This window comes from Salvelinus fontinalis, chromosome 38, assembly GCF_029448725.1.
Source record: "Salvelinus fontinalis isolate EN_2023a chromosome 38, ASM2944872v1, whole genome shotgun sequence".
Classification (NCBI taxonomy): domain Eukaryota; kingdom Metazoa; phylum Chordata; class Actinopteri; order Salmoniformes; family Salmonidae; genus Salvelinus; species Salvelinus fontinalis.
Window position 1 is genome coordinate 25,989,282 of NC_074702.1, and position 283,492 is coordinate 26,272,773.

General features: G+C 44.0%; 6 protein-coding genes and 2 long non-coding RNA genes across 8 annotated transcripts; 3 read left to right on the top strand and 5 right to left on the bottom strand.

The window, feature by feature from the left end:
• Window positions 1–5,964: 5,964 nt before the first annotated feature.
• Window positions 5,965–6,602, top strand: LOC129838004 (hepcidin-like). The gene is made up of 3 exons (XM_055904624.1): window positions 5,965–6,083; window positions 6,178–6,258; window positions 6,504–6,602. The coding sequence occupies exons 1-3, from the start codon at window positions 5,997–5,999 to the stop codon at window positions 6,600–6,602; spliced, it is 267 nt and encodes an 88-aa protein (XP_055760599.1). The 5' UTR covers window positions 5,965–5,996.
• Window positions 6,603–23,168: 16,566 nt separating this feature from the next.
• LOC129837545 (uncharacterized) lies at window positions 23,169–29,004 on the bottom strand. The gene is made up of 2 exons (XR_008756726.1): window positions 23,443–29,004; window positions 23,169–23,337 (listed from the first exon to the last, which is right to left on the bottom strand). It is a non-coding gene; the product is annotated as an uncharacterized LOC129837545 (long non-coding RNA).
• An 11,770-nt stretch (window positions 29,005–40,774) lies between these two features.
• Window positions 40,775–56,777, bottom strand: LOC129837397 (uncharacterized). The gene is made up of 3 exons (XR_008756708.1): window positions 56,424–56,777; window positions 52,193–52,234; window positions 40,775–46,710 (listed from the first exon to the last, which is right to left on the bottom strand). It is a non-coding gene; the product is annotated as an uncharacterized LOC129837397 (long non-coding RNA).
• Window positions 56,778–56,780: 3 nt separating this feature from the next.
• On the top strand, window positions 56,781–209,878 carry LOC129837396 (igLON family member 5-like). The gene is made up of 8 exons (XM_055903531.1): window positions 56,781–57,380; window positions 179,708–179,786; window positions 187,810–188,042; window positions 190,022–190,141; window positions 198,738–198,869; window positions 199,678–199,798; window positions 202,052–202,203; window positions 203,437–209,878. The coding sequence occupies exons 1-8, from the start codon at window positions 57,320–57,322 to the stop codon at window positions 203,538–203,540; spliced, it is 1,002 nt and encodes a 333-aa protein (XP_055759506.1). The 5' UTR covers window positions 56,781–57,319; the 3' UTR covers window positions 203,541–209,878.
• A 5,079-nt stretch (window positions 209,879–214,957) lies between these two features.
• On the bottom strand, window positions 214,958–217,166 carry LOC129837395 (free fatty acid receptor 2-like). Its single transcript, XM_055903530.1, has one exon. It carries the CDS (start codon window positions 216,918–216,920, stop codon window positions 215,871–215,873), a length of 1,050 nt encoding a protein of 349 aa, XP_055759505.1. The 5' UTR covers window positions 216,921–217,166; the 3' UTR covers window positions 214,958–215,870.
• Window positions 217,167–239,978: 22,812 nt separating this feature from the next.
• On the bottom strand, window positions 239,979–241,026 carry LOC129837567 (free fatty acid receptor 2-like). Its single transcript, XM_055903849.1, has one exon. The coding sequence runs from the start codon at window positions 241,024–241,026 to the stop codon at window positions 239,980–239,982; it is 1,047 nt and encodes a 348-aa protein (XP_055759824.1). The 3' UTR covers window position 239,979.
• A 9,222-nt stretch (window positions 241,027–250,248) lies between these two features.
• LOC129837568 (mucin-5AC-like) lies at window positions 250,249–258,069 on the bottom strand. Its single transcript, XM_055903850.1, has 6 exons — window positions 257,681–258,069; window positions 255,489–255,776; window positions 254,952–255,056; window positions 254,721–254,776; window positions 252,702–254,627; window positions 250,249–251,390 (listed from the first exon to the last, which is right to left on the bottom strand). The coding sequence occupies exons 1-6, from the start codon at window positions 258,030–258,032 to the stop codon at window positions 251,361–251,363; spliced, it is 2,757 nt and encodes a 918-aa protein (XP_055759825.1). The 5' UTR covers window positions 258,033–258,069; the 3' UTR covers window positions 250,249–251,360.
• Window positions 258,070–271,519: 13,450 nt separating this feature from the next.
• Window positions 271,520–278,396, top strand: LOC129837898 (uncharacterized). The gene is made up of 6 exons (XM_055904403.1): window positions 271,520–272,015; window positions 275,889–275,972; window positions 276,078–276,407; window positions 276,666–276,893; window positions 276,971–277,091; window positions 277,198–278,396. Exons 2-6 carry the CDS (start codon window positions 275,921–275,923, stop codon window positions 277,232–277,234), a joined length of 768 nt encoding a protein of 255 aa, XP_055760378.1. The 5' UTR covers window positions 271,520–272,015; window positions 275,889–275,920; the 3' UTR covers window positions 277,235–278,396.
• Window positions 278,397–283,492: the final 5,096 nt, after the last annotated feature.

Genomic DNA, 283,492 nt, shown 5'->3' on the forward strand with positions numbered 1-283,492 from the left:
CTACTCAACAAATTGGATGCAGTCTATCACAGTGTCACCCGTTTTGTCACCAAAGCCCCATATGCTACCCACCACTGCGACCTGTATGCTCTCGTTGGCTGGCCCTCGCTTCATACTTGTCGCCAAAACCACTGGCTCCAGGTCATCTACAAGTCTCTGCTAGGTAAAGCCCCGCTTTATCTCAGCTCACTGGTCAACATAGCAGCACCCACCCGTAGCACGCGCTCCAGCAGGTATATCTCACTGGTCACCCCCAAAGCCAATTCCTCCTTTGGTCGTCTTTCCTTCCAGTTCTCTGCTGCCAATGACTGGAACGAACTGCAAAAATCACTGAAGCTGGAGACTCATGTCTGCCTCACTAGCTTTAAGCACCAGCTGTCAGAGCATCTCACAGATCACTACACCTGTATAGCCCATCTGTAAACAGCCCATCTGTCACGACTCCTACCGAAGGTGGCTCCCTTTCCTATCCGGAGCTGCCAGAGTCTCCCTCCTGTCCGGAGCTGCCAGAGTCTCCCTCCTGTCCGGAGCTGCCAGAGTCTCCCTCCTGTCCGGAGCTGCCAGAGTCCCCCTCCTGTACGGAGCTGCCAGAGTCGCCCTCCTGTCCGGAGCTGCCTGAGTTGCCCTCCTGTCCGGAGCTCCCTGAGTCGCCCTCCTATTCGGGGTCCGCTGAAAGGGTCCCCAGTCCGGGGTCGGCGGCGAGGGTCGCCGCTCCAGAGGCGCCACCTACGTGGGTACAAAATTATCTATATCCAGAGTAAAACGATTCCTATACTGACATAACCTGAAAGGCCGCTCAGCAAGGAAGAAGCCACTGCTCCAAAACCGCCATAAAAAAGCCAGACTACGGTTTGCAACTGCACATGGGGACAAAGATCGTACTTTTTGTAGAAATGTCCTCTGGTCTGATGAAACAAAAATATAACTCTTTGGCCATAATGACCATCGTTATGTTTGGAGGAAAAAGGGGGACGCTTGCAAGCCGAAGAACACCAGCCCAACCGTGAAGCACGGGGGTGGCAGCATCATGCTGTGGGGGTGCTTTGCTGCAGGAGGGACTGGTGGACTTCACAAAATGGATGGCATCATGAGGTAGGAATATTATGTGGATATATTGAAGGAACATCTCAAGACATCAGTCAGGAAGTTAAAGCTTGGTCGCAAATGTCTTCCAAATGGACAATGGCCCCAAGCATACTTCCAAAATTTGGCAAAATGGCTTAAGGACAACAAAGTCAAAGTATTGGAGTGGCCATCACAAAGCCCTGACCTCAATCCATGTCACCCCCTGACCATAGAGAGCTATTTATTCTTTATGTTGGTTGGGGCGTGATAGTGACTAGGGTGGGTCGTAAAGGTGATTAATGATTTATGTTGGCCTGTTATGGTTACCAATCAGAGGCAGCTATTTATCGATGTCTCTGATTGGGGATCATTTTTAGGCAGTCGTTTCCCCTATGTGTTTCGTGGGATCTTGTCTACAGATAGTTGCCTGTGTGCACACCAGTAGCATCACGTTTCGTTTGTGCTTGTTTGTTTTGTTTGGTGAGTTTCTATTAACTGAAAGATGTTGAACTCTATGCACGCTGCGCCTTGGTCCAATCCTTATGACGAAAGTGACAGAAGACGACGACCACCAACAACGGATCAAGCAGCGTGCCCGGGAGATAATGGCATCCTGGTCTATAGAGGAGATTAGGGAGAGAACATCTTGGACTTGGGACGACATAATAGCAGGAGAGAGGAGCATGCCATGGAGGCAGGCGGAAACAGCGAAGGAGGGACAGCGACAAAGTCGGGGAGAAAGGCCACAGAAACACAATTCTTTTTTTTGGGGGGGGGGGAGTAGTCGAGTAGTCGGCGGAGCCGAAGAGTGAACCAGAGCCAGTCTGGGAGAAGAAGGAGAATGTGGAGGAGGATTATTCTGGCATTTCACATTTATTTATTTATCTCTACTATTATTCTGACATTTCACATTCTTACAATAAAGTGGTGATCCTTACTGACCGAAGACAGGGAATATTTCAAGAATTAAATGTCAGGAATTGTGAATAACTGAGTTTAAATGTATTTGGCTAAGGTGTATGTAAACTTCCGACTTCAACTGTATATATATGTTTCCTGATATTTCTTATATCTCTCTGATATAGGACAGACACTTCAGAACCAACTTCCTTCATATTTATTTTGGGGACTATCTGTTGTTCCCTGTAGTGAATCTGTTATTCATTGTGTTTGTATGGGCTAATAACAATAAGGCACAACACTTTCTTCCATAAAATTGTTTTTTATATATTTTTGGAATACTTCAAGGGGTCTTAAAATAAAATAGCCAAATGATCCTTGTCATGCATGACCTTCTTAAAACTATTCCATATAGTTTAGAAAGGGCTTAGACGGTTATGGGTTAATAAACATGGTTTTTGAATGACTACCTAATTTCAGTACCCCACAGATACAGTTAGCTGTAAGGTCTCTCAGTCGAGCATTGAATTTCAAGCACAGATTCAACCATAAAAACCAAGGAGGTTTTCCAGTGCCTAGCAAAGAAGGGCACCTATTGTTTGATGGGTAAAAAAAGCACACATTGAATATCCCTTTGAGCATGTTGAAGTTATTAATTAGACTTTGGGTGGTGTTTCAAAACACTCAGTCACTACAAAGATAGGACGGAAACCGCTCAGCGATTTCACCATGAGGCCAATGGTGACTTTAAAACAGTTATATAGTTTAATGGCTGTGATAGTAGAAAACTGAGGATGGTCAACAACATTGTAGTTGTTCCACAATACTAACTTAATTGACAGAGTGAAAAGTAGGAAGCTTGTACAGAATAAAAATATTCCAAAACATGCATCCTGTTTGCAACAAGGCACAAAAGTAATACTGCAAAAAATGTGTCAAAGCAATTCACTTTTTGTTCTGAATAGAAAGTGTTATGTTTGGGGCAAATCCAATACAACACATTACTCAGTACCACACGTCATATTTTCAAACATAGTGGTGGCTGCATCATGTTATGGGTATGCTTGTAATCATTAAGGACTGGGGAGTTTTTCAGGATAAAGAATAAACGGAATGGAGCTAAGCAGAGGTAAAATCCTAGAGGAAAACCTGGTTCAGTCTGCTTTCCACCAGACACTGGGAAATTAATTAACATTCCATCAGGACAATAACCTAAAACATGAGGACAAATCTACACAGGAGTTGCTTACCAAGAAGACAGTGAATGTTCCTGGGTGGCCGAGTTACAGTTTGACTTAAATCTACTTGAAAATCTATGGCAAAACCTGGAAATGGTTGTCTAGCAATGATCAACAAACAATTTGACAGAGCTTGAAGAATTTAGAAAATTATAATGGGTAAATGTTGCACAATCCAGGTGTGGAAAGCTCTTAGGGACTTACCCAGAAAGACTGCAATCGCTGCCAAATGTGCTTCTACAAACTATACTGACTCAGGGGTGTGAATACTTATGCAAATTAGATATTTCTGTATTTAATTTTCAATAAATTTGCTAATATTTCTAAAACATGTTTTAACTTTGTCATTATGGGGTATTGAAGTTATGTGTAAAAAATATTTTAAATCTATTTTGAATTCAGGCAGTAACACAACACAACTTGGAACAAGTAGGGACTGTATGTCAAAATAGGGATATTTAATTACTCTGAATGGCACATATTCCATGACATAGACTGACCAGGTGAGTCCAGGTGAAAGCTATGATCCCTTATTGATTTCACTTGCTAAACCCCTTTCAATCAGTGTAGATGATGTGGAGGACACAGGTAAAAAAGAAAATTTAAGCCTTGAGACAATTGAGACATGGATTGTGAATGTCTGCCATTCAGAGGGTGAATGGGAAAGATAAAAGATTTAAATGCCTTTGAATGAGGTATGGTAATAGGTGCCAGGCACACCGGTTTGTGTCAAGAACTGCACCGCTGCTGGGTTTTTCAAGCTCAACAGTTTCACGTGTGCATCAAGAATGGTCCACCACCCAAAGGTCATCCAGCCAACTTGACACAACGGTGGGAAGCATTAGAGTCAACATGGGCCAACATTCCTGTGAAACGCTTTCGACACCTTGTAGAGTTCATGCCCAGACAATTAGCAACTCAATATTAGGAAGGTGTTCTTAATTGTTTTGTACACTCAGTGTAGTCCATATTACTTTTCTAAAAGGAGACTGGAATTGGCATTAGTATATGCACTTTGAAAATCCTATCTACTGTATGAACTAGGTCTGACTTGTTAGTACAGCCTACTAAAACAGTCAGTGCTCCACACTGCCCCATGAGGCAGAGAATGTCACAGCAAATAGGGGACTAGTTGGACAGAGCTGTTCTCAATAAAAAGGCTTTCTGGCTGGTCTGGAGAAGGTGGGGGTCGGAAGAAAACTGACAATAGTTTTTTTGGGGTGGTTGGCTATTTCATTGGTAAATATGTTTCTTAAATACATTTTTGGGACATTTTGTGTCAAGTGCCCAGACAAATAAAGTGCATATGAGGTGGTGAGACGGGGGAGGGGGAGACAGAGGTAGTTAGGATGACAGAGGAGGGAAACATGGGGCCAATGCCCCGGCCCAGGAGGAGCGAGTGGTGGACTGGCGCCTGTCTAGCTGACTGTGTCTCTGTGTCCACCCCACTGGAGCTGAGTTCTGTTTGACCAGAAGATTCACAAAGATAGTGCTGGCGACTGGTGACACTGGCAAAAACCTCCTACCTTTCCACCGCTTTCACTACTACTCAACAAATTAAGCTAGCTGGGTGGATTCCAATGAGGAGTCATTCGTGGTTATATTTGTTGACACTGATGTTCCGGTCACCCAGTCAACAAGCGATGGCAAAAGGTTCTCTATATACGAGACAGATGGGCTCAGGGTCCCCACAACATGTTGTTTTGCTTACAGGGACAAGTTGGGCACAGCCAGTTAAATAATTATTGAATGGATTCAAATGTAATAGTATAGTGTCAACCAAGTTGAGCCCTTGAGAGCACATACAATTCATTGTTATTAGGCTATTAACCACTTATCACAGACTCTTTTGAGGATGCAAATTATGCATTCAGAGGCTTACAATTTTCACAGTATAATTTTGTGTTTCTGAAATGTGATATAGCAACATGTCATTAAATGTGTCATTGTACATTTTTTCTAAAGATACACTCTTATCCAGAATAACTTACAGTAAGTGTATTAACCTCATACTTGTTGTTCCTGTACTGGTCCCCCTTGGGAATCAAACCCACAACTCTGGCATTGCAAGCAACATGCTTTACCAACTGAGCTACACATTCAAATTAGTCTAGTTCTTCTTCTCTACTTCAAAAATACATTTGGCTAACAATTAATGCGTGAATCACTAATATATAGCCTATCTAGAACTTTTACAATATTTCCTCTTTCATTAGGTCTGATGAACACTACATAATAGTTGCCACATAATACTATCATATTCTTGTATTATTAATAACACTTGAAAAAACTGAATGAAAGGTGCCACACATAAGATTTATTTTCTTAAATTTTTGCATTGTACTATAATGAAAATGTCAATAATATATCTGCAGTAATAGTGGAATGATAGTGTTTCAAAGTATTACTTACAGTGTTGTGATTGGCTGTGATATTTGACAATATCCGGTGTGGAATCCATTGTCAAAATGGGTAAGCTGTTTTGAATTTGTGGCTGTGTTATCCAGAGGAAATTGGGTCAAGTGGCAGGTTTGAAAAACAGTGGCCAAAGTGTGTATGAATACCGGTGTACAGCAGTCCCAACACAAGACAGAGAAGTCCCTCAACCACAGACACCAAAAGGACAATCAACTAAATTGAGGCTCATCTATTGCATTTATAATTGTGCGTTGGAGAGAATCTCTTTATGGGAAAATTGAAGAGTTCTGATCTTCTTCATAGGCTGTCACTACAATTTCAACTGATTTCAACAGGACTTTTAAATAGGCTATAATCTTCCTAACAAAACCGAGAATGAAGGCCTGTAGTGTTGCAGTTGCAGTGGTACTCGTCCTCACATGTATGTTCATCCTTGAAAGCACCGCTGTTCCTTTCTCCGAGGTATGTCTAATTCTCCAATACCAACCCACTACAAACATGTGTGCATCGATTTTAGAGGTTGGTCATGACTCATTTGTGCCTAATGTCTTTGCAGGTGCTAACGGAGGAGGTTGGAATCATTGACAGTCCAGTTTGGGAACATCAACAGCCTGGCGGCGAGTCCATGCGTCTGCCGGTACGTTCAATTGAATAAATGAATTAAGCTAATTACCTTTAGCAAATTAAAATCGAAGTGGTTGCGTTTGCCCCACAGAATTGAATTAACCTACTTGTGCTACCTGTTATCATTTGATTGTGAGCCGTTAGAGAGGGCTTCAGGGCGAGCAGTGTGCAACGTGGTTGTAAAGTGGAGACTTGGACAATAATATTTACTTGCTTGTTCCCTCCTTTTTTCATTTTCTTTTCTTGGAGGGGATACAGGAGCATTTCAGGTTCAAGCATCAGAGCCACCTCTCCCTGTGTTGTTGGTGCTGCAACTGCTGTCACAACAAGGGCTGTGGCTTCTGCTGCAAATTCTGAGGGCCTGCCTGCAATAAAACCATCTTATTAACTTATTGCCTTTAATTGCCCCCCTCTTCTTCTACATTTCCTTTGGACTCTGTGGAGAAGATGTAATCTCATTGATGTCTTTCTCACTGCAACCTCAGTCTTGTACATAAATGTTTTGTATCATGTTGTATAACATGTTGTATAGCCTAGTGACACAGGAAAAAGACATCGCTAAGTGAAATAAGTGAGGATTTTTATTTTCTATTTTGTACATTTTATTTAAAAAAATAAATAATAATGTAATAATAATGTTTGCGATGTTTTCATTCTAAGATGTTGTTATTGTAACTATGATAATGATTTGTTAAATCTTTAAAAAAAAAATATAAACAAACACATTCTTTGATGAGGTATTCAACCCCTTTTTTTATGGCAAGCCTAAATAAGTTCAACAGTAAAAATGTACAACCTGTTGGGGATGGGGGCGCTGTTTAGACTATTTATGCTAATGTGGCTAATTTTTTAAACGGCTTCCCACAAAATCCTTGATCGTACAATATGCATATTATTATTATTATTGGATAGAAAACAGTCTATAGTTTCTATAGGAGTTGAAATTTTGTCTCTAAGTGGAACAGAGCCCATTCTACAGCAATTTCCCTGACATGGAGTCAGATTTGAGAAATGTTGGCCACTCTTCTGAAGTCATTTAAAAGGGCACTGTCGTTGCTATGACTATACGGACACTTCTTACGTCTTCCCCTGGATGCCTTTACGTGATGACGATTCCAACGGGGTCGATTGCGCGTTCACAGGCCCTACAAATCAAAAAACCCTGAAGCTAGTCATTCTTTGGGAGCTGCGTCATGAGCCTAGAGGACCCCGGCGCGCACCTGTTCCAAGCGTTAGTTTAGCCTGTTATATTTCTCCGGTCATCTTTTCACTCGTTATAGGAGTTAAAAACATCATAAGGTAGTTAATTTAAAGCGTTTTATAGCAATTTATATCCGTTTAGTGCGATTTTGGGACATTTATTTTTGCAACGATGTGAAAAGTTGGGCACGCTTTTCAGTTCATCCCGAACGCAGTTGACATTTCCACATGGCAAGAGGACAGCTTTCCACCAAAAGACGATTTCTCCCAAGAAAGGATCCTTTGCCCAAGATACTGATGGAAGAACAGCTCAAGGTAGGACATTTTTATTATGATAAATCGTGTTTCTGTCGAAACATTTTAGTGGCTTAGGACGCCATGTTTTTTGACGTAGCTTCGCTTGGCGCAAACTGTATTGAAAAGTAAGGATAAATTAAAAAATGTAATAACGCAATTGTATTAAGAATTAAATTGTCTATCAATCCCTGTCCACCCTATATTTTTTAGTCACGTTTATGAGTATTTATGTATAAGAGTAGATCACTGTCTAAGTGGCGCAAGGACATTTTCTGACCAGCCTGTCTACATTTCACATTGTCTAACCATGATTTTGGTGGCTAAATATAAACATTTTCGATCAAACTGTATATGCATGTTGTAATGTGATGTTACAGGAGTGTCATCGGAAGAATTCTGAGAAGGTTAGTGAAAAAATTAATATCTTTTGGCGATGTTGACTTTTATCGCTCACTTTGGCTAGAATCAATGCTGGGCTGCTAATTGCTATGTGCTAAGCTAATATAACGATTTATTGTGTTTTCGCTGTAAGACACTTAGAAAATCTGAAATATTGTCTGTATTCACAGGATCTGTGTCTTTCGATTCGTGTATGCTGTGTATTTTTACGAAATGTTTGATGATTAGTAGTTAGGTAAACACGTTGCTCATTGTAATTATTCTAGTCCATTTGTGATGGTGGGTGCAATTGTAAACTATGCCATCTACCTGAAATATGCACTTTTTTCTAACAAAACCTATCCCATACCATAAATATGTTATCAGACTGTCATCTAATGAGTTTTTTTGTTGGTTAGGGGCTATAAATATCTTAGTTTAGCCGAATTGGTGATGGCTACTGGTGTTGGTGGACAAATAAAAGATGGTGGATTATGCTAATGTGTTTTTAGGTAATAGATGTACATCTTTACATATTGTGTCTTCCCTGTAAAACATTTTAAAAATCGGAAATGTTGACTGGATTCACAAGATCTGTGTCTTTCATTAGCTGTATTGGACTTTAATGTGTGAAAGTTAAATATTTAAAAAAAATATTTTTTTTGAATTTCGCGGCACTGGTTTTTCAGTGGGGGGGGGGGGGGGTGCCGCTAGCGCCACGCTGATCCTAGACAGGTTAAGTCACATGCATGGACTCACTCTGAGTGCAATAATAGTGTTTAACATGACTTTTGAATGACTAACTCATCTCTGTACCCCACATATACAATTATCTTTAAAAACTTATTGTCAATAGGGGGGCGCTGTTTTCACTTTGGAAAAAATCATGCCCAAATGAAACGGCCTCGTACTCTTTTCTAGATCATACAATATGCATATTATTATTACTATTGGATAGAAAACACTCAGAAGTTTCTAAAACTGTTTGAATTTTATCTGTGAGTAAAACAGAACTCATTTGGCAGCAAATGAGCACTTCCATACAGGAAGTGAAAAATCTGAAAACGAGTTACTGTTTCAGGGCCTGCCTATTCAACTGGCTTTTATTTATCGATATGCATGCCCTTCATACGCCTTCCACTAGATGTCAACAGGCAGTGGAAGGTGGAATGGGGTGTCTAGCTTGATCTGAGGTCGAATGAGAGCTTTTGGAGTGACAGGTCCGGAATTTTCTTTGTCTTCTAAGGCGCGCGGCGGAGCTCGACATTGTCTTGTGAAAAGCGTTACGTATACACGGCGAATATCTCCGGCTTTGATTTTATTTGATACATGTGATAATAATATCATAAAGTAGGTTTTTTCAACCGAGTTTTATCAGTTTATTCAACGTTTATTGGGACTTTTGGAGTTTTCTGTTCTTTGCGTCAAGAGAGGATGGGAATGTTAGCAACCTTGGCTAGTATTGTGGCGCAAATTCGACAGAAGAAATGGACATTCTAAAACCAAACAACGATTTATTTTGGACCGAGGACTCCTTGTACAACATTCTGATGGAAGCTCAGCAAAAGTAAGAAAATATTTATGATGTTATTTCGTTTTTCTGTGTAAAATGTTGAGTCTTATTCTCCGCCGTTTTGGTGAGCGCTGTCTCGCAATAACGCAAGCTGTATGTTATGGTAAAGTTATTTTTAAAAATCTAACACAGCGGTTGCATTAAGAACCAGTGTAACAGCAGCCTTCCCCCTCTTCACTAGAAGAGAGAGTGTAGCAGGGATTGGACCAACACGCAGCGTAGCCAGTGCTCAACATGTTTAATTAAACGAAACAGTGAACACTTACAATGATACAAAATAACAAAAAGTGGCAAACCGATACAGTCCTAGCTGGTGCAGACAAAACACAAAGACAGGAAACAACCACCCACAATCCCCAACACAAAACAAGCCACCTATATATGATTCTCAATCAGGGACAACGATTGACAGCTGCCTCTGATTGAGAACCATATTAGGCTGGACACAGAAACAGACGAACTAGATACACAACATAGAATTCCCACCCAGCTCACGTCCTGACCAACACTAAACAAGCAAAACACATAAGAACTCTGGTCAGGATGTTACAACCAGTGTACCTTTCATTTGCCATACAACAAGTATTTTTATGTAAAGTTTTTGATGAGTTCTTTGGTCAGATTAGGTGAGTGTCCAAAACATCTCCGGAGATTCTGGTGAATCAATGCTACGTATTCACAATGTATAACCAGGATTTGTAGCTATAAATATGCACATTTTCGAACAAAACATAATTGTATTGTATAACATGATGTTATAAGACAGTCATCTGATGAAGTTGTCCAAAGGTTAGTGATTAATTTTAGATCTTTTGCTGGTTTTTGCGAAAGCTACCTTTGCGGTGAATAAATGCATTTGTGTGTTTGGCTATTGTGGTAAGCTAATATAATTCTATATTGTGTTTTTGCTGTAAAACACTTAAAAAATCGGAAATATTGGCTGGATTCACAAGATGTTTATCTTTCATTTGCTGTACACCATGTATTTTTCATAAATGTTTTATGATGAGTATTTATGTATTTCACGTTGCTCTCTGTAATTATTCTGGCTGCTTTGGTACTATTTTTGATGGTAGCTACAATGTAAAACTATGATTTATACCTCAAATATGCACATTTTCAAACAAAACATAAATGTATTGTATAACATGTTATGAGACTGTCATCTGATGAAGTTGTTTCTTGGTTAGTGACTAATTTTATCTCGATTTTGTCGGTTTTGTGAAAGCTACCTATGCGGTGGAAACATGGTGAAAATGTGCGGTTGTGTGTTTGGCTATTGTGGTTAGCTAATAGAAATACATATTGTGTTTTCGCTGTAAAACATTTTAAAAATCGGAAACGATGGCTGGATTCACAAGATGTTTATCTTTCATTTGCTGTATTGGACTTGTGATTTCATGAAAATTATATTATATGATATTCCTGTCCCGTTAGGCTAGGCTATGCTGGTCAGCTTTTTTGATGAGGAGGATCCCGGATCCGGGAGAGAGAAGCGGTAGAGGTTTTAAGGTCCCACAGTTGAGCAGTGAATTTCAAGCCCAGACTCAACCAAAAGGACCCCGGAGCTATTCCAATGCTTTGCAAAGAAGGGTAATTATTCTTAGACGGGTAAAAAAAGGATAGATTGAATATCCCTTTGACCATGGTGAAGTTATTAATTAGACTTTGGATGGTGCATCAATACACCCAGTCACTGCAAATATTCAGGCGTCCTTCCTAACTCAGTTGCCGGAGAGGAAGAAAATCGCTCAGGGATTTCACCATGAGGCCGATGGTGACTTTAAAACAGTTACAGAGTTTAATGGTTGTGATAGGAGAAAACTGAGGATGGATCAACAACATTGGAGTTACTCCACAACACTAATCTAATTGATAGAGAAAAATATTCTAAAACATGCATCCTGTTTGCAACAAGGCACTAAAGTAATATTGCAAAAAATGTGGCAACGCAATTCACTTTTTGTCCTGAATACAAAGTGTTATGTTTGGGACAAATCCAATACAACACATTACTGAGTACCACTCTCCATATTTTCAAGCATTTTGGTGACTGCATCATGTTATGGGTATGCTTGCAATCGTTTACATTTTCACAAGTGAGTTCCAAATATCTCTAACAGTCGCCCCAGTGTGAGTTTTTTATGGGCGTCATGTCATTATGCACTCACTGTTCCAAAATGTGGCTGCTACGCAGCAGGACAGTTATCCCGCTCTGTCCTCAAACCAAGGCACGCTGCATGTTAATTATCTATAGGCTATGTTTCAACTTGGCAATTTCAAATTATTTTCAAACACGTTTGAATTTCTAACAACAGTTTGAATTGAGGTGTGTTCCCCCTCCTCATTAATTCACATAACAAGTAGCCCATTTCACTGTTGCGGACAATTTACATTTGAGGCTTTACTGAGGCGGACAAACTTCCCTCTTCAACGAGAATAAGTGCCTTATTTTCTGTATATCGTGTTGCCGTTTCTACTGTGGCATACAGTGTATGTATGTATGTGTGTATGTATGTATGTATGCATGTATGTATGCATGTGTGTATGTATGGAGCATCATGTATTTACAGTTTTATTCACATGTTCAGGTACTGGTGACAAATCATGCATTCCGATTCTTGTATAGATTGTAATCGACACATATGAGGTGTGTAAAATATTTTTTGAGAGTTAATGAGCTAATGCTAAGCTATTTGCCAGCTATGTGTTGTGCCATGTTTGTTGACAATCTGGTTGTCATGTTACCGTCTGCCAGACCAAAGCTGTTATAAAAAATGAGGGGAAGGAATAGTTCACTCGACTGACATATGGTGCTTTCAAAACAGCTGGGAACTAAAAAATACGAGGTCAACTCATGACATCAGTGATCTTCAGGTATTTTGGGATTTGGTATTTCATTAGGATCTCCATTAGCGGTTGCAAAAGCAGACGCTACTCTTCCTGGGGTCCACACAAAACATGAAACTTAATACAGAATGACATAATACAGAACATCAATAGACAAGAACAGCTCAAGGACAGAACTACATACATTTAAAAAAGGCACACGTAGCCTACATATCAATGCATACACAAACTATCTAGGTCCAATAGGGGAGAGACATGGTGCCGCGAGGTGTTGCTTGATCTGTTTTTTGAAACCAGGTTTGCTGTTTATTTGAGCAATATGAGATGGAAGGAAGTTCCATGCAGTAAGGGCTCTATATAATACTGTACGCTTTCTTGAATTTGTTCTGGATTTGGGGACTGTGAAAAGACCCCTGGTGGCATGTCTGTATGTTTATGCAAACAATATGAGATTTTCAACACATTAATGTTTCTTATAAAAAGAAGAAGTGATGCAGTCAGTCTCTCCTCAACTCTTAGCCAAGAGAGACTGGCATGCATAGTATTTATATCAGCCCTGTGATTACAATTAAGAGCAAAACGTGCAGCTCTGTTCTGGGCCAGCTGCAGCTTAACTAGGTCTTTCCTTGCAGCACTGGACCACACGACTGGACAATACTCAAGATAAGACAAAACTAGAGCCTGCAGAACTTGCTTTTTGGAGTGTGGTGTCAAAAAAGCATCTCTTTATTAGGGCCAGACCTCTCCCAATCTTTACAACCATTGAATCTATATGTTTTGACCATGACAGTTTACAATCTAAAGTAACGTCAAGTAATTTAGTCTCCTCAAATTGTTCAACAGCCACACCATTCATTACCAGATTTAGCTGTTCTAGAACTTAAATGATTTCCAAAGCTTTTTACGGTCATTTTTGTTCACAATGATTTTCTCATCAAAGTAGATAGATTCTAGAATCTCATGATTAAACCACGGGCTAGATCTCTGCTTTACCCTGACCCATTTAATGGGAGCCATCACATTCACCACACCAAGGAATCTACATTTAAAGGCTTCCCAGGCACTGTCTACCCTTACACTATCCAACACAGGTGACCAGTCAATTTTATACACTTGCTCCCTAAACATTTCAACACAGTATTTTTGGAGTCCTCTGACAGTTTTGGATACACTTAAATGTATCTTTAAAAATCCCTACTTGTGCAAAATGTAATAAAATGATAACTGATTCTATATACTATTACTCCACTCTGCGGTATTTTGGATTGATCAGACACCAATATTAAGTCAATCGTACTTTGCACTGTTTTACATATCCTGGTGGGATGTTTTATCATTTAGGTCAGAGCAAGTGATCTACAGAAGTGCATAAATACATTGTGGGTTGGGCTATTCTTTTTGCAGACATCAGTATTGAAATCCCCTAACAAAATGACTTCCTTCACCAGGAAATCATTACAGTTTGACAACACAATTTCGAGACCTTCATAGAATGCATTCTGACACACCCCCAACAAAATCGGCTTGGTTTTGGGAAGGCTGATATCCAGCCAGACAATGTCCCGATCAACGCTTAAATCCGATCTGATGTTAAAAGCAGTGTCCGATCTCACAAACGCACATATTCCCCCACCATTCCGATTACGATCCTTCCTGACAACAGAGTATCTCTTGCCTATCTCAATCACAAACAGATGAATCCAATCATGTCTCAGTAAAACACAAGACACGTATCTCATCAATCTTCGGTAGTAGGCTTCGAACGTTTAAGTGCACAAAATGTAAAACCCTTCTTCCCAAAGGCCTCACTGAATTCCCGATCCACTTGTAACTCGCCTTACACTGCACGACCATCTTCCTGCTGCACTGCCTCCAGTGGCCTCTCTGCCTCCACGGAGCACCCCTCCTCAGGTGTGGAGTAAGTCAAGGGGTATGAATACACTCACACACACACACACACACACACACACACACACACACACACACACACACACACACACACACACACACACACACACACACACACACACACACACACACACACACACACACACACACACACACACACACGCACAATTAATTCCTGGGCTGTTCTGAGAGTCTAAGTTGTCAATATTGTCAATGTTTTATGATCAGTCCATTGCACCTGGTAACCCTTTGAGGTGGGAGGGTGGTTGACATTGTTGCTCAGTATTCTGTGTAATACAGCTGTCAGCATATAGGGAGTGCTAGTCAACAGGGATTGTTAAGTTTAAGGGCCCCCATTTGAGCAATCGTCATAGTGACTGCTCATTCAAGTTCAACACATCACATATTCAAATAAACTTGGGCACACTCAGCTTTTTCTCTCTCTCTCGCTCCATCCATATGTAAAATGCCACAGAATACATTCATTCAGAGCTAGGCGATTGAAGAAACAGAGTAGGTCTAAGATAAACATATTCTCACCATCTCTCTCTCTCTGCCTCTCCCTTTCCCTTTCCCTCTGCCTCTCCCCCCCTCGCCCCCCTCTCTCTCTGCCTCTCACTCTCCCTCTCTCTCCCCCCCTCTCTCTCTCAGCCTCTCCCTCTCAATCTCAATATATTATGTGCTCTAAGGCCACTGAATGGGTTAATATTGACAGAGAGAGAGAGAGAGAGAGAGAGAGAGAGAGAGAGAGAGAGAGAGAGAGAGAGAGAGAGAGAGTTGAAATACTCTCCAACAGTAGGCCCTACAGCTAGAGGGTAATAACCGAGAACTATTGACCGTCAGCTAATATTGAGATTCTGTCATTAAAAAATGTCTTCCGGCCGCCTATCTATATTATAGTTCCATCACACCAGTATAATACATCATGTCATTTGCATTTAGATCTCCTCTTTTCTTGGATTGCATACTGGATTGCATACTGGATTGCATACTGGATTGCATACCGGATTGCATCCTGGACATCGGGCGCGATGGAGTCGATAGTGAGGAGATTCCTAAAGAGAATGGATGATTCCTAAAGAGAATGGATGGAGATCATAATGAAGGCAAACCACCAACACAAACACAGCCGCCAGGCCCCTCTTCTGTCCGAATCCTTGCAGCACCTGGAGTCGTTAGTTTTAATTAGCAGAGAGGAATGATAGGGGCTTCTCTCCCCTCCCTCCTCTCTTCTCTGACTGTATGCTCAGAAATACTGATTGCTCCAGAATACTGAATACTATACTGGTGGCCAGCCTACACTCAGGCTTCCAAAGACGCGTTTTATACCAACGACTACATAATCTTACCCGGGCTCAGCAGGCCTGCATGCATGAAGTGAATAAATCAGTGAATATATTCACAAGTTCATTTGAATAGATTAATTAATATGTTGTTAACTTTATGCATGATTATACACTCTTAGGCTGTCCCTATAGGAGAACCCTTTTTGGTTCCAGATAGAACCCTTTTTGGTTCCATGTAGAACCCTCTGTGTAAAGGGTTCTACATGGAACTCATAAGGGTTCCACCTGGAACCAAAAGGTTTCTACCTGGAACCAAAAATAGTTCTTCAAAGGGTTCTCCTATGGGGACAGCCAAAGAACCCTTTTAGGTTCTAGAGGGCACCTTTCTTTCTAAGAGTGTATATGCTAGCTACCTGACTGGAAACAGATTGGAAATATTTGAATAGTATTAATTACTGTTAGTTTTAACTAATAATATGCCGGGGTACAGTGGAAGCCAAATCATGCTGGTCTAATTTCATTGAGGTCAGAACTGAAATCAATGCTGTTTGTCAGATATTGAAGTACTCATAGCCAACTCTTCTCTCCTCTATCCTCTTCCTTTTTATTCAAAGCTTTTGAAGTGTTCTGTCTGATAGGATGTCGCTCTGCTTCAGATGCGTGCACGCACACACACACACGCACGCACGCACGCACGCACGCACGCACACACACACACACACACACACACACACACACACACACACACACACACACACACACACAATATCGAACAATACACAATACTGAAGCACAGGCGATGATTTACGTTGCCTATCACCTCCTCCATCTGTCCCTCTACAACAAACACTCAAAACACAGCTCAACACACTAGAATGGGTTAGTGGGCCCCAACAGTCAACATTATTAAAAACTTAAGCCCACATTCAAAACCAAACTGATTATTGTCTGAAGAGGGATCTGGTGCCACCGAGGAATAAGTCCATTGTTTTTTTAAACTTGAGACACCCGACTTGTTTCATTCATATGTAAAATCTTATCTAGACCCAGGCAAGTGGAACCTTTACTTCTCCAAGGCTACTTGAATTCTAAGCAAACTGTGGAAATGAATAGAGCGTGTGTGCTTAGCTGTTGCACTGTATACTCCCAGTGTCTGTCCACATTGTGATAGCAGGGCCACAGTGGGAAGAAAAATGCATTTCAGGTGAAGCACAGCAAGGTGGACCAGCTTTGTGATTCTCATCCATGCACATCAAATACACACACACACACACACACACACACACACACACACACACACACACACACACACACACACACACACACACACACACACACACACACACACACACACACACACACACACACACACACACACACACACACACACACACACACACACACACACACACACACACACACACTATTTCACACTTTCCACAGCCCAAAAACACATACTGTAACATCTTCAACCAAGAGCTGAGGGAAATATGCCATGTTCTCTCACATATAATATCTCCCACAGCATGTGTTGGATCCACATAAATCATGTCGGTGTTATTTAGATGTATATTACCCTTGGGAGAGCTGTGTATTTGAGTGCAGCGCTGGCTAGCGTTACCCTCGGGCCCACACTGATTATATCAAACAATATGCAGCATGGCCTGAATGCTTAAAGAGGGGGCATCTCCATGTCTCCTCGCTCTCCTTGCTCTCCCTCCGGTTGAACTGTGAATGAAGGTATAATAAGGTTAATACTGCTGATTTACCCAGAGCTACCCTGGGGTGGATAGATAGGCCTTGACATTGCTTCATTGGTTCATGCTTAAGCATGCAGCCTGGATAGAATCCCCAGTGAGCCAGTGGTACAGTCTGTTGTCCTAATGGCACTACAAAGTCGCAAACCGTTGATTTGTCATTCACCCACACGCATTCTTCAGTTACGCAGGGTATCCATTCAAAAAACACAGAATTAGGGTGACTAAATCAATGGAGGCCAGAGAAAAAAAGTGGTCCAAAATCAGGAAAAGTGAGCTAGGCTGTTTTTTGTGCAAGAATTAAGGCAACTGGCTACCTGCCAGGCTCACTTTCCCGTTGAACTCGTCTATTTTCTTCTTGAATACACAGGACATGAACCAATACAGGGGTAAGATGTATATTGAGTTTGAGACGTGACATGTAGTATTTTCATATTGTGATATACGCTTTTCATATTAACTGCAGTGGGCTACATTTTTATTTATTACATTTTTTATTTCACCTTTATTTAACCAGGCAAGCTAAACTGCGACCTGGCCAAGATAGAGCAAAGCAGTGCGACACATACAAAAACACAGAGTTACACATGGAATAAACAAGCGTACAGTCAATAACACAATAGAAAAAAAGAGAGTCTATATACAGTGTGTGAAAATGGCGTGAGGAGGTAAGGCAATAAATAGGCCACGGTAGCGAAGTAATTACAGAAAATTAACACTAGAGTGATAGATGAGCAGATGATGATGTGCAAGTAGAAATACTGGTCTGCAAAAAAGCAGAAAAGTAAATAAAAACAATATGGGGAGGAGATAGGTAGATTGGGTGGGCTATTTACAGATGGGCTATGTACAGCTGCAGGAATCGGTTAGCTGCTCAGATAGCTGATGTTTAAAGTTAGTGAGGGAAATATAAGTCTCCAGCTTCAGCGATTTTTGCAATTCCTTCAAGTCATTGGCACGATGAAGGTCGTGATTGGAACAGTAGCAACAGAACGTATGACGCAACAAACGTGTCTAAACACCATTGTTGTCTGAACAGCATCTAAATATATATTTTTTGTACTTATGAAAAACAAAAGTCTTAAACTTTATTCCTCAATTTGACCTTCATCATCCAAGCATCACACGGAACACATCCACAGTCAAACTCATTCCATAAACCAGTCTAAATAACAGGTTGCGTTGACAAAAAACAAAACATAAGTTAGCGACCTAACAGCTAATCTACTTTACAATGTACCACATCTCTGGTGAGCACAAGAAACTAATGTAATGCTGTTTAGAAAAGAAATGCGTGTCACCTAAGCTAACAGCAGCTAAACTCTTTATGATGGCAGCCATGTTTGTTTACCTTTGACAAGCAAAAACTCCCCAATCCCAGAATGCAATTCACTACAAAACGCAAATAAACAAAGTCAAAGATGTCTGCGCTCATTGCCTGAAAAATATTAACTTAGTTTAGCCACTTTCAACATATTACAAATCGTTGATATACTTGTTACAATGTATACAAGAACCGGAGCACATGACCGAAAGCATTTACCATTTTTGACAAATCACTAAGCAAACAAAATGTTTTCACCTCACAGATCATCACATCAAATACTGCCTAGCCTAACTTAGACCAAAAGGTAAACAGGGATAAAACCATTTTAGGGGGGTTTGTGGGGGGGTTAATTACATTTGTGGGGGAGTTTCAAGTCCATGGGGGGTAGAAATAGGGGAAGGTATCGTGGGGAGATATGATGCAGGAAATACTACTATGATGGGGATTTATAAATAAATGGGGAGCAAGAGAAGGTTATACGCTAAGTGAAAATAAACCCCCTAGAAAGGGGGGTCTGTCCATCAAGAGCTATGATGAAACTGGCTCTCATGAGGACCGCCACAGGAAAGGAAGACCCATAGTTACCTCTGCTGCAGAAGATAAGTTCATTCGAGTTACCAGCCTCAGGAATTGCAGCCCAAATAAATGCTTCACAGAGTTGAAGTAACAGACACGTCTCAACATCAACTGGTCAGAGGAGACTGCGTGAATCCGGCCTTCATGGTCGAATTGCTGCAAAGAAACCACTACTAAAGGACATCAATAAGGAGAAGAGACTTGCTTGGGCCAAGAAACATGAGCAATGGACATTAGACCGTTGGAAATCTGTCCTTTTGATCTGATTTATTTTTGGTTCCGACCGCCGTGTCTATGAGACACAGAGTAGGTGAACGGATGATCTCCGCATGTGTGGTTCCTACCGTGAAGCATGGACGAAGATATGTAATGGTGTGGGGGTGCTTTGCTGGTGACACTGTATGTGATTTATTTAGAATTCAAGAAACCCTTCACCAGCATGCCTATCACAGCATTCTGCAGCGATACGCCATACCATCTGGTTTGCGCATACTGGGACTATCAATTGTTTTTCAACAGGACAATGACCCAACACACCTCCAGGCTGTGTAAGGGCTATTTTACCCAGAAGGAGAATGTTGGAGTGTTGCATCAGATGACCTGGCCTCCACAATCACCCGACCTCAACCCAATTGAGATGGTTTGGGATGAGTTGGACCGCAGAGTGAAGGAAAAGCAGCCAAAATGTACTCAGCATATGTGGGAACTCTTTTGAATATTGAAAGCAACCGCAAATATACCATTGAATTAGATAGAAAAACCATTGAAAATTGTATTTTATTCTGAGAATCACAAAGAGGTGTAGCGTAGCAGCGTCGTGAGGTGCATTTTAATAGTCAGGCTTAAAGCCTTTGAACTTAATGAGATCACTACCATAGATTTGTATTGAAACCTGTGTAATATGAAATGTGACAGTGTTCAGTGTTCAGTGTTGACAAATTAGTCTAGGATTTATATAACGAATAGTAATACACTGGATATGACATATTACATATTCATGCACAATTGAGTGAGTATTACATGGTCATGTAATAATATAATGTTATTGATGACTTCATTTGCTCTCTCTCTCTCTCTCTCTCTCTCTCTCTCTCTCTCTCTCTCTCTCGCTCTCTCCCAACTCTCTCTCTCTCTTTCACCTCTCTCTCTCTCCCTCTCTCACACATATACTCTCTATCACCCCCTCTCTCTCTATCTCTCTTCATACCCCCTCTCTCTCCATCCCCCGCTTCCATTCATTTCTTGTCTGAAACATCCATCACAGGGTAAGGCGAGTGGCTTGAATCAACGTCTACAGTCCTGTAATAGATGGGTCCGATTAGCAGCATGTGTGTATATTACACCCAGACCCATGGTTGAGTGGTGTAACGATGTGATTTGGAAGGTCACATGTGGGTAGAAGGTAAAGGCAACTGATATTAGCTTGCCTTTGTGGTTCCCAGGGGACCGTATAGTTCCTGCTGACATCATCTCTTTTGTAGGCAAATGTGTTCACCGATCCACCGGTGCCACGGCTTCTGCACAAATAGCTTCCACGGGATTTAAAGAAATGTGTCGCTAGTATAGCCTGGCTGCGCCATTCATCCCATCCAATCCTATTTTCTTCCCTCCATCTCCCTCTCCCATTGGACCTATTCCAATTCCCTGGGACTCAATAGGATTGGTTAGACTTTACAGTCACACACACTGCCTTGTTTGTCATCTTCTCATGGCAAATACAAAGCTGAACACTTCTTGCTTTGGGGAATAAACTACGAAAGTTTCCACAGAAATTAGACAGATTAAACAAAAGACGATCACCCTCTTTCTTAAACTAATACTCTTTTCTCCAAGTAGGTCAGTAAACAAAAATGATATGCATAAAAATGTTATGCATGGTGACTATACTCAAGTAAACAACACCAGCAATGAGTGGCGGCTAATGGATGCTAGCTCGACACACGAGGGTGTGTGAAGTCTTTCAAAGAATCCTACTATACTAAACCACGGCTGGTGCTGCAGACTCACACACACACACACACACACACACACACACACACACACACACACACACACACACACACACACACACACACACACACACACACACACACACACACACACACACACACACACACATTCTAATTAGCAGGCTTCTCCATTTCCTGCTTTACTGTGTAGTTCTCTATACGCTCTCTACACGGCTTCCCCATATCCTCTTATGTAATACTCTGCTGATGCCTGAAAGGCCTGGGAGGATTTTGTCTGAGCTTGTCTTCAAAGCAACAGTAATGACAACAGCACACAGCACATTGAACAATCATCATTATTTGCTTTACCGCAGTAGCACAGCCCTCTGAGGCATCAGCGGCAAGGTGATCCATGCCTTTCCCTTATCAACCCATTCGGCTTAATCTTAAATGTGTGTGTGTGTGTGTGTGTGTGTGTGTGTGTGTGTGTGTGTGTGTGTGTGTGTGTGTGTGTGTGTGTGTGTGAGAGACGATGACTCAGCATTACAATGACAATCTGACTTGATCAATGAAGATTTTTGTATTGTGTTGTCTCCGCTTGTCCCCTAGGGCTCCGGATTCAGCGAAGATGCGCTCCTCAAAAACCCATTACACATAGATCTGGACAGGGGGCAAGTGGTTAAGGACCCCCAAAAGGTTTCCCCCATGCCTCTCTCTAAAGGGGATTAAAGACAGTTAAGACACTGATAAGGATGAAGGTTCTGGAATGAAGCAACTCAACGCCTTGGTTGACTCAGCGTTCTGGCTACACCCAGAAGCATAAATCAGCGCTCTTGAACCCAGCCCCCTTCTCTAAACGTCTCTCTCTCTCTTTCTCTTCAACAACCACCTTTCACAAACCATGATCGCTTTCCACTCTTCCCCCTCTGAGCCTCAGTGCATTGTGGGCCTAGCTGTCAGACCCATCTGTCACCACCTCCTTCCACCCTCTCCACGGCACACGTACTCCACAGCCTGGCCAGGGACAGCCATGCACATTCCACACGGGTGGTGCAGCTGTGGGGTCCCCTCGGTCCTCTCCAGAGTGACTTTCCCCTCCAAAGCTCCAGAGTGCTCTCCGTCTGTGCTCACCACTGCATGACACGCCAAATGGAGAGGAACAGAATTTGGGGAGTGTGTTTGTGTTTGTGTGTGTGTGTGTGTGTGTGAGGGAGGGGGGGGGGGGTGTGTGTGTGCGTTCATGCATTAGTGCGTGCGTGCGTGCATGTGTATGTGTGTGTGACGGCCCCAGCTGTTCCCATTATCCAATATGCTGTACTGTATCCCTGGCCAGAGGAAAGTTGCCAGCCCGGCCTCTACTTAGTGTAAACTGTCAAACCTCTATGGGATCGGTGCCCCCTCCACGGGATGGTTGAGCTAACGTAGGCTAATGTGATTAGCATGAGGTTGTAAGTAACAAGAACATTTCCCAGAACATAGACATATCTGATATGGGCAGAAAGCTTACATTCTTGTTAATCTAACTGCACTGTCCAATTTACAGTGAAATAATTCCATGCTATTGTTTGAGGAGAGTGCACAGTTATGAACTTGAAAATGTATTAATAAACCAATTAGGCACATTTGGGCAGTCTTGATAAAACATAAATGCAGAATTTTGAACAGAAATGCAATGGTTCATTGGATCTGTCTAAAATTTTGTACATACACTACTGCCATCTAGTGCCAAAATCTAAATTGCACCTAGATTCCTAAGTCATATATTGGCCTTTTGTCACGATCTTTCAAGATCGAACCCAGAAGCAGACCAGGACAAGGAGCGTAGGAAGAAGGTGAGTATTTATTTACAGTGAAATGTGAAAAGGTAGATATATCCAGATGGCGTAGCGGGCAGCGGTGGTGAGTAGATGAGAGGAAATAGGTGAATCCAATGTAGTAGCAGAATCCTCTGTCAACCAGGCGGGAATGGAGTGAATGATCCAGGTGAGTAACTGAAGACAAAACAAACGGAGGTAAGTTCAAGGCAAGCAATACGTAAATGAAAACAACAAAACAAATTCTATCCAACTGGAGTCTGGTACTCAGGCACAACATACTGTTCATGGCTAACGATCCGGCAGGGAATGGAAGTCAGGTCAGAGCTTTTGAAGGGTAGAGATGATGATCAGGACAGGTGTGCAGATTACTGACGGGAAACAGGTGCGGGTGAAATCAATCTCCCAATGAGCTAATTCGCCCGGCAACCAGACAGGGTGCGTTCCAGGACACCTGAAACACACTCCAGGACAGACACACAGGCAAACCCAGACTCAGGAAGCGGGATTCGTGACACCTTTCTCTTGCATTTCAAAGAGGATGGGAAAAAAACATATATATATATATCAAAATATACATATGCATGTTTTTGTCTTTGTTTTTATCTTTTACCAGATCTAATGTGTTAATGTCTCCGACATTAATTTCACATTTCCACAAACTTCAAAGTGTTTCCTTTCAAATGGTATCAAGAATATGCATATCCTTGCTTCAGGTCCTGAGCTACAGGCAGTTAGATTTGGGTAAGTCATTTTTAGGCAAAAATGTTAACACACATATCTTCCAATGCAGTGGTTCAGTAGCCTGGTCTCAGACCTGGTTGTGCTGCCCTGGTCACAGATGTGTTTGTGCTGTCTTGTAGCCTGGTCCCAGACCTGTTTATGCTGTCTTGTTGCCTGGTCCCAGGCCTGTTTGTGCTGTATTGTCCTCTAGTCCCAGATGTGTTTGTGCTGTCTTGTAGCCTGGTTCCAGACCTGTTTATGCTGTCTTGTTGCCTGGTCCCAGGCCTGTTTGTGCTGTATTGTCCTCTAGTCCCAGATCTGTTTGTGCTGTCTTGTAGCCAGGTCCCAGACCTGTTTCTACTGTCTTGTAGCCTGGTCCCAGACCTGTTTGTGCTGTATTGCTCTCTGGTCCCAGGCCTGTTTGTTCTGTATTCTCCTCTGGTCCCAGATCTGTTTGTTCTATCTTGCCAACTCCTATGGTCATTATTATTCCAGACAGCACAAACAGATTTAGGACCAGGCTATTCACTCCTGGATAACCAGTCTTCCAGACAATCACTGGGCTTTATTGAAAGCTATCCAAGCAAGAGCCTTGGCTGGGAGATGAACCTAACTCCACAAGGAATACTCTTAAACACCTGGGAGGAAAATCAGAAAAGATATGGTGGGGCTAGAATTCCACGATCCCACAGGGTATTCTCTCCCTGTTTTATGCACTCCGAAAGACACGGCAGCACTACAGGGACAGATAAAGTATTGACTGCTCCACTTGTAAACCATCATGACCTTAAGCTGTCTTTTAATAAGGCTCGTAGAATATCATTACCACACTAACAAAGTCGTAGGCGATTTACCGACGGCTGTTCTGACTGCAGTACATATTCTATGACACAATGTAAACACAGCGTAACATCAAGCTTGAAATGTACAAAACATTAAGAACGTCTGCTCCTTCCATGACATAGATTGACCAGGTGAATCCAGGTGAAAGCTATGATCCCATTTTAATATTTTTAAATGTATTGAATATTTAAAACATACAATATACTTGCAGTGAAGCCACTCAACAGCTACATCACATTAGTCATTTAACAGCCTCTCATCGAGAGCGACACACTAGGGTCAACGCCCTGCTCAAGGGCATGTCGACAGATCTCCCACCAGCCCCCCTAAACCTCCAACCTCCAGTCTCCAAATATCCACTATTTCTAATGTGTCCATAATATTTGTGATTTCCTTATGGGCACTGTGATGATAGTTTGTAGAGTGAATTCCTTTACGGTCCATTGAGGTACTCAACACTGTGTTATAGTCTCCTACCATAATGATTAGATCATTTGTTGCCTGTAAGTTCAATAAATTTGAATAAATATTTTCAAAGAAGTATGGATCATCCTGATTTGGACTATACAGGTTAATGAGCCAAATCTGTTTTTCATCCACTTTCATATTAAAAAAGATCCATCTTCCTTGCGAATCATTCCTGACTATTTGCACATTCAGATCAACATAATATCATCACACCTTTTGAGTTCCTTTGTCCATGGCAGAAAATTATTTCACCACCCCATTCCTTTTTCCACACAATTTCATCTAAGCATGTAGAGTTAGTTTCCTGTAATCAGTATATGTTATATTTCTTTTCTTTTAGCCACGTAAAGACAGATCTTCTTTTTTATAATCTGCTAAACTGTTACAATTATATCTGGCTATACTTATTTCACCCCTTACCATAACTAGACACTATTCTCAGTCTAAATTTACCATAATTACTTCTTGTAAAGTTACTGCCATAAGAGGTATTATCACGGTCTAAATGAGAGATTTCAAATGTCTGATATTTAGAACAGGTTCTAGCAATATTTGTTTTATTCCCTTGCCTGTGTGCCCGTGAGCCAATGCCACAGATGTTAGAAAATTCAAGATATTATGTGTGTAGTAAATCTAAGTAGGTTGATTTGTATGATATTGGATGTGTTTTAGTCAGAGTGTGTATGATGTCTGGATAAGAGTAAGACTATAATGTGTGATGTCCAAATAAATAATAACCCAGCCAATTTGCATGGTTGGGTGTCTGTGTGTAACATGAAGTGAGAATAGCCTTAATATTCAAGATGATAATTGTAATCCATATCGCATCACCACCATAGTTGCATCATAATTACCTTTAACATAACTTTCATAGAAAAACACACACATCCCAACATTTCCATAGCAATTGACGTTTCACATGATCTTGAAAGAGACCTTGCATTAGTATAGAGATGGCTTCACTACAGTACAAATGTATCCCATACAATATGTTATTCTTCCCCAATGTCCCTGTTCTTCCCCTTGCTTGTTGTAAACATAGGTAAACATGTAGACGAAGACATAGAAAAGATAGATAAACAAAAAACATATTCAATTATAGAAAAGTTCTCGACAATAGAGAGAGAGGGGAGAGAGGGAGAGAAGAGAGAAAGAGAGAGCGAGAGTAGAGAGAGAAGAGAGAGAGATCAAGTTCGTGTGTGTATGTAGAAGTCTGTATGTGTAAGTGAGCATGTAATTGAGTGTGTGTGTGTTCATATCAACTTCATGTTCAGATATTTTTACATACTTTTTTTTTTGGAACCTGACGTCCCCGTAGAATTTAGTACAGCCATGGTTTATGGAGCTGTCCATCTATAAAAAGTTTGTCCACAATGAGAAAGGCACGCTTATTCCGCTCCCCCTGTTGCCTCTGTACAGGGTACAGCATCTTGCGACGTTCGTTTATCTCCTGGGGAAATTGGTCATTGAGACCGAATTTGGTCCCTTTAAGCTCCCTTCCCGTGCTTTTGATCAGCTCCTTTTGTTGGTTGTGTTCAAATTTTGCGATTATAGGTTGGGGATTCTTGGAAGTTTTAAGGCGGATCGCATGAACTCTCTGATCGCCCCCTCTGGATTATTGGAATCGTCCTCAGGAATCCCCAGAAAATATTACATTTTCATGCATGCTACGGCTTTGTATGTCTAGTAGCAACTCCCTCATCACCCTGTTTTCCCTGAGTAGACCATCCATGTTGGATTCAAGGGTTTTTACTTTAGCTGTGATTGCCTTGTTCTCTCCTTGGAGCGGGAGAATTCACTCTGGCTAAACTCCAAACTCCCCCTCAGCCCTGCTACCTCCTCACACAACTTTTTAAAGCTATGTCTTTCCCACGACGACCGAAGATGTAATCATGAGTTGGAAAATGCGCAATCCCACTTCAATACAAAGTTGCTTTTGCTGTTTTGTTTGTAATTAACAGGCTGCTCGCGTTTCAATGTTCATTGCCTTTACTTGCCGACTATAAAATAAAAGTGTGCAAACGGTAGAAAACAGGAGCGATATACCCAACTCAACGTGAGGATGATCTACGGTCGAGACTATCCTACCAACGGGACATTAATAACTGTAATATCTTCTGTTTCACCGAGTCGTAGCTGAACGACGACACGGATAATACATGGATAATATAGAGCTGGCTGGGTTTTCTGTGTACATGAAGGGGAGGAGACAGGTTAACGAAGGATTTTTAAGCCTTGAGACAATTGAGACATGGATTGTGAATGTGTGGCCCAACTGTGGGAAGCATTGGAGTCAACATGGGCCAGCCTCCCTGTGGAATGCTTTCGACACCTTGTAGAGTCCATGCCCTGAAAAATTTAGGCTGTTCTGAGGGCAAAAGGGGGAGTCCAACTCAATATTAGGAAGGTGTTCCTAATGTTTGGTGTACTCAGTGAGAAGAGAAACAGTAAATAAACAAAACTATTTATTTAAACATTGAACAAATATCTCTTAAGTTGGGCCAGTCTCCAGTTTGAACTGGGCCAGTTTCCCAGACACATATTAAGCCTGATTCTAGAGTAAAAATCATGTTGAATTCTCCATTAAAAGTGCTTCTCAGTCCAGGACTAGGCTGAACATGTGTCTGGGAAACTGGCCCTAAAGACTTAATTTAATTTTGAGTTAAAAACCCAGTCTGCAGGGACAGTTTTGGGATGTTGTCCATATTAAAAGCACATGGAACCACATGAATGCTTTTCCAGCCCTGCGGCCGACTCCTTTAATAACATAATAATTAATCAATGAACCGTGAATCATAAAGTATGGAACATTGTGATGCAGAGCTTTTTTATTCTGTTACATCCTCAGCCGCATCCCAAATGGCACCCTATTCCCTATGTACTGCACTACTGTTGACCAGGGTCCATAGGCCTGGGGCGGCAGGTAGCCTAGTGGTTAGAGCGTTGGGTCAGTAACCGAAAGGTTGCTATACTGAATCCCCGAGCTGACAAGGTAAAAATCTGTCGTTCTGCCCCTGAACAAGGCAGTTAACCCACTGTTCCTAGGCCGTCATTGAAAATAAGAATTTGTTCTTAACTGACTTGCCTAGTTAAATAAAAAAATAAAAAATACAAATATAGGGAATATGGTGCCGTTTGGGACACAGCCCTCGTCTTCAACACTTGAGGGTTATATAGAATGCTTCACTTTCAAAAAGTAATATCTCTCTCTTCTCCGCCTTGTGAGCCTCTCTTAGAACACAAATCCACTCCAAACGGTGTGTTCGGCAGTCCGCAACGCTTCCACTGTCTCTCAGATTAAGGCGGAGTGATACAAACAACTTGGCAACACTCTTATTGACACTGCACTGATTTGCAAACTGATTACCATCAAGAAAAAAAAGAACCCGCACCCAGGTCGGATCCGATGACGTGTCACTTTTTCGCTGAAAGGGATGTATAACATAAAGCGGGGGAGAGAGGGAGGGAACGAGGGAGGCGGAGGTATAAGACAGGGACAGGGAAGAGGGGGAGGATGAAACGGAAAAGAAAGAGATATACAATAATACTGATTGGGACAGCATGAGCTGACAGGAGAAAATAATTGACAGGGTGATGTAGAAAGATCCAATCAAATAAAATGTTATTTGTCACATGCGCCGAATACAAGAGGTTTAGACCATACAGTGAAATGCTTAGTTACAAGCCCTTAACCAACAATGCAGTTTTAAGAAAAAGAAGTGTTAAGTAAAAAAAAAATAGAGAAGTAAAAAAAATGAAATAAAAGTAACAAATAATTAAAGAGCAGCAACACGCACGCACGCACGCACGCACGCACGCACGCACGCACGCACGCACACACACACACACACACACACACACACACACACACACACACACACACACACACACACACACACAGGCTGACATGAAGACAACAACACTCCAGTCTCTCTGTCCCTGATCCGCCTCTCAGACCCCAAGGTCAGCCAGGAGAGAGGCCTGGATAAGTGTGTGTGGAGGGGTGGGGGTGGCTGAATGGAGAGGGGGATGGAGGCAGAGATGGATGGGGTCAGGAGGTGTGTGTGGCAGGGAGGCAAGACAGTCCGAAGGAGGATTATGTGCAAGGTGCTTGGTTCTGTCTGACTCAGGTCTGGTCAGATCTAGGTGACCTTTGTGTGTGTGTATGTGTGTAAATGTGTGTGCATGTGTGTGTGTGTATGTGTGTGTATGTGTATGTATAAGTGTGTGTGTGTGTGCGTATGTAAAAGACTGTGTTTGCATGTACTTTTACCTAACATAAAACTGCAACAACCTATTCTCCATTTTGATGTTTTCTCAATTATCATGTTGGCTTCCTCTTGCACTGCATTATTACAGTACCTCCCTGAACTCTCTCTCTCTTTTCTAACCCTCACTCATTCCCACTGCCTCCCCTCCCTCCCCCTTCCTCTCCCCCTCCTTCCTCCCCTTGTTCAATCTCTGCACTGTCAGTTTGTGGCTAGCGCCTCTTGCTCAGTCATTGATCACAGTGGCAACAGCGTTGTGCGTGTGCTGGTCTAGAAAGCAGTGCAGTGGTGGCGTCTCCACAGGGAGGGAGGGAGATCAAATACTTTAATTACACCAGACTTGTAGGTGGTGCCAGCTACAGGCACCAGTCATGTAACAAGGACAGGTGGGGAGAGAAGACACTGAGGCACACACACACTCTTACACACTCTTACACACTCTTACACACTCTTACACACACACACACACACACACACACACACACACACACACACACACACACACACACACACACACACACACACACACACACACACACACACACACACACACACACACACACACACACACACACACACACACACACACAGAGACAGTCAGACAGACAGACAGACAGACAGACAGACACACAGAGGCATCAGAGGGAAAAACATTTCACACAGCAGACACTCTCTTACATGTGCACTGAGGTATAGAAGTAGGAAAATAAATAATTGACATACTGAATGGAAGATATTGATTACGCATGATTCTTCTATTGAATTAAATGGGGGGAAACACATTTAGAACATTTCTCAGAGTCATTGATATGCACACGAAAATACACACAGACACATGAACGCACATGTGCATACAAAAACAGGATTTACAAAACACAACCCAAGCATCACTGATTGCATACAGAAACCCTCTGATCCCCGAAGGCGTACATTGATCGTCAGAACAGAACCAACTTCTATTGCTATAATGCTCTCTATTCGTTCATTTGTTTGATCTCCATTGCGTGGATCCTGCAGAAAGCACCATCGAGCGTGGTGGGGGAAAAAGCTGACACAAGCGGTGTCGTGTTGTGATTGATGCCCCGTCTCAACCGGAGCCCAGTGCTGATTCAGAGCTCCTAGGCATCGTGGGAAGGGAATCTGTTCTTCACTCGACTGGGCCCAGTCACACCAGGGATCTCCTCCCTGTCACTCACCGCCCAATCGTGACCCAGGACAGTCCCACAGCAGCCAATCATCTGGATTCCCATGCTAAAGCCTGTCAATTTGGCAACCCGAACGCAGCATAGCACGCAATAGGTCAAAGTGCGTCTGGAGATCAACAAAGGAGAACAGGTAGGATTGGCCCCAATTGAATCCATTCTTCCTTCCTCCCTTCTGTGAAGTAAAGTGATTAGACATGATTTTACAGGTGAACATCAGGGCTCCAACACATAGCTTTTACCTGGCCACTTATTTCTAATCAGTAATTTCTTCATGAAAGAGAGGAAGGAAGGATGCCCCTTTAAAGAATTTGATCAAGGCACAACAAAGATGGATAGGTAACAGCATTGTGAGATCAACAAAGAAGGATAGACTCGGGTAAGGAAGAAAATAAATAACATAGGAATTCTCTTGAGACCCTATGCTTGGAATGAATCTGCTGTAATTGTGCCAATCGCTTTGTTTCTTGGTTTCAGGCTTAATGAGAACAAATGAACTCCTTATTGAATTTCAGTGTATTATGAGAGATTGAATGCTTTTCTTCCTGGGAGAAAATGAATCTAAAGAGGTAAAATGTAAGGAAGGGCATTGTGGTTTATTTTGTTTTATGAGCTCAATTAGTTTGACACTGTTTATACTGTACACTCTGTGGACTGATAAGTGAAATAAGAAGTGTAAAGAAATGACTTGATTCTGCCGGTCTTTCATCATGTCTCCTTTTGCTTTGTATCTCTCCTTTATCTGCCTCAATGTCCTGTTACTCGTCGTCTCAGTGATGTGGCCAAAAACACATCAGCCTTTCTGCACTTTTCCTCCGGCTCCCCCTGTAAATGGATTCCTTTTTTATTTTCTTTAAAAGGTCTTTGATATTGCGGATCAATTTTTCAGAAGTGTTTTTCTTTCATATGAAGACTTTTTTCTCTCTCTCTCTCCTCTCTCGCCGCCAGTGTGGTTGGACCGAGCCCAAAGCAGGTTGGAAGGAGAGCAGTCAAAGGAATAATGGAGGAAATTAAGGGCGGGAAAAGAAGAGAGAGGGGGTCTTGGTGAGGAGGAACAGATGGAGATGGAGGCAGAGAAGAGAAAAAATAATAATAAATATTTATGTCCTGTATTGTTTCTGCATGGCAGAGTCTATATCATATTTGGATGCTGTACGAGCCACATCTCAACCATGAGAAATGTGTTGGCAAGGCGTTGTTACACTGCACCAATAAAGCACATTTGGGATTTGGAATGTGTGAGAGAAGGAGAGCTGGAGCCGCATTAGGGAGGAGAAAATGAAAATGAGGGAAAGGGAGAGAGAGAGAGAGAGAGAAAATGAAAATGAGGGGGAGAGAGAGAGAGAGAGAGAGAGAGAGAGAGAGAGAGAGAGAGAGAGAGAGAGAGAGAGAGATGAAGGGGTATGAGAAAACCAACATGGAGACAGCCTGGTAGGAGAAGCAAAGAAGAAAGAAAGCATAGAAGCCTACCAGAAATAGATACACACAGGTACTGCATAATGGGAACGTGTGTGCGAGGTAGCATGAGAGCAAAACAGAGAGTGAGAGAGAGAATGAGAAAGACAGACAGAGAGAGAGATAGACAGAATGAGACGGCGAGAGGCAGAATAAGAGAGAGAGAGAATGAGAGAAAAAAAAGAGAGGCAGAGAGAGATATGTGTGTCCAGCGGATTGAAGGGCATGAAATAGAGAGGGAGTGTATTGGGGGGTGGGGGGTGGCGGGGTGGGCCAGACAGGGTCCACAGAGCCGGAGAGAGGAGAGTGACAAGGCCCATTAACCCGGGAATAGTACACCTGACCAGGGGGCCCAGAGGAGGGTTCGGATCCCCAGCTTGAGGTGGTGTGAGAGGATATGAGGATGGAGTCAGGAGTGTCTGGACGACACGAAATGACAAAGGATATGTGTGTCTGTGTTAAAGTTGTGTGCAGTACAAGCACAGGTTAACCAGCACTGCAAACCAAAATCTGATGATAATCTATGACGCAATACCAAACAGTAAATGGCATATGATATGACATACAGTATGTCAAACAGCATATCTCCAGGGTGCAACAGCACAGTATGTCAATTTGTTGTGTGCCTGCGTGCATGCAGGTCCATGTCATAATATGCTGTATTGTTTCAGCCAAACCGGCTCCACTCCCCAGCAGCCCACTATGATCTGGCATGGTGGTGCACTGGGCCGTATGCATGTCACTGCCTTAGTGCTACACTACAGCATTGATCAGTGGTGCATAACAGACAGACAGACAGACAGGCCTTGCTACTACTGCTGAGACGTAGCAGCCGCAGCAGCATCAGTGGAAGTGACTGCTGTGCTCCTCCTAAATAGGGCCCATCGGAGACCAAGACACCGGCTGCAGATTGAATCCCGCAGACGGACAGGGACGGAGAGGGAAAGTCAAAGAGGTTGGGCCAAAGTAGTTAGTGCTCTGACTGAGTGTGTTGAAAGGAGAGGAGGAGGAAGGCACAGAAGTGGTGCAATGGCGAGGAGGCTGGCGAGGCTGGCATGTGCCAAGCCAGGGGGAGAACAGAGGCAGACCCCCTGCCTTCAGTGTCATCTGTCGCCATAGGGAGGAGGAGAAAATAAGGAGGGAAAGAAAGACGGAGGGGGTAAAAGAGAGGAGAGGGAGGAGATAATTGAAGATGGGAAGAAAAGGCTGGATTGGGGAATGGAAGAGAGTGAGGCAGCAATCTCAGGTTCAACACAAAGCGTCAGTACTTACTGTCAACTGGCACTATGATTTGACACTTCTGTGTTGAAGGAGAACTCAACTCAGAAGATGCTCTCTCTGTCTCTCTGTCTCTCTCTCTGGCAGCTATTGTAAAGCATATTGTGGTCTCACTCAACCAGCATCTTGTTTTTTTTCCCGTTTTTTTTTACCATGAACACCACATGAACACCATAACTTATCTACAGATACAATCCTGCAGCAACAGGAAATGTGAATTATTATAATGAATTGCCGTGCAGGAAAATTCTTAGCAAACAAAAGAATGATCAAATGAAGATCCTACATCTTTAGGCGTATGGCGCATGACCATCAATGCAGTGTTCTCAGATTAGTTGTAACAATTATGTGCATTCCTACAGGTCCCCAGAACCAGAATAGAAAAATACAGTTCTATTGAATATGGAGATAAAGTGAATTAATACAATTGATATGCATAATAATATAGTGTAGACATTTTATAGTGTAGATATATTTTATTTTGTATTACTTCACTGAGGTTATCATCCTACATTTTTTGGGACTATTTCCCATGGCAGCCAAATCTTAAACACCAAAGGACATTCAATAGTCAATAGTCTCCCAATCTGTAAAACAAAATACATTGTCTCACTTTCCCACTGACTCCGCCGCCACAAGTGCCTCCTTTCAGACAGGGAAATAAATATTTCATTACCCCAGATAAAAGAAAAGTGGCCCAACCGGAGCAGAACATCACAAGATCACATGTACTAGCAGAGTAGCATGTCCTCACCATTCACAACCATTCACAACCATTCACAACCATTGTCCTTCAAATGGCTTCCCAACTCAAGCGTTCTTCACCCTGCTCTTCCCATTTTGTTTGAGCACAACCAATAGAGACCAGTGTTCATACTGTTTACATAAGACAGACGTTTATTCAGCTCATCATATTATTGTATTGCACATCGGCGGAGATGAATGGGGTGGCAGACTTATAACCCGAGGGTCGTATATTTGATTGGATTCTGTTCCAAGGTAAGGAGACTGATGTTTAGTCATAAGCTTGGTACTTAACCTCACGCTACCTCCGTATGTATAAACACATGAAGAGGATGACGAGAGAGAAAATCAATCGCTCTATATGCTTGGGGCCAAGGGTAGATGCATCAGCTTAACAAGTGAAAACCAATCTTGACATGTGAAGGTTATAACGGTGGGTAAACACTAAACCCAACACTGCTAATAGAAGAATAAACGAGGGCACGTGTGTCATGAAAGGAATGTGTATTTTACTAATAAAACAGATGGCATACAAAAACAAGGCTCTGAAGCACAAATGGAAAACTCACCTTTGGACGCTGTAGCCAGTTCAGTTCCTAATCCAGGTAAGAGGTCCAATAAATCCAAAAGGGCAAACATTTTAATAAGGAAAGATCTGACCAGTTGATTGGTTCAGAAACATTACCCAAAGGAAATCCACAAAAGCCCAAAAGGTACAGATAACTATCAAAAGCATTGTCCTAAAAACAGAGTGGGATAATCCACCAAAAGGAAAACCCTTCTAAATACTTCAATACACGACTATGAGGCAATTCTCACCAGTATATCATGATAGACACTAGGCACAAACCCAACATTTTCCCCCCATTGATCTGGCCCAATGGTCCCATCTTCATGATGTTCTGCAACTGCTCGTACATGTCTAGGGAGTGACCAGGGTGAAGCCTACAGCCTAAACACATCAAGCGACCATGGAACTTTGGGTTACAAGGTCTTGTTGATTGATGCATGTTCTCTCTATCTCTCTCTCTTTCTCTCTCTCTCTCTCTCTCTCTCTCTCTCTCTCTCTCTCTCTCTTTCTTTCTCTATCTCTCTCTCTCTTCTCTATCTCTCTCTCTCTTTCTCTCTCTCTCTCTCTCTCTCTCTCTCTCTCTTTCTCTCTTTCTTTCTCTATCTCTCTCTCTCTTCTCTATCTCTCTCTCTCTCTTCTCTCTCTCTCTCTCTCTCTCTCTCTCTCTCTCTCTCTCTTTCTCTCTCTCTCTCTCTCTCTCTCCTCACTGTTCTTTAGCTGTCTGAGAACTCCCTTTATCCAACGTAGCTCGTGAGACGTTATGTTCCATCCCTGGATGCTTCTCTCTGTCTGTCATACGTCTGTCTCCTAGCAAGGTTTTTATTTCTGCCATGGGGCAGAATGTGTTGTGGCGTAGAACGAGGGAGGGCAGCGGGAGCGACGTATCTGGCGTATCTGCGAGAACACAGAACGGCCCACCATTTCACTCGCGCTTCATTATTAAGCCGATCGCACAGCAAGATATTCCATGCGGGTGTCAAGGTATGTCGCTTCACCTGAACTCTTGCTGTCACCGCCGAACGTCAAAACACGAGGGACGTTTCAGTCTAGTTTCAAGGTGGAGACGAGGCAATCGGATATTCTGCAATTATTCACGCCGTTTTTACCATAAACTCCCCTGGACTTTTCTGTCTTTGCAGATAATGAATAAATCAAGGTTTTTTAATAGATTAATGATAGATTAAGGTTTTTCTGTCATTTAATCAATTAGAGCAATGAATTTAACACATAAACCCTTTCTGTGAACTACTTGCAAACAAACATACATCTCTGTGCTTCTATAGCAGCCTTCATGAATACATGAATACCTTAAAAACCTATTGGATTTCACGTAACAATACTCATGTCTTATACCAGAGTAATTACAGGGTAATAACCTATGCAATTACTCTTTAATAAGCTAGTAGCCTAAGTACATGCGGTTATAGAGTCACTCCCCACATTTGTCTATAAAGTGATGCCCATGTAAACTAAAGAGTTACCAAAAACACTCTTTGGTCTTAGAAAGAGCCAGTGGATCAGTTCTTCAGTCAGGTTGTGAGAAACCCCTATAAGCCTACAAAGCTGCTGACCGCATCAAGAGCTAAATCCCTAAGCATGCCGAGTGGAATAAACCATCCTCTAGCTAGCCTGGCAGACAGGCCCAGTGTAGTTGGTAGTGGAGCCATGGAGCCAGCCAGTCTGCAGCAGGGGAGCCTTGGGAGAGAATGTCACAATGCTCCCTTCACTGTACGGCTCCTAACTGGGTGTGAATGAGCAAACCTGGCTTCCTTTTAAAGGTGCCTACCCAGCATCCGACACCACCTGTTGTCTCCAGCCACAGGTGCATGTTGGGATTTGAAGTCAACGGGCCAACGGTTCAGGGTCGTATTCATTAAGGCACACTGCTGTGGCAGAAGGTTTCAAAATGGTCTGTTTACCACCGCTTCATGCCTAGTGAATAAGACCTTGGCGATCATCCAGAGGCAGGAATGAAATATGAGAGGAAATAGGTCTCCAAGATGGCCGATCAAGAGTAGTGTCCAGGGCCTTGACTTCATGAGTGTCTGGAGGCACCTACGGGAATGCTGTAATCCTTCTCAGAGGCAACGAAACGTGTCGATTAAAGAAAATAGTTGCATTAATAAACTACCATCTTATAGGCATTCAGCGAGATATTCAATGCCGTGTGCATACAATTTCTCATTCAAAATGTCTTCAATGGGGAAGGAAATATCAGCATCTCAATCACTGAGGGTGTTGTCATGGGGAATCAGCCTGGCCCTGTCACAAGCCACCAAAATATCTTGACTACAACAACCTTGAGAGTGCTTTTCTCAAGACAAGCCCGTTTTATAGCCTCTTTTCACAGGGAGAAAGCAGAGACAAGGCGTTCACAGCTACCTAGCGCTAAGTGCCCAAGTCTAAACACAGAGGGCAAGCCCCAGTCATTCACCCACACACATGCACATACAGTACACGCACACACACTCACACAAACACAGCCATGTTGCTTGCCTCCGTGCCTTCATGGTTGGATAGCGCAGAGAATCAAAATGCTTACTCGGTTTTGTTTCAGTCAAGACACAGGGTCATTCAACTTGCATGGCACTGTCTTGGAGAGGTCACATCCATCGTCTGTGATGGAAGAGTTCTTTCTCTTTTTCCTGCAAGGACTTTTAAAGGTCAGGGTAGCCATTCACACACCAATTTACATTGATAAGCTCTGCCTCTCTCTCCAAAGTTGTTTATCCACTGAGTGTGTGTTCCAAATGGCACCCTACTTATGGCAGGAGCCTCATTGGCCCTTTGTTTTTTACATTTGTTCATTAACCTTTTTTTTTTTTAAATAAATGACTATCGCCCCGTAGCACTCACTTCCGTCATCATGAAGTGCTTTGAGAGACTAGTCAAGGATCCTATCACCTCCACCCTACCTGACACCCTAGACCCACTCCAATTTGCTTACCGCCCCGATAAGTCCACAGACGACGCAATCGCAATCACACTGCACACTGCACACTGCCCTAACCCATCTGGACAAGAGGAATACCTATGTAAGGATTCTGTTCATCGACTACAGCTCAGCATTTAACACCATAGTACCCTGGGTCTCGAGACCCTGGGTCTCGACCCCGCCCTGTGCAACTGGGTCCTGGACTTTCTGACGGGACACCCCCAGGTGGTGAGGGTAGGAAACAACATCTCCACCCCGCTGATCCTCAACACTGGGTCCCCACAAGGGTGCGTTCTCAGCCCTCTCCTGTACTCCCTGTTCACCCATGACTGCGTGGCCATGCACGCCTCCAACTCAATCATCAAGTTTACAGACGACACTACAGTGGTAAGCTTGACGAGACGGCCTACAGGGAGGAGGTGAGGGCCCTCGGAGTGTGGTGTCAGGAAAATAACCTCACACTCAACGTCAACAAAACAATGGAGATGATTGTGGACTTCAAGAAACAGCAGAGGGAGCACCCCCCTATCCACATCGGCGGGACAGTAGTGGAGAAGGTGGAAAGTTTTAAGTTCCTTGGCGTACACATCACAGACAAACTGAAATGGTCCACCCACACAGACAGCGTGGTGAAGAAGGCGCAGCAGCGCCTCTTCAACCTCAGGAGGCTGAAGAAATTTGGCTTGTCACCAAAAACACTTTTGCAGGTGCACAATCGAGAGCATCCTGTCGGGCTGTATCACCGCCTGGTACAGCAACTGCTCCGCCCACAACAGTAAGGCTCTCCAGAGGGTAGTGAGGTCTGCACGCATCACAGGGGGTAAACTACCTGCCCTCCACGACACCTACACCACCCGATGTCACAGGAAGGCCAAAAAGATCATCAGGGACAACAACCACCCGAGCCACTGCCTGTTCACCCCGCTATCATCCAGAAGGCGAGGTCAGTACAGGTGCATCAAAGCAGGGACCGAGACTGAAAAACAGCTTCTATCTCAAGGCCATCAGACTGTTAAACAGCCATCACTAACATTGAGTGACTGCTGCCAACATACTGACTCAAATCTCTAGCCACTTTAATAATAAAAAATTGGATGTAATAAATGTATCACGAGTCACTTTAAACAATGCCACTGTATATAGCGTTTACATACCCTACATTATTCATCTCATATGTATATACTGTACTGTATACCATCTTCTGCATCTTGCCTATGTCGTTCGGCCATCGCTCATCCATGTGTATGTGACCAATTACATTTGATTTGAAGTCAGTTAAGAACAAATTCTTATTTATATTGACAGCCTAAGAACAGTGAGTTAACTGCCTAGTTCAGGGGCAGAACACTCTAACCACTAGGCTACCTGCCGCCCCTTTAAAGGGAATAGGGTGCCATTTGGGACACAAGCAACGTTTCCCACAGAACCTGACTATAAATCACCTGGAGGTCGAATCAGGAGGCAAAGAAAAACCTGAATGTGCTTCGCCTTGAGAAAAAAAAAAGACACAGCAGTCTCACGCATAGTTATTTCTCTCTCTCTCTCTCTCTCTCTCGCGCTCTCTCTCTCTCTCGCGCTTTCTCTCTCTCTCTCTCTCTCTCTCTCGCGCGCTTTCTTTCTCTCTCTCTCTCTCTCTCGCGCTCTCTCTCTCTCTCTCTCTCTCACTCTCTCTCTCTCTCTCTCGCACTCTCTCTCTCTCTCTCGCACTCTCTCTCTCTCTCTCTCTCTCTCTAGTTCTCCATATACTTGATATACACGTTTGTTTTTTCTTCTCCAAAATCCATGTGCATTTGAAGTAGATCAATCTACATTTCAGAAACAATCAACCAGTGAATCCCAGTGGTCATTTGACAATGCCGGAGTAATGAATACATTAAAAAAGAAGACAGGAATTAATATTCTCTCTGACACGTATTTCAGATGTTCTCCGTATTCAAGCTGTGTTGCTTTTTGTTAAATGAATAGACCAACGTTCCATGGTTTAATGGAGAAAATGTTTATAATTAATGCCTTAATCAGGTCTCAACCGCCGATCTGCCAGTGATGATGTTTTACACACACGGCTGAGCAGCTCTGAGCTACACCTGGTGTGTGTTAGTGTGTTAGTGTCAGAGAGAGAGAGAGAGAGAGAGAGAGAGAGAGAGAGAGAGAGAGAGAGAGAGAGAGAGAGAGAGAGAGAGAGAGAGAGAGAGAGAGAGAGAGAGAGAGAGAGAGAGAGAGAGAGAGAGAGAGAGAGAGAGAGAGAGAGAGAGAGAGAGAGAGAGAGAGAGAGAGAGAGAGAAATATCAATTTCTTGAATATTGGATTTCATTTTTAAGGGAGAGAGAAAAGCAAGCCTTGCTCAAGCTCATTCTTTAAAGACCTAAAATCCACACGCATGAATCTTTTAGCAGTGGCTGTCTGTGTGATATGGGCTAAGGCGTAGGGGGGAGAGTGGACGGTAGGAGGGGGAGAGAGGAGAGGATGGCTCATGTGAGAGTGAGAGAGAGTCATTTCCCCAAATTTGAAAGCCTTATTCAAGGGACTTTGTCCCCCCATGTATCATGCACAGGAATGTGACATGTTATTTATATGTTTGAATATTTTATTTACACACACACACACCCAACACATACACACATGTGGTGTGTGTGCGTGCATACCTGCATACATGCTTGCGTGTGCGTGCGACCGTGCGTGCACGTCTATTTCCAGTATATTTATGTATATCCACTGTATGTGTGTCTTATTACATTGTTTAATTGAGATTGAGATGCAAATTGTGAGCTGTAATGTTCAAGCTGCGTCAACATGACACACACATACATGACACTAATGAACACTGCAGTGGTTGACTGACAACCCTGTACTTACCTTCAATACATTCAATTCCTCATATGTAATGAAAAAAGATGAAACATCATGATTCTATTAACCATTCAGCTTACTAAGTCAGGAGAGAAGTGTATGTTCAGAAGGTGGCTACTTCCTATGGCTGCGTCCTAAATGGCCCCCTATTCCCTATACAGTACATTCGGAAAGTATCCAGACCCCTTGACTTTTCACACATTTTGTTACGTTACAGCCTTATTCTAAAATGGATTACATTGTCCCCCCCCCCCCATCAATCTAAACACAGTACCTCATAATGACAAAGCAAAAACAAGTTTCTAGACATTTTTGCAAATTTATTACAAATGAAAAACTGAAACATCACATTTACATAAGTATTCAGACCCTTTACTCAGTACTTTGTTGAAGCATCTTTGGCAGCGATTACAGCCTCGAGTCTTCTTGGGTATGACGCCACAAGCTTGGCGAGGAGTGGCTTCTGTCTGGCCACTCTAAAATAAAGGCCTGATTGGTGGAGTGCTGCAGAGATGGTTGTCTTTCTGGAAGGTTCTCCCATCTACACAAAGGAACTCTGGAGTTCTGTCAGAGTGACCATCGGGTTCTTGGTCACCTCCCTGACCAAGGCCTTTCTCCCCCGATTTCTCAGTTTGGCCGGGCAGCCAGCTCTAGGAAGACTTGACGGTTCCAATCTTCTTCCATTTAAGAATGACAGAGACCACTGTGTTCTTGGGAACCTTCAATGCTGCATAAATGTTCCCCAGATTTTTGCCTCGACACAATTCTGTCTCGGAGCTCTACGGACAATTCCTTCGACCTCATGGCTTGAGGTCGAACTGAGAGACCCTATATAGACAGGTGTGTGCCTTTCAAAATCATGTCCAATCAATTGAATTTACCACAAGTGGACTCCAATCAAGTTGTAGAAACCTTTTTTAATTTTATAAACTATATACTTTAAACTTTATTTAACTAGGCAGGTCAGTTAAGAACAAATTTTTATTTACAATCACGGCCTACCCCGGCCAAACCCTAACGACGCTGGGCCAATTGTGCGCCACCCTATGGGACTCCCAATTACGGCCAGATGTGATACAGGATGGATTCGAACCAGGGACTGTAGTGATGCCTCTTGCACTGAGATGCAGCACCTTAGACATGTCAAGGAAGATCAATGGAAACACGATAAACCTGAGCTCAATTTCGAGTCTCACAGCAAAGGGTCTGAATGCTTATGTCAATAACGTATTTCTGTTTTTAATTTGTAATATATTTGCAAAAATGTCTAAAAATCTGTTTTCACTTTGTCTTTATGGGGTATTGTGTGTAGATTGATTAATTGAAACATTTATTTTCTTCATTTTAGAATAAGGCTGTAACGTAAACAAAATGTGAAAAAAGTCAGGGGGGTCAGAATACTTTCCGAGAGCCCTGGTCAAAAGTAGTGCACTATAAAGGGAATGGGGTGCCATTTGGGACGAACCCTATAACTACGTGTCATACTTCTTACTTATGTGCTGTATAAGGATGCATAATACATTATTCCAAAATGGACAATAACATGGTAATGAGTGTCACGCTGGTTTGCAAATCTGTTCACTTCAGAATGAAATGCTGGAAGACTTTATAACAGGAACTCCTGGGCACCTTGTCTCATGACAACTCAACTGATGAGGACTGTCCTTTCTCAAAACAATGGGCTATCAGACCTGGGTTTAAATACGATTTGCTTTAGCCTGTCTGCAGTGCCAGGTCAGAATCTGAATCTGGGTGGGGTTTGCACTTAAGAGACTTTTCTAGTTGTTCTATTGTGCTAGGCAAGCTCAATCAAGCCCAGATAAAGTATTTAAGAGTATTATTATTTATTCTCCCCAATTTTGATCTTGTCTCATTGCTGAAACTCCCCAACGGGCTTGGGAGAGGCGAAGGTGGAGTCATGTGTCCTCCGAAACATGACCCGTCTAACCGCGCTGCTTAACACCCGCCAGGTTAACCCGGAAGCCAGCTGCACCAATGTGTCAGAGGAAACACCGTTCAACTAGCGACTGGGTCAGCCTGCAGGCACCCGGCCCACCACAAGGAGTCGCTAGAGCGCGATGAGCCAGGTAAAGCATCCCTGGCCAAACCCTCCCCTGACCCGGACTATGCTGGGCCAATTGTACACCGTCCTATGTCCTATGCCACGGCCTTTAAAATTATATTAAATAGTGTTTGAACCTAGGTCTGTTCTCACAGCAATGATCTATATGGGTATGCATACCCAGGTACACAGACTAAACAGAGACTTTACTAAGAACATGGAAAACAGGGACTAAAGGACAGTGGTGCTTTATGTCAGACACAGAGAGCTATGAAAGAGAAGTCAAAGGAGAGGGAGAGAAAAGTCAAGAGAGCCATGGATAGATGAGAGGGGGAGGGAGAGGGAGAGGGAGAGGGGGGAAGAGAGAGAGGGAGAGGGAGGGGGGAAGAGAGAGAGAGAGGGGAGAGAGGGAGAGGGAGAGAGAGGGGGGGTAGAGAGAGAGGGAGAGGGAGAGAGAGAGGGGAAGAGAGGGAGAGGGAGAGGGTGTATGGAAACTGCTCGGCATCCGACCGTAAGGTGCAACAGAGGGTAGTGTGAACAGCCCAGTACATCACTGGGGCTGAGCTCCCTGCCATCCAGAACCTATATACTAGGCGGTGTCAGAGGAAGGCCCAAAAAATGGACAAAGACTCCAGTCACATAGACGGTTCTGTCTGCTACTGCACGGCAAGCGGTACCAGAGCGCCAAGTCTAGGTCCAAAAACCATAAGACCGCTGAACAATAAATCAAATGGCCACCCAGACTATTTACATTGACATCCCCCTCCCCTGCTGCTACTCGCTGTTTATTATCTATGCATAGTCACTTTACCCCTACCTACATCTACAGATTACCTCGACTAACCTGTACCCCCTGTATATGGACTGTATACTGTATATCCTTGTTATTGTTATTCTATTGTGTTACTTTTATTTATTTATTTTACTTTTGTTTATTTAGTAAATATTTTCTTAACTATTTCTTGGCCTGCATGGTTGGTTAAGGGCTTGCAAGTAAGCATTTCACAGTAAGATATACGCCTGTTGTATTCGGCGCACTTGACAAATACAATTTGATTTGATTTGAGTGAGAGGGAGAGGGAGTGAGTGAGAAAGAGAGCGATAGAGAGAGAGAAAGGGAGGGAGAGTGTGAGAGAGAGAGAGGTTGGGTGGGTGGGAGGGTGGGTGGGGGAGTGTTTGGGAGAGAGAGAGAGAGAGAGAGGGGGGGAGCGAGGGAGAGAGGGAGAGATAGTGTAAGGTATCGAGAACGAGAGAACGAGAGAGCTATGGAGAGAGGGCTAGAGGTAGAAAGTAAGAGAAAGAAGTAGAGAAAAGAGGGAGATGCATGCAGAGTGACACTTCATTGATTGGCACTCTGGCAGAGCTGGGATGGTGGCCCACGTCAGCACTGAAGCGTTCGATTCAGAGTGCATCGACAAATGGGTCCGGGGCGCTCTGGGGAGGGGAGGTGTTTAATTAATGGCCAACTACTTCTCTGTTAGGAGATTAACCAAGAGCAGGGCCCAGGGGCGGGGTCACAGGGGCCCAGAATAAAACTCTGCTCTATCCATCCATCCGGTTGGGAAAAAGAGAGGGATGGGGGAGGTCGCCGATCAATACATAAATTGAACTGGCGTGATAATGGCGATGATCGCACAGCAATGCTAATGACAAAACCGAGTCGCTTAATGATTTCCCTGAGCGGCCAATCGGAGTGTGAAGGCGGAACGCGGTGAGCAACGCGCTCGTGTCATGCTATTAAGTGGAACTTATCCGCACTACGACTCTCTAAAATGTATTGATGACCCATGCTAAATGGGGTAAGAGACAGGGCAGGAAATGAATGTCAGCATGAGGGCCTAAACAATCTGCTCCCGAGTGGCGTAGCGGTCTAAGGCACTGCATCTCAGTGCAAGAGGTGTCACTACAGTCCCTGGTTTGAATCCAGGCTGTATCACATCCGGCTGTGATTGGGAGTCCCATAGGGCGGTGCACAATTGGTCCGGGTTTGGCCGGGCTAGGCCGTCATTGTAAATAAGAATTTGTTCTTAACTGACTTGCCTAGTTACAAAAAGGTCATATTTTACATAATATATGTTTTTATGAATCATACATTTCATTAGTCCATTATTGACATACTCCCAAAATGTTTTGCTTGTCAGCAATCATGTTTTCAAGATGTGTAACTTTCAAAATACAGAAATCATCCCCGTATGCTGCATTATGCAGCATGAAACGCAGCATCAAACTTGATTGCTGGCAACAAAACCTTTTGGGACAACAAAGGACTAGTAAAACAAATACCAAAATATCGAGAAAGAACACTTAAGAGTTTTGGATGGGAAAAAAAAGACCATTTTGGATGGAGTTTTCCTTTAACAGTGCAGATGCCGCAGAAAAAGATATTTTAAAAGCCATCCAGTCAACTCTCTAGTGGTCCTGAATCGGCTCACAGATAAATGTAATGTGCAAGCATTCATTTTAGAGTTGTCTCAACAATTTCGAACCCTGAATGCCTCAACTGTGTACAGAATGATTACGTTTCCACGACTCACACTCTCTCTCTCTCTCTTTCTCTTTTTACTTCTCAATCCCCCCTCCCTCCCTCCTTCTCTTAATACCAACCAAGCACAGCCGACGCTTTGAGAAAATACGTATCAACCAAGATTGATGATACCGCGGCGCTCGTACACTGGAGAGGGTCACATTCTCGCGCTGTGTTGTGGCTTCGTCAAAGATGGATACCTCTGCACTGTCTACACCCCGTCTGATTATGCAGTACAAATAGCTGACTAATGTTACTCGGCATGGCATTTTTGTAATGATTTGCATATTAACACCTCCAACTTCACAGAAAACCTCAGCCAAACTCTGATGATTTCAATTTTTCTTTGCATTTGATGATTTCCTTCCATACCTGGGATCAAATGCTCTTTGAAATCTTTGAAAAACGTTGAGTGTTTTCTCTCGTCTGTCTGGATTGCCAGATAGACAGGGTTAGTAGTTTTAGGACTATCTTACTGGTCCATTAAGCCAGGCAAGTTCAATCGAGTACTAACCTAACGTAGCAGGCATAAGAAAAACTCTTAAGTGTTCTTTCTTTCTGGCCCTTTCGGGAGGTTCTCTTCTACACTGTCGAACCAATTCAGTAAGTGTGGAGGAGGAGTTAACATGGAGAGTCGCCTTGTTAACATCCAAAAGCGGAAGTCGCATCACAGGCTCTTTTCTAGTTCCCCAGACAACCAGATGCATCCGGTTGTCATCGACACCGCAGTGTGGTTGAGTATAGATAGAGTATTGTAAATGATTTAAAATAGTATTTGAATAGTATTCGAACCTTCTCCTTCAGTCTCTGAGTATACAAAGTCCTCGGCCGTTTCTCCGTCTAGCTGGCCCCTTCTCCCTCGACACCAACAACTATTTAGCAATTCTCTTTCATTTCTCCATCAATCAGAAGACTAACACTTCAAAACGTCTTCTTCGGGGGAAAGATGTTTCCGTGCAGCTGTTGCTAAGCCTCACAAAGGGAGGTCCATCAAAGAGTGAACCAGAGAAACAAAGAAACAATTGGGTTTGATGGTCTTTCACTAGAAAATAAATTGAATTGATACTCGCATTTTTCTTACAACAATGTTTGTTTATTTCACAAGAAGCTGTTCTGAGGTTCATGATGAAGCATCTAAAGGCATTTGAAGTTAGACATCATGGTTCCAGGAGGAAGGTAGCCAGTCTATGTAAACATTCTCACTGTAATCACTCTCTTCTGCAGTGAAAGCCGATAAATATCCTAGCTAGCTATTCTAAGTCAAAATATAAATAATGTGCCATTCAAACCCATTTGTTATTGCACTGTGAATGTCAAAGAATAGCATAGTCTCTACTTGGGATAGGAGTGACTTATGAATCGTTTGGAGATAACAAACTGCCATACGTTTGTAGTGTAGAGACCGAGCCGGGGTAGATAGCGATTCATCTCGACCCCACAATAGCATATCATCTCACAATACGTAGCAGTATAGCAGTGTAGCATATTTCAGAGTGTCAGACTGGTAACACTATATCTTATGCATGACGCCACCTTGCGCGATGCAATTCTCCGGGATGGAATAGTCTGTGCCCTGGTATGCCATGCACATCTCATCAACTCATTGTTCCCCAACTCTGGGGAGTGAACCCTGGAAGAGAAGAGAGCAAAAGAAGACCATTCTAAATGAGTTGCTGTGGAACAGAAAGAGGGAGCACGGGAGTGAATGAGAGAGAGAGAGAGAGAGAGAGAGAGAGAGATGGAGAGAGAGAGAGAGAGATGGAGAGAAATAGAGAGAGAGAGAGAGAGAGATGGAGAGAGAGAGAGAGAGAGATGGAGAGATGGAGAGAGAGAGAGAGAGAGAGAGAGAGAGAGAGAGAGAGAGATCGGGAGAGAGAGAGAGATGGAGAGAAAAAGAGAGAGAGAGAGAGAGAGAGAGAGAGAGAGAGAGAGAGAGAGAGAGAGAGAGAGAGAGAGAGAGAGATGGAGTGAAGATAGCGTTGACGTGGAGAGAGATGGGAGGGACGGTGGGATCAACGATAAGAGATGGCGGAATTAATTCCCGGACGAAATGAGAACGATTGATTTGGGAACGCAACAAAGGAAACAGGGATCAAATGAGGGAGAGAGGGAGGGAGAGAGAGACAGAAAGAGAGAGGAAAATAGTGTGAACAAGAACAACAGGGTGTCTGCATTAGAGGGAGTAATTGGCAGACTGAGTAGGGAAAAAGGAGAGAGAGAGAGAGAGGATTAGAGAGAGAGAAAGACCTGCTAAAATGAGGACGACAACTCCCATACATTCTATGCAGTGCATCAAAGGCACCATCAGGCTAAGTTTAAATGAGGACATCTCTTCTGCATGAAGGACATCTTTCCCCTAGACACCCACCCAGACTTCCGCTCAGTCTTCCTTCCTCATTCACTCTAAGATTATCCCTTTGATTATGCACACGACCCACATAACCTCCGTGGCATTTACAAGCGTCGCAATTAGAAACAAATGCATTTGTGAATAGACAGAAATAGGAATTACAGCAACAAATGGGAACATCCGTCTCTCTGTATGTTTCTCTCTGCGTCTCTCTTCCTCCCACGTTTTCTCTCGCTTTCTACCCCAGGCACAAACCAAGGTCGCTATCCTCATTAACTTGCTGGCTTACTCCAGCTCACCTACAACAATCCCCACCTTCAGCTGCTGTACTCATTACAGCCGAATCATCGGAGAGAGAGAGAGAGAGAGAGAGCGAGAGAGCGCGAGAGAGAGCAAGCGAGAGAGAGAGAGAGAGAGAGAGAGAGAGAGAGAGAGAGAGAGAGAGAGAGAGAGAGAGAGAGAAAGAGAGACATAGACAAACCTTGTATAAAATATGTTGATTTTGTACCAACAACATACGATTTTCAATGTTTTATCAATGTTTTATCCACTGTCAGAAAAAAATCAATAGGCTGGGCAGCACTTCCTAACTGATGTATCTACTGCTACCCTTTGGTCTCCATACTAAGGTTTTAACCAAGCCCTACCCTGCTTAGCTATTACATTTGTCTCTGACTATTGCCAATGTGCTATTGTGAGAATGCTTGTTGAGAGATCTCCACTTAAAAACGAAATAGATTCACTGTTGCTATCGAAGTCATTCCAAATGGTAGGTTTAACAGAGCAAATGAAACGTGACCATACTTTATCACTCATTTTTCATCAATGATGGTATTTGGCCTATGTAGCATTTGCAAAGTCATCAATAGTGATTGTTTCAATTTAATCCAGAATGAAACAACACATTGACAATACAATAGGCCTATTCAAGCTCCAGTTGATATAAAAAAATGGTGATGTTGAATTGTGTTTGGTTGTCAATACAAACAAATAGCAACATTCGAGGGAGAAAGTATCTCCAAAAAATCAAAGTTCAAGAATAGCACTAAATCAAACTTTCTATACACTTGAAATAAAGTTTGATTTGATTTAGTCCTATTCTTTAACTTAGATTTTTGGTTAAGATGGAGACGTGAATCCAACATGTAATTCAATAATCTGTAGAAAAACTGAAAGCCAAAATAAGTCAGCGCTACAGATGGAACTGTCCAATCAGAAGATACATCTCCTTCAAGTGTTGATATCTGGTTGCGTTGACAACCAAACACATTTCAATGTCATATTTGAAATACAATAAATAACCTATTAACTTGTCGACAAGTTAACAAATAATGTGTTGAATTCATGTCTCCAACTCAACCAAAAATAACAGCTAATGAATGGGATTAAACCAGTGGCTGAGATGGAACTATCCAAGCAGTAGATACATTTATTTTAAATGTTGATATCTGGTTGCGTTGTCAACCAAACACCATTCAATATTGCTTTTGTAATACAGTAAATAGCCTAAGGTTAAGGCTATCTTACCAACTAATGTAACATTCAACCTTAAAATGAGTAACATCCATGGCCACAGTGAGGATACTGTAACTATACATGTCTTCTTCTGTCATCATATAAAGCGTGCATGTTCAAGATAGCACGCATAGGTCAGCACAGGTCTATGGAGATCTCCACAATAGCTGTAATAATCTGGGAAGAATCTTGATGCACCATGTGCTTTACTGTAATCTCAACTGCAATCTAGGTCAATTTGGTTGTGCTATTAGATGAAGCACAGTGAGAACACATTCAGTTGTTGTATAAATACACATAATGTCTGACGTTGTATTCCCAGTTGAACTTTACTGTGCTTTTAAATGGTTGGGTGACAACTTAACAAAACATCTTTTGTTGGAAAAAATGGAGGTTTTTTTCCATTTGGAATTTTCTGGTGCTTTTAGATGACTGAAAGCGCAGTGATTTGTTTGGACATTCGACTTAACTTTTGGCTGTCTTTTTGCGTGGGTGAATATAGGTCGTTATCTCATTGATCAATGTCTCAACCAAATATTACCCAATTATCCACGTCGAAATGACGTAGTGTGCCCAAGTGGGAAGTAGAGGAAAGCGAGCATGAAAGAAGAGGAAAGAGATGGAAGCAGAGGAGATATTAAGGAAAGAGAGGCCGGGAAAGAAGAGGAATGAGAGAGAGAGTAGGCAGACAGAAGGAAGGAGAAAGAGAGGACAGAGTCAGAAAATCCATTAGGGAACAAGGGAGGAGCTGAGAGAGATGAGAGATGTGTGAGCAAGTTATACGCCCGGGTGCTCAGTCCTTATAACTATAGCACTTGGCATGGTGTGATTTGATAGATATCTACTGCCCAACTCGTGTTATTCATCACTGCCATATTTCCACAGGCCTGGGGAGTGGCAATTCAGTGCAGAGGAGAAGTGTAAAGATTCCACTTTCAAGAACATTGACTAAATCCTAGCCTTAACTGATTTAACAGAGCTCTCGCTCTACAGCTTTCTGATGGCTGAGTCAGAGTTCAATAAGCTCTACAAGCACACCATTGATTAATGAGCGAGCTCGGTTTAAAGTGCAATGTCTATGGAAACCAAATAGTGGATCCTACTTTAGGAGAAAGTTATTTTATTTGAAATGAGCATATAGAGCTATGAATTTTTCCACAGGCAATGTCATTATCCGTATGCTTTCCGGCCATTTATTCCTTTGGGAAGTTTTTCCGATTCCTACAATTGCAGCGTTTGGTTTGGAGAATAGAAAATTAAACATGGCTGAAACAAGCGAGTAAACAAAGTTAATAGGGAACTTCCTCTTCCTGGTTAGACCTAGTCATGTAACATGGGATTCACCCGTCAGTGTGCTTGACAGGCTGCTGTCCACTGTCATGTGGGGCTGAACTTCTGAATTCTGACTGTCGCTGCACAATTCAAGGCTGCTGAATCTCTGCTTGCAATGTTAGTGTAACCATAGTATCACAGGTAGGGTTTACTAAAGGGCAAGATAGCGAGAAAGACAGACAGAGAGAGCGACACAGAGAGAGAGAGAGAGACTGATATGGCTCACAAGAGAGCGAGAGAGAGAAAGAGAGAGAGAGAGAGACAGAGCGAGAGAGAGAGAGAGAGAGAGAGAGAGAGAGAGAGAGAGAGAGAGAGAGAGAGAGAGAGAGAGAGAGAGCGAGAGACTGATATGGCTCACGAAACAGAGAGAGAGAGAGTTGGCACACGAGAGAGAGAGAGAGAGAGAGAGCGAGAGAGAGAGAGAGAGAGAGAGAGAGAGAGATAGAGAGAGAGAGGGGCGGTAACTAGACATGATTAAACCCTATCATCTATTGCAGCTTGGTGCTTTGATCCGTTTTCAAGGCCGCACACTCCGGCTCTGCTCCACTCGCATTAAAAGGTGACTAGTCTCTCCCCACCATGTTTCATCATAGATTTACCATACATAATTTACAGTAGCCCAGGGGAATCATGGGATTAAACACACACACATTTCTGGGTAAAAATAATCAGACAGGAGTCTTCAGACATATCACGAAATGAAGTACAAATGGGTATTAGGGTGGCCATTTTGGACACAAAAGGGAAAGACAACTCCTAAGACTCCTCCTTTTCGTTTTCTTTGACTTCCCATTTTCTTTCCTGATCTCCTCCTTCCTTATACCCTCTCTTTCTATTTCCTTTAGTTCCTCCTTCCCTCCCTCCTCTACGCCTCCTTCAGTGGAACCTTTTTTCTCTGATTCGGATTCAGATTTTCAATTTCAAGGTGCTTTACAGGCATAACATGTTGCCGGGGCAATCAGCAGAGAAACAATTGAACGCTTAAAGTGGTTGTAACGACATCAAATTGGGCCGATGTAACAGCAGGCGTGGTATCAAGGGTGAAAATGAACAAGATTAATACGGCGAATAAATGTTTCCTCTACATGTTGAGTAGGCCTTTCCTCTGGCTGCGGGATGTATGGGGAACCTCGGTGACACACAACCCTATTAAGGCCACAACAGGTGGGAATCTGTGGAAGATTTCTAAAAGGTCAAAGTCCTTTCACTTTCAACCACATCTCTCTCAATCTCAATCTCTCTCTCAATCTCAATCTCTCTCTCAATCTCAATCTCTCTCTCAATCTCAATCTCAATCTCTCTCTCAATCTCAATCTCAATCTCTCTCTCAATCTCTCTCTCAATCTCAATCTCAATCTCAATCTCTCTCTCAATCTCTCTCTTTCCCAGTTTTTCATTCCCCCTCATCTTCACACTCAACAAGTGAGATAATCTCTTACATGATTACCCCCCTCTCTTTCTATACTCTTTTTCCTCTCTGGCCCTCCTTTTTTGTTCACAGAGCAATGACAATGATCTCTCTCTCTCTTTCTTCCCCCCTTCCTCCTCTCTCTTTTCTTCCATCCCACTCTCTGTGTCTGTCTCATCCATCCTCTCTTTCTCCCTATCTGTCTCTCTGTTCCTCCCTCTCTATTCTCTGTCTCACTCTAGCCCTCTAGGGACATCTGGTTTCAGAGGGCAATCTCAATGGGACCCAAGGATTTTTCTCACTCTCTCCCTACCTCTTTCTATCCCTCGCTCCCTCCCTCTCACCGTAGGGCACTGAGGGACTGTGCATTACAAGCATGTGTTGGTCCCCTATGCCATGACAATTAATGCGGGGGGGGGTTAAGGGGAGAGAGAGAGAGAGAGAGAGAGAGAGAGAGAGAGAGAGAGAGAGAGAGAGAGAGAGAGAGACCGCATTTCAATACATTACCATACTAAACAGGCTGATGGTGGGGCGTCTTATACCCAGGCCCTGGCATAGACACACACACAAAGAGAGAGCGAGAGAGCGAGAGAGAGAGAGAGAGAGAGAGAGAGAGAGAGAGAGAGAGAGAGAGAGAGAGAGAGAGAGAGAGAGAGAGAGAGAGAGTTAGCGCCATGCACAGCAGACACTTGAAGGAAAACTTCCCTGGTGAGTCTCATTCTAACCTCATCAGATGGGGTGTTTGGATAAGGGGCTGAGTCCAAAATGGCATCCTATTGCCTATATAGTGCACTATAGTTAACTACTTTTGACCAGGGCCCATAGGGCTCTCTATATGCAATAGGGTGCCATTTGGGACTCAGATAAGCTGCAGCACTGAATTCTGATCAACCTGGGTTTGACTCAACGTGCCAAAATGTGTGGATAAATTACATTACTGCATATGCCTTTATAATCGGTTAATTGGCAGTGAAATTATCGTCACTTAGGCTTTCAATTGTTCAATGTTATTAACTTTTGCTCACACACGCATACACAAACACACACACACACACACACACACACACACACACACACACACACACACACACACACACACACACACACACACACACACACACACTACACATTTCTGGCAAAATGCAGATTGCAGAAGCCAAAAGCTAACTGGGGAGTGGGATTCCCAACGTATAACAAACTTTTGGTGATATATAATTAAACATTCTTCAGCTCCATTGCCATCCCAAAAAAACAGATTGACAACTCCAGGGAGCTTTGGAAGAATTAGGGTAATAGGCTTTGTCAAATTGAGTCAAAATGCAATTTTTTTTGTCAACATCTTCTCAGGTGTGTCTTTTATAAAAACTAAAACAATGGAATACAAACAAACAGCAACTTTTGACAGGTTTATAAATAAATGCAGAGCCTGAGTACAGCAGCCTGGTTGAATTACTGATTACTATCATGAATCCCATTAACGGGGTAGTGACACTGCATATCTCTCTATCAAATCTGTTCCATATAAAGTCAATGTCTTTCTATGCTAATGAAGAACCAGCTTTGTGTCCTGCGACATTTCAATGCAAATGTCTAGAAGTGTAGCTATGTGGGCAAACTTTTGAGAAAATACCATATTGTCAGTCTACATTGCGTTACATAAACAGATGAATATAGAATGTGAATGTAAGCCTACTGTGTGTTATATTCAAATGCTGGAAAATATGAATATGGTAATAACACCATGCAAAAGCGAGAACAAGTTGTGTACTAATGTATAGCCTAACTCCCTTAAAAGTATTGTGTAAGGTGTTTTGGAGCAGGCTATGGACTCATGGGTCATTATTGGAGTAGGTAACAGAGTTCCAGGGTAGGGTAGGTACATTTCTAAATGTAATCCATTACAGTTACTAGATAGATACCTGTCCAAAATTGTAATCAGTAACATAACTTTTGCGTTAACCAAAATCAGTAACGTAAATCAGTTACTTTTACTTTCGCCTTAAGAGGCATTCGAAGACAAAAATGAATATTATCAATTGAATGACATCTAATGCAGGATAAATGGCTTTAAATGGATTTTGCATTTTATATGGCTTTCTACTTCAATACAGATTGTCACGTTCCTGACCTGTTTTCTCTTGTTTTGTATGTGTTTATTGGTCAGGGCGTGAGCTGGGTGGGCATTTCTATGTGTTGTGTTTCTATGTTGGGTTAAAGGGTTAATTGACCTTGTATGGCTCTCAATCAGAGACAGGGGTTTTCGTTTTCCTCTGATTGAGAAACATACATAGGGAGGTTGTTTCTCACTGTTTGTTTGTGGGTGATTGTCGCTGTGTCTAGGTCGATGTTCTATGTTGCATGTATGCACTAGTTCATTCTTAGCTTCACGTTCGTCAGTTTTGTTTTTGTTAGTTTGTTAAAGTGGTTTCGTTTTGTGTTGGTTCTCTTCTAAATAAAAGAAGATGGCTTATTTTCCACATGCTGCGCCTTGGTCCTCACTCTCTACTTTTGACGATCGTGACACAGATGGTAATACGATTAGGATATATCTTTACATTAAAAACCCTAAATCTGTCACATTTCCAGTCATTCCAAATGATTTAATACCCCTTAATCTTCAAGAATAGGACTTGGAATTATGGAAATATAGATTAGCCAAATTGTTTTACCTGAGTATAACTCAGAAACTTAGGACTTATTAGCCTACTCTGTTGTTTATGATTGTGTTGTCATGGAGGACTGATTGGGCTCATTGCTTCGAGTTGAAAAATAAATGCTGCTCTTATGGAATGGCATGCTTTGAGCACTACCGAAAAGTGCTATTTGCATTTGAAAAAGTAATGCCATATGATGCATTTGCTATAGCCCTATTGTTTACGTGTTTTTATCAGCACAAATTAGATTGAGCAATGAAAGCCCCACTTGTGTTCTTCTTAAATTAAACTCGTTTTTGACTGTATTTTTAGCACAATACCAAGGAGGAGGAGTTCAGAATGGAGGAACTCTCGCAAACTTTTTTTCCAACCCACAGGCCTGTTCAAAGTCTAGTTTTCATTTACATTTAGTTGAGTTATCAACTCTAACGCGATTTCAACGTTAAATCAACAGAACATGTCACCCTGTCACTGGATTCAGGTGAAAAGTTGGGTGAAAGAAATATTGAATTCCCTTACGTTGATGACTTTTTGTAAATCCAATCAGTTTCCCACGTTGTTTCAACGTCCTCATATTGATTTCTGTTGCTGAAATTACGTAGAAACGACTTTGATTCAACCCGTTATTGCCCAGTGGGATAGGCTCAGTGGGATAGGCTCAGTGGGATAGGCTCAGTGGGATAGGCTCAGTGGGATAGGCTCAGTGGGATCCGCACTACGCAGCTGTTGCAAGATCACATTTTCACTGTCTGTCCAATGGTCGCAAAAAAAAAGACTGATGGGCAGCTTAAACTTATCCAAAACAATCAATTTTGGGTTAAAATACACATATTGGCTAAATCTGTGAACAGCCATCCACAATAACCACAATCCGTAAGTCGAAAACAGCTAAATGAGAAAGCAGCAGTGTGATTCACATAATTGCGCTAAGTAGATTTTAATAAAACGTTATATCCGTATCGCCCGTAGACTATACACCACTGCTGTCGTCCTTACCTCCAAGCGTTTATACAAGTTGTAAGTATAATCTTTGAAGACAGACAACAGTCGCACCATTGGAAGACAAACACATTTGCTGTGTCATCATAGTGGTCTCTGACTTGTGGTCAGACTCCCTCAGGCGGAACAAACTTAAACTTGTGCCTTTTTTCAATGCTGATTTGAATGTAATTGAGAAAACAGTAAAGTGTCATACATTTTTTTTTCTCCCGCAGACATATTTTCTGAATTTAAAAGTAATCATCTAGTTTTTCAAATGTATCTGTAATCTGATGACAATATGTTTGCTGGTAACATAATGGCTTACAGTTAAAATGTTTTGTAATCAGTTACATGTAACCGATTACACTCCCCAAGGCTGCAGAGTTCCTAGGGGAGCCTCCCCCTTCCTGGTTAATCTTACTCTCATTGTAAGAGATTCCCCAGTAGGGAAACGCCGCTGTTCACTGCCCAGGTGCTTAACTTTCGAAATCCGATTCCGTCGCTGTCCACTTCAATGGTGCTGAATTTCCATATTCCATTTATGTCGCTGTCCACTTCAATGGTGCTGAATCTGAATCTCCGTTATTACATCTTGTTGGGTGACTCTGACTCATTTCATTTGACTTTCAATGGGATATATGATGTGTATGGAATATCAGTCGTTGCATGCTTCAACACTGCAGAGCAGGTAGTCTATCATCACGTTGCTGTACTCATATGCTACTATCGTGTTAATCCCAGTCATCTCACACACATATGGTGTGTAGCCATGTCCATAAACCCTACTTAATGCAGTTTTTTTTTTTCTAGACGAGTAGGCCTAGTGATATTCCAAAACGCTCATGTGGACTCAATTGCATGGTCTTCCAAAAAGTGCAGTTACAGTGATCAAAATGGTTTGCTTTTCCATAATACGAGTTCACTGGTCTATTCAGTTTTCACTGTAGGATGTCTCCTATTTTAAGGTAATATTAAGGTATTGGAACTCCATCCAATCTCTGGTCATGTGGGCAACCCCTGGGCACAAGCCCAACAAAACAACCCGAATAGAACATTCCCCCTTATTCACCCTTTATCCAATAGCCTATAATTCAGATACTCACCACGCACGTATTCCTCGTAGCTCCACCTATCGCTCTCTCACTCTACCTCGGTCCCTGTACTACGGTTATTATGTCTGTCCCCCTGTGGACCACTGTTTCTCCGAGTACTGCAGCAACACTAGGCTTGCTATAAATCACATTGCATTATCACCGCGCCGTTTTCGCCTCGCGCGTTTACCCGCCTACCATGCACCTCGGATTGGCCAGCCCGCCTCCTTTCCCACCCTCTCCGAAAGTGGCTGCAGTGCAATTGTAGCTCCCGCCCCTTCCTTGGTGGCGATGATTGGAAGAAAGGAGTTCTCCTTGAACTGTCAATCATGCCTTTTCTTGTGCGCTTCGCATTTGTTGTTTCTCGGAGCGATGCATTGAGTGCGGGGCGACAAGACGCGTTGCATACCGACAGAGATCGAGGAGAGTAAGCTAATTACGGGACGAATTGTCTACTACAGAACGCACATATTGTATCCATTAGTTTGCAATGTTCTGTCGAATATTTGGCAGAAAACAGTTGAGTATTTACCTTCGTGTTCAGGTGCGCATTTGAGCACATCTTCTCTCCAAACCATTGAAAACAACATTAATTCAGTGTCTGGAATATTTGCGATTATTTTGCACCAAGATTTTGTGTCATTTGGTATTCCCTCTACGTCTACGAAAACATCAACAACCTCTTCTTTGGTTAAGGGGTGGGGGGGTTATCAACGAGAAAAGTCAAGGGAATAGACTCATGTTTTTGTTCAGTCACATGTAAAAGCAGTCGGTTATTGCTGTTGGACATAAATAAAACACACCAGGTAGATCTTTTCACATTTTTCCTGCAAAGGCTCCATAGAAGGGGACTACAACGGTATTCTACTACGAAAACAACATCGAAAAATCTATCGAAACATCAAAACATGAGCTGCCCAGTCTTACGAAACGTGTTCGCTGGTTTGCTCCTTGCACTGCTGTCGAGTGGTAAGTTCTAGTAGGCTACTTTGATTTGATGTTGCCGCTGGATTGGATCCATACATACATCTTCCCCTTCATTCCCACTGGTACGGTGCTGTAGGTGAATACTAATTCCGAGGCTTCGTGATGGGGGTCTACCTGCTTATGAATCATGCGTGTGTGTGTGCTACAATGCACACTCGGTTTTCATTTGCTCACAGTTTGGAGAGAGAGAGAGAGATAGGGAGCGCGCGCGAGGGAGACAGAGGTGTGAGTGGATGAAACAGTGAGTATGAGTTAGCATGTGCTAGGTATAGGCTACAGCCTTTGCGCAGCGCACGGCTCAATCTTCAGCTTGCTTGTAGCCTACGAGTGGTGCATGTTAACACATTTCACTTCAGAATTCGAGACACCCCATTCCCATGCGCGGGCGCGTTCCAATACGTGACATGATTGATATGGTGGTAACCCGTGCACATGACGTTCGTACTATGGCGCTAAACTGCTACATAATTTCCGATGCAGTACAAGCAGTTGAGAAGAGTGTAGCAAAAAAAAAAAAAAAAAAATTCTGCAAGGTTGAGAGATAATAATAGACAGCGAGATAGATCTTGGGGCATTCCAACACGCACAGGGCACTCTGTACAGTGTAGCCTAGGAACCTTCACTACTTTCCCCCCGCCGTGGCTAGTTATTTATCCACCACATTGTCTGTTGCTTTTAACGTTTTCTCACCGGGCAAAGATAATTGCAAGATAATTGCGGTGATCGCATGTACATCCGGAGGATTCATAGGGATTTAAGTATGCTCCATTATTAATTCCACAAAGGATGTAGGCGCGTCAGAAATTGGACAATGGTTTATTCTGTATGTTGTGCAATGTGCACCGCAGAGGAAGGGAAACTTGGGCATCACAAAAGTGCCAAGTCACATGGAGCGCCGGAAGATAAATAGCATTGCAATATAAGTTATTGCCCTAATGCTTTTTCATTTCCTACCGTGACTGATATTATAACCATCTTGCAGATTTGTTTTATCTCAATCCACGCACTGTTGATGATGTTGTAGATTCTCTTATGCCTCCCCCCGCGCTCCTTCCAACATCTGGTGCGCCCCTTGCGCACGTGCATGACGCAAACCACATATTAAATCACACTTTAAACCACACATCACACATGCGTGCCTCGATAACTCTCCCTCATTACCTTTGGGAAATCATGAATGAAATAAATAACCTGGCCTTAATAACAATAATTGATGTGTCAGTGTAATAAGATGCTATAATTGCTCACAGATGCAGGCCGGGCCAGGTAGATTCCTACTCCCATGTTCCTTCCGGTCAGGAGTTGTGGAGTACACAGCTGGTTATGGTGGGATTCGAGTAGGGCCTAGGCTACACCAGGACACAAACACCAAACAGAACAGCATGAAACCATCTGATTATAGCGCCTTATTGGGTTCACAGTACCAATTCACAGCCTGCTAAGGACAGATTACCTTTTTTGAATGGATTGAACTAAAATTGCATTTTACAAACCTACCATATCCACATGTTCGAGCACTAAACTGTAGAGTTGATGAATGAAGCCTAGAGAGGCCATATTCTTGTTTTAAGTGTGTAGCACATTAAAAGCTATAGTTTGCAGTTGACTGAAAATACTGTATATCAGCGTCATCTTTGTTCTGTGTATTACATTGACACTATAGTATGAAGTTGACTGAGAGTATATCATTGCCATCTTTAGAAAACGATGTAGCCAGTTTCCCGGCTGCTGCTACCGCCACACACCCACTCATGTGGAGGCATGCATGAATGATGAGGGAGGAAGGATGGAACACAGCCATTAAAAGCCTGGTCAGCTCCCTGTTAAATCATGCAAGGTGCCTCGAAGATGTGAGCGTGTGTAGCGCTCATTGGAGTGTGTCAGATGGAGTTCCCACTCCCAAATGGACCCTTAGTCCTTATAGTGGTTACATCCCTATGCACTTGTGTAGATCTGCAAGGATTGAATGGGTATAAGCAAAGTATGGAAATGTACTCCTATTGTCACGCCCTGGCCTTAGTATTCTTTACTAAGGTTGTGTTGAGTGTATGTGTCTAGCTGTGTCTATGTTGGTGTAGTTGTCTAGGAGAGTCTATGGTTGCCTGAATGGGTTCCCAATTAGAGACAGCTGATTTCTGTTGTCTCTGATTGGGAGCCATATTTAGGGTAGCCATAGGCTTTCGTTTGATGTGGGTAATTGTCTATGTTATACGTTTGTAGCCTGTATGTGCACTACGTTCATAGCTTCACGGTCGTTTGTTAGTTTTGTATAGTGTTTTGTTTTCGGTTCTCCTTCTTCATAATAAAGAGGAAGATGGCTTATTTTCCTAATGCTGCGTTTTGGTCCGTCAATCCACCACACGATCGTGAAACTACACCAACATAGACACAGCTAGACACATACACTCAACACAAACCCATACACTACACCCAACACCCCCTTTACCATATAACCACCCAAAACCGATAAAACACAAACATCCCCATGTCACACCCTGACCTAACTAAAATAATAAAGAAAACAAAGAATACTAAGGCCAGGGCGTGACACCTATAGCTTGTCAGGGAGCTAGGAAGGGTCAATATTGCTTAGACCTATTACAGTCCTCTCGGATCTACACAAATGCACAGGGTATAAGGGATAGGGGGCGATTTTGGATTGGGCAGATCATTCTCATCTCCGTTGCTATTCGAGTCATTTATAAATCAAGTTTGCACTGCTTGATTGAATCTACATCCATTTAGTCATTGATCAGCACTCCTGTTAGGCTGCTATAATCGTTGGCTACTATGAAGTGTCAATCATCAAGTTGGTTTCTGCTGAGCTGTGCAGTGACGTTCAAAGTTGCAGCTGTTGCATCTCTAAGCACAATGCCTAGTGAGCATTCTGAGGAGCACCAATGTGCTATGGACCTTTCGGCATAATGGCTTTGGCTGTATTGGACTGAGAGATGCTAAGTCATTAGTTTCCATCCTGAGACAGAGTGATAACCAAGGTCGTATTCATTATGGCACACGGTAGCAAAACGTTATGCAGTGGAACATGAAAACAAATGCTTCTTATTGGACAAGTCCAGGTAGTTCCTCTCTGTTTCAGTCTGTTTTCTATCCATTTGGTGCCTAGTGAATTCTATGCGGTCATTGCCCCCATAGCAAAACGTTTTACAATGGAACACAAAAAAATATATATATATGATCTCATTGGACAAGTTCAAGTCGTCGATCCCTTGTTTCAGTCAATTTTCTAATGTTTGGTGCCTAATTAATAGGACCCGGTTCTCCTAAACCTTTCTCGTCTACGTCAGAGATGGCACGCTGGGAGACTTTGCTTCCCACTTATTTTCTCAATGAAAGCTAACTAAGCCTGAGAAAAGAAACTACACGCCCCCACACCAAATGAAACCATTTAGACTCCACAAAGAGGATCGCTGTTGTGACAGACACCTGCAGTAAGTACCTTACTATGAGGTTCATGTTAGCATGTACTTTACTGGTAACGATAAATATGCTGCGGTGCTGCTCAAGATGATATTTCATGGTCTAGGAATAGGAGATGCTAATTTACGACCTCGTGATGTAAGCACGCCAGTAACACAATCTAGCATCTGCACAAAGACATAGCACCTGCTTCTATACAGATTCACATTCTAACACATGCTCTTACACAGTAACACATTCTCTCCAATGACATATCTGTATGCTGAGAGAAATTACCTTAAGTCAAGGTCACATATCAGCATAACCTGACATTTGACCTTTGGTCTTTACCTTGGTAGCAGACCAAGCGCAATCAAAAGTTCTCTAATCCATTTGATGCACTACATAAACCTCTCTCTACTTTTCCACACTACAGTTTTGGATCCCTCTCAGACACGTCATCCTTAACCTTTGAAAATACTCTCCTGTACATCACTGAAGCCATTTTCAAACAACCCAACAGATGCTTCTAGCTACAAACTAATCCAAACTAGCATCCAGAGGACTTAAGGTGGCCATAATGAATCAAAGGGTACAGGTGTGGGAAGTGTTACGGGGCGTATCGGGCGCAGGTAAAACGGGCGGGTCGCTGCGCCGCCCGCGATCCCTCTCGTTACAGCGACATATGTGGGGGGGGGGGGGCAAGTGGGGTCAAGGCGCGTGGCACATCGTGGCACATGTTGATGGCATGGCCCCCCTGTTTGTGTTCGGTCAAATCACCGGCTTTGGCTGGGAGATGAAGAGCTGCAGACGCGTCTGTGTGCCAGCACCAACAGATGCCTCGAGCTCCTAATCTGGAGGGGCCTCTCTTCCCCTCTTTCCTGCCTCCCTCCTCCCTCCTCCTCCCCCGCCTCCCCCACGTTTGAAAGCCACCATTTCTGTGCCGCCGTTGTTCTCCAAGCCTGGCTTGCATATGCTCCTCTTTTTTGGAGCCTGTATTTTTTTTGCCTTTTTCTCAGTTCTTCTTCATCTGTTGCCAGACACCATTGGATGTGAAACTGAGAAGCCCGGGGTTTGAGTCTCACGGAGTTGCTCTTTTGGAGAGAAAAATAGAGACGCTGGATGCTGTGGGAAGTATATATAGCAGTGACCTGACAGAAAACAAGTGGGCTGTGTGATATTTCACATTTTCAATTCGATTTTTATAAGGCCCTTTTTACAGTTGTATCGGGGGTATGTGAGACTGTATACTGGGGTTTGTGCTATGGATGATGTGCACCCACCGTATCACTCATGCTGGATGGAGAATTGATAGATAGCCTTGTGTGGTTTGAACTAAATCAGTAAGTGTTGCTATGGAGAGAGGCACCATGGAGAGAATGGCCCCAAGCGTTTCTGTGGAATCTTCCACTATTCCACCCCTGCCTATTACTGACCTTATCTTGGCTTAAACAGGACTGGCCTTAGAGGCTATTCCATCCAAATCTACGTCCAAATATGTTTCTGTGGGTTTCTTGGATTGTTTTCAACAGGGTGAGGGTGGTGAGATGTGCTGGCCTCTGGAATGGTGCTGTAATGTTAGTGGCTTTCAAGCTGGAACAGTGACATGGGGTCATGGGGTCAAACTCTAGATGGGCACTCTGAGTGTGGAGAGGAGCGAGAGGGGGGAGAGGGGCGATGGTTGATGGCCAGTGCTCTGTCACCTCAATGCCCTTGAGATTTCCTGCGGTGAGTTTTGATAAACACTTCACTGGCCTCCCATATTGGTTCTAGCGAAGCAATTATACATAAGTGTCAGTCCCATAAATAATGATTACAGCCAGGCTTGTTTGTAATTATAATCACAGTTATTATATATGGAGTTCAATGTAATGGACATGAACCAGGATCACTTTCAATGTGGGACAGGTTCTTTTACTGTGTTAAATTACAGTAATACACTGTAATACTTCTCTTCTCTCTCACCCCGCCTCCTTGTCCTATTCCCAGCTCAACCCCGACGGCCAGCGCTGCCCTGTGCATGAATATGTGCATGAGCAATGGGCCCTCAACCTAATAGTAATGAAAAAAAGCCTATGTTTTATTTAATGCAGGAAGAGAAACATAATTCAAGTGGCAGCAGAATGTATGTAGAGGTAGAGAGAAGTGGGAGGCCCATATACTGTACACCCCCCCCCACACACACACACTGAATTATATACACACACACTCAGACACAGCCTTTATAGGGCCACCCACAAGATGAATTTAAACAATTCCCCCAGTGAAGGTGCGAACAGTAAATCAATGAAGCCCATCGGAGCCAGGAGCACCCAGCCTTGAGGGGTAGAGAGGAATATCTATATATTCATACATCTTTGTGCACATGAATAACTTTCATTGATCTCTTATCAATACAGGCATATAGGGAAAATCGAATATGTCTCTGGCACAGGCTAAATCCTCATTCCTCTCTTTCTGGCTCTGAGGCTTTAGCCGGGGCATGTAGATTGAGCTATCTGGAGAGAGAGAGAGACAGAGAGACAGAGAGACAGAGAGACAGAGAGAGGGAGAGATTTTACCCCCCTCTGTCTCTTGTATTTTTGTGTGAGGGCGTTAGCATCGTTGGAAACACAATTCAGATTAGAGCAGCCGCTGCTTCTTTCTCCTGTGGGAGCTGTGAGGGACCCGGGTCCTGCTTCTCTCCCTGTCCTCATTACCAGAGACAAGAAGCTTCGCTGGCAAATCAATGGAAGAGGCTTAGGAAACTAATGCAGCCTGGTCCATGCCTGATGGGACTGTGGGTGTGTGTGTGTGTGTTTGTGGGGGGGGGGGGGGGGGGGGTTGTCTGTGTATATGTGCGTGCATGCAAGCGTGGGTGCATCTTTTTGTCTGTGTGTGTGTGTGTGTGTGTTTGCAAACGTGTGATTGTCTTGTGTTTGGCTGTGTGGAGGAGTGTGTTAATTTGTACAACAACACAGGGGAGACAAACATTAGTTTCCACCCTGCTGCTCTATTGTGGTCTGTTAGAGTACTCTCCATGCACCCGGTTAACCACGGTAATATTTACCACTGGGATATGATACTGCAGAAGCCCTAGAATTACTTTGAGATAACATTGGATTTATCATCTGAATCCATTTTAGTGCAATACTAATAGGGTAACATGGGGTACGATGCTCTCCCCCTTGCAGATTTTTTTGTTATTTAATAAAAAATATATTTTTAAGAAAGGATTATTTGACCAGCTACTGGGTTAAGATGCCCCCATGGGGTCTCACAGAAGTGTCCCTATTTTGCACGTACAGTAAATTCTCTTTCTTCTTTTTTACCTTCTCCTGACACTCCATTATGTACAGTTAAACTAAACTCATTTGAATAAGGCAAGATTGTAAATCCCAGCAGTCTCTAAAATGAAATTCAAGAGCAAATGGTTTTCAATAGTTTGTAATATCTATACATTTTTGGGAATATAAAAGATGAAATATTGATTAAACACACACACACACACACACACACACACACACACACACACACACACACACACACACACACACACACACACACACACACACACACACACACACACACACACACACACACACACAGCTCGAACCAGACTGGTTGCTTGTGGATGGATATGGATGGATAATTCTGGGTGCCTCTTCATAAAACCGTAAAACCAGTCTATGCCTGCCAACCGCCTTTCTTTATTGAATGTGTTTTGGATTCCCATCCTCTCTGGTCAACGGCAAGTTTTTGGACATCCCATGATGTAAGTCCGAAAAGGGCTCAGTGAAGACTGGTAACCCACTCAAAAGGCTGTGGCCTGGGGTTTTGACTTGCTTGTCTCAGTGGCACTTCAGGGTTTTGGGTGGCATAATAAAAGCACAGGACTCTGCCCTGCCCATTGTCAATAGAATTCAGGGCACAATGAAGCACCTCTTTGTCAGATAAATTCTTGTAAACGCTCATCTGAAAAGAAAAAAATTAAAAGGAACAGAAGATGGGCATGTGGGGGGTCCTCCCCCAGATATTTTTTTACATTTTAAAAACATATTTCCTGCAATTCTACACAGTTTCACATTACTTATCATGCCTCTCTTGCAGAGTATTTTGAGGGCTATTTTGAAAAAGAAAAATTAGCTGTTTAATAGCTCATCTCATGTTATTCTTTACATTTTGCCATGAGGATGAGAGAAAATTTGGCCGTTTTAGAGCTAATTTCCTGCTACTCTACATGTTCCCATGAGGCTGAGAGAGAACGTTGCACTTTTAAACTGTTCAGTGAAAATCTCACTTTTAAAAGTTCATATTATGTTAACTCATACTCAAATAATGTTGTTGACTCGTCTACTTGTATTTTGTGGCCAAAGCATACATTGGAGAGAAAAAAACACTTCAAAAAGCCAACCTCTAACTTGTATCTCAAACAGACTTAATATTAATATTAATATTTCCTCATAGAGGATGAGCTGGCCAATCAGCGGTGTACTCGCGTTAATATTTTCAATGACTGGTATAAGCCCAGACCATTCTGTTGTTGGGGTATGCCCACACCATTCCAACACAGAAAATATGCTTTTTAACATACTTAATTACTATGTTTTGGGATGGAAACTATTTTACTCATATTGTAATTAATTATAGGTCAGATTTAATAGAAATCTGGTAACACTGGACAGTTACTTTAAAGGTAGACTTTGGGCAAAATGCAAAAATAACATCTTTAAACTGTATAAATGACCAATGCACCATTATACCTGGTAATGTAATGCTTAAAAAATGGATGAATGAGATATTTGGCTACAGCAATGCAATTTCTTTCTGCTCTCTACAGCTTCCGTCCAAAAACAAATCTTGTGAAATTACATACACACATATTGGAGGAGTTACTGGTTAGCAACAAGTGGCTAGCTTAGCTAATGAAGTAGCTACGTCAGTCACGACATGCATGACAAGAATGACACATCGATGAATCACCAAAGGCTCACCATTGCTGTTTGAAAATTGAGAAAGAGGAGGAGTTGGACCGTTTTCGTACCCAAAGTCAACCGTAATTACCTGCAATTCTACACATGTTGCCATTGCTTATGACATCTTCATATTGTATCTGGGGGGCCCCTGAACTCGACCCCCCCCCCCCCCAAAAAAAAGACAAATATTAGTATTTTTTTTATTTTAAAGACATTTTGGAGGGTGACGAATCTACCTGTTCTGAATTTTGGGGGGACACATGTCCTTATATCCCCTGTGGCAATTTTGTCTATGCAATGTATCCGGAGGTGGGAAACTACTGTAGCTGTCCTCCGGCTACACCATAGTGCTACCCTAGAGGGTGTTGTTGAGGCTACTGTAGACTTTCATTGCACACCAGTGTGTCTTAATCAGTTCTTTGGTGAGATGTGAATATATTTAGTACAGTTTTACAAAAAAATATAACTTTTTAATGTTTCACCATTTTTATTTTTATGAAATTAACTTAGTAGGATGGTCCTCCCCTTTCCTCCTCTGAGGAGCCTCCACTGTTCCACTTTAACAACATCTTATCCTGCTTTCAGAAATACTATCTGTTAAGCACTCAGCTTGTCAGAAGCTGTTTTCATGCTACAGCATAGTCTTATCCCTCGCACATCCTTACACCTCCTGTGTTGTTTGACAGTGCAACTACAGGCTGCAACTAATGCTAAAACATCCTGCTGTAACAAATACTGTCTGTCAAGTGCTCAACTTGTCAGAAGTTGTTTTTAGCCCACACACATCACCGGCAACTCTAGTGTTGTTTACAACTATGGGCCGGGATGCAATGAATGCTAAATCACGGTGTCATGTTGTGGTTTTAGTCCCTCCACTGCCTCTCCTGGTCTATCAGGGCTGGAGGTTTTTGGGTCGGAGGAGGGAAGGTAGGTGGGAGAGAGGAATGGATGGAGAAAGGGAGGGAGGGAAATAAATAAAGCAGAGAAAAACAGATCAATAAAAATTTCAGCAGCTGGCTCGTACACTCCTCCTCTAGCCAAAAGATGGAGAATGAGATTGAGGGAGAGAGAGAGAAAGACAGAGGGATTGAGGGAATGGGAAAACTGTGTGGGAGAGAGGGAACCAGATAGAGGGAGTGGGAGAGAGAGTGCCAGACGTACATAGACAGTGAGAGAGAAGGGTGAATAGCGACACGGGGAGTCAGCCGTTGAGACTGAGAGAAACATGTTGCTGAGATATCATCAACTGATATGTTCCATTCATTGCCCTCCTGCCGCTCATTTCATAGTGATTAAAGACACAGGCCGAGGTATTATACACTATATATACAAAAGTATGTGGACACGCTTTCAAATGATTGGATTCGGCTATTTGAGCCACACCGATTGCTGATGCGTGTAAAATCGAGCACACAGCCATATAATCTCCATAGACTAACATTGGCAGTAGAATGGCCTTACTGAAGAGCTCAGGGACTTTCAACGTGGCACCGTCATAGGGTTAGGGTTTCCAACAAGTCAGTTCGTCAAATGTCTCGGCTGCTAGAGCTGACCTGGTCAACTGTAAGTGCTGTTATTGTGAAGTGGAACTGTCTAGGAGCAACAATGGCTCAGCCCCGAAGTGGTAGGGCACACAAACACAGAGAATGGGACCTCCGAGTGATGAAGCGTGTAGGGTGTAAAAATCGTCTGTCCTCGGTTGCAACACCCACTACTGAGATCCAAACTGTTTCTGGAAGCAATGTCAGCACAAGAACGGATCGTCAGGAGCTTCATGAAGTGGGTTTCCATGGCCGAGCAGCCACACACGAGTCTAAGATTGCCATGTGAAATGCCAAGTGTCGGCTGGAGTGGTGTAAAGCTTGCCGCCATTGGACTCTGGAGCAGTGAAAATGCGTTCTCTGGAGTGATGAATCACGCTTCACCATCTGGCAGTCCGACGGACGAATCTGGGTATGGCGGATACCAGGAGAACACTACCTGCCCCAATACATAGTGCCAACTGTCAAGTTTGGTGAAGGAGGAATAATTGTCTGAGGCTGTTTTTCACGGTTTGGGCTCGGCCCCTTCTTTCCAGTTAAGGGAAATCTGAACGCTACAGCATATAATGACATTCTAGACGATTCTGTGCTTCCAACATTGTGGCAACATTTTGGGGAAGGCCCTTTCCTGTTTCAGCATGACAATGGCCACGTGCACAAAGCAAGGTCCATACAGAAATGGTTTGTCGAGATCGGTGTGGAAGAACTTGACTGGCCTGCACAGAGCCCTGACCTCAACCCCATCGCACACCTTTGGGATGAATTGAAACGCCAACTGCAAGCCAGGCCTAATTGCCCAACATCAGTGCCCAACTTCACTAATGCTCTTGTGGCTGAATGGAAGCAAGTCCCCGCAGCAATGTTCCAACATCTAGTAGAAAGCCTTCCCAGAAGAGTGTAGGCTGTTATAGCACCAAACGGTTGACCAAATCCATGTTAATGCCCATGCTTTTGGAATGAGATGTTCTACTATGTACTGTTTAATTCAAAGGGAGTGAGTGGGAGGTAGGGGGAAGGAGCGAGAGAGATAGAGGGTATATGAAAGTGGACAGGCCGGAGAGAATAAGAGTTATGAAAATATGATTGAAGAAGGGTGCATAGAGAGAGGGAGCGGGAGAAAGAGAGACAGATGGCAAGAGGGAGGAAAGAGGGAGGAGGAGAAGGCTGGACGCAAAAAGCCGCAACAGGCAGTGATCGAGATGGATTGATTTGCGGGACAGACGATTAGATTAAATAGTAAATGGAAGTTTTAATCCCTGCCAATAAAAAAAGATTTTCGGCGAGTGGGCGTTGTGAAACTGTTTCAGGGTCAGTTGCTGTGTGATATTGCAGTGGCAAGGATTTGGCGCTAATGTGATATTCTACTCATTAGGGATTCGTTCCAGGGAGGCACATACCTCAAATAATTCTAATAAGATGCTCTTACAGTCCGGGTGCCACTGCACACTGCATAACAATAAGTGGTTAGGAGCTTGGTGAGACGCCAATGGCCAAATAAGGCCACCACATACCCTGTGAAATATCCCTTTTTAAATTACCTGTGTATAGGAAATAGTGTGTTGTGTCAGTGTGTTAGCAGTGTGGCTGTGGGACTCGTACCATTTCGGGAAACAATAGAATTGGTAAGGCAATTCCGCCTGATGCCCAGTGGTAGGCGGTGGTGGCACAGTGCAATCCCCCCTACTTACCATCGCTGTCCCACTTCTCTGCCATCATGAAGAGAATCACAGCAATTTTGTTGTCATTTAGGGCTGGCACGTGGTCGGCTGTTCCAGCTGTGAAGGTGGCAGTGGGATTTTCTGCTAATAAAGAGTCCATGTTAGCAGCACGCATCTGACAGTAAAGACTCAGTTAGGCAGGATTTTCACCGCAAATTTCACTGTGACAGCTCCCTAATGACACTTACAGGAGCTGTTTTACACCGGTATGAAACGATTCCTCTCCCTCTATTACCAGTGGGTATTTCATTAATAGGTATGAAAAAATCTCGGCATGTGTCTGATCTGATATTCCCATATCCCGACACTAATTCATTTGGAATGAGATGATGGGGAGAAATAAATTATTTATTGTTTTGTGATATTTCCCATAATTTGGTTTAAAGTGAGATTGCACTGAGTGATATTTCCCATAATTTGGTTTAAAGTAAGATTGCACTGAGTGATTTGTGTGGCAATAGTCCTGTAATTGGGTTAAAATGGAGATTGGGCCAGGTTATTGTGTGGTGATATTTCTAACTAATTGGATGTGGTGTTAGATACCACAGTAGCTAAACGTCTGTGTTGTCTTGCCAGTTCAGTAATGCACGTTAGAGTGAGATTCCATTAGTGTATTGTGTGGTGGGGAGGACAGAGGAGGGGTATTCTACCAGGATGTTGTGAATTGCCGCATGCAGAGAATTCCAATCACACATTCTAGTCTTTTGACAGTATTGCCTTGTAGGGTCCTGGTTGTTTTGAAAATGTCAGCCTCGATCCAAAGAAGATGCCTTAGTCTGTGTGTGAGGAAAATCCCCTAATTATAGAATAAGCCATAGCTAGCCTATATAGCACATATAGCTTCTGATTGCTCTTCATTAGTTAAACTGTGTATATGCATAATTGATAAATGAGGCTTACAATTCCTAAGATTTACAGTACATTCCAGAAATAAAGGAATTCATAAGTAATGCAGTTATTTCAACATGCAAATTATAACTTCATTCGGAGCGTAACACGTTCTCCCCGAGCTTATTTGACATCCATGAATTATAGATGCAGTATAGATTGAGGCATATTCTAATACCCTAACACAATAAAGAACGTTTATTTTCCCTGAAGTCTGATGATCTGCTTCTCAGCAAACCTGGGTTAAATGATCTATTTTTTTAATAATCTGTTTGATATCTGTGTTTGATTGACCTTGCCTTTTTCAATAGAACCAATAAAACTGTCCCAAAACTTCAAACCCGCCCATTTAACACTCCGGGCTGGCTAAAACAAACGGAAAAAACAATAATTATGAACATTTCAAATAGTATTCCAATCCAAGTCTGCTTCGCTGTGAAATCACAGTGTCAGAGCGACATGACATCACACTATTTCACAGAGCACTGGCTGTATCGACGCAACCTTTGTATGGTCAGCAGACCCCCGATTCCCATTAAAAATAATGAAGGTGTCGGAAAAGGGCAATTAGCTGCCTAATGTCAGGCAACAGTACTCTAATACGAGATAGTTTTGCTGACAAGTCAATATCTGCTCCAAAAAAACATTATCCACGGTAAGAGACTGATTCGTTGGGGAAAGTTTTTCTTTACTGTTGAGAACCTCACATTAGGCCCAGCCTAGAGGGAACTAGGTGAAATGAATGCAGAACTTACAGCTAAATATGATACAGTGCTTTAATAAAGACAAATTCAAGACTTCTGAAGACCCAGACTAGTGAAGATGCAAAGAGATCTGTATCTATAGAATATGCAAGATGAACAGTACTGTTAACCAGCAGTGTAAAAAAAAAAAAAACACTGTGTGTATTACTTATGATGTTCATATACACCCACAGGTGTAACATGATGCATCTGTGAATGTTCTTTTCACTTTGACAGCTGAGATCAAAATTGATCTGTATACCAGACAGAGCCTCTTAAACCAGACAAGACAAATGTGACTACAGTTCAGGTGTTTCCTCAATCAGCCAGACTGGATTGATCTTCTCTGGAATCAGTCATGATCTAGTCGCATCGACAGAAAGATGCCCTTAAGATTTCTGTAAAGAAAGAAAAAACAAGATGGTGGTTCACTGATTTGGGAGGGAAAAGGTTTCAGCCTAGTATTGTTGTTTCAGTAATGTTTCAGCTCACCAAGCGTTTATGGGGTAAAACTTGGAAGGGATTCAGTTAGTGCCATTGATTTTGTCATAATTACATTTTTACAAGTCCTGGTTGGTGTGGTGGGATTAGTTTGAGGGTTTATCATGGTGTGTGAGTACACTTGCCTGTGGGTTCAATTAATACAGACGGTTATTTCAGTCGGACTTTATCGATAATACGTTATTAAACGCTGTAAGACGTTTCAGATTAGATGTAAAGGATTTAATATAGTTTCCACTACCTTCCATTAATTCCTTCTTCATACTGTTATCACTCTCCACTAATATGTTTCTCATTTGCATCCATGCCAATGTCAGTGTTATATTATCTCAGTTTTTGCACAATATAACACTTGAGTGAATTCCATGTTCCATGTGTAGGCTGCTTGGTAAGTAAGTAGCATTGCGTTGGTGTAGAACACTGTTTTGCTATTCCTGTGGTGTTCTGCGTCATTGTGTGGAGAACCTTCAGCCTCTGTGAGAGCCCAGTCACTGAACCTACCACCTCTTGCAGTAGCATTCTACCATCTGTTTGCCTTTTTCCTGGGCAGACCTGGGTCCATTGGGACATACTGTGCCTTGCAAAAGTATTCTCCCCCTTGGCGTTTTTCCTATTTTGTTGAATTACAACCTGTAATTTAAATGGTTTTTTATTTGGATTTCATGTAATGGACATACACAAAATAGTCCAAATTGGTGAAGTGAAATCGAAAAAACTACTTGTTTAAAAAAATATATCTATTTTTTTTAAGCGTAAAAGTGGTGCATGCATATGTATTCACCCCCTTTGCTATGAAGCCCTTAAATAAGATCTGGTGCAACCAATTACCTTCAGAAGTCACATAACTGGGTAAATAAAGTCTACTAGTGTGCAATCTAAGTGTCACATGATCTGTCACACGATCTCAGTATATGTACACCTGTTCTGAAAGCCCCCAGAGTCTGCAAAAGCACTACTAGCAAGTGGCACTATGAAGACCAAGGAGCTCTCCAAACAGGTCAGGGACAAAGTTGTGGAGAAGTACAGATCAGGGTTGGGTTATAAAAAAATCTGAAACTTTGAAAATCCCACAGAGCACCATTAAATCCATTATTAAAAAATGAAAAGAATATGGCAACACAACAAACCTGCCAAGAGAGGGCCGCGCACCAAAACTCACAGACCAGGAAAGGAGGGCATTAATCAGAGAGGCAACAAAGAGACTAAAGATAACCCTGAAGGAGCTGCAAAGCTCCACAGCGGAGATTGGAGTATCTGTCCATAAGACCACTTTAATCCGTACACTCTACAGAGCTGGGCTTTACAGAAAGAGTGGCCAGAAAAAATAAGCAAACATGTTTGGTGTTCGCCAAAAGGCATGTGGGAGACTCCCCAAACATATGGAGAAGGTACTCTGGTCAGATGAACCAAAAATTGAGATTTTTGGCCATCAAGGAAAACACATGTCTGGTGCAAACCCAACACCTCTCATCACTCCGAGAACACCATCCCCACAGTGAAGCATGGTAATGGCAGCATCATGCTGTGGGGATGTTTTTCATCGGCATGGACCAGGAATCTGATCAGACTTAAAGGAATGATGGATGGCACTAAATACAGGGAAATTCTTGAGGGAAACCTGTTTCAGTGTTCCAGAGATGTGAGACTGGGATGGAGGTTCACTTTCCAGCCGGACAACGACCCAAAGCATACTGCTAAAGCAACACTCGACTGGTTTAAGAGGAAACATTTAAATGTCTTGAAATGGCCTAGTCAAAGCCCAGACCTCAATCCAATTGGGAATCTGTGGAATGACTTAAAGATTGCTGTACACCAGCGGAACCCATCCAACTTGAAGGAGCTGGAGCAGTTTTGCCTTGAAGAATGGGCAAAAATCCCAGTGGCTAGATGTGCAAAGCTTATAGAGACATATCCCAAGAGACTTGCAGCTGTAATTGTTGCAAAAGGTGGCTCTACAAAGTATTGACTTTGGGGGGGTGAAAAGTTCTGCATGCTCAAGTTTTCTGTTTTTTTTAATCATATTTGTTTCACAATAAAAAATATTTTGTATCTTCAAAGTGGTAGGTATGTTATGTAAATCAAATGATACAAACCCCCCCCCAATATCCATTTCAATTCCAGGTTGTAAGGCAACAAATTAGGGAAAATGCCAAAGGGGGGGGGGGGGGGGTGAATATTTTCACAAGCCACTGTACGCTAGTGCTGGGCTACGGTCCTATGCGCGTGATCCCGCACCTCTAGCCCAGTCGCCCACCCCACCCTCCCCTCACCGCTAGACCCTCACACACCATAATAAGAGCCCTCTACCACCTTTGCGGTGCCGCTTCACAGCAAGGTTAATGGGAATGCCACAAATATTAATAGCACCATTATTACCCCACCAGTCCACCCCTGTTTGAATATGATAGTTTGTAAGAGAGCTTCTTAAAGGGCTGTGACTACAGTAGCAGTTTGTGCTCACTAATGGTCTTCAGGATGGCACTGGCCCTTTGCCCTTCACATACCCACCAGCCAGCCAGCCAGCCAGCCACACACACACACACACACACACACACACACACACACACACACACACACACACACACACACACACACACACACACACACACACACACACACACACACACACACACACACACACACACACACACACAAAAAAGCCGGGTGTCAAACACACCTGTCAAGGTCAAGCAAGGGCTGTCTGTAGCTAACAGCAGATTGCTAACGATAAAGCATCAGCCCCTGAAGGCCAGCCGGCGGCACTACAGCTCAGAGAATGAAGTAAAGTCTCTGACCTCCTGGCTAATTAGTGACGATACATCTGGATGTGAGAGAGAGTGGGAGCTAGGCTCTTATTGGCTCTGATTGCTGGCCCTCCTCAAATTCCAAACAAATCCAACTGGAGAAACGGGTGTTATGCCAGCATCTGAGTCATCACCGGGTCAAATTAAAACTTCCATTTGATCTGTTTCTAGGTTTTTTCAGCGTGTTATTTGTTACTGAATAAGAAACCACATCAACTGGATTTGAATAATCCAAGCCTGTCTTAGTCAACTGTGGCTGTGTTCATCAAGCGTCTCAGAGTCGGAGTGCTGATCTAGAACCAGGTCCCCCTTGTCCATACAGTGTAATGTTATTCATTTTGATCAAAAAGACAACTAATCCTAGATCAGTACCCCCACTCTGAGATGCTTTATGAATACAGGCCCTGCTGTATAAAACTAGGGACCTGAGTTGGCCTCTGTGTTGGCTGAAACCGGACTATCTATCTGTCCAACAGATGCACTAACCACGAAATGGACCCTCCTTCCTCTCCTCTCTCCTCTCTCCACCTCCTACCGTCCTCTCTCCCCCCTACGCCTTAGCCCATATCACACAGACAGCCACTGCTAAAAGATTCATGCATGTGGATTTTAGGTCTTTAAAGAATGAGCTTGAGCAAGGCTTGCTTTTCTCTCTCCCTCAAAATGAAATCCAATATTCAAGAAATTGATATTTCTCTCTCTCTCTCCCTCTCTCTCTCCCTCTCTCTCTCTCTCTCTCTCTCTCTCTCTCTCTCTCTCTCTCTCTCTCTCTCTCTCTCTCTCTCTCTCTCTCTCTCTCATTCTCATTCTCATTCTCATTTGCCTATGTGTTTAGTCTCTGTTTGCCTCGCCTTGTTAGGCCAGCGAGGGTTAATGGTCTCCTAAAGGCATGTTCCATGCCAGGACAGTTAATTAGGAGGAGGTGATTGACGCCTGCCTGTGTAAAGTAAAGCATGGGGAGTAAAGGGTGGGGGTATCTGCACTCCTGAGGCTTATGTATAGAGGTCACACTAATCAAAGCTTTGTTTAAACAACTGCCCACGATGTAGAGTAGTGGTTGGAGCCGCTGTATTACCGCATAATCAAGTTAAGAATAACAATCTTATCCGTGTATACCCTCCAGACATACTTGTGATGCACAAAGACTGTGCACGCTAGATCGTGAAAATGTTTTGTAGGACCTACTACTGATAGTTCTAGTAAGCTAACAATACAACCTGTGTTATCATCACCCTCATCATCTTTCTCAAACTGTTATTACCGGTGCTAATTCCTGGTAACACATTCAGCTCTGTTCTGCGGTGTTGTGCTGGGGTACGGCTTGAGTCGTGGTGTTCTTTGCCACAATTACATACTCCAGTGAAGCAGACGAGGTAATCCCCTTCCCCACTGTCTCTGATTGTGTTTTATTGCACTCGTTTTTCATTTGGCCCCATCCCCCTCTCTGCTATCTGTTCAGTCATCTCAACGCTTGGGAGAGAGATCCTCAAGTTCTCTCTCTCTTTCTCTTTCTCTATCTCTATCTCTATCTCTATCTCTATCTCTATCTCTATCTCTCTCTCTCTCTCTCTCTCTCTCTCTCTCTCTCTCTCTCTCTCTCTCTCTCTCTCTCTCTCTCTCTCTCTCTCTCTCTCTCTCTCTCTCTCTCTCTCTCTCTCTCTCTCTCTCTCTCTCTCTGGGTGAACGCTGATTGCGGAGTGGACTGCACCACATGGACTCCATATCAAGCTAGTATATCAAAATACAGCAAATGACTTCTTGTTTGCTATATGTGGCTACAGTGTCCATTTGTGTGTATGTGTTTATGTTGGCTCGTGATCGTAGGTGCATGTGTGTGGCATGTGTGTGTGTATGACAGGACAGGATTGATTGCCTGTGTGAGGCGTGTGTGTACCCTTAGGTAGCAGGGGGAGGTGGGGTGAAAATGTCAACGCAGGAGCAGGAGAACCTTTATGACAGGACAATGCAGTTTCTCCTAGGTTCAGATCTAGGATCAGCTTCCCCATTGTCTAATCCTAACCTTAACCACAGTGGGGAATATGCAAAACTGACTCAAGATCAGCGTCACACCGAGTCACAGCAGGGAACAGCCAATGAGCAGTCCCGGGGGGCTTCATTAGAGAGACACACACACACACACACACAACCCCACACCACAATCTCTCTCAATGTCATCTGCACCTCGGAGCCGGCTGCCAGTACGAGTCTGGAGGAATAAAATCATCACGCCCACACAGCCAAAGGAAGAAGAACAACAAAGTTAGCGCTATTAACAAGTGTTTTCTAATTGGCTGTGAGTGCTGACAGACAGCCAAGGAGCGGCGTGCAAGACGAGGAGCTTTTCTATAAATAAAATCCAACAGACTGGCTATGCCCCACAGTGCAGTGAGAGAAAGAGAGAGAGAGCGAGTGATGAACATACACACACACCCATGCATGCACACACGCACACACACATACACGCATATACGCACACATGATAGACAGATACAAACAAGTTCATAAATCAGAAGCTGAATAAATCGCAAGATCTTGGGGAGAGAGGATTATTATTTGTTTTGCCTCATTCTTTCCTTCCTTTTGCTTGATCTTTCCCCAGCCTAAATGGGAAAAGAGAAACTGAATAAAAAAATGCTTTTGATATCTCTTCCTCGCCGCACAATAAATACAATTGTCACAATCTGTCAACTGGCTGACTCCCTCCCTCCCTCCCGTCATCCCCCCACTCTCCAGATTGGAATCTGGAAACCCATTTTCTTTGTTCCTCTGCTCACCAAGCCCAGGCCATGTCAGGTAGTCTTTACACGTCCCCCACTAACTTCTTCCCTCTTTCCCATCCCTTTCCCATCTCTCTCTCTCTCTCTCCCTCTCTCCCTCTCTCCCTCTCTCCCTCTCTCCCTCTCTCCCTCTCTCCCTCTCTCCCTCTCTCCCTCTCTCCCTCTCTCCCTCTCTCCCTCTCTCCCTCTCTCCCTCTCTCCCTCTCTCCCTCTCTCCCTCTCTCCCTCTCTCTCTCTCTCTCTCTCTCTCTCTCTCTCTCTCTCTCTCTCTCTCTCTCTCTCTCTCTCTCTCTCTCTCTCTCTCTCTCTCTCTCTCTCTCTCTCTCTCTCTCTCCATCTTTATCCCCTTGCCGTCTGCTGCGGACTCTGTGGAGAATTTGCCCAAATTACCTGTCATACTGGCAGCTACTTGTAAATAAGCCCGGAAAGTGTCTCGATCTCCTCCTTCCTTCCCTCCCTCACTCTCCCTTCTCTCTCTCCACCTTCTTCTTTTCAATCCCTCATGTCTCCCCCTCTCTCCCTCCTCTCCCTCTGCTGCTTGTTTCTATCCCTCCCTCCATCCCTCTCTTCTTTTCTCCCCTAACAGCACGACTAACTGGGACGCCCAGGAAGTCTTTGCATTTTTTTCTTTGGGAGAAAATGAGTTTGTGCTGGCTCCACGGGAGATGTTTCAGGCAGGGAAACAGACCATTGACTACCTGTCATTTAGCCCTGCGGCATTAGAGAATTAGAAATGTATTTGGTCTGGTGCTCTGCAGCTCCTAACAGCTGGGGGAGGATGAATACAATGGAAGTAGTATGGGTGTATGAACCAGGATTTATTTATACACTAGCTAAGTATGTCTGTGGATGACATGAGTAGGCGAGTAGCTATTTGTACTGGGATCTAGACATGTGTGTACTGTAGCAGTGTGTGTGTGTGTGTGTGTGTGTGTGTGTGTGTGTGTGTGTGTGTGTGTGTGTGTGTGTGTGTGTGTGTGTGTGTGTGTGTGTGTGTGTGTGTGTGTGTGTGTGTGTGTGTGTGTGTGTGTGTGTGTGTGTGTCTGCGTGTCTGCGTGTGTCTGTGTGTGTGTGTGTGTGTGTGTGTGTGTGTGTGTCTGTGTATTCTGCCAGGTTTCTCATTGTGGGCGGGAGGTGTCTGTGGCAGGTCAGGGCCACACTCTTAGTTCAATTTCTAGTTTGGAAGGTGTAATCATTTCTTTCCCGGGGGTTACAGCTACAAGGGCTGTGATTTGGAGTGAGGGAGGCAAGTGGATGAGAAACCTTAAGAAAGAGAGAGAGAGAGAGAGAGAAGACTCTTAGCTAAACCCTGTCCTGTTAACACTGTAAGCGTCCAGAGTCCGCCCAGCGACGACCCAGCCATCCTGTAAGATTTAACAAGTCTCCCCTTCCACCGCCCCCCTCCCCGTCCAAATCATAAGGCAGTAGAGATGTGTCATCTTGATAAATGAGGAAGAGGTCTAGGTTATTTCTGGCCTTTTTAAGGAGCCTTTGGGGAACAAACACTTCCTAATTCAAGGACGCCACATTTAAAATGTGACCCACTTCATTCTTCAAAGGCCCTCTCTCTCCGTCCATCGCCTTCCTCGTCAGACTGATTTTAGGAGGACCGTCTGGGCTGAGCTGAAGCTGAAAACAACTGCCTTCGGCCAACAAACACCAGGCCTCATGGGTTCAAATACTATTTGTAATCTCTCAAATACTTGGAGTGCTAGGTGGGCGGAGTTTGCAGCAATTGGAACTTATCTATTTGTCAAATCCGAACAGACAAGTTTAATCAAGCACAGCCAAAATATTTGAAATTATTTCAAATAATATTGAAACCCAGGTTTGGCAGACAAACTTCTGTGAATCCTCCACCTTTCCACAATTGGAAACTCTGGACAATTTTTAACTCTAAATGTTCAAGTTCAATTATCCTATCACTTAGATTTCACACTGTGCCAAGTCTTTGTGGTCAGAGTACCTACATTTCTTCATCTTTACACTCTGCCTGATGGGCTAAGTGTGGGTACTGCGAGGGGGAGAAGTGCTGAAGGTTTGCGGAGATGATAGCACCTGTTAGCCAAAGCGAGCTCAATCATGGCAAGTCACGGATCAGCTCCCTGCATGATAGCCGTCGGCGGAGTGCAGAAAGGAAGGTATAAGGTAAGGTATGCACAGATGAGCTAGCTAACGCTAGGAGAGGTGGCACTACAGTAGGAAATGGCACGGTGTGTTGCTTCCTAATTGAAGTTAGCGCTAGCCTGCGGCGTCGGTAGCATGTGGCGAGAGAGGAGGAAAAAGAGAGGGAGCAAGAAAAAAACAGGTGGAAGCAAGGGAAAAGAATAGTAACCTGGGGCATTTTATGTGGGTGCGTGTCCTTGTGGGTGTGATGTATAAGCTTTCACAAATTCACACTCCCTCACCTCCACACTCGCATGTAATGTAGAGTCAAATTGAGGCAGTTTGTGTGTGTGTGGGTGGGTGATGTGTGAAATTTCACACACACGTACACACTCTCCCTCACCTACACACCGTCTCTCACATATGTATAGTAGTCGGGATAGCATTGCTCTATAAGAAGACAAACAGTCTAAATATTCTAGCCCTTAGCAGCTGCATTAGCATACCTGTTGGTGGCAGCTAGGTACCTCGGGGCCTTTACCATGTGTGTACTGCAGCTCCTTTTATCCTCTCACTTTGCCCCCGAACACACATATAAACACACAGAGACAGACATGCACACAGTTTGCCCACTGGACCGTTTCTTACATGTGCAGCTTTGCTTAGGATTTAAAAGTCAAGGCAGCACTGGATTTAAAAGGCAACATGGGGTTGGAGGGATGCTGTCCATCCTTCAAAACACACACACACACACACACACACACACACACACACACACACACACACACACACACACACACACACACACACACACACACACACACACACACACACACACACACACACACACACACACACACACACACACACACACACACACACACAGAGATATTCACACCTGTGCAATGAGGTCAGCCGACCAGCCGGTCCTATCTGATGTTGTCTTGCCTGGGCCGGTCTCAGATCTCTTTTTGGGGGCATGTGATATCTGCCTGTGCCCAGCTACCATGGGCATTAGTGCTGCTGTCCTTGTGGCTGCAGGCCACTGAGTAGAGGAACCTTTGATCAGGGCCCGGCTCTGACTCCATCCACACAGCCTCACATTTACTCTGCTCCGGTCTGGCCACAGCACAGCCGGCTCTTTGTCATGGTGGGGGGGGGGGGCTTCAGGAAGATTTTCTTTAGTCTTCCCCTCGCTAGCTTTTATGACCCAGACCCAGTGTCAGTCACAACCCGCCAAAGCCTCTTTCAACCCTTGATCCTCACGCCGCTGGTTTTCGCCACAGAAAATAAACTTAAATATCCCCCAAATGCTTCCGATTAAATGTCATCCATGAAAATGGCATAAGGGCAAGAACAGGAGGGAGGAGAAAAACACTTAATCAGCGTGGCCTTGCCATTTCAGCGGAGGAATGAGGAACATGCTTTTGCTAATGAGGTCCCGTTGAAATTCCCTGCCATGCGATGTTGGCTTTTCATGGCTTGATTTCACATCCATTTATCCGCCACCCCGAGCCGCAAATGGGCCCAGGAATGTATGCGTCATATAACGGCGACAGCTGCACTATCAAAACAGGGAAGTGGGGGGTAGCAGACATTGGATGGGAAAATAGATGATAAAGGAAGTGTATGGATTGGATCAATGTCAAGGCACTCTCCTCCCTGTGTGGAGTCAGGAGACTAGAGGTGTAACGGCCTCCTGGTTTCAGAGCATTTTGTTTTATTCTGTATGTAAATCCGAGACACTACTTTTAGGATAATACTGTATGTCACGTTTCGTCCATCATCCATTTCTTATGATATATTACGAATTACAATTTGCATGATATGTTAAGATTTGCTAAACGTACAATATGTTACGTATTTGCTTAACATAAGATATGTTGCAAATTCCAATTTGTGGATAACATTAGCTAGGTGGCAAATGCTAATGTTAGCTAGCTGGCTAACATTAGCTAGCCTAGGGGTTAGGGTTAAGGTTAGAAGTTATGGTAGGTTAAAGGGTTAAGGTTTAGGATTAGGGGAAGGGTTAGCTAAAGTGGTTCATTTTACAGTTAAGGGAAGGGCCAGCTAACATGCTAAGTAGTTGCAAAGGAGAAAAAAATGTAGTAAGTATTTGAAAAGTTGCTAATTAGCAAAATTGTTAAAATTGTCCTTGTAGAGATTCGAACACGAAACCTTCGGGTTGCTAGACATTTGCATTATACATAAATAAATAAAGATAAAATAAATATATAAATACGTCCACCCACCCCGACCAACCGCCTTCCTTTCGTTTTTTACCTTATTAAGTAATCTTCTGTCTTATGTAACCTATACCAAACGTATTGTATCATACTAATTTGAGTGTCTTGGATTTACATTTACTATTTTATGTCTAGTCTATGAGACCAGGTTGGTAACAGAGATGGTGTAGTGATGCTTGCTCTTCAAAAAGTTTTGCTTGTGTAATTTATTTTCCACTTTTTGGAAGACTAGAAGTGTAATTGTTAGGGTGGATGTGATCAGCCTTGGCATCCTTTTTATGTTCACGCTCTGTTTCTTGGTGAATGCTTCTCCACTTTTTCCCTCTGTTCTTCAATGTACACAAGACACCGACACTAAGATGGATACAGGGAATGTATGCAGCTTTTCATGGAGGTTGCATTGCGAAAGCTGATTGAAATCCTAAACCCATTTCCACTCTGAGAGAGAGAGAAAATGAAATTATCCATCTCCCCGATACTCCAAGACTATCTCGCCATTTCTTCATTCTCTTGCCAATTTAACTGTGTAACAAATCCAAATTAAAAGATTGGAAGATTTGACCTTTTTTTTTACTCAGTTATGGTAAAGATAAGCTTGTCGTTGTTTCTGCTGCAGGAGGAGAAACAAAAGTATGATTTGATTTGTTTTGCAAACTTCATTTGAAGTTTTTAAAAGTGGACACGGACTGATATTGACTTCTGTAACGGTTTGTGGCCTTCCAAATGAGTGCATAATGCTATATCCCCATGCTGCATTTACATTGGATTATTTGTGAATCCAGGAAGAGGGATATTCATGTTGGCAGTGCAGTAAGACATAGAGTATATGGACATGCTCGCATTGGGACTGATTTAAAGGCTGAGTCTCAAGAGGAACGTTAGCCTTTGGTTGAGTTGTCAACTAACGTGAATTCAGTGTGAAATCAACAACATTATTCACCATGCCATTGGATATAGGTTCAAATTTGGGTGAAAAAGAGATGAAATGCCCTATGTTGATGACTTTTTGTAAATCCAATCAGTTTTCAATGTTGATTCAACATCATCACGTTGATCTATTATGGTTGAAATGATGTGGAAACAACATTGGCTCAATCAGTTCTGGCCCAGTGGGAAACTTTGTTAAGGGTATAACTGGTTGCGACAGCACTTTTAGTTAGCTAGACTACAGTGGCGGTCGGTGCCGTTTAAGATGTGTGAGGACGATTATTATTTTTATGAGCGTGGCCTTACTTATATTACAGCATATTGGATGACTGTCATTCAAATTCCATTCACCCAGGTCAACGTAACGTCGATAGATTTAGGCTACTACATGATACATGATACTAGAATATTCCCCATACCCATCATAAGATTGCTACAACCTAGCCTATGAATGAACACTTACAACGTAGGTGCACAGGTCGAGAAAAATGTGAGAAATCAAGGTGACAGACATCGATACATTCAATACCGCCTTGCACACTCTTGCCTGAATCTAGCTGTTCTGGGGTGTAATCATTAGTCCAAACAGAATGAGTGTTTCTATTGGAAAATTCAGGTATGTCCATCCCGTTTAGTTTGCTTCCGTTTAAGAAACGTTTTGCAACGGAATCAGCGGAATGAATACATCCCTGATCTCCCGCACACACAGTTCACTTTCATAGCAGCCCCATACAGCATCATTACTTTGTTCGTTGTATAATTATTTCTCGGATCTACGCACTCTCCTCCACTAACCTTTTCTCTTTGATTGTGGAATTCAGTGCACAACACAACAGCTATCTGTGACCATGTGAAAAAACCTCTTCAAGCCAAACCTTCATACCACAACCGATAACCGCTAAACAGGCTATATCATTGTCACTATATTAGCTAACGTCAAAGTCAACATAGCTACTAGACCTAACACGTTAGTAAACCCACAATTCCTCTATTTTATTTCTCTCGGCATTGTTTGGAAGGGCCTGACAATAAGGATTTCACTGTTCGTCCAAACATGTTGTTTACAAAGCATGTGACAAATAAAATTTGATTTGACTTCAATCCAATCCATGTGTACAATCATGCAGTACATGTATAGCAAGCAATTTAGCAGTTACACCGGCGGGCCCCAGTGGGAATAAATTCGTAAAAACTAAAGCTTACCTTGACTTGGAAGAGTTGCAGTGTTGGCTAGCCTTAGCCAGTTAGCTAACATAAATAGCATTCTTCTCTGTTTGTCAGGTTGTTGAGTAGGCTAAATTAGCTGCAGCCATTAGCTAGCTAAGTAAATGAAAGGTAAACTAAGAACAGGAAAAAAATACAGCTTAATATAGCTCTCTCTCTCTCTCTATCTGCTGCTCCTCCTTAATTTGTTAAGAAATTAATTTGTTCAAAACTGTTCAACGATAGTCTTTCTCTCTCTTTGAGTCAACATCTCACCACACTTTATGCACTGCAGTGCTACAGTAGCTAGCTAGCTTATGCTTTCAGTACTAGATTCATTCTCTGATCCTTTGGATAGACAATATGTCAGTTCATGCCGCAAAAGCTCTGATAGGTTGGAGGACGTCTTCTGGAAGTTGTCATAATTACTGTGTAAGTCTATAGGTTAGGCCGGAAAATAGGTGTCCTCCGGCTATACCATTGTGCTAGCCTAAAGGGTGATGTTGTCATTGCAAAACAGTGGGTTTTAATCAGTTATTTGGTGACGTTGATATATTTAGTATAATTGTATGTAAATATGTATGTTTCACAATTAAAAATGTTATGAAATTCACTGAGTAGGATGGTCCTCCCCTTCATCCTCTGAGGAGCCTCCACTGCTTGACATGAAGGATCACATATTTTAGTCTGTCTGTTTTGGTCTCTCATATTTGTTTATGGGGCACCATATCTTGGGTGACATGTTACTTGAAAATAATGTCCTACCTAGAACCGTAAAGAGTTATTTGGCTGGCCCTGTAGGAGAACCCTATTTGGTTACGTCCATGTAGAACCCGTTTTGGTTCCAGATAGAGGGCTCTACAGAGACAGCCAAACAACTCTTTACAAACCATTTCTTCTACGAGTGTTCAGCTGCCAGGATTAAGTGCAATGATCAGCCCTGCTTCTATTTTTTCCATTAGCTTAAATGATTAAATGACACACAAAAGCTGTTCCATACAGTGTGATCTGATCCCTTTAGGATTAGCAATACGTTCTGTGGGAGACTGATGTGTGTCCACCTTACCCTGCCTGCCTGCCTGCAGTGCTGAGGGGGCTGTCGATGTTCCGAGGAGAATGGCTCCTGTCCCGATGACTAGTCTCCAGTTTATTATTAGTAAGAAGTGAGTGGGTGGGAGAGTGAGATAAAGAGAGGGGAAGAGAGGAGATAGACAGAGTGGGGATAATAGGAGTGTTTGCCGGAGGGAGGGAGGGAGGGACTAAAGTCATAGGGAAGGGAGGTGGAGAGGGAGACATGTAAATACAAGAAGTGTGAGAGGAACCACAAAATGGAAAAACGAGGGGAAAGTAAAAAATGTTTAGGAGGGACAGGAAATAACATAGAAACTGAGAATGTAGAATCTGAAATGGAAGTAGGGAGGTATAATGATGAGAAGGTAGGAATGGTGGAGACGGAGACGTGTTCTGCATTGAGAGGATAGAGAGAGGGAGGGAGTGATAGGGAGCCTTGCTGGACTGATACATTATTGCTGGACTATTGATTTAGCGGGGAGGGAGAAAGAGGAGGGCGTCTGCGAATGAGAGAGAGAGATGGTGAGAAAAAATGGATGATGAGAGCATGTTGACAGTAATGTTAGATATCTGAGTCATTGGTATTACCCCATTCACAGCGGTAAACAAAGTTTAAGGACCCAATGCATCGCCCGGTCGTCGTAAACGGTTCATCTTGACAATGTAAACATCATCCATTTATATGTGTGACCTTAAAAGACTTGTGGAAGGCCTCCCGAGTAGCACAGCTTCACTACAGCCTGTGTCACAACCAGCCGTGACCGGGAGTCCCATAGGGTGGCGCAAAATTGGCCCAGCATTGTCCGGGGTAGGGGAGGGTTTGGCCGGGGGGACTTTACTTGTGGCGGCCCAGGCGCCTGCAGGCTGACTTCGGATGTCAGTTGAACGGTGTTTCCTCCGACACATTGGTGCAGCTGGCTTCCATGTAAAGCGAGCGGGTGTTAATGAGGACAGAGGGCACTGTTTTCACTTTGGGGGAAAATCGTGCCCAATTTAAACGGCCTCGTACTCAATTCTTGCTCGTACAATATGCATATTATTATTACTATTGGATAGAAAACACTCTCTAGTTTCTAAAACCGTTTGAATTATATCTGTGAGTAAAACAGAACTCCTTTTGCAGCAAACTTCCTGACAGGAAGTGGAAAATCTGAAATCGATGCACTAGGGACCGCCTATTAATGTCCTTGATATTATTAGTATAGATGCACTTCATACTTCTTCCACTAGATGTCGACAGGCAGTGAGAGAAGAAATGGAGTGTGTAACTTGATCTGGGGTCGAATAATAGCTCTCGGCATGACGTGTCACCAGTTTCCTGTTTTCTGGAGAGCGCGTGAAGGGACCTGGATTTGCCTTCTGATAAGCTGTCGTTATGGACGACTAATATCTCCGGCTTTGATTTTATTTGATACATGTGACAATATCATCGTAAAGTATGTTTTTTCAATATAGTTTAATTCGATTATCGAAATTTATTCGGGACGTTAGGCGTGTTGCGTTGTGTGCCTTTGTTCAGGAAGGAGAGCTTAGCGCCACTTTGCTAGCTTTCCGTGCTAAGTGACTGGAGAAGAGGACATTCTAAATCCAAACAACGATTGTTCCCGACAAAGGACCCCTTGTACAACATGCTGATGAAAGATCATCAAAAGTAGGACCCATTTTATGATGCTATTTCATATATCTGTCGAACATGTTGTACTAGTCGTTTGCGCCCAGATTTTGGGTACTCTCTCGCTATACCTAAGCTGGATGTCGTAATGAAGTTATTTTTTGAATTCTAACACGGCGATTGCATTAAGAACTAGTGTATCTGTCATTTCCTATACAACATGTATTTTCTAGTAACGTTTATGAATAGTTATTTGGTCAGAATAGTTGGAGTGTCATAAAAATATCCGCACATTCTGGGAAAAAGAGGCTACGTTAGCACAATGTATAACCACTGATTTCAGCTCGAAATATGCACATTTTCGAACAAAACATAATTGTATGTATAACCTGATGTTATAGGACTGTCATCTGATGAAGGTTTATGAAGGTTAGTGAAAATTAATATCTTTTGCTGGTTTATTCCCTATCACTAACGTGCCTATTGCTATCGCTAACGCGCCTTGATGAATGAATGTGGTAGTGTGGTAGGCTATTGTAGTAAGCTAATATAATGCTATATTGTGTTTTCGCTGTAAAACACTTAAAAAATCGGAAATATTGGCTGGATTCACAAGATGTTCGTCTTTAATTTGCTGTACACCATCGATTTTTCAGAAATGTTTTATGATGAGTATTTAGGTATTTGACGTTGGTGTCTATAATTACTCTGGCTGCTTCGGTTCTATTTCTGACGGTAGCTGTGATGGTAGCTGCAATGTAAAACTGATTTATACCTCAAATATGCAAATTTTTGTAACAAAACATAGATTTATTGAATAACATGTTATAAGACTGTCATCTGATGAAGTTGTTTCTTGGTTAGTTTGGTTGGTTCTTGGTTAGTTAGGTTGGCTTTGTGCATGCTACCTGTGCTGTGAAAAATGTCTGTCCTTTTTTGTATTTGGTGGTGAGCTAACATAAATATATGTGGTGTTTTCGCTGTAAAACATTTAAAAAATCGGACATGTTGACTGGATTCACAAGATGTGTATCTTTCATTTGCTGTATTGGACTTGTTAATGTGTGAAAGTTAAATATTTCTAAAAAATATCTTTTGAATTTCGCGCTCTGCCTTTTCAGTGGAATGTGGGAGGAGTTCCGCTAGTGGAACGCCGGAGCCAGACAGGTTAAGCGTGGCTTCCCGAGCATGTTGGGGAGTTGCAGCGATGAGACAAAATCGTAATCATGAAATTTGGGAGACAAAGGGGGTAAAAATTGCTAAAAATTATAAAGCACTTGTGGTAATCCCTCAAGGGTCGGAGAAACTGATCTATTAGTTAAGTAATTGTTGGCCACAAATAATACCCATAGGAGAGGGAGAGAGAGAAATATATATATATTTTTACTGGAGGTTTTTGAGTGACGAATACTCACCATTACAAATGACTGCCTGATGTGTTTCCCCCTCAAGTCACAAGGCTCTAGCAGAGGCAGACAGTTAGATACTGTGCTAAGAGGCAGACAGTTAGATACTGTGCTAAGAGGCAGACAGTTAGATACTGTGCTAAGAGGCAGACAGTTAGATACTGTGCTAAGAGGCAGACAGTTAGATACTGTGCTAAGAGGCAGACAGTTAGATACTGTGCTAAGAGGCAGACAGTTAGATACTGTGCTAAGAGGCAGACAGTTAGATACTGTGCTAAGAGGCAGACAGTTAGATACTGTGCTAAGAGGCAGACAGTTAGATACTGTGCTAAGAGGCAGACAGTTAGATACTGTGCTAAGAGGCAGACATGTTACCACAGGGGTTACAAGTCTGCTTCATTCCCCCAGGGAGGACTTCGGTGTAACCTTGAACAAGGTACACAGACTTCAGGCAGTCAGTAAACAACGACACGAGGCAGACATTTTGTGGAACAGAGGTCCCTCTCAATGAGGAAGTCAGCTAATCAACCTGACACATCATTATTACACAGATGGTAATCATGAGCATAAAGGAAATAGAAGAAGACAAAGCGTTCCTAACTGAAAAGAGAAGTTTTTTCTTTTTCCACTCAGACTGCCAGTCTGCCAGTATCAGTCCTTGGCCTTTAGCTGTGTGTGTGTACGCGTACATGAATGTGTGCATGCGTGTGTGCTCTCTTTCAAACACACACACACACACACTCTGAGGCCTGCAGCCATCCTTCAGGAGTCTGATATCTGATCGCCTGGATTGATCTGCCCAAGGAGAGCGTGACATTCAACTCACATTCAGCTCGCCCAATGAGGCCACAGAGCAGAGAGGAGGGAGCTCTGATACAGGAAGTTAATTAAAGCCAGAATAATAACACAAACAAAACAAAACAGAATTTAATCCAGCTGCTAGGTATCACATCGATTCCCAGCCCAGGACGCTCCTGCAGCGGAGCTCCCAAACTTCAGACTCGGAGGGGTTTCCCATTCAGTGCTCCACATTGTGTCCTTCGGGAAATCTGTTCCGTCTCAAGACGAGACTGGGAGGCTTTTAGTAGGGCTCCAGGCAGCTCAGGTAGTGCCCTTGAATCCATTGATCTCTGAAGTATTTTTACTGTAAAGAGTACAGTATGTCTGCATTGACAAAACACTACAAGTACAGTACATCTGTACTTCATGAACTTAAAGCACATTATGAAATGCACGCCTTTCCTACACACGCCTATACTACGCACTTCTCAGTAGTTGGTATTCAGGCTTACCTTATGCAGGTGCATAATGAGCTTTGCAGGCGTGGTTCTCTTGTGAGTGCTGAATACATTTAATTCAACCCCTGAAAAGCCGCCCACTTGCTGGCCAACATATTTTCTTGTGGAGTTTTCATTCAATAGGGTTTTCAGTACGTTTATCTGTTTAAATACAGTGTACCTTTAATTAAAATGTTGTCTAATGACTCATTATAATACATTGAGAAAACAGGTTCTGAATATAGGGATCAATGAAAAAAAGCCATATAAATATATGCATATTTGTCTCCATTTCAGCACCAACTGGTAGATGAAAAAAATACTGTGATCCTGTATATATTATTTAGGCAATTTTTAGGGTTAGGAAAGTACAGTTGAAGTCAGAAGTTTACATACACTTATGTTTACATACACTTACACTTATGTCCTTTTTCAACCACTCCACAAATTTCTTGCTAACAAACTATAGTTTTGGCAAGTAGGTTAGGACATCAACTTTATGCATGACACAAGTCATTGTTACAACGATTATCACGATTATCATGGCTTTAGAAGCTTCTGATAGGCTAATTGAGATCATTCGAGTCAATTGGAGGTGTACCTGTGGATGTATTTCAAGGCCTACCTTCAAACTCAGTGCATCTTTGCTTGACATCATGGGAAAATCAAAAGATATCAGCCAAGACCTCAGAAAAAAATGGTAGACCTCCACAAGTGTGGTTCATCATTGGGAGCAATTTCCACAGGCCTGAAGGTACCCGTTCACCTGTACAAACAATAGTACGCAAGTATAAACACCATGGGACCACGCAGCCGTCATACCGCTCAGGAAGGAGATGTCTCCTAGAGATGAACGTACTTTGGTGTGAAAAGTGAAAATCAATCAAAGAACAACAGCAAAGGACCTTGTGAAGATGCTGGAGGAAACAGGTACAAAAGTATCTATATCCACAGTAAAACAAGTCCTATATCGACATAACCTGAAAGGCCGCTCAGGAAGGAAGAAGCCACTGCTCCAAAACCTCCATAAAAATCCAGACTACGGTTTGCAACAGCACATGGGGACAAATATCATACTTTTTGGAGAAATGTCCTCTCGTCAAATGAAACAAAAATATAACTGTTTGCCCATAATGACCATCGTTAGTTTGGAGGAAAAAGGGGGACGCTTGCAAGCCGAAGAACACCATCCCAACCGTGAAGCACGGGGGTGGCCGCATCATGTTGTGGGGGTGCTTTGCTGCAGGAGGGACTGGTGCACTTCACAAAAATAAATGGCATCATAGGAAGGAAAATTACATGTATATATTGAAGCAACATCTCAAGACATCAGTCAGGAAGTTAAAGCTTGGTCACGTTCTGACCCTAGTTCTTGTGTTATTTCTTTGTTTTAGTTGGTCAGGACGTGAGTTGGGTGGGTATTCTATGTTTTGGGTTTCTATGTTGGGTTTCTCGTTTGGCCTGATATGGTTCTCAATCAGAGGCAGGTGTTAGTCATTGTCTCTGATTGGGAACCATATTTAGGTAGCCTGTTTTCTGTTGTGTTTTGTGGGTGGTTGTCTTCCGTGTCTGTATGTTCCACACAGAACTGTTTCAGTTTTCGTTCGTTACTTTATTGTTTTGTATTTCAGTGTTCAGTTTTTGTCTATTAAAACTCATCATGAACACTTACCACGCTGCGCATTGGTTCTCCGATCCTTGTTACTCTTCATCCTCAGAGGAGGAAGAGGAAAGCCGTTACACTTGGTCGCAAATGGGTCTTCCAAATGGACAATGACCCCAGCATACTTCCAAAGTTGTGGCAAAATGGCCTCAGGACAACAAAGTCAAGGTATTGGAGTGGCCATCACAAAACCCTGACCTCAATCCCATAGCAAATTTGTGGGCAGAACTGAAAAAGCGTGTGCGAGCAAGGAGGCCAACAAACCTGACTCTGTCAGGAGGAATGGTCCAAAATTCACCCAACTTATTGTGGGAAGCTTGTGGAAGGCTACCCGAAATGTTTGACCCAAGTAAAACAATTTGAAGGCTGTCACGCCCTGGCCTTAGTATTCTTTGTTTTCTTTATTATTTTAGTTAGGTCAGGGTGTGACATGGGTATTTATGTGGGTTTTGTAGTGTCCAGGGTGATTGTAAGGTTTAGGGGGTTTATTTAGAGTAGTTGGGTTTATGTTTAGTATAGTTGTCTAGCAGTGTCTATGTTGTGTGTAGTTGTCTAGGAAAGTCTATGGTTGCCTGAATGGGTTCCCAATTAGAGACAGCTGGTTTCTGTTGTCTCTGATTGGGAGCCATATTTAAGGTAGCCATAGGCTTTAGTTTGTTGTGGGGAATTGTCTATGTTGAACGTTTGTAGCCTGTGTGTGTGCACTACGTTTATAGCTTCACGGTCGTTTGTTGTTTTATTAGTTTGTAAGTGTTTTTGTTTCGTTTTGCCTTCTTCATAAATAAAAGAAGATGGCTTATTTTCCACATGCTGCGTTTTGGTCCGTCACTCCTCCACACGATCGTGACAAAGGCAATGCTACCAAATACTAATTGAGTGTATGTAAACTTCTGACCCACTGGGAATGTGATGAAAGAAATAAAAGCTGAAATAAATAATTCTTTCTGCTATTTTTCTGACATTTCACATTCTTAAAATAAAGTGGTGATCCTAACTGATCTAAGACAGGGAATTTCTACTAGGATAAAAAGTCAGGAACTGTGAAAAACACAGTTTGAATGTATTTGGCTAAGGTGTATGTAAACTTCCGACTTCAACTGTATGTATGAATCCTTAAAAAACAGGTTTGGAGAGCTCTTACGCACAAAGTATATTGATGAATCAAAAACAGTGGTTTGATTCATCCTGAAAGTTGTCATTTTCAAGTTCAATCCATGAAATATTGTGTACAGTAGGCGTTGAGCAATAGTCCTATGAATCTACTCTAATCCTCACTAATCATGGAGCCATGATGACAACGGTCCAGCCGTGCGCCAGGCCTCAAGTTTAACCTGCTACAGTACATGTGATCTGAGTTCCATAATGATTCACGTAGGTTACATGTCCCAAATTATTACACAATGTTAGCCTAATATGATCCACTAATGCTAGCGACCCTCAGGAACAACTACACAGACACAATAGAGGATAGAAAGGTAAAGGGAATAGAATGGAGGGATTCAAAAGGTAGGCTACAAAAGTGACAGTTCTAAAAGTATGTGGGTATTACTGACGGTGGCTCCCGATAGTGGCTAATATTTAACATGATACAAATTGTTAAATAAAACGGAGAAAAGCATGGGGGCATACAACTCGGCTGGTTCGGCCCTACAGAAGCCTATGCCTTGGTCTCTACATTTCGTCCACACAAATTATGAGGGCATACAACAACAATTCGGAATAACGGCACAGCTATTTATAGCCTACTTCACTGTGGAAAACGGGCCGCCACACATGACCAGTTTCACATTAGTCTCCAGGGATCATAAGGATTCGAGCTCCACCCCGAATGAATAGCGGGTGAATAGCACGTTTTCTTATGCTTAAGTTCAAGGTCAGAATAGAGAGAAAAGTGCATAAAAAGGGAATTTGGGTCAGAACCCCCCCCCCCCCAGGTATATAGCCGATGTGGAATCGCTAGCTAGTTAGTAGTGCGTTAGTATCATCCATCGTGCAATGCCTTTTGTGGAGCGATAAGAAATGCTTTGTGAGTGTTGGTTTGCAAAAGGTCCCTGGTTCGCACCCAGTGAGGGACGTAGACAGGACATATATCTGTTCAATATATGTTTTTCATTACAAAGGGAAGGTGCAATAGGAAGCTATTTGCACTCTCAATTTATGTCCATTCCTACCACTTGATGCATAAATAGTTCCCACTTTAGAGTATCCATAACTGCCATTTGGGGGGAATGTTATTTCTATTCAACCCACAAGGACTCGTGTTCAGATATCTACCTTTGATAGGTAATTGTCTTTTGGCAAGGTCTTATCGACATTAATTCCATTAACCAAAGAATTGCTGGCACGAGTTATCGTAAGCTTCAGTGTTCGCAGAGTACTGGCAGAAGTCACACTGGGGCTTCCCATGGATCAAGATCAGGAACCATGGCAGTGCAGGATCCCAAAAGACATCATTAGCATTATCTCAACCCCAGTCTACTGCAGGGAAAACCACCCACTGTCCCCGGAACATCTTCAATAATTCCCACTCAAGAAGAATCAGAGAATCAGAGAATGAGCGCTGATCTAAGATCAGCACCAACCACCCCCCCCGTCTTATTTATTGTGATCTGAAAGGAAAAACTGATCCGAGATCAGCACCCATACACTAAGACTTGTTGTCAACCTGGGTCCAAAAACATAGAAATGTAGAGATAAGTGATCTAAGAGGTAGTTTGTTTTGGAGACCCACCGGTACTTATATATGCAGCAGAATTTTTTAGCGTTCGGTTTCCTTTATCTGGCTCGTCTCCACCGACAGGGCCTGTCGTGGTCCCCCGCTGTGGATTTGGCTGGTCTGGCCGGCAGCCATGAGCGTACGTGGCCGTTACGGCTGTCTTTGATCATCAACTGGCAGTGGAGAGTCTCACACTTAACAGCACCTGGTTGCCTCACGCCCCCACACACACCTACAGTTTAGCGCTCTGCAGTGACTCATCCTTCCAAACTCCTCTAGCGATGCCTCCACACCAAATGTTCACTCAGCAAACAAGGGAGCCATCTTTTTGTAGTAGTTCCAGTGGGAAAGTCGTTTCCGTGCATTTGATTATCATAGTAGTAATGCAGTAGATATATAAAGGTGGAGCTATAGCAGGAATCTCCAGTGTAAGATATACCTAGTTAGAAATGTAATGACCTAGGTTACTTGTCCCCACCAATGCCCCAGTCCAAAATACTGCATAACACACTCATCTCATTTCCATAAAGCAGAGTGAAATAAATTGTCTATCTGGAATGATAATATGTGTAATCTATTTAGTTTGCTGCTTTGAGAGAGAACAAATAATAGGATGTAGTATATGAGATCATGAAAGTTGCAGTGAGGCTGACTGGGCACAATAACATACAGTATGAGAGTGCAGGAGCGGGTTCTGCTTTGCCCAGTCAGTGTGATTTCTATACTGTTTTGTTCACCACTCAGCGATTATTTCCAACACATCAAGGGCCCAGACCAACCGCCCGGTTTTCTTTCTTAATGAATGGATTCATTTTGTTAGGTCACACTCCATTCCCAGGCAACCATTTTATAGGCCACACACCAATGCAGCCATAATACTTTATATGCTCATTAAACACGTCGTCTATACATTGGCGTTGGTGTTGGTTGTAAACACATGCAGTGGTTATACTGTATCCAGGTTTTCTGCATCAAAAGCACTTCTATTACTTTCCCTTTCCAATTTGTTATTGGTAAACACAGCAAAATTGCATGAGTCAACAGCTTTCATTGTAAGGTAATTTGCATGAATTGCTTTTTGAACCGATATCCTCCCTCTTACAGCATGTTTAAGTCTGCACCATCTGGCCCTTGGTTCATGCTGTATCAAACTGTATATCAAGCTCTATCAAACTCCTCGTCTTCATCCTCCCACCGAGAACTGATGAATGTATCAATTTCCATCTCAATGCCGCGGCTGCAGTATTGCTATAGAGCAGGCGCCTGAAATTTACAACAAATTACATGATATACCACGGCACATTCCAGCTGCCGCGCTCCGAGTGAATCTCCAGAACAGTTTGGTGGATGGACCGGCATCTGTTTTCATCGCACTTCTCTGGCACTTGTCTTTTCGGGGGTAAAACGTTACGAGTGTTTGTTTTCCTTATGCGAGCGCAGAACTTCACAGGCCGTAAAATAGGCCTACAATGCAACGCTAGCTAACAAAACATAGCTAACATAGCTGATTTTCATCACGTCCTCGAAATGGGCATCTGCCAACCCCGAGAGCGATAATAAGATGTAGAACGTGCCGGTGAATTGTTTCTCTCCCCTTGTTTCCATTATCATAATCTTCAAAGCTGCTTGTCTTGTTCATTTTGCTCATGACCCTGGCAAGTAGGTCATTGAGGTCCCTGAAATAACTGCAAATAAGAGTGTCATCATTAAGGATCCCAAGCGTGTAGGAGTGATAGGACTGCAGAGGCTTCAGATATAAAAGGACAGAGAGCGGCCTTGGTAATGATCTCCACCAAATTCATGCTGTGCATTCAAATATCTAACAAAACGCTTGCTGGTCTCGTTTGGCTAGGGATGGAATGGACAACCTGCATAATCGGACTATGTTTTAATGTTACGGACACATGTAGGGCAAATGTTACTGCGTGTTATATCTATTCATATTTCTGGTTTATATGTTATTTGTGAGAACATTTGTGTTTACGTATATTTAGTGGTATTAAAACGTACACTAAGGCATATAAGAAAAATAGACACAATGTTTACAAATGTTATGCCAACATTAGTGGTATACAGGAATGTTTACACATGCTATACAAGCGATTTTATTAGCGAGGAGGCTCTGGCGCTGCGCTGTAGATAGAGTATCTTTGCCAAGCCTCAGGCTTCAATGGGCGGGCTGCGTTGTTGCACGCTCCGGAGCTCACAGAGCCTCAAGGTGAACTAAGAGCAGTCAAATGTGGCCTAGATACTGTACTGAACCCTCCCTGTTCCCTGCGCCTAGATTTCCTGTTTTAACCGTTTTTTACATAAGCAAATGTTATACTCTCCCAAACGCCTATCAACTTCCCTTAGCAACTGGGGTAGGAGATGAAACACACGGATATGCTAAAGGGCAAAACATGTAAAGTATAACATATAGCTGGGTTGGGTGAAAAAGTGCCCATGTGTCTTGTGTGTCCTTTAGGGTCCTTGCCTGTACCGTTTGCAAGGTGTATTGTATGACGTTTTGGAATCAATGGACACAGTTGGAGAAATAACACTGTTGGCTCTATTTTTTGTTGTTTGTCATATGGCAGAAAGTGTACATTTATATTTAGCACCGCAGAAAGCAAATGACAATAGAAATAAAAAGCACAGTATCAATTCAGGTGTGGTGCCACATGGGCTCGGATATAAATGACCAGAAAAAAAGAATGGAAAGTGGTCTACAGCATTTTTCAGTTTATATAAGTGTTATTTAACTCAATATTCACACAGAGACTAAAGTAACAAGCATGAAATCATCCCCACCTAGCAGTGGCGTGTGTCTAAGCGTCTGTCAGCTCTGTGCGTCGTTAGTGAGGGTTAACACCGCCGTCGCCGAGGCTGAGGCTCCATTTCATCTGGGCGCCACGGCTACATGCTGTTTCACCGCCGCCCGGGCCGTCCCTCGCTCCTCTCATCCAGACGTATTGTTTCATTCTGTCATGTATTCGCTTCACGGAGGGCCTAAACTAATGTGATTTAAGCCACTTACATTTTTCATAATGCACATTAGCGGTTTAGCCGTGCCTGAGCGGACCAGGTTAAGGACTTTCTTCAAGGGCACTGCCATCACACTGCCACGCTCACCCGTCATAGGACCCTCTCAGTCCCTTTGTGTGGGGTGGCTCGGAGGGCACTGACACACTGGGACCCCCTGATAGGTGTCTCAAAACCCATTTACTGGTGTGGATGCCCTGGTTCCACTCCAAAAAGGGTATTTGTCTCTTCAGTGCATGACTTTGATACTGCAGTAGACAGTATGTCATGTTCTATTCATGGTAGGGCCCCACAAAGGCTGAGCTATGGTGTGAGAATAGTTATAGTCCCATACAGTGTGGTGAATTACATGTCAAATCCAACTTAGATCACCTTTGAATTCAGTGCGGAACACAGGCCGTCAAGGTAGTGTATAAATGTTAATGTATTTCCACCCTGTAAATGAAGTAGGACTTTAACATATGCAAAACAATATGTCAAATCCAAGGGTACAGTAGTGTACGAAAAATATATTTACATGCATATTGCAAAATACACAATTGTAGAGGATAGACACTTCCAAGTGTCAAACAAGTCCACTTACCAGTAAGAGGGAAGTATGTGTCGGCATTGAGTGCTGCATTCTGGTACTGCAGTGTGTGTGTGTGTATATGTTAGCAGCATAGCACAGCCCTGACAACAAGCAGCACGCAAAGACAGCCCACTCATTCAACACACTGGGTTGTTGTCTTCACTGGAGGAAGCCGAGCCTAACTCTCACTTCGTATTCAGAATTACATCATATTTGACCTTAAAGCCGTATCTGAGGCAAACCAAACTGAAATTCGTTCATCAAGGGCATGGCATCGACATTCTCCATGTGGAATTGAACTAGCATATACTGAATGTTAGTTAAAATACTTTTGCTCCAAGCCATGCTAGAGTTACAGCTACAACACGTCGTCGTGCATATACCATGAGTTTACTGGCCTTGCTCTCCTTCCTCTCCTTCCTTCCTCTCTCCCTCCCTTTTCTCCCTCCCCCTCTTGGTCCATCACCCCATCATGGTGTCAGAGATGGAGGAGAGTGTTCTGGCTATAGAAACTCACATCGATCCACTCCCCGTAGTCCACACCCAAGCCTGCTGACTCCGGGCAGAAAAGGGAGGGAGACAAAAAGAGAAGAAGAACCCTCAGCTCTTTTTCTCTCCACCCTTCTGCCCCATGTCGTCTACACTGTTTCCCCCCTCTTCTTCCCGTTGCTTTCAGAGTTTCAATTCTCCCCTTCCCTTTCCTTATCCCGTATCAGACATGACTGCTCCTCCTATCCACCTTGCTGTTCAGTATTTCTGCACAATCCAATTTTTCCAATTTCCCTTCCCATCTCTCTCATTCTCGTCTCTGTCTCATCCATCTCATCCCTTATATCCTGCATCTGCTCCCTCCTCTTCCCTCTGTATGTCCCTCCACTCCTCCACCCTTCCACTCTCCCCTCCCTTGCTGAGGCCCCCACCGCACACACACACCTCCCTCCCTGGCTCTTCCCCCTGCCGTCTTGCAGCCCATGGAGAGGGCTCAGTCTCAGAGGATTAGAGGCAGTTGATCAGGCTCTCTGCAGCTCTGGTTCCAGGTTTGGGGCTGGTAGCAAGAGGATTTACACCAGGCACTTAATAAGACACCATGTTTGGGTCCTCAAATGAGCCTGATGTCTGCATCTTACTCACATGGAGCCCCTGAACTCCTGGGCCCATGTTCCAAAAGCATCCCAGAGTAAGAATACAGTTTTGCCCATTAGTGTCACGTTGGTATGAAGAGATTCGGGAGACAGGCGCAGGAATGCGTAGAAGTTTTTTTTATTAAGCCCAAATTACAGCGTGCCATGTAAAGGCACGGGGATGAAGACCAAACAAACACTATACAAAAGCCAGGGTAGAAATCCAAAACAAAAGAGCGAGGAGTACCTCAAATAAATAACACACGCACACAATGAGTAACACCGGGACGAGACCCGTAATCATCTGCGCAATCCACAAGGGCACGAAAGCCCAAAACACACAGCACAGGAACTCACACGCATCAACGGACATAGTAACAATATTCAACCGCCTAATGAAACCAAAGGGCACATATAAACAAATACAATCAGTGTTAATAGGGGACAGGTGTGCGCAATGAAAGTTCCGGAGGGATCCGTGACAATTAGCTCATAATTAAATGGCTGGGGGGACCTAATCCTAGATCAGCACTGTTTGGCCCCCACTCCTACTATGAGATGAGAATATGGGCCCTCATTCTACATCCAGAGCAGACCACAATCACCACATCTCAGACCAGAGGAGAAACTATGTATGCATGGCATACATCCTGACGTGTATTACATATTTCCACATCAATACGAATTAATCATCAAACACACATTCTATTGGACTTGAAGGGCGTATTCTACCCCCACCTTACCCTCTGCTGATTGCAGCTAGTGCCTGGTGTTTAACCATTCATATACAAGGATGTGATTTAATATACACTGCATATTCAGCTTTCCATATGCAGAGTGAGGAATGTTATATATTCAGGTTTTCCATCATGCGCCCTCTAATTTATAGAGAGCGTTTTCATCAAAGCATGTGTGCGAGTCGGCTCCTAGATCAATGAGCACGATGTCTGGTGATGTAGATTGATATCGGAGGACAAGGGAATCTGTAACAATCCCCTAGTATGCATGTGTTTACATTTACAGTATGTACGCATGCGCCCGCACTACTCCATTACATTTCACTGCAATTCAACGAGTCCAACATCAACTCCGATGTCAGCAGTATCATTAAAATAAATGAATCACCATATTGCCATGTCTTCTTACTCAGAGAAGGGACTACCTATTGGCAAAACATGTTGTGTGTGTGCGTGTGCGTGCACTGTGGACCTCCTATTTTATTTTTCGTTTCTCTTTATCGACCTCTACTGCTGAAGAACACACAATGAGAAATGGAGCTTTTATGGAGTCAAAAATCCCTGTTTATTTACACAAACAAGGGTCTGTGTTCCTCAATAAGGCTCTAAACGAGCTCTTAATGGGTTACTTGGCCTGTTACGGCGATTGCTCCCAGGGCAGACAGAATGGTTTGGCTGTCATTCATCGGAAGTCTACAAACAGAGATAGGAAGTCTACAAACAGAGATAGGGCGGATTCAATTGTGCTGAGCTGCAGGGCACTGGTCTGTAACCCGTGATGTGAACAGTCAAAAGTGGTGACGGTGGAGCGTCCTTCTCAAACCGGACAGTAATCTGCATCGCTCGGTTATATTGTCAACACGGCAGCGTGGTGCATCGTTCTGAAACATGCAACATCTCGTTTCTATAAAACATATGTTTTAATTTTCAAACTAGTTTTCATTGGGAAGGCAGATAAAGCATTTTTATGTGAAAACCCAGAATCCTACTCATTAATCCACGTGCTTAATTGCAGCATTTTTGTTTTGAGCCGACTTCACCGTGGGCTTTGAACGGGGCACCTGGCTTACGCCCGGGAGGCAGTCCGGGTCCAACGCAAATGCAATCAACTTTCACCGGGTTCAAAATCCTCCCACCAGGGGTAACCCGGGCCAGATAAACCAACCCCCTCATAGAGAGAGAGCATGGTGGTGTCTGAACCTATCAGAGGTAGGGAAAAGAAGGGAGGCTTGTGTCTGAACCAATCAGACAGAGGGAAAAGGAGTCGGCGGACACAGAGAGCGGACACCATAGATATAGAGTCAGGGTACATTGGCTTGTATGGGGAAAGCTGTTCTAGTCATTCTATTTCTATGGCTGCCACTCAAAGTGATTAAATAAATGTTGGCAGATCAGTGGCTCATCGTCAGCTCGCCATCCTAGTGTTGGACTGAAGCAATCTTTCAGTCTGCCCTCAATCTCACACTGGAACACTGGGTGAGAGATGACCTTTAATTAGCACCATGGCTTTAATTAATCAGTTATGAGAGGAACCGTAATGAGAACCAACCAACAGACAATCCAATCGTGTTCATTATGCATCAAAAGGGAAGAAAAACTGATAAGAGGGACTACCTGGAGTTGTCCAATAAGAAATGCATATTTCTGTTTTCTATTGCAAAATGTGACGGTTTGCCCTAATGAATGCAACCCAGCTCATCATAACAACCAGGAGTGGGAGGTGCTGCCGATTCTATTACCGCTAAAGGTAGAAGAGGAACAGAACGCTTTTTTCTCCCGTGCTGTACTTTTATATTCCCCCTCCCATCCTTCATCCTTCTCTTGCAGTCTATGTAGCGAAGCACTGCGAGGAATTCTGATTGAAGAAGAGGGATGGGGATTGATAGAAACTCAGAGCTCTGACTTGGAGAGGCTTGAGAGAGGTGTGCGTGTGGGGAAGTTTATTGGAACCCGTACAGGGTGTCTCAGGTTCGCGCCAAGCGTTTATTTTGTTATGATGATTGAAGAAGTTGCCTCGTTAGTGGAGAGGATCAACTGCTTGGCTCAACCTCACTCAGTCCCAACAGGACACAGCGGTAGGTATCTTCTCCAGACCTCTTTTCACAAACTAAGAATAAAACTGAAGTGTTATGTTCTAGTTTTCTCTCACCTTCAGATGCTCTAGTCACACTGTTGATGGAGTGAGAGTAAGACATTGTGCAGTGATGGACTGGCCTGTAGACTGCAGTATTCCACTGAGGCACTGAGGGAAAAAACATCAGCCAAGATGAGCCTGATAATACCTGCCAGGGGGTGTTGTGTCCTAACGCTCTGTTTTTAGTGTGTGTGTGTGTGTGTGTGCCAGTGTGCATTGCTGGGCGTTGCGGGGGCGTTAATGGTGTGTTCTCATTGGCAGTGGACCCTGGCAGATCTCCCTCTCAAGGCTAAAATGTTTACACTTGACTAAAAGCAGTCCGCCCACACACGCCTGGCGTTCTCATAAGTGGCTGGCTCTGTTATACGAGCTGCATTCAGATAATACTAGCGCCTCCCTGGGATCGTTTATTGGCACAAACAGAACGCACAGATCTGTTTTACAGGGAAAGTTTTGCAAATGGTGTTACAAAGCGCTCAAATTATCTACGAAACCATTTGTTTTCCCATTCAGCGAAGTTGCATTGTGTTTTGTTTAATTGACTGTGAACCTATTGCTATGTACACGGCTCTGTTCAGCAGACAAGCCAAACGAGTCTACTGGGGAAGTTAAAAGTAACAACAAATTAGTGAATTCACAGGCATGTCAGGGTTTTGGGTTGAGGATGATTGGGGAATGATGGACCTAATAGTAGAAACACAAGCCGTTGTGATGATCTAACACTAGTGCTTCCTCGTTATCACACCTAGGTGCACTGTGGGTAATGATTTATTATCTTTTCCTCCATATTCTGCTTCCCTATATCAACAGTCTGTCTGTATCTATTCGAAAGCCCCCAAACAGCTAATTAGAAGAAATGTATGCTCAGACACATTCTGCATCCTGTTGGATCCTATCACATTATTCGGTTATGCAATTGCATAAATAAATGCTAGAAGAGTGCACTGCAATGTACTTGACAGTTTTATATATAGTGCCATGCTTTTGAGAGAAATTAGTTCTACCGCATGAGAGTGCTGAGGGGGGAAGAGAGAAAGAATGAGGGAAAGTAGAACATACCTCATGAGTCACTGCAGATTTCTTCCCCCTTTTTTAATTTGTCTGTTTCCCCAGTCAGTGACTGTCCCTAGTCCCAAAGGACCCCCTATTCCCTATATAGTGCAGTACTTTTGACCAGGGCCCATATGGCTCTGGTCAAAAGTAAAGCACAATACACGGAATAGGGTGCCATTTGGGACTCCGCCCAGAGTCTCTCCTCTTCCCGTAAGGGGTCGGAAAGGGACCAGTGATGTGGAGTGTTGCTAGAGTCACAGATCACTGGGTTTAATTGTCCCTGATGGTTGGCACCGAGGGCCACTCTGTGAGGCTCGGCTTGGCCAGACTCAGCTTGGCTTGGTCAGTGTGTGTGTGTGTGTGTGTGGGGGGGGGGGGGGGGTCTGTGTGTGAGAGAGTATGTTGTGTGTGTGGAGACTGTGTGTATGAGAGAGAGATAGAGCAAGACAGAGAGAGAGAGAACGGAGAGGGGGGTTGAGAGATGGTGACATAAAGATCAGTCTTTCCCACACGCTTCCCCCATCTTCTCTCATCCCATCAAATGAACATCACATTGCCACTCTCATAGCATCAAAACACAACTTAAATTATGCAAAGTTCAACTTTATTGGTCTGCTGACTTAAAGAAAAATCTTGTCACATTTGAAGTTAAGTTGACCCTAACCCTGCAAGTTGATTTGTGAAGTGCAATCATGCTCTAGCACTCGCTCCGCAGCTGTCACTCATGTTGACAGTTTTTTCATATCCTCATACTGAGTGGCGGTCCAGCATGCATTTTTATGTCTCCATCAAATGTAAATGAGTTGCACTGACACCCCTGAACGACTGTGGAAAGTTTAACAAAAGCCAAGAGACCCTGCGGGGGAGGCTCTAACCAGAGCTTGCCCACTTTAGACAGCAGGGGCCAAAACCTCGGCCTCTGTTGCATGCTTTTGGGAAGCTGTAAGTGGGCCAAGCTATTCAGATAATTAGCAAATGAAGTGGTTGCATAATGGAAGTCAGAGAGCTCGGTGGTTGTTGCCCCCCTCAGTAGCGACCTGATACTGACAGACATGCATTTAATAACAGTAATTAAGCATGTCTCCTTCATTCACTGTGACAGGGTTCATTCCCTCATAGCAAGTGTTGTTGTTGATTGTATGTTGAACCCATATCGTTCCTGAGCAGTGAGCACCATTCACACGGCTATAGAATTGCATACCAATTTGTCACTGCAATACAGCTGGATACCTTTCTATTTAGGCCAATCATAGCCAGTGTTTTTGCTCTGAGCAATCTCAGTCTAATATCTGTTGTTCCTTCATCAGCTTGCCTCGCATCGTGCCAGAGATTCATTGGAACATCTACCAAGCCCAAATGAGCACCATGGGACAGCGGGAAAGGGCGAGTAAACTATAAGAAATTGACTTCCCAGTCGATTCCATGTGCTGATATGGAACCTGGAATCGCTGGGCTTGTGTGGAATTGGATCAGTCACTTCGAATTGGTAGCTGCAATTCTCCAGGGAGCAACAAGAGAACGAGGACGGGTGGGCTTAGGAGTGATCAGCCAGGAAACAGGTCGCATCAGAGGCAGCGGCTCTAACCTAACACCGGCTTTGATGGATGAGGCGCTAGCCTTTGCTAATGCTAACCCTTGGCAGTAGGCTAACGCTAGCCCTGCGTGTCCTCTGGCATGTCAGATTGGGAACGAGAACAAAAGGCGACACGGCTCCGGTTAAAGGAGGGAACACAGAGGAGGGAGCGACAACGCGTGTTGCTCTGCCCAAACCTCTGATAAATCCAGGTCTGCAGTAGATCAATGTCCCCGTCCGGTGGGTGCATGCGTAATAAGTCACCGCTGATCTGCGTGGCAGGTCTGCTAACATGCTTGAACGGGCCTAATTAAAAGGATCACTGTAAATCATTTCCGGGCGGACGACGCCTGCCGGACGAAGTAGTCCGTCCAACACGCTCTGACCTTTAGCCTGCCAGCCAAATCTCCATCTGCACTCGTCATGTAGACCCACTGGCCCACAGCATTGTGGCATACAGTATGGAGTCTCTGACGGCTCTCTATGCGAATGCCAGGGAGAGCCGGGGAATGAGCATGAAGCGGTCTTGCTGCTGTTGTTCCTTGTAGATTTCTGTGTGTGGCAAGACGTCAGAAGCACTGAAGCCATGCTGTCTACCCGGAAGCCTTGGTAGCTCATGGTTGTGGGCTGATATGGGTGGGATTTTTTTGGTGTGTAATATTGGTAGAAAAAAAGAACATTCCAGTCATTTCAGAAACACATCTCTTTAGAGGGATGGGGAAAAAGGTGGTGCGGCTGCCGCTGTTGTTCCACTCCCCTTTTCCCCCATCCCCACCAGAAGCACTTTGGAAAGGAATCAAACTGGAACAAAGAGGCAACAGGGACTAACAACAGTGAGAAATGAAATCTGCTGATCTAATCAGGATTCCACGCCTGAATCGAGTCATGCTGGTTTATGCCGAGTAGCGTACCTCCGAGGCGGCTGTTGGTGGCTAATACTTTGGTGCTGACAACCAGACGACGATGGCTCGCCGACCCAGCTCCCCCGTAAAAAAACGGACGGTTTAGGTGGTTTAGGGGCGAGCTCCTTCAGGTAGTTTTTAATTAGCCACTCATTAGGAACCGGTGGTAAAAGCAAACGGAACAGCCGGTGTGAGTTATTATCCAAATAACGAGTTGAATTTGGTAATTAAGTCCTGAGGTAGAGTGCAAATGAGCAAAGCCAGCCGGAGTCTCGGAGGAGCTATGGCCACACCTGGCGGAGGCTAACCGCTAACCTTCTCCAGCAAGCCACCGTGGAGCAAGAGCCCCCTGTGGTGGCAGAACAGGCCTCCCACAGCTGCACAGTTGAGTGAAATCCAGGCACTGGAGTACCAATTTAGAGCTAAGATGGAGGGAGGAGGAGGGGGTTTGGCAAATATAGCTTGCAGCGTGCATGAAACACTTGATAATGTCTTGCCACACTCACTCAACTGATCTCATCATGAAATCCTGCTAGAGAAAATGAGCGCCCGGTGTGCGATGGCAAGGGCAGTGTGATGCCTTTAAAATATGCATCTGGTAACAAGGAGGGGAGGGAAATAAAGGAAGAAACATCCATAGGTTGTCATCCTCCAGGGAAATCATGGCTCCTTTATGCAGTAAGGAGGGCCATCATTGGTTAAAGACCAACCCGGTGTGAACATGCCAGTGAAACAAGCCTGGTTGCTTAGGCGAACAGGGGGCTTTGATTTTAATCTCCTTCAATGTCAGAAAGATTATTGACAGTTGATGGGAGATATACAGTGGACTATGTACCATTAACACTGCTGACACACTCCCTGATGCACCGTGGCTGTCTGACTTACACACTGACTCACCGGGAAGGCTGACTGACACAACGACTCACCTCTACAAGGAATCTCATTACAGGAAGAAGAGAGAGTAAGAGAAGAAACCTACAAGGTTTGCCTAGAGTGTTGTCCTGGATCCCAAAGCCAAAGAGGCAAGGAAGCAAAAAGAAAGACAGACGGGAGAGAGGTCCTAGAGACCAGTCCTGCCTGAGAGAGATGAATGGAATGCGATAAAATCTGGAGCGGGCAACATCATCAATGGTAGGCGAGGCCTGGTCTCTATGGCGCAGAGGGGGTGTGGTTGTCTTTCTATAGTCAATAGACCCTACATTGATGCCCGGAAAGACACTATATGAGGTATACTGGACAGCCGCACCAGTGTCACTCCAACTGTTCCTACGTCTCCCCCTTTCTCTTTCTCCTACTTCCTCTCTCCTCTCACCTTTCTCTTTATCCCTCTCTTCTCACCCACTTTACTTCCCATCTCTTTCTCTCTCTCCCTTCTCTCTCTCTCTCCCTCCGTCTCTCTCTCAGTAGGCCAGCTGTATGACGGGCCAGGGGGGATAAGGGGTCGTCAGCGTCTCTCCAGATGGTTGGCTGAGCAGCAGCTGCCAGAGGGCTGTGGAGGCGGGAGGCAGAGGCGAGGGTGTACCAGGAAGAATGATTACAATTTTGTGAGGCGCCCAGGTGAAAACGGGGAACACACACAAAATATAATCAGTTGTTGGAGTGTGCCGTAGTGTTGGCTGGAGTGTTGCCTGAGTGATTCTGTAGTCTGCCAGAGTTAGTGTGTTGGCGTGTTGGCGTGTTGCTTCCAGCCTACAGTGGTGTAGAGGTGGATAGGGAATGGGACTTCTGGTTGGAGAGTGGCGTGTGTGTGTGTGGCTCCCCGAAGGTATCTCAGTGGGGGTTCGTTTTGAATACGCAGATGCACCAGTGATCTAAAGTGTGAGCAATGTGATTGGTTCAGGTTAAGCAGACACGTTATGCAACAACTGTGTTACAAATAGGGACGCCTACGTCCCCATAAAACCCCCGTCTCTACCAATTATGACTCATATGTCATGTGATTTCCATCCAATTATGTGATGTAACCCTAATTACTCTCTCTGCCTCTGCCCCGAATGGCACGCTATTCCTTATATAGAGCACTACTTTTGACCAGGGCTCATAGGGCTCAGGTCAAAAGTAGTGCACTATATAAGGAATAGGGTGCCATTCGGGATGCACCCATAGTCTGGTACCATATTCTTTGGTCTAGCAGAGCTTGGTCACAGTGATGGCCTGTGTCTGGATATTTACTGAGTGACTCAGAGAGAGGAGGGAGGGAGATGCTGGGTAGAAAATGGATACTCACAATGGGCCCCACTCAATAATAAAAAATACAAAAATTGCCTGGTGGCTGCAAAACTGTATGTCCCTGAAATTGGTAGGTTATTACGGTAATTCTCTCACTCTGTTCAGAACAGACATCTAACAGAAATATGCTCTATAGCCACTCTATCTTGTCTGGCAGCCTAAAGCATGGGACTTCTCAGCCGTTTAACACATGTGCACGCTCATGCACACACGCTCACGTTCTCACACACTCTCCTCTTTCACCCCATTCAACCCCTGACCCCCCCCCTTCTCACCTATAATCTCACCCCCACCAAAATGTTTGTATTTGTGTCCAGCAAAAGGACTTACCTGGTAAGCCATTTTGTTGTATTTTTGTCATGGTTGTCCAGCACCCCTCCTACTTTTCTTTGTTTGCTGTAGCACAGGCATACCTGAACCGGTTTGTTTGTTGTAGCGCAGGCATACCTGAACCGGTTTGTTTGCTGTAGCACAGGCATACCTGAACCGGTTTGTTTGTTGTAGCGCAGGCATACCTGAACCGGTTTGTTTGCTGTAGCGCAGGCATACCTGAACCGGTTTGTTTGCTGTAGCGCAGGCATACCTGAACCGGTTTGTTTGCTGTAACGCAGGCATACCTGAACCGGTTTGTTTTCTGTAGCGCAGGCATACCTGAACCGGTTTGTTTGCTGTAGCGCAGGCATACCTGAACCGGTTTGTTTGCTGTAGCGCAGGCATACCTGAACCGGTTTGTTTTCTGTAACGCAGGCATACCTGAACCGGTTTGTTTTCTGTAGCACAGGCATACCTGAACCGGTTTGTTTTCTGTAGCACAGGCATACCTGAACCGGTTTGTTTGTTGTAGCGCAGGCATACCTGAACCGGTTTGTTTGTTGTAGCGCAGGCATACCTGAACCGGTTTGTTTGCTGTAGCACAGGCATACCTGAACCGGTTTGTTTGCTGTAGCGCAGGCATACCTGAACCGGTTTGTTTGGTGTCACTCCTCTCAAAACCCTCCCCCTCCTTCTATAGAACCCCCTCCCTCTTCAAATTCCCCATCAGCTCCCCCTATCTACTTCAAACAAGGCCTGTTTTCTTTCGTCGTTCGGTAGGAAAGGCAGAGCAGGCCATTGAAGGGCTCTGGGGGCCTTGTAAGGAGAGGAGGCGGATAAAGAAAGAGAGGGATCGAGAGAGGGAAAGGAGAGATGGAGTGTCCCTGTGCATGACAATGAGGAGACCATTCAATTAGCGGCAGTTTACGGCCCCTGATGTTGATTACCTAAGACAGGCCAGTGAGTCCCAGCTTTTCACTGATTAAATGGAGGAGAGGAGCAGGGGGATGAGACAGAGACGCTGGAAGTATTGGTTCCAGGTATTAGAATCTCCTTCTGTTTTAATAAACGAGGGAGGAGAAGGAGGATAGGAAAGAGAAAGGAGGTCACTGTGTTCTTGGAAGGCGAAAGGCTTGGAAGGGCCCCCCCTTGTGTACTGTCACCCTCAATGTTCAGGTAATTGGACCATATAAATGGGGGAAAAGACCCTTTCTATTCATTCTATTTGTCTGTATAGGACAGGTAGAGGGCAAGTGCATCCATATGGCAGTGTATGTTTTAGGAGCCTGTGTAGAAATAGAGGTTATTCCATGTAATTAAAGATGTTTAGAGATGTGATTATGTGACGGTTCCCCTTGATGGGATGTGATCGGGAGCGACTACTTCCAATGTTCCGTGCCACTTAACCAAATATGTCACTGGATGACAGTCCAGGTATGTGACTGCGTCACAGCTGCTGGTTCCTGATTCAAGAGGGACACAGCCCGCTGCTTTGTGACCGCCATTCATCAATGTGACACTCATCTTATTTATTTAGCCCGCCAGTGAGTTATCTATCTATTAACTTTTAGATGTTAAGTCCCCCATATGGGGAACTTTGAGCGGTTCTGGACCAGTTCCGACTAACATTTTGGTGTACAAAGCGCTCTGTGAACGCCATAAAACAATGCCACTTTCTCTTGGTCACAGATGGACAAAGTCACTTTGTGCTTAAAGCTGAATTGTAACGAGTCTGCACCAATTTGAATGGTGTTTCTGCGCCGCTCATTGGACGTTTAGGAGAAAATTCTCTGTCGGCAGTTATATGAAATAGTGACAATATTGTACTGTTACTAAGTATGATCATATTTATTTTACAGTTGTAAGAAATGTGAATTCTTATAGTTATGTAATTTATAATTTGATTGTTACTCTATTTAGAAAGCAATTCAAAGAAAAAATATATATGATTTTTTATATTTTCATAACAGTACTGTGCTTGTGTATTTGAGCTTGTGTCCTCAAAAGAAAGTGCATCTTATCATTTAGAAATCAAAATGTTGCCCTACCATTCAACTTAAAGCTGCAATATTTAACTTTTGGGGGGACCCGACCTGTAATCTCATTGAAAGCAAGTCTAAGAAGCGGTATATATGTTCTATTTGCGCCATTTCTATGCTTCCCGTTCTTAAGTTTCATTTTTGAGTATTTTACTTTCGGTTTTGTACAACAGCTTTAAAAAACAACTGAAAATAGAGTATTTTTAGTTATGGAAGATATACTGTAATTCACTACAGTTTAGATGGTACAATGATTCTCTACATTATACTTGCTTGTGTTGTCACGTAAACAGAAATTAGGCGAACTGTTAGAATCTTCGTCTTCTTCTTCTTCTTCCGAGTATGGAGCATTAGTTGCCTTTCTTATTTAGGCTCTGCCAGTGCAGCGCTATCAGAAGCCATAAAAGCACTCTGCCGGTTGGCAGGGTAAATACTAGAAAGCTGGAACACTGTTATCTCATTTAGAGATCTGCATAATAAGTTAGGAGACATCAAACAGCGGTAGGTAAAATCGGTCAGAGGTGTTTGTGTGTGGGTGGGTGTGTTCATACTTGTTTGTGTGGGTGTCCTCTCCTGTTTTCCTACCTATCACTCAAGGCGACATTGTCGTCAAAAGACGAGCGGCATAATTGCAGGCCCACAAAAATAAACACTGGCATTAGCTGGCAAAGGCCAGTCACTAGCAGAGTATGCTAAAAAGAAATGTGACAGACAGCTTGGACGTCAAGTATGGGGGAGTTAGGAAACAATGTAGGGAGGAAAGGAGGGAGGGTGTGAAGAAACAGAGAGGGGCCGGAACAAGCACACAGCGTTTTTAATCACATCATTCTCCAGCTCTGCCACAGCCTGCGTGTTGGAGTTGTTTGTTTCGCCTTTAATAATTCATCCAAAGCCACTGACCCACTCAATTAAATCCCAGACGATTCTGTCGGCAGCGCCTTCAACAATTCTTTCTTCCCTGAGAAAAAAGGGGAAGCAAATGAATAAATATTACAATTTCAATATTCAAACAGTTGCGGGGAAGGATAAACAAGCCAAGGGAATCGCTAAATATGATTGCCTCGGTAATTTAAGAAGGGAAGGCGAGAAAGAAGGAGAAGAAAGGAGGAGGAATGGTCGGGGGAAGGTGTTAGTCATATCTGAAATGCGTTCGCGACAAGATTACAGAGAAGAAAACAGAAGCGGATTAGAGAGGGGTGGGGGTGGAGAGGCAGGGTGGAGGAGGAGAGGAGGGGTGGAATCAGATGAGGTCACAGAGGCTTGGGGCGGCAGACCGCTGTGCCCTCACGGCTGAGGGTCTGACAACTCTGGGGGAGGAAAATGTGTGTGTGTGTTTACTAAGATGTGTTTGTGTATGTGAGGTTGCATATATGTGTACTGAACGTGCATAGGATAATGTATGTGTGTGTGTTCATGTGTCCAGATGTGTCCAGATGTGTGTCTGCCTCTGCGCACATGCAGGCAGGCGTGTGTGTGTGTAGATATAAACCTTCTCACCAATCATCCCAACCCATCTTCCCATCTTCCCAATCATCCTCACCCATCTCCCCTGTCCCTGGTGGTGCTGGGCAGGTGCTCCAGTCTTGATGGGGGCCACATCCTTCTGCTCCCTGAGCTCTGAAGGCTGTATTTTGGTTCACTGCCTATGAACTCCTCATTCACTCAAGGAGACACAGGCGATGGAAGCAGACTGTTGAGGTGTGAGTGAATGCGGGGGGGTATCCAAGGGTAGTAAAAGAAGGTAAATTCAGACAACTGGGGACATTTCGTCGGTCCCCACAAGGAAAAAGGCAATTTTTGGCTCGGAGGTTAGGTTTAGGCTTACAATTAAGGTTAGGGTTATAATTAGGGTTAGGGGTTTAGGGTTAAGGTTAGGGTTAGGAAAAATAGGATTTTGAATGGGAATAATTTGTTTGGTCCCTAGAAAGATGGTAAAACAAATGTGTGTGTGCGTGAGTGAGTGTTTGTTTGCGTGTGTGTGAATATTGGCACTGGTAACGGCAAGGTAGGGGTAAGATCAATCGCACCGCAACCGAGGCTGGAACAAAGTGCTCCAGCCCTCTGTGTTGATGTGGTGGAAATTGCATCTTCAAGGAAACATGCTTGATGCGATTGTGGGATCAATAAAGAATAGGGGAGAGAAGGGGGCTCCTAGGGCTAGTGAGAATGTGGGGCTGGGGTTGAATGAGAATGGGCGTCACTCAGGCTGCTCCTCCCTAACCTTTCCTGATGTTCTAATAAAACATGTCACCTCACGGCAGAGAGCGAGCTGGGGTCTTAAATAGAGCCAGTGTTGGGGAGTAACTAATTACATGCAATAAGCTACATGTAATATGATTACAAAAAAACTGTATTTGTAATCAGTTATGTTACCAGCAAAAATATTGTAATCAGATTACAGTTACTTTTGAAAAACTAGATTATTAGTACTTTTAAATCCAGAAAGGATGTTTGCAAAAATATACATTATGACAGCGTTTTGTTTTCTCAATGACATTCAATTCAGCATTGAAAAAAGGCGCAAGTTTAAGTTTGTTGAGCAAGTCAGAGACCAGTATGATGACACACCAAATACGTGCTGTTTTGGTATTTGTTTTTTTCTTAGTGACATCAACTTTTTGGCTTTTAACTCTGATTTAACTAGCTATGTAACTAATCTAGTTTCAGCATGAGAAAATGAGCGTCCCAAATTCCCGCGAGATATTGCAAGAATTTGCACACTCACGGATACGGAGCCGCAGAAATAAAAGATCCAGTCATGGATATGGAGCCACTCCCTATTAATAAAATAGTCAAAGGTTTAGTATTTGGTCCCATATTACTTGTTGGATGCTTTTGCAGTTAATTTTACTTGTGTTTCAGATTATTTTGTGCCCAATAGAAATGAATGGTAAATATACTCAGCAAAAAAAGAAACGTCCTCTTACTGTCAACTGCGTTTATTTTCAGCAAACTTAACATGTGTAAAGATTTGTATGAACATAACAAGATTCAACAACTGAGACATAAACTGAACAAGTTCCACAGACATGTGACTAACAGAAATGAAACAATGTGTCCCTGAATAAAGGGTGGGTCAAAATCAAAAGTAACAGTCAGTATCTGGTGTGGCCACAGCTGCATTAGGTGTTGCAGTGCATCTCTTCCTCATGAACTGCACCAGATTTGCCAGTTCTTGCTGTGAGATATTACCGGAATCTTCCACCAAGGTCATCCTGACATGACCCTCCAGCATGACAATGCCACCAGCCATACTGTTGGTTCTGTGCATGATATCCTGCAAGACAGGAATGTCAGTGTTCTGCCATGGCCAGCGAAGAGCCCGCATCTCAATCCCATTGAGAACGTCTGGGACCTGTTGCATAGGTGGGTGAGGGCCAGGGCCATTCCCCCCAGAAATTGCCCCCAGTTCCTGGACATTTCTGGGGGGAATGGCCCTAGCCCTCACCCTCCGATCCAACAGGTCCCAGACATGCTCAATGGGAATGGGATGCGGGCTCTTCGCTGGCCATGGCAGAACACTGACATTCCTGTCTTGCAGGATATCATGCACAGAACGAGCAGTATGGCTGGTGGCATTGTCATGCTGGAGGGTCATGTCAGGATGAGCCTGCACGAAGGGTATCACATGAGGGAGGAGGATGTCTTCCCTGTAACGCACAGCATTGAGATTGCCTGCAATGACAACAAGCTCAGTCCAATGATGCTGTGACACACCGCCGTAGACCATGATGGACCCTCCACCTCAAAATCAATCCCGCTCCAGAGTACAGGCCTCGGGGTAACGCTCATTCCTTCGACGATGAAAGCGAATCCAACCATCACCCCTGGTGAGACAAAACCGCGACTCGTCAGTGAAGAGTACTTTTTGCCAGTCCTGTCTGGTCCAGCGACTGTGGGTTTTTGCCCATGGGCGACATTGTTGCCAGTGATATCTGGTGAGGACCGGCCTTACAACAGGCCTACAAGCCCTCAGTCCAGCCTCTCTCAGCCTATTGCGGACAGTCTGAGCACTGATAGAGGGATTGTGCGTTCCTGGTGTAACTCGGGCAGTTCTTGTTGCCATCCTGTACCTGTCCTGCAGGTGTGATGTTCGGATGTTCCTGTGCAGGTGTTGTTACATGTGGTCTGCCACTGCGAGGATGATCAGCTGTCCGTCCCGTCTCCCTGTAGCGCTGTCTTAGGCGTCTCACAGGACGGACATTGCAATTTATTGCGCTGGCCACATCTGCTGTCCTCATGCTTCCTTGCAGCATGCCTAAGGCACGGTCACACAGATGAGCAGGGACCCTGGGCATCTTTCTTTTGGTGTTTTTCAGAGTCAGTAGAAAGGCCTCTTTAGTGTCCTAAGTTTTCATAACTGTGACCTTAATTGCCTACCGTCTGTAAACGATTTGTGTCCTAACGACCGTTTCACAGCTGCATGTTCATTAATTGTTTATAGTTCATTGAACAAGCATGGGAAACAGTGTTTAACCTGTCTAGGATGAGTGTGCCGCTAGCGGCACTCCCCCCCCACCCCCACTGAAAAACCAGTGCCGCGAAATTCAAAAAAAAATTTTTTTTTAAATATTTAACTTTCACACATTAAAGTCCAATACAGCTAATGAAAGACACAGATCTTGTGAATCCAGTCAACATGTCTGATTTTTTAAATGTTTTACAGGGAAGACACAATATGTAAAGATGTACATCTATTACCTAAAAACACATTAGCATAATCCACCATCTTTTATTTGTCCACCAACACCAGTAGCTATCACCAATTCGGCTAAACTAAGATATTTATAGCCACTAACCAAGAAAAAAACTCATTAGATGACAGTCTGATAACATATTTATGGTATGGGATAGGTTTTGTTAGAAAAAAGTGCATATTTCAGGTAGATGGCATAGGTTACAATTGCACCCACCGTCACAAATGGAATAGAAAAACTACTTAGAGCAACGTGTTTACCTACTTACTAATCATCAAACATTTCGTAAAAATACACAGCATACACGAATCGAAAGACACAGATCCTGTGAATACAGACAATATTTCAGATTTTCTAAGTGTCTTACAGCGAAAACACAATAAATCGTTATATTAGCATAGCACATAGCACATAGCAGCCCAGCATTGATTCTAGCCAAAGTGAGCGATAAAAGTCAACATCGCCAAAAAATATAAATTTTTTCACTAACCTTCTCAGAATTCTTCAGATGACACTCCTGTAACATCATATTACACAATCCATATAGAGTTTGATCGAAAATGTTTATATTTAGCCACCAAAATCATGGTTAGACAATGTGAAATGTAGCTCAGCTGGTCAGAAAATGTCCTTGCGCCACTTAGACAGTGATCTACTCTTATACATAAATACTCATAAACGTGACTAAAAAATATAGGGTGGACAGGGATTGATAGACAATTTAATTCTTAATACAATTGCGGAATTACATTTTTTAATTTATCCTTACTTTTCAATACAGTTTGCGCCAAGCGAAGCTACGTCAAAAAACATGGCGTCCTAAGCCACTAAAATTTTTCGACAGAAACACGATTTATCATAATAAAAATGTCCTACTTTGAGCTGTTCTTCCATCAGTATCTTGGGCAAAGGATCCTTTCTTGGGAGTAATCGTCTTTTGGTGGAAAGCTGTCCTCTTGCCATGTGGAAATGCCAACTGCGTTCGGGATGAACTGGAAGCGTGCCCAGCTATTCACAGCGTTAAAGAAATAAATGTCCCAAAATCGCACTAAACGGATATAAATTGCTATAAAACGCTTTAAATTAACTACCTTATGATGTTTTTAACTCCTATAACGAGTAAAAACATGACCGGAAAAATATAACAGGCTAAACTAACGCTTGGAAAAATAGCAGGTCGATGTCCTCCACGCGCATTACGCAGCTGCAAAGGAGCTCCTACCTACAGGGTTTTTTTATTTATAGGGCCTGTGAACGCGCAATCGACCCCATTCAAATCGTCATCACGTAAAGGCCTCCAGGGGAAGACGTAAGCAGCGTCCGTATAGTCATAGCAATAACAGTGCCCTTTTAACTGACTCCAGAACAGTGGCCAAAATTTCTGAAATCTGACTCCATGTCAGGGAAATTGCTGTAGAATGGGCTCTGTTCCACTTAGAGACAAAATTTCAACTCCTATAGAAACTATAGACTGTTTTCTATCCAATAATAATAATAATATGCATATTGTACGATCAAGGATTTTGTGGGAAGCCGTTTCAAAAATTACACGATTAGCATAAATAGTCTCAACAGCGCCCCCATCCTCAACAGGTTAAACCCTTTACAATGAAGATCTGTGAAGTTCTTAGAATTTTTACGAATTATCTTTGAAACACAGGGTCCTGAAAAATGGATGTTTCTTTTTTTGCTGAGTTTATGTATTGTGTCATTTTGGAGTCACTTTTATTATAAATAAGAATATAATATGTTTCTAAACACGTCTACTAAATGTGGATGCTACCATGAGTCCGGATAATTCTGAATGAATCATGAATAATGAAGAGTGAGAAAGTTACAGAGGGTCAAATATCATACACCTAACCTCCCCCTGTATAATATTATAAAACTAGTGGAGTGTGCGGACGAGCAGAGTGACATAAGGAGAACTTGGGAAGGTTGAACATGTGGGCTGCAGCATTCTGGATAAGTTGCAGGGGTTTGATGGCATAAGTGGGGAGCCCAGTCAACATCAAGTGGCAGTAGTCCAGACAGGAGATGACAAGTGCCTGGATTAGGACCTGCGTCGCTTCCTGTGTGCAGTAGGGTCATACTCTACGGATGTTGTAGAGCAGTGGTTCCCAAACTTTGACGCAGAGTTGCAAAGAAAAAGCCATATCTCAGACTGGCCAATAAAAAGAAAAGATTAATATGGGCTAAAGAACACAGACACTGGACAGATGAACTTTGTCTAGAAGGCCAGCATGCCATAGCCGCCTCTTCACTGTTGATGTTGAGACTGGTGTTTTGCGGGTACTATTTAATGAAGCTGCCAGTTGAGGACTTGTGAGGCCTTTGTTTCTAAAACTAGACACTCTAATGTACTTGTCCTCTTGCTCAGTTGTGCACTGGGGCCTCCCACTCCTCTTTCTATTCTGGTTAGAGACAGTTTGCGCTGTTCTCTGAAAGGGAGTAGTACACAGCGTTGTATGAGATCTTCAGTTTCTTGGCAATTTCTCAAATGGAATAGCCTTAATTTCTCAGAACAAGAATAGACTGATGAGTTTCAGAAGAAAGTGCTTTGTTTCTGGCCATTTTGAGCCTGTAATCAAACCCACAAATGCTGATGCTCCAGATACACAACTAGTCTAAAGAAGGACAGTTTTATTGCTTCTTTAACAAGACAACAGTTTTCAACTGTGCTAACATAATTGCAAAAGGGTTTTCTAATCATCAATTAGCATTTTAAAATTATAAACTTGGATTAGCTAACACAACGTGCCATTGGAACACAGGAGTGAAGCTTGCTGATAATCGTCCTCTGTACGCCTATGTAGATATTCCATTACAAATCTACCGTTTCCAGCTACAATAGTCATTTACAACATTAACAATGTCTACACTGTATTTCTGATCAATTTGATGTTATTTTAATGGACCAAAAATGTGCTTTTCTTTCAAAAACAAGGACTTTTCTAAGTGACGCCAAACTTTTGAACGACAGGTGCAGGTGCAGTACTGCTGGTAGTAGCAGTACTACCAGTAGAGCTGGTATGTGTCTCTATGGACGCAGGCCTGACTTTTTTTAACCATTTATCCATTTTCGAGCAAACTGAATGAGTAGCAGCTACGTTTGGCTACATACGGACTGTTAGTGGAATTCCCACGAGAGAGTAACGGTTAATGTGATTGGATATTAATTATTTGACTAGGCTACCTGTATTTGACACTGTGTTGTTATTTCACTGAACACTAGATAGTTTAACTTTATTTTTGGCAGTGAAACGAGGCTACTCAGGCGAGGAAAAAACTCACCTAAATGTATAGCCCCGTTGGAAAACATAATGTATAACATTTTTATTTGGCGTACCCCCGACGGCATTGTGCGTACCCCTGGGGACCCCAATTTGGAAATACCTGTGGTAGAGCACGAACCTGCAAGAGAGAGTCACAGTTTTGATGTTAGCAGAGAACAATAGGGTGTTGTCCAGGGTCAAGCCAAGGTTCTTTGCACTCTGGGAAGGGTACACCGGGGAGTTGTCAACCATGATTGAGATGTCTTGGAGTGGGCAGGCCTTCCCCGGGAGGAAGAGCAGCTCTGTCTTGTCAAGGTTGAGCTTGAGGTGGTGGGATATCTGCCAGGTATGCAGAGATGCGTATCGCCACCTGGGTGTCAGAAAGGGGGAAGGAGAAAGGTACAGTATTTGAGTGTCATCCGCATAGCATTGATAAGAGAGACCATGTGAGGATATGATGGAGCCGAGTGACTTGATGTACAGAGAGAAGAGGAGAGGGCCTAGAACTGAGCCCTTGGGGACACCAGAAGTGAGAGTACGTGGTGCAGACATAGATCCTCTCCACATACAACCATGCACACACACATAGTATTCACCATAGTATTCACTCAATTGGAAATGTTTACCTACGCTCATTCATAAGCCTTCTCTCTCTCTAACACACACGCACCCACCCACCCGCCCACCCACCCACCCACCCACCCCCCCCCCCACACACACACACACACACACACACACACACACACACACACACACACACACACACACACACACACACACACACACACACACACACACACACACACACTCAAGTCCAGCAATGCGGCATAGGTCTTTATTCTTTTTCTTCCCTCTCCCCGTGCTGGTTGTTTCCATGGCAACAAACTCCAGTTTCTGGCGCTGAAAAGTGGAAACTGACAGGAAGTGTGAGCAGCCTCCAGGGGGCGTGCGGTGGGGGAGTGAAGAAGGGAGGAGAGGGGGATGAGGTACAGAGGGAGGAAAGGGAGGGATGAAGGCGGAATGCAAAGGAGCAGGTGTGGGCAGAAAGTGATCAACCTGCTCTTTTTTTCCACCATCCTTCCATCCCTTGTTTATTTAAATTAGCCTGGGAGTGCTGATTGGCAAGAAAACATTTGCTGCCATGTAAATGGGGGTTGCCTTGAGGGCCTGAAGAGGCCTGTCATGTAGGTCAGGTGTGCATGAAGGAGGAGCCATACTGCTGATAATTACTCCCCTCTCTATCCAGTCAAATTCCATTCCAAAAGAAACCAGACTTTTCTATCCTACATGTAAGAGCCTAGAGTTCCAACTAGCACATCACGGGATGTATAAGTTGGTGGAGGTGGCTTGAATGCTTATCAAGTCACACTGCTGTATAACCCTGACACAGTGAAAAGAGAGGCCATGTAAGTGCCTGCTGCAAATCCTTCAGTCACACAGAATTATCTCCCTTAAGCATTGAGAAACACATTATAAATGCAGCTCCATTCAACTGCTGCCTGATTGCCTCCCACAAGGAGAGATTTCTGGGTTGGAATGTCTGGTTTGTCTGGGCTGTGGATGGGCTTACCTGCTTGGGACGGCCCACAGCTCAGGTGATACGTTGGATTTGTTAGCCACTGTCTGCAGCCCCCTGTTTTGTCCTGCTTGACTTAGTTAGATTCTCTCTTTCCTTCTCCATCACCCACTTCTCCTGCTTCTCTTCCTTTCTACCCCTAAATGACTCTCTGTCCACTGGGCACAGACGTCCGTTCAACGACTAGGTATGATTTACATTTGGCTGAGTAGTCAACTAACATCAGTTAAATGTGAAATCAATGAAAAATGTCAGCATGTCATTGGATTCAGTTAAAAAAATTGGATGAAAAAAATATGAAATTCCATTACGTTGACGACTTTTTGCAAATCCAATCGGTTTTCGAAGTTGATTCTAAGTCGTCACATTTAGTTTTTGGTTGAAATTACATGGAAACAACGTTAATTCAACCAGTTTTGGTCCAGTGGGTAGAGATTCCTGACTGTGTGACTGTAGACACATCAGAGCTCTCTTTTTCACTCTCTCTCCATTGCCTCAGGTTAACCCCTGCCACCCTCTATTCTTTCTCTCTTCCCCCTTCTTCCCTTTCTCTTGTACATTCTCCTGCTGTTGTTTCCTCTCCCTTCTTGCTCTCCCATTGTCGGGTCTCTTTTCTCCCCCACACAACTTTGAGGCCAAACTTTAAAAAATGGAAGTGACTGACATATCAAGGGGAAATCCCAAAGCACTTAACTTGAATTGAAGCAAAACGTATAGGCATTTTAAGAGATGTGTCAGTCAAAACATCTCTGGGTTTTCTCCTCCCAATAGATTTCCATCTGCACATACTTTTCAGTCATTTCATGAGATGTAATGAATGATGCCGATGTTTCTAAGGGATGAACTGGAACAAAGCATCGGTGGCACAGCAAGAATGGAATGCCTGTTGAACTCTGACAGTTTCACTCAGGATTGTGTACGGACTGCTAAGGACTGCTGTGAGCCCAAGGTTGTGAGAAAAAAAGGCTTATCTTCCTTTACATTTATATCCAACTCCATTACACTGTAAAGCGAAGCACTCACAATCGTACTCTGCTCAACGCTGATTCAGCCCCATAAAAAGCTGCATGAATACCAGCTTTTCTTATATATCGTGAATGAGCCGATATGCATATACTATGAGGTTGACAGGGTCAAGACCTTTGCACTTCGCCCTCTCTTGGGTTGAAGCCACTCTGACAGTCAGAGCAGAGCTGCTTTGAAATTCTGAACTCCTCTCTGTGAACCTCCATGATGCCTCTGTCCCAGTTCTTTCTTTAATTGAGCTTTTCCTTTTTTTGTTGCTGCATCTGATTCTTATCTGTTTTCTCTCCATTTCTTTTTGGCTACAGTTTTCCATCCTTTTCTATCTCTCTCTCTCTCTCTCTTTCTCTGTCTCAGTGTCTTTTTTTCACTTTTTAACCTCTGTCTCGTTCTCTTCTTCACATGTTTTTTCTTTATTTCTTCCTCTCTCTCTTTCTCTCTCTCTCACTTTGTCTCCCTCTCTCTCTGCATTTCTGTCTGTATTTCGCTTTCTCCCTCTGTCTTTTTTACTTTCCTTCCATCTCTCCTTAACTGCCCTCCCTCTCTCTTTCCCTCTTTCTTTCTATTTATCTTTGTTTCCCCTTGACGGGACTCAGACAACCCCAATTCTTCTGGCCCTCCATTCCCTGTCCCTCCGTTCCCTGTCCTGCTTCCAGGCCTTCCGCAGGGGTGAACAAATCGGATGATCAATTCACCCCCCTTCTTCCCCTCTTCTCTCCATTCCCCTTTACCTCTAAAACACACACCCCTGAGCAGCACAGAGATCACTCTCGCCAGCATTCTGCCAACCAATTACAACACCATCCCTCACCCGCGCCCCCCCCCACACACACACAAACCCACACACACACTTGCCTACTCACCTTCCTTCCCGCTGACCATGTACCCATCCACTCTCCTCTTCCTCTTCTTCCTACAGCACTCTCCCTGCTTAGCGTCCCAGCTGCCATCACCTCCAATTACTCACAACACCAAAGTCTGCTCCCCTGCTGGTTCCCCTCCTGATTGTCTTCCACCTCCACCTCCCACCTCCTCCTCTCTTCCACCACCTCTCTTTCCGCTTTCCTCGCAGACACTTTTACAATTATCACCCCTGCCCTCCATTTTGTTTTCTCCAATCCCCCCCGTTACTGGAGATACTGTATTTCATCTTCCCTCCCTCTCTCCATCACCCTCTCCCTCCCTTCCCGCCAAATTCCCTGAAGTGCGTGCCGTGTTCCCTGGTCTCCCACATGCCTTCGTCTCAGCTTTAATTAAGGTCGCTCTCACAGACACACCCATTTCTCATTACCTCGATTTCTTCCCCCATTCCCCCCTTCCCCTCCTTTTCTCTCATTGATCATATAACAGTCATGTCACATCATACCCATTAATACATATGTGAAGCATATCAAAGCCTTCTTCTTCTCTTCTATTGGCCTACCTCTGCTACTTCCATGCCTCTCATGTTGTATGAGGAAAGAACACTAGTTCACTAATGGTTTGCTCTATTTGGTCCCCACATTGATATACAGCCCCATGCTGTACAGGATATCAGATATGACTAACTGCATTTGGTTAGACATCTTGTGTGTGTACTGTAATGGGTTTCATTAGTTCATTGTGGTCGAATCCCCGAGCTCGCAAGGATCGAATCCCCTTCGCAAGGCGGTTAACCCACTGTTCCCCGGGCGCCGAAGACATGGATGTCGATTATGGCAGCCCCCCGCACCTCTCTGATTCAGAGGGGTTGGGTTAAATGCGGAAGACACATTTCAGTTGAATGCGTTCAGCTGTACAGCTGACTAGGTATCCCCCTTTCCCTTTCTCTAGTAGGCTTGATCACCACCAAAGACGAGACAGCCTTCAGGGAGGTGGTGAGGGCACTCGGAGTATGGTGTCAGGAAAACAACCTCTCACTCAACGTCAACAAACAAAGGAGATGATCGTGGACTTCAGGAAACAGCAGAGGGAGCAATCCCCCCCCCCCCCCCCCTATCCATAATTGACTGGACAGCAGTGGAAAAGGTAGAAGATTTTAAGTTCCTCGGCGTACACATCTCGGGCAAACTGAAATGGTCCACCCACACAGACAGCGTGGTAAAGAAGGCGCAACAGCGCCTCTTCAACCTCAGGAGGCTGAAGAAATTTGGCTTGACACTCCAAGCTTCACCACTTGACACTCTCACTCACCATGGAACAGTGATTGGTCGCCATGAGGCGCGGCTGAAGACAGTGTCTTAGGATTTAGGAACTCTTGTGTTCACTCTGCAGACGGGACAGACGGGAGCAACTGCGGTGGTATCTAACCCTCCTACCAGCTCATCATCTTCCTCCCCTTGGGAGCTTCATCTCCCAGCACCGGAGCGCTATGAGGGGCATCCTGGGAGGTGTTGTGGGTTCCTGCGCCATTGTTCTCTGGTCTTCGAGCTGCAGGCATCAATGTTTCAGACCGAGCGTTCCAGAGTAGCATATGTAATCTCCTTGCTCTCAGGACGGGCTCTGGCCTGGGCCACGGCCATCTGAGAGCAGCAATCAGACATTTGTTTCAATTGACAAAGCTTCACCCAGGAGTTGAGGAGGGTTTTCGATCACCCAATCATTGGCAGGAACGCTGCTCAATGACTCATTGCGCTTCGGCAGGGCAGCCGGAGCGTAGCTGATTACGCCATTGACTTTCGGACGCTTGCCAGCGAGAGCCGTTGGAATATAGAGGCACTTCACTCAGTCATTCTGAACAGACTCAGCAAGGTTCTCAAGGATGAACTGGCTTCCTGGGACAACCCTGACACTCTGGAGGAGCTTATATTTCTGGCCACCCGGATTGATGACCAGCTTCGGGAACGTTCCAGTGTTTCGGGCCCCGCGGAGGGAGTCGATTCTTCATTTGTTCCACTGCCGTATGTTGGGCCTGCTTGTCCTCAATTCGGCTATGGTTCTCCTTCATATCCTCCAGAGGAGCCGATGCAATTGGGAGGCACCAGACTTTCCACTCTGGAGAGTCAGATACGGTCTCCTGCGGCCGATACGGTACGCACCTTGCTTCCGTCAAACCTGCGGTGGGACAATGGACAGTTGGATATTCCTGCTGTTTTCTGGATCGCACATTAGCTCGCCAACAGAGGCTGCCTCTCACTAAGCTGGACACTCCGTTGTCGGTCACTGCACTGGATGGTCAACTCCTAGGGTCTGGGAAGTTGAAGCAACTCACCATGCCTACTCAGCTACGAGTTCTGGATGACCATCTGGAGCTTAACCAGTTACATCTGGTGGACTCTCCTGAGTTTCCCCTGGTTCTTGGACATCCGTGGCTTTCCACCCATAATGCTCAAATTGACTGGCCTTCTGGAAGAGTTCTGGGATGGAATCCTTCATGCCAGTTCAACTGCCAGCAACTCTCCTGCTCATCTAGAGACTTCCGATCCTCCTGTTCCTCTGGCTGGGAATGACACGCCTGATCTTTCCGTGTTCCTCGTGATTTCTGGGATTTGGATCAGGTCTTCAGCAAACAAAGGGCCAGCAAACTACCTCCACACAGGCCCTACGATTGTGCCATCCACCTCCTGTCCGGTACCACTCCTCCGAGAGGAGGGATGTATTCTCTCTCAGGTCCAGAGACTGCAGCCATGAACAGTTATATTAAGGAGGCGCTGGTGGCTGATTTTATTTGGCCGTCCACTTCCCCTGCAGGAGGGGTTTATTCTTTGTTGGGAAGAAGGATGGGGGATTACGTCCCTGTATCGATTACCGGGGTTTAAATAACATTACCACCAAGAACCGTTACACCCTTCCTCTTATGTCATCAGCTTTTGAGAGACTCCAGGGAGCTATGATTTTCTCAAAATTGGATTTACGGAACCCGTACAATCTGGTGCGCATCAGACAGGGAGACGAGTGGAAGACAGCGTTCAACACTCCTAATGGACATTATGAGTACCGGGTCATGCCGTTTGGACTTACTAATGCTCCAGCTGTTTTCCAGGCCCTGGCAAATGATGTGCTGCGCGACTTCCTTCACCAGTTCGTGTTTGTGTACCTGGATGACATCCTCATCTTCTCCAAGTCCATGGTTGAACACGTCCAACATGTCAGGTTCTCCAAAAACAGGTTCTCCAAAGACCAAAAGTGTGAGTTTCACGTTCCTCAGATCTCCTTCCTGGGGTACATCGTGTCTCAGTGCTGTATACTGATGGACTCCCAAAAGGTAGGAGCGGTTTTCTACTGGCCGCGACCCAGCACGGTCAAGCAAGTTCAGCGATTTTTGGGTTTTGCTAATTTCTACCGGAGATTTGTAAGAAACTTTAGTGCTGTGGCAGCGCCATTGACAACACTCACCAAGGGCTCGGCTGGGCATGTATGCTGGACCTCTGTTGCTGAGAAGGCGTTCCAGGACCTGAAACATTGCTTTTCTTCTGCACCCATTCTTGTTCATGCGGATCCTTCTCTTCCCTTCGTGGTAGAGATGGATACCTCTGACGTTGGCATGGGGGTGGTTCTGTCTCAGCGCTCGGTGAAAGACCAAAAGCTTCATCCCTGTGCCTTCTTCTCCAGGCGTCTCACTCCAGCAGAGAGGAACTATGATGTCGGCAATCGGGAGCTTCTTGCGGTCAAACTGGCTTTGGAGGAGTGGCGGCACTGGTTGGAGGGCTCAGAACATCCCTTTACGGTTTGGACTGACCACAAGAACCTGGCCTACATCCAGGAGGCTAAGCGCCTCAACCGCCTTCACTCGGTTCAGATTCACGTTATATTACCGTCCGGGGTCTAAGAACGTGAAGCCAGATGCCCTTTCTCGCCAGTTCCCCAGCTCTAGTGATCGGCCGCTTGAATCCATCATCCCAAGGTCGCTCATCCTCGTGCCGGTGTCCTGGGGTATAGAGACTGTAGTGAGGGAGACGCAAGGTAGAGAGGCAGTTCCAGACAGCTGTCCACCTAACATAATTTTTGTTCCTCTTGGGGCACAGTCCAAGGTACTTCAGTGGGCTCACTCGTCGCGTCTCACCTCTCATCAGGGAGGGCGGCAAACGCTAGAGTTTTTGAGGAGGAGGTTTTGGTGGCCCTCGGCGGAGGCGGACACTCTGACTTTGTGACTGCCTGTCCGACATGTGCCCGGAACAAGACTCCTCGTCAGCAGCCTCTGGGGCTTCTTCATTTGCTGCCAACACCTCGACTCTGGTCACATCTCTGTATGGATTTCATCACGTGTCTACCATCCTCAGAAGGACACACGGTCATCCTGGTCATTGTGGAAAGCTTTTCAAGGCGGCACATTTTGTTCCTCTGCCTAAGCTTCCATCTGCCCGTGAGACTGCTCAGCTAGTCCTTCAGCATGTTTTCCGCCTTCACGGACTTCCTCTGAACATGGTATCCGACCGGGGCCCCAAGTTTGCCTCCAGATTTTGGAGGGCATTCTGTACTCTTCTGGGCTCATCAGCCAGTCTGTCCTCGGGTTATCACCCTCAGTCCAACGGTCAAACTGAGCGGGTGAACCAGGAATCTGGAGACCGCCTTACGGTGCTGTGTGTCCGCTAACCCCGCCACTTGGAGTCAGCACCTTCCTTGGGTGGAGTATGCACACAACACTCTCCAGTGTTCCTCCACTGGTCTGTCACCATTCCAGGTGTTGTACGGTTACCAGTCCCTCATGTTTCCAGATCAGGACATTGAAATGACGGTTCCTTCCGCTCAACGCCTCATCTCTCGTTGCCGCAGGACCTGGAAGAAGGTTCGTTCAGTGCTCCTGAGGGCCTGAGCTCGGGTTCAACAACAGGCCAACCATTATCGCTGCCCGAGTCCCTTCCTGTGTCCAGGCCAGATGGTCTGGTTGTCTACTAGGGATCTGCCTCTCCGCGTGGAATCTAGGAACTTGGCTCACCGGTACCATTCAAGGTTCTACGGCGCATCAATCCAGTGGCCTATCGTCTTCGTCTTCCCTGGTCCATGAGGGTTCATCCCACCTTTCACATCTCCAGACTCAAGCCTGTGGTGTTCAGGCCTCTGGTTCCGGCCACTCAGCCTCCATCTCCACCTTGCATGATAGCGGGACAGCCAGCCTTCACGGTGCGACGCATCCTCGCCAGTCGTCAGTTCCGGCAAGGGTCTCAGTATCTCGTGGAATGGGAGGGTTATGGGCCTGAGGAACGTTCCTGGGTTCCGGCCCGGGACATTTTGCACCCCGGACTCATTCGGGACTTCCGTCAATGTTCAGTTACCCCTGGTAGAAGGTTCCTTGGGGGGGGGGGGGGGGGGTCCTGTCACAGGTCAGGTTTTCTTCCTTTGGTATACTACCTGAGGTTGACACTGGAGAGCACCCTTGGGTTACTTCTAGAATCCAGGTGACCCTGATTGGGCTTATTGGGGTCACCTGCTGGATGACTATTTAGGTGGTTCCTCTGTGGACTGGGCCAGTTGCTCAGGTCTCATGTTCTGTTCAGTGCTCTCGTGTGCCCTTGCTTTGTTGTTTTGCTATGAAGACCTTAAGTAAATATTCTGGATTTACCCTTACCTCTGCCTGCTGTGTTTCTCTGCACCTGGGTCCGAGTTCGTACTAGCACTATTTTCACACATCCCATATGTATATACTGTATTTTTTATACCATCTATTGCATCTTGCCTTTGCCGCACGGTCATCACTCATCCATATATTTATATGTGTATATTCTTATTCCATCCCTTTACTTAGATTTCTGTGCATTAGGTAGTTGTTGTGGGATTGTTAAATTACTTGTTAGATATTACTGCACTGTCGAAACTAGAAGCACAAGCATTTCGCTACACTCGCAATAACATCTGCTAACCATGTGTATGCGACCCAAAAAAATTGTTTTGATTTGAAATAGTTTTGTTATATTTCAGTCTTCTGTGATGTATATAAAGTGTAATATTGGGATACAAACTCAAAATGTTAAAAATGTCAACTCTATATCTGACATGGTACAGGTGCTTTCTTTTTTAAGCCCATAACCATGTGTGTGAGGTGTATACTTTTGTTTCAAAGTAGATTTGTTTAAGACTACCAAGAATCACTCTGTGTGTCCATGATTTAGCCCACTGCAGTAAAAGGTTAAGGGCCTGGGAGGAGGTGTGGTGTATTGGGTTGTTTGGCTGTTTAATGTACTCTGTCTGTATACTGAGCTTGTTTTATGTGGGGGCTGGCCTGGGAAGTGTGTCTAGGCACTAGGCAGTTGATCATGGGCATTGCCTGTTTGTGTGTGTGTGTGTGTGCATGTTAGAGAATGAGAAGGCTTATGAATATTTCCAAGTGAGAGAATACTGTGTGTGTGTGGGTGTGTTTGTGTTTGTGTATAATCGTTTTCATTTGTTCATCGTGGTCATGCATGGGTTAAGGTCCTGCTAGGTACTGTGTTGTGTGCCATGATGTTTGGCAGTTTGATATAGTCAGTATACTCAATACACTGGGTGTGTTTTATGTGGGGGCTGGCCTGGGAACTGTTTCTAGGGCATAGGCAGTACTCATTTGATCCAAGGCACCCCTCCCCCACAAGCTCTTCTTGCCTCTTTTCCAAGGTCCTCGCATAACAGCCTTGTCTCTCTCCAGGTTTTTGTCTTGTGTCTTAAAAAACAAAAAGTCAGGAATTGACTGGCTGGTCAAGACACGTTCTCTATAGGTGGCTTACAGGGCACAATCCGGTGTTTTCCCTTTCCCTCGTCTGCTCTCGTTTGTTTAGCCTGATGGTCAAGGCCAGCGTTGGTGATCTCTCACTCTGGTAAATGGGGATATCAACCCTGAGGTCACCAGAGCGGCTTCCTAACTGCTTCCTCAGACTGTCCTGCCTCCCCTTTGCAGTTCGATCATTTCTCTAATTGAAAGGTGTCTTTAAAGCTTGAGGGGGACCATGGGCTCTGAGGTACAGGGTTATGTCAACCTTTCAGCAGTAAACATTAGAGAAGTGAAGAAGCCTAAAGGAGGACAGGGACTTTGGAGTAGCTGGTATAGAACTGGATAAAACACTGTAGAACTGTAAGTGTGTACACTCTTAGAAAAAACGGTTCCAAAGGGGTTCTTCTGCTGTCCCCATAGGAGAACCCTTTTTGGTTCCAGGTAGAGCTCTTATGGGTTCAATGTAGAACCCTCTATGAAAAGGGTTCTACATGGAAGCCCAAAAGGGGTTTTATCTGGAAACTAATGTGTTCTACCTGGAACCAAAAAGGGTTCTTCAAAGGGATCTAGATAGCACCTTTTTTTCTAAGAGTGTAGGGATGGAGAGTACTGTAGAGTAGTGCGAAGGACTATCCACAGATCGGACCGGTATCCAGACCCATTTTCAGATGTGGTTCACCAATCACCTCTCCTGTTCAAAGCTCATCAGAAAACGAGTCGTGTTCAGCATCCTTAGTAACCCCTTCAGACAGGCTCTGTCAGGTTGCGTTTACCCAGAAGAACCATTCATTTGTCACATCCGTCAGTGGTGTTTTTGACCTCTAATCCCCCCTGTGCGCCGCATTCCCCAGTGTGACTCACTCCTCACCTCAATTTGCTGCTCCACATCAGCAAGCCAAGGCATCAAAGTTTCTTTCACAGGCCGGCACGTCCTTCTTCTCCCCCCTTCTTCCCTCGTTTCAGAAGTTCCCTTTGAAGTAAAAGTTTACTCTGTAACGTTTTACGAGCAACTTATTTCCCAGCCGTTTCCTTGATTTCCTATTGATTTCCTTCTGCCTTGCTTGGCTGGAAAAGGAGAACAAGAAAAAGAAGGGGAAGAAGAAGGAAAGAGAGGGAGGGGAGGAGGACGGGTCGATGCTGGTGTGACCTCCCGCGGGGTTATCGGGCGGGTGCGTTAGGGGGGTTGTCATTAACCCATTCTGATCTGCCAGCCAGACAGAAATAGTGAAATACCGATTTTATTTTTATTTTTTTCCAAAGAGCACCCAATGTTCAGATTTTCATGCAATTTACTTTGCTCTTTTTGCCGTATTGAATTTGCAAATGCTGTGACCGCAAAATGTCACCTATTATTCTCTATCATTGCGAGGCGTCAATAGGCCTTTACGTGAGCACTGCCTTTGTAGATGCTAAAGTTAACATGTCTGGATCCAACGTATGACTGCAGAAATGGAGAGCAACTGAGAAATACTCCACCTATTACATCAGTAAGATCCCTACTAATTTCGTTGTGCCTTTGTTTCTGACCTGTGTGGAATCAACAGGCTCTTTGTACCAAAGCATGGTTGGGAAAGTATGACATGGGATGTTACCGACCCCAAGGAGTCAAACCCCAGACACACCTCACGTAACACAGCATTTACTTGACATGCAAGTTACACCACGGTTACACCACGGTTACACCACGGTTACACCACGGTTGGGATTTAAATAGGAGGGGAATGAATATTAAGCAGCTTTGGAATTCTGGCCCTAATAGGAATGTCATTGAATAACAAGAAATTACGCAATTCCATACCTTTAATCATGAAGTATTGTAGACCTCAACCATACTATCCACAGATGTAATGCGTCTCCTGTAGCACCCTGGGTAGTAGTTTGTGTCTCGGCCCTGCATTCCTAAAGCGTACCCCGTCCTCGCTCGTCCTCCATGGCTTTGGCCAAGCGTTCAAATGGCAAATGGACGATGCAGAGTGCACCCCGGCGGGACCCTCTCTGGCCATGTCTTATTCATGAGCCCTGGGTCTGAGGTGCTGACTGGCCCTCGATGCATGGTCACACACTGTGACAAAAACACGTGCCGGGCCTGCACAGGAGACTCCCACGGCTCCTGCCCCCCCCACCACCAATTCTCTTTATGCACTGCTGCACTTCCCATCCTGCAAGGAAAATTAGAATAGTAATAGCTGACCGTAACGGCGCGACATGTAATCCAATGTCCAATCTAACATCTAAAAGGAGGCAATCTCCACTAATCATTGCTTCTAGCTGTTCTAGCCATGCAGTCAGAATATGGTCATTTGATGACTAGATGTGTGTGTGTTTGTTTGCGTGCGTGTGTGTGTGTGTGTGTGTGTGTGTTTGAGTGTGCCTGCGTGCGTGTAAGTGTGTGCATACAGGTATGCATTTTTTTTTTTTTACTTCTGTACGTGTGTGCATTGGATGCCAAAGCAGAAGCTAGGAGTGGGATATAGCAGTCACTGGTCAGGCATGGAGTCAGAATTCAGACCGACCAGCAACCTGCTGGTCATTCATAAAGGCCAGAGAGTGAAGCTAAGTGACCAGGCGGGCGGACTAGTTGAGCTGCTGCCAAGGTCATTACATACCTTCATGGTTTCTTACAGATATCTTCTACTACTCTACTCACCAGGCAAATATTACACCAACTCTCTCTCTTGCTGTCATTCAGTAGAAATGAGGGGAATGTGAAGTAAAGTAAAGAGTCTCCAATCCCTGTTAAAAGGCCAGCACCACCGAATGAATAGAGATTTATTGAGCGGTGGGGACGTCTTGGTTGAAAGTCACACGTATTGAACCTTCTGGAATCAATGTGTGCATGGGGTTTTCACCCAAAGAACACGCAGGGAAGATCTTTAGATGATCCATGGGTGTTTCACAAACCAGACCGTTGGCTGACTCAAAGGCTCTATAGTCACAGCAGATGCTGAGGTATCTTGAGGTATCATCTACTCCCTAGGTGTGAGTTGAGTCGAAGGATCTCACCTTTGTAACGGCTGCATCTTTTTAAGACCCACCGTGGAGGATCAATTGATCAATTACATTTTAACGAGACACTCTCAGTCGGGTTTAAATGTTCCATCCATCATTGCCATTGCTCTCTTTCTTTCCTCCCCTACTCCGTGATATCCATCACGCTCCTAACTGGGCGGGGGGGAGGGGAAACTATCTCCTGATTAAAATTGTATTAAAAAGCTTTTTAACTGACTTTATTTCCACCTCAAATGCCCTTAGAGATGAACTGATACGACGTCATCCTCAATGCAGGGAGTGTCTCACTCTTGTGGTTATGATGCCACTCAATGCTTCTGCAGACTTTGCTTATTTGTCTGCACTTTGATCCTACTTCTTTCACCAAAGATCAATAGGATTACACTGAAAAAGGGTTGTATTGTAAACACAACAAGCCTCCGATGCTCTAGATGCATATTTACTACTATCACATTGACAAGACCATGGCATTTGCTGCTCCGCAATGGTCCAAACTAGTGACCACAACCCGTGGAATCACTACTAATCCACTTATTGTATATAATCATTGAATCATCCACATATCCAGCCATCTGCCCAGGAGATGATATCATTGGCTTGGCCCTCCCAGCAGTTCTGGTTACCCTTCGCTGTGACCTCAGTGATTGGCTGTGACAGAGTCAGTGCTGAGACCTACACTGGGCTACAGTACAGTAAGTCACAGGCCTAATGAAAGACCTGGGGTGGTGAACGACAGGCTTTCTAATTGAATAGATGATTCCCTTAATGGGGCCCATGTGGGACCTGCCCCTCTGAGGATAATCTGTGGTCTGAATGTGTGTGTAGACAGTAGACATGGGAGTAGGCACTGACTAGCACTCGTGTGTGTGTGTGTGTGTGTGTGTGTGTGTGTGTGTGTGTGTGTGTGTGTGTGTGTGTGTGTGTGTGTGTGTGTGTGTGTGTGTGTGTGTGTGTGTGTGTGTGTGTGTGTGTGTGTGTGTGTGTGTGTGTGCGCACTTGTGCCTGTGTGGGCATGTTTCCTTCGCGCACACTCATGTGTTTGTGTCTTCCTCTTTATCTCCGGGCTGCGCCATTTCTCCTTAATGACCAGTGACCTGCTGGGAGCGGCGGGTGAAGGAGGCATCGTGACTAACGGCCTGGACACTGTCAGAGCAGACAGACGGGCTCGTGCCAAAGCCCTGTCTCTAGCCAAGGCCGTAGCTACAGTGTCACCACTATCACAGCCCCGGCCTCAATCATCAATCTACACACCAAACCCCATAATGACACAGCAAAAACTGAAATATCACATTTACGTAAGTATTCAGACCCTTTACTCAGTACTTTGTTGAAGCACCTATGGCAGTAATTACAGCCTCGAGTCTTTTTGGGTATGATGCTACAAGTTTGGCACACCTGTATTTAAGGAGTTTCTCCCATTCTTCTCTGCAGCGCCTCTTAAGCTCTGTCAGGTTGGATGGGGAGTGTCGCTGCACAGCTATTTTCAGGTCTCTCCAGAGATGTAAGTCCGGGCTCTGGCTGGACCACTCAAGGGCATTCAGATACTTGTACCGAAGCCACCCCTGCGTTGTCTTGGCTGTGTGCTTAGGGTCGTTGTTCTGTTGGAAGGCGAACCTTTGCCCCAGTCTGAGGTCCTGAGCGCTTTGGAGTAGGTTTTCTCTGTACTTTGCTCTGTTCATCTTTCCCTCGAGCCTGACTAGTCTCCCAGTCCCTGCTGCTGAAAAACATCCCACAGCATGATGCTGCCACCACCATGCTTCACCATTAGGGACATTGCCAGGTTTCCTCAAGACATGGCGCTTGGCATTCAGGCCAAAGAGTTCAATCTTGGTTTCATCAGTCCAGAGAATCTTGTTTCTCATGGTCTGAGAGTCCTTTAAGTGCCTTTTGGCAAACTCCAAGCGGGCTGTCATGTGCCTTTTACTGAGGAGTGGCTTCCGTCTGGCCATTCTATCATAAAGGCTTGATTGATGGAGTGCTGCAGAGATGGTTGTCCTTTTGGAAGGTTTTCCCATCTCCACAAAGAAACTCTGGAGCTTTGCCAGAGTGACCATCGGGTTCTTGGCCACCTCCCTGACCAAGGCCCTTCTCCCCTGATTGCTCATTTTGGCCGGGCGGCCATCTCTAGGAAGAGTCTTGGTGGTTCCAAACTTTTTCCATTTAAGAATGATAGAGGCCACTGTGTTCTTGGGGACCTGCACTGTGTTCTTGATTGCTGCAGAAATGTTTTGGTACCCATCCCCAGATCTGTGCCTCGACACAATCCTGTCTCGGAGCTCAACGGACAATTCCTTCAACCTCATGGCTTGGCTTTTGCTCTGACATGCACTGTCGACTGTGGGACCTCATGTTCAATTCATGGAATTTACCACAGGTGGACTCCAATCAAGTTGTAGAAACATCTCAAGGATGATCAGTGGAAACAAGATGCACCTGAGCTCAATTTCGAGTCTCATAGCAAAAGGTCTGAATACTTATGAAAATAAGGTATTTCTGTTTTTGTTTTTTTACATTTGCAAAAATGTGTCACTATTGGGTTTTGTGTGTAGATTGATGACGGAAAAAGGCAATTTAATCCATTTTGGAATAAGGCTGTAACTTAACAAAATGTGGAAAAAGTCAAGGGGTCTGAATACTTTCCAAATGCACTGTATGTTGCTGTGGGTGGCGGGTGCTTCATGATGAATATATGTGAAAGTATAGATGAAGAGATATGGATGGGTGTGAGTGTAATTGCATGCATATATGTGTACTGCATGTCATGTGAGTCTAGGGGGTAAAGTATGTGTGGGGGAATATTTTTCCTATGTGTGGGAGATGTAAATGTCTGCATGTGTACAGTAGAGTACAACATTATTGACACCGTTGATAAAGATGTGAAAAAATGATGGTATAAAATAAATAATTATAATACTGAGCTATATTGTATGGTCAGAAAAATTGGGAAATTCTATACTTTTTTACTAACAAGTAATATTTAGGGGTCAAAATCATTGACAACCCTGTTTTCAATACTTTACAATACCTCACCTTGCAAGGATAACGGCACTGAGCCTTTTTCTGACATTTTTAATGAGTTGGAGAACACATTGGGAGGAATCTTAGACCATTCCTCCATACAGAATCCTTCCAGATCCTCGATATCCTTCATCGGCGCTTATGGAATGCCCTTTTAAATTTGAACCAAAGGCTTTCAATGGAGACTGAGACTTTGATTTTGATGTATGCTTGGGGTTATTTTCTTGCTGGAAAATCCACTTGCGGCCAAGTTTCAGCCTGCTGGCAGAGGCAACCAGGTTTTTGGGCTAAAATACACTGGTACTGGGTAAAGTTCATGATGGCAATGACCTTAACAAGGGCCCTAGGACCAGTGAAATCAAAATAGCCCCATAACATCAAAGATCCACCACCATATTTTACAGTAGTATGGAATTATTTTCTTCTTATGCATTCTCATTTCGAAACCACACCTACCGTCTGTGTGCGTGGCCAAACAGCTATATTTTCATGTTGTTCAACAAATGTAAACACATGGAGTTGGCTAAACAGCATTGGCACTTGGATTGGAACCGGTGCTTTACATGAAAATACAGCTTTTTTTGCCACACACACCAGTGGTGGTTTTTGCATCGAAATGAGAATGCATGAGCAGAAAAGAACCTGAAAAAAATATAGGGGTGGATCTTTGATGTTATGGGGCTATTTTGCTTCCACTGGTCCTGGGGCCCTTGTTAAGGTCAGCAGCATCATGAACTTTTTTTTATTTTTATTTTTTGTCTTATTTTTTCAAAAAACCTGATTGACTCTGCCACGAGGCTGAAACTGTGCTGCAAGTGCATTGGCAGGTAGCCTAGCAGTTAAAAGCATTGGTCCAGTAACCAAAAGGTCAATGGTTTGAATCCCAGAGCCAACTAGGTGAAAATCCTCTTATTGCTCCTGTAAGAGTGTCTGCTAAATGAATAAAATGTCTATGTAAAATCTTCCAGCAAGACAATAACCCCAAGCACACATCAAAATCCACAAAGAAAGTTGAATGGCCACAAAATAAACATTTTCCAATGACTATCTCAGTCTACTGCCTTGAAACCCATTGAAAACCTGTGGTTCAAATTTGAAGAGGGCAGTCCATAACCACACAAGACAGAAAGAAAGATAGAGAGAGGGTGCATGTTTTTACCCATGATTCATACAGTGCCTTGCAAAAGTATTCATCCCCCTTGGCATTTTTCCTATTTTGTTGCATTACAACCTGTAATTTAAATATATTTTTATTTGCATTTCATGTAATGGTCATACACAAAAAAGTCCAAATTGGTGAAGTGAAATTCAAATTCAAATAAAAAAAATTAAAATGGAAAAGTGGTGCATGCATATGTATTCACCCCCTTCGCTATGAGGCCCTGAAATAAGATCTGGTGCAACCAATTACCTTCAGAAGTCACATAATTAGTTAAATAAAGTTGTGTGCAATCTAAGTGTCACATGATCTGTCACATTATCTCAGTATATATACACCTGTTCTGAAAGGCCCCAGAGTCTGCAACACCACTAAGCAAGGGGCACCACCAAGCAAGCGGCACCATGAAGACCAAGGACCTCTCCAAACAGGACAAGGACAAAGTTGTGGAGAAGTACAGATCAGGGTTGGGTTATAAAAAAATGTCTGAAACTTTGAATATCCAAAGGAGCACCATTAAATATCCATTATAAAAAATGGAAAGAATATGGCACCACAACAAACCTGCCAAGAGACGGCTGCCCACCAAAACTCATGGACCAGGCAAGGAGTGCATTAATCAGAGAGGCAACAAAGAGACCAAAGATAACTCTGAAGGAGCTGCAAAGCTACACAGCGGAGATTAGAGTATCTGTCCATAGCACCACTTTAAGCCGTACACTCCACAGTTAGGCTTTACGGAAAAAGTGGCCAGAAAAAAGCCATTGCTAAAAGAAAAAAATAAGCAAACATGTTTGGTGTTCGCCAAAAGGCATGTCGGAGACTCCCCAAACATATGGAGGAAGGTACTCTGGTCAGATGAGACTAAAATGTAGCTTTTTGGCCATCAAGGAAAAAGCTATGTCTGGCATAAACCCAACACCTCTCATCATCCCGAGAACACCAACCCCGCAGTGAAGCATGGTGGTAGCAGCATTATGCTGTGGGGATGTTTTTCATCGGCAGGGACTAGGAAACTGGTCAGAATTGAAGGAATGGTGGATGGCGCTAAATACAGGGATATTCTTGAAGGAAACCTGTTTCAGTCTTCCAGAGATTTGAGACTGGGACGAAGTTTCACCTTCCAGCAGGACAATGACCCTAAGCATACTGCTAAAGCAACGCTTTAGGGGGGGAAACATTTACATGTCTTGGAATAGTCAAAGCCCAGACCTCAATCCAATTGAAAATCTGTGGTATGATTTAAAGATTGCTGTACACCAGTGGAACCCATCCAACATGAAGGAGCTGGAGCAGTTTTGCCTTGAAGAATGGGCAAAATCCACAGTGGCTAGATGTGCCAAGCTTATAGAGACATACCCCAAGAGACTTGTAGCTGTAATTGCTGCAGAAGGTGGCCCTACAAAGTATTGACTTTGGGAGGTGAATAGTTATGCATGCTCAAGTTCTGTTTTTTGGTCTTATTTCTTGTTTGTTTCACATCTTCAGAATGGTAGGCATGTTGTGTAAATCAAATGATACAAACAGCCCAAAAATCAATTTTAATTCCAGGTTGTAAGGCAACAAAAGAGGAAAAATGCCAAGTGGGTGAATAACCTTCGCAGGCTCCTGTAGATCCTCTAGATGATTAAACATGTGTGCTATAATTCATTGTCAACAAGCACACATACTTCCAGAAAGAACAAAAATAACACCCTCAGACATAATTAGATTACGATTAGGTTACCTAATAAGGGTAGGATTTAGGTAGAGTAGACTGCACCAGACGACACAACAATGCATACAAATAGCATAGTGGATTGTAGACTGCACCAGACGACACAACAATGCATACAAATAGCATAGTGGATTGTAGACTGCACCAGACGACACAACAATGCATACAAATAGCATAGTGGATAGTAGACTGCACCAGACGACACAACAATGCATACAAATAGCATAGCGGAATGCGGATTCCCAAAGCAATTTGAAAGGTTCCTAGAGTTAACAAGTTAACCTGTTTGGCGTGCAAGCCCGACGTCGGTACACTTATGACAACAGCCAGCTCAAAGTGCAGGGCGCGAAATTCAAAAGAAATATTTTTTTAAATATTTAACTTTCACACATTAACAAGTCCAAGACACCAGATGAACGGTACACATCTTGTGAATCAAGCCAACATGTCCGATTTTTAAAATGTTCTACAGGGAAGACACAATATGTAAATCTATTAGCTAACCACGTTAGCAAAAGACACCACTATTTTTACTCCATCAGTTTTTTACTACATCAGTAGCTATCACAATTTCGACCAAATAAAGATATAAATAGCCACTAACCAAGAAACAACTTCATCAGATGACAGTCTGATAACATATTTATTGTATAGCATATGTTTTGTTAGAAAAATGTGCATATTTCAGGTATAAATCATAGTTTACATTGCAGCTACAGTCAGAAATTGCACCGAAAGCAGACAGAAAAATTACAGACACCAACGCCAAATAACTAAATACTCATCATAAAACATTTCTGAAAAATACATAGTGTACAGCAATTGAAAGACAGGCATCTTGTGATTCCAGACAATATTTCCGATTTATCAAGTGTTTTACAGCGAAAACACAATATAGCGTTATATTAGCTTAGCACAATAGCAAACATAACAACAGCATTGATTCAAGGCAAAAATAGCTATAACGTATAAACCACCAAAATATATTAATTGTTTCACTAACCTTCTCAGAATTCTTCAGATGACAGTCCTGTAACATCATATTACACAATGCATATAGAGTTTGTTCGAAAATGTGCATATTTAGCGGCACAAATCGTGCTTAGACAATGAGAATAGGATCCATAACGTCAAGCAATCTGTCCGGCGCCATCTTGTAAAGGCACCTTTTCTTATCGAATACTATTCATAAACTTGACTAAAAAAATACAGGTTGGACAGCAATTAAAAGACAAATTAGTACTTAATGCAATCGCTGAATTACATTTTTAAAATTAACCTTACTGCGCAATACAGGCTGCGATAATGCAAGGCTACACTGCAGGAAATGGCGTCTTATGCATTTGACATTTTTCAACAGAACAATGAATTATCAGCATAAATAGTTCTTACTTTTAGATGAACTCCCATCAGAATCTTGGGAAATGTGTCCGTTGTCCAAAATAATCGTTGCTAGGTTGGAGAACGTCGTCTTCAACGTTGCAATTAGCAATAAACAATAGCCATGTGGGCCAGAGATACCCAACTTCCTAAAACGTCACGAAAATAAATACCCGAAAATCGCAATATACTGACATAAACTGATATAATTCGGTTTAAAATAACAACATTACGATGTCTTCAACACCTATATCGAATAAAAACAGAGCCGGATATATCTAGGAGCTAATACGGGAGCTTCTAAAATGACATGCCAAGACCCTTCCTGCGTCAGAGCGAAGAGTGGAAAGATGGGACACTTCGGTTCCAAGCAATTTATAACCTTTGGGACCTACGTAGAAACTCCATTTCAACTCTCCCTATTCGCTGACACCCAGTGGAAGGCGTATGCAGTGCATCTCAACCAATAGAGGACAGGCAAATTAATACACAGGTCTCAGAACAGCCAGCAAAATTCTGCATTCTGACATACACATAGGAAAATTGCTAGTTCTGTTTCACCCACAGATATAATTCAAACAGTTTTAGAAACTAGAGAGTGTTTTCTATCCAATAGTAATAATAATATGCATATTGTACGAGCAAGAATTGAGTACGAGGCCTTTTTGAAATGGGCACATTTTATCTGGCTACTCAATACTGCCCCTTGAGCCCAAAGAGGTTAAGGACACTGACAGATTGTGTTCTGTGTCATGTGTACAACAGTATACGTGTTGATTATCTTTTTGGTTAGTAAAGGGAGTTGAACAAGGTTTCAGGTTTTTTTAAATCTTATTTTATGTTTGTTTCACAATAAAAAAATGATTTGCATCATCAAAGTGGTAGGCATGTTGTGTAAGTCCAATGATACAAACCCCCTCAAAATCAATTTTAATTCCAGGTTGTAAGGCAACAAAATAGGAAAAATGCCAAGGGGGGTGAATACTTTTGCAATTCCCTGTAAATCACAGACAGTAGTGACACAGGATTATGTTGTCAAGAAAAAAGTAGACATGAAGGGAAGAGGGGTTGTATGGGACAAGTTGGGAGCTATTTGCACTGTATTGTTTGAAAAAGAAGAGGATAAAAAATGCTGCCCCTACAGCAAAGATGACTTGAAAAAGCACATTCTTTTTCTGTGCAGGTGAGAAAAAAGGCTGATGGGACTTATGGCAGAATGGAGGCAAGAAAAGGAGAGAGATTAAAGAAAAAAAGGGGTTTTGGAAGCAGGAGACAAAGTAGCAAAAGATAAGGATTTTTCCAAATCAAACCAAATGTTATTCGTCACATGCTTCGTAGACAACAGGTTTAGACTAACAGTGAAATGGTGACATACGGGCCCTTCCCAACAATGTAGAAAGAAAGAAAATAGAGAAATAATAGAAAAGTAAAACACGTAATTATAAAACTAAAAGTAAATACACAATGAGTAACGATAACTTGGCTATATACACGGGGTACCGGGACTGAGTCGATGTACAGGGGTACAAGGTAATTGAGGTAGATATGTACATATAACTAGAAAGAATGTGACAGATGATGAACAGTAGCAGCAGCGTACAGTATGTGATGAGTCAAAAAATGTGTGCAGAAAGGGTCAATGCAGACAGTCCAGGTAGCTATTTGGTTAACAATTGAACTATTTTGGAGTCTTGTGGCTTGGGGGTAGAAGATATTCAGGGTCGTCCTGTTGGTTCCAAACTTGGTGCATCGGTACCACTTGCCGTGCGGTAGCAGAGAGAACAGCCTATGACATGTGTGGCTGGAGTCTTTGACCATCTTTAGGGCCTTCCTCTGACACCGCCTGGTATAGAGGTCCTGGCGGGGCGCTCCGCCGCAGTGATGTACAGGGCGCACTACCCTCTGTAGCGCCTTGCGGTCAGATGCCAAGGAATTGCCATACCAAGCGGTGATGCAGCCAATCAAGATGCTCAATGATGCAGCTGTAGAACTTTCTAAGGATCTGAGGGCCCATGCTACATTTTTTCAGCCTCCTGAGGGGGAAGAGGCGTTGTGGTTCCATCTTCATGACTGTTGGTGTGTGAACCATGATAGATCCTTAGTGATGTGGACACCGCGGAACTTCAAGAGAGTCAGAGAGGAGAAGCGTGAGAGAGGGAAGGAGAGAGGAACTAGAGGGAGAGACGGAGAGAAAGAGAGTCTATCTCAGATCAGTGGTTGCAGGATCCAATCAATTATTAATGCCATGCAGATTAGAGTTGACAAACGATGCAATGGTGGCTGTCTATTCCCTCGCCATTTTACCCTGCCTTCCGGAAAGAAGAGGGAGATGGATAAGAGAGGAAATGGGGACGAGAGGGAGAGATGAGTGGAACCGTTTGAGTTTGTTGTTGTTTGTTTGTTTACTTCACTGGGAAGAGACAGAGCGAGTGAAACTGGGATGTAAACAGCAGGGGGACTGGGACCAGTAGGACACTTAATTTGGGGCACTGAAGGGGAGGGAGTAGCGTATTTGCCCCTAGACACTGATCCAACTTCAGTTTCACGTTTTCACGTTTGAAAGGTATGAAGAGAGTCATGTTGTTTGAGGATTAGTAGGTTTGTGTGTGTGTGTGTGTGTGTGTGTGTGTGTGTGTGTGTGTGTGTGTGTGTGTGTGTGTGTGTGTGTGTGTGTGTGTGTGTGTGTGTGTGTGTGTGTGTGTGTGTGTGTGTGTGTGTGTGTGTGTGTGTGCGCGTGTGCCTGCGTGCGTGCGTGTGTTTTTACCGCTTCATTAAAAGGATCAGCTCTCAGGTGTAAAAACATCTGGATGCCCTTGAGTGAAGCAATTAACCAATAGCCACACTGGTGCTATAAATAGACTACAATAGACACAAATATAATGTACAATATAAACACAATGTGTGTATTTGTAAATACAGTAAATCACGCTGTTCATAAATTGGAAATATTAATAATTCTGTAATTGTGTGTCAGAATGTCTTAAATATACCTAGGGCACAGATTAGATGCGATCTAAAAACAACATCCTTCCCATTGGCTAATGTGCCATTCTCAATGTACAGGAAGCGTACTGTACAATGCTGACAATGCTCCAGGGTTATTAAGAGAGGATAACACAATGGACTCTACACGTCCTGCCTGAGCTCAGCAGTACAGTACACTAGCTCAAGGGAAAGTCCAGTAGCCGAATAGACGGATTTCACAGAGACCTCGAACTGGATCTTAGTGGGAATTATCTCTAGCTTCTCAACTATTATTTGTATTTATTTATTTTTATTATTTTACCAGGTAAGTTGACTGAGAACACGTTCTCATTTGCAGAAACGACCTGGGGAATAGTTACAGGGGAGAGGAGGGGGATGAATGAGCCAATTGTAAACTGGGAATTATTAGGTGACCGTGATGGTTTGAGGGCCAGATTGGGACTTCAGCCAGGACACCGGGGTTAACACCCCTACTCTTACGACAAGTGCCATGGGATCCTTTTTTTTTTTTTAAGTATTTTATTTTTGCATTTTCCAATTAACAACATTCAAGACAAACATGACAAGATATTAGACAACAATAGGACAAAGTGACAATAACAGATGAGCGTAACAAAGAAAGAAAAAATAAAACAAATTATAATTATATATACAGACATACAATAAGAAATAAAAATAATAATGAGACATTGGATCATAAGGTCACCTGCCGTAGGCTACATATTATACGATACGTGTGAAACATTATATAAGGGTAATCTAGAGGTTCATTCAATGTGATGTGGGGGGAGATTCTCCATATAGTCAATAAAAGGTTGCCAAATTTTGTAAAATGTATTTAACTTATTCCTCAAGCGGTAAGTAATTTTCTCCAGTGGGATACAACTATTAACTTCTGATAGCCACATTGCAACTGGCAGGGGGGAATCCAATTTCCATTTCAAGGCGATACATTTCTTGGCAATCGCTAACAATATTTCTGTTAGCTTTATAGTATGGCTTTGCCTAAGATTGGTGTTAGTAAAATTGCCCAGTAGACAGACCTCCGGGTCTAGAGGGAATGCAACCCCATGAATTGAGGATATGGTATCGCATACCCCCTGCCAGAAACTGTGTAGTTTTGAACACTGCCAAGTGGAATGGAGGAATGTTCCTTCATCTGAGCCACATCTAAAACATAGGGAGGAGATATCAGGGTTGAACTTGTGCAGTCTAGATGGGGTGATATAAAGCTGATGGAGGAAATTAAACTGAATCAGTCTGTATCTGGAGTTCAATGTGGATGTAACACCATCCCTGCATAGGTCACTCCATAGACCCTCATCAAGATCAATACCCAGATCTTTTTCCCATCTAAGTCGGGGTTTATCTAGCCCAGGCAGTGTTAGTCCTGACATAAGAGCATCGTAAACACGGGAAATGGTCTTGAACAGTGGTTGGTCTGCGTGGCAGAGTTGTTCAATAGGTGACATCTTAGGAAGGTTCCATTGTCCCTTGAGAGACACCCTAATAAAGTTTCGTAGTTGTAGGTAGCTAAAGAAGTCCCTATTAGGCAAGTGGTATTTCTGTTTCAGCTGATCAAAAGACATAAGAACTCCCTCCTCGTAACAATGCTCCAGAAGAGTGATCCCCCTATCAGACCATGGTCTAAAGTTACTATTCTGGAAAAACATAGGAATCAATCTATTGTTCCATAAAGGGGTTTTAGGGGAAAGGAATCCCCCTTGTCCGAACAGCTCATGTAGTTTGCCCCATGCCAGGACAGAATGTATGATTAAAGGGTTGTCTGTGATGGTTTTTATATTAAAGGGTTGTCTGTGATGGTTTTTATATTTTCTGTCCCATTTGTAAAACAATTCTGCCCCAGTGTCATCATTTACCTCAAGCTTTTCAATGTTCAACCATGAGGGAGAGGGACCCTTGTCAAACCTCTGAGCCAGAAACCTAGACTGTGCTGCCCAGTAGTACATTCTAAAGTTGGGGAGGTTTAAGCCCCCTTGACTGTAATCAAGGGTCAGTTTATCCAGGCCAACCCTAGGGGTTTTGCCGTGCCAGATAAACCGTCTGGTCATCTTGTCGAGAGAGGAAAAGAATGCTGCGGGAACAGGTGTTAAAGCTGTCGCTTTCCTCATCCTCAGATGAGGTGAGGAGAGAAGGATCTTCAGACCAAAATGCGGAGTCAGGGAAATAAGCCATCTTTTATTTTATAACAACGATGAACTGATGAAGATGGCAATACGAAAAAACAAACACTTTAACAAACTTACAAAATAACAAAACGACGTAGAACGGAACCTGAACATAAACTCACATCACAAACGTAAACTCACGAACAGGAACGTTACATCAAAACACACGAACAGCCAAACAGCTCCGAAAGTGAATAACATCGACAACGACGAAGACATCACAGGAGACAATCACCCACAAACAAACAGTGAGAATGCCCTACCTAAATATGACTCTTGATTAGAGGAAAACGCAAACCACCTGCCTCTAATCAAGAGCCATACCAGGCAAACCAAAAACAACATAGAAACAGATAACATAGACTGCCCACCCAAAACTAACGCCCTGACCATAAACACATAAAAACTAACATAAATAGGTCAGGACTGTTACAGTACCCCCCCCTCAAGGTGCGAACGCCGGGCGCACCAGCACAAAGTCCAGGGGAGGGTCCGGGTGGGCAGTTGACCACGGTGGTGGTTCCGGCTCAGGACGCTGTCCCCACACCACCATAGTCACTCCCCTCTTCTGTCTACCCCCTCCACTGACCACCCTAAAACTACTTTCCCCAAAATAAACAGCCAGCACCGGGACAAGGGGCAGCACCGGGACAAGGGGTAGCACCGGGACAAGGGGCAGCACCGGAACAAGGGGCAGCACCAGGATAAGGACCAGCACCGGAATAAGGGGCAGCACCGGGACAAGGGGCAGCACCGGGACAATGGGCAGCACCGGGACAAGGGGCAGCACCGGGACAAGGGGCAACACCGGGACAAGGGGCAGATCCCGGCTGAAGGACTCTGGCAGGTCCTGTTTGGACGGCTCTGGCAGGTCCTGGCTGGACGGCTCTGGCAGGTCCATGCAGGCTGACGGCTCTCGACGCTCATGTCAGGCTGACGGCTCTCTACGCTCATGGCAGGCTGACGGCTCTCGACGCTCATGGCAGGCTGACGGCTCTCGACGCTCATGGCAGGCTGACGGCTCTCGACGCTCATGGCAGGCTGACGGCTCTCGACGCTCATGGCTCTCTGACGGCTCTGGCTGCTCATGGCTCTCTGACGGCTCTGGCTGCTCATGGCTCTCTGACGGCTCTGGCTGCTCATGGCTCTCTGACGGCTCTGGCTGCTCATGGCTCTCTGACGGCTCTGGCTGCTCATGGCTCGCTGGCGGCTCTGGCAGATCCTGTCTGGTTGGCGGCTCTGGCAGATCCTGTCTGGTTGGCGGCTCTGGCAGATCCTGTCTGGTTGGCGGCTCTGGCAGATCCTGTCTGGTTGGCGGCTCTGGCAGATCCTGTCTGGTTGGCGGCTCTGGCAGATCCTGTCTGGTTGGCGGCTCTGGCAGATCCTGTCTGGTTGACGGCTCTAGCGGCTCCTGTCTGGCTGACGGCTCTAGCGGCTCCTGTCTGGCTGACGGCTCTAGCGGCTCCTGTCTGGCTGACGGCTCTAGCGGCTCCTGTCTGGCGGATGGCTCTGTAGGCTCATGGCAGACGGGCGGCTTTGCAGGCTCATGGCAGACGGGCGGCTTTGCAGGCTCATGGCAGACGGATGGCTCAGACGGCGCTGGGGAGACGGATGGCTCAGATGGCGCTGGGGAGACGGATGGCTCAGATGGCGCTGGGGAGACGGATGGCTCAGATGGCGCTGGTGAGACGGATGGCTCTGTAGGAAGGAGAAGGAGAGACAGCCTGGTGCGTGGTCTAGGCACTGGCTGCGCTGGAGAGGAGGAAACAGCAGGAGAGAGAACCCGGAGAGACAGCCTGGTACGGGGGGCTGCCACCGGAGGACTGGTACATGGAGGTGGCACCGGGTCTACCGGACCGTGAAGGAGGACTCGTGCTCTTGAGCACCGAGCCTCCCCAACCCTACCAGGTTGAATGGACCCCGTAGCCCTGCCAGTGCGGCGAGGTGGAGTAGCCCGCACTGGGCTATGCAGGCGAACCGGGGACACCACCTGTAAGGCTGGTACCATGTACACCGGCCCGAGGAGACGTACTGGAGACCAGATACGTTGGGCCGGCTTCATGGCACTCGGCTCGATGCCCAACCTAGCCCTCCCAGTGCGGCAAGGTGGAATAGCCCGCACTGGGCTAAGCACGCGTACTGGGGACACCGTGCGCTCTACCGCATAACACGGTCTCTTACCAGTACGACGCCTTCTACCTCCACGGTAAGCACGGGGAGTTTGCTCGGGTATCCTACCCGGCTTTGCCACACTCCTCGTGTGCCCCCCCCCCCAAGAAATTTTTTGGTCTGACTCACGGGCTCCCAACCGCGTCGTCGCGCTGCCTCCTCATACCAGCGCCGCTCAGCCCTCGCTGCTTCCAATTCCTCCTTTGGACGGCGATATTCCCCTGGTTGAGCCCAAGGTCCTCTACCGTCCAAGATCTCCTCCCAAGTCCAGAAGTTCTTGTTGCTCCGTCGAGCATTCCCATACCGCTTGGTCTCTGTTTGTTGGTGGGTGATTCTGTTAAGGCTGTCGCTTTCCTCATCCTCAGATGAGGTGAGGAGAGAAGGATCTTCAGACCAAAATGCGGAGTCAGGGAAATATGCCATCTTTATTTTTATAACGAAAACCGATGACACGAAAACAAACACTTTCAAAACTTACAAAATAACAAAACGACGTAGAACGAAACCTGAACATAAACTCACATCACTAAACGTAAACTTACGGACAGGAACGTTACATCAAAACACACGAACAGCCAAACAGCTCCGAAAGTGAATAACATCGACAACACGAAGACATCACAGGAGACAATCACCCACAAACAAACAGTGAGAATGCCCTACCTAAATATGACTCTTGATTAGAGGAAAACGCAAACCACCTGCCTCTAATCAAGAGCCATACCAGGCAAACCAAAAACAACATAGAAACAGATAACATAGACTGCCCACCCAAAACTAACGCCCTGACCATAAACACATAAAAACTAACATAAATAGGTCAGGACTGTTACAACAGGGATAGGGAGAGATTGAAACATATATAGAAATCTGGGCAGGACATTCATTTTAATTACATTGATTCTACCCAGTAGAGTGAGAGGTAAGTCCATCCATTTACAAAGGTCACCCTCCACCTTTTGCAACAAATTGGCCAGATTGAGTTCATAGAGGTTGTTCAGGTTACCATCCACCATTATGCCCAAATATGTGAAGCCCATAGGCGACCATCTAAAAGGAAACTTGTGCTTGATGGTATGATGGTCAAAGACAGACAACGGTAAGATTTCGCTTTTATCTAAATTGACCTTATATCCAGAGAAAGAACTATAACACTGTAGTAGGATCTGCAAGTGAGAGAGGGAGTGCCATGGGATCTTTTAATGACCTCAGAGAGTCAGGACACCCGTTTAACGTCCCATCCGAAAGACGGCACCCTACACAACTATAGCCTATTCTCAGGTGCTCGCCCACCCACGCTGTACTGTACAACTCATTTTAGGTATCAGACCATTCAGACCAAGGGAGGTATGAATAAGACATAACATTCTGAAATGTGTATCAAATTAATACAAAAAAAGAGTGAGAGGAGGAGGGATAAAAATGTTTTAAAAAACATATCACTCTGGATGTTTTATTAGGCGCGTAGGCTGATGCAGGGAGAGCAGTTTTAGGTTACATGAACAGGGCTTTGCGATTAACCAGATATCCAGTGATTGATAAATGGTGGGATGGAGTGGCGAGGGGAAATGGGTAAAGAGAATAGAAACGGAGAGAGCAGGGAGAGAGAGAGACAAAGAGAGAGAGAGAGAAACAGACAGTTAGCTGAAGGAAGAACAGTCCCATTTGAATGTAGTGAGCTGGGGCCTTTGTGTTTGAAAAGGCAGATTCAAACGATGGTAGAGGCGCTCTTCTTTATCCCATCTGGAGCCCTGAAGCCAGCACGGCTGCCTGCCTCACCATCTCTGGCTGCAAAGTGCCCAAAATTAATTAGCATGCCACTGGAGAGGGGAACGGGAGATGAGGACAGGTCCCTACTGGGAGACCAGGAGAGGGAACTAAAGGGGAGGGGGAGAGGAGAGGAGTGAAGGCGGAGAGGAAAGAGCAGGAGAGGAGAGGTGAGTGAGAGTGAGAGGAAGAGAGAAAAAGAGAAGAGTGAGGGAGGGAGAGAAGAGAGTGAGAAAGAGGAGGGGAAAGAAGAGGGGACTAGAGCTGGAGAGAGAGTCAGATAGAGACAGAGAGGAGTGAAGGGGAGAGGAGCAGAGAGGAGAGGAGGGCTCTGTGTGGCAGAGCTAGGGCTTTGAGCCTGTTGGAGACTGACTAAAGATCTGGATTTGTGTGACACGTCTGTACAACATCTCCATCAAAGACTTCCTGTCTGTCTCTCTCTCTGTCTTCATCTCTGGCCATGGGAATCCCTGCATCCCTACTCTCTCTGTGTCTGTCTATTCACTCTTTCTTTTTCACTCTCCTCCCTTTCCCCCAATCCTATTCCCACTATCTCTTTTCTCCTTTTCTCCTTCGCTTTTCTTCTCCAGCTCTGACTCAAGTCTTTCTGGGGGGCTGAGAGGTGGTGGGCTGAGAGAGAGCTATGTAGGAACTTGTGTGCTCAGATAAGCTGGGGAATTAGAGGGTGGAGATCAGTAGTGGTGTCAGTGATGAGTTCAGAGAGGAAGAGAGGAACTGGAGGCCTCCCTGTTTTCCTGGAAACACTCTGTGAACTTGGAACACACACTTACACTCAAACTCACACACACACACACACACACACACACACACACACACACACACACACACACACACACACACACACACACACACACACACACACACACACACACACACACACACACACACACACACACACACACACACACACACACACACACACAGTATTTCACACTTTCCACCCCCAAAAACACATACTGTTACATCTTCAACCAAGAGCTGAGGGAAATATGCCATGTTCTCTCATGTTCTCACACACACACAAATCCGCCTGGCAGGGAGTAGGATACATTTACATTCAACACCAGTAAGCCCCCTTTTAGTACCATGGAGGGACTTGACCTCAGAGAAGGTCCCCCATAAAAAGATGTCCGAAAATTGCTTTGGGGATAATACGCGGAACTACGGCATATAAAAGATGTGAGAAGGGGCTGAAGAGGTATGAAAATGAAAGTAATGAGCTTCGACTCTGATATTTCTTTCCTCTCATCACGAAATGAAAAGTTATTTCAATCAGCTTGCGGTGGAAACTACGTGAACCAGGCAACCAGGCATTTTTTGTAGTTTAGATACTTGTACGGGAACATTTAGGAGGCTGGTACTAACGTTGGATTTGTGTTTTTTCCAGGTCAAGTCAAGTTGAAGACTGTTGTGTAACACCACAATGTTAGAATGCGTAAATAAATAGCTTACAAGTACCTGTGTAACACTTCACTATAATGTGGTTATAATGCATTGTAATGCTTGTTATAGGCATCTATGATCCTGGATGGTGAGGTCACCTTTGCGTTTACCTTTACAAATTAGACTTAGAAAGAATAGCTATGATAATGACAGTTTATAATAGTTTGTCTTATTGCAAATGATCTAGACTAGATATATTTTAAAAGAACATGCATCATCTGGGGGATTCAAGATCATATTGTCACTCTTTGGCTTTGACAATGAAGTCTGGCAGTTTCAGCGTATTCTGTTATTCATATTTCAATGATACATGTCTCACAAGTATGCCATGCTTGATGCCTCTGTATCCTTTAGTGTGCTGTGAACTGTAACGTGTAAGATTGCTGAAAAATAAATGAATATCACCACTGTGCAATATGCACACGGACAGCACCTGTCAACGGGCGCGACTGCTTGTGTGTGTGTGTGTGTGTGTGTGTGTGTGTGTGTGTGTGTGTGTGTGTGTGTGTGTGTGTGTGTGTGTGTGTGCGCGTGTGCCTGCGTGCGTGCGTGTGTTTTTACCGCTTCATTAAAAGGATCAGCTCTCAGGTGTAAAAACATCTGGATGCCCTTGAGTGAAGCAATTAACCAATAGCCACACTGGTGCTATAAATAGACTACAATAGACACAAATATAATGTACAATATAAACACAATGTGTGTATTTGTAAATACAGTGTGTGTGTGTGTGTGTGTGTGTGTGTGTGTGTGTGTGTGTGTGTGTGTGTGTGTGTGTGTGTGTGTGTGTGTGTGTGTGTGTGTGTGTGTGTGTGTGTGTGTGTGTGTACATTTATGTGTCTGAGTCTGTGTCAGTGTGTGTAGGACAGTCGTGGCCCAAAATTTTGAGAATGACACAAATGTCAATTTTCACAAAGTCTGCTGCCTCAGTTTGTATGATGGAAATTTGCAGAATGTTATGAAGAGTGATCAAATGAATTGCAATTAATTGCAAAGTCCCTCTTTGCCATGCAAATGAACTTAATCCCCCCAAAACATTTCCACTGCATTTCAGCCCTGCCACAAAAGGACCACAAAAGGACCAGCTGACATCATGTCAGTGATTCTCTCGTTAACACAGGTGTGAGTGTTGAAGAGGACAAGGCTGGATCACTCTGTCATGCTGATTGAGTTCGAATAACAGACTATTATACTACTATACGGATATTGCTGCCAGTAAGATTGCACCTAAATCAAACATTTATCGGATCATCAAGAACTTCAAGGAGAACGGTTCAATTGTTGTGAAGAAGGCTTCAGGGCCCCCAAGAAAGTCCAGCAAGCGCCAGGACCGTCTCCTAAAGTTGATTCAGCTGCGGGATCGGGGCACCACCAGTACAGAGCTTGCTCAGGAATGGCAGCAGGCAGGTGTGAGTGCATCTGCATGCACGGTGAGGCGAAGACTTTGGAGCATGGCCTGGTGTCAAGAAGGGCAGCAAAGAAGCCACTTCTCTCCAGGAAAAACATCAGGGACAGACTGATATTCTGCAAAAGGTAGGACTGCTGAGGACTGGGTTAAAGTCATTTTCTCTGATGAATCCAACTTTCCGATTGTTTGGGGCATCCGGGAAAAAAGCTTGTCCAGAGAAGACAAGGTGAGCGCTACCATCAGTCCTGTGTCATGCCAACAGTAAAGCATCCTGAGACCATTCATGTGTGGGGTTGCTTTCAGCCAAGGGAGTGGGCTCACTCACAATTTTGCCTAAGAACACAGCCATGAATAAAGAATGGTACCAACACTTCCTCCGAGAGCAACTTCTCCCAACCATCCAGGAACATTTTGATGACAAACAATGCCTTTTCCAGCTTGATGGAGCACCTTGCCATAAGGCAAAAGTTAAAACTAAGTGGCTCGGGGAACAAAACATCGATATTTTTGGTCCATGGCCAGGAAACTCCCCCAGACCTTAATCCCATTGAGAACTTGTGGTCAATCCTCAAGAGGCGGGTGGACAAACAAAAACCCACAAATTCTGACAAACTCCAAGCATTGATTATGCAAGAATGGGATGCCATCAGTCAGGATGTGGCCCAGAAGTTAATTGACAGCATGCCAGGGCAAATTGCAGAGGTCTTGAAAAAGAAGGGTCAACACTGCAAATATTGACTCTTTGCATCAACTTCATGTAATTGTCAATAAAAGCCTTTGACACTTATGAAATTCTTGTAATTATACTTCAGTATTCCATAGTAACATCTGACAAAAATATCTAAAGACACTGAAGCAGCAAACCTTGGGGAAATTAATATTTGTGTCATTCTCAAAACCTTTGGCCACGACTGTACACTGCTGGCAGAGCAGTTTGCTACTTATTTACAGATCATTCTTGTATTAACACATACAATGCCTCCAGAAAGTATTCATACCCCACATTTTATTCCACATTTTGTTGTGTTACAGTCTGAATTCAAAATGGATTCCGTCTTTTTTCCCCTCACCCATCTACACACGATACCCCATAATGACAAAGTGAAAACATGTTTAAAAAAAATTTTTGCACATTTTTTGAAAAATGAAATACATAAATATCTATTTGATCCAAGTATTCACAACCGTGAGTCAATACATGTTAAAATCACCTTTGACAGTGGTTACAGCTGTGAGTCTTTCTGGGTAAGTCTCTAAGAACTTTGCACACCTGGAATGTTCAATATTTGCACATTATTATTTTTTTAATTCTTTCAAGCTCTGTCAAGTTGGTTGTTGATCAAGGCATTAATCCAAACCAAACAGCTCGGAGGAGACAGACAGCCCACTAAATTACATCTATTGGCTTGGATTTGTTTACGATTTTAACATTCACCAAAGAGATTAATAACCGATTTAAGAAACATCATAATATGATCAGCCATTTTCAGGTCTTGCCATAGATTTTCAAGCCAATTTAAGCCAAAACTGTAACTTGGCCACTCAGGAACATTCAATGTGGTCTTGGTAAGCAGCTCAAGTGTATATTTGGCCTTGTGTTTTAGGTTATTGTCCTGCTGAAAGGTGAATTTGTCTCTCAGAATTTGGTGGAAAGCAGACTTAACCAGGTTGTCCTCTAGGATTTTGCCTCTTCCGTTCATTTTCATCCCCCAAAAAACTCCCTAGTCATTGTCGATTACAAGCATACCCATAACCTGATACAGCCACCACCATGCTTGAAAATATGAAGAGTGGTACTCAGTGATTTGTTGTGTTGGATTTGCCCCAAACATAACACTTTGTATTCAGGACATGAAGTTCATTTCTTTGCCATTTTTTTTTTACAGTTTTACTTTAGTGCCTTATTGCGAACAGGATGCATGTTTTTGCAAAGCATTGGAAAACCTTCCTGGTCTTCCTGGTTGAATCTGTGTTTGAAATTCACTGCTCAACTGAGGGACCGTACAGATAATTGTATATGTGGAGTACAGAGATGCGATAATCATTCAAAAATCATGTTAAGCACTATTATTGCAGTCCATGCAACTTATTATGTGACTTTTTAAGCAAACTTTTACTCCTGAACTTATTTAGGCTTGCCATAACAAAGGGGTTGAATACTTATTGACTCAAAACATTTCAGATTATCATTTGTAATACATTTTTGACATTATGGGGTATTGTGTGTAGGCATGTGATGCAAAATCTCAATATAATCCATTTTAAATTCAAGCTGCAACACAACAAAATGTGGAAAAAGTCAAGGGGTGTGAATACTTTCTGAAGGCACTGTACTATTGGGAGTAGAGAGCCAGAGATAATTTTCTGAGCCGTGCACGCCGACAAGGCATTAATCCAAACCAAACAGCTCGGAGGAGACAGACAGACCGCTAATAACATCTGGTGGCTTGGATCTGTTTACGATTTTAACATTCACAAAAGAGATTAATAACCGACTTAAGAAACATCATCATAATATGAATATTATTAGGACACATTCCAAAGAAATTTGAATTCGGAAAGAGAAACAGACCTACAAAACTGACATTTGAAGATAAATGAAAGAGAAATGAATTTATACTATATTTTATTACTTATTACATATTTCATTGCCTCGGCTAGGTCGCTAAAACCCCCTTAGCCCCCAGGGGAAAATACAACAGCTTTATTTTTTATTTTTATTTTATTTAACCTTTATTTAACCAGGTAGGCAAATTGAGAACACGTTCTCATTTACAATTGCGACCTGGCCAAGATAAAGCAAAGCAGTTCGACACATACAACAACACATAGTTACACATGGAGTAAAAACAAACATATAGTCAATAATACAGTGAAAAAAAAAAAAAATAGAAAAAAAAATAAGTCTATATACAATGTGAGCAAGTGAGGTGAGATAAGGGAGGTGAAGGCAAACAGATATATGTATAAATAAATAAAAATATAAAAAGGCCATGGAGGCGAAGTGAGTACAACACAGCAAGTAAAATAAAAACTAAAAAAAACACTGGAATGGTTGGTTTGCATTGGAAGAAAGTGCAAAGTAGAGACAGAAATAATGGGGTGCAAAGGAGCAAAATAAATTAATAAATAAATACAGTAGGTAAAGAGGTAGTTGTTTGGGCTAAATTGTAGATGGGTTATGTACAGGTGCAGTAATCTATGAGCTGCTCTGACAGCTGGTGCTTAAAGCTAGTGAGGGAGATAGGTGTTTCCAGTTTCAGAGATTTTTGTAGTTCGTTCCAGTCATTGGCAGCAGAGAACTGGAAGGAGAGGCGTCCAAAGGAAGAATTGGTTTTGGGGGTGACTAGAGAGATATACCTGCTGGAGCGCGTGCTACGGGTAGGTGCTGCTATGGTGACCAGCGAGCTGAGATAAGGGGGGACTTTACCTAGCAGGGTCTTGTAGATGACCTGGAACCAATGGGTTTGGCGACGAGTATGAAGCGAGGGCCAGCCAACGAGAGTGTACAGGTCGCAGTGGTGGGTAGTATATGGGGCTTTGGTGACAAAACGGATGGCACTGTGATAGACTGCATCCAATTTATTGAGTAGGGTTTTGGAGGCTATTTTGTAAATGACATCACCGAAGTCGAGGATTGGTAGGATGGTCAGTTTTACAAGGGTATGTTTGGCAGCATGAGTAAAGGATGCTTTGTTGCGGAATAGGAAGCCAATTCTAGATTTGACTTTGGATTGGAGATGTTTGATGTGGGTCTGGAAGGAGAGTTTACAGTCTAACCAGACACCTAGGTATTTGTAGTTGTCCACATATTCTAAGTCAGAGCCGTCCAAAGTAGTGATGTTGGACAGGCGGGCAGGAGCAGGCAGCGATCGGTTGAAGAGCATGCATTTGGTTTTACTTGTATTTAAGAGCAGTTGGAGGCCACGGAAGGAGAGTTGTATGGCATTGAAGCTCGCCTGGAGGGTTGTTAACACAGTGTCAAAAGAAGGGCCAGAAGTATACAGAATAGTGTCGTCTGCGTAGAGGTGGATCAGAGAATCACCAGCAGCAAGAGCGACATCATTGATGTAAACAGAGAAGAGAGTCGGTCCAAGAATTGAACCCTGTGGCACCCCCATAGAGACTGCCAGAGGCCCGGACAACAGACCCTCCGATTTGACACACTGAACTCGATCAGAGAAGTAGTTGGTGAACCAGGCGAGGCAATCATTAGAGAAACCAAGGCTGTCGAGTCTGCCAATGAGGATGTGGTGATTGACAGAGTCAAAAGCCTTGGCCAGGTCAATGAATACGGCTGCACAGTATTGTTTCCTATCGATGGCGGTTACGATATCGTTTATGACCTTGAGCGTGGCTGAGGTGCACCCATGACCAGCTCTGAAACCAGATTGCATAGCGGAGAAGGTGTGGTGTGATTCGAAATGGTCGGTAATCTGTTTGTTGACTTGGCTTTCGAAGACCTTAGAAAGGCAGGGTAGGATAGATATAGGTCTGTAGCAGTTAGGGTCAAGGGTGTCCCCCCCTTTGAAGAGGGGGATAACCGCAGCTGCTTTCCAATCTTTGGGGATCTCAGACGACACGAAAGAGAGGTTGAAGAGGCTAGTAATAGGGGTGGCAACAATTTCAGCAGATAGTTTTAGAAAGAAAGGGTCCAGATTATCTAGCCCGGCTGATTTGTAAGGGTCCAGATTTTGCAGCTCATTAAGAACATCAGCTGACTGTATTTGGGAGAAAGAGAAATGGGGAAGGCTTGGGCGAGTAGCAGAGGGGAGGGCAGTGCTGTTGTCCCGGGTAGGGGTAGCCAGGTGGAAAGCATGGCCAGCCGTAGAAAAATGCTTATTGAAATTCTCAATTATAGTGGATTTGTCGGTGGTGACAGTGTTTCCTATCTTCAGGGCGGTTGGAAGCTGGGAGGAGGTGTTCTTATTCTCCATGGACTTTACGGTGTCCCAGAACTTTTTTGAATTTGTGTTGCAGGAAGCAAATTTCTGCTTGAAAAAGCTAGCCTTGGCTGTTCTAACTGCCTGTGTATATTGGTTTCTGGCTTCCCTGAAAAGTTGCATATCACGGGGGCTGTTCGATGCTAATGCAGAACGCCATAGGATGTTTTTCTGTTGGTTAAGGGCAGTCAGGTCAGGAGAGAACCAAGGGCTATATCTGTTCCTGGTTCTAAATTTCTTGAATGGGGCATGCTTATTCAAGATGGTGAGGAAGGCATTTTTAAAAAATGACCAGGCATCCTCTACTGACGGGATGAGATCAATATCCTTCCAGGATACCCCGGCCAGGTCAATTAGGAAGGCCTGCTCGCTGAAGTGTTTCAGGGAGCGTTTGACAGTGATGAGTGGAGGTCGTTTGACCGCTGACCCATTACGGATGCAGGCAATGAGGCAGTGATCGCTGAGATCTTGGTTAAAAACAGCAGAGGTGTATTTGGAGGGCAAGTTTGTTAGGATGATATCTATGAGGGTACCCGTGTTTACGGAATTGGGGTGGTACCTGGTATGTTCATTAATAATTTGTGTGAGATTGAGGGCATCAAGCTTAGATTGTAGGGTGGCTGGGGTGTTGAGCATGTTCAAATTTAGGTCGCCTAGCAGCACGAGCTCTGAAGATAGATGGGGGGCAATCAGTTCACATATAGTGTCCAGAGCACAGCTGGGGGCAGAGGGTGGTCTATAGCAGGCGGCAACGGTGAGAGACTTGTTTTTAGAGAGGTGGATTTTTAAAAGTAGAAGTTCAAATTGTTTGGGAACAGACCTGGATAGTATAACAGAACTCTGCAGGCAGTCTTTGCAGTAGATTGCAACACCGCCCCCTTTGGCCGTTCTATCTTGTCTGAAAATATTGTAATTGGGGATAAAAATGTCTGAATTTTTGGTGGTCTTTCTAAGCCAGGATTCAGACACGGCTAAAACATCCGGGTTGGTAGAGTGTGCTAAAGCAGTGAACAAAACAAACTTAGGGAGGAGGCTCCTAATGTTAACATGCATGAAGCCAAGGCTATTACGGTTACAGAAGTCATCAAAAGAGAGCGCCTGGGGAATAGGAGTGGAGCCAGGTACTGCAGGGCCTGGATTCACCTCTACATCACCAGAGGAACAGAGGAGAAGTAGGATAATGGTACGGCTAAAAGCTATGAGAATTGGTCGCCTAGAGCTACCAGAGCAGAGAGTAAAAGGAAGTTTCTGGGGGTGATAAAATAGTTTAAAGGAATAATGTACAGACAAAGGTATGGTAGGATGTGAATACAGTGGAGGTAAACCTAGGTATTGAGTGATGATGAGAGAGATCTTGTCTCTAGAAACATCATTGAAACCAGGTGATGTCATCGCATATGTGGGTGGTGGAACTGCAGGGTTGGATATGGTATAGAGAGCAGGGCTAGAATCTCTACAGTGAAATAAGCCAATAAACACTAACCAGAACAGCAATGGACAAGGCATATTTACATTAAGGAGAGGCAAGCTTAATCGAGTGATAAATAAGGGTCCAGTGAGTAGAGGTTGGTTGGGGTCGTGGCGATCCAGACAGCTGGCCGGGTATATGGCTATCGGTAGCAGCATAGGATGGAGGTCTGTTTGTAGATACCTCGTGCGTTTCCGTCGGTAGGTTCCGTGTAGTGGGGTTTTGTTCAGATAGCAGCCGATAAGACAGCTAACGATTAGCGGGCCTCAGATGAGCGTTCAGGTAACGCCGGGACGGAGGTGCCGGTTGGATAAATCCCTCGGGCAGATAACGTCGGCAGTCAGTCGTGAAGGCCCGGTGGGGTTCCGTATCTGCAGCAGCAACAAAGAAACGGGTCCGGATGGTGATGGAACTCCTCAGCTGGCTAGCTCCAGCATGATTTGAGTTAGCTCCGGGGTCGACGTAAGCCAATAGTCACACGGTATGCAGCTAGCTAGCTGCGAAATCAAGGTGCAAGTGTCCAGAGGCTGCGGTTGGAATCCGGGGAAACTGAGAGAAAAAAAGTCCCGGAATGCTCCGGTCCGAGTCGCGTTGCACAAAAGTGCCGGTAGATTATCGAGCTAGAGGAATAGCTGATGACCGCAAAACGTGGGCAGCTGAAACACCAACGCTAGCCAGCAAACCGGCTAATTTCGGGGCAGCTACAGATTAGCTTCTGGCTAGCTATCGGAGTAGCTTCTGGATTAGCTTTCAGGCTAGCTTCTGATTTAGCCCCTGGCTATCTTCCACGATGGATTTCAGATTGAGGTAAATAGTACTTATTGTAATTGGTGAAGCGGGTTGCAGGAAAGCTTTTGCAGGGAAGCTTTTGTAGTTGAGTTCTTGGATAATAAAATAAATAAAAGATATGTGAAGAAAAGGTGTAAATATATATATATACAGGACACGACACGACAACACGGAAAAATACGTCTGAACTGCTAAGCCCACTTGGTATCTAGCATCATCTGTGGCAAATCCATCAATGGAATGTTTCCCCCTCCCTCAGGTGACAATCCACAAGGTCCTGTTGAGACCGAAGCTGTTCTAATACGGGCACCATACTTACTTGTTCCCTCTTCAGCCAGACAATGAGACGTTAATATAACTTTGGTCCACAAAGACTGAGGTTAGTAATACTGGCTTTATTCCAAGTCCTCCCAAGTAGCTTTTTCTCACTACACAAGACCCTCTCACGCTCTCAGCCTGGCTCGGTGAAAAGTGTAAATATTAAATGGCTCTCCATCGATTGCTTTCTAGTGCTCCTCGCTTGCTTCCTTCTCAGAAGAAATACCCAGATTCGTCATCATAGAGGCTGTTTTTACGAGAGGGTTTGTTTCACTCAGAGGGCCTCTTTTCTCAGCGAGATGAAGAGAGTGTGTGTGTCTGTGTGTGTTCGCCGGCAAACATGCGAGCTTGCCGAGGGAATGAGGCTTTTGTGTAAGCGAGCTAGCAGCTTGCTGCGACGACAAACGAGACCGGGTTTCATCCCAGCCACACAATGGAGGAACTCTGTTTCCTTCTGCTGTGTTGAGAGAAAGAGAGATAGATCCTTAGCTTCTGTTGCTTCCACATGGAAAGAAGGGGGTGTACCTGTACGGGGTCCAAATTAGGAAGTCCTGCTAAGGATATCCTAGTATGGACACCGTATAATTGTGTAATGGCTAGACAATTGAGACGATAAGAGGGAGGGAAGGTACGTCAGAGCGGGGCGCAATGAGGTCAAGAGTGCACTGTAAGAAAGCCAGAGCTGGGTAGTCCCACCTGCCACAGCCGACCACACAAGTGTTTGTGGAAGTTGAGTGCGTGTCATACAGGCTCTCCAAGCACCCTGCTCTGGCCAAACATAGCCAACACAAAAGCACTGCCAGAGTGGTTAGGCTAACAGACCAACAGTGGTAGCATAACAATGTCAGAACTGTTGTGATTCAAGCATTAAAATGTAAGGCGATCTGCATGCACAGTACAGATTAGTCCAAGTCACCTATGCGCACACAAATGCACAGATGCACTCACGCACACACACACACATCCCTGATACCTGCCAGCCTGCCAGTGCAGTGCACTATACCCCCCCTCTCCCGCCCTCCTCCCTCTGTCTTCCCCAGGGGCTCCTTCCTAAGCTGATTAGCTGATTTCTGCTCCCCGAGGTAATTCTATTTTGTTCCTAGCGCAAGTGGTGCTGATGCCGTGAATGATCCTGACAGCACTGACTCCTGAGCTCTTGCCCCTTTCTCCGGCAATTCCCCTCTGTTCCCTTCCTCTACCTCACCTCTCCACCCGTTCTCCCTCCTTCCCCTCAATTCTCTCAACTCTCCTCACGAAGGAGCATGACTGCAACTCCTGGCTGTGCAACCTGCTACTCTAAGAACATCACCTCAACTCACACACACACACACGCGCACGCACGCACGCACGCACGCACACGCACACGCACACGCACACGCACACACACACACACACACACACACACACACACACACAGTACATGCACATGCAGGGGTGCAACTTTCACTGGGGACGGAAGGGGTGACTGGGGTCATGTCCCCCCACATTTTGAAATTGCACTTTTGTGCCCCCCACCCGTTTTATCATTGCAATGTGATACTAAAAGTGCAACAGTGTGCTTTAGGACCAAGCGGACGCAAAATAACGGTTGGGTAGGCTGTTTGGAGTTTTCAGCCTCTGAATTTAGAACCACATGGACAACACAGAGCGGGCGGACAGGCTGTGTGAAAGGCAACACTTCTGGAAAGCTGGCTGCACCAGCATAGGAGAGTTGAACAGAAACAGCTGCTGTCAGTGTGTTGTGCTCATTTTCCGAGTTGTAAAAGTAAGCAGAGCAGGAACTGGCTACACTTTAGTCGACTGATGTAGCTGGCAAGGTATCTTCTGTTTAACTTAACACAACAAAACTAAACTAGTGTTTATTCCCAGTGCTAAGCTATTAGCTAGTGTAACTGCCTTAGCTAATGTTTCATCCCTTCTCGACTTAGGTGAATTAATTAGCTAGCTAGTAGCTAACTTACCACAGCCAGTTCAGCTCTAGCTACAGTATCTGTCAGATAGTAATAACAGCCATATCACTATCTATCAGCTGTTGTTTGTATGAAAAGGTTTTGTAGCCTTTGTTTTGTCCCATTTCAACAGAAGTAAATGAACTTGGCTAGCTTTCGCCAGTTGATGCATCGTTAGAGAGCTGTCCAAAAGTTGGCTAGCGTTAGCTATTACTTTTTTGCCTCAATCACACTAGACCTGAATCAAATGATGAAACCAGCAGCCAAACTGAAGGCCGATATTCTGACGTTCTTTCAGTGCAACGTGAGTCTTTAATATTCAGCATTCGAATTGTAACGTTATTGATCTGTCAGTTTCCCTAGCTAATTCCCTAATTTTCAAACAAACACAGTAATAAACAGCTCTACAGGCTTCATGGTGCACAGTACCCAACATTATGCTCATCATGTCTAAGCAGGATCAGATGGTCACCGGTGTCCCAGCAGGGTCAGACAGCCAGAGAAGACCAGTCTACGGAGCTCATGTGAATTTTGCAGTATATTAACAATATCAGTGAATGATACAAAGTTCCATCTGGAATTGATGGGTAGACCTACAGTAACTACAGGACAGCATCTTAAAGCTACACTCTGGGATCTGGGAATGATGGTCATTTCAATGATTGAACCATTGATTCTATTCTTGGATAATATAATGTAGAAATGTACAGCTAGGTTATTCTTTGTCATGCTTCATCTTAGCAGCCAGGGAAGATCAGTCTGTGATGGAGCTGAGGTGAATCTTTGCAGATAGAACAAGACAGATGCTTCTCAAAGATTGAAACTATTTAAAGGCAGTCTGACAAACCTCCGAAGTTGATTTCCAAACTGTACTAAGGGTTGATACCGGCTTTTCCCCATTGTCAAACATGTCAAACAAAAACGGGAGGAAGACCTGGTAGAAGCTATTGGTGATGATGAATGGATACACACGTGTTTGAATGCTCAGTCATGTTCATATCAGCTCAGACATACATTACTGTAGTTTAAGACCATCCATTGAACATACTATATGCCCGTGAAACATTAATATCATTTCTCTGGTGGAGGTGTAAAACACTTTTATCTCAACACATCTACAGATTCTCCATGTGTTCGTTTGCTTGGAAATGTTGATAATGGAGACTGTTATCAGAAGCAACTGTGTAACCAAGCATTTAAAGCGGCTAAGATATGCATTGCCATTAATTGGAAGGTTGGTTATCCTCCCACAATGTCACAATGGATGGCAGAAATGTCAAGTTATCTATTGCTGGATTTGATTTATTACAAGATTAAGGGTATACTGGGCAACTCTCATAAGGCCTGGATGCCTTATATGGAATACAGCACGACAAAAGAAGTCTATATTGAAATCATGTCCACGTCAGGGGAGATACCTTAGGCAATCCCTAGCTGCTGGTCTGCTCAGTCCTGGCCCTGGGGGTCTGCCGTCCTGTGGGTTGTCACTCTGGCCTTGGCCTAACACACCTGAAAACAATAATGAATGGGTTGGGGGCGCTACAGGGCCGTGGACCTCTACGGACAGGACAGGGTGATCCAGCCATATTGTATGCAATTAAAAATAGCTCTACAGTACTATTAGGCCTATGATATGAATTATACTGAACAAAAATATAAATGCAATATGCAACAATTTCAAAGATTTTGCTGAGTTACAGTTCATAAAAGGAAAAAAGTCAATTTAAATCAATTGATTAGTCAGTAATCTATGGATTTCACATGAATGGGCAGGGGCGCAGCCATGTGTGGGCCTGGGAGGGCATAGGCCCACCCACTTGGGAGCCAATCAGAATGAGTTTTTCCCCACAAAAGGGCTATATTACAGACAGAAATACTCCTCAGGATGTCTTAATAAAGACAATCAAAAGTCTTTGTATTTTCTTTGAGAGCTGTTCATTTTTTAGGCTATTGGTTAAAGGTGCAACACAATTGTAATTCTTAATAACCTTTGATCTAGTTCAGGCCTATCAATCACTTAAACATTTAATAATTTAATAATGACATCTTACCTTGATAACTCTGGTCTGTATTTACTTACTTTTTGTTGTTCTAAATAGACACAACATATTGGATTGTGTAGAAATGCAGGAAATTAGTTTTAGATGGTCAAAAAAAATGCCCCCCCCCCCCCCCCCTCTTAGTTACTCTGATAAATGTTGTGTCTTCCAGGTCCCATTAAGTAGTTGTTAAGAGAAAGGTAACGTCATGGTAACTTGTTTTATGTTTTTAATTAGTGTTGCAGCTTGAGACTAACTTCTAATTGGCTAATTTCCTTCATTCCAGTCATCACAATTAACTGGCCTAATTATACTGTATGTTTGAGTATATCTAAAATATTTGCATATTCAAGACGAAATATGTCATTATCGAGCAGAAAATGAACAGGGAGCAAAATTTGTAAGCTTAGTCTGTTGTGAACTGCTATAACGCTCATGCATGCAAAAACTAAACAAAAGCCAAATTAGATATTTTAGCCAAGCACTAAATCGAATTCAGATTTTGTTAAACATTTAATTTGCTAATGGATTTTCAGCACTTTATCTATGCCATGTCGATTGCTGGAAACCAGTGTGTATGTGGTTATTTCATAATCCGTCTAGTGTGAAACTTGGATCTCTCAACTCTTAATTCTAGGGCTTTGGTCCAATGCAGCAGCATACTATTAAAACACATCATGGATCTATTCTGCTCACAGACAACAATTCTGGTCACAGACAACAATACTGACCAGAGACAACAATTCTGACAACAGACAACAATTCTGACCATAGACAACAATTCTGACCATAGACAACAATTCTGACCATAGACAACAATTCTGACAACGGACAACAATTCTGACCATAGACAACAATTCTGACAACGGACAACAATTCTGACAACGGACAACAATTCTGACAACGGACAACAATTCTGACAACAGACAACAATTCTGACAACAGACAACAATTCTGACAACGGACAACAATTCTGACAACAGACAACAATTCTGACAACAGACAACAATTCTGACAACAGACAACAATTCTGACCATAGACAACAATTCTGACCATAGACAACAATTCTGATCACAGACAACAATTCTAGCCACAGACATTTCTGGACACATTTCTGGACACAGGTGACATTTCTGGACACAGGCGACATTTCTGGCGATTTCTTAACACAGTTCTCACATCTATTGAACAGATGTTAGATGTTGTCAATCGCTCAATGTGCTTAATTGCTTTTTTCAGGGAATTGGATTATCAACACTGTCAATTTCCCACTCTCAAGCTACAACTCTCTTTTGTCTATTTGTAATCAGTGTAGATTTTCTGTCGTTTTAATTAATGCAACTGCTGTTGGATGTCTGGTATTAGAAAGCACACAAGTAACATGTGGCATGTGTTTGAAGGGTTGAAACGAGCTTGAGAATGTGAAGTACTAAGCTCTGTACATAAACTCGTGCAAAAAAAATAAACGTCCGTTGATCAGGACCCTGTCTTTCAAAGATAATTCTTAAAAATCCAAATAACTTTACAGATCATCATTGTAAATGGTTTAAACACTGTTTCCCATGCTTGTTCAATGAACCATAAACAATTAATGGACATGCAGCTGTGGAACGGTCGTTAAGACACTAACAGCTTACAGACGGTAGGCAATTAAGGTCACAGTTATGAAAACTTAGGACACTAAAGAGGCCTTTCTACTGACTCTGAAAAATGCCAAAAGAAAGATGCCCAGGGTCCCTGCTCATCTGCTTGAATGTGCCTTAGGCATGCTGCAAGGAGGCATGAGGACTGCAGATGTGGCCAGGGCAATAAATTGCAATGTCTGTACTGTGAGATGCCTAAGACAGCACTTCAGGGAGACAGGACAGACAGCTGATCATCCTCGCAGTGGCAGACCAAGTGTAACAACACGTGCACAGGATTGGTACATCCGAACATCACACCTGCGGGACAGGTACAGGATGTCAACAACAACTGCCCGAGTTACACCAGGAACGCACAATCCCTCCATCAGTGCTCAGACTCTCCACAATAGGCTGAGAGAGGCTGGACTGAGGGCTTGTAGGTCTGTTGTAAGGCAGGTCTACCAGACATCACCGGCAACAACGTCGCCTATGGGCACAAACCCACCATCGCTGGACCAGACAGGACTGGCAAAAAGGGCTCTTCACTGACGAGTCGCGGTTTTGTCTCACCAGGGGTGATGGTCGGATTCGTGTTTATCGTCGAAGGAATGAGCGTTACACCGAGGCCTGTACTCTGGAGCGGGATTGATTTGGAGGTGGAGGGTCCGTCATGGTCTGGGGCGGTGTGTCACAGCATCATCAGTCTGAGCTTGTTGTCATTGTAGGCAAAGAACACTGTGTGTTACAGAGAAGACATCCTCCTCCCTCATGTGGTACCCTTCCTGCAGGCTCATCCTGACATGACCCTCCAGCATGACAATGCCACCAGACATACTGCTCGTTCTGCATGTGATTTCCTGCAAGACGGGAATGTCAGTGTTCTGCCATGGCCAGCGAAGAGCCCGAATCTCAATCCCATTGAGCACGTCTGGGACCTGTTGGATTGGAGGGTGAGGGCTAGGGCCCATTCCCCCTCCGGGAACTTGCAGGTGCCTTGGTGGAAAAGTGGGGTAACATCTCACAGCAAGAACTGGCAAATCTGGTGCAGTCCATGAGGAGGAGATGCACTGCAGTAGTTAATGCAGCTGGTGGCCACACCAGATACTGACTGTTACTTTTGACTTTGACCCCCCCTTTGTTCAGGGACACATTGTTTCATTTCTGTTAGTCACATGTCTGTGGAACTTGTTCAGTTTATGTCTCAGTTGTTGAATCTTGTTATGTTCATACAAATATTTACACATCTTAAGTTTGCTGAAAATAAACGCAGTTGACAGTGAGAGGACGTTTCTATTTTTGCTGAATTTATATTGGTGCAAGTGAATCTGTAAGATCAGAGATGCATTGCACTTATGTTTTGCCTAGGGCGACATAATGTTTATACAGCCTCAACTCCAAAGGATTAGGTTGAAATACATCAATTTTCCAGATAGGAAGATAACTGTGTCTACACAGCCCATATTTACATTATGATTTTACTTAAGTTTTTTATTTAACCTTTATTTAACTAGGCAAGTCAGTTAAGAAAAAATTCTTATTTACAATGACGGCCTACCCTGGCCAAACCCTCCCCTAACCCCGACGACGCTGTGCCAATTATGCACCGCCCTATGGGACACCCAATCAAGGCCGGTTGTGATACAGCCCGCGATCGAACCCTGGTCTGTAGTGACGCCTCTTTGACCGCTGAACCACTCAGGATCCAAAAGTTGTCTGGCTGTATGATATTCCAGACATACTGGTGGAGAGTTTCTTTATTCCTAACTTGTTAAGGGAAACAGGCTTTACAGACAGACATCTTTTGTCAGTGAGAAGGACTATTTTAGCCCTTTACGTTGATGGCAGCACTTCACCCACAAATCTGTCAAATTACCTGTGTTAAGGGTTTATTGACAGTACTCCACTTGGTCTTGAATGGGGCTGGTGCGTGGTGGGAGTGTGGTTGTCTGGGGGAGGGAAGTAACAGTTTAACTACCCTATCGATTTCAATGTGCTAAGCGGTTTAGGCTCCAGTCCAAGGAAAACCGGGTAAAATACCGCTCGAGAAGCTTCGTCCCAGGAGTTAACACTTGGTTTTTTCTCCGGAGGATTCAATGGTAAAGATCTGTGGCCGCCTATCGAAGTCGTACAACTCTGCAGATTGAGAACTGTGTGGCTGTGTGCACTCTGCAGTGCTCTATCGACTGTTGTGTGGAGAGGGATTAGAAAGAGGGAGGGAGGGATGGAAGGGGAGGGATGGAGGTAGGGAAGCGTGGGGGAGTGGATGAAGAAGTGTGGATGCAGCACATGTACAGTAGAAAAGGGGCAGATGTCAACTCTTTTGGCTGAGGCCAGAAAATCACCATGTGTGTGATCTAACAGTAAAATCAAGCTGACGGTTTGGTGGTGGATCTTTCAGGATATTCTGGCGGTTGCCGTAACATATTGTCGATGAATTGCGTTCTGAAGACAACACTTTTGTCTGACCTTCAGAATCTGTAACCGAAATGACCACTGACATTATAAGAGATAAAGGCACTAAGAATGAGCTTGAAACAATGTCTTCTTCACATCTGGTGTTGTTCATACATTTATTTATTTATACATTCATTCATTCATATTCATGTATATCCATAATTGTCCTACTAAATGATTCAGCCTTCAGATTAAATAAACACCTTGGCAAAAACATGATGCAGCACAAATTCAAAATAATCTACTCACGACAACTTCCCTGACGTTTCTTAGATTTCCCTGTCAGCTAAAATCCTGCCCACATCCATTTCAACCTAGTCATTCGGGAGAACAGGCTACCTGTATCCATCTTGTTCTGCCGTGTGAGAGGTGTCCAGGTGGCGCTCGTCTGCTGCCCATCACTCTTAGCTGCTGCTCTCGCCATGCTGGGTCTGACAGGTGGTGCTCGTCTGCTGCCCATCACTCTTAGCTGCTGCTCTCGCCATGCTGGGTCTGACAGGTGGTGGAGGAGGTGTGGAGCAGGTAGGAGGCTGTCAGGGGCGTTAGAGGTGGAGAGGAAAGTGGGGGGGGGGGGGGGGGGGGGGCTGTGTCTTTTGGGGGGAGCACAGAGCAGGTAGCTAGGAGCCTGGCTGTCAGGGGCATGAGGGGTGGAGAGGAGAAAACCAGTCGCTGAGGTAAGAGCTGGGCCAGCCAGAGTTAATGGGATCAGACGGGGAAGAAGAGGGATCTATCTGGCGGTTAATGTTTAATCCTCTCCCGCCCCAGGCTCCAACCATCTGATAATCCTTGGGCTGCCTCTCTTCATCATCAAGGTGTCGGAGAGAAGTGCCTCTGTAAATATTTAATTGGCTGCAGCATGCCGCTGTTAATTATGCAGGTTTGCCTCTTCTCTATCTCTTCTCTCCTCCCGCTTTCCTATTCCGTCCTCCCTACCTTCCATTGCTCAATCGGTCTCACTCAGAACGGAAACTTTCTCCCTGTGTCTCCACTCAATTTCTGTCTTCTCTATCTATTCTACCACTGTTGCTCTCTCTCGACATCTCCCTTTGTGGACAACCCCTCGCCGGAGTCGCCGCTCGCTCTGAGTGACTATCTCTTTATTTTTTGGCGTTCCATCTCTCGCTCTTTGCCTCGCTCCTTCTCCCTTTTCAATTTGTCCCTCCCTTTCAAACCGAGCTTCTGTTCAACTGATTATTGTTGTGTAATTCATTATTCATACCATTGCCTGTTATCCTCCTTGACGCCCCATGCTTTCAAAAGTTTTCTTTCTCCCAATATTTTTCTTTGATCGTCAAGGGCAACGGGAAATAGATGTAGACTACACAGACTCTCTACAGGCTAATGCACTGACTGGCGCTTCAATTGGACAATGGTTCATAAGTTAGCTCCAGCAGCAAGTGCAATTACAAAGGGGTGCATGTAAAAGTCAACAGAATACAAATCATGTAATGAATGTCTCGTGGGGCCTGTGGAAAACGGTCCTGGAGCGTTTTCAGAGATGACACACAAAGCAGGAGGAGTGCGTAGGAAGAAAGCACAGAGTGTCTTTGGATGGACATGGAGGACTATGGGCCAGGTTGAGTGTTTGGTGTTCAAGTGTTTGCTGTAGTCTAGTGCAAAAATTGTAGCTACTATTATCTAGGGGGACTTAAACAGGGTAGAAAATAAAGGGATAAAGTTTTCATAAAGACTGCCCAATGGTTTAGCTTAGATTGTGTATATTCTCCTCTGAATGTTGTATTGTCTAACAGGTGAAAACCTTTTTACTTGGGAAAGGGAATGTTACATCTGGTCCTCAGGCTGTGTTTAGTCCTGATGAGGACATATTCTGTGGACTATGAATGTTTGGACAGAGAGATGGGCGTGCGTGTGTGCGTGCGTGTGCGTGCGTGCGAGCGTGCGTGCGTGTGAGTATGTGTGTGCATCTGTGCTTCTGTGTGTGTTTGTCCCGTGTGGTCCCGTGTGGCTCAGTTGGTAGAGCATGGCGCTTGCAACGCCAGGGTTGTGGGTTCAATTCCCACGGGGGGACCAGGGTTCAATTCCCACGGGGGGACCAGGATGAATATGTATGAACTTTCCAAGTTGTAAGTCGCTCTGGATAAGAGCGTCTGCTAAATGACTTAAATGTAAATGTAAATGTTTGTATGAGTGTGTGCGTGCATACGTCCATGTGTGTGTGTGTGTGGTGCTGATCGAATGCCAAAAAGATGGGTCACGTCAAGGACGAGAGTCAGCCGGGATCGTCCCTATCTGTAGTAGACATGGTGCTGGGCGAAATTCAATATGCAGACAGACTGACACTCTCATGCACCATGGAGGAATCTTGCAATCCTGCACCTGAGAGGGAGAAAAACTACTGCACTTAATCTTCCAACACAATACCACAAGGTTGTTTGTCTGTTTACTCTCAGTTCATAGTGTACAGTTCTGTATGCTGGCTCTAGGCTTTTCCTCTCCCTTACCACCACTTCTCTAGCTACCTGTGTCTTCCTCTCTCATTCAGTATCTCTCTCTCTGTCTCTGTCTCTTTCTCTCTACCTGTACTGCTGCATCTCTCTCTCTCTCTCTACCAGTACTGCTGCATCTCTCTCTCTCTCTCTACCAGTACTGGTGCATCTCTCTCTCTCTCTCTACCAGTACTGCTGCATCTCTCTCTCTCTCTCTACCAGTACTGCTGCATCTCTCTCTCTCTCTCTCTCTACCAGTACTGCTGCATCTCTCTCTCTCCCTCTCTCTCTCTCTCTCTCTCTCTCTCTCTCTCTCTCTCTCTCTCTACCAGTACTGCTGCATCTCTCTCTCTCTCTCTCTCTCTCTCTCTCTCTATCTCTCTCTCTCTCTCTCTCTCTCTCTCTCTCTCTCTCTACCAGTACTGCTGCATCTCTCTCTCTCTCTCTCTCTCTCTCTCTACCAGTACTGCTGCATCTCTCTCTCTCTCTCTCTCTCTCTCTCTCTCTCTCTCTCTCCTCTCTCTCTCTCTCTCTCTCTCTCTCTCTCTCTCTCTCTCTACCAGTACTGCTGCATATCTCTCTCTCTCTCTCTCTCTCTCTCTCTCTCTCTCTCTCTCTCTCTCTCTACCAGTACTGCTGCATATCTCTCTCTCTCTCTCTCTCTCTTTCTCTCTCTCTCTCTCTCTCTCTCTCTCTCTCTCTCTCTCTCTCTCAATTCAATTCAATTCAATTCAAGGGGCTTTATTGGCATGGGAAACATGTGTTAACATTGCCAAAGCAAGTGAGGTAGATATTATACAAAAGTGAAATTAACAATACAAATTAACAGTAAACATTATACATACAGAAGTTTCAAAACAATAAAGACATTACAAATGTTATATTATATATACAGTGTTGTAACAATGTACAAATGGTTAAAGCACACAAGTTCAAATAAATAAGCATAAATATGGGTTGTATTTACAATGGTGTTTGTTCTTCACTGGTTGCCCTTTTCTTGTGGCAACAGGTCACAAATCTTGCTGCTGTGATGGCACACTGTGGAATTTCTCCCAGTAGATATGGGAGTTTATCAAAATTGGATTTGTTTTCAAATTCTTTGTGGATCTGTGTAATCTGAGGGAAATATGTCTCTCTAATATGGTCATACATTGGGCAGGAGGTTAGGAAGTGCAGCTCAGTTTCCACCTCATTTTGTGGTCTCTCTCTCTCTCTCTCTCTCTCTCTCTCTCTCTCTCTCTCTCTCTCTCCTCTCTCTCTCTCTCTCTCTCTCTCTCTCTCTCTCTCTCTCTCTCTCTCTCTCTCTCTCTCTCTCTCTCTCTCTCTCTACCAGTACTGCTGCATCTCTCTCTCTCTCTCACTCTCTCTCTCTCTTAATTGGCTTTATTGGCATAGGAAACATGTTTACATTGCCAAAGCAAGTGAAATAGATACTAAACAAAAGTGAAATAAACAATAAAAAAATAAACAGTAAACATTACACTCACAAAAGTAAATAAAATAATAAAGACATTTAAAATGATATCATGTGCAAAAAGTTCAAATAAATAAACATAAATATGGGTTGTATTTACAATGGTTTGTTCTCACTGGTTGCCCTTTCCTTGTGGCAACAGGTCACAAATCTTGCTGCTGTGATAACGCACTGTGGTATTTCACCCAGTAGATATGAAAGTTCATCAAAATTGGGTTTGTTTTCAAATGCTTTGTGGGTCTGTGTAATCTGAGGAAAATATGTGTCTCTAATATGGTCATACATTTGGCAGGAGGTTAGGAAGTGCAGCTCAGTTTCCACCTCATTTTGTGGGCAGTGTGCACATAGCCTTTCTTCTCTTATTAAGATTAAGAGCCAGGTCTGCCTAAGGTGGCCTTTCTCAATAGCAAGGCTATGCTCACTGAGTCTGTACATAGTCAAAGCTTTCCTTAACCTGTCTAGGATCAGCGTGGCGCTAGCGGCACTCCCCCCCCCCCCCCCCACTGAAAAACCAGTGCCGCGAAATTCAAAAAAAATATTTTTTTAAAATATTTAACTTTCACACATTAAAGTCCAATACAGCTAATGAAAGACACAGATCTTGTGAATCCAGTCAACATGTCCGATTTTTAAAATGTTTTACAGGGAAGACACAATATGTAAAGATGTACATCTATTACCTAAAAACACATTAGCATAATCCACCATCTTTTATTTGTCCACCAACACCAGTAGCCATCACCAATTCGGCTAAACTAAGATATTTATAGCCCCTAACCAACAAAAAAACTCATTAGATGACAGTCTGATAACATATTTATGGTATGGGATAGGTTTTGTTAGAAAAAAGTGCATATTTCAGGTAGATGGCATAAGTTACAATTGCACCCACCGTCACAAATGGAATAGAAAAACTACTTAGAGCAACGTGTTTACCTACTTACTAATCATCAAACATTTTGTAAAAATACACAGCATACACGAATCGAAAGACACAGATCCTGTGAATACAGACAATATTTCAGATTTTCTAAGTGTCTTACAGCGAAAACTCAATAAATCGTTATATTAGCTTAGCACATAGCAATTAGCAGCCCAGCATTGATTCTAGCCAAAGTGAGTGATAAAAGTCAACATCGCCAAAAGATATTAATTTTTTCACTAACCTTCTCAGAATTCTTCCGATGACACTCCTGTAACATCACATTACAACATGCATATACAGTTTGATCGAAAATGTTTATATTTAGCCACCAAAATCATGGTTAGACAATGTGAAATGTAGACAAGCTGGTAAAGAAAAAGTCCTTGCGCCACTTAGACAGTGATCTACTCTTATACATAAATACTCATAAACGTGACTAAAAAATATAGGGTGGACAGGGATTGATAGACAATTTAATTCTTAATACAATTGCGTTATTACATTTTTTAATTTATCCTTACTTTTCAATACAGTTTGCGCCAAGCGAAGCTACGTCAAAAAACATGGCGTCCTAAGCCACTAAAATGTTTCGACAGAAACACGATTTATCATAATAAAAATGTCCTACCTTGAGCTGTTCTTCCATCAGTATCTTGGGCAAAGGATCCTTTCTTGGGAGAAATCGTCTTTTGGTGGAAAGCTGTCCTCTTGCCATGTGGAAATGTCAACTGCGTTCGGGATGAACTGAAAAGCGTGCCCAACTTTTCACATCGTTGCAAAAATAAATGTCCCAAAATCGCACTAAACGGATATAAATTGCTATAAAACGCTTTAAATTAACTACCTTATGATGTTTTTAACTCCTATAACGAGTGAAAAGATGACCGGAGAAATATAACAGGCTAAACTAACGCTTGGAACAGGAGAGGGTCGGTGTCTTCCACGCGCGTTACGCAGCAAGAAAAGACTTGCTAGCTAAAGGTTTTTTTCATTTGTAGTGCCTGTGAACGCGCAATCGACCCCATTGGAATCGTCATCACGTAAAGGCATCCAGGGGAAGACGTAAGAAGTGTCCGTGTAGTCATAGCAATGACAGTGCCCTTTTAACTGACTTCAGAAAAGTGGCCAACATTTCTCAAATCTGACTCCATGTCAGGGAAATTGCTGTAGAATGGGCTATGTTCCACTTAGAGACAAAATTTCAACTCCTATAGAAACTATAGACTGTTTTCTATCCAATAATAATAATAATATGCATATTGTACGATCAAGGATTTTGTGGGAAGCCGTTTCAAAAATTAGCCAAATTAGCATAAATAGTCTAAACAGCGCCCCCATCCCCAACAGGTTAAGTTTGGGTCAGTCACAGTGGTCATGTATTCTGCCACTGTGTACTCTCTGTTTAGGGCCAAATATTTTTCTAGTTTGCTCAGTTTTTTTGTTGATTATTTTTGTCAAGTAATTATCTTTTTGTTTTCTCATGATTTGGTTGGGTCTAATTGTGTTGCTGTCCTTGGGCTCTGTGGGGTCTGTTTGTGAACAGAGCCCCAGGACCAGCTTGCTTAGGGGACTCTTCACCCGGTTCATCTCTCTATAGGTGATGACTTTATTATGGAAGGTTTGGGAATCGCTTCCTTTTAGGTGGTTGTAGAATTTAACGGTTCTTTTCTGGATTTTGATAATTAGCGGGTATCAGCCTAAATCTGCTCTCCATGCATTATTTGGTGCTTTACGTTGTACAAGGAGGATATTTTTGCAGAATTCTGCATGCAGGTAGCCTAGTGGTAAGAGCATTGAGCCAGTAACCGGAAGGTTGCTGGATAGAATCCCTGAGCTGACAAGGTAAAAATCTGTCATTCTGCCCCTGAGAAGGCAGTTTACCCACTGTTCCCCGGGTGCTGAAGACGTGGATGTTGATCATGGCAGCCCCCCGCACCGCTCTGATTCAGAGGGGTTGGGTTAAATACGGAAGACACATTTAAGTTGAATGCATTCAGTTGTACTGTACAACTGACTAGGTATTCCCCTTTCAATTTGGTATTTGTACTATTTTGTGAATTCTTGGTTGGTGAGCGGACCCCAGGCCTCACAACCATAAAGGGCAATGGGCTTTGTAACTGATTCAATAATTTTTTACCAGATCCTAATTGGTATGTCGAATTTTATGTTCCTTTTGATGGCAGAGAAGGCCCTTCTTGCTTTGTCTCTCAGATCATTCACAGCTTTGCGGAAGTTACCTGTGGCGCTGATGTTTAGTCCGAGGTATGTATAGTTTTTTATGTGCTCTAGGGCAATGGTGTCTAGATGGAACTTGTATTTGTGGTCCTGGCAACTGGTCCTTTTTTGGAACACCATTATTTTTGTCTTACTGAGATTTACTGTCAGGGACCAGGTCTGACAGAATCTATGCAGAAGATCTAGGTGCTGCTTCAGGCCCTCCTTGGTTGGGGACAGAAGCACCAGATCATCAGCAAAGAGTAGACATTTGACTTCAGATTGTAGTAGGGTGAGGCCGGGTGCTGCAGACTGTTGTAGTGCTCTCGCCAATTCGTTAATATATTGTATATGTTGAAGAGGGTGGGGCTTAAGCTGCATCCCTATCTCACCCCACATTTTTTTGCCAAATTTAACCACACACTTGTTGTTTGAGTACATAGATTTTATGATGTTGTATGTTTTCCCCCCAACACCTCTTTTCATCAATGTGTATAGCCAAACCTCATCCCAAATTGAGTCAAAAGCTTTTTTTTAAATCATCAAAGCATGAGAAGAGTTGTTTTGGTTGGTTTGTTTCTTTGTCAATTAGGGTGTGCAGGGTGAATACATGGTCTGTCATATGGTAATTTGGTAAAAAGCCAATTTGACATTTGCTCAGTACGTTGTTTTCACTGAGAAAATGTACAAGTCTGCTGTTAATGATAATGCAGAGGATTTTCTCAAGGTGGCTGTTGATGCAAATCCCACAGTGGTTAATAGGGTCAAAATTGTCTTCACTTTTGTGGATTGAGGTGATCAGTCCTTGGTTCCAATTATTGGGGAAGATTCCAGAGCTAACAATGATGTTAAAGAGTTAAAGTATAGTCAATTGGAATTTGTGGTCTGTATATTTTATAATTTCATTTAGGATACCATCAACACCACAGGCCTTTATATTTGGAGGGTTTGTATTTTGTTCTGTAGTTTATTAAATGTAATTGGAAAATCCAGTGGGTTCTGGTAGTCTTTATTAGTTGATTCTACGATTTGTATTTGATTATATATATGTTTTTGCTGCTTGTTCTTTGTTATAAGGCCAAAAAGATTGGAGAAGTGGTTTATCCATACATCTCAGTTTTGGATAGATAACTCTTGTTGTTGTTGTTTGATTAGTGTTTTCCATTTTTTCCAGAAGTGGTTAGATTTCTATGGATTCTTCAACTACATTGAGCTGATTTCTGACGTGCTGTTCCTTCTTTTTCCAAAGTTATTTCTGTATAATTTTAGTGATTCACCATACTGAAGGAGTAAGCTCAGGTTTTCTGGGTCTCTATGTTTTTGGTTAGATTGGTTTGATGAAACCTAAGAAAGAAATTGAGAAACCTTTTTTTATTGTTGTTAATTTTCTTAGGTTTTCTTCTTGAAATGTTTTAGATTTGATAGGGAAGCTGAGAGGTCAAATATACTGTTTAGGTTTTCTACTGCCAAGTTTACACCTTCACTATTACAGTGAAATGTTTTGTCCCGGGATTGAATTTGTTGTTACCTAATTGTTTTTTGGTAAATTTCCACACTACTTTCCTTCCATCTATGCATTTCTTAATATTATTCAGTTCCTTTGGCTTTGATGCCTCATGATTACATATTGCTGTGTTCAAGTAGACTGTGATTTTGCTGTGATCTGATAGGGGTGTCAGTGGGCTGACTGTGAATGTTCTGAGAGACTCTGGGTTGCGATCAGTGATAAAGTAGTCTATGGTATTACTACCAAGAGATGAGCTAAAGGTGTACCTACCATACGAGTCCCTTCAAAGCCTACCATTGACTATGTACATACCCAGCATGCGACAGAGCAGCAGGGGTTGTGACCCGTTTCTGTTGGTTATGTTGTCGTAGTTGTGCCTACTCTCTCTCACTCTCCCTTGCTCACTCTCTCACTCTCTCTATCTCTCTACCTGGACTGCTGCTTCTCTCTCTCTCCGTCTCTCTCCCTGTGTTATTAAAGCTGAAGTGTGGCGGGCATGTGCAGTCTAGCAGGTGTTTCACGCTCTGTCGTCATCTGTCCTTCGTCCACCCCATCAACCCTTACACCCCCTTCTCGACTGTGTAGTTTTTTAATTGACAGGACCCTGACTCCGCACATCCAACTGTCCAGTGGTGAGACACCACAGACACTCGCACACGCCCCTTTAGCTCCTCGTCTTCGATGTGATGCCCTTCACCCCCCTACCAAGGTCAAAGCGGCAGCCTTTATGCACAGCGCACGCTCTAAGTGAGTGACAGAGGGGACAGGGGCTGTGATGGTGTGTATGCAAGAGTGAGTGTGTTTCTGTGCGTCAATAACTGACTCAGTTGCTGTGTGTTTCTGTTTGTACTTATACACATGGCTGTGGGTGAGTGTGACTGAGTAAGTGTGGGCTGTGTGTGTTGACCTGGTTAACACCGTGTGCAGTGAGGGAGGGTAAAGGCAGGGTGATACAGATTTTAGAATCAAGGTGACAATTGAGCTGTAAAAATGGGAATTGAGTGGGGAATAGGGAATAGCAGCCCTCTGGTGTGTAACCTTCGCCGTGTTGTTTTCAGGTTTCAGCTTATGCATACATCATTTGTGTGTGTGTGTGCGCGTGCGTGCGTGCGTGTCTACGTACGTCAGTGTGCTCCAGCATGTGTCCCACCTGCCTTTGAGCTGAGCCCTGGTACTGAATTAAATTAACCTAAATAAAACCTAGAAAAACAGTGCACTAAGAAAGAACAATTGAGGATGCACCGTAATATAGCCTACTGTGCAGTGTGGCACGTGCACAAAGCATGGTATAGGTTACAGTATATCCAAGGTTGTTTCATAGAAATAACCTTAAAGAGCTGCTTAACTCACCGATTGTGCATCTGATTTTCTGCTGGTCATTAAGAAAAACGAGATTGTCCCTCTTGAGTCACGGTACAAACAACATAGCCACTACCACTTCCTCAAAATAGTCTGAATTATTATAGGATAAATAAGGATATAGGATATAGGTGCTACATAATGTGCAGGTCTGTCTCACTGCCTGGATGTTCTGCTGCCACGATTGGCTGGAGCGAAATCAATGCAGCTGTTTATTCTGTGCATGACAATTCTCCCTAGGCGTTACAATCCCGTGTTAGTGGGCATGATTGTAAAAACAAACCCAACCCTCAAGTACGTTCTGATGACCTCACTTACACAAATCTCACAAAACTCTGTTTTGGAATATACTGACTTTATGACCAAAGTGATTCTACTTACACTTTTTTGTGTTTCTGACTAACATCGATGCCACACAGGCAGTTTTCAACCAGATACACTTTGCGTTCAGTTGCCCTTTAACAAACACCTACCGCTGGTGACATTTCCTAGGCCTTGGTTATACAGTACATTGGACACAATGACTAATGTCTCCCCTCCCCCATGCAGTGAGAGGTAGTGATGCTGATGCAGCCAGTGTGTTCTTCCTTCCTGGGTTTCTTGGCCAGCCTAGATATCACAGCAGCAAGCAGCAAGCAGCACGCTAATGTGATTATGGCTTTTAGCGGAGTATTTTCATGGACATTCTCCATCCCTCTCCATCCTTCAAGGCGCCATTAGTTCTCACTGTGGGATGGCCTGTCTTTGCTGGTGGCTGACACACTTAAAGCAAATGCGCACATACTGGACACACACACACACTATACAGGCGCACACACACAATAACTGTCTCGAAGGACCATGAAAAATGGTGGATCTTCAGACACACACACGCACTCATATTCAACTTAATAAAACGACTCTGTTTAGACTTTGTATTCATTTCAATACTTTGAAAAAATAAATATCTTAATTTACCATTGCCGTTGACTGTCATTTCCATCCATAATTAGGTTCACCTTTTTTTTTTAGCTATTTGTTTATGAGACCGTGACACGAATTGGAATGCCTGCCCCTTTTCATTACGCTGTGCAATCAAGCCATGATTCCACCAAGAAATTTGTTGAAATTAAAAGCGTGAGCAATTGGCCATCAGATGCTGCACTGCTTTCGACTGTCACGTTTCAGACCCCTCTCTGCCTGGAATTACACTTGCCAAGCTTAGCGCGTATTGTCTTAGCGCACCTCTTTGCATTAATCAGACAAACCTCTGGGTGCTTCTTAACTCCTGACTGCACAGCGTTTCTTCTCATAAGTCGCTGTTTATTAAACCTTAGAGGCAAGGCGGTGGCGGCAGCAGCAGCATAGAGATATTATGGACACGTTAGGAAAGAGATAGAGGAGATTGGTTGAAGATCTAGGAAGCACTCAGACAGGGTTTTGTCTAGAAGGGATTCTGCTTTTGTCAAAATAGACTTTTCGTAGCAGGTTTAGGAGATCTTACGCAGCAGGTTAGGAGATTTAACGTTGCAGGTTAGGAGAATTAGGTTTAAGGTTAAGAAAAGGGTTAGGGTTAGCTAAAATGCAAAACCTCAAAAACTTTTGAGGTGAAATGTAGACATGACCCTCAGACAGTGAGGGTGTCATAATATGGGCACCGTAAGGGTGGACTTGATGCGCATGCTGACATTTGGCAGAGTTTGGAGGGAAAGAGCTAGTGTCATGCAGAGTATAGACCTGCCTCAGTATATCACTGCTAAGATAGCACTGTATGGCTGCTGTTATCTTTGTTTGCAGAGTCCGTTGATGCAAATTTCCAAAATATAATCCAAGGAGGGGAAGCTTCAGCAGTACTGTAGCCTAGTCATTTTGAAAATATAAACGCTTTAGGGCTGGGTGTTATATAGAACTATATGATGCTTTAGCATGATATTCCAAATGGCTGTATCACAAGAATCCAATTATTATTTAATTTTTTATGAGCATTTATGTCCACTTGTTCTCATGTTGTCTTTTTGGTCTCATCTCCTTCGCTCCTTCTATGCTGTGTGCAATTTATCATTTACACACACACATAAAGCCCCTCCCTGTCACTCACAACAACTAAGATGAGAGATTAGTTCTTCCTGTCTGACAAGCAGTTTCAGCTGAGAAGGGTGCAATTGCGGCCAGAAGACAGGCAGTGCAGCTCATAAAGGTATACATATATAGGTAGGAGCTACCGAACCCCATTTCTGGTGAGTTTGGACATTTACAAGCGAATGTGAATGAGAGACGTTGTGTAAATGAACAGTACTGGCTCTGGAACAGCGTACACCCTGTGTCTGTGAGGAGTCTGGAGTCGCTAGGGCAACCTGCCTGCCTGCTCTGTTCGAGAAGATGGGGGAGGAGCAGACTGGCCGAGAACGGAGGAGAAAAAATGCAAGAAAATCTAAAAATAGCAGTGACAGTACAGATAACTCACCCAAAGGGCTTTGACTTCTCGAACACAGCAGAAAGCCAACACAATATGATGCCGTGTCACCTTATTAATTCAGCCACTTACTTAGATAACTAGCAAGTTAAACTTAGGGATCGTGTTAATGGAGAATTCTTTGTTTTTCATACAGCAAAAAAATAGGAAATGCATCAGAAATATCTTGCTGCGTTTTGTAAACGCAGATCTAAAATGCTTCTCATTGGAGTTTCTTCTGGGCATCAGAACTCATTTTGTGCTTCAGTTGCCTTTCTCCACTTGGATGAGAATTCACGAACGGGCATTCTATCAGCAGACAGTGTTCTGACTGACTTTTCTCTGGTACTTTTATAGGTGTAGCTAGCCTACTTTTCTCTGGTACTTTTATAGGTGTAGCTAGCCTACTTTTCTCTGGTACTTTTATAGGTGTAGCTAGCCTACTTTTCTCCAGTAAAATGCAAGATTAACTTGAACAAAAACATGAGGAAATCTTTCTATGATACATGCATGACTGCTATGCAGTTTTTGCAAAAAATACATGTATTTTAGCCTACTTGTGTGGCTGCCAGACATATAGCGTTGCACTTCTGTTGTCATCTAATGAAAATGAGGCTATTTTCTGCTTAAGGTGTGGCACTTATGTATTTTCTGTGAAAGAAAACTGTAGTTGCAAGTCCCTGATCACTCTATTGAAGCAAAAAAAGACGGTTGACTTTCAATATAAAACGCGACCCCTGTCAATACACAGCTGGACACACCTGCTCCCTTCTCTTCTGGGGAACTATGGTACGCTTCATAATGTAAAATAATGTGACTGGTGAAATGAAGAACGCAATCTGTTTTTTCTTCTAACGTATTGCACAAGTTGACTGCAGGTATTTACTTAAAAAGTAGTTACAAATATTCAAATACCGTCAATACCGTTATTGAAAAACGATCCTGTGGCTATTTCCAAATAAATACCTGTGTATGCGGTATATACGGTATACAGCCCAAGTCTAGTTCCTGCATCTGCAGGAACACCTCTTTATACTTCTATTGGTACATTGTTTTGCTAGGACTCCGGTACACAGCAGGCTGGATAGGTAGCTAGCTAGCTAACAATAGCTAGGACACCGGTAGACAGTGTCCTTTGCCTCCACCTGCCAGGCACTGCTTTCCCACAGTTCTGTTAATGACGGCGAGGGCAGGTCTTCGGCAATTGGGAGCAAAGGACACTGTGCTAGCTATTTAGCTAGGAGGACCCCAGTACACAACAGGCGGGAGGTGGGGGCGACACTGGTAGCTAGCTAGCTTAGACATCGGTAGACCACTCTTGACCCACATTTTAATCACATAGACAATCAGGGGAAATCCAGAATATCAAAAGTGTCACACAAGCATGAAGATGGCGTCCTCGATTGCAGGAACCAACCGGATGTTCGAGGCGTTCCACATGCAGGAATGCCCCGTATTGCAGGCACCAATCACACACTATTGTTTCAACTCAGTATTTGCATTTGAGGGTTGGTCTAACAGAATCGGTCATACGGACACCAAAACACATTGAGTCATTATTTTACTGTAATAGAGGGGAAATTAACTATTCTATTGATGCCCTTTTTAGGTAGAGAAGGCACTACTAAAACAGGAGTATCAATGAACATTGATTCTGGAAAATGAATGCTCAGTTTGTCACACGTGACATTGTGGTACTATGTCCCACTAGTAACATTGTAGCCAAAGACTGTTACACTAGCTGTCTAGTCTGTGTTTTATAATTGTGCTAAAATCATCAAACACTATTATATAAGGAATTGGAAACTCGTTCCCATTCTGAGAAATAAGGTAGGCCACTTGATTTCAACATGTGAACAAAGTGGACGGGCTAGCGTGCTGTCCAAACAGTTGGAGACAGACAGAAGGCTGTGTTCATAACCATTCCACTCTTCCACCTTGTCATCTAGCAAAGAGATCCAAGTTGGCTAAACTTGAAGTATAAAGATTAGCTGGCTACTCACTAGCACGTGGGCTTGTGCTTGAGTGATTGATTATGAGACCCGTGTTCATTTTCTATACAGATAGTCAGTATTAGTGAATGTGTATTAACCATGGTTCTGGTTAGAATTGTAACAAAAAGGGCATTTTCATAGACAGACGATGCCCAACACATATCAACCCCAGTTTTCCATTTAGTTTCATTCCTGTGGTAGTGTGTGTTTGCGTGTGTTTGTGTGACTTCTTGGTGTGTGTGCTTGTCTATTTGAAGGCAGGGTGAGCCTCACTGTACGCATCCCTCCTGTTGCCGTTTGTGTCCCTTCATTTCACGCTCTGACGTCCCTGCGTGAATCCTCCTCTTCCCCTGGCTCATTATCAACACTGTTCAATGAGACACACACACATGGGGTGGGGGGGGTGGGGGGGGGGGGGGAATCATTATTCAAATAATACAGGGGGTCAGTGCGTACGCTACAACACCTTTGTTTGTATATTTATGACAAATAACTAAGTAAACCACTAAACACATCCAGCCTGACCTGGATCAATGAGGTACTCAGCACCGCGGCGGCTGAGATGCCAACCAGGGGATTTGGGGATTGAGAATGCGAATGGACCGTCTGTTGTTGTTATAACGGCATTATGCTCACCCCCCTCCCTCTCTTCTCTCATTTTCCTTGGCAGGACCAAGTGTGCATGGTGCCGAATTCGGCCACCTGCCCGACAACATTACAGTGCTGGAAGGAGAGAGCATCATTCTGAGGTACCTCTTTGATCCTACACCTGCACCTACTAATTACATGTTGAAATTGTTTTTTTTTTCACCTGTCATCATGCTGACTTAATTGCCAATTCAATGTCATAAAAACCCCATGAGGTATACCCCAACTAGGTTGAAAAATGTTCTTCAGCAAAACTGCCATTTTGTCAATATCCTGGACTTTGAGGCCTTCATAAAAGACTACTGTCTATCAACATTTGAACTCTTTAACCCGCTGTCAGGTGTCATTCCAAATCTGGTCACCATCGCTGTCATCTCATATTGCCTAGCCCTAGAACCATAGACCGCCACAGGCTCCTGTAGTTGATATACGATGCCCTTTCATACTTACAGGCTCATCTATTCATTGCATGAGCGATTAAAGGTAATATCACTGGCATAGATGAGGCCTATTCACTGGAGGCCGTGTGATCTACCTCACAGAGATTATTTTTTTTACCCTGGCCACATCAATTAAACATAAGCACTCAGGCTTATCCTCTCCTGGCCTGGTCCCCAGCTGAAGCTTCTAAGGACATCTAGTGGTGAAGGACAGTACTGTAGTCACAGTTCAGAAACTGTGAAAATTACATTCCAAACTCAAAATAATATTTATATTCATACATATGTATAGACTGAGTGTACAAAACATTAGGAACGTCTGCTCTTTCCATGACAGACTGACCAGGTGAATCCAGGTGAAAGCTATGATCCTATCTGCTTCAATCAGTAGAGATGAAGGGGAGGAGACAGGTTAAAGAAGGATTTTTAAGCCTTGGGACAATTGAGACATGGTTTGTTTATGTGTGCCATTCAGAGGGTGAATGGGCAACACAAAATATTGAAATGCCTTTGAACGGGGTATGGTAGTAGGTGCCAGGCGTACCGATTTGAGTGTATCAAGAACTGCAACGCTGCTGGGTTTTTCACGCTAAACAATTTCCTGTGTGTATAAAGAATGGTCCGCCACATTGTTTACATCAAAAGTTAGGTAGCAGCAGTAACTACCACTTTCAGCCCCTCTCTCCCCCTCACCAATGTCTCTCCGAGCTCTTCATCTGCTTCCTCCAAAACACAACTATATTTTACCCAGGTGTATTGCCCTCGTAGTTTCAATTAAGAAACATACTGTATTTGTTATGAACCTCTACCTTGTGCTAGGTATGTATTAACAACCTTACATTACGAGACCTGGCTAGTGGTTTGTTTACGAATGCTGACTCTTTGTGGTGATAATATTGAATTGCATATACTAATTGCAACAGGATGATCAAAATGTCATTTGAAATGAATTCAAAATTAACCTTAAAATATTCCTTTCTGCACTCACTCACGATAGTGATATTTGCGACCTGACCAAATTCACATAGAAATTTGAGTTATAGATCTGTCATTGTCTTTGAAAGCCAGTCTAAGAAGCGGTATATCTGGTATATGTGCGCTATTTCTATGCTTGCTGTTCTTGTGTTTAGTCGTTTTTGCACCTTTTGCTTTTGGTTTCGTACACTAACTTCAAAAAGCTGAAAATACAATATTTGTGTCTATTTAAAATATATTTCACAGCAGTTTAGATGGTACAATGATTCTCTACACTGCTTGTTTTGTCTTATAAACTGAAATTAGGTGAACTACTAGAATCTTAGCAACCAGAAAACAAGGCATTTCTGCATATTGCAACTTTAAGGCCAACCTTCCTTACAAGGGTAGGGCTTGCACTAATCCATTTCATGACGCATGTACAGTAGCTGTAAAAGTCAAATCTGGTATCCATCAACATGGTTAGCCTCATTAATTGTCTAATGAAAAAGACGGTAACACTTCGTAAGGGGTCCTTATTACAGTGTAATTACATGTAATTATATGTAATTACACTGTAACATGTATTCTAAATAATTGTAATAATTCAAAGTTACACTGTACCTGGTGTAACAATGAATGCTTGTTACCATGCTTGTTTCTAATTTCAAAGTTTACGATATCATCCGACTCACCATATTTCAGCCTGCACAAACCACATGATAAGTGTTAGTGAATTGATAACCGACCACCTCAGTGACCCAACTCTGCAATAAAGGGCCCCGGAATCTGATGCCCAGTCCCAATAGCAAAAACGGATTAAAAAACGGTTCACATAAAAAAAGAGCTTGCAGATCAAGCTAACTTTTGAGTCAGTGTTGTAGTACTCGAGACAGTCTTGAGACCACATTTTGAGTGTCTCGATCTTGTCTCATTGTCGGATTTTTGGATGTCAGTCTGAGTGCTCTGGAGCAGGTTTTCATCAAAGATCTCTCTGTACTTTGCTCTATTCATCTTTCCCTTGTTCTTGACTCCCAGTCCCTGCTGCTGAAAAACATCCCCATAGCATGATGCTGCCACCACCATGCTTCACCGTAGGGATGGTGCCAGGTTTCCTCCAGACGTGACACTTTGCATTCAGGCCAAAGAGTTCAATCTTGGTTTCATCAGACCAGAGAATCTTGTTTCTCATGGTCTGAGAATCTTTTAGGTGCCTTTTGGCAAACTCCAAGCGGGCTGTCATGTGCCTTTGTGTGAGGAGTGGCTTCCATCTGACCACTCTACCACAAATACCTGATTGGTAGAGATGGTGCAGAGATGGTTGTCCTTCTGGAAGGTTCTGCCATCTCCACAGCGCAACTCTGGAGCTCTGTCAGAGAGACAACCAGGTTCTTGGCCACCTCCCTGACCAAGGCCCTTCTCCCCTTATTGCTCAGTTTGGTCAGGCGGTCAGCTCTAGGTTCTAAACTTTTTCCATTTAAGAATGATGGAGGCCACTGTGTTCTTGGGGACCTTGAATGCTGCAGAAATGTTTTGGTACCCTTCCCCAGATCTGTGCCTCGACACAATCCTGTCTCGGAGCTCTACGGACAATTCCTTCAACCTCATGGCTTGGTTTTTGCTCTGACATGCACTGTCGACAGTGGCACCTTATACAGACTGGTGTGTGCCTTTCCAAATCATGTCCAATTAATGGAATTTACCACAGGTAGACTCCAATCAAGTTGTAGAAACATCTCAATAATGATCTATGGAAACAAGATGCACCTGAGCTCAATTTCGAGGCTCATAGCAAAAGGTCTGAATACTTATGTAAATAAGGTATTTATGTTTTTAATTTTGAATAAATGTGCAAAAATTCCAAAAAAACTGCTTTCACTTTGTCATTATGGGGTATTTTGTGTAGATTGAGGAGGATTTTTTTTAAATTCATTTGAGAATAAGGTTGTAACGTAACAAAATGTGAAAAAAGGGAAGGGGCCTGAATACTTTCCGAATGCACTGTATTATCGACATGTTTGCACAGTGGCGAACCTATTGGACCTAGGCCTTCAGTGTGTGACAGGGTAATGATGCTGAAAAGGCAGCAACAGTAATACCAGCGCACTCATGTAGGAGAGTACACTTTTTGTAAAACACAGAGGGCCAGTGGTGTAGTGGAGGCTATATGCAAGTATACGCCTTATACCCACTTTCTTTTCAGTATATTCACTTCTTAATCCCCACTGATCAAATTAGTGTAGTGGAGTTATACGATTTATCAATTATGTAGTACAATAGTGAAATGATGCACAAAGTAGCCTGCACAATCACTTTTGTCCAGGTGGGAAAGGGCAGTGTGGAGTGCAATAGAGATAGCGTCATCTGTAGATCTGTATGCAAATTGGAGTGGGTCTAAGGTTTCTGGGATAATGGTGTTGATGTCAGCCTTTCAAAGCACTTCATGGCTGCATACGTGAGTGCTATGGGTCAGTAGACATTTAGTCAGGTTAGCTTAGTGTTCTTGGGCACAGGGACTATGGTGTTCTGCTTAAAACATGTTGGTATTACAGACTCGGACAGGGAGAGGTTGAAAATGTCAGTGAAGACACTTGCCAGTTGGTCAGCGCATGCTCGCAGTACACATTCTGGTAATCCGTCTGGCCCTGCGGCCTTGTGAATGTTGACCTGTTTAAAGGTCTTACTCACATCGGCTGTGCAGAACATGATCACACAGTCTTCCGGAACAGCTGGTGCTCTCATGCATGTTTCAGTGTTATTTGCCTCGAAGCGAGCATATAAATAGTTTAGCTTGTCTGATAGGCTTTTGTCACTGGGCAACTCTCAGCTGGGCTTACCTTTGTAGTTTGTAATGGTTTACAAGCCCTGCCACATCCGACGAGCATCAGAGTTGGTGTAGTATGATTCGATCTTAGTCCTGTATTGATGCTTTGCCTGTTTGATGGTTCGTCGGAGGGCATAGCGGGATTTCTTATAAGCTTCCGGGTTAGAGTCCCTCTCCTTGAAAGCGGCAGCTCTAGCCTTTAGCTCAGTGCGGATGTAACCTGTAAATACATGGCTTCTGGTTGGGTTATGTACGTACTGTCACTGTGGGGACGATGTCATCGATACACTTATTGATGAAGCCTATGACTGATGTGGTGTACTCCTCAATGCCATCGGAGGAATCCCAGAACATATTCCAGTCTGTGCTAGTAAAACAGTCCTGTAGCTTAGCATCTGTTTCATCTGACCACTTTTTTAATAACCGAGCCACTGGTTCTTCCTGCTTTAATTTTATTTGTAAACAGGAATCAGGAAGATAGAATTATGGTCAGATTTGCCAAATGGAGGGTGAGGGAGAGCTTTGTACGTGTCTCTGTGTGTTGAGTAAAGGTGGTCTAGAGGTTTTTTCCCCTTTGGTTGCATATTTAACATGCTGATAGAAATTTGGTAAAACAGATTTAAGTTTCCCTGCATTAAAGTCCCCAGTCACTAGGAGCACCGCCTCTGAATGAGCATTTTCCTGTTTGCTTATGGCGAAATACAGCTCATTGAATGCGGTCTTAGTGCCAGCATTGGTCTGTGGTGGTATGTAGACAGCTACGAAAAATACAGATGAAAACTCTCTAGGTTGATAGTGTGGTCTACAGTTTATCATGAGATACTCTACCTCAGGCAAGCAAAACTTTGAGACTTCCGTTGTTTACAAATTAACATAGTCCGCCCCCTCTTGTCTTACCAGACGCCGCTGTCCTATCCTGCCTAGCTAACATGCAATCATTGGAAAAAAAATCGATGACCTACGAGGAAGATTAAACTACCAACGGGACATTAATACAATCATGTTGATAATGTCATCGTTCATCCACGACTCGGTGAAGCATAAGCTATTACAGTTTTTAATGTCTCGTTGGTAGTTTAATCTTCGTCGTAGGTCGTCGATTTTATTTTCCAATGATTGCATGTTAGCTAGGAGAACGGAAGGCAATGGGGGTTTATTCAATCGCCTAAGAATCCTCAGAATGCAGCCCGACCTCTGTCCTCTTTTTCTCCGTCTTCTCTTCATGCAAATTACAGGGATTTGGGCCTTCAAACGCTTCATTAATGACGTATTCATTCTATTACAGAGCACAGCAGAAGAACTTCATCAATTCCACTCCTTCATCAATACAAGCAGTGAACCTTTGAAATTCCCCCTCGCCTTTGATGCGAATGAAATACGTTTTCTGTACATTTTGATTAAGAGGGAGGGGATGGTTTTAGCACGGATCTATACAAGAAGCCGACAGACAGGAATTCCCTGTTATGAGGAGACAGCTTCCACCCTACACCCCTAAAAAAAGAGCCTCCCCGTTAGCCAATACAGTCGCATACGCAGGATTTGTAGTACACAGAGTGACTATGATAATCAAGTCGACTATCTGGATGAGCGTTTCAGACAGCGGGGTTACCCAGAGGAATGGCTGCAAGACGCAAGGGAACGTTATAAAAATGTGACCCAGGATTACAGCCTCACGCCCAAACTACCCCGACCTCCTGACCAACGCGTTCAATGCTTCCTTCAATACTCCCCACTTGGTAAACAGTTTGACCACATCATTAAAAAAACCTGGTACATCTTGAGCACTGATCCACAACTGGAAAAGAGATTAAAGAACCTCCGTGGGTCATCTTCAGAGGCGTCCCCAACATCAGTCAAATGGTGGTGAGGTCTGATCTTCCACCAGTGCCACGTGATACCTTTCTAGACAATGTGCCGGGCGGTAACTATGGATGTGGCGGATGTACCCAGTGTAACTTTACGAACAAATGCACGATGTTCAATCACCCTATCACGGGCAAGGCCATTAAGATACAAAAAATGTGATATACCTGATCAAGTGTATTTGTTGTCTATGCTATGTAGGAAAAACAAAACGAGCTCTGAAAACAAGGATAGCAGAACACAGGAAAAACCCTTGACCCTTGACCAGAGAAACCTTGTGGCTGCGCATTTCATGGAGGCTCATCACAACATTAGCTCTTTGAGACACATTGGCATCGAACATGTTAAAACTTCTGGGGGGGGATACTGAGAGGAGAATTGTATTAGATTCACCATGTATGTACCATGTCTCCTAGAGGTCTGAACCAAGAGTTTATATTCGTATTTCATTGATGTACAAGACAATGATTCGTCTTGTCTTCCAGGTTACCCACTTGGTCATTTTGTAAATACATATTATTTTCTGGAACTACTACATGTGCCCATCTCATTGTTATTAAATAATTAGAGATACACAACTTGTTTTTGCACCCGCCATGCGTCATGTCCGCAATGGTCACGTGAGGTGAAATGTGTATATTTTGGGATGTGAAACTCAGTTTGTTTGACCTGACCAAGACCCGTTTCGGATCAAAACGTTGTCAATAAATCCGGGAATTGGGAGCTTTAACAGTGTGCGGGCCTTCTGTTTCTATAACTTAATAAACTTACCCATGTGTTACACATCATCTTGGAGCCTCCACCTCCTACTGCTAATTTTACTTTCCACGAAGGCAATTTTTTATTTTACCTTCATTTAACTATGCAATTCAGTTTTAGACCAAATTCTTATTTTCAATGATGGCAGAACAACAGCTCGGGGATTCGATCTTGCACCCTTTCGGTTACTAGTCCAACGCTCTAACCACTAGGCTACCTGCCGCCCCAACGCAGCCCGCTGCGATGCTTTTTTGGGAAATCTGTTAACTTACATTTTTTTAAATAGATTTGTCCTCGGTCGTAATTTTGACCTTGAGAAAACAACTACACTAAGTTAGCTAGCTTATCTAGCTAGCCTTTTACAGCCGCGATGGAACAGCTGTTGTTTTCAAACGCATCGGAAGTTCTTTGGAGTTCCAGGGTTCACTTCTGCTCCTCCTCACAAATGTCTATGCTAGCATCTTTGTTCATACATGAGCACATACAGACTCATCTCAATATATGTACAGTATGTTCCGTAGTTGCCATGGCGCCGTGTGGTCACCTAGGCAGAGAGCTCTGTAAATATTGTACTTTTGTACTTTTTTGTTGTTGCATTTTTTTGGGGGGGGGGGGGGTTGACTGCTGTGGGGGTTGATCACTTACTGTACATCTTGTAGTCTTGAGTCTCAGAGTTGCAGAATTGGGATGAAAAGTCATATTTTTGTCATATAGTTAGCTAGCTAACTGGCTGTTTGGATTCAAATAATGCAGCCCCGGCTTTATTGCTTCATCTGTCAGGAAGAATTACAACTAGTACTGGATGCTGTGGCCAGAGATGGCAGAAGAGGGACTGTTCTTAACCACTGCCAAGGTGTGGTGGCTTTTCGTGCACTTTTCAGCAGCCGTAGCATCACCCAGGCAATGGAGGACCAGTACTTACGGAGGAGCAGGTCCTATGGAGGAAATGCAGATGTGGTGCACTGAGAAAGCGCTCCGGGCCTGTTTGTCAGACTGTCTTTGTTTCTCTCTGTCTGTTCTATTGATGCCCCCTCCCTCCGCTGAAGCTACACTGCCTTTCCAATCCAAACTGCCTCAACTCCCAGCCTTACATCCCAAGCCAAATAGAGACATTCAATATCCATCTCTACCATCTACATTTATGTGTTGTTTCTTTGTTTTGATTTTTATGCGCTTTGAGATTATTTTCTGTAATGAAAAGCGCTATTCAAGTGAAATAAATGATTATTAATAAATGATCTGGGTCTTGTCTTATCCCCTGTTTTCTCCCCCTCCATCTCAAAGGTGTAAAATCGACGAGGAGGTGACCCACAAGGCGTGGTTGAACCGCTCAAACATCCTGTTTGCGGGGACAGACAAGTGGTCGCTGGACAGACGGGTGTCGCTGGTCAACAGTAACACTAGTGACTTCTCCATCCAGATAGAGAGAGTGGAGGTGGCTGACGAGGGGCTGTACACCTGCAGCTTCCAGGCCAGCAACAAGCCCCGCATAGCCCACGTCTTCCTCATCGTCCAAGGTGAGTCCCTGGGGACATCTAGGTGGGGGCAAAGATGGGGTAGAATCAAATATTTGCATGTTTTAAATCTCAAGCCCAAATCATCCCAAAGTGTCTGACATTGGTTGCCTACGTTAATGAATTTGTCAAAGGATATTTAAAACATGCTAATTTGGGGGATATGGACTTGGTTTCTGGACAAGAACAGCTAACGAGTTATGATTTGGTGACAGCAGCCAGGGAAAAACAAAAAAAGCATGGCTTTATCTTTCTCTTTGTCCATTGACTGTTTACAGGGTAAGTAAACAAATATTTAGGGATATTAGCCCTTTAATTGCTATATTTTAATGTGTTTACAGTACATATTGTACTTGGTTCTGTAATGGGCACGTACCACTTTATTTACGGGATTATTTATTCACCTCCAGGTTTTAGTCCAGCAACTGTAAACACAACTTTACTTTTACTTTACAAAAAAAATGTAAAGTGGCCCAAGGCCTTTGTTAGTGTTGTGCAGTGGATGGAGCCTTGGACTGAGCAAAGAAAGCAGCCAACCGAGGCCTTAGCAACTGAGCCTCGAGCCCAATACATTAGCACTGATGCAAGTTTACCTCAGAACTGAGAGGGGTGGGTAGATCCTGGGGTAAGTGGGTAAGACGATATGGGCGGCTATACAGGAGGCTGTCCAACTGCCTGACTGAATAATTGACAGTGCAGGACCAGATCTGGGCCTATCGTCAAGGCAACGGTGGAGTGAGTGAGAGTTAGAGTGATCCTGAGTGACGTGATTTATTGGCGCCCGGCTGCTCGGCTGATGGATTGCAGACCTTTTCTCCCTGCATGTGTCAATTGTTATGTATATTGTACCTTGTGTACTAGCATATCGCAGTAATACAAGACCGGCGGTATAAAAATGAAAAATATTATATCAACTGGCCAACACACACACACCATGCTGCTGCAGAGATGGAGAGAGAGAGAGCAAGCTGGGCATGTTTCAGCAGTCGTGTGTGTGTGTGTGTGTGTGTGTGTGTGTGTGTGTGTGTGTGTGTGTGTGTGTGTGTGTGTGTGTGTGTGTGTGTGTGTGTGTGTGTGTGTGTGTGTGTGTGTGTGTGTGTGTGTGTGTGTGTGTGTGTGTGTGTGTGTGTGTGTGTGTGTGTGTGTGTGTGTGTGTGTGTGTGTGTGTGCGTGAATACAGTACTTGCATGCGTGTGTGTCTGTATATAGGCAGGGTGCAGGCAGGATTACCCAGAAGGCTAAGCCAGCCACTCTCCAACAGACTGTTCACACAGTGCAGGCGCCAAGGAGAAGCATTTATCCGCAGGGCAAATGGGCACACAGATGACCATTTTTCCCTAGTTTCCAAGTCGCCTCCAATTTCAGTCTTAACCGCGATATCACACAAAATAATTACACCCCAGAGTCACTGCATCAAACAGTGACGGCCATGGTGGGGTAGCGATGGCTCCAATCTTTGCTTTATCGCAAGAGAATTTTCGCCTGGCCAGAGAGTTAAAAATGGGATCCTGTAGTTAGATGCTTCGCAGAAAAACAGCCTCATGGCCAAGCTCATTAAAAGCAACGATAATGGGCCATTTAAATTCAAGGACCATCTAGTTATCTTTCTAACTATATGCATAGTGCCTGCTCTGGAATGGCAATTTAGAGCAAAACAGCATTTGATGGTGGTCATGCTGTGAAAAGAAAAAAACAAAGCAACTACCAAAGAGAGAAACTTCAAGACCTTGAGTGAAGATTTCCATCCCTATATTCAACACCAAAGTGAATAACATTCTATAGCTTTGTCTTGTTATAATAGAGAATCAGTGTTTGTCATTGGTAGTATTGTTATTTTGGTAACCCCTTACTTGTATGCTTGTCATTTCAGTTGTATACCTTGTTTATACCTTGCAAACAGTGAGGGGAGGGCAGCTTAGGTCTAATTCCTCTTTTTTGTCAAGTCATGACTGTCAATAAAACCCAACTCTTCCGTCTTGCAGTGCCAGCCAGAATCGTCAACATCTCCCAAGACGTGTCAGTGAACGAGGGGGGCAACGTATACCTCTTCTGTCTGGCGGTGGGACGACCTGAACCCACTGTCACCTGGAAGGAGAACAAATGTAAGACGCCCGTCCCTGCCTCCTGTTGTAGTACCCAGTCCTCATGTCTCCTCTCCCAGTTGCCCGTCTCTTTCCCAGTCTCTGTGTCGTGTTCTTTGTCCGCTGTCGTAGTCTATACTAACTAGTCCCTGTTCCCAGTCCCTTGTTTCTGTCACCTGCCTGTCCCCTGTTTTCTGTCATAGTCCCCTACCCTCTGTCCTAGTCCCTAGAGTGTCCCATGTCCACTGTCATCTGCCCTTGTTACCATTTCCATCACACCCAAGCTGTGGCTGCTAGTTCCCTCTCATACCTCATACACACCACACACCCACACACACACACCCACACACACACATCACATCACACATAATTATCCACAAATAATGCATGCCAGCCACAATCATCAGCATCTGTCACCATCCTCACTGTCACCGCCTTCACCATGTCAACAATGCTAATAATGATGTTTGTCATTAGAACACTATTTATACATTGGTTTCGAGGGTGGTCGTGATAAAACGTCTAATAAGCTAAGTCATATCCATTTAGATTTGTTCGTGAAATGATTCTTATCCTATTACCATGTCTGCCACCATCGATGGTAAGATTTTAAATGATTTATTTCATGTTGATGCATCTCATAGAATGTGTTGAGCATGTTGAAGTTACCCTGCTAGGCGCTAGATAGGTTTAGCACAATGTTACAATGTGTTACAGTGACCTACTGGGGGTGCAACAGCTTGGAAGTAGCTGGAAGTCCTGCTCAATTTCCTCTCTATGCCCTGATAACACACACACACACACACCCTTAATGTACATTACAGCCACTTGCTGTGCTTGTCTGCACACGTACAGCAGTTCTTCCTTGTCATCACTATACCCACCCTCGTTCCCTCACACACACACCCCTTCAGTTTGCAGTGTGAGATAGGGCGGCATTGTTATTCTGTGGGAGCCACTGCAGCGAAGCCATGGGCTGCTGGGGGAGTGGTGGTGGGGAGGAGGGAGGGAGGGGAAAGAGAAGCCTAGAGAAACAGTGAGAATCTGCGAACCATCTGTCCCTCTATTCAGACACTGCAGTGGGTGGGAGACAAAGTGGTAGAGGGCTATCCCGCCTGGGTGTAGGGAGTCGGGACACACACCTTCAAGACAATCCACCATGCACCTGTCACTCTATTCAGACACTGCATTGGTGGATAGATTACAGTGGGACCCCTACATAGGTGTAGAGACACAACTTGAAGACAATCCTCTGCACCTGGCATGGTGGCACCGTGGTGTCATCTTTCCCCTGGTCACCAGGGCCCTTATTCATAAGTGCTGGCAACAGAAATAGTTTTAAAACGTTTTGCAACAGCAAACAACAGGTAGTCCCTCCCTGTGTCAGTCTATTTCCTTCCTAATGAATACAACCCAGACGTGTACACACTGCTCCTAGTACTGCTCCTGCCCACTTTATCTCTCACTGATACCATCTCCATCTCCTATTCACACTCTTTCACAGACATCACCTAAACCCCCATTAATTCTGAGACTTCAAGCTCTTATCATTGGACATCTCATCCATTAGATAAGATGCACACTCACATACATTAACACAGACAAATAACCTCACTCACACACTCCTCACTTAATCGCCGAACAGCACGCCACATCGATGCTCTCTGGCCCACCCACTCCATCGCATCAGACTCCATTCACTATGGTCTCAGTCAAACAAACAATGCCTGCCAGATGCTCGACTACCGCTGATAGCGCTAGAAAGAACCAGACCACCTCTGCTACAGAAACACTCCACTGCAATATATCTCAAAGGCTCTGACTGAGTCTGACTGCTCAGGGCTCATAAAGTGTCAACGTCCTATAGGGAAATGGACGACAGTTTCACTGCAGGGCAGATCTAAACTTTGACCTCTTTCCTTTCAACCATCCGTCTGGCTTCCTCTTTTCCCCGCAGGTCTAATCTAAGTGTTTGGTTGGTGGTGGGAGTCCAGGCCTGCGTCTGAAATGGCACCCCCACACATCTCCGTTGACGCTGGCTGAGCACCCAACTCTGCCCCCGGGGAAGAAGGGAAATCAAGGGAAGGGAAAGAAGCCAAAGATCCAAATCCCTGAGACACAACCAGGGCTGCAGAAGACATATTTAAAGAGACTGGCCTAATATATTATAGCTTCTAGAAAGGAGAGAGAGAGCGAGAGAGAGGGGGAGGAGGGTAAGATAGAGAAAGCAGAAGAGAGAGAAAGTAAATGAGGAAAGAGAGAGAAGGCGAGAAAGAGGAAGACAAAAATTAACAGAGAAAGAGAGAAACGGAGAGACAAAAAAAGACAAAGAGAACGAGTGGTCGAAATTGAAATAAAGAGAAATGGACGTCCATTGTTGACAGCAACCCTGTATTGGTCCAGTAACTAAAATAGTGCTTGTTAGAATCCCCAGCTAACTAGGTGAAATAATCTGTCAATGTGCCCTTGAGCAAGGCACTTAACCCTAATTGCTCCAGGGTCACTGTGAAAAAATGACTAAACCCTGGCCATGACCCCACTCTTAGGGGGAGTGGGATGAGCAGAAAACACATTTCCATGTCATACTTGTACATGTGTGAAACAGGACAAATATAAGCACCCCATATTTTATATAGTGCACTACTTTTAATCAGAGCCTGAGGGGAGTCCTCTTGGGTCCTGGTCAAAATAATGCATTAAATAGGGAATAGCGAACTGTTTAGAAGGCCTTTTGCCTTTTGGTAGGCCGTTATTGTAACTAAGTCTTTGTTCTAATCTGACTTGCCTAGTTAAATAAAGATACATTTTTTTAAATCTGAGGTTTTAAAAAATCTGAGGCAGCCCTAGGTCTTCTTCCAGTAGTGTCTGTGTAAGCGTCTGATGGAGCAGCAGTGTTTTACAGGCCATTGTGAGAGCTATGAAAATTCACTGAAAGACTGATTCCCTGATATGATCTCGCTGTGGAGGAACGGTCAGCGATAAGTCAGAGGGAAGCAGGGAATGAAGGGAGGGGTAGGGAGGAAGCTGTGCTCTGACATATTACATCACACAGCTGCTGAGAATTAAACTAGTCACAAAATGCACATGAAATACCCCGACCGGACTTCCCTTCCTCTTTATTTAGATTTTGACCACTCGTTCTCTTTCTCTGTTCATTTTTGTATTTCTCTCTCTCTCTCCCTCCCTCCCTCCCTCCTTTCTAGAAGCCGTATTTAATATATTAGGCCAGTCTCTTTAAATGTCTTCTGCAGCCCTGGTTGTGTCTCAGTGATTTGGATCTCTGGCTTATTTCCCTTCCCTTGCCTTCCCTTCTTCCCCAGGGGCAGAGTGGGTGCTCAGCCAGCGTCAACGGAGATGTCACAGGGGAGCCAAATGTATTAGGCTAATGTTATGAGTGAATAACATTGCTGTAAACCCCCAACGCGTCTCGCCACTGCTGCCACTCCTCGCTACAGGGTGGTGGGCGGCAGGCTGTACCGCCACTGCAGCAGCTGCAGATAATCATCTCCAGCTCAGTAGCCGCAGCTAATAATCCTCCAGTATAATCTTCAATTGGAACCGCCGCGCTAATCTCTGACAGGAATTATCGCTACCGTTTAGAGTGTCTTGCGTCAGTTGTTACTCGGGTGCAGGCACATGTGTGTATGGGGGGGCTGGGGGGTTGCTCGACAACACTGTGTGTGTGTGTGTGTGTGTGTGTGTGTGTGTGTGTGTGTGTGTGTGTGTGTGTGTGTGTGTGTGTGTGTGTGTGTGTGTGTGTGTGTGTGTGTGTGTGTGTGTGTGTGTGTGTGTGTGTGTGTGTGTGTGTGTGTGTGTGTGGAGGCCAGTGGTCCACTGACTGGCTGGCTTTTTTCATTTTTTTATTATGATAACTGAGCAGCAATTTAAGCTGTGGATTTCCTTGTTAGTAGACAGATTATGTATTATGTCGTGTTCCACAGCCTGGCTTCTTTAATGGGGAAAATAGGAGAAAAGCTTAATGGTGTTGGAGCTTGGAGGCTGCCAGACAGACAGCTGGCTTTGTGGAGACACACAGTGGGGCAACGTTCCCTCAATGTTCCCTCTCGGCGCTGTCCTTCTAATAACACCTCTGCATCCATTCCCTTACGCGAATAAAGCCAATATATTCTAGCCTGCCGGCCTCTTTGACTCAGTAAAGACTTTTGCCGTCACGTCGCCAGAGGAAAACGAGGGCTGCTGAAGTGTGAGACAGACTAATTTGCTTGTCAGGGCACTAGGGAGTTTTGTCAACACCACACAACAGCCCCATATTGTTCTTACTGCATAGTGACGCACACACTGTTACCCCTGTCGAGTTTGGTGTGGCCAACGTTTAAAAATAAATACCTATTTATTTCTGTTGAGGCTTTGTGAAGTAGTGATGTAACATTGTTGTCAAGCCTCAGTTCCTAGCTTCAGTATCTGTTGCTCACGGACATACAGGTACTCCAACACAGATCTAGGATCAGCTTCCACCTCCTCCAATCCACACCTGGCAAAACCCCCAAACTGACCATAAATCAGCATCTAGGGCAACTTTATTTTACACCTGGGTCGTGTTCATTAGGCACCAAATTGAAGGAATATAATTTGATCTCTGAGAAATTAAGCTAATTGATTGGCCCTTTTAATTTATAGGATTCATATAATTTTCAATAAATATAGTACCTAACATCCAATTTGGACCATAATTATTTCTAACAATGAGTAAGACATGAGGAATCATCCACAGACCAGTCAACCACAGACCTCCCACACCCCACACCAATCCCACCCCAACAACCAGTATACAGTATCAGTTCTCTATGTCTGACAAGTAGTGCTGCGCTTGGAGTATTGCTTCTTCAACCTTTGTGAATCTGTTGATGGTTTTATTCCCCTGTTCAGAGAAAATAGCTTGTGTTCTTTACCATAAATGATTGTGAGGAACCAAGTTTTTCCCACTTGATGCTGCTGTTCCTGCTGCTGCCACCACACCCATTTCATCTCGTCATGAGCAAAAGCTATTGGTTTTCTACCCAAAGTTGAAAAGACAATATTGTGATCCGTTTGTGACCGACCAGCTCGATTCGGTCTTAAAAGTAGCAACATTTAAAATTGTGTTTTTGTACATAGGATAAAAGTAGAAACTCAGAGCAAGCACAATGGTATATCATACACTACAGTTTCTGTATAGCACTTTGTGACATCGGATGATGTAAAAAGGGATTTATAAATACAATTGATTGATTGAATGTGAAAGTAATGCTGCTTTGAAAGTTGAAAATAGCCCTTCAATGTTTTTGTACACTTACTGGAAAGTTCTTTGTCAGCACCCATTCAGCATTGTTCACACCCTCTTAAGCCTTAGCCCCACCCATCTCTTTAAGGATTCACATACATGACATCAGCAGCCTGGTGGTCCAAAATAGCATAACTGGTGTATTTTAACACCACTAAACCCATCAGTTTAAAAATGTATTTACTAAACAGGCAACTTAAAGCAACTTTCTTAACAATACTTTGGTTCGTTTCTAGCTTGTTAGCTAGCAAGCTAATGTTAAGTTACAGGAAAATATACTCACAACACGCTCATTATTTGCAAGTTAACGGCAAGCAAATTATAGAATTTAATAGTTTACGGTTGTGAGTGTGACAAAATAAAAGCAGGGCATTCTACCAGAGAATTTTTGAGCTTGGACACTGTCTCGTTGGCCTAACATTATTTCCTAAGTTGACTTTAATGCAGGTCATGTTGTTCTTCACGTTACCGTTGCTGGTAAACACACACTATATCAAATCAAATCAAAGTTTATTGGTCACATGCACAGAATACAGAAGGTGTAAACTGTACAGTGATATGGTACCTTGCATAGTGGAATATTTTGTTTAGACATGCAGCTAGCTAGCTAGCTACAAAATGAACCATAATCCCAACTCATAATGTTACTACGCTGCATCAACCTGCAGGTAGCTAACCAACTAGATTCAATGTTAGCTAGCTAGCTAGCTAACATTAGGCTATAAATAGCAATGCACATGGCTCTGAGATACAATTAATATTACCTCACAGGTCATACACGATGGTGGGTTGGTGGGTTTGTGCCAACCCACCAGCGATGGTGGGTTTGTGCCCATAGGCAACGTTGTTGCCGGTGAGGTCTGGTGAGGACCTGCCTTACAACAGGCCTACAAGCCCTCAGTCCAGCCTCTCTCAGCCTATTGCGGACAGTCTGAGCACTGATGGAGGGATTGTGCGTTCCTGGTGTAACTCGGGCAGTTGTTGTTGCCATCCTGTACCTGTCCTGCAGGTATGATGTTCAGATGTACCGATCCTGTCCTGGTGTTGTTACACGTGGTCTGCCACTACGATGACTATCAGCGGTCCGTCTTGTCTCCCTGTAGCGATATCTTAGGCGTCTCACAGTACGGACATGGCAATTTATTGCCCTGGCCACATCTGCAGTCCTCATGCCTCCTTGCAGCATGCCTAAGGCACATTCACGCAGATGAGCAGGGACCCTGGGCATCTTTCTTTTGGTATTTTTCAGAGTCAGTAGAAAGGCCTCTTTAGTGTCCTAAGTTTTCATAACTGTGACCTTAATTGTCTACCGTCTGTAAGCTGTTAGTGTCTTAACGACCGTTCCACAGGTGCATGTTCATTAGTTGTTTATGGTTCATTGAACAAGCATGGGGAACAGTGTTTAACCCTTTACAATGAAGATCTGTGAAGTTATTTGGATTTTTACCAATTATCTTTGAAAGACAGGGTCCTGAAAAAGGGCTGTTTCTTTTTTTGCTGAGTTTAGTACTGTGCGCCTACCATAGTCTGTTCTAGACTTGGGGACTTTGAAGAGACCTCTGGTGACATGTCTTGTGGGGTATGCGTGGGTGTCCAAGCTGTTTCCAAGTATTTTAATGTTAGCTCTCTGTGTACGATTGAGGGCCAGCCATGCTGCCCTGTTCTGAGCCAATTACAATTTTCCTAAATCCCTCTTTGTGGCACCTGACCACACTACTGAACATTAGTCTAGGTGCGACAAAACTAGGGCCTGTAGGACCTGCCTTGTTGATAGTGTTGTTAAGAAGGCAGAGCAGCCTTAGCTACTGTTGTATCAATATGTTTTGACCATGACAGTTTACAATACAGGTTTACTCCAAGCAGTTTAGTCACTTGCTCAATTTCCACATTATTATTTATGAGATGTAGTTGAGGTTTAGAGTTTAGTGAATGATTTGTCCCAAATAAAATGCTTTTAGTTTTGGAAATATTTAGGACTAATATTTTCCTTACTACCCATTCCGAAACTAACTGCAGCTCTTTGTTAATTGTTGCAGCCATTTCAGTTGCTGTAGTAGCTGACGTGTATAGCGTTGAGTTATCCGCATACATAGACACACTGGCTTAACTCAAAGCCAGTGGCATGTCGTTAGTAAAGATTGAAAAAAAGTAATGGGCCTAAACAGCTACCCTGGTGAATTCCTGATTCTACCTGGATTATGTTTGAAAGGCTTCCATTAAAGAACACCTTCTGTGTTCTGTTAGACAAGTAACTATTTATCCACATTATAGTAGGGGATGTAAAGCCATAACACATACGTTTTTCCAGCAGCAGACGATAATGTCAAAAGCTGCACTGAAGTCTAACAAGACAGCCCCCACAATAATTTTATCATCAATTTCTCTCAGCCAATCATCAGTCATTTGTGTAAGTGCTGTACTTGTTGAGTGTCCTTCCCTATAAGCGTGCTGAAAGTCTGTTGTCAATTTGTTTACTCTGAAATAGCATTGTATCTGGTCAAACACAATTTTTTCCAGAAGTTTACTAAGGGTTGGTAACAGGCTGATTGGTCGGCTATTTGAGGGGCTTTACTATTCTTGGGTAGCGGAATTACATTAGCTTCCCTCCAGGCCTGAGGACACACACTTTCTAGTAGGCTTAAATTGAAGATGTGGCCAATAGGAGTGGAAACATCGTGCTCCATTGTCCTCAGTCATTTTCCATCCAGATTGTCAGACCCCGATGGCTTGTTATTGTTGATAGACAACACATTTTTTTCACCTCTTCCACACTGACTTTACGGAATTCAGAAGTACAATTCTTGTCTTTCAAATTTGGTCAGATATACTTGGATGTGTACTGTCAGTGTTTGTTGCTGGCATGTCATACCTAAGTTTGCTTATCTTGCCAATGAAAAGTAATTTAAGTAGTTGGCAACATAGTGGGTTTTGTGATGAATGTGCCATCTGATTCAATGAATGATGGAGTCGAGTTTGCCTTTTTTTCTGTAGACTGTAGACAGGGGTTTCGTACAACAGGCTTCTTTCTGTGTGTTCTTTTTTTCAACCTCATTCGCATATTTGCAATCAAACTCTAGAATTTTCTCCACCTCCTTAGCTATCATACTCTGCTTCCACTGGGCATTCCACTGATTTCAAAAGTCTGTTCTCCAGAAAGTGGAGCGCAACACTATTGCAGTTATTTGTGTGTGGTGGCAGTATTAGTAACAGTGGCATCTAGCGGGAAAAAAATGATACTTTCACACTAATTGATTTAATCGACCCTGAACAAACGCACTTTTCAGCCTGTGATGACCTCTGACCTCTATCATTTGACCCTGTCCTTTGTCCAATCAGATGGTCTAATGAGTGAAGGGGAGTTCCTGGACATAACAGAGATCAAGCGGCATCAGGCGGAAGAGTTTGAGTGCATCACTAACAACGGAGTGACGCAGCCCGACATACGCAAGGTCAAGGTCACCGTCAACTGTGAGTGTCCCTATAAACCACAAAACACACGCATGCACTCACATACACAGACACACAGACAGACAAAGACACAGTCACAGACACAGACACCCCACACATAATATACCTCCTATAAGATAATACTATACTGAACGAAAATATAAACGCAACATGCAACAATTAAAAATATTTTGCTGAGTTACAATTCAGATGAGGAATCAGTCAATTGAATTAACTTCATTAGGTCCTAATCTATGGATGTCACATGACTGGTTACAGATACCGTTTTTAAAAAAGGACCTCAAAATGGGCATCAGGATCTCGTCATGGAATTTTTGTGCATTCAAATTGCCAATCGATAAAATGCAATTGTATTCGTTGTCCGTAGATTATGCCTGCCCATACCATAACCCCACTGCATCCATGGGGCACTCTGTTCGCAATGTTGACATCAGCAAACCACTCGCCAAGAGTGTACTAAAGGGTGGCTATTTGAAGAATCTCAAATATAAAATATATTTTGATTTGTTGAACACTTTTTTGTTTTCTACATTATTCCATATGTGTTATTTCATAGTTTTGATGTCGTCACTATTATTCTACAATGTAGAAAATATTTAAAAAATACAGAAAAATGCTTGAATGAGTAGGTGTTCTAAAACGTTTGTATGTCTTAATAATTTTATATGTCATGTATTTATCAACCTCAACATTTCTCGGCCTTGAAGGTAACTGAGCCTTTATTTGTCTGAGCTTAACTTTTAATCACTATCGTTGTGTACATATGTTAAAGATTTCTCTCACTTCTCCCTCCTTCTTCCTTGTTCAGACCCTCCCATGATCACAGACGTGAAAAACATGCCAGCCCAGCTGGGCAAGACGGCCATTTTGCGCTGTGAGGCCATGGCAGTACCCACAGCCTCCTTTGAGTGGTACAGAGACGACCGCAGGTAAGAAAAATACCTCCTCCTTCTCCTTCACTTTTTCACCTAATAGGACGGTTTTGCTAGCACAGACTGGAATTTGTTCCGGTATTCATCCAATGGCATTGAGGAGTATACCACCTCAGTCACCGGCTTCATCAATAAGTGCATCGATATCCAACCAGAAGCCATGGATTACAGGCAACATCTGCACTGAGCTAAAGGCTGAAGCTGCCGCTTTCAAGGAGCGGGACACTAATCCGGACGCTTATAAGAAATCCCACTATGCCCTCAGACGAACCATCAACCAGGCAAGGCGTCAATACAGGACTAAGATTGAATCCTACTATACCAGCTCTGATGCTCGTCGGATGTGGCGCGAGCCTACCAGACGGGCCTTTTATGCTCGCTTCGAGGCAAGCAACAGTGAAGCATGCATGAGAGCACCAGCTGTTCCGGACGACTGTGTGATCACTCTCTCCGTAGCTGATGTGAGCAAGACCTTAAAACTGGTCAACATGACTGGTTGCATCACCACCTGGTATAAAAACTGCTCGGCATCCGACCGTAAGGCGCTACAGAGGGTAGTGTGTACGGCCCAGTACATCACTGGGGCCACGCTTCCTGCCATCCACGACCTATATACTAGGCGGTGTCAGAGGAAGGCCAAAAAATTGACAAAGACTCCAGTCACCCAAGTCGTAGAATGTTCTCTCTGCTACAGCACGACCTGCGGTACCGGAGCGCCAAGTCTAGGTCCAAAAGACTCCTACCCCCAAGCCATAAGACTGCTGAACAAGTAATCAAATGGCCACCCGGACTATTTGCATTGCTCCCCCCCCCAACCCCCCACACACCCTTTGTTTTTACACTGCTGCTAATCGCTGTTTGTTATCTATGCATAGTCACTTTACACCTACCTACATGTACAAATTACCTAGTCAATATTTTCTTAAAACTCTATTTTCTTAAAACGGCATTGTTGGTTAAGGGCTTGTAAGTCAGCATTTCATGTTGTATTTGGAGCATGTGACAAATACAATTTGATTTGATTTGATTTAATAGGTTAGGTAGATTTTCTTCCGGTATTGCTAACACATCCTTTCAGATATAAACAAAGTTATTTCTCTCTCTCACTCTCTGTCTGTCTTTCTCTCTCGAATAACACATTCCCCCTCCTCCGTAACTACCTCACCTGACAATGCTGATAGTCAAAATTAAACAGCACTTAAATCTACAATACCTTCTGGTGTACCTTCTCTCTTTTCTTCCCTCTTTCCCATGGCACTTTGTTTATATTTGAAAGGATTGGGTAAATGTAACCAAAAAGCTGAGCTTTTACCATATTACTCATTGCAATCCAATCCTTTGCTGTCGAGACAGAGAGAGAAAGAACACAGAAAAGAGAGAGAGAGAGGGGTGGGAGAGAGAGAGAACACAGTCTAATGGGGCACACCAGGAAGTATTGTAGGTTTAAGTGCTGTTAGATTTTTATTGGAATTGTCAGGTGAGGTAGTGACAGAGAGGAGGGAGAATGTGTTATTCTGAGATCTCTGGGGAGAATATAGTAACAGTCTCCTGCTAAGAGGTGTGATTTAATGTTCTCTCTCTCTCTCGACAGCAAAGGATTGGATTGTAATGAGTAATATGGTAAAAACTCAGCTCTGTATTGGTAACACTTACCCAATCCTTTCAAATATAAACAAAATGCCATGGGAGAGAAGAAAAAGAGAGAGCGAGAGAGAGAGCGAGAGAGAGAGCGAGAGAGAGAGCGAGAGAGAGAGCGAGAGAGAGAGCGAGAGAGAGAGCGAGAGAGAGAGCGAGCAAGAGAGAGAGCAAGAGAGAGAGTGAAAGAGAGAGAGCAAGAGAGAGAGTGAAAGAGAGAGAGAAAGAGAGAAAGCAGTGCAATGCGGCACACCAGAAAGTATTGTAGATTTAAGTGCTGTTACATTTTGAATATTAGAATTGTCAGGTGAGGTGGTGACAATTCAGAGGGGGCTTGTAAGTACGCATGTCACGGTAAGGTCAACATCTGTTGTATTTGGCACATGTGATTAATACAATTTGATTTGATTTGATTTAATAGGTTAGGTAGATTTTCTTCCTGTATTGCTAACATACTTTCAGATATAAACAAAGTTATTTCTCTCTCTCTCCATCGGTCGCTCGCTCATCCCCCCACTCTACCCCTCTCTCTCTATCTACCTCCCCCCGCTCTCTTTGTCCCGCCCTCTCTCTCTATCTCACCCACCTTTCTCCCTCTCTCTCTCTCTGTATCAGGCCGGTAGAGAGCGATAACACTCTGAGGATCAAGAACGAGAAGACGCGTTCACTGCTTCTCTTTACCAACGTGACGGACAAACACTTTGGCAACTACACTTGTTTTGCCTCCAACAGGCTGGGAGCCTCCAACGCCAGCATGCTGCTCTTCCGTGAGTCTCTTTAAGCATTCAGACACACACACACATACATACGTAAGCATGCATACGTACACACAGATAGCCACATGCAGACACAGACACATGCATACATACCGCAGGAGGTTGGTGACACCTGAATTGGGGAGGACGGGCTTTTGGTATTGGCTGAAGAAGAATAAGTGGAATGGTATCAAATACATCAAACACATGGTTTCCACGCTCAATTCCGGACATTATTATGAGCCGTCCTCCCCTCAGCAGCCTCCTGTGATGCATACACACACAGACTCACATACTATACTGTACATACACATGCACGCACACACACTTCCATACATGTGTCGAAGCTCATTCTACTTCACTCAATCACACAAGTAGTCACATGTGCATGCACACATACTTAGAGAAGGAAACCAATGCAAACACACACCTAGTCACACACTGCATCCCCATCTCTCTTCCTCTCCCTGCTCACGGTGCTGGATTTTCTCATTTCCCTCCCTCCTTCCCCAATCCCTCCTTCCATCTTGCCATCTCTTTATTCGCCGCCCCATTACACCAAAGAGCTTTTCTCCTCCATTTCTCCCTCTGTTCTGTCCTGTTCTGTTACCCCAGGAAGTTGTCGTGTCTCTCCTTCTCTCTCCTCCCGTCTTGCATTAGCCCTCCCCGATGAGAGATTTCCAACACTGTGTTCTCTCGCTCCCTCTATCCCTCCCTCTCTCCCGCCTTCCACGCTCTGACATTACCATCTTAAGTGAGCCCCTTCATCTCCTCCCTTTCTCTTCTTTCATTCCCTTGTTCTGCCGTTTCCTCGGCAAGTCTCCCTCCAATGACTCACCCCCAGCCAGTCTCATACATCCTTCTGCGCCGCCTTCCTCCATTCCCTCCTCTGTCGGCCCTCGTGTCTTATCTCGCCATCATCTGTCTTTCTCCTCTCCTTTTTTTGCCTAATCTTCCCCCTTCATCATTAGAAAAAGCTGGGTCTGAACCGTCTGTACGAATGGGACACAGACCGAAAATCGAACCACTCTGACTAATATCAGATAGCTTCGGGGATGGTTTTACACTCTGTCCCTGTCATTGCATTCAGACTTCATCCCAAAATGTTTTACCTCTTTTTACTTGTAGCTTACGTTTTCTCTGGTTGTTTCCTTTTTCCCTTACGAATTGTTCTCCACTCTTATTTCCCTCGGTTTCCTCTTTCCTTCTGGGGCCTGTCCTTCTCTCCCGGGCCCCGTGATGCAGGGCCGGGAGCCGTGTACGGACGAGGCGTGGCCGTCAACGTGGGGGTGAGTGCGGGTGTTGGCTTTTGGCTTTGCCTCTCTGTCTCTCTCCTGATGAAGGTCTAAGAGCTTTTCCCGGAAGTCCCATCCCGTCTGTGGAAGGAAGAAGGAATTTATTTAATTACGAACCCATCACTGTGAAACAAAAATAATATGCATTATTCAAAGTAGCCATTGACGCATCGCATCTCACACCCACACCAACTCCCCCCTCGCTACCTATATTGCCACCATCACCATACCACTCTCTCTCTTCATCCTGTTTCCAATGAGGGTCACCATGGTGATGTCTATAATGTGTTTATTAAGAATGATAATTGTGATGATGACGATGAAAACAGATATTTAACACCAGGATAATACTATTACAAATCTAAATCATGACTGATCTACAATAATGTTCATGGACGTTTGGAAACTAGGAGTGACAACGCTACTATTTATGGTTGGAACTACTCTATAATGAAAATGATTCGTTATTCTAATGAGGGTCACGTGACCTTGTTGAAAGCTGTCCATTGGCCCGTCGGTCCTGTGACATTTGACCCTATGATCATACAAGTACCATTTCATTCCGTTTTTAACCATGTGGCAGTGTATATGACGCGGCTGCTGCGAATGATGTCAAAACACACATGAAGGGTGGACGGTGGGGGTTCTATAAAGCCTTTGCCCTTCTAGTGCATCCCTTTGGGATCTCAACCAAGAAGAAGCATGTGAGAAGACCCACTTCATCCCCCCTCCATCCACCCCCACCCCTCTTTAAAAAAAACTCGTCCTCTGCCCACCCCCCCCCCCATCGTTAAGGTGGTTTGTGCTCCGTCCCGTGTGTAAATATAATGCAGTACAGAGGCCATGCCGTTACTAGAGGCAGTCTATCCACATCCAACACTCCTTGGTTGGTGGCTAATGTAGTGGCTAATAAAATCTAAAATATCCAGCAAAACTACATTACCCATCAGCCTCTATTACAGTTTTCATAACCAGGAAGGGACTGTAGAAATAACAATCGTGTCTCCTGCTTTGAAGGCGTTGACCAATCATCCTCCTTCCTTGTCGCTTGTTGATAGCATGTACCGGTTAGAGATGTTCCTGTCGTGAAACCTCCCTCCCGCTCCCCCGCCTCCCCTGCACTGTGTCCGTTTTACTCTGCAAGGTTAAACTGCTATAACTTTTTGGGTGTTGATAATAATACTGATGATGTTAATAAGTATTTAAATTAATATGAAAAGTAATTCCATGTGAGAAAAAAAAGAACACATACTACTCCAGCGCTGACGAGCCGTGTGTGCTAAAAATATTTTGTACTCAATCCCTCGGAGAAATCACACTCATTGAACTGAACGACGACGACAAAAGACGAAGTTGTAAGGTTTTCAAGTTGTGCTCTTTTTTGCCATGACAAGGATTTTAAAAACACATCAAAGTTGATCCCGAGGGAGACTTTTCATCAGAAAGAGTCCGCAGTCAATGAAATGTAATATTGTTTGTATACGTGTATGTATTTACATTTTGTTTTCATGCTGTTAACTGTATAAAGCATACTACACATATTCAACCAGCTTTCATAGCGTGTCACTCTCCAGACAGACCAGCTCAATAGATCAATTATTTAAAACGATGTATGTAAAGCAGCGTCCCTGTAAGTCAGTCAGCCCCCGTATGGCAGGACAGGCGCACCAGGAGATAAAGATGTAATTAGCCACTACCTGTGGCTGGATAAGTGACGGGGCCTACACTCCCCGCCTCCCCCATGTCCTTCCCGCCAGCCATGGACAAGCCCCATAAATCACGTTCAATCCTGGCCCCTGACAGGATCCTCCTCAAGGACACCCTCGTCCCTGTAAAGCAGACGTGGAGCGTCCTCACAAACCACCACACCTGGGCCCTGATTGAACCCCCCCCAGGGCTCAATTATCCAGCCACTTTCCCTGCACAGATCAACCACCGAGACGTGCACTGTGAGGCTCGATGACACCCCAACCAACCGCTGTTTCTCTGTCACGTCCTGCTGTGTCTATGTCTATATGCAAACTCCCCCAATAGTGAACCAACCTGCATGGAGAGATGGGCTCACACTACCCACAATTCCTGTGACCTTACAGGAATATGCAGCATCTGTATTCAGTATTCTGCGAATAGCTGTCATCTTTTTTTGTTTGATTTAATTTTAACCAGCAACATACCTGCTAACTCAGATATAGGAGAGGCATCCAATCCGGTTAAGCTGTGCTATGATATTTAAGGGTGCCCCTAACAATCTATTCAAGAATGGAACTGTTTTAGTAATACTATTGTATGAAGTGTGCTAATGTGTGAAGAGATGTGAAGCCCTAGCAAGAGTGAATGTCCCCTTTAGCAGGAGGCTAGTCAATGAAAATCTGTTTGTCTCACTGAATATAGTGTGAGATGTGTTCTGTTGATGCCCGTTGCTCTATGCAATGTAGTCAGTCATTGGTATGTCTGAAGGGCAACACACAGACCCACTTGTGTTCATCTTGTTTTGCTCAGACTCACAGGACATTGATGGGTATCGATTTTCAAGCACAAGAGCAGGTTGTTTTGGTCAGTGATTCTGTTTTTCCTTCTTTGTCGTTTTCGATCCCCCTCTCTCACTCACGCTGTCTTTCTGTCTGTCTTCTCTCTTTCACATCCTCTGTCCCATGTCAGCACCCAGCTCAATTTTATCAGTGGAATAAACTTCTGCATGTACATACTCTGTCCTTGAAGAAAAAATGAAAAGAAAATAAGGAAAAACATACTGTCATGTTTCTCAATGTGGGTTTGAAAAAAAAGCATGTAAATGTTCGTTTTGGGGGGATTTTGAAAAACAAAAAGCTGTATCTTGTGTAAAGGCTGGGGGAAAGGCTGGGGGATATGCTTTTAAATTCATGCAATGGAGGGCGATATGTATGGTGGGCATTTGTAATAACCCCAAATGAGTTTGAGGGTCTCCATGAGTTCTTCATCAATGGGAAAGTTAATCAGAGGACTGGAAATGGGAAAAGGAAGGATGCAGAGAATACACTTCCTCGATGGGTGTGAGAGGACCTCCACACACAGTGGGAAGAAGCCCAGACTGGTACAGACAAAGCTCTGAGGCAGAGGGAGATGGGATGACTCTGACCAGACAGTAAACTCTCCATGGGGGAGAACGAGAAAAGACAAGGCAGACACTTGATAGGATAGCAGCTCAGATATAAATCCTAAAATGGCCACTGCGTCGTTCCTCCTGAAGGAAGACATACCACAGCGTTGTCTATGATTACACCATGTAATATTAATAGCATTAGCACTGCAATGATCACAAACACTGTCTGTGTACAGGCAGCATTTCATGAATCTATCTGCTAGCCTATCAATGAGCGTTTACACTTTATTGATATGGTGTGGTGTCATATAGCTTGGCCTGTAATTACAGCACAAAGACCTGCTGTATGATTCTAATGGACGTAAGTGGTGTCATTACATGTAGTTCATCACTCCCAACAAATGGGGGCGATGCTAATTCTACGGGCGCCACTCGAGCATTGCTAAGCAGCACTTTTTGGCTTATGTTGATGTACATAATATAAACTAACTTGCTTCCTTTATATATGAGATTATTTAAATGTTTTGAAGACAATTAGAACCATATTTGGGTGGTGTATTTTTTATTTGTGAATGACAAGTCTAGTTGTATATGAAAATGCAGCGGGAGACGAGCAGTAGAAGGTAGATAACTATACACCCAGTCTCCGTTTGAATGTACTCGTTTTTTAAGTTGTGTATCTGTGTTAGATCCTGAATCACTATAAGCACTATATTCCAGTCTCGCCACATTAAACAGTTCCTTTACAGACTTTCAGTTCCAAATGCAATGGTTAATCGATACATTGGACTGGATCGCTTGAAATTGAGCAATTTCTCCCCAGGCTCACTACCAGGGCCCAAAGACGGAATTGTCAAGTGTCTATATTAAGGCCTTAGAATAGAGAGCATAATTTATCATGCCTTGATACAAGACACCCCTAATTGCGCATTGATTTTCTCCCCATCTCCGAAACATTTTGGCCGAGCTATATTGTCAACTAAGGTAACTATTTGTTTAGAGAACATACAATGAAGAATGAGTCATTAGTTTTATTTTCATGTCAGTTGAAAGAGTAGCTCGTCAAGGCGCATTTTGTTCATTTTGTTCTTTCTGATAATAAGATGTCTAACAATTGTCTGTATAATGGCACCTTATAGTACATTATATTTTATTATTGTACTCAATTAAATGATTGATACCAAATGTTAATTTTGGAAATGTCAGTACCTATCGATACTGTGTATCTAGAGGCTTATGTCTGACAAACACAGCCGACTCTTTAATAGGAGTAGAGTCTAGAACGATAGGATGTACAATAGAACGAGATGAGATAAAGAGGAATAGAACCGTAGCCATGATAGTATTTGGTCAATATTCAACTAACATGATAAATTATCAGAATTATGTCAGATTTTCAGTACCGGTACTGTGTATCAGTTATACATAAGAAGATGTGTCTTATTGAGGGACAGACTCATTGATATATAAATTATTTCCGTAGTACCAGCCAGGTCTCTCCAGCTTTTGTCCTTCACACCATAGCCCACTCGCTAGATAACAATGTGTTATCCTAATGAGCTATTGTTCACCAGCTAATCTAAAGGCCTGTTCCATTCTTATGAGCAGAGTCAACATTGCGAGTGTGTTTAAGCTCCAGTAGATTTCCATTAGCTGTACTAATGAGTGCATCGATACACACAACATGCTGGGCTGAGGTTAGCTACATGAGGAAAATAGGTCATTATTGTATGAACATGCTGACTACAAGTGATAGGAGGAAGTGATATTTGCCTTGACTCACTGGAGGATCAACTTGGAAGTTGAATGAGGTGGCTAGCTAGGTATAGTAAGTTGGTAGTAGTTGAATTGATAGATACACAAGGACAGAATGTATAGAAAAAAAGATGGATACATTTATGTAGAGAGGTGGATATTTTGTTAGTTTATCGTTTCTATTCTGAATTCTAATTAGGATATATTGTTATCCATGTAAAACATTGACAGTATTTGTTTGTGTGGATAGTGGGTTAAAGTAATACTTGCGAGCCACAGAGGCAAGAGCAGCAGTCACTCACTCCCACCTCCATCCACACAAACAGGCAGGGACTACAGATGGTTGCTTGTCAATCACCCTCTCCTTTCTAAGAATGTAGCTAGTGGCTAATTAACAGTGTAACAGTGTTGGTCCATCCACAGCTGGAACAACAAGAGAGTCTGCACACTACTAGGCAACAATGGAGGCGCCCACCAGCCAGCCTCCTTAGTCATTAGAAGCCGGCCTAACATCTCCAACACTGAGAGCCCCTTTACTTGGCCTTTGTGAGTCACCAGCACAAACCTGCCATTTGGCCTGTCAATCAACTGGGTAAATATTGGTTGCCATGGCGAAACTGACAATGGAACTATATTTTTTTCTTGTCGAATGACATCATCAAGTGATGTTCTGGCTTGTGTTCATAGGATAAAATGGGAGAGAACCTGTGCGGTGTGATTAAGTCGCAAACTGTCCTATTAATGTGAAATGTATAGATTTGAATTTATGACACAATATAAGATTGGGTTGTCATGACACTGTTGTCTCACCAGAACAATTTTGAAACTTCTGTAAAACTATGACAATCAGGTAATAACAATTAACAAAGACAAGTGTAATTTTTATCAGTGCGAGAACTAATAACAAATATTAGGTTGTCTCAGCAATCCAGTGGATGAGTCTACCCAAGAATGCTTGGTTAGTGTTTGCGGACATCTTATGGAGATGTCATGCCCATCTCTCTCTCTCGTTGCCCCTCTGGCCCACTTCCTCCTCCCTCCTCCATCTCCTTTCCCTCTCTGTGGAGAAAACCTGCCACCTGTACCCCCCCCCCCCCCATGCCAATCCCGCTGCCTGCTGCCTTGCCACCTCTCTGAATGCCAGGTTCCCACCCTGGTAAATCTGTGTTATTGATTTGTGAGTGTGTGTGTCCATGTGTGTGTGTGTGGATTATCTGACCTTCACATGGCAGGCATGTTGGTTTCAATCTACCCCTAGACCTCAACATTATTATTTCTGTCGGTGTTGACTTTGCAAGGTTGCATCGATATAACATACTGAACAAAACAAAGAAACACAAGCAGCATCGTCTTCCATCTTGACATATTTCTGTGCAGTGAAGCGATGATGATTATGATGACTCTTTTGATTCATTTAAACTCTGTTCTGTCTCTGTTTCTAAGTGTCATTTCTAAGTGTGTGGACAATTTTTCCCCCAAATCTATAGAAGTGAAGTTAAAAAAATAAAATATATCAGAGGGAGAAAAATCAATAAAAATAATGTTGTTTTTAACAGAACTCTGTGTGAGTGGTTGATTGTTGTCGTTGTTTAATGTGATATGTTGCTGCGTTCTCAGCCCCTGTGGTTGGAAAGCGAGGTTAGGTGAGCTGAGTTTCCTGAGTTTGGTTCCAGCAACAGAGTCAAACCTTTTACCTTTGCTTGATGCTACTACAAAGTTGTACATTGGCTTTTTGAATAGGAGTAAATCATGATGATATTTCAATACAGAGGAAAACAATCAGCTGAACATCCAACATCTAGTAATATAAAATCAATATGACCTTATAGTTCCATTAGAATTCTGTCAATTATTTACACACTTTCAAAGAGAGTAAAGATCACTGAGAGATGGATGGAAACTACAGTTTACCAATACATGTCAGAAACAGTTGCCAAATGTTATGCTAATGTTTCTGTTGAGGTGCACAGAGTAGATCAGTCCCCACTTCTCTTGTTTATGGGATGGGGAACATATTTAATCCAGTGAAAGGGCTATAAGAGGCTGTTTGTTTCCATTTTTGTCAAGTTGTTGTTCTGCTTCTGGCTGGGAGTGGTACAGGTTTGGGGGTCAGCTTTAGGGTGAGGTCAAAGCTGTGGTAAAACTAGGTGGACACTGGAGTCTACTAAAGTAAACACATAGTAAACTCGGAACGTCGTTTTTTTAAATGCTTTACCTAAACATGAGACGGATGACGATGAGTCGCACTCCTCATTTTCTAAAGTATCCTATACATGTAGTATGACATACTGCACTATTCTCTTATTCATCAGAACATGTGTAAACCATACAAAAACTGCTCTTCTATATATTCTCCTACAAAAACGTTCATAATAAAAGTAAACAACACTTTTTGTACTTGAAACTAATTTCAGCTTTAATGATGGTTTGAAATGAGAGAGAATCTCAAATCTTGACATTTTATTCTTCACACATTAACCACTTTGGTGTTAAGTAATTAGCTAGCTGACATTCTGTCCAATGAGCACATTATCATTGTGAAATAGACGATGGTTTTGCTTTGTTTGTTTCTGTAGACTGCATTTTGCTTACTGTTGCATTGCGGTTTGTGCAGACACCAAGAGCGAGGCCTATTTGTCTGCTAAGACATAGGCTCGTGTCGTCTTTGACGTAACAGGCGCTGAGATTTGTCTTGTTTTGGAGCATGGCCTATTAATGAACATTGGAACATAATGAAGCAAAGAAATAAGCTGCCATCTCATTGTCTTTGGTGGGAAGCTTGACATTCAAAGTGACTGTTCGAACAGTCCTTTCACCACTGGAGTTTGGAAGGAGAAAGAAAAGCATGAGAAATATCCTGGACCTGTGTGTGCTTCTGTTGATAGCAGGCCTAAAACCAGGTTAGTGTCTTCCAATCCTACTAGGCATCCAATATTCTCACAAACAAATATATGTTTTTCTATGTTCATGATTTTTCAGCATATTCAGTGTCATAATTAATATGTATTATGCAATATCCCTAAGCATATTACAGTACATATACATTTATCTAATTGCATGAATTCTGCCTTTCTGTTTTGGCTTCAAGTCTTGCAATATCAAGACTCCTGTTGACAACACTAATGATCTAATTACTTTCAGAAGTGTATAGAGTCATGAGTTGTTTGTTTGTCAAGATAAGAGGAGGGAGTCAGGGAGAAAGTGACTCCAACTCACTCATTTTGACTTTAATAAAATACTGTGATCATCTCCAAATACACCTCAACATCATGGGCAAGCTTTGGGGCAAATGACTTTGAACTGAAGGTCTTGCTGTTTTTGTTTTGTCAAAATGAAATATTCTGTTTTTCCTTGATGAAGAAGCATTCACTGACTGTGTCCTCACTCAGCCCCGTTAAGGATGGTAACAGCAGAGGGGTTAAAGGTGAGGCAGTGGCCCCCTTCTCTCACTGTAATGCGGGGTCAGAGTGCCAACCTGTCCTGCCGCTTCGAGGCCATGTCCTACGGGGTGGACTGGTTCAAGATAGAGGGGGTCGAAAAGATCCCCATCCCAGATTCAGCTGGGCAGACGTCCCTGGTGATAACCGAGGTGTCCGTGGAGGATGCCGGTGTGTATTACTGCGAGGTCAACGTCCTATACAGAGTTTCAGAGCGAGGAGGCGGCACAAAGCTCATTAACCTGGGTAAGACAGAAGTAAATTAGCCTGGTCCCAAATCTGTTTGTGCTATCTTGACAACTCATATGGCCATTGCTTGGCATGATAATGACCATAGGATTAGGCTTTTTTTTATATGGGTCCAGGCTAAGAACAAGCTCTAATAAGAAATGAATACATCCGCCTTTATTCTTGGAATGTCTTATTGTAATGCATTAGAGTGTTCTGTCTTTGTTGTTGTTGTTGTTGTCATTGTTGTAATTGTCTCTCATTTGTATCCTTTGAGAATTTGTTTGAACTCTAACGGTTAGCAGGGAGGTTATTAAATGTAAACCAGTGAGCTATGCATCACCATAAAGAGGCCTAACCAAGCTCAAATCTCTAAAAATTCTAGTCACATGGAAATTTCCTTTCAGTTCATCTTTTTGCCTGAGTGGATTCGTGACAAATCCAGATATAATCACCATGGCACAATGCATTGTGGATTCTATTGATCTTTGCAGGGAATTGAAACTCACCACAGAACAAGGCAAAGAGGGATCATGAAATGATTATGTGCAAACCCCTCATGCGAAAGAGAAGGTTCCTCTCAGCATTTCTCCAGTGGGGTGCACGTTGCAAAGTCCTGCACCATTTACAGAACCATGAGTGTGTTGTTTTGCCACAACTGTATTACCAACATGGTCTGAATAGAATATGTTGAAATAGTGAAATATGACATGCAGTATAAAAATGGTTAAATGTCAACAATCTGACATATTTCTAACGAGCGGCTGGTAGCCTAGTGGTTAAGAGCATTGGGCCAGTAACCGAAAGGTTGCTGCTTTGAATCCCTGAGCCGACTAAAAATCTGACGCTGTGCCCTTGAGCAAAGCACTTATTCCTAATTGCTCCTGTATCGCTCTGGATAAGAGTGTCTGCTAAATGACTAAAATTTAAATGTCATGAGATAGATGGTATTGAATCACCCCCTTCCCGTGTCTCCTCCTACCCCTACTAGCACCCCCCTCTGTGCCCCAACTACTCCTCCAGGTCCCCTCGGACCCCCAGACGGACCAGTGGGTTCTCCTCTGTGTCACTAGTGGGTTCCACCCACACCACCTCACCCTAACCTGGACACACCAGAGTGGAGACGATAGCCCCCACCACTTTGTTGGCAGCAACTGCACCCTTCACCCTGCCTACCCTCACATCAACCAATCACACAGCCCGATTCCAAAGATCTCAACTCCTAATTGGATGGGAGAGTGTTTACAGGTGACAGACAGCTCCAGAAAGGAAGCGTATGTAATCAGTGTGCTGTCCCTCCCCCCGCGGGGGTCTGTGGAGGCTGGGATCTCCTACACCTGTAGTGTACAAGATCATCCTGCTCTGGACTCACCCCTGTCTGCCTCCTTCTCCTGGGGTGAGCTTTAGTTAACACTACTGAGCGGCTGTATATTTCACTAGGCTATTTCTCACAAGGCTCAAATGTTTTTATACATCTGTGCTTCCACTACACACAGATTCAGTCAGTCATGGGCCTTCAACGACTGTAAATTGAATTCACCCTCAGGTCTGTCATCATTGTGTGAGGTCCATGACTGTATAACTTAACAGTTATGTTTGCATTGCCTTTTTATCTACGCTCACAGACGCAGCCCCCAATGAGGTGATTGGATGCTTGAATATCCTTAAGATCTGTGTCCTCTGTGGAGTGACTGTGGTGTTTTCCATTGCAAGTAAGTACTGTATGGTTACACTCACAAGATCTCACAAGGATCATGGGAAATGGAGTCATGTAAATCATTGTATGGTCCATGTCTTGAGCATCAGTCAATTGGGTTGTTTTGGATATCGTCTCTTTCTCCACAGCACTGACAAGTTTGTGTGAAAAAAAAATACCTCATGTGTCCTATGTACTGTAAGTACACACACACAAGCATGCATACACACATTCTGTTTTACAGCTCTATCTCTTTAGCTATCCAAAGTTGTGAGAAAAAGTCAACACTGACACAATCCATATTTGTCCAAATTAATGTCTTTCAGCAAATAAAGGGAGAAAACAAAGGACATTTGTGAGAAAGAAAACAAAGGATCTGAACACACCAAGAGCATCCGATTTTCTGTGAATTATAGGCTACCCACAACAGCTTCTGTACAGATCTTTACTGCATGCTACCTTTCCTGATCAGATGGCACACTTTTTATGACAAAGAGTATGCTGGGTTTTAACTGAGGGATTTTTTTGGGGGACCAGTAGTTTTGTCTATAAGCACATGCCTCAGCACTGTTTTAAAAACTAGCTCTACTCTCTCTCACTTGTCCTCCATGATGTATATTCTACCCAGCTCACACATTCTGTAACATCCCCAAATCATAATGCAAAACTGATGCTATGTGAAACTTTAGGTCTTTGTCGCGTGTCGAACGGAATCCTTCCTCTGCCATTTTGCAATCGTGTCAAGTGCTACTGTGTTGCTGAATGCTTTTATTAGTCATAATGTACTCTAGTGTCAAAATGAATGTCTCATGGACGGTATGCAACAATCAACTCAACCTCTGTTGGAGCATAAGCCCTGAATAACCGGAATAAATAAAGTCAAGGCACTTCCTGGTGTAAAAGTATTGAATCTATGGGTTTATGTTGGTGGTGTGGGCTTTCCTTGCACGTGTTACAGGTACTGTACTGCAGCTTGCTGTATAGTATACATGCACCACCCATGGTACCTTATCAGAGACTATAGTCTCTGTGTAAATATTTGAGATGCTCATCAATTATCATGAGTTACACTGTATTGGGAAGTATGTCTGAAGTGATGGTCATCATGTTAAACATGTTATGATTGCAAAACAGTAGCAAGAACCAGGGTTCCACAGCAACCGGATTATGTTCAAGTATGCCATTGCCAACCTTTTTCCCTGTAATTGTGTAACCAATTCAATGCTGGTCAACTATTATCGTATTATTGTTCCTGTAATTCACAAAATGAACCCGCTTTTATTTCAACATCAATGTCTTTATTTGGTCTCACAATCAAACAACGAAGGCCCCACAATCAAACAACGAAGGCCCCACAATCAAACAATGAAGGTCCCACAATCAAATAATGAAGGTCCCACGTGTCAGAGGTGTATACAAAATGGGACAGTGAGTCCACATTCATTTCACAAAGCCAATAATGGAAATCTATGGACACAATGAATCACAAGTACACACAAAATCCCTCACTTACGCATGTGTGCTCATGCATGCACAAAAACACATTCGCACATGCACCCCCCCCCCCCCACACACACACACACACACACACCAACTCTGCTCAGTGCTCAAATTCATCATTCCTTTTCAACCATATGCGATACTACTGTGATACTTGTTTGAGGTGCTTATCTCTCAGTGCTGAGAGATGTTGTTCTGATGTGTCTCTCAGATGTTAGAGCTGTTGTTCTCTACAGTTGACATCACAATAACTGCTCCTAGTTGTGTAAATGGGCTTCAAACTTGTGAAATACAATTATAATCAATGATCATTTTCTGTTCTGTTTGCCAATCTTGTCAGGCAATCCAATACAACAAATGTATTCTCAAACTTATTTCACGCACTGTCACAGTAGGTGTGTACTTATAATACATAATTGGCAATGACTGCACTTGATTCCAGCTAACTGCAGCAAGGCAGTAACTCCCTATTGTGAGCCCTTGTTTTGTGTCTCTCAGGAGGAAGGCAGGCTCCGTGTCTACCATATCCTATCTCTAATCTAGGTAGGAAGTTTGCCCGACAATGATCAAAAAGAGACACAGATACAGTAAAATGTGGAAACATAAACATCAGAGCACTCATATCCTGCCACTAGGCATGAGGAGCACAACACCTCGTTTCAGTTAATACAGGCCTTATTCAATTAGCTTCAGATAACATTCATCTCTACCTGGTTGGGTCCCTTATCTTTCTGAGGCTCGCTCGTTCCCTTCCAAGGGGAACAGTGGATGTGACACTTGGCCAGCTTGATTCTGGCCCCCTGCAGCATTCTCCCTATGGTCCCTCTGACGGCCGAGGAGGAGAAGTAGAAGATGAAGGGGTCCAGGCAGGCGTTGAAGGTGCTGCAGAGCAAGGCCATGTCCCTCCAGTCAGGGTTCTTCCTGGTTATAAAGCCCACAATGTGGGAGACGTTGTAGGGGCCGAAGCAGAAGGCGAACACCAGCAGTGTCCCCAGAGCCAGGCCGATAGCACGGAGGCGTCTGCGACGCCCGATGTGGGGCAGGCCGGAGAGGATGCGGATGAAGTTGATGTAGCAGAAGCTGCAGATGAGGAAAGGTACACAGAATAGAACCAGGCAGAGCTCCAGACGCACAGGCAGGAGGATCGCCAGTTGCTTCTCGCTGAAGTCCTCATAGCACACATTCCTGGAAGACACAATGGTGTTGCCGTCACTAAGAGGCGCATTGGAGACGTTGGAGAATTCGTAGCTGTTGGAAGAGTTGGTTGTGGAACTGAGGGAGTCTTGCGGTGGGTTGTAGTAGGGCATGATGACGACGATGCTCAGCTGGAGGACGGAGAAGACCCAGATAAATACACTGGCCACCACGGCATACAGGGGCCGGCGCTTCAGCGAGTGTTGGATGGGGAAGGCCACGCCCAGGTAGCGCTCCACACTGACCGCTGTCAGGAATAAGGTGCTGACGTAGATGGTCATGTAGAAGAAGAAGCCAGATAAAGGACAGAGGATGTAGGGTAGACTCCAGGTCATATCGTTTGTAACTTCCTGCATCTTGAAGGGCAGGAAGAGCAGGAAGAGGAGGTCCGAGACGGTCAGGTTGAGGAGCAGGATGTCGATGGGCGTGGGTTTTTGCCTTACCTTCTTGCTGAAGGTGTAGAAGGCCACAGCGTTGGCTGGGAGGCCCGTCAAAAAGGTGACAAGGTAGACAGGCAGACACAACGCAGTATGGCACTCCTGCATAGTGGCCTAGGCGGTGGGTACAGTCACTGGAAGGCACAGGGAGCAAGATCTGTCACATCATCTCAGTGCAGTCTGGGGGGGATGAAAACGTTGCAGCGCGAGGGGCTTGATCTGTCAGACAGTCTGAGGCTTCAGAGGCGAAGGCTGCTTATTGGGTCAACGGCCTGGAACAAACCCGGTTAGACAGCGTGGTTTTCCTGTCTCTGACAATAAACCAACTCATCGTCTCTTCAAGGGCTCCAAGACTCTGATGGCAAGAGAGGACAGAAAGAGATTACAACATGCCACATTATGGTTTCTTACGGCCTTTTGTTACTCACTACTCACCCCATTTAAGTATGCCAAGTGGAGGGTGTAATTGAAACAACATCCGTGTGCGCAATAATCACAATAAAATACTATCAGATGAAGTAGAGTTCAGATTAATGTGAATTTCATGCAAAATAGCTACAGTAAAACCAAACACTCGGAGAGGCAATATGGTCAGTATCTGTTGGGAACTGACTGTATACCACTCAGGATGTGTGTGTATGGCACATGGTGCTGTATACAAACAGTCTCAAACACAACGTTATTGCTCCCTGTGTCCTCGTTCTAGTACTGTCTTATCATTAGATGGACACCTGTTCTTCTTGTACACACAAACACAGAACAGCTTGTAAATATATTGGCGCTGACGTCCACAAACGGGGGACGCGTGGTCTTAGCTGCGACCATTCTTTATCCTAGTTAGCACAACAGTGTTTTCATTTCCTGTTCTTAAACATCTCCAATAGGTCAACAATGGATTAAACAATCTCTGACATCATCAAAGGGAAGTCATAAACACAACACTCACGATTAAGAAAAAGCTATAACTCATTCTACCACAACCAGGGACCAAGTAGCCCTTACTATAGTCTTGTTCACCAGCCCTGTGCCGTGAGGCTGTCGCTACTCAGGTCAAGCATTCAAGAGAGTTATCATAGCGTGTCTGCACTGAACTGAGCTAAGAAAAACAAACATTAAGATAGATTATTATTTGATCTTACCCTCCATGTACTTCCAGCATCAAATAAAGGACAGTATAATAAGGCATGTAGGTAAGGCTGAGCGTAGGAGACAATTAAACCAACATTACTTCCTTGTATTGACCAATGACTAGCTAATATACTGTGCGTATGGGAAATTACTCACTCACACTTTTACTGGCAGATATGATGACAGTGGAGGATTGCCAGCAAATCAAACAACTCACTGACCTCTATACCAACTCTTCACATTGTTTTGTACTTTTTCTACCATAGATAGCTACAGTATTCTGTTCCACTGGGACTAACAGCTAGAACACCAACAGTCTCTTGCACTGACTCTCTGCACCTTACACACACATGCTTACACACTTGCACATGCTTACACACTCACACATGCTTACACACTCGCACATACTTGCACACTCACACATGCTTACACACTCGCACATGCTTACAAATAAGCTCAAACTCACACACATACAGTACCATTCAAGGGTTTTTCTTTATTTTCAATATTTCTACATTGTAGATTAATAGTGAAGACATAAAAACTATGAAATAACACATATGGAATCATATAGTAACCAAAAAAGTGTTAAACAAATCAAAATACGTGACTCGCCACCTGGATTCGGTCTTCTGCCCCATCGCGGACCAGGATGTCTTGCTCCCAGAAAGACTAAACAACTTCTTTGCTTGCTTTGAGGACAATACAGTGCCACTGACACGGCCCGCTACCAAAACCTGCGGACTCTCTTTCACTGCAGCCGACGTGAGTAAAACATTTAAACGTGTTAACGCTCGCAAGGCTGCAGGTCCAGACGGCATCCCCAGCCGTGTCCTCAGAGCATGCGCAGACCAGCTGGCTGGTGTGTTTACGGACATATTCAATCAATCCTTATCCCAGTCTGCTGTTCCCACATGCTTCAAGAGGGCCACCATTGTTCATGTTCCCAAGAAAGCTAAGGTAACTGAGCCTAACGACTTCCGCCCCGTAGCACTCACTTCCGTCATCATGAAGTGCTTTGAGAGACTAGTCAAGGACCATATCACCTCCACCCTACCTGACACCCTAGACCCACTCCAATTTGCTTACCGCCCCAATAGGTCCACAGACGACGCAATCGCAACCACACTGCACACTGCCCTAACCCATCTGGACAAGAGGAATACCTATGTGAGAATGCTGTTCATCGACTACAGCTCAGCATTTAACACCATAGAACCCTCCAAACTCGTCATCAAGCTCGAGACCCTTGGTCTCAACCCCGCCCTGTGACACTGGGTACTGTGAGCCCTCTCCTGTACTCCCTGTTCACCCATGACTGCGTGGCCATGCACGCCTCCAACTCAATCATCAAGTTTGCAGACGACACTACAGTGGTAGGCTTGATTACCAACAACAACGAGACGGCCTACAGGGAGGAGGTGAGGGCCCTCGGAGTGTGGTGTCAGGAAAATAACCAAACACTCAACGTCAACAAAACAAAGGAGATGATCATGGACTTCAGGAAACAGCAGAGGGAGCACCCCCCTATCCACATCGACGGGACAGTAGTGGAGAGGGTAGAAAGTTTTAAGTTCCTCGGCGTACACATCACGGACAAACTGAATTGGTCCACCCACACAGACAGCGTGGTGAGGAAGGCGCAGCAGCGCCTCTTCAACCTCAGGAGGCTGAAGAAATTCGGCTTGTCACCAAAAGCACTCACAAACTTTTACAGATGCACAATCGAGAGCATCCTCTCGGGCTGTATCACCGCCTGGTACGGCAACTGCTCCGCCCACAACCGTAAGGCTCTCCAGAGGGTAGTGAGGTCTCCACAACGCATCACGGGGGCAAACTACCTGCCCTCCAGGACACCTACACCACCCGATGTCACAGGAAGGCCATAAAGATCATCAAGGGCAACAACCACCCGAGCCACTGCCTGTTCACCCCGCTATCATCCAGAAGGCGAGGTCAGTACAGGTGCATCAAAGCAGGGACCGAGAGACTGAAAAACAGCTTCTATCTCAAGGCCATCAGACTGTTCAACAGCCACCACTAACATTAGTGGCTGCTGCCATACATGTAAAAAAAATGATCACTAGCCACTTTAAACAATGCCACTTAATATAATGTTTACATACCCTACATTACGCATCTCATATGTATATACTGTACTCGATACCATCTACTGCATCTTGCCATCTTTATGTAATACATGTATCACTAGCCACTTTAAACTATGCCACTTAATATAATGTTTACATACCCTTCATTACTCATCTCATATGTATATACTGTACTCGATAGCATCTACTGCATCTTGCCTATGCCGTTCTGTACCATCACTCATTCATATATGTACATATATGTATATATGTACTTTTTTTACATATTCTGCATCCCTTTTGTGTATAAGGTAGCTGTTGTGAAATTGTTAGGTTAGATTACTCGTTGGTTATTACTGCATTGTCGGAACTAGAAGCACAAGCATTTCGCTACACTCGCATTAACATCTGCTAACCATGTGTATGTGACAAATAACATTTGATTTGATTTTGATTTATGTAGCAACATTTGAATTTCTGTTTTTTACATTGGATAAAAGTAGGGAGCTACAAAATGGTTTATCATACACAGCATTTTTGAGGAACAATGGGACAGTAAATCTACTTTGAAAGTTGATACACTTGTAAACTCACTTTTGAGAAAAGGGACTTTGAATGTTTCGGTATCTACTAGAGAGCTCTCCTTTGTCTACACCCATTCAACATTGTTCACACCCTCTTAAGCCTTAGCCACATCCATCTCTTTAAGGATTCACATAAGCTCATGTGCTAAGGACTAAAAGTGGTAATAGCATACGATAAGGAAAAATTCCAGGGATACAGAAAGGGTCCAGATAAAAATATGTTATAAATATTAGATGACTCTTACCCAGACACACTTGTCTAAATTGATGGGTCATGTGAAAGAAATGCTATAATCCCCAGCCACATCCAGTGGTGGAAAAAGTAGTAAATTGTCATACTTGAGTAAAAGTATAAATCATTTCAAATTCCTTATATTAAACCAGACGGCACAATTGTATTTTTTTTTAAAGAATAATGTATTGACGGATAGCCAGGGACACATGGTACTTAAGTATCAAAAGTAAAAGTAAAAATATAAACCATTTCAACTTCCTTATATTAAGCATCCCAAACGGCACAATTTTATAATTTTTTATCGATGAATAGCCAGGGGCACACTCAGATATCATTTACAAACGAAGCATTTGTGTTTAGTGAGTCTTCCAGATCAAAGGAAGTATGGATGACCAGGGATGTTCTCTTGATAAGTGTTTGCATTTGACAATTTTCTTGTCAAAATGTAACGAGTACTTTTGGGTGTCAAGTAAAATGTATGGAGTAAAAAGTACATTTGTTTCTATACGACTGTAGTCGTATAAGTTACCAAAAATAAAATAAAAAAGTTACCAAAAATATAAATAGTAAAGTAATGTACAGATAACACAAAAACTACTTAAGTAGTACTTTAAAATACTGTTACTGTAACGGGTGACGCTCTCCTCATCCTCGGATGAGGTGAGGAGAGAAGGATCCTCAGACCAAAACGCAGGCTTTGGGAAATAAGCCATCTTTATTTAACAACGATGATGGCAACACGAAACGAAACAAAACACTTTCAAACTACAAAACAAGAAAACGACGTTGAACGAAACCTGAACATAAACTTACATAACTAAACATAAACTTACGTACAGGAAACGGACGACATCGAAACGAAACAAACAAAAACGCTACAGTCCAGTGTGGTACGAACAAACATACTGACACAGGAGACAACCACCCACCAACAAACACTGTGAACAGCCTACCTAAATATGACTCTCAATTAGAGGAACGCCAAACACCTGCCTCCAATTGAGAGCCATACCAGGCAACCCTAAACCAACATAGAAACAGACAACATAGAATGCCCACCCAAACTCACGTCCTGACCAACTAACACAAAACTAAACAGAAAACAGGTCAGGAACGTGACATAACCCCCCCCTCAAGATGCGTACTCCGAACGCATCACCAAAAAGTCCAGGGGAGGGTCTGGGTGGGCATCTGACCACGGTGGTGGCTTAGGCTCCGGGCGTGGTTCCCACCCCACCATAATCAATCCTAACTTCCTCCCTCCAAGAATGTCCACCCTCTTTTGACCCCCACAAAATTCCCTTAACAACATATCCAATAGGGACAACACCGGGACAGAGAGATAAATCAAGAAAGAGGGATAGATAAGAATATAGAGATAGATGAAGATAGAGAGGGAGATTAGGATAGAGGGGCAACTCCGGACTGAAAGGCAGCTCCGGACAGAGAGACAGCTCTGGACTGATGGGCAGTTCTGGGTATCCAGCCTTTTCAGGCTGAAGGACAGCTCATGGCTGACTGACGAATCTCGATGCTCATGGCTGGCTGACGGCTCTCGACGCTCATGGCAGGCTGACGGCTCTCGACGCTCATGGCAGGCTGACGGCTCTCGACGCTCATGGCAGGCTGACGGCTCTCGACGCTCATGGCAGGCTGACGGCTCTCGACGCTCATGGCAGGCTGACGGCTCTCGACGCTCATGGCAGGCTGACGGCTCTCGACGCTCATGGCGCTCTGACGGCTCTGGCTGCTCATGGCGCTCTGACGGCTCTGGCTGCTCATGGCTCTCTGACGGCTCTGGCTGCTCATGGCTCGCTGGCGGCTCTGGCTGCTCATGGCTCGCTGGCGGCTCTGGCAGATCCTGTCTGGTTGGCGGCTCTGGCAGATCCTGTCTGGTTGGCGGCTCTGGCAGATCCTGTCTGGTTGGCGGCTCTGGCAGATCCTGTCTGGTTGGCGGCTCTGGCAGATCCTGTCTGGTTGGCGGCTCTGGCAGATCCTGTCTGGCTGACGGCTCTAGCGGCTCCTGTCTGGCTGATGGCTCTAGCGGCTCCTGTCTGGCTGACGGCTCTGTAGGCTCATGGCAGACGGGCGGCTTTGCAGGCTCATGGCAGACGGGCGGCTTTGCAGGCTCCTGGCAGACGGATGGCTCAGACGGCGCTGGGGAGACGGATGGCTCAGATGGCGCTGGGGAGACGGATGGCTCTGGCCGGATATGGCGCACTGTAGACCTGGTGCGTGGTGCCAGAACTGGAGGCACCGTGCTAATGACAAGCACCTTCCTACTAGTGCGGGGAGCAGGGACAGGGCACACTGTATTCTCAAAGCCTACTCTATCCCTGATGCGTGGTACCGGCACTGGTGACACCGGGCTGAGGACAAGCACATCAGGATTAGTAGGGGGAGAAAATACAGTGGGTTCAGGGCTCTGGAGACGCACAGGTAGCTTAGTGCGTGGGGCCGGAACTGGAGGCACCGGGCTAGATACACGCACTACAGGGAGAGTGCGTGGAGGAGGAACAGGGCTCAGGATACGCACTGGTAGCCTAGTGCGTAGTGTATACACTGTAGGTACTAGGCTGGGGCGGGGAGGTGGTGCCGGAAATACCGGACCGTGGAGGCGTACTGGCACTCTTGAGCATTGAGCTTGCCCAACCTTACCTGGTTGAATACCCCCGGTTGCCCGACCAGTGCGGGGAGGTGGAATAACCCGCACCGGCCTATGTAGGCGAACCGGAGAAACCATGCGTAAGGCCGGTGCCATGTATGCCGGCCCGAGGAGACGCACTGGAGACCAGACGCGTTGAGCCGGCCTCATGACACCTGGCTCAATACCCAATCTAGCCCTCCCAGTGCGGGGAGGTGGAATAACCCGCACCGGGCTATGCACTCGTACAGGAGACACCGTGCGCTCTACTGCGTAACACGGCGCCTGCCCGTACTCCCGCTCTCCACGGTAAGCCTGGGAAGTGGGCGCAGGTCTCCTACCTGCCCTTGGCCCACTATCTCCTGGCCCCCCCCCAAGAAATTTTTGGGAATTACTTACGGGCTTTTTCGGCTTCCGTGCCAGACGCGTTCCCTCATAGCTCCGGTTCCTCTCTCCGGTAGCCTCTGCTCTCCTCAATGCCTCCACCTGTTCCCATGGCTTTTCGGGCTTCCAGCCACGTCTCCTTGCTGCCTCCTCAAACCACCGTTCCTGGGCTTTAACTGCCTCCCTCTCTTCCTGAGAACGGCGATTTTCTCCTGCCTTAGCCCAGGGACCTTCTCCATTCATTATCTGTTCCCATGTCCAGAAATCCTTGTTTTGTCCCTTACTCCGTTTCGTTTTCCCTTGCCGCTTGGTCTTAGCTTGGTGGGTGGTTCTGTAACGGGTGACGCTCTCCTCATCCTCGGATGAGGTGAGGAGAGAAGGATCCTCAGACCAAAACGCAGGCTTTGGGAAATAAGCCATCTTTATTTAACAACGATGATGGCAACACGAAACGAAACTAAACACTTTCAAACTACAAAACAAGAAAACGACGTTGAACGAAACCTGAACATAAACTTACATAACTAAACATAAACTTACGTACAGGAAACGGACGACATCGAAACGAAACGAAACAAACAAAAACGCTACAGTCCAGTGTGGTACGAACAAACATACTGACACAGGAGACAACCACCCACCAACAAACACTGTGAACAGCCTACCTAAATATGACTCTCAATTAGAGGAACGCCAAACACCTGCCTCCAATTGAGAGCCATACCAGGCAACCCTAAACCAACATAGAAACAGACAACATAGAATGCCCACCCAAACTCACGTCCTGACCAACTAACACACAAAACTAAACAGAAAACAGGTCAGGAACGTGACAGTTACACTTCTGCCCAAATACCTTCGCACCAGTACATTAGCATACTTTATATAATGTTACACATGCACTTATCACATAATAGGACGCCATATATTTAAGTGGAGGACACTTGATACGGTCACATGATATCGTTGTGGTATGTCACAAAAGTGGATGGTCTCTACAGAAGGTGTAAACAGTACAGCCAAATGGTAGCAATATCATAAATAGATAGTGTCAATATAAATTAAATATACAGTATGTACAAGAACAATATCAATAACGATATCAGTGATAGACGAGGTAGTTATATGCATACAATCAGGGGTAAAGTGGCTGAACAGCAGAATCTTTTTTTTTAATGTAGCAGCAACATATGGCGTGTGTTAGGAGAGAGTCATGTGAATAGAGGCACTGCTGATAGTGCTGATGACTGGTCCGTCCGAACCACACATGAACAAGGGAATCTATATTCGGAGAACTTATTTCTGTCCTGCCCTTGACTTTGGTGCAGGGCATGTGATGTCCATAGCCTCTTTGTCGCAAAACTCCCTGATCTTGTCAAAAAGATAGTTTGTCTAGTTGTGTCCAGTCCAGTTGCTGCTTGTACAGGCAGACCATCTATGGGAGGAAGGATGTCAGCGTTGTGCAGCAGCACCTGGTCCCGACTGAGTCCGAACGCTCCTTGGCGACAACACCAGGCGACAACACCAGGCGACAACACCAGGCTTCAGAGCATCGAAGCTGTAAAACAGGAAATAACAAAAAATCAGAAGACATTACAACCCTGCACAACATCAACACAACATCAATTCACCTCCAAGTTTAGATAAGAATAACCTCATACAAAGAAAATTATTTTTTACCTGAAGCGCTGGCAGCGGTCTGAAGTACAGAGTCGGGTGTTGTTGTCAGCCATAGCTTTCCACCAGCACCGTACCATCCTAGGAGCAGCAGGTAGCCTAGTGGTTTGAGCGTTGGGCCAGTAACCGAAAGGTTGCTAGATCGAATCCTCGAGCTGACAAGGTAAAAATCTGTCAGCCTGCCCCTGAACAGGGCAGATAACCCACTGTTCCTAGGCCTTCATTGTAAATAAGAATTTGTTCTTAAGTGACTTGCCTAGTTAAAAAATGGTTCAAATTAAAAAATCCTCCAGTTCAACCAGCTGTGGGATGTTGACCCCTGTCACAGTGCTGTCTTTCACAACACCAGCAATCTCAGACAAAGTGTTCACTCTGGTCTTTCTAAAGTGCTGCTTGATGAGGCCGAAGCACCAGTCAGGGACAAACGTGGTGTGGCCTGTGATCAGGAAATGAAGGTCCAGATTGTGGTGGAGCTTGTGCATGGTCCACCAGGCACAATACCAGAGCACAAACTTGTTCCTGTTTTGGCCACTGCAGTTATCACAATTCAGGTCCACACATGTTTTCCCAACTCCATAGTTGGTGAAGAAACGGTGCATGTAGTTGATGACTGCGCTGCTGCCTTTGCTTGCTTGGGCCAGCTCTCTTTTTGATGACTGTATGACTGGTGGATTAGAGTCAGGCGTGTTCTACTGATTAATGCTGAAAGACAAATTCAAGATAAAAATATTTTTGCATTATTATACAATAGATACGAAGTGGCATTCTGAGATAACATCACTACACACAGTTCATACAGGTAATGTTAGAAACTGTAGCTTGCCACCCATCCAACATCAGCTGGCTAGCTAAAAACAAGCTTTAACTAGCAATACAAACCGATTGTCATAGCTAGCTAAAGTTAACCAATAAGTTCAATGTTAGCTAGCTAACATTAGGCTATAACTAGAAATGCGAAATGGCATTCTGAGAAAACATCACTGACATTACACACGCTTCATACACATAAATTTATGTTAGCTGGCAAGCCAGCCACCTAACCTCAGCTAACATTAGCTAGCTAACAGCAAGCTTTAACTTGGGCTCTTTTGTTTAGACATGTCACGTTAACGTTAGCTAGCAAGCTAAAAAATGAACGATATTCCCAATCCATAAAGTAACATTACTAGCAATACAAACCGATTGTCATGGCAAGCTAAAGTCGAACTCCAGCTGGCTAGCTAACAGTACACTTTAGCTTACAATGAAAACAACTTTCTGACAAAATTAGAAACGTATAATATCTGAATCTGTAGCTAGATTCTTACCTGTATACATGGATGAAAGCTTCACGGCAGACTGCAACCCCTTTAATCAGACATCCTGTGTTGTTTCCGTTTAGTTTGCACAGCCTGTTTGCCCGTTGTGTTCCACTGATTTCAAAATGTGTTATTTTCACAGTGAGTGAGAGTCAGCATTGCATGGCACGATCGTCATCCAGAAAGTAGTCCATCACAACTTTTTCCCACTGACCTTAGTCGATAGCGCCTGATAAATTCATGGCAGCAATGTTATTGAGAGCAGTAGCAACATATTTTCAGTTCTCCATGGCTAGCATAATATCATTCGAAAAAACTGAAGTAGAAAGGATTATCTACGCATTACAAGCAGCTCATTTCATAGACAGAAGATGCAACACCGCAGACCAATCCAAACTCATCTCTTGGCATGTCCAGCCCACTCATTATCTCAGTCAATCATGGCTAGCGGGAAGGTTGCTGACTTTTTCTGTGGCTAAAACAACTAGGTTCGTAACTTAACAATTTTATTCATATTTACAGATGACATAGAAGTTTGAAATCAAGGCACATGAAAGTTCACATGTTCGAGAAGGCATTTCTGCATTTTGATAAAAAATATAAACATTTACGTTCAAAAGGCTCTCCTGTGATGTCGTGACTTGCAACATACGCCTAGTTTCCTGAATCGGGTCACATATATCTAATATTTGAGATTCTTCAAAGTAGCCACCGTTTGCCTTGATGACACTTGGCATTTTTGGCATTCACACTTAGCATTCTCTCAACCAGCTTCATGAGGTAGTCACCTGAAATGCTTTTCCAGCAGTCTTGAAGGAGTTCCCACATATGCTGAGCACTTGTTGGCTGCTTTTCCTTCAATCTGCGGTCCAACTCATCCCAAACTATCTCAATTGGGTTGAGGTAGAGTGATTGGTAAAATAACCCTTCCACAGCCTGGAGGTGTGTTTAGGGTCATTGTCCTGTTGAAAAACAAATGATAGTCCCACTAAGCACAAACCAGATGGGATGGCATATCACTGCAGAATGATGTGGTAGCCATGCAGGTTAAGTGTGCCTTGAATTCTAAATAAACCACTGACAGTGTCACCATCAAAGCACCCCCCCACATCACACCTTCTCCTCCATGCTTCACTGTAGGAACCACACATGTGGAGATCATCCATTCACCTACTCTGTGTCTCACAAAGACCCGGCGGCTGGAACCAAAAATCTCAAATTTGGACTCATCATACCAATGTACAGTTTTCCACTGGTCTACTGTCTATTGCTCGTGTTTCTTGGACCAATCAAGTCTCTTCTTATTATTGGAGTCTTTAAGTAGTGGCTTCTTTGCAGCAATTTGACCATGAAGGCCTGATTCATGCAGTCTCCTCTGAAAAATGTATGTTGAGATGTGTCTGTTATTTGAACTCTGTGAAGCTTTTATTTGGGTTGCAATTTCTGAGGCTGGTAACTCGAATGAACTGCAGCAGAGGTAACTCTGGGTCTTCCTTTCCTGTGGCGATCCTCATGAGAGCCAGTTTCATCAAAGTGCTTGATGGTTTTTGAGACTGCACTTGAAGCAACTTTCAAAGTTCTTGAAATTTTCTGCATTGACTGACCTTCATGTCTTTAAGTAATGATGGACTGCCATTTCTTTTTGCTTGTTGGAGCTGTTCTTGACATAATATGGATTTGGTCTCTTACCAAATAGCGCTATCTTCTGTATACCACCCCTACCTTGTCACAACACAACTGATTGGCTCCAAAGCATTAAGAAGGAAATAAATTCCACAAATTAACTTTTAACAAGGCACACCTGTTAATTGAAATGCATTCCAGGTGACTACCTCATGAAGCTGGTTGAGATAATGACAAGAGTATGCAAAGCTGTCATCAAGGGAAACGGTCGCTACTTTGAAGAATCTGAAATATAAAATATATTTTGTATTTGTTTAACACTTTTTTGTTTACTACATGATTCAATGTGTGTTATTTCATAGTTTTGATGTCTTCACTATTATTCTACAATGTAGAAAATAGTAAAAATAAAGAAAAACCCTTGACTGAGTAAGTGTGTCCAAACTTTTGACTGATACTGTACATAGCTGTGGGAAGTAGGGGTGCTGAGGGTGCCCCCTAAAAAATCGGAATAAAACAATTTAAAGATTAAAAAATATATTTTAAAAATCTCAGCACCCTCTCCCCCACGCTACTTCCCACGGCTACACGCACGCACGCACGCACGCACACACACACACACACACACAATGACTGCTGCTACAGGAATACTATGTAATATTACTGCACAATGTCTATTTATTATTGGCATTGCGTATCTATTGCACAATTTCCCAGTCTTGAAAATATCCAACTTCAATTAGTTTGAGTGCCTTCTGTATTATATTTTTGCTAAATTACTATTCTATTTTTACTTAATTGAGTTTTTATTTTTACTGCTCTTTGTGTTCACTTACTTATTTTTTCTATTGATGTTGCATTGTCGAGAGGTGAACCTGCAAGTAAGCATTTCATTCACTCTGTATTCCATGTAGGCTTACAATATACCATGTGTATATGATGAAAAAACTAACTTGACTTGAATTTATTGTAGACACTTTTTGAAGTAGCCAAAATAGAAATAAATAGAAGAAATAAAGCTTACCTCATTCCACCATGGATATCATGCCAGGTGCGACAATTGAGTCTGGATCTTCTTTACTTTATTCCTCCCTCTATAGCTCTGACCTCCTATCGACTACAGCCAGCCAAGCTGTTTACAGCATAATCGAAACATCCAGTGCAGGAAACGGCAAATTATTATTAAATAGACACCGCTGCTATCCATCGCCAGCGCTCTCCAAACATGGTTTCCGTGGTAACACTGTCCTGGATAGAAGCTGGACGGTCTTCGAGCTAAGGGCTTTGAGGAACCTGCCTGCCTGCTCTATTGGTTAAGAGATGTAGACTGTTATCTGGCCTTGACTGGCCGGCCTCTTGATTAAGAGAGAAAGAGAGGAGGGAGGAAACAGTGCATGAGGGAGAAAAGTCACTCCGGTCTATTATAAGCAGCCTATAACAGCTCCTCCCTAGCTATTATACAGACATCTGTATGACTAACTAAACATTGACTGTGGTGGTACAGGTCATTCTTTCATTCTGTAGGCTAACCGCAGTGGAAAATCCCGCAAACGAATAATGCCCACTCACACTGACAAATGTGGTCAAAATATGTATTTAGTTATCCTACTTGTGTATCATATTTGTCAGTATGATTGGTGGTGGGGCATTTCTTAACAAAAAGGGAAACACAAAAATGCACTATCATTATTATGGAAGGTGAATGGTTTTCTTACCGGATCTGGTTGCAAATACAGGAAAAGTACCCAATCGGGTTGCCAATAAAGGAAAAGTAACCAATCGGGTTGCCAATAAAGGAAAAGTACCCAATCGGGTTGCCAATAAAGGAAAAGTAACCAATCGGGTTGCCAATAAAGGCAAAGTACCCAATCCGGTTGCCAATAAAGGAAAAGTACCCAATCGGGTTGCCAATAAAGGCAAAGTACCCAATCGGGTTGCCAATAAAGGCAAAGTACCCAATCGGGTTGCCAATAAAGGCAAAGTGGTCAATTTAAAAAGTCCTTTGTAGATAATGGATAGTAAGCACACAGGTGAGCGCAACTGGTTTCAACCCAGGTTTGGTCCTAAACTAAACTTTAGCATCATGAAAAAAACATTGACAATTTAAATTAAAACGTTTCTCCTCCTTATAAAGTAAGCTAAATGTCAACCTTTTGGAGTGAAATAATTGTATGTACAGCCGTGGCCAAAAGTTTTGAGAATGACACAAATATTATTTTTCACAAAGTTTGCTGCTTCATTGTCTTTGGAAATTTTTGGCAGATGTTACTATGGAATACTGAAGTATAATTACAAGCATTTCTTAACTTCTCTGATCTACGGATACCGAATACGGGTTCACTTTCCTAAACAACCGCTGAAATGCAGGGCGCCAAATTCAAAAATATTCCAAAAAATATTTATAATCATGCAATCACAATGTAACAGTCCTGACCTATTTATGTTAGTTTTTATGTGTTTATGGTCAGGGCGTTAGTTTTGGGTGGGCAGTCTATGTTATCTGTTTCTATGTTGTTTTTGGTTTGCCTGGTATGGCTCTTGATTAGAGGCAGGTGGTTTGCGTTTTCCTCTAATCAAGAGTCATATTTAGGTAGGGCATTCTCACTGTTTGTTTGTGGGTGATTGTCTCCTGTGATGTCTTTCGTCGTTGTGTTCGATGTATTCACTTTCGGAGCTGTTTGGCTGTTCGTATGTTTCGATGTACGTTCCTGTTCGTGAGTTTACGTTTGTCTATGTAAGTTTATGTTCAGGTTGCGTCAACGTCGTTTTGTTATTTTGTAAGTTTTGAAAGTGTTTTGTTTTGTTTAGTCTACGTCGTATTTGTAATAAAGATGGCTTATTTCCCTGACTCCGCATTTTGGTCAGAAGATCCTTCTCTCCTCACCTCATCTGAGGATGAGGAAAGCGACAGCCTTAACAGAATCACCCACCAACAAAATGTGACCAAGCGGTATGGGAATGCTCGACGGAGCAACAGGAACTTCTGGACTTGGGAGGAGATCTTGGACGGTAGAGGACCTTGGGCTCAACCAGGGGAATATCGCCGTCTAAAGGAGGAATTGGAAGCAGCGAAGGCTGAGCGGCGCTGGTATGAGGAGGCAGCGCGACGACGCGGTTGGGAGCCGGTGAGTCAGACCAAAAAATTTCTTGGGGGGGGGCACACGAGGAGTGTGGCAAAGCCGGGTAAGATACCCGAGCAAACTCCCCGTGCTTACCGTGGAGGTAGAAGGCGTCGTACTGGTAAGACACCGTGTTATGCGGTAAAGCGCACGGTGTCCCCAGTACGCGTGCTTAGCCCAGTGCGGGCTATTCCACCTTGCCGCACTGGGAGGGCTAGGTTGGGCATCGAGCCGGGTGCTATGAAGCCGGCCCAACGTAGCTGGTCTCCAGTACGTCTCCTCGGGCCGGTGTACATGGCACCAGCCTTACAGGTGGTGTCCCCGGTTCGCCTGCATAGCCCAGTGCGGGCTATTCCACCTCGCCGCACTGGCAGGGCTACGGGGTTCATTCAACCTGGTAGGGTTGGGGAGGCTCGGTGCTCAAGAGCACGTGTCCTCCTTCACGGTCCGGTAGACCCGGTGCCACCTCCATGTACCAGTCCTCCGGTGGCAGCCCCCCGTACCAGGCTGTCTCGCCGGGTTCTCTCTCCTGCTGTTTCCTCCTCTCCAGCGCAGCCGGTGCCTAGACCACGCACCAGGCTGTCTCTCCTTCTCCTCCCTACAGAGCTATCTGTCTCCCCAGCGCCATCTGAGCCATCCGTCTCCCCAGCGCCATCTGAGCCATCCGTCTCCCCAGCGCCATCTGAGCCATCCGTCTCCCCAGCGCCATCTGAGCCATCCGTCTCTCCAGCGCCATCTGAGCCATCCGTCTCCCCAGCGCCGTCTGAGCCATCCGTCTGCCATGAGCCTGCAAAGCCGCCCGTCTGCCATGAGCCTGCAAAGCCGCCCGTCTGCCATGAGCCTACAGAGCCATCCGCCAGACAGGAGCCGCTAGAGCCGTCAGCCAGACAGGAGCCGCTAGAGCCGTCAGCCAGACAGGATCTGCCAGAGCCGCCAACCAGACAGGATCTGCCAGAGCCGCCAACCAGACAGGATCTGCCAGAGCCGCCAACCAGACAGGATCTGCCAGAGCCGCCAACCAGACAGGATCTGCCAGAGCCGCCAACCAGACAGGATCTGCCAGAGCCGCCAACCAGACAGGATCTGCCAGAGCCGCCAGCGAGCCATGAGCAGCCAGAGCCGTCAGAGAGCCATGAGCAGCCAGAGCCGTCAGAGAGCCATGAGCAGCCAGAGCCGTCAGAGAGCCATGAGCAGCCAGAGCCGTCAGAGAGCCATGAGCAGCCAGAGCCGTCAGAGAGCCATGAGCAGCCAGAGCCGTCAGAGAGCCATGAGCGTCGAGAGCCGTCAGCCTGCCATGAGCGTCGAGAGCCGTCAGCCTGCCATGAGCGTCGAGAGCCGTCAGCCTGCCATGAGCGTAGAGAGCCGTTAGCCTGCCATGAGCGTCGAGAGCCGTCAGCCTGCATGGACCTGCCAGAGCCGTCCAAACAGGACCTGTCAGAGTCCTTCAGCCGGGATCTGCCCCTTGTCCCGGTGTTGCCCCTTGTCCCGGTGCTGCCCTTTGTCCCGGTGCTGCCCCTTGTCCCGGTGCTGCCCCTTGTCCCGGTGCTGCCCCTTGTCCCGGTGCTGCCCCTTGTCCCGGTGCTGCCCCTTGTCCCGGTGCTGCCCCTTGTCCCGGTGCTGCCCCTTATTCCGGTGCTGGTCCTTATCCTGGTGCTGCCCCTTGTTCCGGTGCTGCCCCTTGTCCCGGTGCTACCCCTTGTCCCGGTGCTGCCCCTTGTCCCGGTGCTGGCTGTTTATTTTGGGGAAAGTAGTTTTAGGGTGGTCAGTGGAGGGGGTAGACAGAAGAGGGGAGTGACTATGGTGGTGTGGGGACAGCGTCCTGAGCCGGAACCACCACCGTGGTCAACTGCCCACCCGGACCCTCCCCTGGACTTTGTGCTGGTGCGCCCGGCGTTCGCACCTTGAGGGGGGGGTACTGTAACAGTCCTGACCTATTTATGTTAGTTTTTATGTGTTTATGGTCAGGGCGTTAGTTTTGGGTGGGCAGTCTATGTTATCTGTTTCTATGTTGTTTTTGGTTTGCCTGGTATGGCTCTTGATTAGAGGCAGGTGGTTTGCGTTTTCCTCTAATCAAGAGTCATATTTAGGTAGGGCATTCTCACTGTTTGTTTGTGGGTGATTGTCTCCTGTGATGTCTTTCGTCGTTGTGTTCGATGTATTCACTTTCGGAGCTGTTTGGCTGTTCGTATGTTTCGATGTACGTTCCTGTTCGTGAGTTTACGTTTGTCTATGTAAGTTTATGTTCAGGTTGCGTCAACGTCGTTTTGTTATTTTGTAAGTTTTGAAAGTGTTTTGTTTTGTTTAGTCTACGTCGTATTTGTAATAAAGATGGCTTATTTCCCTGACTCCGCATTTTGGTCAGAAGATCCTTCTCTCCTCACCTCATCTGAGGATGAGGAAAGCGACAGCCTTAACACACAAGTGAAATATACCAAAACACAGCTTAGCTTGTTGTTAATCCACCTATGGTGTCAGATTTTGAAAATATATTTTACAGCGAAAGAAATCCAAGCTTTTGTGAGTGTAGCTTTCAATGCTATAACAGTTTAGCCTTATATTAGCTTGGCTAGTTTGGTCACGAAAGTAAGAAAAGCAATCAAATTATACAGAATATATTCTGTATTTCATTTTTAATAAATAAGGCAAACATTCCGCCAAAGATTTTTTCACTTTGTCATTGTAACGCTTGTTCTCCTGCTCTTCGTCCGAAGAGGAGGAGTAGGGATCAGACCAAAATGCAGCGGGTTTTGAGAACATAATGAATTTATTCAACCACGAAGACGAACACGAAACAACACTTGGAATAATTACAAAATAACAAAACGAACGAAGACAGACCTGAAATAGAGAACTTACATATAACACAAAGAACTCACGAACAGGAATAGACTACAAACAAAACGCTACAGTCCCGTGTGGTACGAACATACAATACAGACACGGAAGACAACCACCCACAAACAAACAGTGTGAACACCCTACCTTTATATGGTTCCCAATCAGAGGAAACGACAAACACCTGTCTCTGATTGAGAACCATATAAGGCTAATTACCAATGGCCTAAACATAGAAACACAAAACATAGAATGCCCACCCCAACTCACGCCCTGACCAACTAAACACATACAAAAATAACAGACAACAGGTCAGGAACGTGACAGAACCCCCCCCCCCCCCCCCCCCCCCCCTCAAGGTGCGAACTCCGGGCGCACCCCTAAAACCCAAGGGGAGGGTCTGGGTGGGCATCTGTCCGCGGTGGCGGCTCCGGCGCAGGACGAGGACACCACTCCACCATTGTCTTTGTCCCCCTCCTTAGCGTCCTCCGAGTGGCGATCCTCGCCCCCAACCCTGGTCTAGGAACCTTCACACCGGTCCCCCCTAGATAGCTCAGGACAGAGAGGTAGCTCAGGACAGAGAGGTAGCTCAGGACAGAGAGATAGCTCAGGACAGAGAGATAGCTCAGGACAGAGAGATAGCTCAGGACAGAGAGATAGCTCAGGACAGAGAGATAGCTCCGGGCTGGGTGGCAGCTCCGGGCTGGGTGGCAGCTCCGGGCTGGGTGGCAGCTCCGGGCTGGGTGGCAGCTCCGGGCTGGGTGGCAGCTCCGGGCTGAGTGGCAGCTCCGGGCTGAGTGGCAGCTCATGACTGAGTGGCAGCTCATGACTGTAGGGCAGCTCATGACTGGAGGGCAGCTCATGACTGGAGGGCAGCTCATGACTGGAGGGCAGCTCATGACTGGAGGGCAGCTCATGACTGGAGGGCAGCTCATGACTGGAGGACAGCTCATGACTGGAGGGCAGCTCATGACTGGAAGGCAGCTCATGACTGGAAGGCGACTCTGGCGGATCCTGGCTGGCGGGCTCTGGCGGATCCTGGCCGGCGGGCTCTGGCGGATCCTGGCCGGCGGGCTCTGGCGGATCCTGGCCGGCGGGCTCTGGCGGATCCTGGCCGGCGGGCTCTGGCGGATCCTGGCCGGCGGGCTCTGGCGGATCCTGGCCGGCGGGCTCTTGCTACTCATGGCTGGCTGACGGATGTGGCTGCTCATGGCTGGCTGACGGATGTGGCTGCTCATGGCTGGCTGACGGATCTGGCTGCTCATGGCTGGCTGACGGATCTGGCTGCTCATGGCTGGCGGAAGGCTCTGGCTGATCCTGTCTGGCGGAAGGCTCTGGCTGATCCTGTCTGGCGGAAGGCTCTGGCTGATCCTGTCTGGCGGAAGGCTCTGGCTGATCCTGTCTGGCGGAAGGCTCTGGCTGATCCTGTCTGGCGGAAGGCTCTGGCTGATCCTGTCTGGCGGAAGGCTCTGGCTGATCCTGTCTGGCGGAAGGCTCTGGCTGATCCTGTCTGGCGGAAGGCTCTGGCTGATCCTGTCTGGCGGAAGGCTCTGGCTGATCCTGTCTGGCGGAAGGCTCTGGCTGATCCTGTCTGGCGGAAGGCTCTGGCTGATCCTGTCTGGCGGAAGGCTCTGGCTGATCCTGTCTGGCGGAAGGCTCTGGCTGATCCTGTCTGGCGGAAGGCTCTGGCTGATCCTGTCTGGCGGAAGGCTCTGGCTGATCCTGTCTGGCGGAAGGCTCTGGCTGATCCTGTCTGGCGGAAGGCTCTGGCTGATCCTGTCTGGCGGAAGGCTCTAGCGGCTCCTGTCTGGCGGACGGCTCTGAAGGCTCATGGCAGACGGGCGGCTCTGAAGGCTCATGGCAGACGGGCGGCTTTGCAGGCTCAGTACAGACGGGCGGCTTTGAAGGCTCAGTACAGACGGGCGGCTTTGAAGGCTCAGTACAGATGGGCAGTTCATGCGGCGCTTTGCAGACGAACAGGTCAGGCGGCGTTGGACAGACGGGCAGTTCAAGCGCCGTTGGGCAGACGGGCAGTTCAAGCGCCGTTGGACAGACGGGCAGTTCAGGCGCCGTTGGGCAGACGGGCAGTTCAGGCGCCGTTGGGCAGACGGGCAGTTCAGGCGCCGTTGGGCAGACGGGCAGTTCAGGCGCCGTTGGACAGACGGCAGACTCTGGCCGGCTGAGACGCACTGTAGGCCTGGTGCGTGGTGCCGGAACTGGAGGCACCGGGCTAAGGACACGCACCTTCAGGCTAGTGCGGGGAACAACAACAGGGCACACTGGACTCTCAAGGCGTACTATAGGCCTGGTGCCTGATACCGGCACTGGTGGTACCGGGCTGAGGGCACGCACATCATGGCGAGTACGGGGAGAAGGAACAGTGCGTACAGGGCTCTAGAGACGCACATGATGCTTGGTGCGTGGTGCCAGCACTGGTGGTACTAGGCTGGAGACACGCACCCCAGGGAGAGTGCATGGAGGAGAACCAGGGCTCTCAAGACGCACAGGAGGCTTGGTGCGTGGTGCCAGCACTGGTTGTATTGGGCTGGGAACATGTATCTCAGGGCTAGTGCGGGGAGCAGTAACAGGACGCACAGGACTCTGGAGACGCACAGAAGGCTTGGTGCGTGCTGTAGGCACTGTCTTAACCAGACGGCTAGCACGCACCTCAGGACGAGTATGGAGAGCTGTTCCCAGTGACATTAACTCACCAATACGTTCATTCGGACGGATGCCGTGCCTCATGCACCAAACCAGTACATCCCTCATATCTTTCTCCTTCAATTTCTCCATTAGCTCCTTAACTGTCTCTGCGTTACTCACCTCCAAATCCGCCCTCACCGGCTCCTTATGTAAAGCAGGAGGAGTTGGCTCAAGTCCCCTGACTGACCCAACTATATACCCCGAGAGCCCCCCCCCCCCCCAAGAAATTTTTGGGTTTGACTTGCGGGCTTCCAGCCTTGTTTCCGTGCTGCCTCCTCATATCGCCGCCTCTCCGCTTTCGCTGCCTTCAGCTCCGCTTTGGGGCTGCGACACTCCTCTGGTTCTGCCCAGGGTCCCTCTCCGTCTAGGATTTCCTCCCATGTCCATTCCTCCTTGTACACCTGCTGCTGTCCGTTAACCCGCTGCTTGATCCTTCGGTGGTGGGTGGTTCTGTAACGCTTGTTCTCCTCCTCTTCGTCCGAAGAGGAGTAGGGATCAGACCAAAATGCAGCGGGTTTTGAGAACATAATGAATTTATTCAACCACGAAGACGAACACGAAACAACACTTGGAATAATTACAAAATAACAAAACGAACGAAGACAGACCTGAAATAGAGAACTTACATATAACACGAAGAACTCACGAACAGGAATAGACTACAAACAAAACGCTACAGTTCCGTGTGGTACGAACATACAATACAGACACGGAAGACAACCACCCACAAACAAACAGTGTGAACACCCTACCTTTATATGGTTCCCAATCAGAGGAAACGACAAACACCTGTCTCTGATTGAGAACCATTTAAGGCTAATTACCAATGGCCTAAACATAGAAACACAAAACATAGAATGCCCACCCCAACTCACGCCCTGACCAACTAAACACATACAAAAATAACAGACAACAGGTCAGGAACGTGACAGTCATTATGGGATTTTGTGTGTAGATGGGTGAGAGAGGAAAATATAGTATTAGGACAAATTCACTTATATGTATATTAAAGTAATCAAAAGTTTAGTATTTGGTCCCATATTCCTAGCATGCTATGATTACATCAAGCTTGTGCCTATTCAAACTAGTTTGATGCACTAGCTGTTTGTTCAGGTTGTGTTTCATATTAGTTTAGCCCAGTGGAAAAGAATGTTAAATAATGTATTGTGTAATTTTGGAGTCACTTTTATTGTAAATAATAATACAATATGTTTCTAAACACTTCTACATTAATGTGGATGTTACCAGGATTACGGATAGTCCTGAATGAATCATGAATAATGATGAGTCGCACAAATATCATACCCCCAGGACATGCTAACTTCTCACCATTACAATAGTGAATCTGTAACTTTCTCACTCATCATTATTCAAGATTCATTCAGGACTAAAAACAACCAAAAATGTGTCACTTTCCCAATACCTTTGGAGCTTACCATAAATAAATGTATGACACCCCTGATACTCATCTTCCGGTTTTACATTGTTTTGATGACTGACTGGAAGAACCCTTCAGTGGTATTACGAAATCACAAAAACCAACAGCTACATTAGACACGGATTGGGACAATCAGAGTGTATCATGCAAGTTTGCATATGCCATTTAGTGAAACATTTTCAGAGTGGGCATCAATTGAAATCCAGAAGTATGATGCAAAAAGAGATTTTAATGTCATCACTACAAAAAAAAGTCAGAAAATAAACGGGAACAGAAATAATATAAAACCTTCAAATGATCATAAATACACACATACAAATGCATACTACACATCCTTCCAAGTCAAGGTAAGCTTTTGGTTTTATTAATCTATTGCCACTGGGGCCCGCGTTGTAACTGTTAAACTGCTTTCTGACAGTACACTGTACTGCATGATTGTAGCGGGTTTACTAACGCGTTAGTTCTAGTAGCTATGTTGACAATGATGTAGACTGTGTGTAGCGGTTAGCAGTCATGATATGAAGGTTTGGTTTGGAAAGGGTTTTTCGCCTGGTCACAGACAGCTGATGTGTTGTGCACTGAAGTCCACAAGCAAAGGGAAAAGGTGAGAGGAGGAGAGAGCGTAGATAGTTGCGAGAAGGAATTATATGTACACCGATCAAAGTGATCAGGCTTTCTTTATATGGCTGCTATGAAAGTGAACTGTTTGCGTGTAATCAGGGGTGTACTCATTCTGCTGATTCTGTTGAAAAATGTTTCTTAAACGGAAGCAAATGGAATGAAAAGGGGATAAATATACCTGCATTTGTCCAATAGACACTCATTTGCAACTGTTTTGACCAATGATTACACCCTACATAGGTCAGCTAGATGCAGGCAAGAGTGTGCAAGGTGGCAATGAATGTGTGACAATTCTCTCAACCTATGCACCTAGGTTGTAAACTTTCATTCATAGGCTAGGTTGTAGCAACCTCATGATGGGTATAGGTACAATTTCAGTATCATGTAATAACCTAAACCTATCGATGTTACATTGAGCTGGGTGAATGGAATACGAATGACAATCATCTAATACGATGTAATAGAAATAAGGCCATGCTCATAAAAAAATCTAAAATCATCCTCCCTCATCTTAAACGGCAACGACCACAACTGATTCATGTATAGGCTACTTATAAAGCCAGATAGCATAGTCCTCAGTCACCTAAGTACAATTAACACATTGGACAGGCTAGCATTTAGCTAACTTATGTAGCAAGCATGTAGCAAGTGAAGCATATGGCTTGACTACACACCATAACAGGGGTGTCAAACTCATTCCATGGATGAGCTAGAGTCTGCAGGTTTTTGTTTAAGGCCTAGACAACCCGGGTGAGGGGAGTTCTATACTAATTAGTGACCTTAATTCATCAATCAAGTACACCGGTGGAGCGAAAACCTGCAGAACCTTGGCCCTCGGTGGAATGAGTTTGGCACATGTTGTCATTGGAGCTTGGTGTGCTGTCCTTCTGAGTTCTGGTACAGAACAACACAGGGTAGTAGAGAGCCTTACTGCAGCAGCACAACCCCTGCACCCTCTCCAACAGGTTCTTCAGGAAGAGGTGGAAGGTACACCTGAGGGCCGACGAGGAGAAGTAGAAGATGATGGGGTCCAGGCTGGCGTTGATGGTACTGGACAAGAGTGCGGCCACCCGCCAATCGGGACTCTCCCAGTTAACAAAGCCCACTAAGTGTGACAGGTTGTAGGGCGCGAAACAGACGATGAACACCAGCAGGGTCCCCAGAGACAGGCCGATGGCCCGCAGACGTTTCTTGGGGTTGATGCTGGGCAGCTGGGAGAGGATTCGGATGAAGTTGATGTAGCAGAAGCAGCAGATAAAGAAAGGTATACAGAATAGAACCAGGAAGAGCTCCAGACGGACAGGTATCAGGACCTGCAGCTGCATCTGGGTGAAATTCGTGTAACACATGTTCCCTTTCTGGGTGGCATTGGAATCGACTAAATATTGAATGATGTAGACGATACTGACGTGCGCCATGGAGATCGCCCAGAAGGCGACGCTAGCCACCGTGGCGTACAAAGACCGTCTTATGAGTTTGTACTTGATAGGATAGGCCACCCCCAGGTAGCGTTCAATGCTGATGGCGGTCAGAAAGAAGGTGCTGTTGTAGATGGTGGTGTAGAAGACGAAGCTGGTCAATGGACACAGGAAGTCGGGCATGTTCCATTTATTGTTGTCCGCCGCCTCTTTCATCTTGAAGGGCAGGAAGAGCAGGAAGAGGAGGTCCGACACGGTCAGGTTGAGGAGCAGGATGTCGATGGGCATGGCTTTCTGCCTCACCTTCTTTCCAAAGGTGTAGAAGGCCACAACATTGGCAGGGAGGCCAATCAGGAAGGTGATGATGTAGACCACCAGCACCAGGCTGCTGTGGCTGTGTCTATCCCCAGACAGCATTCTGCAAAAGAGGAAGGAAACAGACAATGAGCTGATGTTTGCGTTAGCTAATGCAGGTACTCAATTTGGAGTCAATTCAGGATATGCATAGTTAGTCAGTAAGGGTGTGAAGCAATTCAAGAGAAACTGAGTCACTGTCACTAGTTTGTTTACAGAAGTTTACACAAAGGTTGAATTAATTCACAAGGATGGATACAATGGAGGAAGAGTTTCACACAGACTCAAAGAGTTTCTTTGAGTCTGTTTTTGTCTGGCAAGTCAGCGGTCTAATGCACTGCATCTCAGTGCTTGAGGCGTCACTACAGACACCCTGGCTGTATCACAACCGGCCGTGATTGGGAGTCCCATAGGGCAGCGCACAATTGGCTCAGCGTCGAAACGGGTTTGGCCGGAGTAGGCCATCATTGTACGTAAGAATTTGTTCTTAACTGGCTTGCCTAGTTAAATAAAGGTTAAATAAAAAATAAATAGTTGGACTGTCTACAGAAAACAAATGGAGGTATACAGAGCAAACGTCAATGTCATTATGTTCCTCAAGCAGGTGACTTGTTAGCAAACCCTGCCCCCTTTCCAAACTAGCAAGACCTTGTCTCTGTAGGCACAGTGCATTGGAGTGAAGCCATTAATTCTGGCAAACGAGGTACCCATCACAACAATAAAGGGAGCGGTCTGTTTGTGCTTCACAGCCTTGAGTATCCCAGATGCCTCTCGGCTAATCCCAGTGTTAATACCCAGCGCACGCATGAACCCCTAAGCTTCCTTCTATTCATGGTGGAGCAAACTAACAACATAATACTCCCATCATGACACAAGTGTTCAGTGGCTGGTAAGCCATGAGGACGGTACTCGAAGAGTGACTTTAATTTCTACAGAGTAAGGGGTTATTTGGTTCCTAATCACGCTTCCACAAAGTATCTGTTGAAATGATAGTCACATATTTTGGGGCTAGCAGTGTTATCAAGGATGACCTCTGCACTGGCAATATTAAAATTGTGAACAGGATGCGAGTTCAGAAGAAGCTAAATCGATTTTCTGGTTTTCCATACTTTCCTGCTCACTCCAATTCAACAATTTGATGACAAGTGCATGTCAATTTGGTAATATTATGTCAATGTCAATTACATGGGGAAGAACGTAACCAAGGGAAACAATTACTTGTGAGATCTGGATCCTATTTTTCTAACCGACCTTGGGCAATACTGATTAACATGAACATCAACACGGTCATCTACTTCTCATTTTCTTTCCCAACACTGATTCAACACTTACTATTTTTGTAATCAATTTGTGCTAAAACGCACCCTTGGAGGAAGGCCCAAGTTAAACAATGCTCACCTTGACAGAACCCAACACTTTAAACACAGCCCTTCATTACAGAGGTACTACTGTACAGCAATAGAGATGTTGCTCAAATGACAACATTTTACGGAGGGTGATTGGCGAGACAGGGTGATTGGCGAGACATTTGGATAGCAGCCATTAGACTGGAACATCAAACACTCATTCCCAAAGGACAAAAAAAACTCAGCAACCATGGCAATTTCGACAGAGTGCAGTACAAACACAGAACATACCTATAACATCTCATTACTGAAATGTATTTATTTATATTCCAGTTACAGGGTAAGTATTTCATATTTACCTTAGATCTAATAGATTTCAAAAGGCTTACAGGTATTTTGTCATATAAAAGCATTGTCTGTCTACTTTGCCAACATTTACATAAAAGCTCCTGATAATAGCACAAGAAGCGTGATATCAAAAGACTTCCACTGTACATACCTCGGTCAGCAAACACACACACACAGGCACGTCTCCTGGTCAAAAGGTCAAATGGTGAGTAAGCTTGGCTCCAAATAAACTGTGCTGTTAATGGTAAAGTCTCTATTTAACGTACTTGATGTCACGTACCTCAGTTCGTGCGAAACAGGAAAGAAGATTTACATGTTCCTTTTTGGGGGGGGTGAGGGGGGGTGAGGGACTCTCCATTTGGGTTACACTTTATTTGGATAGTCCACAACAGATGATCTTTCTGTAAATGCTCAAACTATCAAAAAAACTCAACTGCAACTCTGTTGATATGCAACAGCTTACTCAGATTACAGTTCGGTTCATGTTAAGGGTTAGAGTTAGGATGTGAGGCTTGGCAGCTGAGGCTCGGGTTATGGATTATGTGTTAGGTGTGTAGTCACAGTAAGGTTTCAAATTGGGGTTAGTAGGGTTATGAATAAATAGCTGAATACCATCTATTGTTAAATACACTAATAACCTAAAAAATACAATCCTCTCACATAACCTTTGACATGGATCATTTGGCATGTGGAGAATGTTAATTACATTTGGGAAATATCAAACTCTGATTTACTGTCCCCTCTAGTTCATTTCAACATAGCCTATCTGACTGTTTTCACACAAGAACTCACACAAACCATGTGAATTCACAATTCATGCCATTGAGTTTATTACGCTGTCGTTTTTGCAAGGTTTTTACAGACTTTTCTGACGCTTCAGCATAAAAATTCAAACATCCCTGTACAACAAAATGGCTAACACTATGTGCTATTTGAGTACAATGTTGAGTACAATGCCAACTGAACATGTGAGGTAGTTGAGTCTAATTTGTGGGAAATCCTTCAGTGTAGAATAAAAGGACATTTCTGTTTGGTGCTTGAGCAAGGAGTTCATGTGTCGACTCAAACTGTATGACAAAATGAAGGACTGAACAGTTAGTGGATACTGTCAATTACAATGCGTCACCCCTAGTAACTACACAGTTACTATAAACCAAAAACAAACTGTTTATGAGAAACTTGAGTTGCGGTTACAACTTGCAAGATGTTAGTTCCCATTTATAGAGCAAAGCAACCACACAATTGTCTATACATGTCTTGAATGGCTGTATTTGCATCAGACTTGAGGTATGATGTGGACAAAGAAGTCGGCCAAAGTTCATTCAAAGGCAACTGTCTCAACACTTCATTTCTTGGTACATCTACTGCAACTTGCTTGTTCACCATTTTCCATGGAACCAAGGTAACCATGTCAACAACAACAACAATTATAAGGCCATTTAATTTCCTTGATGTCCCCATTATTAGCCAAATAACGGTAATTTGGCCCCAAAAAACAAAAACAATTAGACGGGCCCGCTGGGCTAAAGATGAACGAGCCCATATGGCATTTGCCAAAGCAATATGGCCAAACCAGTCGGTCTCTGCTATTGAGTATCACTAACTCTACTGATCTGCTGCATAGATTAACTTCATAAATAAATTCATAAATACATTTGTTTCTTAGTAAAGAACCTCTGGTTGATGAACATGTGCTGTGTGCCCGGTCTGTCTTTCACATACCACATACCACACACATACCACATACCACCCACACACACACATACCACCCACCCCCACACACACACACACACACACACACACACACACACACACACACACACACACACATACCACCCACACACACACATACCACACACACACACATACCACCCACCCCCCCACACACACACACACCCACACACACACATACCACACACACACACACACCCACACACACACACACACACACAAGTATACACACACAAACACGTATTAAACAGACATATGCACATACACACACACATGTACATGGATGCACTCTCACACACTTCTGTTGAAAAGCAGGTATCATATTGCACAAATGAAGATAGAGCCCAGATAAGAGGGATTCATAGTCCAGCGGCAGTGAGGAACTATTTGTTTACATCCAACTAAGTATAAGTCCCAAATAGCACCCTACTCCCTGCAGTACATATACAGTGCCGTGAAAAAGTGTTTAGGCACCTAATGATTTTCTCTATTTTCGCATATTTTTGATATTGAATCTTCAATCATTGATCTAATATTAGATGAAGGGAACCTGAGTTTACAAATAATTAACACAGTTATGCAACACCCAATTCGCCTGTGTGAAAAAGTCATTGCCCCCTTACACTCAATAATTGGTTGTGCCACCTTTTTCAGCATGAACTGCTTGTTTCAAGTCCTGCCACAACATCTGAATTGGGATTAGGTCTGGACTTTGACTAGGCCAGTGTTGCTTTTTAGCCATGTTCATGTCAACTTGATTGTGTGTTTTGGATCATAGTCTTGCTGCAAGACCCAACTACGCTTCAGCTTCAGCTCACAGACGGGTGGCCTGACATTCTCCTGTACAGTTCTCTGATACAGAGCAGAATGGTTCCTTCTATTAAGGGAAGTCCTCCTGGTCCTGAGGCAGCAAAGCATCCCCAAACCAAGGTTTTAAATCTAACCTACAAAGCATTACTTGGGCTTGCTCCTACCTATCTTTCCGATTTGGTCCTGCCGTACATACCTACACGTACGGTACGGTCACAAGACGCACGCCTCCTAATTGTCCTTAGAATTTCTAAGCAAACAGCTGGAGGCAGGGCTTTCTCTTATAGATCTCCATTTTTATGGAATGGTCTGCCTACTCATGTGAGAGACGCAGATTCGGTCTCAACTTTTAAGTCTTTACTGAAGACTCATCTCTTCAGTAGGTCCTATGATTGAGTGTAGTCTGGCCCAGGAGTGTGAAGGTGAACGGAAAGGCTCTGGAGCAACGAACCACTATTGCTGTCTCTGCCTGGATGGTTCCCCTCTCTCCACTGGGATTCTCTGCCTCTAACCCTATTACAGGGGCTGAGTCACTGGCCTATTGGTGCTCTTTCATGCCGTCCCTAGGAGGGGTGCGTCACTTGAATGGGTTGAGTCACTGGCGTGATCTTCCTGTCTGGGTTGGCGCCCCCCTTGGGTTGTGTCGTGGCGGAGATCTTTGTGGGCTACACTCGGCCTTGTCTCAGGATGGTAAGTTGGTGGTTGAAGGTATCCCTCTAATTGTGTGGGGGCTGTGCTTTGGCAAAGTGGGTGGGGTTATGTCCGGGGGTATCATCGGATGGGGCCACAGTGTCTCCTGACCCCTCCTGTCTCAGCCTCCAGTATTTATGCTGCAGTAGTTTGTGTCGGGGGGCTAGGGTCAGTCTGTTATATCTGGAGTATTTCTCCAGTGTCCTGTGTGAATTTAATTATGCTCTCTCTAATTCTCTCTTTCTTTCTTTCTCTCTCTCGGGGGACCTGAGCCTCAGGACTACCTGACATGATGACTCCTTGCTGTTCCCAGTCCACCTGACCGTGCTGCTGCTCCAGTTTCAACTGTTCTGCCTGCGGCTATGGAACCCTGACCTGTTCACCGGACGTGCTACCTGTTCCAGACTTGCTGTTTTCAACTCTCTGGAGACAGCAGGAGCGGTAGAGATACTCTGAATGATCGGCTATGAAAAGCCAACTGACATTTACTCCTGAGGTGCTGACCTGCTGCACCCTCGACAACCACTGTGATTATTATTATTTGACCATGCTGGTAATTTATGAACATTTAAACATCTTGGCCATGTTCTGTTATAATCTCCACCCGGCACAGCCAGAAGAGGACTGGCCACCCCTCATAGCCTGGTCCCTCTCTAGGTTTCTTCCTAGGTTTTGGCCTTTCTAGGGAGTTTTTCCTAGCCACCGTGCCTCTACAACTGCATTGTTTGCTGTTTGGGGTTTTAGGCTGGGTTTCTGTACAGCACTTTGAGATATCAGCTGATGTAAGAAGGGCTATATAAATACATTTGATTTGATTTAAGATGTTGTAATCAGAAAAACGATATGAAAAGATTGCAGCTGTGATGACTTTGTTGCCCTCAAGAGACTTGAGGTTAATGTGTTATCCCTAGCAGCAACAATTCTAAGATATATTCTAAGATTTTTAAGTATGAGTCCGAAGATATATTATGTCTCAATTCTTGACATTGACAATTATGAAAATGACATTCTGCTGTTTCGAGGCCCTTAACAAATGAAGGATCATTACCGTCAACTCTAAGACAAGATGGTTGAACAATGGTTGAATTCCTTTTCATGTCTCTCAAGGCCTTACTGTAGTAGAGCCATAGAAAAAAATATTTTATGTATATGGGTAAAGTACTTCTGAGCAACAGGATGCTACAGTAGCAGTACAATGGATGGGGGAGATAAACGATAAGCAGCTGAGCTAATGTGTTAAGATATGTTTTTTCTTTTGGCCTCATAACAGCTGATAGGCCTCTACCCAACCACTTCCTGGTAATAAATGCACAACGGTAATACATAAATAGAATGCATATAAATGTATTTCCATTAAATGGGCAATCTGCAGTTGCCCATTGATGGTTGAAGAATATAACCTTATGAGCTAAGTTCAACTATCGTACCGTCGGAGCCCAAAATATAAGCTTGTTTTACTCCATGTTTATAAACAAAGTAAATGTAAACAAACACTATATAGCCTCAAAACATGGTTATAACTATAATTTTACGTCGTGAATGATCAGTCTTTGCATCAGTCTCTGTCTCTGAATATGAGAGTGGTTACATTTCTCCAGCCCCATCCCTAAGCTTTTTGCCGAAACAGGGGTGGGGAGGACGCTTTATTGTTTCGATTGCTGATGGCCACTTTAAGATAAGACCTGATGACCAGAGCAAAAAAAAAACAACCAGTACTCTATTTCAATGCTGGTGGTACAGTATGGTCACAAATGGTTCGCAAAAATATATATATATATTTTTTTAAATGTACAAATAAACAAAAATACAGCAGGAAAGCATCGATTGAAAACACAAGCTATTTTTTGTTTGTTGATCTGATTTATATTTCATTTGTTGACCATTCATGTTCGTATTTCAGTGGATGCTCTTCTGCTACAGTATGTCTGGCCTTGTAAAAACAACCATCTGTGCATCAACGCAAGAGCAAGTGGCAGTTTTAGGCGTTTTCTGTAGCCAGCAAATAGTCCTTGCATGCATTCTCTGGGGTTTCTGTTTCCTCTTTTGTGGTTTAAATCAATATCTGACTGTGATGATTTTTAGACGAGATAAACATGACTGTGGATTTCCTTGTTGCTATTCACCACCGTTTTATCTGTGTTCAGTATATTTATTGAATTGCAGCCAAGGGTTTCCTTGCCTATGGCTCAAGTCTATTGTTTTAATTTTGTGATATTGAACAAGCAGTGTTGTAAAATCCTATCTAATGGAAAAGACCTTAGAGGCAAAGGAAATGGTTCTAATCGATGAGGCCCCTGAAGTCTCTCTTGCACGTTTGGCTCCCCCTAGTGGAGTTACAATATATAAAAACTCCTGTCTGATTTTGCTGCTCAAAATGTTTATTGCAGTGATACTCAACTCCAGACATTGTTGAAATTACTGGGTGTGTTCCAAATGGCACCCTATTCCCTTTATAGTACACTCATTTTGACCAGGGCCCATAGGGCTCTGGTCAAATTCCTCTCACTAAATAGGGAATATGATGCCATTTGGAATACAACCTATGTTGCTACTGGGCTTCAGCCAATACATTTGCATGCAGATGCACATCCTGTGCGGACAAACACGTCTATGTTCCAGCCAGTCCCTGCAAAGAGAGACATGCGTTAAAAATGGAATTGAAATAGAAAATAATCGATAGGAGTTCAAAGTGAGAAGGATTCAAGTCTTACTTCGGGACTCATCCTCATGGACCCATATCTTCTGGTGGTGTCAGTTATGTTTTTCTTAGCACTGATGGAAACGAAGAGGAGACTTACCACCATGTAGGTTATATCTGTGCAGTGAGTGAATACCTCTAAAACGGATGCTTTCTTTCCTCCCTTCCCTGTGGTAATCACTGATCAGCACAAGAGTGGATACGTGAAAACATGCGTTCCCCATTGCTTTAATCAATGTGTCCGATCAGTGATTTCCTCATGGAAAGAAGAAAGAATACATTTTAACGGTATTTGAATAGGTCCATTGACTGTCCTGTGTGTGACACCCTCTACGGTTTAGAATACCTGTGGCGTTGGAAGCCATAGTAGATCCCCAGAAAAACCACCACCAAAACCACAGCAAGGGTTACACACACGATGAGCAGCACTGGCACGTCGGAGTCAGGAGGGCTGGGTGGCGCCACTGTGTGATAAAGAGGAGACACACACACCAGTACGTCATTTAATCACAACAAAAATGCTGATTTTACACATCCACTCCAGTTGCCTTGTTTCGTACGCTAATGTATTGCCCTAATGTGAAACATAAACAATTACAATTTGCTGCAGTAAACGCAGTATATCATGGAAGGAGAATAAAACAACTACGTTAAATGTACATGCAAATTGAGTTCTGGAAAGGAGCAGTATCAGCATGTACAGTCAGCAATGGAGTCTTCCTACGTGACATATTCCCATCGTTTTGGAATAACAGACAGTCATTTAGCTTTGGAGGATAACTGTAATATGTTTTCTACCATTACTCAACAGTACAAAGTCCTTCTACCTTAGCAGTTGTGGAGCAGGGCTGTATTTGATGTACTCACAAGTGGGAGCTGTGCTGAGGGACTGATAGAGCAGCAAGCCAGAAACTCCTAGTTCCTCCATAACAAGCTGAGGAAACAGACATACGTTTCACTACTGTGGAAAATCAGCAACTCCCTAAGAGAGTCTGCATACTCAGCAAAAAATAACAGTATTTTATTAAATTCAACATGTCTTACTCACCGAGTGTCAGCACATACAAAACAGGATTCAAAAGGTCAACACAGCCACTCGTTTCTCTAAAGGACTTTCTTCTATTCTTAGTCCTGAATGCAGAGATCAACATATCTTCCTCATTGTTATTGCTCTAAGATATGGCTTGAGATTCAGTAGGCTTATTCACTCTGTCAACCGTGACTCATCCAATAAATTCTGCCATGGAATCATGTGTCCAAATTTACAGCAGGAATATTGTAATAGGTTTCACAGTAAGGGAAATCTCTGCTGTAAAGCAAAATTTCAGTATTCATCTGGCAACTCTGGTGCTGTAATTAAGAAGGGACCTTTTTACAGCGCAGATTCTTCAACTTAAAAACTGTTTAGTAAATACAATATTCTGGGAATATTTGTAACAGCTGAAGATGATCAGAATGCCAAGATAATTTCAAAATCAGTTAAGATTATACCAATAGGCAGTTAAGATGATACCAGTAGGTAACATTATATCAAAATTAATGTCATATGTCACTGACATACAGTATTTTCCTGTAAATAAACTCCTCCCAATGATCGACAGTCACAAGACACCACGTGGGGCAATCAAAATACTTTATTATCATCAATAAAACATACTGGTCTTGAAAAGCATGTTCAATGGAGACCCCTAATCTTTAAAAACCTTATTTATCCTCTTTTCTGTATTTGAATGGAACATATATTTTAGTATAAAACAGCCTCCCTGAGTCACACAGACACATATCGCAATGGCAGTACCAACATATTTACCACGTAACAGAAAAATAAATACATTAAATACATATTTTGTTTTTTCGAAAGAAAACTATGATTCCTTCCAAAAGAGATCACTTTTAATGTGCCAATCCCCCACAGAAAAGAACATTGTAGTATCAGAGCAAATTGTTTTGCTATGCTTAGTCGGGGAAAATGTGGCAGCTCAGCAGCTTCTTTGTGCTGATCTCCTCCACGCATGGGCGCTATTATTTTCAGAGTCATTTAAGTCGCATAAAAGCGCTTAATTAATAAGCGGCCCATCTATTTGTGGGGTCTCCTTCATAGTTAGTTGAGCATTGCTTCCGAAGCCCAGGCGCCGAGGCAAATCCCCTTAATTGAGTGGTGTCAAGAGAAGCATCTGTAAACAGAAAGTCACCGCACAAATACTTCCATGGAAATATTAAATAAAGCAAGTCACAGAGGTTTTTTCTCCTTCAGAATTTTCACACAGTAGTTCCCAGGGGCCAAGTCCATTCAATCAATTGGAATCCATCCAGCAAGGGTTCTCTTTTCCTTTCCTTTTTACTGTTTATTCTAGTCACAAGGAGCAACACACACACAGATATGAATGGAAACAAGTCCTCATTGTTGTGGCAGTGCCTCATTCTCTCTCTGAACACTGAATGGGAGAGGCCATGTACACACGCCCTGGAGAGTCTCGCCATCAATAAGGCCTTTTTCTCATTCCTACTATTTGGTTATATGGTGCTTCAGAAAGAACACACCTGTGTGTGTTTTCCAGTGACTCATTGTTGGTACTGTTGAAAATCAACAGATAACATACACTTGACAGGCAGGGGGAGTCGTGTGTGTGATAGTGTGTGTGTGTGTGTGTGCGCACGCGCATATGTGTGTTTTTGCTTGGTCTCCATTGCTTTAGAGTGGGGCTCCCATAGTCATCCATACTTGTGTTTCTCCTCTTGTCAGTTGCTGGTGTGTGTGTGCCCGTTGGCATCTCTCAGTGTCTAGGCCTCCCTTGGTGGGTCTGCTGTCGGAGAGAAAGAACAAGACCTTAATTATATACAAGTCGTGTTCAACATAGCCACTGACACAATTCTGACACTGAAACACTGGTACGGTATAGACAGACAAACACCAAGCCAAGCTAGCCTGGCTGTATCCCTGCCAAATACTATTGTCATTACTCCAGTAGAAAGATACCAGTCACTCAACAGAAAGTGCAAGCCCCGCTATAAAAGCTGCTTGGCAAGCTTCCCTGTGACTAGGGTTGCAAAGGGAGGGTATATAACTGGAAACTTTTGAAGTTTCAATGATTTTATGGAATTTATCACCAGACATCTAGAGGCTCTTTTGGGTACATTACATTTTCACAGGTGTCTAATTACGCCCTCCACGCCCTCTGCGTGGCCTCATCACATGTAAAATATTTCAAATAAGCAAATAAGATTTAAATAAAATCTAAATAAATTACAAAGCTGTAAAACGTTATCCAAAAAATAAACCATCAACTTAGTGAGTACCATTGTTATGAGCATGAAATATCCTTTATATATTTATGTGACCGTGTCAATATGTCTTTGTTGTTAATGTGTTGGCACCAAACTGGTGAAAAAAGTAAATAGTTGGAAGTTGCAGAGTTAATTGAAAATAATGCCATAGTTGATTAGATGCTTTTCTCATGAATTAGGCCATTTTCTCTTGTACCATATGGTCTATTCACTAGAAACTCACGGGCAATATGGACACAGATATAAAAAATAAATACTATATATGAATAAATCTTCATTAAAAGTTATTCATGTATAAATAACCAAAGAAGGCCTGTTAATTACAAAAATCACAGATTACAGTAACTTGAGTAAATTACCAGTAGTTTTGCAACTCTACCCGTGACACACATATTATACACACATTATAAGCATGGCAGGTAGCCTAGTAGTTAGAGCGTTGGGCCAGTAACCGTAAAGGTTGCTGGATCGACTCCCCGAGCTGACAAGGTCAAAATGTGTCATTCTGACCCTGAACTAAACTACCACTGTTCCCCGGTAGGCCATCATTGTAAATAAGAATTTGATCTTAACTGACTTGCCTAGTAAAATAAATAAAGTTCATAGGGTTCCATTTGGGATGCTGACTAACTGTCAGTGAGAATGAGAGGTGGGGAAACCAAAGAAACTAAGTACACAGAGAATGACATAATGAGACAGACATAATGATCACACATCTGAGACAGAGAGCCATGTGGCGATTAATGAAACCTGAAATGGCTAATCAACATTTATCAAACATATGGGAACGGTTGGCTCTGATATCAAACACTACTTTGGTGTTTACTTACCTGGCGTGGGTGGGCAGTGTTCCTGTGGGCATGTTGAGTACGTTGGCCGTGCCTGTGTGTGTTATCAGCGTGCACGTGGTGGCCATTTCCTGAGTGCAGGTTGGCCGGCATGGCAGCGCCGGGATGTCTGTGGGACGGGTGGGCGTTGGGATGTCTCTGTGTGGTGTGTACGTTGACTGGGGGCCTGAGAGGGCCAGTGGGGCCCCGGTTTGGAGACTGGTGCTGGGTGCGTTCTCTGGGAATAGTCTGGAACTGAGCCAGAGGGATCACGGGAGGGGGCGTGGGGGGCCGCTGGTGCCCAGGGTTACGGCCTCGGGCTTGGGTGTTGAGCAGGGCAGCCTGTGTCTGGTGGTTACGGTTGTGAAAAGGGTTAGGGGTCGTCAGTGTGTGCATCTCCAGGGCCGTCTGAGTGAGGCTACTGGGGTTCTGTGTAACAGGCTGTGTTAGTGCACCCCAACCTTGTGTTGCTGTCTGTCTCTGGTCTTGTGTGGGCTGCGGTATCATAGGTGTGTTTCCCCTACCATACTGAATCCTGGTTTGTGTCTGTGGGATGTGATTTGGATTTGTTAGAGTTTGAGTGTCGAGTGTGGGGCCTCGGGGCATGTTGGTTATTAGTCCCTGTGGAGCGCCTGGTCCCTGTTGTTGCGGCTGGGGGTTGTGGTGGCTGTGTGAGGCATTTTGTTGCCTGGGGCCAGTCTGGCTTTGAGAAGCGGTCTGAGCTGTGATCTGGGACTGAGCTCTGACATCCTGCCGGGCTCTCTGCCTTGGTGTATCGTGTACATGGCGACTGATATGCGACTGTGTGTGGCTTGGAGCCCCAGGCGGATTGTTCGTCCCATGAGTGTGGGGGAGGTTCTGGGCCTGTCTGCCCGCCGTCGGTGCAGCCTTTCTGGGTGTAGGGCTCTGGATCTGTGCTCCTGGCCCACTCCTTCGGGTGTGTGGTTGAAATCGTCTAGCCTGGGACGGAGACTCTGTGCTATCAGAGGTGTAGCTGCTGTCGGGGGAAGCCTGTACCCTTCTGGGGGAGTTGTTGGGGTACGCCGGGGTGCCCCTCAGACGGTTCCAAGGCATTTGTTGGTGGTGTGAGCTGGCACTTGGTGTGGCATGACTGGCATCACGTGGCACAGAACTGTCCGCTGCTGGGTTGGAGTGTCTAGGCTGGGTATCAGTAGCCTGGTCCCTCTGGCAGGCCTGTGTGTTGGCGTTTCGCTGGAGAGTGTGACTTCGACCACCGTGTGTGTAACCAGTAGGAACAGGACCAGTAGAGACTTGAGGACCAGTGTCTAAGTTACTGTGGTCAACCTGTGAAGGATCACCAGGATATGACAAGCCAATTTGCATCCTGGGATTGGTGTATGACTGTCCAGTCTGTGTGAAGGTTTGTGGGTTGTTATTTTGAACTTGAAGAGCACTAGCACTGGTGGCTACATTGATGGCACTCCACTGCATTGTACTGTCCTGTGGGCTTGTAAATTGTTGCTGTGACTGTTGGTTGGGTTGTTGACCATTAGTTGGATAGGAATTGAGATTGACGTGAACCGTGGGTAGCTGTGCGTTGCTATTTTGCTGGTCGTGTGGCAGTGTGTTAAGGTTAACACCGACCTGAGTAGAACCCGCTTGTATGAGAATGTTTGGATTGTTCGGGTGGTTTTGAGTCATCTGTGGGAGGGTGTTGAGTGTGTTGGCATTCTGAGGTGCAGCAGTGTGTGTGAAAGTGTTGTGGTCCTGCGTGGTGCCATGTTGTGGAAATGAATTGGCATTCTGATGTTGGGCATTGTGTGGGAACCCATTGCTGTTGGCATGGCCATTGTGTTGAAGTGTGTTAGTGTCACGTGGCGGTGTGTGTGTGTTTTCACGGCCATCGGGTGGGACAGAGTGCTGGTCTCTGCCTAAAGTCCGGGTACCAGGTGGAGGGGGCTCTGGGGGCTGAAAAAGAGGGAGAAAGAAAGAAATGGGTTAATTGATGAAATAAAGTGCTTTCAGAATCGTAATATTTTGGGGAAAAGATGAGTGTCTTACTGTAAGCATGAGTTCTGGGTTTCTCTTTTGTCCTGTGGCCTCCTGTCTTCGGTCAACTGCAATAAGCAACATTGTCACATACAGTATTCAAACATAGAAACGTATGTTTACATGAGCATAGTATACACAGGTCAATGTGAATGCTTACAAAGAGGCCTTACTTCCATGGCTACACAGGGGACTTCCTAGACAGACAGACAGACAGACAGAGAGACAGACAGACTCACTCACCTCTCCTCCAGCGCACCAGTAGTACGATGGCTATGATGATTAAGATCAGAGCGACCACACAGCCAATGACTATGCCAGCCACTGCCCCTGCACTGAGGCATGTGCCTGAGACAGAGGGAAACAGGGAAGGAAGGGGGGGGGGGGGGCAGGGACAGAAAGAGTGGGAGGGAGGTGGAGACAGAAATTATTAATGATAATGTGTCTGAGACACGGAGCCCAGACAGACAAATAGAAAATAATGAAACAAGGTTTCAGAAAGAGAATGATGAAGTGATGGCAGGGGAAGAGAGGTGAGAGAGAACAAGTGGTGGAAATAAAGGGAAGATCAGTGGAGACAGCTGAAAGTCATAGAAAAAGAGTTAGCTTCCCATTGCGAGAGCATTTGGATTAATCAATCTTTCGCTGATGAGCTAGGCTGTGCCAAAATGTTCCCCTCTCTTCACTCAAAGATGGACACCGCTGCGCCGTCCAAAACGAACTGTCACCAAAATGAGTCACGGCAGTGGTCAAGGCCAGTGTTCGTCCCGCATAACTCACCTACGATGGCCAGGTCCGTTCCCTGCTCCGACGTGGCGCCCGTGATGGCGTTGCTAGCCACGCACTTGTATTGGCCACTCTGGTTGGTGGAGAAGGTCTGGAGGCTGAACACGCCACTGTCTGGCTGTCCAGACGCCACGGGTTCATTGTTGTATTGCCAGGAGAAAGTGGCGGGGGGCAGGGAGTCGGACACACAGGTGAGACGGATTGTCTGGCCTAGCACTGCATCCGCTCCTCCCAAACAGTCTACCGGAGAATCATTGCTCAGCACGGGGGTGTCGGGACCATCTGGAGGCGGAGGGGGGAAGGAACATCAACAGACAGACTCAAAGACAAATCCTGTGGCTCACAGACTATCACAGTAAAGTTTCACCTCAAAATGAATGGGGACAATATTACTGGGGTTGGGTATGACTAGTAGCTTCTCGAGTTGCATGATACCGGAAGCTTATGCGGTATCAGGCGGCTCGCGAGGCTTTATGAGTAGTGCTATTATTGCTAATGTGAATTAGCACTGTAGCCTATTTAGTAATGCACTTATGTGGCTAACTGGTAGTTACATTACTTGGTGTAATGTAGTTTAACAACTAGCTCATATTATTAGCATTTTAGCTGCTGGGTCATGTACATTAGGCACCAAACAGAATAAAACAAACTATAACAAGGAAAGACAACTCTGACTTCTCAAAAGTGCCCTAATTAACAGAACCCTGGACACCAGATAGTTACTCACAGTCAGAGCCGGACCACTGCATCTGGTGCCACAGTTTCCCCTGCAATTCTACACATTTTGCCATGGGGCAGAGACAAAACTGTGCAGTCTTATAGCTAACCTCATGCTACTCTGAGACCACAGAGAGTCAGAACACCCGTTTAACGTCCCATCCGAAAGACAGCACCCTGCACAGGGCAATGTCCCCAATCACTGCCCCGGGGCAATGAGCTATTATTATACTGAACAAAAATATAAATGCAACATGTAAAGTGTTGGTCCCATGTTTCATTAGCTGAAATAAAAATTATAAATACATTTTTAAAAATCACTGAATTTTCCCATTTGCACAATCACCTTATTTCTCTAAAATGTTAAGCACAAATTTGTTACATCCCTGTTAGTGAACATGTCTCCTTTGCCAAAATAATCCATTCACCCGACAGGTGTGGTATATCAAGAAGCTGATCATCACACAGGTACACTTTCTGATGGAGACAATAAAAGGCCACTGTAAAATATGCAGTTTTGTCACACAACACAATTCCACAGATGTCTCAAGTTTTGAGGGAGCATGCAATTGGCATGCAGACTGCAGGAATGTCCACCAGAGCTGTTGCCAGAGAATTTGATGTTCATTTCACTACCATAAGCCGCTTCCAATGTCGTTTTAGAGTATTTGGCAGTACATCCAACTGGCCTCACAACTGTAGACCACGTGTAACCACGCCAGCCCAGGACCTCCACATCCAGCTACTTCACCTGTGGGATCGTCTGACACCAGCCACCCAGACAGCTGATGAAACTGAGGAGTATTTCTGTCTGTAATAATGACTTTTTGTGGGGAAAATGAATTCTGATTGGCTGGGCCTAACTCTCCAGTGGGTGGGCCTATGCCCTCTCAGGCCCACACATGGCTGCACCCGTGCCCAGTCATGTGAAAACCATAGATTAGGGCCTAATGAATTCATTTCAATTGACTGATTTCCTTATATGAACTGTAACTCAGTAAAATTGTTGAAATTGTTGCAGGTTGCTTTTAAATTTTTGTTCAGTATATTTCTTTTTACCAGAGGAAAGAGTGCCTCCTACTGGCACTCCAACACCACTTCCAGCCGCATCTGGTCTCCAATCCAGGGACTGACCAGGACCAACCCTTCTTAGCTTCAGAGGCAAGCCAGCAGCGGGGTGAGGTTTAGAGAAAATGGTGCAGTTATATAGCTAATCTCATGCTATTCTACACATTTTGCCATTATGAGGCTGAGAGAAAATGTTGCAGTTTTAAGGCTAATTTACGGTTAATTACAATCCTACACATTTTGCCATGACTTATCAAGTGTTCATATGCTATCTAATTACCCCTGGATTACCCCTGCATGCCAAGTCGGTAATCCGGCCCTGTTCACTGGCCCTGCTCACTGTGTGGCAGTCTAATTAGCTTATGTTATTAGCATTAGCAGCTGGGCATGCAATGACTCACAGTAAACTGTGATGGTCTTTGAGGCGGTCTGAGCACTGACAAGGTTAGCGACGGTGCAGGTGTAGACCCCGGCGTCTTCCCTCCTGGCTGGGTTGATCACCAGGTCGCCCCCTTTGATAGTGACCCTGGAGTTCGAGGTGAGAACAGAGCCCCCTTTACCCCACATCACACTGGTCTCTGTCCCCTTGGTCCAGGTACAGCGCACAGACACATTGCCCCCCTCCAGAGCCACTGATGGCACAAACATAGTCACGCCATCCACTGCATCTAGGATGGGGAGAGAAGATAAGCAAGGGATATTATAGACTGGTCCCAAATCTGTTAGTGTTGTCTTGATAACTCCTATGGTCATTGACAACTCCTATGGTAATTGTCAACTCCTATAGTCATTATCATGTCACAAACTATTCTTGGACAAGGCTATTGAATACTGGAGTAGTAGACTGATTGGGAGATACACACAGGGAGAACTTTTGAATGAGCCATTATTGGGCTTTGACAGTGTGATCACAGACAGAGGGGGATTCAATTCAAGCTTCAAAATACGCTGAAAAATAGAGGGACGTTTAGTGTTTTCTGCCTAAACTAATTTTGTTTAATGAAAATAATGGAGGATTAAGAGAAGAAACAACATCCAGACATGGGAGCTTTATTTGCTGTTGGAAATAAAGGGGCAGATGGCAAAAGTGGCTTTCAAGATGCCAATAAGCACTAGGCCTGGACTGAGAATATAAAGAAAGAAGTGCTATCTGTGACTAAAAATAACAGTAATAACAAACACTAACAGGTCTGGGCAAACAAGTGGCTATAATCACATTACACTTCATTCTCGATTTTCCACCACTGCTATTCACTTCTGTAATTCTCCCTCCCATCCTCCTTTCTCTCCCTCACTACATCCCTCCTTCCTTTCATCCCTCATTACATCACTCACTACATCCCTCCTTCCTTTCATCCCTCATTACATCACTCACTACATCCCTCCTTCCTTTCCACTTTCTTTCACTCCCTCCTTTCCTCCCTCCTTACCGAATACCCTGAGCTGTATGAACCTTGAGTTTTGGGCCAGGCCCGTGGTGGGCGAGGGGTCCACCTGCACCGTGTAGTTCCCCGCGTCTCCCAGCTGGGCACTGCTGATACAGAGCTGGGTGGCTGTGATGGTGACCCTGCCCTGGTACTGGGTCACAGTGTTGAGCACCGCACTGCCCCCCACCCACAGCCCCAGGGGGGTCACCCCACCTGGGTATCCCCATGTGATGGAAAACACCTGGGACACTGTGACCACCGTGAAGACCGCATCGGTGCCAGTCTGCACCAGGACTGGATCTGACTTAAACTGGATTGAGACCAGATCCTGGGATAGAGTGACAGATAGGATGACTGGAAGGTAGGAAAGGGGGGAGAAGAAAGGAATACAATGATTACCACTTATTTACCTGCTTAATTGCTTACTACGTTACAGTGATTATGACAGGTTATAACACTAGTATGAGAGTGTTTGAGGGGAATTATCCAAACACTTTACGGTCATTTAAAAGGCCCCAAAAGTCTTCAGCAGATGAATTATACTAAATCAAATCAATATGCTCCTGATCAGTCATGGTGGATTGACTTTAAGGTGTGCATGAGAAGGACAAAAATGGAGATGAATTGCACCGAGGTTCCCTCGTTGATCATTTGCAGTAAAACAACAGCACACTTTTAAAGTAGAGGTGGATACGGGATAGAAAAAGTATGACTCCGAGGCTGTGTCGCAAGTGGCACTCTGTTCCCTTTATAGAGCACTACATAGGGCTCTGGTCAAAAGCAGTGCACTATGTGGGGAATAGGGTGCCATTTGGGAAACAGTCATAGAAGAGCTGATAAGCCATTGGACATTGTGTGGTAAAATATCACACACCCTGATAAAGGTTGTTAAGCAAAAACTTTGGTTGAATAAATTCAGAAGGAGAGATGAGTGTGTGACTTTATTTTTAATTTATGCGATAGAACACACAGACTAAGAATGCAGCCGAGCTGGGGAGGAGTCATTGTTTCTGTCACCTTGGAATTTCCCAAAAATGTAGAGCTACTACTCCAACCTCTCCCACATTTTAAAAACACACACATCAGCATTCTTTCCACAGGCGCACCCGTTTGGTCTGCTGTAGTTTTGGGTACTCAATTTAGTCAACATTGAAGCCCCTGTCGGAAAATTGAAGGAGGAGAGATGCCTTACCTGCCAATGACAGAACTACAGGAAGCAGGTGTAAGTTCATCACATAGTCAGGAAAGCCTGTGGAGGATTTTTGACTCAGACTCAAATCACAACTAAATGAAAGTGAATGAAATGTGTCTGTTTAAGACTTATTAAAACACAGAAAGAAAGAAACCCAGGCTGTGTTCTTCTGAAAACACAAATAGGACAAGCTAGTAGCTTAGCGTGCTAGCATTCTAAACCAGACAGAGTACATAGGGTTAATCTATTTTGAAAAAATTGACTTTCACTTAATTCTAAACATGTCTTGAAGGATTTTCGATGTCAACACTTACGACAGACTTTTCTCTCTTCTCTCATGTTTCATTTGTAAAAGCCATAAGCAGACTTTTGGCAAAACCAGTTTGTTTATGTGTGAAAGGTTTCACTTAGTGTTTTCTCCACGCTCACCTGTCTCCGCCGGTGTATTCATTAGTCCACACCTTAGTAAAACCTCTTGCAACGGAAAATGTTGTGCAATAAAAACAAGAGTTTCTTATTGGACGAATTCAGATGGGTGAAACAGGGATGGACCTCTTTTCTTCTGTTTGGTTCCTAGTGAATACACCCTTGTCTTGCAGACACACCTGTCCTCTTAAAGGGATCGTTCACCTCAATTACTTGAAAGCAGCATTGTGAGCCTATGGGTCAAGAGAGCACGCAATCCATACTGGGTTTGTTTATTAAGGCACACCATCTACAAACATTAGTAGCCGATGACAATTGAAGTGAACACGCACCAGTTAGTTTCCATTCAAAATCCCAACCATATCCTGCTGTCCTGTCTCAGTTGACACTTGTGGGAATACTTGTGGCAAAACCTAAAAAAAAAGTATAATTCAAGAGCAAGTTGTACCTGTGTTGAATACTTTACACATAGTCCACTTATAAATGTGGGGAGCGGAATTTCTTTTGAGGTGATTTGATTGTGAAAATACGAATGTGCAAGTGCTGCCCTTTAGCAGAGACAGGGAATGATCAAACTCGCAAACGCATATTGTGGCCTTGTAATGTAGGCCGTGTGGAAAATGTATTTAACTATTAAAGCTCAAAATTATAAATAAAATAGAAACATACATTGTCTAAAAAGCTTCAGTTCTATCAATCCCAGCTATTTAAAAACATCCAGAGAAATTAGCTCCCAATAAATTGAACTAAAGTACAAAGGGCATTTTTTTTCTTTGTTTTTCTTCTCTTCCAGTGGAATGTTACTTGGTGGAACTAGGCTATACAGTATGTTGACCTATGGTCAAAATGCATTGTAGTTCCTTGAGAAAGATACATTAATTAACAAACACTATAAGTGAGAGCTCGAAGAGGAAAATACCCGGCAGTAAAAAGAGCACGCACATGTACGTGTCCCAATGAAGCCAAAGCGTAACATAAAGCATTATTACCTTTATAGGTGCATCAGTGAATTTAACACAGCAAAGTGGCAAGGTATGCTTCCTGAATAAATGAAAGAATGGATCTCTTGATTAGGCCTAGTAGCCATGTCTTACTTATTGTTTCTGTGCATTCTTTCTGAACCTGTCTACTGGTAGTAGATACATAACTTCTTGGCCCGTAGCTACATAGGACACAGAGGTCCAGACCACTGTAACTTATTTTTGTATTTAAAAAAAAAAAACTGTTATCTAAACTTCTAGTAATCATGTCGAAATTACCGATCGGGTATGCAGGGCACGTGCCCAGGGGCCCTGACCTCCAGCGGGCCTCTTTGTTAGTCACTCTCACTCAGATATCGTATTAACATGGCTTTAACATGGTTTTAACATGGTAAGTCATCAAAATGTGTTGAATTTCTGAAAATGTTCTTTTTAACTGCAAAAATGCCTCCCCAGCCCATGGCAAATGTGTTGAAGATATTGAAGAAATGGAGACAATCTCTAACATCCAAAGCATGGACACCGAGACAGAGGGACAGGGACAGCGGGTGACATGCACATCCATAGATGGTTTAATCTGACATCGAGCCCTCTAGACTGAGGAAACTAGAAAATGTAATTTCATAAAGAAAATGTATGCTTGCGCGTCTTGAATTATTTATGGTTGTGAAATAAGATGTAGTGGGTGTAAAAAAAAAACTTGTAGGCCTACTATTATCCCTAGTAGGGGTAGTGTTGATGACTTCAGTAGTAATGGTACTGATGGTAGTAATAGGGTTGCCATAGACATATGGTTTAGTTGGCGTGCTTGCTGAAATCAAGAACACTAATGCCATACTTATTACATTTGCCTCCCGCTGGCAACTGTAGCGCCAACACCAACATCTATGACAAAGGGAACATCTTAAGAGCAAGCTGATAAACTGTGGAAAGAAAATGTACCATTTAGCTGACTGTTCATAAAGTCAATATTCAGACCTCTAGGGGTCAGTGTTTTTAGACAGGGGATCATGTAGACCTCCCTCTGTAGTAGTAGGGTCTTGATGCTACCTCCTCTGTGGTGAAGCATATCAATGATTTTATGCCGGACCATATACAACAGACCCTGGCCAACCTTAGTGGGCTTAGCTCAACACGGCTAGAAGTCCCAACGGCAATTTTCATTTTATTTTTTACATTTTATTTAACTAGGCAAGTCAGTTAAGAACAAATTCTTAATTACAAGGACGGCCTGCCCCGTCCAAACCCTAACCCGGGCGATGCTGGGCCAATTGTGCGCCGCCACATGGAACTCCAAATCACGGTTGGTTGTGATACAGCCTGGAATCAAACCAGGGTCTGTATTGACGCCTCTAGCACTGAGATCCAGTGCCTTAGACCGCTGCGCCACTCGGGAGCCCGTGAAATGCCCAGATAGCTGTTCAGTTAGTGGCAGTAGTCCCTGCCCAGCTCCCTGGACATACACTACATGATCAAAAGTATGTGGACGTTGAACGTCTCATTCCAAAATCATGGGCATTAATATGGAGTTGGTCCCCCATTTGCTGATATAACAGCCTACACTCATTTTGGAAGGCTTTCAACTAGACGTTAGAACATTGCTGCGGGGACTTGCTTCCATTCAGCCACAAGAGTATTACCGAGGTCAGGCACTGATTTTGGGCAATTAGGCCTGGCTCGCAGTCGGCGTTCCAATTCATCCCAAAGGTGTTTGATGGGGTTGAGGTCAGAGCTCTGTGCCCTAGACATAGTTGGTACTATGCATTTGGGCTGGTAGCGTTTTCCTGGCATTCGCCAAACCCATATTTTTCCGTCAGACAGCCAGATGGTGAAGCATGATTCAACACTCCAGAGAACGCATTTCCCATTTCCGGCCATGGAAAGCCATTTCATGAATCTCCCGACGAACAGTTCTTGTGCTGACGTTGCTTCGAGAGGTAGTTTGGAACTAGTGAGTGTTGTAACCGAGGACAGATGATTTTTATGCGCTACACGCTTCAGCACTTGGAGGTCCCGTTCTGTGAGCTTCTGTGGTCTACCACTTCGCGGCTGGGCCGCTGTTGCTCCTAGACGTTTCCATTTCACAATAACAGCACTTACAGTTGACCGAGGCAGCTCTACCAGGGCAGAAATTTGACAAACTGACTTGTTGGAAAGGTGGCATCCTATGACGGTGCCATGTTGAAAGTCACTGAGCTCTTCAGTAAGGCCATTCTACTGCCAATGATATTGCATGGCCGTGTGCTCGATTTTATACACCTGTCAGCAACGGGTGTGGCTGAAATAGCCAAATCCACTCATTTGAAGGGGTTTCCACATACTTTTGTATATATAGTGTAGTCCCATGGTCGAAGCATGACAGGAGACAAGCTGAAAGCAAGCCAATTAAAGTTTGACAGTTTAACAAGTTTCCCCCGTCTCATGGCTAGAACTTCCACCAAAAGGTACAATAAGGCGAATGTGGTAAAAATGTGGTGAGTAAGACAGGAAGACAAGTTGACCAACATGCTGCACAACAGGCATCAGCAAAGATGTTGACCATGGCCATTTGTCCCGTCAGTGGGATTCTTGTCCGATCCTCAACAAGCTTTACTGGCCAAAGAGATCAGTGCCCCGTGACACTCCGAACACCAAATGTTGTCAGTTTCCCATACTTGACAGCAGAAGTGTCAGAAATGGTTGAGACTGTAGATAAAGACTTGGTTTGGACTTTTCCAATTCGAGAAGCCCCAGCCACACCTGACCAGCTTCAGGATAACTTGAACCATGTTGACATTGCCATGGTTTATTTGAATGATATACTTATATTCAGCGAGAATGAGAAACTTTCAGAGACCCAATTAAGGGCATTGTCCCTTTGTGAGAAACTCTGCAGTTCTCATTCCCTGTCTACCAATGCAGAGGACGCATACCAACTCCACCTAGACACGAGGTTATTAGCATTTTGGTCTTCTCATTCCTAACAGAGAATGCAACAGAGTCTACTTTGGGAGCAATAAAATCTGAAACCGGCAGTACATTTGTGAACAATCTGGACTCTACAGAGTCCAATTTATTTATTAGTGACCAGAGTCATACTCTGTCAGCTGCACTGTCCGTTCAACATGGAGAGGAGTCAGACTTATTGGAATGTTTATCCATTACCTGCAAAGGCTTGAGAAATCTGTCCCAAAACTTGTCAGTGCTGACCAGATTGAGGCTGTGATCGCAGAGACCCGGTCTTGTTCCTTCCTAAAACTCATTGACCTCCAGACCAGGCCCAAGTTCCCCAAGGGTTGGTTCCGCTCTGCTGCTGCTAGCTTTTATAACAATGTGAGGGTCAAGGTGGACAAGTTCATTCTTCCCATTGACACTATTGATCTCAGACTAAGTCAGGGATTCAGATCATTCCCTGCTCACAAACAGTGGTTTGGGTTCCATGTTCTGCAGCGTTGGAATGGTGTTCAACAATGATGCCTCTGTTGAGATATACATCACAGCACCACTGAACAACTCCCCTGTTACATCTGAATGAGACAAGATGTGTGTCTGATCACACAGTGGGCTCAGAGAGTGTTGAAGACCAGGATAAATCTATCCTGAGTTGCACCTCTTCCACCAAGCCCATAATCCCATACGACCAGCCAACATCCCCATTACTAGCCTCACAGTTAAGCCAGAGAAAGCTAGTGTTGGACTTTTTGAATGCACAATGAGTAGAGAGAGCCTGGACAAGGAGCTGAAAGCTATCCAGAGTACCTCCTCATCTGCAAGTATCACTGATTTTCCAACATCTAAGGGAACACCCTCCCTCGCGGACAGAACCCGTCGGGTCATTAAAGCACTATAGAAAAGAGCTAGAAGTGGCACAACCAGCCTTGTCTCCCAGTCAGAAGTGTTAGATAAGGTCACCAGGGCAGAATGTTGGCAGTATGTTGGCAGCATGGGAGGATGCAGCTTCAGCTGAGTGAAAGCTTCAGGCCCTTCTATCTACAGGCATCCGCCGGCCATTCATGGACCACCTGGTGGAGCATATCTGCAGCTTCCTTCTGCAGAACAGCACCGGGTTGTCTTCAGTGACCTGCAGACCTAAGTCTGATTCTGCTCTCCTGAGCAAGAGGCAGATAGGTGAGCTCCAGAGAGAGCCATCGGCAGAGACATAGTCTATGCCATCACAGAGCAGTCTGACTAGACGCTAGCTAAGTTAATGTTGTTTGTTCTTTTGGGGGTTTTTCTGCCTGCAAACACGCTGGATGATTCAGAATCCATTGAAGAGCTTGAGCGATTCATTGACGAGAGAGCCTTACGAACTCAAAGAAACATGTCGCTGGTTTCAGAGGATTCAAGCGTTGTTAAGGACAACCAACAAACCCAAATCAACAAAACAAACCAAAACCAGGTTGGCCAAGCGGTATCAACAATGGAACCAAACCATCCCCTAGTAAGAGTGTGGAGAATGGGGAGAGGTTTACTGATATGGATGTTGACTTGTTAAAATCCATCAATGAAATGCTTGCCAAACTTGATATCTTGGATATATTTTATTTTTATTTTTTATTTTACCGTTATTTTACCAGGTAAGTTGACTGAGAACACGTTCTCATTTGCAGCAACGACCTGGGGAATAGTTACAGGGGAGAGGAGGGGGATGAATGAGCCAATTGTAAACTGGGGATTATTAGGTGACCATGATGGTATACGAGAGGACATCAATGCATTATGTGCCAGTCTAGAATTCAGCCAATGTCTGATTGATGATCAAAGAAAAAAGAACACAGAGCTGAAAGGTACTGTAGACTCTATTCATGGGAAGGTGGAGGTGGTGCGAGGCGAGAACAAACAACTTAAAGAAGCCTTGCTTGATGTACAGTGTTGATCAACACGGGACAATCTAATATTTTCAGGGATACTGGAGAATGACAACAGCAGAGGCTGTGAGGAGACAGTCCGAGACTTTATGTCAACTCAACTGAAACTGCCCACTGATGTCGCACGTAATGTCACTTTCTCCATAGAATGGGTAAGGCCTCTGGGAATAGGCCACGGGCTGTTATTGCTTGTTTTAACAAATTTAAGCAAAAGGAAATGACGAAGAGCAGGGGCGGAGAACTCAGAAACACTGATTTTGGAATGAATGATCACTTCCCCACCGAGATCAATGAAAGGAGTAAAAAATGTATCCCATCATGAAGGAAAAGCGTTGCCTGAATCAACAAGTCTCCATGGTGATGGATAGACTACATCAACTGGCAACTGTATCAGGACTCTAGAGTAACTCCCTGGCTATTTTTAATTTAATGTTCAAATCTGAGTTTGTGTTGTAGTGTATCATGACAACTTCAGCTATAACGAATACATGCTCTATTGATCTCCACTATAACGAATACATGCTCTATTGATCTCCACTATAATGAATACATGCTCTATTGATCTCCACTATAATGAAAACATGCTCTATTGATCTCCACTATAATGAATACATGCTCTATTGATCTCCACTATAATGAATACATGCTCTATTGATCTCCACTATAATGAATACATGCTCTATTGATCTCCACTATAATGAATACATGCTCTATTGATCTCCACTATAATGAATACATGCTCTATTGATCTCCACTATAATGAATACATGCTCTATTGATCTCCACTATAATGAATACATGCTCTATTGATCTCCACTTGACAAGGAGAGGGTTGCATATGGCTCAGGTTAATGTATGTAGCCTTCCTAACAAAATACATGAGGTTTTTAACTTGGTCAACATAAATAATATTCATAGTTTGGCTTTGACCGAAACGCATTTAGATGCATCTGTAAATGATGGGCAAATGAACATTCAAGGATATAGTCTACTGAGAAGGGACAGGTATAGGAATAGTGGGGGTGTAGCACTGTATATTCAGAATCATATACCTTTTAAGAGGAGGGATGACCTTAATGTATGTCAAATAGAGGCACTATGGGCTCAGGTACATCTGCCTCACCAGGCAGCCATATTGGTAGGATGTGTGTATAGACCTCCTAGCTCTAAGGTGTCCTATCTGGATGACTTATGCACTGGGTTTGACCAGGCCACAGATAGCAACAGAGATGTATTTATCTTGGGGGATTTTAATATAAATTGGAAGGATCATAATAATTGGAATAGAACTAAATTGATGAGATATGCCGAGAACTGTGGTTTGAAACAAATGGTTAATGATACTACTAGATCATCAAGTAAGTTGGGTCATCGTTCAGACACATGCATTGATCTGATCTTCTGTAATATACCATTGCAATGCTTAAAGCCAGATCAATACCAGTGGGCTGGACAGACCATAATATTGTGACCATAACCATGAACACTGAGGTTCCAAAGAAACCCCCAAGGATTGTGGTCAAGATAAATTTTTCAACATTTAATCATGAGCTATTTCAAAATGATTTGGCTGCTGTACCTTGGGAGCTGATTTATCTAGAGGATGATTTAAATCACGCTACAGAATGTTTTATTGATTTGCTCACTGAGGTAATGGACCATCATGCACCAGTAAGAAAGAGTACATTTGGGGCTCGTCCATCTCCATGAATTGATGATGAACTGGGTGAGGCTTTTATCAAATAAATGTGGCAAAAGTCTTAGCAGCCAAATCAGAACTAGAAATTGATTAACAGAATTATAGAACATTACGTAATTAAGCAGTTAAATTGAATCGTAAGAAAAAAACATTATTTTACAACAATGCTTTTATTGATTGTAAAAATTATTCTTAAGAGGTATGGAATACAGTTAAGGGCTTACTTGGTACATCTATCTCATCATGCCCATCTAGTGTGGCGGGAGAACAATAAGAAAACCAGCTGATATTGCCAATCATTTTGCAGGAAAATGTATTTACTGAGCAATAATGTAAACACACATTCTTCCAAACAAGCTACTGTCCAATGGATTGATGATCATATTATGAGCAACAAGACCTGCTCTTTTAGTCTACAAATGGTGTCAGTAGAGGAAGTGTTAAACCTATTGAAATCATTACCCAATGGTAAATCTACATGGACAATTTTTTACTTCGCTATGGTGCTCCCCAGATTGCAGCTCCACTAAAATACATATTCAATTGGTCACTGGAAAAGGCGATGTTTGCAAATATATGGAAGCATGCTAAACTGTGTCCTATTCCTGAAAGACAGCAAAGAACACATTACTACTGCCAATAGTCGACCAATTAGGCTACTCCCTTCACTCAGTAAGATATTGAAGGGTATTGTGAGTAGACAAATATGGGAGTACATGGAAAATAATGATCTGATTACAGCCAATCATTCCTTTACCACTGTATTGGTTGACATGACTGACCAGTGGCTCAATGCTATGAATAATGGCAGGTTTGTGGGTGTACTATTTTTAGATTTTAGTGCAGCATTTGATTTAGTGGATCATGAAATAATTTTGACAAAATTAGTGCATTATGGTTTTAAGGAGGTAGCATTGAATTGGGTACAGTCATATCTAACTGACAGGAAACAGTCCACCTATATCAATGGTTCATTTTCTTCCCCTCGTGCTTTAAACTGTGGAGTACGGCAGGGCAGCTGCCTTGGGCCACTTCTTTATTTAATATATACCAATGACCTTCCTTATACCTTATCTGAAACTCAAGCTACTATATTTGCAGATAATACTACAATTTATACAGCAAGACAATCGGTTCAACAAGTGCAGCAAGCTTTACAAGGAGATTTGGAGAATATCAGGGAGTGGGTTTCCTGGAAAAAACTTGTTTTAAACACCAAGAAAACCAAAGTTATGTTGGTCTGTTCCACTAGGAAAAGGCCAACACATCATGGGATACAATTAAGAACGGGAGGAGTACAAATTGAGGAAGTGGCAGAAACCAAACTACTAGGAGTGCAGCTAGATAACTGCTTATCATGGTCATCTCAAATAACATCTATGTAAAATAAATATTAAAACAGCATGCATGATCAGGAGGATAGCTAAATATTTACCAGGAAAGATTTTTAAGCAAATAACACAATCATGAATTGAGAGTCAGGTGAACTACTGTTCTGTGGTCTGGGGACATGCATCAGCAAGTGAAGTTAGGAGGATGCAGAATGCACAGAACAAAGCAGCAAGGATTGTTTTAAGGTGGAGATATGATTCTTCTCCTGTAGTCAAATCTCAATGCTCTTGGTTGGTCTTGATCCCAACCAGAGTGAGCGATCCAGTGGTTCCAGAGTTTAGGCCGACGCCAATCCTAGCCTCCCGACAGCCAAACCAGGGACAACTGAGAAGAGCAAGAAGATGTCCTTTCTTCAAAGGCTTCGGAAGATCAGCATCAAGACAAAGGCAGTGTATAGTGTCTTTAGGAAATGGCGTACATTTCCTTTGATTATCCAGAATGTGTTCACATTGTGTGTATGTAATCCGTACGGGTAACTGATGATGTTACAACTAATTAAGTCAAAAGAAAGGGTAAATTCGTGAAAAAAGAAGAATAAATTGTCAGGTTATATTATATGTTAATTGTCTTCCTCTGTTTACATAACAAAGTGTATCCATGCCCCTGCTGTTGAGGTGGACTATAACAGTGAATATCAGTATTGACCTCTCTCTCTTTGTGGCAATATTCTCTACATGCACATACAATAGGGACCATATTCAAAATGTCTTACCATCCTGTGGTGTGGTGCTGATGTTTAATGAATGAATACTGAAAATAACACAAAGAGTGGTAGTGTTAACATTCATTTCAAACCCTAAAAAAATTACCACCTTCATCTGATCATCTGTCCATGTGCAATACATACAGTATTTGCTTGACTGATATTCTAAAGAAATGTTCTGTTTTCATTCTCCAGGGCTACAACACAACAGACGACACCAGCACTTGAAGAGAGTTTTTCCCGTGTATCAAAAATGGTCCACCACCCAAAGGACTTCCAGCCGACTTGACACAACTAAGGGAAGCATTGGAGTCAACGTGGGCCAGCATCCCTTTGGAACACTTTCGACACCTTCTAGTCCATGCCCAAACGAATTATGGCTGTTCTGAGGGCAAAGGGGGGGGGGGGGGGATCCGTATTAAAGTGTTCCTAAAGTTGATCGTTTATAGCCGGTGTCACGTCTTGGACCCTACCATTATTTGTCAATGTCTTATGGATGCATTTGGATATGCGTGCACATGGAGGTGAGTATGGGAATGGACATTTGTCTAGGCGGGTGGATGTGTGTCTGCTTGTCCGCGCGCATGGACATGGACTCAGTAGGACCGAGGGTAACGTGGCTCCTTACTTAGGTGTCTGAACGTCTTTGATAATAGATAGATGTAGATACTTGTTTGTGAGTGGATCTCTATGTATTTGAAGGGATGCTGCTGTTCTGAATGTGACTTGGGTCTCTGCACTCTATTCAGCATTGATGTTGACTGATGTATGAACTTCGATATCTTTCCTGCAACAACAACAACAAAAAGTACCCTATCGTCATACTTGAGTAAAAGTAATGATTCTGTCATAGAAAATAACTCAAGTTAAAGTGAAAGTCAACCAGTAGAATACTACTTGAGTAAAAGTCTAAAAGTATTTGGTTTTAAATATACTTAAGTATCAAAAGTAAATGTAATCACTAATATATACTTAAGTATCAAAAGTATGTCATTTCTAATTCCTTATGTTAAGCAAATCAGATGGCACCATTTTCTTTTCTTTTTTCCACAGATAGAAAAGCATGTGTGTTTAGTGAGTCTGTCAGTAGGGATGTCCGTAGGGATGTTCTCTTGATAAGTGTGTGAATTGGACCATGTTCCTGCCCTGCTAAGCATTCGAAATGTAAAGAGTATTTTTGGGTGTCAGGGAAAATGCATGGAGTAAAAAGTTAACTATTTCCCTTGGGAATGTAGTGAAGTAAAACGTTTATATATATATTTTTTTAAATAAAGTACAGATACCCCAAAAACCTACTCAAGTAGTACTTTCAAGTATTAAGTACTTTACAACACTGGCAATTAATGTAGGAATGACAATTGAAAACAACGAGTGTCTTGAAAATACTGTTTCATCCAAGTCTGGAATTGTTTCCTTTTTGAAGGACATTTGTGTGCCTGGCATTGTATCCATACAAAGATTAATTAAAATGTATAACTAGTCAGTCAGGAGTACACGCTGGAACAAGGGAGATACTGTACAGTAGGAGTTACTCTGTTACTCCCCTAGATCCTGCCATACTGGATTGTGAAAAGGGAAGGACAACTGGTTCAACACTTACATACAGTAGCTATGCATTGAGTTTGTCCTTCAACCAGGAAATATTAGGCCAGAAAACAAAACTACATCAAGCTGACCTGTGTGTTGTATTACTGAATAACCTGGATGCCGCTGCTTCTGTTTTAGTTGTCATGTTTGTCATGACAACAAGTTGAAAGGATCGCTACAACGGAATCACTGGCACCCAGGCAAGTGTTTACAATCAACTGGAACCGTGAGCTCAAGGTTTGACTAGCCAACTGAGCACGTTATGTTGTTACCTGGAATTTGGATACAGTATTATGTAATATAGGAGACCGCCACAGAAATAGACTCCGTGTCTCATTGTACAGTAGTACAGAACCGTACAGAGAAGGTTAAAAAATGTCATGACAGGTTTGCATATTTTGATAGCGATTCAAACCTTCGGTAAACTAAACGGCGTAGAGTTAAGAGACGGAAGAGCAGCTACTGCTGTGGATACATTCTCTTGTGAGTAGAATACTCATCCTTTGCTCTTTCTACTTTTGCTTTCCAACCTATTTTTTCTCATCTACTGTGCCTTCGGAAAGTTTTCAGAACCCTTGACTTTTTCCAGATTTTGCTACATTACAGACAGGGTTGGGTAAGTTACTTTCTACATGTAATCCGTTACAGTTACAAGTTACCTGTCCAGAATTGTAATCAGTAATGTAACTTTTGGATTACCCAAACTCAACAACGTAATCTGATTACATTCCGTTACTTTTAGATTACTTTCCCCTTAAGAGACATTAGAAGAAGACAAAAATGTATGTCACCAATTGAACAACATCTATTGCAGGATAAATCAATGTTAAAGTTTATATAGCAGGCCATATATGTATGCTACATTTTACTTTATGGGTTGGGTATGTAGGCTTCTTCTAACCCATCGCTTTCTACTACATATAATAATACCATTAAATTATATCTTCACATTAAAAACCAAAGTCTATCAGAATTCCAGTCATTACAATAATTGTTATACCCCTTGATCTTCAGGAATAGGACTTGGAAATATGGAAGTATAGATTAGCCAAATTGTTTTACCTGAGCATGACCCCAAATGTAAGGACTTATTAGCCAGCCCTACTCTGTTGTTTATGATTTTGTTGTCATGGAGGACTGATTGGGCTCATTGATTGGAGTTGAAAAATAAATGCTGCGCTCATGGAATTGCATGCTTTGTCATGAGTGTGCAAAACTGTCATCAAGGCAAAGGGTGGCTACTTTGAAGAATCTAAAATCTATTTTGATTTGTTTAACACTTTTTTGGTTACTACATTATTCCTTATTTGTTATGTCATTGTGTTGATGTCTTTACAATTATTCTACAATGTAGAAACAAGTCAAAATAAAAAAATACCTTTGAATGAGTAGGTGTGTCCAAACTTTTGACTGGTACTGTATGTATAATTTCTAAATCCAAGAATGGATGAAGCAACTACAGAATGCCCCTTTAAGTATATCAAACGTGTGCGAGTTTGAGCATGTGTACATTAGGCCTATGAATATTTTAGTTTTTATCAGCATGAATTAGACTGAGCAATAAAAGCCCCACTTTTATTCCATAGGCTTGGATCCGCACTATGCAGCTGTTGTAAGAGCGCATTTTTAACTGGCTGTCCACTGGTTTCAAAAACAATGATTGATAGGCAGTTTAAACTTCTTCAATTCAACCATTATTGGGTTCAAATACACATTTAGATTTGTGAACAGCCATCCACAACAACCACAAGGCGCAAATAGCTAAATGAGAGAGCAGCAGTGTGATTCCCATCAATGCGCTATGTAGATATCAATAATAAGTGATATCCGTATCGCCGTAGACTACACCACTACTGTCAACCTTACCTCCAAGCGTTTATTCAAGTTGGATAATCTTGGGATGCCGACAGCAGTCGCACCATTGGAAGACATAGCTTGGACTGTAGCCTACAAACGCCTATTTCTGCTCTTTTCCCGTGATCCATCAAACACATTTGATGTAACATCATATTGGTCTCTGACTTCTGATCAGACTCGTTCAGGTGGAACAAACATAAACTTGCACCATTTTTCAATGCTGATTTGAATGTCATTGAGAAAACAGAAAAGTGTCAAATATTTTATTGTGAAAACATTCTTTCTAAATGTAAAAGTAATCATCTAGCATTTTAAAAGTATCAGTAATCTGAATACAATATTTTTGCTGGTAATGTAACGGATTACAGTTACCGGTTTTTGCACATGTAATCCATTACTCCCTAACCCCGATTACAGACTTATTCTAAAATCGATTAAATACAGAAAAAATCCTCAGCAAATCTACACACAATACCCCATAATGACAAAGTAAAAACAGGTTTTTAGAAATGTTTGCAAATTTACATAAGTATTCAGACCCTTTGCTATGAGACTCGAAATTGAGCTCAGGTGCATCCTGTTTCCATTTATCATCCTTGAGATGTTTTTACAACCTGATTGGAGTCCACCTGTGGTAAATTCAATTGATTGGACATCATTTGGAAAGGCCTGTCTATATAAAAGGTCCCATAGTTGACCGTGCATGTCAGATAAAAAAAAAGAAGAGTTGTGTCGAGGATCAGATCTGGGGAAGGGTACCAAAACATTTCTGCAGCATTGAAGGTCCCCAAGAACACAGTGGCCATCATTCTTAAATGGAAGAAGTTTGGAACCACCAAGACTCTTCCTAAAGCTGGCCACCCGACCAAACTGAGCAATTAGGGGAGAAGGGCCTTGGTCAGGGAGGTGACCATGAACCCGATTATCTGATATAGCTCTAGAGTTCCTCTGTGGAGATGGGAGAACCTTCCAGATGGACAACCATCTCTGCAGCCCTCCACCAATCAGGCCTTTATGGTAGAGTGGCCAGATGAAAGCCACTCCTCAGTAAAAGGCACTTGGAGTTTACCAAAAGGCACAGAAACAAGATTCTCTGGTCTGATCAAGCCAAGACAAACTCTTTGGCCTGAATGCCAAGCGTCACGTCCGGAGGAAACCTGGCATCATCCCTACGGTGAAGCATGGTGGTGGCAGAATCATGCTGTGGGGATGTTTTTCAGTGACTGGGAGACTAATCAGGATCGAGGGAAAGATGAACGGAGCAAAGTACAGAGAGATCTTTAATGAAGTCCTGACCGCTCTGGAGCAGGTTCTCAGACTGGGGTGAAGGTTCACCTTCCAACAGGACAACAGCCCTAAGCACACAGCCAAGACAATGCAGGAGTGGTTACGGGACAAGTTCCTGAATGTCCTTGAGTGTGGACTTGTACCCGATCGAACATCTCTGGAGAGACCTGAAAATAGCTGTGCCGCAAAGGTCCCCATCCAACCTGATAGGTCTTGAGATGATCTGCAGAGAAGAATGGGAGAAACTCCCCAAATACAGGTGTACCAAGTTGTAGCATTAAACCCAAGAAGATTTGAGGGTGTAATCACTTCGAAAGGTGCTTCAACAAAGTACTGAGTAAAGGGTCTGAATACTTATGTACATTTTATATATCCATTTTCTATAAATTTGCAAAAATATCTAAAAAACAGTTTTTGCTTTGTCATTATGGGGTATTGTGTGTAGATTTATGGGGGGGGGGGGGGGGCAATTTAATACATTTTAGAATAAGGCTGTAACATAACAATGTGTTAAAAGTCAAGGGGTCTGAATACTTTGCGAAGTGGAAAGTGTGGCCTATGTCAAAAACTGCTCTAGATGCGCAGTATTGTTTTATATCTTTGTCGCCAAAGAACCATCTCTAAGGGGAAAAAATTATGTCAAGCCCATTGAAACACATTTTATGTATTGTTAGGTCCTAATTATTAGAATAAGAACTCAACGGACACTGTGAAACTTAAACCAAGTTTATTAATCCCAGAGGATCGAACAGCTGAATCGACAAAAACATGTTTCCTCCTGTGGTAGTATACATACCCCACTTTGGGTGGAGTTTCCTCCTTATAGCAAAACATTGTATGTTTATCGCTAGGCAGGAAGCTAAGTGATATGGGCAATAAACGGTTCCTCCCCTTATAAGTACTGCCACATGTGACCGCTTCCCCTGTATTTAGCCCCTCCCAAGCTTAATTATGGCACCGCTCATGCCTCTATTCTAACTAATGCTTAATAATATAACTATTGATTAATAATAGTTAAAGCTCAGAAATCCAAACCCATAAGTATATAGCTAACAATAATAGTTGTTTTTTTGTTGTTTGATTTGACAAATTAATCAATAGCATTTCGCCATCAAATCCCCTCAAATACATTAGGGCCTCTGCCCCTGACAATGTGAGTGAAAGAGTGCAAGTTTAAACTCAGTTACACTCTCTTTCTCTCTTTGTCCTCAGCATTGTAAAATCTAAATAGCTCTGCAGATGTGATGGAAACATTGCATATCCTGGTCTGGCGTATTTGTCTGATCCTGGCCCTCTGTGAGTTTTTTTTTTGTCAGTAAGATATTGCAGTGCAAAAATAACTTCATGGTACAGTAATGTGTACATAAGACGTACAGTAATTCCTTGTCTATCTTTCCTCAGTGCTGCACCTCCACCAGTGCCTGTCAGTGCATTTCCAGAATAAGGGTATCCTTTATGTGGCTCTGGGGAGAGACCTGGTCCTGCAGGCCCAGTTCCAGATTACACCAACAGAGAAGATCGTCATGGTGATTTGGGACTACGAGACTGAGAAGGGTCAGGGACAGGTCAGGCTGGCCAATCACCAAGCTGCACCTGGCAATCCAACAGACCAGAAGGGTGCCTTATTTAGGGTGGAGAATATAAGTTCATCTAACTATGGAGTCTACATCATCACTGTGACTGACCAGATGGGGAACGAGCAATCAGCAAATATACTTGTTAGAGAGAGTGGTGAGAAACAGTTACACCAATATTTCTGGTCACTACCTAGATTTAGTTTGGGTCATATACTATGCAAACTAAAAAGTCACATTACCTTGACATTAGCCTCGGTCACAGGCTTTCACCTCACCTTCCGAACAATGTGAGTGAAGCCTGGGTGCCGAGGCTACCCTTATGTGCAGAACTACATAAGGACGCAATAATCAATATAACTATATTTGGACTATTTGTTCTGCCTAACTTTTTCTCTCCCTCCCTCTCGCCTAGTTGCTGCTCCTGTGGCGTCTCTGTCCCTCCAGTGTGAGGTGGCCAATGACAGGGCACAGTGGGACAGCCCAGTGGTTTTCTGGTTGGTGGATGGGGTAGAGGTCTCCAATCAGACAGCCAATCTCTCTGCAGATGGCAGGAACCTCTACGTCTCTGGAATGAAGGGCCACAACTACACCTGTGTGGTCAACAGCAGTCTGGGGACTAGTGTTACAAACTACATCACTGGTATGCATGCATTATGATGATTTATTATGACTAGTTTGAGTTATTTTTGTCTTTCATGCTTCTTTGCTGTGGCCTAGATTCTCCTACACCATCCCAAAGCAACCAATCCTGTGAGATTTGGTGTGTTGTAATATTGGCCACTGTCATCATCATCATCATCATCATAGTGATTCTAAAAAAATGTGGATGTCTCTCCTGGTAAGATTACACAACATCTCCCCGGCTTGTCTTTTACAGTAATACATGATTACAGTATTCTGTTTGGTACGCGTACACTTTTCACATTGCTGTGTGTTATTAACAGGAGATGCAAACAGCGGAGGACGAATGGGATTATATGACCTTAGGAGGTCCCTCGTGTTCCATTGTCCGTCTTATGACACTTTGTTATACACTGCACAATCACACAAGTCTTTGGCATAGATGGGCACCTGCGGAGATGGTATGATATGAGAAGTTTAATGTAATATTCTATTGCAGCAAGTCACTACCTGTCACGTTCCTGACCTGTTTTCTGTTAGTTTTTGTATGTGTTAGTTGGTCAGGACGTGAGTTTGGGTAGGCAGTCTATGTTTTGTGTTTCTATGTTGGTTTATGGGTACCTGATATGGCTCTCAATTAGAGGCAGGTGGTTTTCATTTCCTCTGATTGAGAGCCATATTAAGGTAGGTGTTTTCACACTGTTTGTTTGTGGGTGGTTGTCTCCTGTGTCTGTGTTTGTCGTGCCACACGGGACTGTTTCGGTATCGTTCGTTCGTTTTGTATGTAGTCTGTTTCCTGTTCATGCGTTCTTCAGGTTATATGTAAGTTCGTGTCCAGGTCTGTCTACATCGTTTATTTGTTTTGTAGTTTATCAAGTGTATTTCATTTCGTCTTCGTCTTGTTTAATAAATCATTATGTCATATTCCAACGCTGCATTTTGGTCGAATACTTGCTCCTCCTCTTCGGATGAAGAGAAATCCGTTACACTACCAGACACCAATGATCATTCCTATTAAGAGCTGTGGCCCTATTCCGCATCAATAAAATATATTGATATGCCTTTTTATCAAATTAAATTGTATTGGTCACATACACATGTTTAGCAGATGTTATTGTGGGTATAGTTAAATGCTTGTTATTGGTGTATGTATATGCTGATTTGTGGTATTTATTGATGCAGTATCAACACGTATATCTTTACTTATTATACCTTTGTATCTTTTTGTTAAGTACTGTATGCCATCACATCTACAACTTAAACTTAAACCTACTTTTGTGATGGCTATGTATGATATAAAGCAAATGGAAAAAATGCGCACTTTGCTACACTTCCATAGGAGACAGTGAAGAGACAAACTCAGCAAAAAAAATAAACCTCTCACTGTCAACTGCGTTTATTTTCAGCAAACTTAACATGTGTAAATATTTGTATGAACATAACCAGATTCAACAACTGAGAAATAAACTGAACAAGTTCCACAGTCATGTGACTAACAGAAATTGAATAATGTGTCTCTGAACCAAGGGAGGGGTCAAATTCCAAAGTAACAGTCAGTATCTGGTGTGGCCACCAGCTGCATTAAGTACTGGAGTGCATCTCCTCCTCATGGACTGCACCAGATTTGCCAGTTCTTGCTGTGAGATAATACCCCACTCTTCCACCAAGGCACCTGCAAGTTCCCAGACATTTCTGGGGGGAATGGCCCTAGCCTTCACCCTCCGATCCAACAGGTCCCAGGCGTGCTCAATGGGATTGAGATCCGGGCTCCTCGCTGGCCATGGCAGAAAACTGACACTCCTGTTTTGCAGGAAATCACGCACAGAACGAGCAGTATGGCTGGTGGCATTGTCATGCTGGAGGGTCATGTCAGGATGAGCCTGCAGGAAGGGTACCACATGAGGGAGGAGGATGTCTTCCCTGTAACGCACAGCGTTAAGTTTGCCTGCAATGACAACAAGCTCAGTCCGATGATGCTGTGACACACCGCCCCATGACGGACCATGACGGACCCTCCACCTCCAAATTGATCCCGCTCCAGAGTACAGGCCTCGTGTAACGCTCATTCCTTCGACCATCAATGCGAATCCGACCATCACCCTGGTGAGACAAAACCACGACTCGTCAGTGAAGAGCACTTTTTGCCAGTCCTGTCTGTTCCAGCGATGGTGGGTTTCTGCCCATAGGCGACGTTGTTGCCGGTGATGTCTGGTGAGGACCTGCCTTACAACAGGCCTACAAGCCCTCAGTCCAGCCTCTCTCAGCCTATTGCAGACAGTCTGAGCACTGATGGAGGGATTGTGCGTTCCTGGTGTAACTCGGGCAGTTGTTGTTGCCATCCTGTACCTGTCCTGCAGGTGTGATGTTCGGATGTACCGATCCTGTCCTGGTGTTGTTACACGTGGTCTGCCACTGCGAGGACGATCAGCTGTCAATCCTGTCTCACTGTAGCGCTATCTTAGGCGTCTCACAGTACAGACATTGTAATTTATTGCCTTGGCCACATCTGCAGTCCTCATGCATCCTTGCAGCATGCCTAAGGCATGTTCACGCAGATGAGCAGGGACCCTGGGCATCTTTCTTTTGGTATTTTTCAGAGTCAGTAGAAAGGCCTCTTTAGTGTCCTAAGTTTTCATAACTGTGACCTTAATTGCCTACCGTCTGTAAGCTGTTAGTGTCTTAACGACTGTTCCACAAGTGCATGTTCATTAATTGTTTATGGTTCATTGAACAAGCATGGGAAACAGTGTTTAATAATAAACCCTTTACAATGAAGATCTGTGAAGTTATTTGGATTTTTACGAATTATCTTTGAAAGACAGGGTCCTGAAAAAGGGACCTTTCTTTGTTGCTGAGTCTAAAAAATCCAAACAGCCTACCCGACCGCTTGGAGGCATCTGCATGGCCATAAAGCACACCGTTGCCTCATTCTGTATCACATTCCAATGATAAAACTGGGGGGAACAAAAACGCAATTTCAGAATGTGGGGGGGGCATGTTGCGCCCCTGATTTCATTTCAAATCAAAGTTTATTTGTCACGTGCTTACTTACAGGCTCTAACCAATGGTGCGGGGAAAAAAGGTATGTGTTTTTGTGTAGGTAAGTAAAGAAATAAGACATTTGAAAAAAGAGTATCGAGGCTATATACAGACACCTGTTAGTCAGGCTTATTGAGGTAGTATGTTTATGTAGGTATCATTAAAGTGACTATGCATATATGATGAACAGATAGTAGCAGAAGCGTAAAAAGAGGGGTTGACGGGTGGTGGGACACAAGGCAGATAGCCCGGTTAGCCAATGTGCGGGAGCACTGGTTGGTCGGGCCAATTTAGGTAGTATGTACATGAATGTATAGTTAAAGTGACTATGCATATAAGATAAACAGAGAGTAGCAGCATGGTAAAAGAGGGGTTGGGGGGGGCACACAATGCAAATAGTACGGGTAACCATTTGGTTACCTGTTCCGGAGTCTTATGGCTTGGGGGTAAAAACTGTTGAGAAGCCTTTTTGTCCTAGACTTGGCACTCCGGTACCGCTTGCCATGCGGTAGTAGAGAGAACAGTCTATGACTAGGGTGGCTGGGGTCTTTGACAATTTTTAGGGCCTTCCTCTGACACCGCCTGGTGTAGAGGTCCTGGATGGCAAGCAGCTTTGCCCCAGTGATGTACTGGGCCATACGCACTACCCTCTGAAGTGCCTTGCGGTCGGAGGCCGAGCAATTGCCGTACCAGGCAGTGATGCAACTGGTCAGGATGCTCTCGATGTTGCAGCTGTAGAACCTTTTGAGGATCTCAGGACCCATGCCAAATCTTTTTAGTTTCCTGAATAAGCTTTGTCGTGCCCTCTTCACGACTGTCTTGGTGTGTTTGGACCAATCTAGTTTGTTGTTGATGTGGACACCAAGGAATTTGAAGCTCTCAACCTGCTCCACTACAGCCCCGTCAATGAGAATGGGGACATGCTGGGTGCTCCTTTTCCTATAGTCCACAATCATCTCCTTAGTCTTGGTTACGTTGAGGGATAGGTTGATATTCTGGCACCACCCGGACAGGTCTCTGACCTCCTCCCTATAGGCTGTCTCGTCGTTTTCACTGTTGTGTCGTCAGCAAACTTAATGATGGTGTTGGAGTCGTGCCTGGCCATGCAGTCGTGGATGAACAGGGAGTACAGGAGGGGACTGAGCACGCACCCCTGGGGAGCTCCAGTGTTGAGGATCAGCGTGGCAGATGTGTTGCTACCTACCCTCACCACCTGGGGTCGGCCTGTCAGGAAGTCCAGGATCCAGTTGCAGAGGGAGGTGTTTAGTCCCAGGACCCTTAGCTTGGTGATGAGCTTTGAGGGTACTATGGTGTTGAACGCTGAGCTGTAGTCAATGAACAGCATTCTCACATGGGTGTTCCTTTTGTCCAGGTGGGAAAGGTCAGTGTGGAGTGCAATAGAGATTGCATCATCTTTGGATCTGTTGGGGCGGTATGCAAATTGGAGTGGGTCTAGGGTTTCTGGGATAATGGTGTTGATGTGAGCCATTACCAGCCTTTCAAAGCACTTCATGGCTACGGACGTGAGTGCTACAGGTCATTTAGGCAGGTTGCCTTTGTGTTCTTGGGCACAGGGACTATGGTGGTCTGCTTGAAGCCACCTGCCAGTTGGTCAGCACATGCCCGGAGCACACGTCCTGGTAATCCATCTGGCCCTGCTGCCTTGTGTATGTTGACCTGTTTAAAGGTCTTACTCACGTCGGCTACGGAGAGCGTGATCACACAGTCGTCCGGAACAGCTGATGCTCTCATGCATGCCTCAGTGTTGCTTGCCTCGAAGCGAGCATAGAAATTATTTAGCTCGTCTGGTAGGCTTGTGTCACTGGGCAGCTCTCGGCAGTGCTTCCCTTTGTAGTCTGTAATAGTTTGCAAGCCCTGCCACATCCAATGAGCGTCGGAGCCGGTGTAATATGATTCAATCTTAGCCCTGTATTGACGCTTTGCCTGTTTGATGGTTCGTCGCAGGGCATAGCGGGATTTCTTGTAAGCTTCCGGGTTAGAGTCCCGCACCTTGAAAGCGGCAGCTCTACCCTTTAGCTCAGTGCGAATATTGCGTGTAATCCATGGCTTCTGGTTGGTGTATGTACTTACAGTCACTGTAGGGACGACGTCCTCAATGCACTTATTGATAAAGCCAGTGACTGATGTGGTGTATTGCTCAATGTCATCGGAAGAATCCCAGAACATGTTCCAGTCTGTGATAGCAAAGCAGTCCTGTAGTTTAGCATCTGCTTCATCTGACCATTTTCTTATAGACCGAGTCACTGGTGCTTCGTGCTTTAATTTTTGCTTGTAAGTGTAACCGATGTGAAATGGCTAGCTAATTAGCGGTGGTGCGTGCTAATAGCCTTTCAATCAGTGACGTCACTTGCTCTGAGACTTTGAAGCATCGTTACCCATCGCTAACTACCTAGCCATTTCACATTGGTTACATAAGCAGCAATCAGGAGGATAGAGTTGTGGTCGGATTTACCAAATGGAGGGCGAGAGAGAGCTTTGTACGCGTCTCTGTGTGTGGAGTACAGCTGATCTAGAATTTTTTCCCCTCTGGTTGCACATTTAACATGTTGATAGAGATTTGGTAGAACGGATTTAAGTTACCCTGCATTAAAGTCTCCGGCCACTAGGAGCGCCGCCTCTGGGTGAGTGGTTTCCTGTTTGCTTATTTCCTTATACAGCTGACTGAGTGCGTCTTAGCGCCAGCATCTGTCTGTGGTGGTAAATAAACAGCCACGAAAAGTATAGCTGAAAACTCTCTAGGCAAGTAGTGTGGCCTGCAGTTTATCACAATATACTCTACTTCAGGCGAGCAAAATCTAGAGACTTCCATAGATTTCGTGCACCAGCTGTTGTTTACAAATATGCACAGACCACCCCCCTCGTCTTACCGGAGTGTGCTGTTCTATCCTGCCGGTGCAGCGTGTATCCCGTTAGCTAAATATCAATGCCGTCATTCAGCCACGATTCCGTGAAGCGTAGGATATTACAGTTTTTGATGTCCCGTTGGTAGGATATTCGTGATCTTACCTCGTCTAGTTTATTGTTATGGATGGTCATTGTCATTCACAGAGAACGTGAATTGAAAATACTCTACCGTATTATTAATTGTTTTTGCAAATGTAGATAAGATTTTTTTTGCCAAATTAAAGTTGCACTTCAGTCTCCTTTGCACCTGATTTACTTAACAAAAGGTACTTGGTGGTCCAGGCATGCTCATGACATGGCACAAGTAGGGGGTCGGCCTTTCTGCATTGTTCTCTATTGCTCCTCTATTGTTTCTGCAAGCAAGGGGGGAGGCCGATGACATCAGAGGGCACCATCAGACCAACTCCTTGAATGGCCTACTCCATCAAGTTTTTTACGCCTTAAGTGTGTGTACATTACTGTATTCATACGTGGTACAGGAAATGTAAAAAATAAAATAAAAAGTAATATTGTTGTAGAAAAATCCATCATCATAACCTGAATAATAATGGAAAACCACCACCAAACTACAAAACACATTTTTGAACACAGCGTTCCAACATGGTTAACTTTCCCTTGAGAGAATGCTATTCTAATTTCATTTACTTTTCTATT

Coding starts and splice junctions, on each gene's coding strand:
- LOC129838004 (XM_055904624.1), top strand. CDS start 5,997: ATGAAGGCCTGTAGTGTTGCAGTTGCAGTGGTACTCGTCCTCACATGT. Junction 6,084..6,177: donor CCGCTGTTCCTTTCTCCGAG/GTATGTCTAATT, acceptor ATGTCTTTGCAG/GTGCTAACGGAGGAGGTTGG. Junction 6,259..6,503: donor GCGAGTCCATGCGTCTGCCG/GTACGTTCAATT, acceptor GAGGGGATACAG/GAGCATTTCAGGTTCAAGCA.
- LOC129837568 (XM_055903850.1), bottom strand. CDS start 258,032: ATGACCATAGGAGTTATCAAGACAACACTAACAGATTTGGGACCAGTC. Junction 255,777..257,680: donor AAAGACCATCACAGTTTACT/GTGAGTCATTGC, acceptor CTCCGCCTCCAG/ATGGTCCCGACACCCCCGTG. Junction 254,628..254,720: donor ACCCAGAACTCATGCTTACA/GTAAGACACTCA, acceptor CCTCTTTTTCAG/CCCCCAGAGCCCCCTCCACC.
- LOC129837395 (XM_055903530.1), bottom strand. CDS start 216,920: ATGCAGGAGTGCCATACTGCGTTGTGTCTGCCTGTCTACCTTGTCACC.
- LOC129837567 (XM_055903849.1), bottom strand. CDS start 241,026: ATGCTGTCTGGGGATAGACACAGCCACAGCAGCCTGGTGCTGGTGGTC.
- LOC129837898 (XM_055904403.1), top strand. CDS start 275,921: ATGGAAACATTGCATATCCTGGTCTGGCGTATTTGTCTGATCCTGGCC. Junction 275,973..276,077: donor TTGTCTGATCCTGGCCCTCT/GTGAGTTTTTTT, acceptor ATCTTTCCTCAG/TGCTGCACCTCCACCAGTGC. Junction 276,408..276,665: donor TATACTTGTTAGAGAGAGTG/GTGAGAAACAGT, acceptor CCTCTCGCCTAG/TTGCTGCTCCTGTGGCGTCT.
- LOC129837396 (XM_055903531.1), top strand. CDS start 57,320: ATGAGCTGCCCAGTCTTACGAAACGTGTTCGCTGGTTTGCTCCTTGCA. Junction 188,043..190,021: donor CGTCTTCCTCATCGTCCAAG/GTGAGTCCCTGG, acceptor TCCGTCTTGCAG/TGCCAGCCAGAATCGTCAAC. Junction 190,142..198,737: donor CACCTGGAAGGAGAACAAAT/GTAAGACGCCCG, acceptor TTGTCCAATCAG/ATGGTCTAATGAGTGAAGGG.